Genomic DNA, 288,358 nt, shown 5'->3' on the forward strand with positions numbered 1-288,358 from the left:
TACATTCAATATTGGAATTAATTTGGAACACCACTGGAATTCATTTAGAACTTTATATACATTTGGATTCGTGAATTAACTATTCGGACTATTTGAGATTTAATTCACAATACTTTAAGTTCTTTTTAAATTTTCACTTTGTCCTCCGGAGAAATGCATTATTTGTTGAATTTTACAAAACTTGTTGGTTTTCGCTCTTTTCCGTTACTTAGTTTAAAACCATAGAGTCGTAATAATATTAAAGTCACACTTAAATATAGAACTAACAAAATTTTCCATGAACATCAGATAACCCTTCAACGATTTGCTGACAAGGCGACAAATTATTTATCTATTTGGAGTCTTAAGGTTGTAATTTAATGATCAGCAGATATTTAATAATTTATAACATGCTTACTTATTTATATCATGCTTGCTTACTTATATCGTGCTTACTTATTTATATCATGCTTGCTTATTTATATCATGCTTACATATTTATATCATGCTTACTTATTTATATAATGCTTACTTATTTATATCATGCTTACTTATTTATATAATGCTTACTTATTTATATAATGCTCACTTATTTATATCATGATTACTTATTTATATCATGCTTACTTATCTATATCATGCTTACTTATTACGCACTGACAAAACTTATTCTCGATTTAGTTCAAGGTATTCTAATACAATAGTTCTTTCTCATTTAAAAAAATACATGTGTATTGATACGGAAGCCTTGCTGAAATAAAGACATTGGTGTGCATCGTAGTTTATTTGCTTGACATGTTTCTCACTTCTTATAAGGATTAATATCTGGCTGTATCCTGTCTAAAATAATGGAATATTGTTCCGACTGAAATAAGAAATTCAACTTCTTACAGTAAATTTAAATGCTTGTAACATGAATATATTTTGAAATCTCTCTTATATCAAGACGTATATTCCATTATTCCACATGACTGACTCATCTCTTCTGTAAAGCATTATATTCTGTTACTCCTCGTATTACCATTTGACTCCTCTCTTATATAAAGACTTGTATTCCATTATTCGTCATGATTACCATTTGACTCATCTCTTATATCAGGACTTGTATTCCATTATTCGTCATGATTACCATTTGACTCATCTCTTATATCAGGACTTGTATTCCATTATTCGTCATGATTACCATTTGACTCATCTCTTATATCAGGACTTGTATTCCATTATTCGTCATGATTACTATTTGACTCATCTCTTATATCAGGATTTATATTCCATTGCTCCATATGATTACTGTTTAATTCACCTCTTATATAAAGACTTATATTCCATTACTAGTAATGATTACACACATCAAAAGCGGTAGTCCAGGTAAAAATACCATACAAGACAAGCGATTGTCCAAGTACAAGATACCACACATCAAAAGCGATAGTCTAGGTACAAGATACCATACAAAACAATCGATAATCCAGTTACAAATTTCCACGCATGGCAAGCGATAGTCCATATACATGATACCACACATAACAGGTGATAGTCCATATACATGATATCACACATAACAAGTGATAGTCCATATATGATACCACACGTGACAAGCGAAAGTCCATATACACTACAGCACACATAACATGTGTTAGTCCATATACATGATAGCACACATAGCAAGCGATCGTCCATATACCTGGTAGCACACATAGCAAGCGATAGTCCATATACCTGGTAGCACACATAACAAGCGATAGTGCATATACCTGGTAGCACACATAACAAGCGATAGTCCATATACCTGATAGCACACATAACAATATTCATGTACATTTTGACCAACTGTCATATTTACAGACCAGTGTAAGACATATCACATAATGAAATCCAAACCTTTACATTGCCTGTGTAGGAAGTACATTTCAACTTTTAAGACAGAAGAAACTAATCTATGGAGGGGATGCAGTCTGAAAATTTATAAAATCAGTGTTTTGTCTATAAAATTTGATTTTTATCCGGTTCATCCAGAAATATATTTTGCGACTGTTGGAAGCACTGTACTTCCAACATTATATCCATTATATCAAAAATGGCAAGTTTACGACAGAAGCGTCTAGTAAGAAAATATTTGAATTCCTTAAATTTGTCCCCAAACTAAGTATTGTTAGTAGTACATAGTTTTGGGGTTTGTACCACTTTTTCAAGATTCAATCAGGAGAAAGGGGGGGGGGGGGTCTAGACAACTCTTTTTTTTTTTGGGGGGGGTCACTCTAATGCAGGGAAATGGGGGTTTTGGGGTAGAAAATGGCGGATCTGGACCACTTCTTGTTGTATCAGAGATATGCTTGTAGTACAGAGGAGATGTCTCTTCCGTGTTACCCCTGGAGGGTCGATCGATTGAGTTCTAGTGAAAATGTTAGTAGCAGTATTCCTATGCCGGATTTGACTGAAGAGGAGTCCAAGGAGTGGTGGAAGCGTGTGAAGGAGGCTGAAGCGTATGCGACTAAGGATTTGAGTTATGTGCCTGAGATGATGTACTGTGAGGAGAGTGAAGATGAGTATGAGAACAAGTACTGGGTGAGGCGCGATCAATGTTATCAGATTCCGGTGGAAAGTTATAAGCAGTAGTATTTCATAAACAGTAAGCTGAAGCGTTTTCATCTGTCGGCGTCTTAGAGAGATCAGTTTTACTATTGGTTGAACAGAGTGACTCGTGTTCACTTTGTGGGTAGTGCGAAATTTATAAAATTTGAATATATGTTCAAGCGTATATTTGAAAGGATGGGTCTTCACCAGCATGGAGCGAAATGTTGGATGGTCTCCGGGAAGAGCACATGTGAGGAGTATGATAAGATTATTTCGGAGGAACTATCATCAGAGCGTGAGACAATGGAGTCAAAGATGCTGTGGGAATCCACGAATTGAATTGTTTAGTATAACCAAACCACTTGACGAGAGATTTATTTACCTCGGGTGGAGATCACTCTTTTGATCCTGAAGACGTCCTGACTGGTTTTGTCTATATCCTGCTCGTAAAACGAACCTTGGATGGAACCTTTTAGCGTGTAGGAGACTGGAATGTTTTTAATGGTATCGACGATGAGGACTTCTTCGGTCCAGCTGGGGGTGTATCCGTTTGGAAAGTGTTTTTTTTTTTTATCTGCTGATTCTGACATGGTCACCTACTTTAAATTTGGATCTAAAAATTAAGGCGTCTGTGACTTCTTCTTGTTGGTCGGCCGAAGAAGCTTCTGTTGGTATCATTTTAATGCTTTGATGCCATGCATGATTGTAAACTATGTCTGGCAGAGCCTTCATGTTATCAGTTGGTGTTTTTGCTGGTGAATCTTTTCCACATGCGATTTTTGAGAGTTCTGTTAAACCATTCGACGACCGTTACTTTGATGGGCTGTGTCTGCTGTCCAGGACAATCTGCGATGGTTTAGTTATAAAATTCGCTACCATGATCTAACCATAGTTTTTTGGGGGTTTGCGTGCACCCACTATTTTATTGAACGCGTCCACGATAGAATGTCCTGTTTGATTTTGAGTGGAATCACCCATGCATATTAGATGAACACATCGATGACTGTCATGACATATTTGATGTGAGATCGTTATACATGCTGTAATCTCTCATGTCGATGAGATCTGCCGACCATGTATCGTCTGCTGAGACTGTGATGACTCTGCGTCGTGGAAAATGCTTACGTGCAGGTTTATGCAGTTCTTCTGTCAGCAATTTCCTTGCCGGTGTCGAAAGATCAGCTGACCTTTTAATTGGAATCCCGATGCGAGGCATACCTAATGCCCAATTTATGTTTGGTTACGATTATCCCACGCACAAGACCTCGGTCTACACTTTCTCTGAAATTTTTTGCTTGAGTGTTTTTAAGTCCCTCTGTATGACTCGATCGCATTCCTCTTTGATGATCTCTGTAACAGATATCGTGTTGCATCGCGATGGCATCGACGCCGTTGTATGGCTGTTGACCAGGAAGTGGCTGATCGTGCTCGTCCATTTGCTGTTCTAAAGGATTCCATGGTTCGATATATTTATGTTCAGGCAACGTCCATCCGCTGCGTAATATTGGAAGTTTTCCGATCAGCAAATGGATGTCCAAGGAGTCATTTACGGTCTCCCACACACATATTTCTCTCCACACGAAGGTCTTTGAAGCTCATGTGGAGATCACAGTGCCTGTAATCGTACATTTTTTATACAGAGCCATTACACTGTCATCGCACCCATTTTAGTTGCGTCTGGTGTCGCTTTACTCGTTATGTGTGATTTTTTAGAACCATATACGGCACACCTTGATTTGATCACGAGGCGATGATTTGATAACCACCTCGACGGGATCGATACTCTCCACGATGGGTTTGCACTTTAGGCACCACATGAGTTCATGTTGATGTGTTATAGCATATACTATTTTGACAGCATTTCTTGCCCTAAACGTTTATTTCCGACAGTGATGACCGCTTGTTAAATCAGTGATAATCGTCTCGGTGGGTGATTTCCCTTTGCGCCTACGTTGGATGTAATCGATGCAGTACGATCCACACGTGCTATCGTTGACGTCTTGAAGCTGTAACTAGTTGTACACGGCTCCTTTGTGTGCTGGTTGGAAAGAACGCACGGCTTCATTAGGAAGAGGTAAACCAAATGAGTCAAAATACTCGACGTCGCTGTCACGTGGATTGTTGACGAAGGCTACCCAATAAGTGCCGTGTCCATCGTAATAATTTTGCAGGTCAATCAGGCAGATTTCGTCGCAAGTGATGTGTTCAGGAAGTTGATCCTAAGAAAAGACTCCTCTGAAATTGTCAGTGTGTGGGCCTAATATTTGTTTGATATCGATGTTGGCGTAAAAACCTTTTTTTCCTCTGCGGAAATTCCCTGCCACGTGTGGTTCCAGGAAGTTCGAGTCCACGACCGAAACTGAGGAATCCTGGCAGTAACGTTCCAAAGATACCCACTAACACGGTTCCGATGAATCCTCCTTGTTTTGGATAGCTGAGACGCCGACAAGTTCAGAAAAAATTATGGGGAACTGAGGTGGCTTGGCGATGCGTCAGCATGAGTCGATTCGGTCCTGTGAGCTCAGATGCCTTAAGCCTTAAGCCTGATCGATATAGACCTTTTAATGCGTGGCTGCCATAGCGATACTTTTCTTTTGCTGAGGTGACAGCGTTAAATCTACTGGAACATACGACATGGAATTATATTAAATGCTAATATTATTTAATTTATTTATTTTTTTATATTTTTTTTTTTTTTGGGGGGGGGGTCTTTTGTGGTAGCTTCGATTGGCGTAACCCATGGGTGATGTCATGATGGCACGTCTTCCGACACCGCTGCCCATGACCGCTTTTAGGGTAACTCAGGTAACGCCCAAACGGAGCAGGAACCGACGACAACAGCTTGGGCACTATGGTCTTGACGAAGGGAACGATCGCACTGGCAATCGAGCCTTCGCCGTGTGGATGCTTTTATCTGCGTTGAGCAATTCTCTTTATTTTATGGGATGCACATGGATATTCAATTTTCCATTGAGCACGTCCAAAGTCACGAATCGGTCCGAGATCATCAGCGCGTAACAGACGTAACGAACGACTGGATTGACAATAGTCCATCGGATTTCGATGTCGGTGTGGGAGTCTTTGAGACGCTTGGAATGTTTGGAGGCATCAAGTGGGACATGGGATACAAGTTAGTGAAATCGTACATCGAAACCTGCGTGCCCGTGTCCACGTCCTGGTACTTCCGCATGGTTTCTATCAGCATCATGTAAGCGCGAGAATAATTTCGGGTGCCGACGGAGAAGTTTCATTAAATTTCTCGTTCTGTATATTGTCTGGAATTGACCCTGTCGTGAATGCGAGACGGACTGAGATGTTTTAACACGTTCTTGGGCAGCACGCTCTGCTACCATCTGAAACGCCACAACGATTCTCAGTTAAATGGTCACCTGAACATCGGCAAACTGCTGAATGTAAATACAGTGTTGTTCAAATATTGTTTCTTTTTGTTTTCTTTTATTGTGTATAAATTTTTTATGAACATAAGTGGTCAGGATTTTACATGTTCCCCTACAACCTGACCAGGTGTATGGGGCATTACCTTAAGATTATTTTCCATCCTGAGCTTTAATCGCGTTTATTCACTTTCACACACACACACACACACACACACACACACACACACACACACAATATTGTACACAAGAACCACTCATTTATAAACCCCAATGTGTTTTACATTGCCTGGTTGTTTCTTTGATCCGAGAATAAAGAAAAACTAAGTAAAATCGAAAGTAGAATATTAAATTCCCGTTTGATCCAGTAAAGCCACCAATGTAAACCTACAGCGTAATATTAAATTTTGTTTGACCCACGAATAGCACATATTACTATTATTCCTGGGGTTGGTGTGGAGTAGAAATCGAAATTAAACGTATAAAAGAAAAATGGGCATATGCTCCATGGTCTCCATCTCCATTTTTTGTAGGAGTATTAGGTGGGGTAGGTGGAAATGTGGTTTTTATCAGCATCGGACTTCCACGATGTTGTTCATTGAATCTCTTTGATTTCTCCTAAGTTGTTTTTTGATTTGTTGACTGGTTTTAGCGATTTGTTTTCAGCATATTCATGCGTAGGAGATAGGGGTGAGCGGCTTTTCCAAAGTCACACGGAGGTAGGCAACCCGGGATACGCCTGGTGAGTATCAAACCTGCGACTGATGGATTAAGAGTCAGACAATCTGCCAATTGCACTACCACGATTTCAAAAAGCATACGCTGATTATATCATACGATTGTTGATTACAATACATGGCTTCATGTTTGAAAACTTGTCGATCAAATTGAAATTCGCACACACTGTATCGATTGATATTAATAGGCAAATCGAAACCGCATACAATATTCCTCATTTACATTCTCACTAACAATACAGTCATGCATACATACGGATGGCAACATAAAGTGTACCCAAAAGTATGTAGTTTTGTCTGCAGTTGTGGAAGACAACTGATCCCTCAAACTGCTGTTTTAAATGACAAGGTAAATTTTGAATTTTTTAAAGCAAAAGTCAGAATTTTAGAAAGCGATATGGCAATATATTTTCGATCATGTCCGCATTCCCGAAAGTATAAAGCAGAATCCCTATAATGCATACAAAAAAATCTATGATCCATTTAAATTGTCAGGCTGTTAAATATACATGCACACATATATACATACGAGAGCGAGAGCGTTGGTTTTGTTAAAGATATATATCGTGTTCTTTTGAAATACCAGCTTGGCGGTTTCTTCCACCTATACGTGAACACCCTATATTCTGTCCCGAGTCTGGAGGAGGAATACTGAAACGGCAGTTCACTGCTGCGAAGAATCATTGTGGAGATCTAAACTTGAAATGAGACCTGAACTTTTATAGTATGCAAGTGTCCATACTAATCTTCAACCACTTGCTGTCTGGAAGCTTGGTAAATGTTTTCCTAATAAAACTTGGACTTTCGCTAACATTGCCTATTTAACTATGTGTTCAATTTCAACAGAGAATGAATATAAATGTAAACTCTGCAAAAGGTTAACTACAGACAGAGCCAAGCATATGTTACTATACTGCCAAGCCCTAAACGACGAACGTAATGCTTTGTTTGAAAAACTAATAGATGCAATGGACATTCTAGACTCGCACTGGCTTTTTGGTCAGGACAATGACTCATTACTTCACTTTTGGGCAAAAGAGTGAACATCTTTGATTGTATGGATGATCAATCATGGCAGGCATTCATGTGTGTGTTGGCTTATGGAATAGACACAATGTACGGAAGAACAAATGAACTTGAAAACGATATCTGATATTATGCTTGTTCAGTATATTAGGGAAATGGACCCATTTCATTTCTATCATATAAATTATTTACAGGTGTTCTAAGTGAGAGAGAACACGATAATCCATTTAAATCGTTCGAGTCGAATGTAAATAATTCCAATTCCTTTACTTTCCTCTCTTAATCTGTGTTGCGTATATATCTCGTTTGCAATGAGTTCTCTCACTCATGTGCTTAGATATTGCTTTTTCTTTACTTTTATATACATACATATATATATATATATATATATATATATATATATATATATATATATATATAGTGTACTGTAAGTCCATTAATGTCAAGCTATGTTCCTACCTTTTCTGTACTAACGAAAATTTAACTGAATGAAATCTCTTCTGAAGAGGAAATAAAGAAAGTCAGTCAGTCATACATACATGCATGTATACATACATGTACGTACATACATACATACATACATACATACATACTTCAATCACAAGGTATAATGCCCAATACTCCCAGAAATTAAAGTACATTTTACTTACCTGAGAATATAAATTTTATATAGTAAATACATAAATGTATATAGTCTATATATACCACCACTTTACTGCATTTTAATACGCTGAAAGGAATCAAAGAACAGACTCAAGGACCTAGAATCGAGCCTATTTTGTTTTCTTCTTCGATGAAAATGGCTTTCGAATGTTAACAGACTCTTGCCCAAATTGTGGAAACATTTAGCAAAATATGGTTTTTGTTTTTTAAATATAAAGGTCAAAGATCCAATCGTAACACGCACTGATTTTCGAACGGGTGAACGAATTTAAAAGTCAAAAGTTATACCGTAACACGAGCACGTTCGACAATTGAATTTATTTTACTAAATTAATGACCTTGAACATGGACAAAGGAGACACAGTTATTGCTGTCCAACAATCTGCTGTTTGAAACTAGGTGTAAGCGATATGGTCTATTTTGGGATTTAAATATCTAGTACAATGGTTTGAAACAATGTGAGATTAACAAACATTTCTGACGTGGAGAACATGAAAGGGCCTCAAGGGTGGATATAACATTTATTATACTGTAATAAAATAACATAACATGGAAATCAAGTATAATTTTTTTTTTAATACTAACAAATAAAAGATGTTCGCAGGACTAATTTTATATTTTTATTTCTTATGAAACTGCAACTTTCCAATTTTATTGCATTTTCCTGTCTTAACTAAAACCCTGTCTCTGACCTCACTTAAATGGAAGACATACTGAACCTTTCATTTATGGTTTCCCAAATTTTGCTTTGTTTTTGCTTATAAAGGCTTTTAAAATCAAGAATGTCAAGTTCTTCAGGATGTATTCTTGCAGGCCAGTAACTAATGAAACGATCAAGCACTAAATGACAGGAAATGGGACTCGTTGTAACAAAACTATTTGTAAGTATGACCCTGGTAGAATCTTGATTTATACATTTTTGGAGGGGGGATATCGTCTCTCACATTTTTATGATGTGATGAACATGTTTGTTGCTGATGGTAAATTAATTCAATTTTAACATTTTTTTTAAATTAAATTTTTATATTTTTAATGATAAAACTAATTTTAATTCCACAAGGGTATAAGTTTAATGGGGTTGGGAATATTATGTTCAGAGCTACATCAGTAGTATAGCAGAGCAAAGATACGGCGAATTATTTCCAACTCTACTGAATACTCGTACCAAAGACTTATTGCCAACTATACTGAATACTCGTACCATAGCATAGACTTATACTGAATACTCGTACCATAGCATTATTGGCAACTATACTGAATACTTATACCATAGCCTTATTGCCAACTATACTGAAAAATGGTACCATAGACTTACTGCCAACTAAATCGAATACTCGTACCATATTCTTATTACCAAATATGTTGAATACTCGTACCATAGCATTATTGCCAGTTATACTGAATACTTATACCATATCCTTATTGCCAACTATACTAAATACTCATACGATGGACATATTGCCAACTATGGTGCTGAATACTCGTACCATAGATTTATTGCCAACTATATTTAATACTTGTACCGTATACTTATTGCCAACTATACTGAATACTCGTACCAAAGCCTTATTGCCAACTATACTGAATAGTTGTAACACAGACTTATTGCTAACTATACTGAATACTCACTCATACGATAGACATATTGTCAACTATACTGAATACCCATGCGATAGACCTATTGCCAACTATACTGAATACTTATGCGATAGACTTTTTGCCGACTATACTGAATACTCATGCGATAGACTTTTTGCCGACTATACTGAATACTCATACCAACCAGTATTCTTCCGTGGCACTCACGAAAGTCAGTTTGAGGTGTATATGTAAATAGCTTTCAAGAAACGCAGTTCGAATAGTATATTTACATAGTTCTCATAAAATGCACTTCAAATAGTATATTTATATGGATCTCAGGAAATGCAGTTCAAATAGTATATTTATATGGATCTCAGGAAATGCAGTTCAAATAGTATATTTATATGGATCTCAGGAAAAGCAGTTCAAATAGTATATTTATATGGATCTCAGGAAATGCAGTTCAAATAGTATATTTATATGGATCTCAGGAAATGCAGTTCAAATAGTATATTTATATGGTTCTCATAAAATGCAGTTCAAATAGTATATTTATATGGATCTCGGAAACGCAGTACGAATAGTATATTTATATGGATCTCATGAAATGCAGTTTGAGGAGTATATTTATATGGATGTCAGGAAACAGTGTTCGAATAGTATATTTATATGGATCTCAGGAAACGCTGATAGCATAGTGTAGTTATATGGATCTCAGGAAATGCAGTTGAAATAGTATATTTATATGGATCTCAGGAAACGCTGTTCGAATAGTGTATTTATATGTCTCTCAGGCACTATAGTTCGAATAGTATATTATATGGATCTCAGAAAATGCAGTTCGAGGAGTACATCTATATGGCTCTCAGGAAATGCAGTTGGAGGAGTACATCTATATGGCTCTCAGGAAATGCAGTTCGAGGAGTATATTTATATGGCTTTGAGTAAACGCTGTTCAAATATTATAGTATATGGATCTCATAAAATGCAGTTCGACGAGTATATTTATATGGATCTCAGGAAACTCAGTTTACATAGTATATTTATATGGCTCTGAGTAAACATATTTCGAATAGTATATTGATATGGCTCTCAGGAAACGCAGTTACATGAGTATATTTATATGGCTCCCACGAAAGGTAGTTCGAGGAGTATTATTATACGCATCTCAGGAAATGCAGTTCGAGGTGTATTATTATATGGCTCTCAGGAAACGCAGTTTGAGGAGTGTATTTATATTTCTCTCAAGAAATGAAATTCGGTGAGATGATTGGATCTTTTGAAATAAATGCTGATTTCGTTTCCAGGATTTTCCTAGCAATTATAGTATATTCGTTAATCAACCATAAATCACTTGGCATAACTCGAATGTTTTGCTTGCAATTACAATAAATCCATTAATCAAACATCACTTGGCATACTTCGAATGATTTGCTTGTAATTACAGTATATTCGTTAATTAGCCATAAATCACTTGGCATAACTTAAATGTTTTGCTTGCAATTACAGTAAATTCATTAATCAAACATCACTTGGCATTACTCGAATGATTTGCTTGTAATTACAGTATATTCGTTAATCAGCCATAAATCACTTGGCATAGCTCGAATGTTTTGCTTGTAATACAGTAAATGCATTAATCAAACATCACTTGGCATAACTCGAATGATTTGCTTTCCAGGATTTTCCCATCAATTACAGTATATTCGTTAATCAACCAAAAATCACTTGGCATAACTCGAATGATTTGCTTTATCCCGCAAGTGCCTTCTCCAGCCTGCCATCTCAAAATTTCAAAACTGCGAGCCACGATTATTCGAGATTCCGTATTTGGAAAGCGACCAAAATGGACTAAACCACTATTTTTTTAAAAAAGTATAATTATAAATATTTGCAAAAAAAAAGCATTGGGTATGCATTTTAAAATTACAAATCTAAACTGCTGTGTATAATAACGAATGCAAGTAAACTGAATAGTTTATTCATTTGCGAAAGCGAAAACGTAGAATTTCTCATCATGTTATTCAGCGAAGTTAACAATTTTCAGCATTGCCAGTCTTTAACCTTTTTTCTGCTCTTTGCAATTATGTTATACTAGTTAATTTACCAAATCATTGAGATGACGTTGTATGTTAAACATGTTCCCATTGGTTGCGACAAGATGGGTCTTGTGCATTGCTACAGGACACTAATGACACTCCCAAGAATGAATAGTTCACGCTCGCATAAATCGCAATTTTGCTGTAAATTTTGTATCGTGTAAAATAAACACCAGAAGGTTTTAATACGGCACAGGTAAAAGCAACAAATAGACTGCAATCTGTACGATCAAAGGGCAAAGAGTTTAGCGCCCGTAATACATCATGGGTTAAGTGCTCATCGGTTTCTTCTTTGTGTATCAGTCGTGGGGGAACAGAACACTAAAATAAATCGTCGAGCCCGAGATAAAGCCACTAGTAACACACACACACACACACACACACACACACACTGACTGAATCAAGAGCAACCGTGAATAGGTGCTAACCAGTAACTACATATTTCGGCTGCACTGTGATTTTCTTTGCAGAAGCGGAAAAGGCCTCCAATTCCAGATCTGGCCACTTATCCTTTGAACAAAGGTTACACATTTTCGGAGAAGTATCAACTGTACAGCACCAATGTGGAACAACTGGAAGGGATTATGATGCCTCCCCAACCTCCAAATAGGAAGAAACTGGAAATTATTGATAACGCTCTAATGCTGAAAGTCCAGAGAAAAGCATCCAAAGTGATTTTTCTCTCTCTCTTTCTCTCTCTCTCTCTCTCTCTTAGTGTGCGCATATATATATATATATATATATATATATATATATATATATATATATATATATATATATATATATGGCCCCAGCAAGGACCTAAGTCCAACACTGTACATTTCGTTAAAAGTAACTAACTAGGTCATAAACAAATTTGTGAATGGCGACATAGCTAAGTATTCTGGTTCACTTTTCAGTTTGCTTTCCAGTTTTCAGTTCTATCTCGATGAGTATTGAAGCCATGCCAAGTTTTGGTCACTCCCTTGACAAGCTTTGATTTTCGAGATTTAAGCAAGCAAAGACAGAATATTTCCATTAAATATATATTATAAACAATGTAGTTTTGACTGGATATATTTCATATCCTTAATGAGCTTAAATATCCATAAAAATCTAGCCGATTATTTTCAAGGTTGACTTTTTTTTTAATGTTGAGTTTTTTCCAGGCTTCTAGGATCTACAATAATCTTCATATCTATTAAACCAGAGATGTATCACAAATGAAGGTGAAAAGACCTGAAAACTAATATAATAAACATTGTTCTGAAAGTGTCGCTCCGTCAGTTTAAAGTCGATTTTGCAGTTCTAATAATTCATAGCCGTACACTTAAGACCGGCCGCTCCAGTGGCCTAGGGGTTAGAGCGTCCGCCTCGGATGCGAGGGGTCGTGGGTTCGATCTCCGGCCGAGTCACACCAACGACTAATAAAAACGGTACTAACAGCTGCCTCGCTTAAAAAATGTTACTAACAGTTGCCTCGCATGACGCTCAGCATTAAGATGTTAGTGTTAGGACTGGTCGGTCTGGTGTCACGATAATGTGACTGGGTGGGACATCGTGCTACATGTCTGCGGCATGATGCCCCAGTGCTAGACATTACTATAAACTGCCACACTGCAGACATCGTAGCGATATGACTGAAAAATTGTCAAAGCTACGTTGAAAAATCCAAATCACATCACACTTAAGACCATAAACTACGACATAACATGCTATAAGAAGCATGTGAGCGAGACAGGGATATCTCAATAATAATAAAAAAAAGTTACCTACAGGGGTAGCCATATGCCCATGCACGTGCAGGAATCAGGGTCGAACCCAGAGCAACACAGATACACGTATAAAAAAACCCACATTATTTGTGTGTTTTAAAGTGGCTGAATTGTTTAAAATTCATTATTTCTCTAGCTCTTAATTTCAGCTCATTCTTTGTATCTGTTATATGTATAGGTGCCTAATGAACACCTTTCCTATGCGACCCAAGACTTCGTCCTTCATCTAGTGGAGGGGATACGAGATGATCTGTGCAAACTCCGTGTCCTTTTCTGGTGGTTTGTTACCTTAGAGCTGGAGAAGATGCCAGAGCTAAAATCGGAGCCCACTTCCGGGACACCACTACACCTGCTATGGAAGATGAAAACGAATCAGGCACGAAACGCCTACGTGTTTAGCAAACTGTGCAGGTTGGTTTTAATGGAATTTTAACTTTTTCGTTTTTAAATGCTTAAATAACGTGTCAAATATATGATCCGCTTGTCTGCATTATGGAGGTAATATGTTCGAAATCTTTGAAGAATGTACTTGTTGTTTCATAATGTTCTTAATCAGGGATTTCAGGGAAGCCAGATTGTCATTCAATTTTAAATAAACATTTTCACAGCTGTTGTTTTTTATTCGTCTGCTTCTCATATTTTATATTAGTTTCAGTTTTTTATTCTGATGACCTTAGTCCTCAGCCTGTCTAGCCTAGATTCTGATGTAAATCATGGTTTATCATCGGGCCAAATAGTGAAATTATTTTATTATGATGTAAGTTTTAGCCAAATTTAGAAGAGTAAATGTTAAAGTTTGGAATGCTTTATCAACAGTGGTATCGTCATTAAATAATCGAGCTCAATTTGTTCTTTTAATAACATTACGTAAATCTATCAAACTTTGCTGCCTTGTAAATCCAAATATCTCTTAAAAGTACACTCGATCTTAACATGTGTGTGTGTGTTCCCCGAGAATCACAGGATCCGAAAGCGATCTTCTAGTCTGTGACATTTGAATTGGTTCACTAATTATTTTACGCAGGTTTTTTTTCTGCCAAATATATCAGACACAGCATGTGACAACACATTCAGAAAATCCACGCTCAAAAATCGAAATGAATAACACCGGTATTTCATTTAAAGCCAGACTCGCTTAAACCTCGACGAAAATAGTGGTGTATCCGAATGTTCGGATATCTATATATGGAGATAGAACTCAATTAATTTTGCTATATGTTCTCTACATTTGTTTCTCAGTACTGACCTTTCCATTGTGTGACAATCAATGCAAATTATATGTTAATCTAAAATACCTTCAAAGATGACTTCACGGTGAAGTTCTTGTCAAAGGTTGACCAGCTCTTTTTTGAGATGCTGGACTGTCAACATAGCAGCATGTAAATAGAACACATATTTCACTTCCGGATCATCACCAAGGCCTTATTACTCACTGTGCACTGTCGCCGAAGTACATACAGACAACAACACCCTGAGCTCATATTATCAAGAATAAACAGTTACCTTTAAATCCCTACCAAAAATGCATAAATAAAACTCTTCTATCATCACCAAAATGAGAGAGGAAAAAATGTTCTAAAAATAGACTAGAACTACATTCGTGGGTACTGAACTGGAAGTATTAATTGTAACCCGATTCCATATGTCAGTTCTTTGGCGGGATAATAACAATTACGTGCAATACACTAGGTTCTCGTACCGTGATTTAATATGTGCAACCGACGGGGATTACTTTATCCTTCAATTTCCGATACTATCTGTAGTTATATTGAGGCATACGTAAGTTTCCTAAAAACAAAGTATGTTCAAACCTTGGCTATTTGGGGATTTTATTACATTTATTTTGAATACTTTGCGTATTTTAGAGGAAAAACATAAAGTGCATTCAAAGCAGAACCCGATACATTTTTCTCGTCATGATTTGGACCACGATTGATTTCAAGATCCTTTCGACATGGTATCAACCATAGAATTACAACTTTAAAAATTTCAAAAAGTACCTTAAGGAAATGTTAGTATATATTAATCTTGGTAGACAGATGTTCGGTAGAAAAGAAAAACAAATTTGTGCCAAAATTGTCAGAACTGGATTGCATTAAAAAGAAACTTCTATATATTTTCATTAACGGAAGTGTTTACATTTTGTCACAGCAGGCACCAATCCATGTTCGGTACATTATTACATCATTCCACGGACGAACAAATAATACTATAACAAAATAGATCGTCGTAGTGATTGTAGTAATGTTAAGATATATCCAATGAGAGAGAGAGAGAGAGAGAGAGAGAGAGAGAGAGAGAGAGAGAGAGAAACATAATATGCATTATTGGATTTATGATGGTCAATAAAGAGGTAATTATAATTATTTTGTTACATTGGTGAAAATGAATAAGTAAGAACTTAATACATTTGAAAACGTCTGTACATAGTGTAGCTTAAGATAACATCAGTGTGTGGTCAATGTACCAGTGGTGTGGTGTTGAAGTTTTAACGTGACTTGTGCTGTATCTTTACAGACATGCTGGCCTGCCATGTGTCATTGTCCACGGCTATTTGAAAGGAACCAAGTACGAAGTTGGTCAGAAAATCAGCGAAGAGCGTCATTATGGTGAATGGAACGCTGTATTAATTAACAAGCACTGGAGGTTTGTGGACACACTTTGGGGAGCCTGTGAAGATGACGATCCAGAAACTGTCGACGAGAACTACTTCTTGACAGATCCACAGCAAATGATTGTTAGTCATTTTGCTGCCGAACCAAAATGGCAGCTTCTAGAGAAGCCCAAGTCTTTGACTGAGTTCCAGACGATGGCTTGTCTCAAGAGTAGGTTCTTCGATCTGGGGATGCAGGTGTTGTCACATCCGCTTTGTGAAATCATAGCGACAGCAGGGGAAGTAGACATTCTTTTCGGTTTGCCACATAAGAAAGGAAATAACCAAAGGTTTCAATGTTTCATATCTCATTTTGGCAAGCAACAAACCCGCAAAGCTCTAACGCAAGGAAGTGGAAACAAAGTTCCCATTTTCATTCACAGACTCACAGAAAGCTCAATATCTATCAAGGTACGATTTCCCGAGGCTTCCACCTATAAACTAGAAATCGTCGGAAAGGAATTGGGAGATCCTCGACTGAAGGATTTTGATTGGGTTGTAGTATACAAGGTCTTGGTTGAAAGTCCTTCACCGAAAAAGTTTCCAGCTCCAGATATCATCGGTTGGGGCCCGGGAAAGGAAATTTTTCAAGTTGGTCTGGCTCCATTTAACTACACAAGTGGTATCATTGTTGCCAAGAATTTGCAGACGAAGATAAGATTCAAAATTCTTGATACAGCAAAAATGAAGAATATGAGCTTTTACTTTCGCTTGGTGCCGTCTTTCAGTGACATTCCCAACCCGAAAGATACCGGAGTTTCAGATCGGTTTGAAATAGACTTAAACATCATGACCTTCTATATTGATGCCCCAGAAAATGGGGAGTATACTTTAAAAATGTTTGCTAAAAATGTATCTGAGGAAAACACCCCGGAACTCAATGTCTGCAACTATCTTCTAATTAGTGATTTGCCAAGCCCCAACGGTGGAATGTTACCCGTAGTACTTGAGGAAGGATCAGAAGGGCTAGCAGTGAAATCCATGAAGTTTGACATTCGTCGACACTATGAGACCGAAACAACACCTTTAAGTCGGTTCACCACTGTATACGAAGACGTTGTCGATGATGACATTGTGAGTAGTAGCGTCAGAAGCACATCTGACATCAATCTTGACCAAAAATCCAAATCGTCGGGATTTCCAGCAGAGTGGGCAGACGACGATGAATTGGAAGAAATCTCACTCGACGAAAAGAAAGGCAATGCTCTTCAAAAAGGCAAGGGAAACAAGTTGCAGCCTGCTTTGAAAACCAGGCCAAAGGTTCACTCAAGTCCCCCACTTCCCAATAAACCGATCAACGTAAATGTGCGAAGCACAGACATGATGACTGACAAAAAGGTGGCGGGAAAACAGATCGGTCTGTCGAGGTCAAACACCACGACGTCGCTGAGTAACCACGACAAATCCCTGCCCAGGTCCAACTCGATGATTAACGGGACGGCCGGAGGAAAAACCAATCCGTCTAGGATCACTTCCGCAAAACCCGGAGCAAAGAGAGGAAAGGTGACACAATCCGTTGGTGACAATATATTACAACAAGTGTTGAACGTACTTTAAGAGAAAAACAAAATATATGATTCTACACCAAATAAGAGATAAATATTTATTTTTTTACAATTAAAAATATAAAATATCTAAACATATTTCCAGACGAGAGACATATGCTCTATTCTCGTCAACACGTGTGGCGAAGAAAATATAAAAAAAACGTAGTTTATTGTGTTATCCTTCGGATGACTCACGGTATACTATACAGAGCTTCGATCAAAAACATGGTACTGATAATATATTATAAAGGATTTTATTTAAATAGCTTCACTCTAAATAACTCCAACGCTGCCTAACCATCTTGCCCTAAATGTCTTCATTCTGAATGACTATTAATAAAACCTGGTCGTTTGTGGAATGTTGTATTATGCGGTAGTGCAATTAAAAACAGAAAATTAATATTAATTTCTTGATAAACTTTAATGCTTTGATCACACACACACACACACACACACACACACACACATATATATATATATATATATATATATATATATATATATATATATATATATATATATATATATATATATATATATATAATGTTGTTATTGCTTGATATAGATGACACAATTTAAGACTAGCATGAATAATATAATACTATGTATGATATTTACACTCGTTTTAATTTACAATTTTACTACAAATTATTTTTGGTTTAACAAACTTAATAGCTTTCGAATGAGTTCAAACATTTATCTTGTTTGTTTTCTTTGCCAGCTTTAACAATTCTGGTTTTATTCAGAACATTGAATGCATTGACAGCAATCATGTCTACGTACAAGTCTTACTGAGGAACAAACTTTAGATGTGTCCAGTGACCTTACTTGGAACATTCTGCCCATTTTACAATAATTAAATTTGTACAACTTCTAAATTCGAGAGGTGAACATTTGTGACAAATGTAGCAACTGCTTTTATCATGAACGTGATTGTTGTTTTGTTCATTCTGGTTTTCAGCATCATTGTTTCCATCAACAGCAGTTTTAGCATCAGTAAATATCAGCTGGCATGTTTTCTTTTTGATCTTAATTATCTAGTTGATGGATGTGATGGCCATTCTTTGCTCACTTCTTTTTGTTTATTTGTCTTTCCTTTTTCATTTTGCCTTTGTTGTTGATGTCTTCTTGTCTTAAAAATTGCGCTTCTACTTCCTGGTTCATTGGTAGCTTTTCATAGTTTTGATCCGAAATAAAACTTTTGATAGTCATACCTTGTAAATTATTCCTTTCGTCGTCTGCTGATATTGATTTTCCTCCTAGACATGGTCTCCTTGGAAAGAGTGGTTCTAATGTTTCTTATTTCAAAAAATGTATTCATTTTGAGAGGATTTTTACACCTTTGCTTTCAAGAGTTTTAAACATCTGTTCCATTTGAAACGTTTGAGAGGATATGATTCATTTGGGGAAAGAGTCGCAATGAATGATTCAGGTGTTACTGGATAGTTGTTCAATGGCTTAATTCCTGTTTTCCTAAGTGTACCTATTACATTGCGCTTGGTCACATATTTGGCATAAACTTTACATGCGTTTTCGCATAGCTGCTATTTTGTAATGATTAAGCCATTTTCCGTGGACATTAGTAGCTTGCATTCATTGTAACATGTAGTTTTAAAGGGATAAAAGCATCCATCATCAAGCGGATAACGTATATGAAATTAACGAGGAGGTAGCACAAAGATGATTAAATCTTATGTTACTGGGCTCACTGGGTGGCATCTAGGGACATAGCCACACTTTTCCCTGAGCTGTTGTTGGGCCATTTGTAGTCTGACTAAGCCAAAACTTTCCCTGAGCTGCTTAACCATCATGAGTCTGACATAACCACAACTTTCCCTGAGCTGCTGGGACATCCGGAGTCTGACATAGACACACCTATCCCTGAGCAGTTGGGCCATTCACAGTCTGACAAAGCCACAATTTTCCCTGAGCTGCTGCACAATCCGTAGTCAGACATATCCACACCTTTCCCTGAGCTGTTGGGTCATTCTCAGTCTGACAAAGCCAAAACTTTCCCTGAGCTGCTGAACAATCCGTAGTCAGACATAGCCACACCTTTCCCTGAGCTGCTGGAACATCCTGAGTCTGATATTGCCACACCTTTCCTGGAACTGCTGTTTATTCCCTAGTCTGAGAAAGACACATTTTCCCTTCCACTGCTGGACCATCTAGATTCTGACAAAGCCACGCATTTCCTTGACCTGCTGGACCATCCAGAATCTAACATAGCCACACCTTTGCATGAACTACTCGGCCATCCGGAGTCTGACACATATACACCTTTCCCTTTACAGTACTCCCCGTAACAAGTACTCATTTTTTCATTTTGTGAATGCAGATATGGTGGTATAGTTGTACATGCAGCACTGACACAGGCTGTAAGTGTAACTGTTGTGAATATCGCATGTGTTACAGCCTGGAGCTTGCTGAATTTGCTAGAAATTACTAAAGGTGGTCTTAGGGCAGGCTAGAAGCCGCTTTCATCTTTATTTTATACGAGATGTGGCTCGGATTTGAAGTCATATCTTTACAAGACACGATCGAGCTGATTAAAATATTAATTTACTGTTTCATTTGTAAACATTTTGCAATCGTTACTCTGTGTGATTTTGGTGTCTTCGCACTTGATCTGTCATTCCATCTTTGCAAAATTCTATAATGCCAATTATTGCTAAGTTTCGCATCCTTCGTTCGTCTTCCAAGATTCGGTGCAATTGGATTGTTTCTAAATATATTGTACCAGGAACTCCTCCTCTTCTCTTGCAAATAGTGTATCCTTTCCCATTTTTGCTTCTTGGTTGACCTTTGGCAAACCTTTGTCTTGTATGGCCTGAAGAGGAATTTCACATCTCCCTGCAGCTTCATTAACATGAAAGTGTTTGTCCTTCACAGCTTTGAAGGCTATATTAATATCATACTGTTTCAATTTTCTTCTCAATATTTGTCTCGAATGTTCAACTAAAACAAAGACGTCAATGATATATTTTGTTACTCTTTATGTTAACTAATGTTGTAACACATGAACATCACCATAAATAAGTTTCATATAACATCCTCCTCATTATCCGTGCATGTTCATTATCAAATTCAAGCCTTAAAAGATTTTTGTTCGCACATACAAAAGACTATAAGGTTATGGTCCCTATAGCAGGATATTCCATTATCCAGTATTGGTTTCAGAACGTTTAAAGTAAATGGTTAGCATGATCTGGTTAATGGCAATTTGACGTGGAATTACATTATTTGCAGACAAAGTATGTAATGAAAATTCCATAAATTCATTTTATAGCTGGTCCTAAATCAGAATGGTGTGCTATCAACCTTCCGTTCGCAAACGTCTCTTACCACTACTCCTCCTAAACTACTTGGATAATTACCATGAAAGTTTGCACACACACACACACACACACACACATTCGTTTTATTGTTTAGTTGGTCCTGAATGAATATGATGTCACTGAACATCCAATATGACCGATACAGAGCCTGCTTGGAAAATTTGAAACTCCCCACAAATAAATGGTTGTATCAACATGGAGTTTTCACTAACAGACTTCTTATAATGTCTAGTTAGTTCTAAATGAAAATGGTGCTGACCTGACGTCCAGTATGGCCACCATGTTAGACATATTCAAAAATGTTGTTGTTGCTGCAGCTCCTGAGTGGAAAGTCATATTCACAAGGGGTTCTTACCAGAAGGCTTCTTGTGATGTATGGTTGGTCCTAAATGAAAATGGTTCCTCTTGCACATTCAGTATGTCCATCACCGGGTCTGTCTTGAAAATCGTGTCATCACTACTTTTCACGAATGGATATTCGTATCAACATGGTTTTGTACTAAACGACTTCCTATCATGTCTAGGTGGTCTAAAGGAAAGTGGTGCTGCTCAGACATCCAATATGGCTGCTACTGTGGCCATTTTGAGAATCTTATCACTACTCCTGAATGAATGGTCATATCAGCATGGGAATTTCGCTGAGAGAATTTTCATGATGACTAGTTTATTAAAATGAAAATGGTGTCGATCTGACTTTCAATATGGCTGTCGCAATGGTCATCAAGAAAATCGTATCGCTACTTTTTCTAGGTGGCTGGATATATTGGGATTGTGTCCCCGTCATATCATGTATTGTTTGTCTTAAATGAAAATGCTGTCAATCTGATATCCAATATCTCCACTGCAGAAACTAATTTGAAAATCTTATTATTGCTATAGAGTAACATAGCTGGTTTCAACAATCAGCAGTTAAAGGGAAGAAATTGTCTTTTGCCTTGAATTACTGGAATTCGTTTCGCCTAGTAGACCGACATGAGTCCCATTGAAGGACCCTTGTTATATTTCTCATAAAGAAAATTTGTATCACATCTGTTATCACAGACTTGTATTGCTTGTTTTTAAATTCTGGTTGTCACATTCACACTATCTGTAACTAGTTTACATCAAATCAAAGGCCATGTGAGGGCTGAAAACATGTTGAATACTATCTTAAAACACCTCTCGACCTTTCATAAAGTTAGGAACGATCTTAGGGCGGTTTAAAATTAAGACACTTTAGTAAAGCAGTCTTAGAAAAGATTTATTTCCAACGAACTCTTTCTTAAGATACGTCTTATTAATGACTTCTTTCCTAATCTACATAGTGAAACTGGACCCTGGCTCAGGGCCGCGGACAAGATTTCTGGCCTAGGAAAAATTCTCTTGTAGGCCCCTATGAATTACAAATTGTGATGGCGGTGGGCTCCTGACCGTTGTGGACAGCCGGAATTTGGTCCTAGTTGTCCTAACCTGTCCGCGGCCCCGTCTTGGCCAAGAGAGGCAAGTGTAAGACTTGAGTGACACCATCAGTCACGCCTCTTGCGACATGTCCTCCTTGTTAGCTATTTGCATTTTTATTTCTCTCTTTCAGTTCATTTAGTGGATCTATGTATGTCTATATGTCTGTACCTAATGATTTCTCTTTTGTTTGGAACACATGTCTGAACGTTTTATTTTTTTCTATTTTCTTAGGTATGAAGTAGAGGAGCCCTGGATAAACACAAGATGCCTGAAAGTCGCCGAAGCGTTTCATATTTTTCCATCATGCCATGTAGTATGTCATGGACGGGTAGAGTTGGAGAAAAAAACTTTTCCGTACAGATATTGTTCTTTTTTTTTTCTTCACTATTATGAGCTTCACATGGACGTTATTTTTCCTCGAAATTAAATGCGGCTAACATTTTTCATTGCTGTCACATATTTATAAAATCCAGGAAAATTGCCCTTGATGTCATCTTTGATAAAGGAAACAACTTGAAACTAACTTACAAGAAAGTTTTAAAATCATTTATTGCACCGTACAGAAAAGTTTCTTTCTTAATACATGTAAGAGTTCCGGAGTACATTATGTAGTCCATGTCCATCATACACTTAGTCTTTCAGAGTACATTATGTAGTCCATGTTCATCATACACATAGTCTTTCAGAGTACATTATGTAGTCCATGTCCATCATACACATAGACGTTCAGAGTACATTATGTAGTCCATGTTCATCATACACATAGACTTTCAGAGTAGATTATGTAGTCCATGTCCATCATACACATAGACGTTCAGAGTACATTATGTAGTCCATGTCCATCATACACATAGACTTTCAGAGTACATTATGTAGTCCATGTCCATCATACACATAGACGTTCAGAGTACATTATGTAGTCCATGTCCATCATACACATAGACTTTCAGAATACATTATGTAGTCCATGTTCATCATACACTTCGACTTTCAGAGTACATTATGTAGTCCATGTTCATCATACACTTAGACTTTCAGAGTACATTATGTAGTCCATGTTTATAATACACATAGACGTTCAGAGTACATTATGGAGTCCATGTTCATCATACACATAGACTTTCAGAGTACATAATGTAGTCCATGTCCATCATACACATAGACGTTCAGAGTACATTATGTAGTCCATGTCCATCATACACATAGACTTTCAGAGTACATTATGTAGTCCATGTTCATCATACACTTAGACTTTCAGAGTACATTATGTAGTCCATGTCCATCATACACATAGACGTTCAGAGTAGATTATGGAGTCCATGTTCATCATACACTTCGACTTTCAGAGTACATTATGTAGTCCATGTTCATCATACACTTAGACTTTCAGAGTACATTATGTAGTCCATGTCCATCATACACTTAGACTTTCAGAGTACATTATGTAGTCCATGTCCATCATACACATAGACGTTCAGAGTACATTATGTAGTCCATGTCCATCATACATATAGACTTTCAGAGTACATTATGTAGTCCATGTTCATCATACACTTAGACTTTCAGAGTACATTATGTAGTCCATGTCCATCATACACATAGACTTTCAGAGTAGATTATGTAGTCCATGTCCATCATACACTTAGACTTTCAGAGTACATTATGTAGTCCATGTTCATCATACACTTAGACTTTCAGAGTACATTATGTAGTCCATGTCCATCATACAAATAGACTTTCAGAGTACATTATGTAGTCCATGTTCATCATACACTTAGACTTTCAGAGTACATTATGTAGTCCATGTCCATCATACACATAGACTTTCAGAGTACATTATGTAGTCCATGTCCATCATACACATAGACTTTCAGAGTACATAATGTAGTCCATGTCCATCATACACATAGACTTTCAGAGTACATTATGTAGTCATTGTTCATCATACACTTAGACTTTCAGAGTACATTATGTAGTCATTGTTCATCATACACTTAGACTTTCAGAGTACATTATGTAGTCCATGTCCATCATACACTTAGACTTTCAGAGTAGATTATGTAGTCCATGTCCATCATACACTTAGACTTTCAGAGTACATTATGGAGTCCATGTTCATCATACACTTAGACTTTCAGAGTACATTATGGAGTCCATGTTCATCATACACATAGACTTTCAGAGTACAATATGTAGTCCATGTTCATCATACACTTAGACTTTCAGAGTACATTATGGAGTCCATGTTCATCATACACTTAGACTTTCAGAGTACATTATGGAGTCCATGTTCATCATACACTTAGACTTTCAGAGTACATTATATAGTCCATGTTTATAATACACATATTCTTTCAGAGTACATTATGTAGTCCATGTTCATCATACACATAGTCTTTCAGAGCACATAATGTAGTCCATGTCCATCATACACATAGTCTTTCAGAGTACATTATGTACCATAGTCCATGTCCATCATACACATAGTCTTTCAGAGTACATAATGTAGTCCATGTCCATGACTGACTTTCAGAGCACATAATGTACCACAGTCGATATCCATCATACACTTAGACTTTCTAAGCACATAATGTAACGTATTCCATGTCCATATAGTTAGACTTTCAGAGCACATAATGTAGTCCATGTCCATCATACACTTAGACTTTCTGAGCACATAATGTACCATAGTCCAAGTCCATCATACAGTTAGACTTTCAGAGCACATAATGTACCATAGTCCAAGTCCATCATACAGTTAGACTTTCAGAGCACATAATGTAGTCCATATCCATCATACACTTAGACTTTCTGAGCACATAATGTACCATAGTCCAAGTCCATCATACAGTTAGACTTTCAGAGCACATAATGTAACGTATTCCATGTCCATACACTTAGACGTTCAGAGCACATAATGTAGTCCATGTCCATCATACACTTAGACTTTCTGAGCACATAATGTACCATGGTCCATATCCATCACACACTTAGACTTTCAGAGCAAATAGTGTACCATAGTCCATATCCATCACTTTCAGAGCACATAATGTACCTTAGTCCATATCCATCATACACTTAGACTTTCAGAGCACATAATGTACCATAGTACATGTCCATCATACAGTTAGACTTTCAGACCACATAATGTAGTCCATGTCCATCATACAGTTAGACTGTCAGAGTACATTATGTAGTCCATGTCCATCCTCCACTTCAACTTTCAGAGTACATTATGTAGTCCATGTTCATCATACAGTTAGACTTTTGGAGCAGAAAATGTATCCCATGTCTTTCATACAATTAGACTTTCATTCTTCATAGATGATACAGATACAAATATCATCAATTATTATCCAAAGAGTGGATTAAAATACATGTAATATGCATCACAGTTCAGGTTTTACTCAGTTATCCTGCAAACACTTCTCTGAAATGCTCACAGATTTGTCTTACAAAGGCTGAGAAAATGGAAGCATCACATCATTTAATCTGTGTAAGAATTTTTCTTTTCGAAGTAATCGAGTTTAAGTACATGACATGCTTCATTCTTGAGTTCCCATTGCCTGACGACAGGGATCTGTTTAGGGCATTATACCATTATTCCAATAAAACATGCTAGGGTATATCAGTTAACGACAGGAAAAGCACATTAGTATTCATTCGGAATATCCCAAAACGTCTTAGTCATGTGAAGCTATTTTTGTACTTGATGGAAATGGCCAAGTGATGTTCTGATTGCTTAGAGATACATTTATAATTTTAAGATCAATCGTACCTATCATAACTGGTAATCTATGTCCGTACGGATCACCTCCGTTATTTCCAAAACAAAGGTTGATGGAGAAGTTCCAAACGCATCTAATTTTTTATTATTAGTAACTTCTCTGTCAATCAAACGGTCAATCTAATAATAAAAATAACCGATGTGGTCCGAATAGAGTACGCTTTCTTTCTTGCGAAGAAATTTCCAGCTAACAAAATGCATCGCCATATATATGAACCAAGTTTTTTTTTCATAGAAATAGCCGAGGTGGCCTGAATGCTCAGAAATACTACAGTAGCTGCCATCCTATGAACCTCGTTTACTAAATGATATTAAATGCACCATCCACCATTCATTAACACATTAACCCCTGGAGGTTTTTGTCATTTTCGCCTGAAAATCGAGTTGGAAACACATTTTGAAAGCTATTTCTGAATAGATCCAAAAACACCAAATCCCCGGTGATGTTTCAATAACATATTGCCTAGTTGTGTTAGAAACATCGTTTTTCATTGGCTATTTGACTCGCGCATGAGCAAAAGGGTAAAAGTTGAATATTTATTTATTTTTGTTTTGCTAAATGGAGCCATTATTTTTGTATCGAGACCACTCTTTATTCCTAATGCCCATCTTATCCTACTTTTTGCAAAGGCTCATCTGTCTGTTTGCAGTTCATACCGGTTTGCCTTAGATATGACACCAAAAAGTCTAAAATCCGGACACAAAATTGGATTCCGACCATTGGCGAATTTTGGGTAGAAAAAAGTTGGGTGCAAAAAATGAGGTTTGTTTTATCTGTATTTTGTATTGCAACTAGATATTCCATATTATTTGGTATCATTGTAGAGCTACATCTGTCTATCTTTCTATAATACCACCCACTTTAGTGTATCTTGCATGACCATGACGCTACAGAGCTCGGCGGTAGGCTACTACCTCCTGCCCCGTTAAGTCGTCGCTAGGGGTTAATGTGTTAAGGTGCATCCACTGAGATGACTTTTTTAAAGTTTCTTTTATCAAGCATGAACTCGACAAGTACCATTATTTTATCTTGTATTGAACAATTATTGTACAATTTTTTTATGAAGATATCCTAATGCTTTTAACTTTGTTCTGTTTTTCCCTGCATACTTAAGTGTGTGACTGAGTTATCCTGACTTTTCTAAACGTTCTCCCTTTGTAAGCTCTTTCACTGAATCGCATAGTCTGAGTTTCCACTAACCATCCCAACCCAGTCAAAATAACTAAAATAAGGTAAGAAGGGTCAGGGGAAACTTGGACTATCCATTGCAGTACTTTTATGATGAATTGTAGAAAAGCGACACATTATTCCAGCTGCATCACAACAGGATGCCTCTCTGTCCTTTCGACGCGAAGTAAAATCCTATGCTATCTGGCGATTTACTATCCAATTTGAGATATTATCCCTACACTGACCAACTAATAGGTCATGTCTGTATGCCAAGAGTAATAAATTAGTTCGAAACGCTTGGCCCCATTACTTTATTTTTGCAATTCTAGGGTCAGTATAATATTTCTTTTTTTTTTTGTAATTTAAACTAAGCACAATTCTTCGTAATAATATGAATGTTTCAGCATGTGTCTTTGCAAAATGTAAAATTGCCCATGTATACTGAAGCATTTTCGTTATCAAATCTTCGAAGTTTCAAACATGAGTGGTTTTGCACATTGTTAAGCTTTTCAGTTTTGGAGGTAAGTAAATCTTGCATGTAGTCTCAATCCCATAAACCTTAAATATAAGCGACAGGTTTTGAAAAACATAGAAACATGTGAAGCTTGTACGGTAATCGGAAAATTCACTGCCTTTCCCAATGCATATTATAAAATATTATAAAACCCTCCGATGGTCATTTTGACCTGCCCTTGAGCCCATGCCTATCATTATGTCTTAATAAATTCATAAAGGCACAATGACTAGATGACATGACATCACTAATAGCAACACAGCTATAATTTCAGACAACTTTAACGAGATGATTTCTTAATTTTTTTCAATACAAAGTTACAGGAATAAGGTACAAACTTAAATTACATGCATTTCATTGATCGATGAAACGTTGGTTATCATTTTCAAGATCTATCATGCTATAAGACCCTATTCATTGCACATCTAGCCGAAGGTTCATCCACCAAAACCTGGCACATTTGGAAGTATCACTGTGACAGATACAACGCAATTACAAATGCAACTGCAAGATGTGGAAGATCTGAGACCATGGGTTTTGACAGTGATAGGAATTTAATTAATGTGCCAGACCCAAGATACACTATACCATCTCGGACACACTTCGCAGTAGAAGGAATGTAAATAAAAAATAATGTCGAGTCGAGAACATGACCATTACATTGACAGCTGATGGGTGGAAGCTGTGTCACACGGTCTTACATTATCATAACACCATCGCACATTACGGATGAATGAGAGTTAACATGTTCTCCAGACGCGGGAACCATATAGGGACTAACATAGCTGGTGTTCACCGAAACGACCGCTGAATGGAATTTGTAAGACAACCAGCCTTCGGTAACGGATAATGTTTTTCATGTCAATTTCATTACCTTTTAATAGCTTTTTCATCATTCACTCTGATAGGGCTGCAATGTCAGGTGCACAGTCTGACATCATCTTCAGATATCAACCCACCATAGCTTAGAGCCTTAGACTAACAAGAAGAATCTGCATTTTTTCTGTCTGGCATTATTGGCATCATAGACCAACTGGGCCGGGCTGTATTTCATAATGAAGCTTTCACCCTCCAATTAGGTCTGTCAATCAGATGATCGCTAGTAATTAATAAATTTATTTAAAGTGACCTTTGTATGTGGATGGTAAATAAAATCCCTCTTCTTTCTACCCATAATACTAAATCCTTCAGAACACTCATATTCTTTTAATTAATTTCCGCTGTCAGAACAGAACACCTGCATGTCCATCCTTTACTAACCTTTCTTAAAATTGCTGACGCATGGGTGGAAAGCAGCACCACCCCAAGGCAAGAGTAACGCTTAGAAACTTTCTTTTGAGGACTGTATCACTAGGAATTGACTAATGCTTGCAACAGAACTGTGATTAAATTGTGCAGAATGCTGAAACTTGGGACATATCACACACATATTTGTCATGGCAAATATTTTAGTGGTTCCAAAACTCTCACAGAAAACAATCTTGGGGTAGATTATTTAAACCGTTTATCAGGCCAGCATGGAATTGTTCATATAACTCTGTACCATAATTACATTTTAAACGCAAAAGAACAGCTCCTTTGAGATGGTCATACAGATACCAAATATGAACTGCTGTCTGAGCTAACATTTCACACCTATTTCAAAGGTGAAGGATTATCAAGCAGTTAATATATAGAAAATCCACATTGACACAATTTTTTGAAATAGTACAAACATGTGAAATTTACCCCGATATAGTGAGAAAGGACTAGGTTCACACTACCCCTTGAATGGCCCTAATATATGTTAGAAATATAATGTCATAGATTGATATGTCTCTCTCATTACAATACCAATAAGGGTTCAAATAGGTACACTTATGATGTCATAGGCAATGTCATTCATGGAATGCTATAAAATGATGTCATTCATGGAATGCTATAAAATGATGTCATTCATGGAATGTTATAAAATGGGATGCTGAAAATGTAATTATGAAGTGTACCATGGTTGTAATTATGGTTAATTATGGTTAATCGCGATATAATGTTAAAGAACTTGGTCTGTAGATACAATATGTATTGAAAACAAATACGTCTGTTCTTTATTGGTCATTAGATGATCATCCAATAACCACAAAAACAACAGAAATGTCTAAATTTCAAGAAAAGTGGCAACGTAATTACTCTGGACAGTAATTTTAATTAATTTGTGTCAAAAGACAGAATTTGTTAAATAAACATATAAATAAATTAATATTCGTGTTTAAGTATTTTTGTTCCTACTGGAAACATGGATTATACCATGGAATTAGACCATATAAGCTTTATTTCCTGAATCTGTAGTGTAGGTTATATTTTTTATGCTTGTGCGAAGATGTGAAATATACATGTAAGAAGTCATTGCAGATTATTTTTTAAAACCAAAATAAAGTGAATCAATCGAGTGTCACCTTGTTGGAAATAAATCACAAAATGCATGTAGATAATTTAAAGAGTGAAACAGATCTGCACCGAGCACAACAGTCTCCTCTCATGATAATGCCAGGGTAGGAATTCCCATAAAGTAGTCCCTTCAACAAATAAAATCCATCTCATGACAATGCCAGAGTGGGAATTCGCAGCTACTCTGTTTGAAAACCCTGGACATATCACTGCTTTCCAAATATTTTTTCACATCTTTTAGAGCACAAACAAAACCATTATCTGCAAATTAGAATGACTGTTACAACAAGATAAACTTTCTTGTATATCTACCATACAAAATCAAAATTTATCAGGAGAACTCTGCAAATCCAGGATATAATAATAATAATAATAATGAGGACTTTGTATAGCACCTAATCTTTAGAAGCTCTAAGCGCTTTACAACATTAGACACCACCTATAAGAAAAAAACATATGTAATGATATGATTGCAAAAACAAAGACCATGAAATTAGAAAACATAAAAAACATGCTGAGAATATTTAAGGTAGGAAACATTATTATGTCTTAAAGTTTGTTCTTGCAGTCGAAATAAGTGAGTTTTGAGAGCACTCTTGAATGGGATCACTGTGTCTTTGTGTCTAAGTTCAGTGGGCACTTCATTCCACGTTGCTGGGCCCTGGTATGTAAAAGAACGCTGTCCATATGACTTTGTTTTCATAGTGGGAATAATGAGTATACGATTGTCAGAAGAGGAGCGTAAGTATCTTGGCGGTGTCTACACATGGATGAGGTCGAATAGATATGTTGGATTAGAGTCCGACAGTGAAACGTAGCACAGAGAACAAATTTTGTGTTCGATTCTGGATCGAATGGATAGCCAGTGTAGGGTACAGAGCAGAGGGGAGGTGTCCTCTGATCGTGGTACTCTAAGTATGATCCGAGCAGCTGTGTTTTGAACTTTTTGAAGTTTCTGGAGCAGATATTGAGATGAACCAGACAGAATTGAGTTACAATAGTCCAGTCTTGAAAGTACTAATGAACACACAAGTGTTTTAATGGCATCAACTGAAAGATATTTGCGAATGGAGCTGATGGGTCTCAACTCAAGATATGCAGCCTTGCATCTGTTCATGACATGTTGGTGCAATGTGAGAGTACTGTCCAGAGTAGCACCTAGGTTTCGTACTGATTGTGTGAATTTAATGTTGGTGTTGTTGATATTTATTGTTTGAGGTAAAGGATGTGAATGAGAAAGTCTTTTTGTTGTGATCAGAATGGCCTCAGTTTTATCACCATTCATCTGCAGCTTGTTACATGTCATCCATGATTTCACATCAGAAAAGCGCCTCTCTACACCTTGGATGGTTTAGCATCAACTTCAGGTGGGTGGCTAGATTCGTTGGGTGCCATCAGCGTATAATTGGTGAGACACTGGATGATGATCTATGACACTTGAGAGTGGCTGAGTGTATATAATGAAGAGAACAGTTCCAAGAACAGACCCCTGTGGAACACCACAACATAGACCAACTGGGCTGGAGTGTATTCCATTTGCAGATACAAGTTGTGTCCTGTTGACCACGTAGGACTTGAACCACAGTAAGGCTGTATCATGAATGCCAAATACATGCTGGAGACGGTGAAGTAATATATAGTATATTGTGTCAAATGCCACATACAAATCAAAGCGCGTGAGGACTGTAATCTTTCCGCTATCCAAAGCAGAGAGAATGTCATTAACTACTTTTAGAAGAGTAGTTTCAGTACTGTGGCAAGGGCGATATGCAGATTGTACACTGCTAAAAAGACTGTTTGTATTGAGATATAAGCTGGGATAGAACAACCGTTCCTAAGATTTTTGATATAAATGGGAGATTAGAAACTAGGCGGTAGTTCTTTAAATCGTTATGGTCTTGTGTTGGTTTCTTCAGCAGAGGCTTTACAATGGCAGTTTTGAAAAATGATGGAATTCACCTGATGAGAGAGAGGTATTAATAACATCAGTTAGTGAAGGCAATACTGGATCTAAGCACTCAAGCAGCAGTGATGTTGGAATTGGATCAAGTTCACATGACTTTGGTTCACTCTTCATCAGGATTGTAAGTACGAAATCCATAGAGACAGGTTCAAATGCTACTAATGGTTGCAGCTCAAATTCTGTATCCCAACTGTGTGGTGACGATGAGTCAATTGAAATTGTGGTGTCAAGCTTATCTCTAATGGTTTATACTTTGTAACGGAAGAAATTCGCAAACATGTCCGGAAGGTTGACTGGAGAGAAGGTAGTTGGAAGTGGTGTAGATTTGTTTATTGACATTAGCTTGTTAGTAATCTCGAAAAGCTCTTTGCAGCTGAAACTTTCAATGATCTTAGTAGTGTAGTGGGCTGATTTCGCTGCATGGACTATGTTTGTGACATTCTTCTTAGCGGCTTCATAGATTTGCTTATGAATAGTGAGTCTGGTGGAAAGCCAAAGCCTCTCAGCTTTACGGCGGTCTCTTTTAGCAGTACAAAGCTGTCCCTAACATTGCTATACCACGGAGAACACTTCTGAATTGATACTCTGCACTTGGTAGCTGGAGCATGTTCGTCGAACAATAAATGCAGGCAGTTATCGAGTTGTTCTGCTGTAGGAGGTAAGCAAGTTGTTAGGTTTGCTTGGATGTCATGGATTAGTTTGGTTCTATTTATCATACGGAGGTTTCTCTTAGTAGCAGATAAAGGTGGAGGGTTAGGAACTGATACGTCAAGATGGCATATAATGCAGAGGTGATCTGATGTAAGTTCATGGGTTAGCAGGGAGGACCGTAGAATGTTATCATCAGGTCTATGAAGAATCCAGTCTAAAATGTGACCATGTTTATCAGTGGGTTGGTTAACTGACTGTTTGAGGTTGAAAAGGTTAATGGAATCTAGGAGTTTTGATGTGTTTGGGTTTCTGGGACAGTCAAAGTGAAAGCTGAAATCTCCAAGAATAATCAGGTTGCCACCTATCGAATTTCTGCATATATATATATATATATATATATATATATATATATATATATATATATATATATCCTTCTGCAATATAGGAATCTTTAAAGCAAATTTCTTTGTGCAACTTCAAATATTAGTTAACAGATGGTATGTAAATTTTCAAGTTATAACATAGTCTGTGCGATCTTTTTCTTTAGTTCCTTGCTGTAGACAAAGATAAAACTATAACATGGTACACATTCATAAATAGTCAATGCATTGAACCATGTAGGCAAAGATGTATCAGTAACTATAACATGGTACACAATCATAGATATTCAATGGACTGTACAATCTTTTTCTTTTCAGTCTCTTTCCGTATACTAAGTTATAAATTATAACATGGTACACAGTCATGGATATTCAGTGGACTGTACAATATTTTTCTTTTCAGTCTCTTTCTGTATAGTAAGATATAAATTATAACATGGTACACAGTCATAGATATTCAATGGACTGTACAATCTTTTTCTTTTCAGTGTCTTTCTGTATACAAAGATATAACTATTACATGGTACAGATTCATCAATATTCATAAGCAGACTACTGGGTATGCATCAAATTATAATGACATAATAAAGAGAACTTGCAAGTTGTTGGTCCTTAGTAACAGTCAGTCACAGTGTATAGTTTTTTGGTGCTCATTTAATGTCATATGTTGAAAACAAAAAGTGTCATGGTCAGTGTCAAGATAACATAAATGTATCTTAGATTAAAATTGTGAAGTGACACATTATTAATCTCTTGTCATAGCATGCAACTTAAAAATCATGCAATCAAACTGATGGCAGCATCTGGTACATACCTTATGTAGACACTTATAAATCTTGTCCAAGGACAAAATGCACTGGAGAACCATTAGTGGTCATGCATTTAAACCAAACACAGAGGAAGTAATATTTGTGTTTCCATTAGATTTGTTCATTATCTTATCCAGATGACTGATGTCACCAGTGATCACTCTTTAACTCATACCTTATTTGTTAAAAACTGATGACTACTGGTACAATTATATGTATAAGACAAAAGGTCAGTGTTGCATACCCGATCTGGGATCATATCTTCAACGTCCATATTTGTTGGAAACTGCATACAGACACAATATGGCTGTCTTTGTGCTAAGGAGACCAATATACACTAATACATGCATACATATGGTTTTCTTGTTGTTTTGCAACACAATAAAACACATGAAAGAATATATATATATATATATATATATATATATATATATATATGATTGCCGTAACCAGCCTGACTTTTGACACACTTGACATGACTGATATTAAATGTGGATTAGATTAAGTTAAAATGTACCAGGTTACAACCTACTTTAAGAGTCATATACTTGCCTATAAGTTGGATCCAATGGCAAACTGCATAGATCCAAATCTGCCACTGCATAAATTGCCAGCAGATCTGGGTCTATGCAGTCTGTTAGGATTAACATGCAGAACAAACAAATACTAATCTTGATCTGTCAGCATATGATGCAAAAGCAAATCAGGGACTATGTTTTTTGCAGTTGGACGTTAGTTGTAGTCAGGGACTATGTTTTTTGCAGTTGGACCTTGGTTGTAGTCAGGGACTATGTTTTTTGCAGTTGGACCTTGGTTGTAGTCAGGGACTATGTTTTTTGCAGTTGGACCTTGGTTGTAGTCAGGGACTATGTTTTTTGCAGTTGGACCTTGGTTGTAGTCAGGGACTATGTTTTTGCAGTCGGACCTTGGTTGTAGTCAGGGACTATGTTTTTTGCAGTTGGACGTTAGTTGTAGTCAGGGACTATGTTTTTTGCAGTCGGACCTTGGTTGTAGTCAGGGACTATGTTTTTTGCAGTCGGACCTTGGTTGTAGTCAGGGACTATGTTTTTTGCAGTCGGACCTTAGTTATAGGTGACTATATATGGTACGAATTACAGCATTTACAAACCTCAAAATGTTAAAAACAAGTTTTATTACAAGATAAGTGTGATCATTAAAATATGTAATCAATTAATCACTTTTGAAATGCAATACAAATTTCGGACAAAAATTTAGATCCAAATATACAAAATTTAAAATGGGACTATAATTTAAATTGTTTTTCCTGTCTGGTAGAACATACAGTCAAAACTATTTTCCTTTGTAAATTAATGAAGTACATATTTCTGGACACAAAATTCCAGTCCAAATGAACTTATTACATGAATCTGGCATCACTCCCATTCATTTCAAATTCCTCTTCCTGACCCACTTCTCAAGGGACTGCATCATATCGCCAAATAACCACACTGCAATATCTGCTAAACTTCTGACAACTGGCCATTTATCCATCTAATTTTGTATATTCTCCCAATGTAGACCAGCTCAATCGAGATGTATATATGTTAAAAGTGAAACAAAATATTTCCAAATATTTGGCCCTTTTAATTATTTTCTTTGTGATGACATGCTGTGGCCAGTCTAATGTATATCAGTGCATTTTGAGCTAAGCAAAATTATTTGTAAAATGGTGTTAATGTGTTTATGCAAAACATAAAATATTCCATGGTCATTTTGGGGCACTCCTCTTGTCATATATCCTATTTAAGAAGTGTGTAGATTTTGATATGTTGTCAAGCTCTTACATTTTTTAAGTAAGTAAATCTCGCCTGAAGTCTGCCTTCTCATAATAAAGAGATCGGTGAGTGTGATGTATCAAAATATAATCATTTAATCTCTGGTCTTTTCCAAGACTATGGCCTGACTTGTGTGAAGATGTACTTACCATTTTTATAAGAAAGAGACCAACCTGATGCTCCATTACTTTGGATGGATAAAATCCACCTCTCACACCTTCTGGAATATTACAGTTCCTAGATTCTATCAAGAAAAGCTACCCAAATATGAAATTGGTTGATGATTTCCACTAAAGTGTTTAGACTAGACAGATGGATCGAGGACCAGAGCAATGTACTACACAAAGCAAGAATTCTAGTGGTCACAAACAGCAAATACTCAATCCTGTGAAGATTACAATATCATCATGAATAGCAATTCATGTGTAAGGATACATGTCAGAAACCATCTTGCACATGAGACATTGGTAGATTCTCATCGCAAAAGCTGTGTACATGACGGATCTTCAATTATAATCAAAATATTATTCTGCTACTAGATTTATTCGATTTCAAGTTCATCAGATTCATATTTATCTCCCTTGCTGACCCAAAATACTTTGTATTGCGCTGCACTAAGGATTAACAGGTAAAGGTATGAATATTGATATTTGAGGAATAAGAACACTCGATAAAATTAAACTTATTTAACAGAACTGAGGGACTGATCAGAAAAGTCAAATTGAATGGATCAGGAGGTTTGATAGTCCGTGTGTGAGGATATTATATGTAACTGAAGGGAGGATTAGGAAACAATTTATTTTGAAAGCATGTGGTTAGAAGTCTCATCAAAGGATATGTTATGCATATTTAATTTTGTGTGTGTCTAACTTAGAGAGAATAGTAAATATGTTGGATGCTTACTTTAATTTCAATATTAATAACAAACATCTTGATGAGTTTGGGGTAATTTCTTATTGGCTGGGTTAGTATTGTGACATAAGTGGGAATGAATCTGAAATAGTGATGAATTGCAACTTTTGAGTTATAATAGAATTTTGGGAGAAAGAGAAAGAGAGAGATAGAGATGTGCATAGAGATTCCAATTCCTATTTTTATTCTTATTTTATGTTCAGTCTGAAGATGTATTTTATGTTGTGTTAGGATTTTGTTGAGAGGAACTATTTGTTTACATTATTGGAATTATAAAGTACTCATACAATGGTCTGGACCAAAGCAATGATTTATTGAAAATTTATTCCAAGACACTCTGGACAATGTCATTGTGATATATCAACACAGTCAAAACATGGTACTTCAACACAGTCAAACATGGTACTTCAGCACAGTCGAAACATGGTACTTCAACACAGTCAAAACATGCGACTTCAACAGTCAAAATACAGTACTTCAACACAGGCAAAACATGGTATTTTGGCACATTCAAGACTGTTGGCACTTCTTTTGGATTTGTGATAGAACTTCAGCATATTCAAATATACTGATTCATGAATATATGCAGGATCTGGAATTCATTTGGAACACTAATCTTTTGGACTTGTGTTAGAACCTTTAGGGTTAGTTTGGATTTAGTTCACAATGCTGTAAGTTTCTCTGATATAATCATGAAATTATTTGTTGCTTCTTTCTGTTATTTAGTTTAAGATCATAAGTCATAACAAATAGCAGACCTTTATTGGGGTGGGGGGTACCTCTATAGAAATAAAAATTCTACTGTAAAATGGGGTGAAATTTTGGAAATCAGATTGATAAGGTTCTGAAAGAAGAAAATGAAATTATTCCTCCTTGATGACATTAACATTACTAAACCCACAAATTAAAAATTACCCGCTCTATGACATGAACTCATTAGGACTGGTTCAACATGTGCTGAAACCTACTAGGGTTGTAACTGGAAAAAGTCAAACTCTTATTGACCACGTTTATTCAAATTTCTTGAATAATGTGCTTTGTATTGAAGTTGCTTCCATCATCCTCAATGGCCACTACAGTGCACATTTCTAACGTGCAACTTAAGACTTTTTCTTAACTTTTTATGAGTTTTGGGTTAATGTAGGTATAGATTTATCTATTTGACAACTTTAATATGCAATTCAATTCTATTACTTAAATTTTACAAGTAGTTTATGCAGTGATAAGTTAATCAGTGTCTGAATATTGCATAGAAACATGGACTTGCCTTGGCAATCGCAAAGTTTTCCACATATTTTTCCACCTCCAGCTTACTTCTTAGCTTGGGCCGCAGCAGTTTGTACATGGGCTTTCTGTCTCCAACATCAAAGTCAGCATTATAGGAACTTTGGATAGCTTTTTCAAATTTGTCTCTTGTTGTCCTTATGTAACAGACCTCAATTGGCTGTGTCTTTTGGGTTAATGTGCATTTTGACCCTTGTTGTGGGGAACATTACCAGGCTTGAAGAAATTACTGTCTATTCTTTGCTTCCTCACCCTTCCCCATAGTTTTATACTAAAAAATAGCACTCTGTTATTTAATTCTTCAGTATAATAAAGCTTATGGAAATTTTCTTTGGCTTTTATACCATTGCCTTAAAATAAAGATTTGTACTACATGGTGAAGTATATCCTTAATTAACATCTGAAAGGAAAACATCCTATGTATCGCATTTGTAACAGTTTTAGTGTCTTTGTAAAGATTAATCCAAATACTGGTCTGGGTATGTCATTGCGTTTATGAGGTTTATGTAGAACTTATTGTTATAATGTGTATTGTACTTTATACTAATAGTGTTAAATAAAACTTGTAGATTACATTTCAAGCCTGGTAATGTTCCCCATAACAAGGGTCAAAATGCGCATTAACCCAAAAGACACAGAAATTCTGACCATGAATTGGCCAAACTCATTTGACCAACGTTGCTATAATTAAAGTTCTTTTTATTCATTTGCTATATTATTGAATTTAATTCCATTCTAGAACACAAAACATAATGCCAACTTTGTGGTCATTGGTTACATGAAGTGTTATATGGATTAATATAAAAATATATATTTTCAGAAATCGGTATGAAATGGATTTAATATTTGTTTTAAATTAAATATTTTTAAATGTTTTCAACTGTTAAAATGAAAATAAGTTGGTTTACTGATTTGAGATTTTATTCAAAAGATAACAAGTCAACAATAACAATAGAAACAAAATTTAATGATAACAGCAAATTACATTATACTATTGTTTTACTCATCAATCTCTCTTTATACAATTTTTTGCGTAAATATTAAGTGATCAAAGCAGGATTTGCAAGAAAAATCAATAAATACATTGGGTCAATTTAAACGCATCACTGTCTGATACATTTGATACTGGCCTTATGAAAAGTTAACTTTTATAATTTTTATTGAAACATGGGAGTATTATTTTGGTTAAGAAATATAAAATAATTCCTCATATTTATTCTGCTCTGAATTAGGCTAGAAATTTTTTAATAACTCTTTGATTTAGATTTAAAAAATGAAAACCAACCTTGTACATACCATTACTATGCTTACAAAAACAGTGATGACTACTACAGTAGTGTGTTCCATTGTTTTACTTTTAATATTGCAAATGGTCTGAATCAGTCAAGCATTTGGGCCATATCAGTCACAGTCCAAATCAACCAGCATTCTTTAAAAGGGGTGAATTATTCAGAGGGCAATGACTCGTATGTACTTCAAATGTCTTAGTACCCTAAAATTGAAGAGATCAACATGTTTGCAAATTGTCTTAAAGAAAATATCAAATATGTAGAATACGAATATCATTTTGTATGTACATGTACTTCTTATACCAATTTAAGACAGAAAAATCTTGAGATGTATTGTATTAATGCTTCATTAGAAAAATTTATAATAATAATGTCATCTCAGAAAGTAAGCCTTATTAAAAATGTTTCAAAGATTTTGTATTTTGCTTTTTAAGATAACAAATGAGCTGTAACTTTTCGGACAAAGGTCTGCATATATATTCTTGAAGTGGTCTTCATCTAATATGGTGATTTTTCACCATTGTAGAGACTACATTTTTTATATTATTTTGATAAAATCTGGAAAATCTTGGATGAGTGTGATTGAGTGAAATTCATGCATATCATTCAATGCGACCTTCCAGCTGATTGAACTTGTCAACAATTATGCAGCCATATTACTCATTATATTTTGACAAAACTTGTTACACGTAATCCATCTTTTATTATCGAGATGTTGCATGAGTTTGGTCGAGGCAAGATCTACGTATATTAATAATGTAATCTTGTATCGGATATGCCAAGCTTGTTATCACTTGGGAGACTCAGCTGCAATCGGAATTTAACCCACCTTAATCTTCCATTATCTCTGTCATAGGAAGGTGCTATAACAAGCGCCATCTAAGCCTATATCAATGAGACATCTTGCATCTCACTGGCTGAGCTAATTAACCCTCTAGATCATCCAGACTCTAGGAAACTGTAAATGGATTTATTATCAAGATCCTGAATGACACTGATTTGTGAGAAAGACACTGCATACTAATCAGGTCATGATCTTCACAATATTTTGTTTCAAAAATCAAGATGCAGCGACATGTGTAAAATCAACATTATGAAAATTCTGGCAGATAGTTAGCCCAAGTTGTGTTTTTACAATACAACACAAACCTGGTTAGTGAAAGGTCAACTGTTCAACTACGTAAGCCAGGTGAGTAGAATTACACCCACATGTGCCTTTTGGACAATGCTACATAGAATGCAAAATAAAAATAAATGTACATTTTTATGTCCCAACAGTTTGAAGAGTCCTTCTACATCATTCAGTATCAATTATTACATCCTATGTAAGAGTAATTTTATCGCCAATCAAAGATAAATAAAATCATAATAATTTAAAGAGTAATGTTATCGCCAATCAAAGATAAATAAAATCATAATAATTTAAAGAGTAATTTTATCGATAATCAAAGATAAATAAAATCATAATAATTTAAAGAGTAATTTTATCGCCAATCAAACATAAATAAAATCATAATAATTAAAGAGTAATTTTATCGCCAATCAAAGATATATAGTCAAAATAATTAAAGTAGCTACCATATATGATTATCAAATTTTTTATCAATAGTTTATTCATTAAATTTTACTGTGGATATTAATTATAATGTTCTGCTCCAGGAGATTGTTTAAATCATATGCTAATTTAATTTTAGAATGAATTAAAAAAAAACTTTCGTCAAATGTTTTGCCCTTTTCCAGGTTTTATATATTATAGTGATTGGATAACAATGTATCCTTTACATACACTGAAAAAGAATTTAAAAATTCCATTGTGAGCGAAGTTAAAATACTTGAAGAAGCCTTGTCTATATTCTTCTGGGTAGACTATATTTTTGTATCCTTTCTGTGCTTATGTTACACATTACTAGTTGCAAATATAATGAATTTAGTTGGAAACAAAATTAGTCTATCTCTTGAGAAAATCCAAGGACATTTCCCATCTACTATGGTTCATGTTGTGCTTGGAAGCTTGCCTTATCTTACGAATGTCTCCATCTGCAGGCATATTGTCAGGGACATTTTTCATCTCTTAAATGGACTTGAATCCATATTTTTATCTTTCTGCAGTTTTGGGACTCAGGTTTATTTCTAAAGACCCATTTTCAAGGAGGCTTGGGATTGATCCCAAAATGTCTTCTTAGTATTCCACAAAATGTCTTATAAAGCTACTTTAGAATCAATCCAAAAAATCTACAAGTCAAACTTGAGATCAGTCCCAAAAATCTCTCACAAGGAAAACTTGGAATGCATCCCAAAACTCTCCCAAAATGGAGCCTTGCGGTTGATCCTAACAATATCTTACCAGATAAGCTTGTATTTGATTCCAAATACCTCTTGTAGGAAATGCTGAGATCTCAAATTGTCTTATAAAACAAACTTGGAGGTTGATCCAAAATCTTTTATCTGGCACACTGGGATCAGTCTCAAAAATCTCTTTCTGGCAAACTTTGGAACAATCCCAAAAGTCTCTTAGCAGGAAAATTTGGAACAGATTCCACAAAACCTCCTTGAGTTCAACTTCAGAGAGATCAAAAAAAAATATTTTTCCAAATTTTGTATTGGTCCCAAAACTGTTAGAAAGCAGTCTTGATACAGATTTTTTAAAAAGTTCATCTCACAAACTTGTAAATGGTCCCATAAATCAGTACCATTTCAAGAACTCTATCTGCACGTTTTTATTATTATTGAAATCACTACCAAAACAAGTGGAAGAGGCCATTTGGTCTTATCAAAGCTTGTAGCATATGATCAAAATTGAAATAAATATACAGGAATATTTGTGAAAAATAATTAATCAAAGGACAAATTCATTTTGTGTGCATTAAAGACAAATAACAATAAAATTATTCAAGAAAACTTGAATAATACAGTAAGGTGTACATTTCACAGCTTTAAAAATTTCAATACCAAAAGTACAGTTGTTTTTGTAGATCATATAATTAAAAAACGAATTGATATTTGAGCTAAAATTTCACACTTATTACAAGGTGAAAGATTATCTATCAGTTACATATACAAATACACACTGACAAACTTGTCTGAAATAATACCTACGTTACAAGTATCCTGCATCCTACATGTGAAAGATACACCAAGATACTGAGACAGGACTAGGTTCACTTTACCTTCTGAATGGTCCTAATAGAAGTTAAAAGTACAATGTCATAGATTGATGTCTCATAACAATAGCAATAGGGATTCAAATGGGTACACTTATGATGTCATAGGCACTTGTCAATGTCATGTCATGCTAGGTTCACTTTACCCTCTGAATGACCGTAATAGAAGTTAGAAGTACAATGTCATAGATTGAAGTCTCATAACAATAACAACATAGGTTCAAATGGGTACACTTATGATGTCATAGGCACTTGTCAATGTCATGTCATGCTACAAAATGGAATGCTGAAAATATAATTTGAGCTAGATACTCATCTGGATGGATTCAACATTAAGTACATGCATCACCCACCACAATATTTTGTAAATGGTAGCAAAGGTTAATCATGACAATGTTAAGGAATTTGGTCTATATTTACATTTTTAATTTTAAAATAAAGGTATTTGTTCTTTATTGCTCTTCAGAAGATCATCCAATAATCACAGAAACAACAGGAATTTATAAATTTTTGGCAAAAAATGTGCAATATTATTAGGTAAAGAAACATTAATAAATTTGATGTGTTTTATGGTATTTCATTATACAGCTTGTCAGCAGGAACTTGTGAAGTTTAAATACATCTTTGGGGAGTAATTTTAATTAATTTGTGAGAAAAGACGGATTCAATAAATAAACAAGTAAACAAATTAATATTTGGGTTTATGTATTTTTGTTCCCTATTGGCATGAATTGTACCATGGAATTACATTACATAATCATTGTTTTCTGTATACTTTATATCAGTGTGTGCAAAGATGTCAAATATACATTCAAGTACTCCTTGCACACCAATTTCGAACATCAAAATATGAATTTGTTCAGTTGTAGACTTTTTGGAAATAAATTGCAAAATTCACATAGAGAATTTAAAGACAGTGAAATAGAGCTGTAACGATTACAGCAAACAGCAATCAATCGAGACAGATGAACAATATGTACTTGACTGGCGTGAACTGAATATACAACTATTGGACATAGTGGAGTAAAAATTGTGTTAAATGACTCAAACTGAGCATGATTCAATTTGAACTCATTATTTTAGAAAGACTTGGCATTGAAAAACAAAACAACAAAGAATTTTTCTTTTTAGGCCTCACCTCAGTAAATATATTTCAATTACATTTTAAAAAATCTTTAATTCTGCCACGATTTCATTTACTAGGGTAGTGGTTTTTTTAAAATTTAAATGAAAACTTCAAAAGGTACTTACACATGTATGATTATATCCACAGAATCTGCTGTGAAAATAATTTGGACATAATATGAAAGGTAATATGCCAAGCATAACTTAAATCTCATTAACAATACTTTTGTTTGCAGATCTGGGTTAAAAAAATATACAGCAGGCACATGACACTTCCTCCAAGGTACAGGTTAGATAATCAATTTTTAAAGTCACAATTTATGATATATATAAGCAGATAAAACCTGCTTGCACATGCCTGATATATAATACAGTACAGACATATAAACAGATAAACACTGCAACACTTGGCTACATTTTAAACTGATGAAAGCAAACACAAGGAGATCTAAAACAGAGAAGATGAATGCAATATTTAACCCATGCAGTTGTAAAGTTATCAATGATGAAGCCGATTATAAAGTATTTTCTGCTTGCATGGATTGTTTCTGAAAACAAAAACAAAAAACACCCCCAAAAACCCAGAAGGCATTGGTAACAAATCTGTAGTTAGAGGCTCAGAATCACCAAATTTGAGTGTTGTCTGGTTGGTGTTTTAATTGGTCTCTCAAATGTGTGAATAAATATTATACAATAATTATTGGAAAGCCCATCTATACTTTGGTACAGTTATTCACTGGACAAATTTATTATGTGTGTGTGTGTGTGTGTTTATACAGATCTGTGCATGTTTCTTAAGGGGGATATTTCATGGCTCCCACAAATATGAATGTTACTGCACTGCTATGTAATGCGATCAGGCATCCTTCCTTTAATTTTTGTCCATGGAATAAATATCCAGTCTTATAATGCTACCCCATTCCTAAAGTAGCAGTAAGGGTAGTAGCTCTCAAAAAAACTCCAAAAAACCAATAAAAACAATAATGCTAAAGAAATGGTTCAGCCTACCCCCACCCCCTTTTGCTCATACAAACACTACTATATAACTGAAGATACATATTAGGATTTAGACATATTTTCTAGTAATAAAGTCAAAAATACATTGTAATAAACAACAGGACACATCAATCATTTATACGGAAAGTAGATGCATGTTGAAACAAAAGTACCCAAGTATACAGTAGACACATTTTTAAAAATATAAAAATCTGACATTGTGGTCGATTTTAATCCAAGGTGAATCTAGTCCTTTACAACATCTAAAAGATACAAAAATTAAAACCTAATGTGATTGATGTTACTTATTTAATTCTATAAATTAATTAAATCTATTCTAAACGCACATCAAATATATACAATGTACTATGCATTGAATTGTTAAGATATTTCTTACAAGTGTGTTGCATTGCATCCTTCATATTAAATTACAAACAAAGAAATGGTGTAACTCAGTCCAGTCTTCAGACACAAAAATTAACTTTCTTCATGCACGCTGTAATCCATGCTGAACTTTGTTCATTGTGGGGACTGAAGTATATTAATGATTGTTGTTTTTCTGTGTCTCAAAGACAATGAATTCCTGCAAATGAGGTTAGAAAATCAATAAAAAATTGCACTATAAATAAAACAGTCTTGGTCCAGTTAGTCTGAAAACCTGTTTAAATTTCATCAGAGTTGAATCAGCTCTGTCTGAAGTCAGAGAAATACAATGATTTCTTAATTTGCATATTTTTAAATGATGAGCATAATATATATCAGGTTTTGCAGCTATCCAATAAAGCTTGTTTTGATTTGGTGATATTAACAACACTTTTGAAATATTACTGGCTACAACACACCAAGAAAATAGGAGCCAAAAATGCCTTTCCCAAAGTAACAGAAACCTGTATTATAACTCACATAGACATATACTGGCAATGAGATTTTAGTAACTCCTTCAAGGACCCATCAATATTAGCAAAATGCCATTTTAAGATATGATGTTGACTGACAGGAGCCATAACTCTCCCAAAAATTGTTTAGATGAAATGAAACTCATAAAAGGTACATCCAGTTCTCGGATACTGATAAAACACATAACCCTCTCCGAGATGGTGTAGATGAAATATAACTCATGGAAAGGTATATTTAGGTCTGGGGTAAAATCTTCTTCAGTCAATTCTATCAGAATATATTAAATGGTTCTGGAGATATTCTGATTGCAAGGAACATTAATATTAAGAAATGAATATGCCTGTAAAGGGACATAATTCTGTCCAATAGACAATAGGCAAGACAAGAACCATTCAAGGCATTTTAAGAGTTTGAGACAATGTTTAGGAGTACCTACATGTGAAGCCTTCAAGTTTAATTGTCAAGGTTCAAAGTCTATCCACAACGAAGCTCACATAACAAAACTCATAAAAGGCATCTAGGTCTATGAAACAATTTTCCCACCAAATCACATAATAATATGTTAAACGGTGTTTGAACTGTGCTTATCACATGCAACATCTCATATGAATATAGCAAATTAATTGACATGGGTCATAGCTCTATCAACAATAGATTTAACAAAATGAAATCCATAAAATATACATCTGGGTCTCTAAGACAATGTTCATACTAAATTGTATCAAATTATAATTAATGGTTCTTGAACTATGCCAGTCAAAAGCAACATCCAAAATGAAATATAAAGTTGGTTTTCAGGGTACAGAACCCAATAAAATTTAAGCAGAGACAAAATTTATAAACATATCCATTTCTACGAGACACAAAACCACCAAAATGGATCAAAGTTATAAGGTTCCAAGCATTACTGGTTAAATGAATATTATAATAATAAAGTCCAGTAACTCAACAAAAACTATTCACCTACCAAACGGCAGCCATCTGTGTGTAAGGGTTGCAAAGCTTTCATAGTTACATGAAGTGTAAATGGATAGACGGGCACCTGTATATACAGACAGACAGACAGACAGACAGAAAACATGACTGCTCTAGGGCTGCCACATCTGAATGCAGGGCCCTAATAATGACGTTTGGCTTCCTGCAACTCTTTTGTTGCATTGACTCCAACCAACCCCCAACACCCCAAGTTACACAGCTTTTAGACTTTCACCAAATTCGCTGTTGTCCAGACAATACTTTCTGAATACAACATGGTATTTAATTTCATGATGTAAATAAGATAAAACATTCTTTTGGATGTAAACACTTGGACACAGACTTCTATTAATTTGGACTATTATGAGTCAAACTTACCTTCTGATGTTAGCATTCAAATGTGATAAATTAATTAAAGTAAAATAAACTGTATTACACAAAGAATTGTGAGACTCACAAAGAATTGTGAGACTTCTCCAGTGGCCTAGTGGCTAGAGCGTCCACCTCGGATGCAGGAGGTTGCGGGTTCAATCCCCGGCTGAGTGATGCCAAAGACTTACAAATGGTACTAACAGCTTCCTCGCTTGGCGCTAAGCACTAAGAGGTTAGTGTTAGGACTGGTCGACCTGGTTTCAGGATGATGTGACTGGGTGGGACATCAAGCTACATGTCTGTGGCTTGATGCCCCAGTGCCAGACATCACTATAAACTGTCACACTGCAGACATGGTAGCGATATGACTGAAGCATTGTTAAAGCTACTTTAAAAATCCAAATCACACACACACACTCAAAGAATTATGACCAAAATAACGAAGAAATGTAAGAAAATATGTGGTGAGTCGAGACAAGATACAGAAAGATTTATGAGAATATGTGGTGAGACACCCACAGAATATTTTAAGTACAGAAAATATTATTGAAAAAAAAAACTACTACAAACCAGCAAGAAGACAGCTCCAATGATTGTAGCTTTCTGCTTCACATCCATCTCAAGGGGACTACAATAATAATATATGTATATTTAAATTAAGTGCCAAAAGAAGAAAATTAAGTTAATTTGTCATAGATATGTCTATATAGATATGCATATGCACATCCAAAGTTGATATATAGACATGCATTTTCACATTCAGCTGTTGTACAGACATGCATATGCACATCCACAGTTGATATATAGACATGCATATGCACATCCAAAGTTGATATATAGACATGCATTTTCACATTCAGCTGTTGTACAGACATGCATATGCACATCCACAGTTGATATATAGACATGCATATGCACATCCAAAGCTGATATATAGACATGCATTTTTACATTTAGCTTTTGTACAGACATGCATATGCACATCCAAAATTGATATATAGACATGCATTTTCACATTTAGCTGTTGTACAGACATGCATATGGACATCCAAATATGATATATAGACATGCATTTTCACATTTAGCTGTTGTACAGACATGCATATGCACATCCACAGTTGCTTTATAGATACGCATTTGCACATCCATAGTAGTTGTACAGACATTACAATTGTACATCCACAATTGATAATGATACGCATTTGCACATCCATAGCTGATGCACTTCACAGCTGATGTATAGACATCGCATACAGTTCGTGTATATATATATTCATTTGCACATTCACAGTTGATGTATAGACACATTCAGATTTAAAGTTGATGTGTAGACATGTACATTCGCATTTACAGTTGATGTATAGACAATTACAATTTCACAGTTACAGTTGATGTATAGACATTCATATGCACATTCACAGTTGATATATAGACATGCATAACACAGATGATCCACAGAAAATTATATACACATTCAAACACAAGCAAATACACACTTAAAAACATGCATACACATTCAGTTGATGTATAGACAAGCATCTACACATACAGCTGATGTATAGACAAGCATCTACACATTCAGTTGATGTATAGACAAGCATCTACACATACAGTTGATGTATAGACAAGCATTCTACACATTCAGTTGATGTATAGACAAGCATCTACACATTCAGTTGATGTATAGACAAGCAGATACACATTTAGTTGATGTATAGACAAGCACATACACATTCAGTTGATTACACACACACACACACACTTGTATCTATCTAAATCTACTGACATCGAAATGATCCGTAAAGGAGAGCGCTTTAGACCACTTGGCCACTCGGGGTCCCTAAATTGGATGAAGAGTCTATTATACATATTAAGGACCATATGATGGAATGGTCACTTACCCAAAAAGACGATGAAGTTTAAAACATGGAATTTATTCAAAACTATTCTCATCAATAATATTTATCTAATTAAAATACATTAAGAGAACATTTATCAACTTCAATACAAATCCTTCCTTCACAAAAAAAAATTAACTGCATATTTGACTTTGTTTAGCAACAAAATGCTATACAATCCTTGCTGAGATGCAAGTCAGATGAGAGTGATCTCCCACTGAATAGAGAGACTGGTGCCAGGTCCTGTTAACTGTCAGATATACTGGAGTGCAAGTGCATACTCTTCAGGGGGGGGGGGGGAGGGGCAGAGAGAGAGAGAGCACCCACCATATTACACATGGGCAACTATTACAATAAAGAATACATTCTATGCCAAACTTTGGTTTCTTCTTCAAATATATTACCCATCATAATATGCTTTCAAACACCAAAATAACTGACAGAATTGTCATAGATCATCACGAAATACATGTACACACTCTCAAATAATCACAACCACACAGGTATTCAATACAAATACACAAAAGTTCTGTCTTTAAAATCTACCGGAATGCAAAATACAGTTATCAGTTTGCAGCTATATATTGTGGTGCTCTCAACAGTTTATTGGAAGTTTTAAAGATTATAAAAGTGTGCTTAGTATTTATTTTTGCACTCCTCAGATTGGATGGTTGTTGTTGTTGCTGTTGGGGTTTAACGCCATTCCTCAGCTCAAGAAAGGCCATACACACTAGTGAGCCAGAGACTCAAACCCATGCGGATCATGGTGAGATGGCAGTGATCTGTAAAGGCAAGTGCTTTAGACTACTCAGCCACCTAAGGCCCAGAGATTAGATGGTACTGTGTAATAGATCAATACTTCAGCTCTTGGAAACTGGTCTTTTGATGATTGTCTCTATATATTACTTACTTCTGGGAATTAGAACTGTAGTCATTGTTCTAGGGTTTAACGCCATTTTTCAGCACAAGATAGGCTATACATGGAGGCCAGTATAACTGGTGGAGGAAGAACCTTGGAAAACCCAGGGAAGAAGCACCAACCCACGAGAAGCTACTGGCAGGCTTTCCCACGTACCCACGCTAGCCAAGCTTTGGACTCTAACCCACGCAGACAGAGGTAGATGGCAGTGATCCGGAACGGTGAGCGCTTTAGACCACTCTGCCACTCGGGGCCCCTAGAACTGTAGTCATACACTGTCTTAATGCATGATGGTGTAAATATGCCAACCGATGTTGTTTGTTCCACAGTTACTAAAGTTGATATGGTGCTTGCAATATGTGCAAAGCATAACATGTTTCTCTTTTCTGTTGCACTTTAAAGACTCAGATCAAAAGGCAATGCCCTGAATTGATAGTGTCCCTGTCAGACCAAAAGGCAATGCCCTGAACTGTTTACAGTGTCCCTGTCAGACTAAAAGACAATGCCCTGAACTGTTTACAGCAGTGTTTTTCAATGGGGGTTCCGTGGAACCTAAGGGGTCCATGAGCGCCTGCCGGGGATTCCGCAGGTGGCCAGTAAAAATACAAAAATAACGCCCAAAATCGCCAAGGACCAAGTCTTTACCGGAATTATGCGGTAATTAGTCCTTGTTTATCCACTTAATTACTGTTTCCATTGTTGTCCTAATGAGCGTTTAGCGTTTGAATTAATTTTCATAACACTGTTGTTTTTGCGCGACCATGGACCAATTTATTAAGAAGAGAAAATTAGACGATGCCACAGCTGACGATCAAACTAAAACTCAGGAGCAGTCGACTGAAGCTACAGCTAGTACCGCGTCATGTGAGCCAAACGTGCCAAAAATTGACGTTGTTGATCGGAATCTTAAAGTTCGTCAGTACAGTGACAATTACTTAGCTATGGGATTCACTTGGGCAGGAGACGCAGACTGCCCTTTACTGCTCTGTGTTGTCTGTGGGGAAAAGCTTGCCAATAGTACCATGGCACCAGCTAAATTGAAGCGACACTTAACAACTAAACATCTGGATGTAGCGCACAAGAATGTGGCGTACTTTGAGAGGGCACTAAGCTTGAATAAAAATAAACCTCTACATTCGAAAAAAAGTTCAAGATAAGTGACAAAGCTCAAGAAGCAAGTTATGCTGTCGCGGAGATCGTTGCAAAGAAAATGAAATCGCATACCCTCGCCGAAACCGTAATCTTACCTGCATGCCGAGAAATTGTGAGAATTATGTTTGGCGAGAGTGCCGTATCTGACATCAATAAGATTCCACTGTCAGACAATACGATAAGCAGACGTATTTCAGACATGTCCAGCGACACTGAAAGTCACGTTTTAGCGAAGATAAAGACACGTGGATTCTTTGCACTGCAGGTGGATGAAAGCACCGATGTCAGCGGTAAATCACAGCTTATGGGGTTTGTACGTTTTATTGACAATAGAGCTATTGTTGAAGATTTTTTTCTGCTGTAAGGAGTTACCAGAAACAACAAAAGGACAAGACATATTTGACGTTGTCAGTTCATATTTGCAGTCATGTGACTTGAACTGGAAAAACTGCGTTGGCATTTGAACGGATGGCGCCCCTGCCATGACGGGAAATGTCAAAGGTTTTGTCTCGCTGGTGCGACAGATGAATCCAGCTATCATGGTCACGCACTGTTTCATCCACAGAGAAGCACTAGTTTCTAAAACAGTCGGAGCCGAGTTCAAGTCTGTGCTGGACATGGTGGTGAAAATCGTTAATTATATGAAGATGAGACCTCTGAAATGTCGCCAGTTTGCCAAACTTTATGGAAGCAGACCATGTCACACTGATCCAACACACGGACGTACGATGGCTGTCTCGTGCAAAAGTTTTATCTCGCTTCTACGAACTGTGAGAGGAGATGCTGATGTTCTGTTCTCGTGAAAACTTGAAGGATTTTGAAGAAGTACTGAGCAGCGAGTGTTGGTATTCCAAACTAGCTTATCTGGCCGATATATTTCATGAATTGAACATTTTGAACAGTGGAATGCAAGGCAGACATGAAAACGTATTGACTTCAACTGACAGAATAAATGCATTTCTGAAGAAATTGTTAATTTGGAAAAAGCATGCATCTGCTGAAAATTTGGAAATGTTTCCCAGTGTTGTTCAAAAAAATTACCAAGAAATTCTTCCATTGATTGTGACCCATTTGGATGCTCTGTTGAATAGTCTCAGCAAATATTTTCCGTCGATATCTGTTGACCAGTACGACTGGGTCATAAACCTGTTTGTGGAATTTGAACCCTGCCAAGGACAGTTTACTTTGAAGAAAGAGGAGGAGCTCGTTAGCGTTGCGAGTGACACAATGCTGAAGTTAAAACATGCAGAGTTGAACTTGGAACGTTTTAGTTACTAGTTGAAAACGAGTACCTGGCTATCGATGAGAAAGCTTTGCGACTTCTGGTGCAGTTTTCAACTTGTTACATGTGCGAGTTCGGATTTTCTGCTATGATCACCATCAAACACAAGAAACGAGAACGACTTTTGTCTGTCGAAGATGAACATCGGGTTTCTCTCTCGAACATTCGGCCACGAATTCAACTGCATTGTAGAAATCACCAAGCACAAGTTTCGAACTGAAATGTTCGCTACTACAAATTGATGCTAACGGGTAACAATAAAGTAACTTAGTAACTAGTAATATCGGCTATTCTGGCCACACGAGTTTATTTTTGATTTGGGCTACAATCACAGTGTTACACACATACACCTGTATCAATCGGTGTTTTCTTGTGTCACTGCATGTGGTTCCACGAGCAATCTAAATGCTCAGAAGGGTTCTGTTCCAATAAAAAGGTTGAAAAACACTGGTTTACAGTGTCCCTGTCAGACTAAAAGACAAAGCCCTGAACTGATACAGTGTCCCTGTCAGACCAAAAGGCAATGACCTGAATTGATAGTGTCCCTGTCAGACCAAAAGGCAATGCCCTCAACTGATACAGTGTCCCTGTCTGACCAAAAGGTAATACTCTGAACTGATGCAGTGTTCCTGTCAGACCAAAAGGCAAAGCCCAGAACTGATGCAGTATCCCTGTCAGACCAAAAGGTAATGCACTGAACTGGTGCAATGTCCCTGTCAAACCAAAAGGTAATGCCTTGAACAGGTGCAGTGTCCCTAAAAGCAAACCTCAAGAAATTCTGGAAGACTTGTAAAAGTGAATCTGATGAAGGTGTCTTGGAGGTCCTGGATGATCCTAAAATCTCCTTCCTGAATGACAATGAGAACTGATCTGCAGGTCTCAGTTCTGAAATTGAGTCAAAGCATGTGTTATTCAAGTGCTTAGATCTTGAAAAGTCAGAACTTGCTAATGACCTTTGAAACTTGGAAAAGTCGGGGGTGGGTGGGGGTGATTTTGATTTTTAACATAGCTTTAAACTAAATTCAGTCATATTGCTACAATGTCTGCAGTATAGCATTTTAGAGTGATCTCGAGTACTGAGGTATCATGCCACAGACATACAGCATCATGTTCCACCAGTCACATTAACCTGACACCAGGCCAACCACTCCTAACACTAACCTCTTTATGCTGGGCACCTAGTGAGGCAGCTGTAAGTAGTATTTTTAGGTCTTTTGTTTGAACCGCAACCTCCTGAATTCAAGGCAGATGCTCTAACAACTTAGGCCACCAGAGTGGTCTACTTAAACTTGGAGAGAAGGATGAGCAACTGTAATCCAGTATGGGCCCCATCATGTTCTATTGAAGGTGCTAATTTTTTAAAATAAAAATTAATGGTCCTTTCACGAACTGCTAGCTAGTTTCCTTCTGCTGGCAGTCTATATATGGGCCTGAATGCAATTAAGAATATGTATATGAACCTATCAACACCTGTGACTAAATTCCTATGTCCAAAAAAGAAACTACCTGCTCTGTAACATGACATACACAAAAATATAATGGGATCATTACCCAGAGAACGATGGAAACATCTACAATATTAACGCTGTTGACGACACCAATGAATATGCCAATGAAATCCTTATAACCATGCTAGCATGTGTTACAACAGGCAAGACAACAAAAGACTTACATGTGACTCCAAAAGTGTCTGCTTCTGTACAAATTTCCCGCAAAGCACCAGCCCACATTTTGGCAATGTTAGCATGTACTTTGTCTGGATTGTTAATGTCCTTGACCTAAAAGAGAATAATAAATCTCAATGACAATTCTTTATAAACTGACCTAATTTAAAGAACTAATTAAAGACAAGTTAATATGGAAACATTACAAACTAATTATTTCTGTTTTCACATTTCAGCCATTATGGGTAATTTATATGATAATGCATGCTTTTGTAAATGAAAAAGTTTAAATCATTTATGCAACAGAATGCTTCAAACCTTACTGTATGAGTTTGGGCTTGAAATACTTTGAGAGAACAGAGGTCAAAGGTGATCAAATAGATTTATTTGTGCTGCCTGAATAAAAGTAAAATCAGAATGTATTTATCAGCATAAACTTACTGGAAAGTTGATGTCATTAGGACATCATTGGTATAAACTTACCAGAAAGTTGATGTCACTGGGACAGCTTAGGATAAAATTGATGGAAAGTTGATGTCACTAGGACAGTTTAGGATAAACTTGATGGAAAGTCGATGTCACTGGGACAGTTAGGATAAAATTGATGGAAAGTTGATGTCACTGGGACAGATTAGGATAAAATTGATGGAAAGTTGATGTCACTAGGACAGATTAGGATGAAATTAACAGAAAGATGATGTCACAAGGACAGCATTAGTATAAACTAACCAGAAAGTTGATATCACTATGATAACATTAGTACAAACTTACTGGAAAGTTGATGTCTCTTGGACAGCAGATACACTGGAAAGGACAGCATGGTCCCCAGATTTTAAACAGTGGCTGCATCGCTGCATCCATTAGATCCATGTGTAGAGCACAACATGACGTCCTGAAGGAATATAAATATGGACTTTATGCAACTGGATGGGATGTTTATGTATAGCTGTCACCTGAATTTGAACTCAGGTTTTTAGGTCCACATTACACTATTCAGAACAAAAGATCCAGACCAACTGGCTGGTTTTTAAGTGTTCTGATTTACCTTGACTAATGCACTCCTCCTCTATTTTGAATTTCTCAAATGCCACCATCTACTTTTTTTAAAAATTCAGTACACTCTTAAAAACCCAATCATTGATAAAATGTTGGTCCATGAAAATGTCACTAATCTCCACTGGTGGCAACACTTTAAGAAATAAATAATAATGAAATAAGTTTCGTAATGTAAAATTTTACTTCCAGCCAAATTTTAATTTAATTTAAATATTTTAATTTACTTTCAGTGCAATGGATAGAAAAATTTTATTCTACTGTCACTGGTATTCAAAAATGAAAAATTTCAATCTACTGTCACTGGCATTCAGTATTGAACAATTTTAATCTGCTGTCACTGGTATTAAAAAATGAACAATTTCAATCTACTGTCACTGTATTCAAACATGAAAAATTTAAATCTAATGTCACTATTATTCAAACATGAACAATTTCAATCTACTCTCACTGATATTCCAATACTGGTATTCAAAAATGAACAAGTTCAATCTACTGTCACTGGTATTCAAACACGAACAATTTCAATCTAATGTCACTATTATTCAAACATGAAAACTTCAATCTACTGTCACTGGTATTCAGTAATGAAAAATTTCATTCTACTGTCCATGGTATTCAAACATGAACAATTTCATTCTACTGTCAGTGGTATTCAAACATGAACAATTTCAATCTACTGTTACTGTTATTCAAACATGAACAATTTTAATCTACTGTCACTGGTATTTAAACACGAAAAATTTAAATCTACTATCACTGGTATTCAAAAATGAAAACTTTCAATCTCCTGTCACTGGTATTCAAACACACAAAAATTCATTCTAATGTCACTTTTATTCAAACATGAACAATTTCTACTGTCAGTGGTATTCAAACACAAAATATTTCATTCTACTGTCACTGGTATTCAAACACGAAAAATTTCATTCTACTGTCACTGTGATTCAAACATGAAAAATTTCATTCTACTGTCAATGGTATTCGAACATGAAAAATTTCATTTTAATGTCACTGGTATTCAAACATGAAACATTTCATTATACTGTCACAGCTATGACTGCAGGCATTTCTATGAGAACTATTTTGATGTGTGGATATATCTGTTGCATTGTTATATTCAACTAAAAGCAGACTTACCTTGTAATATCATGTCAATTATGTCTTTGGTATCAAATCAAATAAAGGAAATGGAATATATAAAAAACGTTAAAAGGCAAACAAATCCTACCTGCATAAGAGCTAGTGGTCGTGTGTCAGGTCAATTCATTTCAACTGACCACACAAACACTGATATAAATATTTTATAGTGTATGTAACAATTAAACTGCCATAAATTATCTTAGTCTTTTAAAAATGTGTTACAAGACAGGAAGGCAACTAAATGAAATGAGTGAAAGGTGAATTTATAGCTCTGTGTGACAGATATGGTTTATTATGGAGAAATGAGTTCCAACGTTTGTACTGAACTTAAAATTCCTGAATTAACACTCAGAGATTTGCTCAACAATGAGTACAAATTTCACTATCTACTGGCAATTAAGTCATGACGTTAATATTTCACTAAAAAAAACAAAGAAACAGTTTCAATATTTTGATAATTTTTTGATGAAACAAATGCCTCTACTTTTTTTAACAAATGGAATCTGGTTTTGTTCTGCAAAAAGCAGTGACAAAATACAAATATTTTTGCAGGTACAGAGCAAGGCACACATGTATGGGATGTGTTGACACCTTACGTTTCTCACAATCTTTCAGATATTGGTTATCTTGAAAATAAAATTAATATATACAGAAAAGCAAACAATTTCAATAGAAAAAGCAGTTTACTGACATTATTCCCATCAAAATCATAAAATTATTATTCAGCCATTAAACAGTACCACTACCCCACCTGACCTACCTTTCACGGTCTTCTCCAACGGTCTAGTCAGGATGGCACAGTTGAAAGATATTGGAAAGATAGGTATACTCACTAAAAAAATGGCATATAATGACCATACAGTGTAAAAGCTGTACATGGAATTGAGGTGGTGGCATGTCTGGCTATACTGTGTTAAAGCTGTACATGGAATTGAGGTGGTGGCATATATGGCTATACAGTGTAAACGCTGTACATGGAAATGAGGTGGTGGCATGTCTGGCTATACTGTGTAAAAGCTGTAGATGGAATTGAGGTGGTGGCATGTCTGGCTATACTGTGTAAAAGCTGTACATGGAATTGAGGTAGTGGCATGTATGGCTATATTGTGTAAAAGCTGTACATGGAATTGAGGTAGTGGCATGTCTCGCTATACAGTGTAAAAGCTGTACATGGAATTGAGGTAGTGGCATGTATGGCTATACTGTGAATTTGCATTAAGTCAAGGCTGTATGGTGAGAAGATGCCAGTAAGTCAAGTTTTGACAGCGAACAAACAACAGACCAGGAACTGAGTTACACATCATCAACCCAGATCTATATAATATACACACAGTGGCAAGTCAGGACCACACAAGAAATGGCAAGTCAGGAACACAGAGTTTAAAGTAGCAATTCAAAAAGACATGAAAGAACAAGCAAGTCTAAGTCGTTAAGCAAAATGACAGTGGAAGTCAGGAATGTAGAGCGGAAAGACAGAAGCAAGTCACGGTCATACATCCATCTGAAAAGACACTAGCAATTTAAATCAAGGCCCTGCAGTAAAACGACAGAAGGAGGTTAGGGATCTACAGTGAAATGACAGATGCAAGTCACTGCCCCACAGTGAAATGACAGTGACAAGTCGGGAAAAAGTAGTTGAAAGACAATGGCATTGAGTGACATATAGTGAAAAGATCGACACTGTACATTTTAAGTCAGGGATAAGTAGTTAAAAGACACAGCAGTCAGTGACATGCAATGAAAAGACTGTACATAGGAATTCAGCACTAGTCAGTGACATACATTGAAATTCAGCACTAGTTAGTGACATACAGTGAAAATAATGTACATAGAAACTTGGCATTAGTCAGTGACATACAGTACATTGGAAAGACTGTAAAAACAGGGGAATACAGCACTAGTCAGTGACAAGCATTGAAAATACTGCATATATTGGAATTCAGCACTAGTCGGTGAAAAGACTGTTTACATAGGAATTCAGCACTAGCCAGTGACATACAGTGAAAAGAATTACATGGCAAGTCAGCATTATACATTATGTTAACTGATTAGCTGCTTTAATTGCTTTCAAACTTGAATCACTCACTTAATTGACTGCCAATCACATTCTACATGTACTGAACACCAAGCTGCAGGTATATGTTAAGCCAACGCATAACTATCAAAGACATTGCCATACGTGGCCTGGTTTAGAAGCATCTATCTCACTGAAGTTCACTAACCTCAAAGATGTTCTTTCTGCCACATTAAATAATGAGTGTCAAAGCCTAAAGATCGTAAACCATTCTTTTACATGCAAATCGAATACAACTACATTTCATAATGGCCATTTGAAGGATTTACACTACTACTAGTGCAATCATGCTGAGTAATGAAATGCTATGTTCCCAGCTCGAAAACCAGAAAAGAAATGTTACAAAGAACCAATAAAAAATCTTAGTAGTTAAGTGGGATACTATAGGGACAATGGGACTTAGCATTAAAAAGACCCCTGGGACAATATAGGGACAATGGAAATTTAACATGGAGAAAAATCGTGGGTCACTTTAGGGACAATGGGAATTTAACATAGAGTTTGGGACTGTCTAGGGACAATGGGAATTTAACATGGGAATAGAGTTTGGGTTTGTCTAGGGACAAGGGGAATTGAATATGGGATTTTTTTTTTTTTTTTTTTTTTTTTTAAAGTTTTTTTTAAATTTAAATTTAAATTTAAATTTAGAAAAGGGGTAGGCAATGGAAAGGCTATCTCTTTTCGAGAAATATGGCTGGCCCTGAAAAGGGTCTTTGGGTTTATGTTAATATTAATATTAACATAGATGGCATCTGTCACATCTTCTTCTTCTTCTTCTTCTTAAACTCCTTCTAACTACCGGTCCATACACAAGTACCCTCTTGAGACATCCTTGTCTTTCTATGTAAACTCTCCTCATCCATTGACTAGTATCTGTCCTATCAACAACAGTCCACTTGGACCTGACATACATGAGCATGTCCGTCCTAAACATCATGGAAGACACAAGGGTGGATGACTCAACTGTGGTCCACATCTTGAAGCGACGAGAATAGGTCAATCAATGCAGTGAACTGTGCTTATTTATAGGTACAGGAAGGATTGAAACGGATTGAATTCATTCACCAATCCGAACACGCGTTACAAAATTCAGTCAGCTCGCATCCAATCCGAAGAGAGCAGTCTGTGACGTCACGTGGTCTATATAGATTCGTTAGCGCTTGTGTGCAGTCAATCTATGCGACAGTGATTCAACATGACGGAAACTCAGAAAACGATCCATTGGGGTGCACCAGCAGGGGAGACTGCCCAAGGGAACCCGGACTTACTTTCAGAAGAGGTACACTGGGATTTTGTGGATTTTCTTACCTCGCAAGAATTTGTTCCAGAACCTTCGTTACCTTCTTCATTACCGCAAGTGGAGAATTTTAGACAGAGACAGAAAGAAGAATTGGAGAAATTTATGCAACGACAAAAGGAAGCGGAACAAGCTTTTCTCCTACAGCAACAGCAACAGCAACAAGAAGAGGTAAGAAAAAAACAATAGCAACAACAGCAAGAAGAAGTAGCAGCAAAGAAACAAGAGGGTGAAAATCAAACGGCTACGGTACTGTTGGACATTTTAGCGGAGTTAAGAAGTCTGAAACAAATGTATCAGACTTCTTTATCACGACCGAAGAGAATACGACCTTCCCGAGCTAAACACGCCAACCCTGTGACTAAGCCTGTCGTACCACCCTTAGTGATTTCAACCCAATCATCAGAAGTAGGCCTTGGCCGTGGCAAAGGCTTAAGGCAGTTAAAGTTGATTGGTTAAACTCACTCCTACACCAAAATAAAAAGGCCCTTTTCAGGGCCACCCACATTTCTCGAAAAGAAATACAATTTCAATTTGCCAATAACTCAAAAATAAACCCCACCCATTTTACCCTTATAGTACGTGTCTGTGTATGAGTGCGTGAGTGTAGCTTCTTATTTTAAAATCAAAACTCAAAGACACTTACCTTATATCATTCATGTATTCTTTTATCCATTTTTTTTACAATCCAATTCACAATTCACCACAGAACACTTTAATTAAAAGTTCATTGACTTCTTCTTTCTCCTTGTTTAGTCTCTCTGTTTTTTGAATTTCTTCACCGTTTTTACCTCATTTTCTTCCCTTCTTCTTTTCTTCTCCTGTTTCTTTGCTTCTTTTAAATAGAATTGTCTTCTTTCTTCCTCTTCTTCCTCTGAAGAATCCCTCTCTTCTTCCGAAGAATCCCTCTCTTCTTTTGAAGAATCCTTCTTTTCTTCTGACTCCTCTTGTTTCTTTTTTGGGCAATCTGGAGACCAATGTCCTTTTTCTTTACAATAATAACAGGTATCTTGACTTTTGTCTCTTTTAGTCCCTGTTTTTGTTCTTTTTTGATGGTCTGGACACTCTGAAGACCAATGCCCTTTCTTCTGACAGATATAGCAAGTATCTTGACTTTTATCTCGAAAGGAAGGAGAGTAGTCCGTCGGCTGGTCTGAAGAGAATTTTCTAATGACCCCTCGCAAAGCTCTGACGAAACGTTCCATCTGGGTAGTCTCTTCCATCGTTGTACTCGGCTTGAGAGTGAAATGAATAGTGAAAGGACAAGACACACACCCTTTTTATATACGCTGGTTTGCCAAGACTATAAATTAGTCTGTGGTGTTTAAACTTGAGTCATTTGACGTTTTGCACTCAAGATGAAACGATCCCATTCATTCGAGAAGAAAGAAGAAGAAAGTAAGAGGCAGAAACGTGATCTATCGCCTCGTACCAGGGCTGAAATCTTGGCACAAATTCATGCCAGTGATTTTGAAGAGGACATGAGTGAACCAGAATCCGAACCCTCTAAACCAAGTTCACCACCCTTAGTCAACCCTGAAAAGTACTATTCCATTCGAGAGACGGAAAAGCGCTCCTCTAGAAAATTTAGAACCACGGCTTACACCTACACGGTGAAGTTTAAAGATTTCAAGGCTGACGTACCCTTGGAGAAAGCAGAAGGGTTTATCACCGAGATGTGGGATTCTTTGCTCACCTCACTCAAGCGACAATGTCAACCCAAAGAAGACGATCGCTTGACACTATCCATAGATCACGACGGTTTGAAATCCCCTGTTTGGATCGAGTTTAGCAGACCTGCAGAACTAACCCCTTCCAAAGTCATGGACAAGATTCAACACGTACAACAATCTAATGACCAGTTTGACATCACTGATGGTAAAGCCACACTGAAAATGGCTCACGTCTCTCTTCCTCAAGGGACAGGACGCAAAAAGATGTTATTGGTGGACGACCTTCGCAACATTAAGCGTAGTCTTGTCCGAATTAACAACCCTCAAGACCAGATGTGCTTAGCCCGTGCCATCGTGGTGGGACGAACCTATGCCAACAAGAACGACACGGTAGAATGGAAAAGAACCTGGGAGAACATTCGAAAATCGAACCGAACCAAACAACGAAACGAAGCAGAACTCCTGTTGCAACAAGCTGGCCTGTCCAAAGACACACCCTGTGGCATTCCTGAGATGCAAAAATTGCAAGATGCCCTAGCTCCACGCTACACCTTGAAAGTACACCCTCAAGAAATGCGCGGGTCTCTGTTGTTTCGAGGCCAAGACTTTAAGGACGGAAAATACATTCATGTCTATCATCACGATGACCATTTCGATACCATTACCAGTATCACTGGATTCCTGGGATACGGTTATTATTGTGAGAAATGTGATTATGGTTATAACAATCGAGAGCAACACAAGCATTGTGGATTGAAATGCCCAGGATGTTTGGCCTCTCCACCCTGTCTGAGCGAAGAACCAGTGCCTTGTTCAACTTGTCTGCGTACGTTTGTCAGCCCTGCCTGTTACCAGCAACATCTGAAGACGCAAGGTTCACAGCAGAAATGTGCTTGTCAACTCTTGAGATTGTGCCCTACCTGTGGACAAGGCATACTTACCAACAATGCCAAGGCACACGTATGTCGAGGAAAGAAAAAATGTCACATTTGTCACCACATCGTGGACTTGGAACACCAATGCTACGTGCAAAAATACCAACCCCCACCAGAGAAAGAGGACGGTCACAAGAAGAAAGGCAATTTCATCTTTTTCGATTTCGAATGCATGCAAGAGACTGGCATTCACATCCCTAATTTCTGCGTGGCTCATCGAGCGTGCGAGAAGTGCATTCAAGAACCTATCTTCAGTCATTGCACTCACTGCAGCAAGATTCCTGGAGGGCGTGAAAAAATCTTTCGGGGACCAAACACGTTAGCCGATTTTGCACAATGGGTCTTAGACCCCATCGACAAGACGTGGAGCCAAGAGGACATCGAACGTTACGGAGATTGTCATCGTCATGCCACGGTGATGGCTCACAATTTCTCCGGATACGATGGACAGTTTCTTTTGAGGTACTATACGGAACATGGCACCGAACGTCCTAAAGTGATTTTGAACGGAGCCAAAATCATTTTCATGCAAGTGGGACAAGTACAGTTTAAAGATTCGATGAGTTACTTGGCCATGCCTTTGAGCCGAATGCCTAAAACGTTTGGAATGACAGAAATGGCTAAAGGGTACTTTCCACACTTTTTCAATACGGAAGCCAATCAACATGCTGTTCTACCCCATTTGCCTGAGGCTCACTATTACGACCCCGACAACATGCGTACCGAACAACGAGAAGCTTTCTACGCTTGGTACCAGGCTCACGCCTCGGACCCTTTCGACTTTCAGGAAGAAATGTTAAAGTATTGTCGTTCCGACGTGGACATTTTACGGCGTTGCTGTGGAAAATTTCGAGAACTGTTCATGGAACACGGAGGGGTCGATCCTTTGAAAGAAGCTTGCACCATTGCCAAAACGTGTTCCTTAGTGTACCGCCAACGATTCATGCCTGAAAACACCGTTGCTGTCATCAGTCCTCAAACGACCCACTATGTCAAGCGTCAATACTCGGTCAAAGCCCTACGTTGGTTACATTACTTGTGCGACAAGGAAGACAAATGGATTCAGCATGCCCGCAACGGAGGAGGCGAAAAGACCATCGGAACGTATTCGGTAGATGGCTGGGACTTAGAAAACCCCAAGATCGTGTACGAGTTTAACGGTTCCTTATTTCACGGATGTCCCGTCTGTTACCCTGACCGTGGCACTAAAAATCAGTTTTTGCAACGAACCATGGAAGACTTGTACCAGGACACTTGTCAGCGACGCCTAAAGTTAGAACAGCAAGGATACCAAGTGGTGGAAATGTGGGAACACGAGTACGATCACCGTTTGAAAACCGATCCCGAGTTTAAACGCCTCGTGGAAAGTTACCAGTTCATGGACCCGCTGAACCCGAGGGATAGTTTGTACGGAGGAAGGACCAATGCCACCTGTTTGCTGTACCAAGCCGACGAAGAGAAAGGAGAAGAAATCAAATACTTGGACGTGTGTTCGCTGTATCCCTACGTGTGCAAATATTGTCGCTTTCCTGTAGGGCACCCGCAATTGTTCACGGAACACATCGACCTGAAAAACATTCGACAATACGAAGGCTTGATCAAGTGTAAAGTATTGCCTCCCACGAACCTATACCATCCCGTCTTACCTCACCATTGTCAAGGCAAACTGATGTTTCCCTTGTGCCGTACTTGTGCCGAAACGTGCAACCAGGACCAACCTTGCCATCACAGCCAGGAAGAACGTGCCTTGACGGGAACCTGGGTCAGCGTGGAATTGTTCAAAGCTCTGGACATGGGATACCAACTGTTAGAAGTGTACGAAATTTGCCACTTTCCCAAGACACAACAGTACCACAAGGGTGACCCTACTCAGAAAGGCATTTTCGCTGACTACGTGGATGCCTTTTTGAAACTGAAACAAGAAGCCAGTGGCTATCCTTCCTGGTGTCACACTCCCGAAGACCAAATACAATTCAAAGAGAAATACTACGCACAAGAAGGCATCTCCTTAGACCACATCGAAAAAAACGAAGGCAGGCGATCGTTTGCCAAAGTGATGTTAAATTGCTTGTGGGGTAAAATGGCACAACGACCGTGTTTACCCAAGACGGAATATTTGACAGAACCTTCCCGCTACTTCCAGATGATTCACGACAAAACCAAATACATGAAACACGTGGACGTCGTTCGAGAGGATTTGATCTTGGTCAATTACGAAGAAGATCTGGACTTTGTACAAGACGACCCTTTTGGAAATGTCATCATTGCGGCTTACGTGACAGCTCATGCTCGCTTAAAATTGTACGAAGCTTTAGAACTGTTAGAAGAACGCGTCCTGTACTTTGACACGGACAGTTGCATTTACATCCATCACCCGATTCAACAGCACCCTGACATCGAAGGAGACCGTTTAGGAGCCTGGACAGACGAGCATCCCGACGACAAGATTCTAAGTTTCGTCAGTGGTGGTCCCAAAAATTACGGCTACGAATACCGGGACAAACAAGGAGAAGTGCACACGACGTGCAAAGTGAAAGGACTGACTCTGAATCATCGTACCAGTCGAGTGGTCAACTTTGGGGTATTGAAAGAAGCCTTGCAATCGGGAGAGGATGGAAACTTTAAAGTGACCACCTATCAACCGAACAAGATTGTACGTTTACCCACTCACCACATCGTCAGTCGACCCTTGGAAAAAGTCTATCAAATTGTATACCAGAAGCGAGTGCGACTTCCCAATCACTTCACCTTACCGTACGGTCACGTCGGTATTGGTCTGTATATGAAAAGGAACCCTAGGCAAGATCGATAGTTCATTGTTCATTGAAGTAACTTACCATGTCGTTGACGATGAAGAAACCAGATTGGTTAGGAGTCAAATGTTGGACATCACGGAGACCAGGGTTTTGAGGCTTGGACACAAGAGGTGGCCCAGTATGCACGAGAGTTATTCAAGGAAAAAAGTTACTTTTCAACCTGTGTTAGTGACGGTGCCAGAAGAACCCGTCACCCAGGACAGGACTGTCGTGGACAGGCCTGAAAGACCCTTTCGGGAGGACACTTGTGTGACCTTACCCCTACTATAGAACTGGTTAGAACTTTGCCCAAAACATGTTGTACAGACACTTGTGTTTATTCCACGTTCATGGTTATCATGTGCCTTTTATTCTTGTACTTAAGCCTTTGGCTTTTATGCATTTCTGTCTTTCGCATTCATGTTTGAAAAAAACATTCAATAAACGTGTTCTGAAAAAGTATATAAACTCTTGTCTTGTTTGTTTTTCGTGTCACAAGTGACATTTCTCACACCATGGCTACCTCTGCTGTCTCTGCTCCCTCTTCCTCTACTGTCAAAGTCATCGACGAACACTTAGATCGTGCCAGTTGGGAGGCTTTGTATCTTCGCCATCCCTTTAACATGCTCATTGCTGGACCTAGCGGTTCGGGCAAAACCGAATTCGTCAAACGTTTGATCGAACATAAACATCATTTGATCGATCGACCCCCTCAACAAATCGTGTGGTGTTACAAAGAGTGGCAATCGGCGTACAACCTCTTGCGAGAAAGTCAAGGCGATTCCATCGTGTTTGTGGAAGGCATTCCTAAAGAAGACGACGGCATCGTCTCTGACTCCCGTCTAACCCATTTGGTCATTTTCGACGACATGTTAGGAGAAGACGAAGAAGAAATTAAACTGTGGTTCACGCGCAAAGGGCATCACCGTAATGCCAGTGTCGTTTACATCACCCAAAATTTGTTTCAACAAAGTAAAGCCCATCGCACCATCAGTCTCAATGCGCATTACGTGGTCTTGTTTAAAAGCCCTCGAGATAAATCGCAAGTGCAAGTCTTAGCCAAACAGTTAGGAACGCCTTGGCTGACTCAGGCGTACGACGATGCCACTCAAACTCCACACGCCTATTTACTCGTCGATTTGAAACCTACGACTCCCGAGGATTTGCGATTTCGTACCCACTTGTTTCACCACTGGTGCCAAGACGGAGGGCCTGTCCTGTACACGTCTCCGTCCTCGACTTCATTTCACTCCCCATAAAAAATCTATAAAAACCTCAGACCCTTTTTCGTCTGTCTCACTCTCAGTGCGAACATGACGTCCCTTCTGTCGCATCTTCCCGTCAAATTGATTCGTGCCTTGTATGGCATCAGTCGAGAAAAAGATCCACAAACACGAGCTCGTGTCTTAGAAGCTAGTCTCAAAGAAGTCTTACGATGGTTCACGGTGACGGCACGTCAATTACTCCAAGGAATCATTCAGATTCCTCATCAAACCAAACGCTTTTTCGATCGAAACAAAGTCGCTTTGGTCCAACTGGCCGATCCCCGCATCGACACTCAAACCAAAAAACAAATCATTTTGAAACCTGGAGGGAGCGGTACTCTAGGAGGGGTCATCATTCGCTCACTCTTAAGATGGGATCCTAATGCCCCCAAAGTTATACCCAAGACAAAAGTCCAACGAAGCCCCAAGAAGAAAAAGACCAGGTCCCCAAGGAGAACTTCTCCAGTGGCAGGACCCTCCTCTGACCAGACACCACCCCGGAAAAAGAAAAGAAGCCCCCAGAAAAAGAAAAGTTCACAGAAAACTAGTCGCAAGAGAGGCACTTCGGCCAGGACGCAACCTTACACTCGCAAACCACGACCTGCCACGGCGGTGACTGCGTCTCCGGCAGCTTCACGTTTGTCCACTTCTCCGTTAATGACACCCAGAACTGAAGAGTACTTGGAGACGTTGATCACACCAAGAACTTCTCCGTTGATGACCCCCAAAAGAACTTCCCCAGTGGCAGGACCTTCCAATTTAGTGGCAGTGGCTGCTGCTCACAAAGTACCTTCTCCCAAAATCAAAGTTCAAGAAAGATCGGGCATGTTACAAAGTTTACTGGATTTGTCCAAGCAAGAACTGGCTCGATTTAGTCCGTTGCGTACCCCTGCACGACGTGTCATGCCTGTCCTCAAACTGATACGACGTCAAGACAATCAGTGGCGACGCGTTCCAGTATAAAAAAGGCCTGTGACCAAGTCGGGTATCAGTGTTTTTTCGGTGCTCCTGAAGACTCAAAGATGTCACCCTCCAGAAAACCCCAAGGAAAGAAAAGGAAAGGACTGCCACCACGTTTAGCCAAACATGGGGACATGTTATCTGTCCTGTCCAAAGCTTCTCCACCCCTACGAGAAAAACTCATTCAAACGGCCTCCAAAGAGGTCATCGATACCGTGTGCGAATGTTGTTTGAACGTTTTGAAAGGCACGATCCCTTTGTCCAAACACCAGAAACAATGCTTAAGCAAACATCGTCACGTTCTTCGCCAAATGGTTCGAAAGAAAATTCCCATTCGTCAAAAAAAGAAGATGTTAGTGCAACGTGGAGGTATTTTACCTCTCTTGTTAGGCCCCATACTGAAAGGAGTCTTGGGAACCATGTTGGGAGGACTGGTGGGAGCAAGATAAAAAGGCCTTCGGAAGTCCCAAGATCTCAGAATCGACCCCTGACAACCCCATGGAAGGACGAAAACTAGCTTTAGTGCCTTACAAACGATGGATGGAATACCATCGGTGGCAAGAACAACGCACCCCGCATTTACCTCCCAATCCCCATTTGAGCGAGATGTCCCAGTTACAACACGAATTGCAGTCCTTGATGGATCGCCAAGATTTGTCCGAAACAGAAAAATCGCAAAAGTACGGTCAACTCTTGCAACGACTGCAACTCTTTCACCAGAAAGCTTTAGACGAAACAGCTCTACCCACTCTGAAAGATTTTAAGACCTTGATGAAAAGTCCAGCACCATCACCAGTACCAGTACCAGTACCACCAGTACCCGTGACCAAGACAGAAAAAGGAGAAGAAGAGGAAGGGTTTCAAACTCCACCAGAAAAAGTACGCAAGTTAACAACACCACCTACCTCCAGAATTGGATGGATTAAAAAGATGATGGCCACCCCTTCTTCCTCACAAGAGAAAAAGAAAGTGAAGACAGAAGTGAAGACAGAAGTGAAACAAGAACCGATATCCCCCGCTCAGACATCCTTCTCCTCTTCGACGCCTATTGCTGGCCGCACACGCAAAGCATTGCAATCCAAGAAAATACCCCAAGAGAAAAAGAGTAGCATCCTCCAAGAGTGGGTGTCTTATTAACACACCAACCAACACAAAAAAATGGAAAAAGTCTTAGCCAGCATTTACTACGATCCCTCGCATCCTGCAGGTTATGCAGGAGTTCAAAAATTGTATCGTGCTGCCAAAACTCGACTGAAAAGTCTCCGTTTACCTCAAGTGCAACGATGGTTACAAGAACAAGCTACCTACACTTTACACAAACCCATTCGACGCAAGTTTGCCAGAAGTCGCACCCGAGTGGAAGGCATCGATCATCAATGGCAAGCCGATTTAGCCGATGTCTCTCATTTGGCCAGCTACAATCGTGGCTACAAATATTTGTTTTGTGTCATCGACGTCTTTTCCAAATTTGCCTGGGTCGTGCCCTTGACTTCCAAATCGAGCAGCGAGTTAGTGCGAGCCCTGCAACGAGTGTTGAAACAAAGCGGTCGTCACCCTCTTCGATGGCAAACGGACAAAGGTACCGAATTTCTGAACCAAGCTTTCCAAAAAGAATTAAAGAAACGTGACATTCATTTTTTTACCACCAAGAATCCCGAAACCAAAGCCAGCATCGTGGAACGTTTTCAACGCACTTTGAAAGAACGCATGTGGAAATATTTTACGCATCACCACACTCTGAAGTACATCGACATCTTACCGCACCTGGTGCAAGCGTACAACCAATCTTACCATCGAAGCACCGGACGTGCCCCGCAAGACGTGACTCCCGAGAACGAAGTGTTGGTGTTTGAGCGCCTGTTTGGTACGTCCCCGACGAGGGCTGTCCCCAAGAAAAGTGGAGAGTTGGCCGTAGGAGATTGGGTGCGCATTGGCAAAACCAAACGCACTTTCGACAAAGGTTACTTACCTAACTGGACGACCGAATTGTTTCGCGTCACTGGACGAGTGCATGGCCGTCATCCTGCCGTCTATAAATTGGAAGACATGAACGGAGAAGTGCTCAAAGGAACGTTTTATTTGCCCGAGTTACAACGTGTCACCAAAAAAGAAGACGACGTGTACGACATCGAAAGCATTCTCGAACGCAGAACCCGTAAAGTGGGCAAACGACGTGTCAAAGAAGTCAAAGTACGTTGGAAAGGATATCCGCCCAGTTTTGATTCTTGGATCGACGCTTCGCAAGTCATCGACTATAAAAAGAAGTGACCATCATGCCTTTTCACACAGCAGACGCAGCTACGTCGACCACTCCTCCTTCCCCTAGTTCTTCTGTGCAAGATTTACAAAAACAACCCTTGTGGGTGTGGTGTGGAGAACGTGTGCCTAAAACGCAAATCGTCTTTTTCTGCCAAATCTTCGTGGTGTATTGTGTCATCGGGGCAGCCATCGCCAATTTGAGTTTGCAACAAGGAGACAAACAATTGTGGACCATTTTATTGAGCAGTTGCATCGGTTACCTGCTTCCTAATCCCTCCCTGAAATTCACCTCGAACGGGAACCCCGGGAACCTTGTGTCCAGTGCCAGTGCCAGTCACCACTTCAATCACAACCAGAACCCCAGTTTAGACGGAGACACGCCTCTGACGTCCAGTAACCCCTCGGACAGCCACAGAACTCTGGAATTATGAGTCACCAAAACCAATTTTACTTAACTTTACCCAATGACAGTTCCATGGAGGTGTTTCCCAAGAACACGTTGTGCTGTTACACGGCCAAATTACCTCAGGCCATCCAGTTAGATCACGAAGCCCATTGGGAAGTGGCTTTAGTAGAAATGATTCACCCGACCCAAGTCCTCAATGTCCTTCCCAATGAAAATTTTTTTGATGTGGAAGTTCATGACGAGCAAATGCAACAGTGGATGGATAGCAATGTCAAATATGACAAGAAAACCCGTACACAAAAGTACACCACCTATCACTTGTTCATTCCCCCAGGCTATTATTTTAGTGGTCAACATTTGGTCAGCACCATAACCTCCAGGTTTAATGTCGTGTTTCTGAAAGCTTTGGAGCATGTCAACAAAAATGTCACCATGGAGTACCACAAAGCAGCTCGTCGCTTCTTGATGAAATTTGAACGAAGTAAAATCGTGTCCATTTTATTTTGTCCTGAATTGTTTGACATGTTGGGCGGAGACATGGACATGAGAAAGGCCATGCTCAAGAAAAACGAATTACCCATCGTTTACGACAACGAGTCTTTTAGCAAGTTATTTCGTGCCCCGGTAGAACTGAACCAAGGACTGAATTTGATGTTCGTGTATTCCGATGTGGTGGAGTACAACGTGGTGGGACACACCTCCGTACCGTTACTGCGTGTCATTCCTTTCAAAGTGGATTCTGCCACGAACGCTGACGAGGAAGGTGGAAACACTTACCACGTCCACCGCGAATTTGTCCATCCTCACTATCTGCCTGTCAGTAAGTCGTATTTGGACACGGTCAACATTGCTATAAAAGGAGATCTGGGACAAAATATTCCATTCACCAAAGGAAAAGTCACGGTGAAACTCCATTTTCGAAAACGGTTCTCTCATGACTCGTAAGTAAGTCATGTATCCAGTGTACCGAGGGGTTGCTCGACAGCGAGGACACGGTTTAGGAGACATGTTAAAATCGGCCTTTCGTTCGGTGGCCCCGATGTTGAAACCGATGGTGACACGCGGATTGCACGCCTTGAAAGATGCGGCACTGACGCAAGGCAAAGAATTTCTCCAAAATGTCATCATCGACAAACAAAACCCTAAAGAAGCCTTCATGAGGGCAGGCAAAAATGTCTTGCTGCAAACGGGCAAAGACATTTTAGGCCAACGAGAAACACCTATAAATGCCCTGCACGCTACCGAGTCAGGCATTCAGCAAGGACAAGGCAGAAAGAGACGACGAAGAAAACACCCTTTCACCAGACTTCAAGCGAGAAAGGCCAAGAAAAGAAGAACCGTTCGAGACTTAGACGTTTTCGATTATTGAGAAAAGAGACCAAAAAATGATGCACCGAGAATCTTGCGCTTGTTCCAAGACAGAACTGGATCTGTTTGCCATGCCCCCTACCATGATGACCATGCAAGAATCCCAGTGGGTGGAATTTCACCCCGTCTCCTCACTGACCGATTCCGCTCCCATCGAGTTTGAAATCAAAGGACAGCCCGAAGATTACATCGATCTGAATAGCAGTTACTTGTACCTGAAAGTCAAAATTCTAGATAAGACTGGAGGTGCTATAGACGATGAAGCAGTAGCTCCCGTCAACAATTTCATGCATTCCTTGTTCAGTGGAGTGGACTTGTACTTGAATAACAAACTGGTCAGTAGCAGCATGGATACTTACCCTTATCGTGCCTACCTGGAAAATCTCTTGACGTACGGAATAGATGCCAAGAACACTCATCTCAATGCCTGTGTGGTATGGGAAGCTGACGAACCTACCAAGTTTAAAATATTGGAAACTGATGAAAAGAAAGACAACAATGATGGATTTCTAGAACGAAGAAAGAGAATCACGGGAGCCGACACAAGTTTAGAACTGATGGATCGTTTGCATTTGGACATGTGGTTGCAAGAAAAGTATTTGCTGAACGGGGTGGATGTCCGCCTGAGACTGAATCGTAGCAGTGCCGCTTTCCATTTGATGGCTGATAGTGACGGTTACAAAACCAAAATCCTAGAAGCCAGACTCTACGTACGCCGTGTGGAAGTGTTACCTAAAGTGGGAAACGACATCAGTCAGACGTTGAGTAGAACGACTGCCAAGTATCCCATACGACGCGTGGAAGTGAAAACCTTCACCATTCCCAAGGGACAGCGATCCATGATCGAAGATCATCTGTTCCAAGGACAGTTACCCAAACGTTTGATCGTTGGTATCGTCGAGAATACAGCCTTCAACGGAGCTGCCGAAAAAAATCCTTTCTACTTTCAACACTTTGGCGTGTCCAAAATCGAAGTCAGTCGCGATGGCAAGACCTTGTGTACCCGACCTTTCGAACCTGACTTTACCAAGAAGAATTACTTGAGATCGTACTTGTCCCTGTACGAAGCCACCGGACAGTTAGGAACCAATACCAGTCACGGTATTACATACGAGGATTATGCAGGAGGCTACGCTTTGTGGGCTTTCGATTTCACTCCAGACCAAGGCAGCGACGAGGGACATTTCCACCCTATAAAATCCGGCCAGATTCGTGTGGAAATTCAGTTTAAAGACCGAGACCCTGATGAAACGGTGAACGTCATCCTGTATGCAGAATTCGATAATACCATAGAAATCAACAGTTTGAGAGAAGTCATCCTAGATTACTAGAAACCATGGAAGACTGTTATCCCTCTTTACCTAGTGGAGAAACTTTTAGTGTTGGATTATTGTTAAAAAATGTTAGAGTTCTTGTTGTTTAGTGTTAAGTGATTTTTGAATAAAAAAATGCTGTGTTTTGAAAAAAATTGTTTGATGTTATATTGTTGGATTATTGTTAAAAATGTTAGAGTTGTTGTTTAGTGTTAAGTGATTTTTGAATAAAAAATGTTGTGTTTTGAAAAAAAATGCCTTTGTCTTTTGTTTAGCTATAAGAATGTTGGATTGATGCTCTTTCATTTCATACTATCCCTCTCATGACACTCACTAAACGTTGCGACTCAAAAACCGTGTGGGGGATGTTTTCCTTCACGTCCGCGCTTTAACTTTAAGAACCGGGTTGTTTCCAGTCTAACCATCCATTGTCGACTCATCCTCCTAAGAAGATGTGCTCCAAACTAGCTAAACTCAACGAAGCCTACGTGAATTTGCATAGGGTCAGACACAGTCTGATACCGAAGCCAGAAGAAATAGAGAATGTGAGAATGTTAAAAATCACTGAAGACCTGATAGAAGAGCTCTTCAGAGAAGAAATGAACAGGGAAAAAGAAGAATGGACAGAGAAGTACAGACTTCAGAGACAGCAGCAACAACAACAACAAGAGCAGCAGCAGCAGCAACCTGAACCTGACAGAGGCTTTGTCGATTGCCGTATCGACACCAAAGAGTTCTTCTTTTCTTTCCGAAGAAGCAGACCTATCGCCAGAAAGTCTATCCTCAGAGGACATCGTATTCTTAGAAACTAAAAAAGAATGCCATAGCAAACAAAAAAACAGCCCTTTTCAGGGCTACCCCAATACTCTAGAAAAGAAATAACGATCGATTTGCCAATGTGTGTAGGTAGAGTAGTGTGAAAATAAACACTAACTCTTTTTTAAAAAATGTGAGGGTATGTGTTTGTGTGTTAGTAAGTGCTTAAGTAAGCTGGTATGAATAGTAGATTAAAATCATGTTTTTTTGGTGTTTGAAGTGTATATTTGGAGTTAGATTGGATTGCTTTGCGTATGTGGATAGTCTAATGAAGTGATTTATAAAAAATTTTAAAATAGTGATGGGTAGCATAAAAAAGTGAGTGAGTGTTTCTTTTAGGTCCGCGCGTTGTTGTTTTTGGTCATGATGTGTAGGTAACATCAATTTTATGTTTTTTTTAGGGGGACGTTTTCCTTCACGTCCGCGCTTTCACTATAAATTGAAACTCGCTGGGCAGTCTAGCTACCCTTGTTGATTGATCAACACCAAAAATGAACACGAGACTGTCTAAACTGTTGGAACTTCATGTGCATCTGGAATATGCCAGGCGCCTGTTGAATGAACTGGCCGCGGAAGCCATTGTGGAGGAGGGAAGGATAAGAGAGGAGGAGGAAAGAAGAAAAAAAGAAGAGGAGGAGAGAAGATATAAAGAAGAAGAGGAAAGAAGATACAAAGAGGAGGAGAGAAGAAACAAAGAAGAGGAGGAGGAGGAGAAGGAAAAGAAGAGAAGAAGAATAAATTTCAGGATCCCAGAGAGCGAAAATTGGGATTCTGAAGCGACATATCCTGCCTCTGCTCTCTCCCCCAAAAAAGTAAAAAGTAACTGGGAGATAAGATGTGTATGTGGCGCCAGGCCTGGAAGGTGCCACCATTAACCAGGTGTCCATGAAGTTCCAAAAAAACAGCCCTTTTCAGGGCGACCCAATACTCTAGAAAAGAAATAACCATCAATTTGCCAATGTGTAGGTAGAGTAGTGTGAATATAAACACTAACTCTTTTTCAAGATAGTGTGAGGGTATGTGTTTGTGTGTTTGTGTTTGTGTGTTTGTGTTTGTACCCGCTCACGTACGATTGTGTGGATAGTAGATTATGGATTTGTTTATTGTTTCTTAGCGTATGTGTTTGTGTTTGTGTGTTTGTGTTTGTACCCGCTCACGTACGATTGTGTGGATAGTAGATTATGGATTTGTTTATTGTTTCTTAGCGTATGTGTTTGTGTTTGTGTGTTTGTGTTTGTACCCGCTCACGTACGATTGTGTGGATAGTAGATTATGGATTTGTTTATTGTTTCTTAGCGTATGTGGAGGGTATAGTTTGGGTTTTATTATGTGAAATGAAAAAGTGGGGGATGTTTTCCTTCACGTCCGCGCTTTTCGTATAAGAACCCACAGTATTCGTCGTTCAAACCATTCTACGAAGAATAATCTAGACAAGATGACGCAAGTGACTGATTTATTTAATCAATTGAGGCATATCTATTTCTGGATAATAGATGCAGAATATGCTATAGAAAGGATACAAAAGGAATGGGAGTATGAAGATAAAGAACACTTGGTAACCAGTCAAGTCGAACGTATAAAGGCCGCCAGACATATAATAGAAGGAATGATAGAAGATGAAGTCAACAAATCAAGAGGATTTATTGACCCACCTTATGTAAGAGTGGGGAGTTTGAAGGAAGCACTGGATTATGTCATCCAAGTCCGGTGCTTCCTAGAACATATAGTGTATTGGACGGAGTTGTCATATATGAAGAGGGGACTGAACAGGTTGAAAAAAGGAGAAGAAATAATGAAACAAGTGATGACCCAAGAAGTAGAAAACATAAAGGAAAGGTGGACTAAAGAAAGAAAGGAAGAACAGAATAAGAAGAAGAAATTAGAATTCGACCAACTGAATAACAACTGGATGAAAATACAGGCCAAGTTCCGAGCCATGGGTCACCCGGACTGGATACCAGAAACAGAAAAGAAAAAGAAGAAAGGAATGATGGACAAAATAAGAGGATGGTGGAAAAAGTTAAGAAGTTAAAAGAAGAAAAAACCCAAAGGCCCTTTTCAGGGCCAACCATATTTCTCGAAAAGAGATAGCCTTTCCATTGCCTACCCCTTTTCTAAATTTAAATTTAAATTTAAAAAAAACTTTTAAAAAAAAAAAAAAACCATATTCAATTCCCCTTGTCCCTAGACAAACCCAAACTCTATTCCCATGTTAAATTCCCATTGTCCCTAGACAGTCCCAAACTCTATGTTAAATTCCCATTGTCCCTAAAGTGACCCACGATTTTTCTCCATGTTAAATTTCCATTGTCCCTATATTGTCCCAGGGGTCTTCTTAATGCTAAGTCCCATTGTCCCTATAGTATCCCACTTAACTACTAATCTTGTTTTCCAGATAAGCAATTTTATTTCGGTAGATTAAATTTCTTTACAAAACCAATGTTGTCATTGCCTATCATTACCTGCTAATGTTTTGTAGTATCTATATTATTATATGTAAATTGTAAACAATACATGCACTGGTGGAACAACTTTTCCTATAACAAAGGCAACTCATCCATCCCTTTTTCCTTTTTTAAATCTTTTAAGATGTAGTCATATTGCTCTTGTATGTTTAAATTATTTTTGGAGTAAATACTTTAGGTAAATTGTCAATTTTTAATGCTCTCTCTTGCAAATCTAATTCCTGTAACAAATGTTTTTATAAGTGGTTTCAGTACACACAGGAATTTCATTAGGTTGACACTTTTTTGTGTGGCTTACCACTGTTAGAAGTAACTGCTAAATACAAGCTGAAATTACAGACTCAACACTGTTGTATTGCTAACCCAGTTGAAACAAGGCCTTTCACTTAAATTTAGAGGGTGAGTTGCCGAAGTAGGCAGAGGGTTTTGGGGGACCTCCCCCAGTGGGGATACTTTCATTTTGTTAAACGTAGTTGGGTCTAAAGTAAAAGTAGCTACCAGTAGGTAAATCACCCGACTCCAGGCTGATAAGGAACGCCCTGTTTAAATACCTACCAAACTATCCTGGCATGTTATTATGTAATGATTTTGTGTGCAACGTAATAAGTTAACTACACACAATGTAATTTCTAAACTCGCCATTTTTAATCTTATTTCTTTACTAAAATATACACATCAGTCCACAATGTCAGCTTTGATTTACATTCTTTCACTTAGGTGGCGCTCTACAGTTTTGTATTTTGCATAGGATTAGGATTTTAAAGAAAAAGAATTTCCCCAGCTTTCCTCACTGGTTATACTGGCTATTTAAAAAAGACCTTGTATATCTTAGGTATAATTCAAAGAACCTTTAATTCCCTTTATTTTGGTGTATGATTGATTGGTGTACTATGGGTTATAGAATATACAGCTTGGCCTTACTTCAGATGTGCACCTTTCAAAAAAGTGCTAACTCTACTTGGTCATTTTCACTTCCTGAACTTCAGAGGTAAATTGTATAAAAAAGAGCCAATAACATTTTTTACATTTTATATATTTGGTAATTCATTCATTGCACTTTCAGAAGCTGGTATTGTCCTGTCTGGCAAAATTCATTTTCCCTATTTTAATAGCTGCTATGTATAGTGTACTTTAGACTAATTCAGGCTGATTTTTTAACACAACGGAGCAGTCATTTTAGTTAGCAGTGTGCTTAAGTCATGTAAAATTTCCAAAAGTACAATATCCAAAGAAATATCATCCACATTACATTAATGCAGCATAGAGGTATGCCAACATTTTCTCCATTGTGCATGTTTTAAATGTGAACTACTTCACCTTACATACATCACTCTCTCAAAAGTACATATTAACTGGTGAGCGCCCCCTTTTGAATTCTACTTGTTTATTGACAATTTGAGATGAAAAAAAAGAAGATCTCAACTATCACTACAAAATTATAAATATCATTATAACAGCTGAAAATCTGATAAAAGCCCCTACTGGCCCTAAAAATGCCCACCTACCAATAAGAAATTTCTGGCTATAACACAGGTTATAAACATAAAATATCCAAAGAAATTTTGATATGCAGTACATGAAAGTAACACAGAGGCATGCCAACATTATCTCCATTGTGCATGTTGCAAATGCAAATAAATTAACTTCACATCGGTAACTCTCAAAGAAGTACATAATATCTATAGAGTATCCCATAATTAAGGAGAAGCGCAATTAGCTAGGAAAGCTTTAAATACTTTTTGTTTGAAATATGCAGATGATTAAACATGCATTATTCTTAAATATATTGCAGTTGTCAGCTAATACATAGTGTGCTTCTAAGAATTACAACTTACCCCAACATTTAATTCCCCTGCCAACCCAACTTCCCACCTTACTTTTTAAGTAAAGTAAATATATTGCTTCACCTTGAGTATTAAGCCAGGGGATATCTTCCACCTAACACTGCCAATCTCCCACATAACACTGCAAATCTCCCACCTAACACTGCCAATCTCCCACCTAACACTGCCATCGTTGAGCTAACTTGACAAAACTCCCACATCTTCATCAATGAAAGGTGAACAATACAGAACATGTCTTCATGACAGTACAACCCAGGTAATCCCTGCCTGAAATTTGTATTTAGCATGTACGGGAGTTTACCAATTCAGGCATATTGAAAATTTTTCATTTGTCTAAACCCCTATGTAACTTGTATATTAAACCTGAGTGGATCATTAACAGTGAAAATATATCATTTTCTTTATTCCCTCTTGAAAGCAAAGAATTTCATAATAGTGTTGTAAAGAAATATAAACCTTTGCTTGCAGTATCCCACAACATTTCCAGGGGGTGCTTCTACCCTGAGCAGAAAACCACAACATGCATCGGCACACCAGCAGCAGCCTGCACAGCACTTGAACTCACGAGTCAGTGTCATCACCTCCTGTAATGTGTAGGCTGGGATAAAATTATAATGAGTGTTTTGCACACAGAAAAACAGTTTCTCACCTGCATCCAATGAGTCTCTTTTTAACACAGGCCTTTCACATAAGCCAACTGTCTTTTGATCTTTGCAAGTTAAGCAACTCACATCTGGCATCCAGCTGATATTAGTTTTGAAGAGTTTCCAAGTCTAATTTATATAAGTTGGTTGAACAAAGAGTCAGTCCTCTGTTTTATAGTTATATATAATTAAGCTATCAGTACTGAAATTACTGTTCCGTCATTGTGTACAAAACAAAGGTCGGTGATTATCTTCAGTCAATGATGATTTAACTCATAGGATATATTAAACAGATTTAATCTGTAGTTGTTGACTCCCATCCAATCATTACTTTCAAAACCTGACAAACGATTATCCAATTCCCATTTATCAAAACAATTTTATATTTTCTGATGAAAATGATTAAATACTGGTCTTGCAACACTCCAGTGGCCTAAGTAGTTGAAGTGCCTGCCTTGGATGCAGCAGGTTGTAACCCCAGCAGAGTTGTACCAAAGACTTAATAAAATGGTTCAAATAGCTGCATCACTTGGTGCTCAGCATTAAGAGGTTAGTGTCATTACTGGTCAGCCTGGTGTCAGGATAATATGACTGGGTGGAACATGATGCTACATGTCTGTGGCATGATGCTCCAGTGCTAGATATCACTATAAACTGCCATGCCACAGATATTGTAGAAATAAGACTAAAATTGTATAGCTAGGTTAGGACTCTAAAAAGCACACATGCACAATATTGGTCTAAAACTAAAGACGTTAGTCACAGTGACCTACTAGATCTTCTATTACAACTAAAATTAATACAATGGACATTCAGAAAAGTACAATATACATTTCATATACTTAATACTATTAAGGGAAGAGAGCTGAACATAAATAACAGTGGCAGTAAATTTTACCCAGAATTCTCCTTAATATGCAACGAACTAGTCCCACCTTAACAAATGTTTGATATTTTTGCCTCTTTTTTGTGAGGGTCTGACAAAAATAATTTTTACTCCTTTGAAACACCACATTAAAAGAAGCCGTAATGAAGTACTGCAAATTTATTTTATTTCAAGGTCATCAATTTTATAATGTGAAAAATTACCTTGCAGTTTGTTCTTCAATATATATTTTATGGATGGAGACAGTTTTTTTTTTAACTGAAGAATCAATTCATTAATTCTTGAAATCTGTGGTCTGAAGCTATCACGAAATCTAAAAAATTTGCTACCCCATGAAAAAACTAAATTTAAAGCACATATATATGCAAGTCAGAATAAAAACTTACATAGATTCTCATTCTTGGACTCAACTCTCAATCTGACACCTGAGTGATCAGTGGTTGTTTCATGATTTGAACATAAAACAGCAACAATAAATCAATGCTAAACTACATTCAAAAGGTCACTGAAGCATAAAATACAAGTTAAAGAGCCCTCTTTTGCCAAAAGCATGTTGTATTTATCAACATGCATCCCTTCATTAAGTTTTTCGATTCAATAAGGTATGCACAAAACCCCTGGGATCATGAGCTAAAAGCAAATACTTAACCCAAGCCAGTAAAAGATGAAATACAGGTCACAATGTGCTTAACCCATGCCAGTAAAAGATAAAATAAAGGTCACGATGTGTTTAACCCAAGCCAGTAGAAGATAAAATACAGGTCACAATGTGCTTAAGCCAGGTCAAGATGTGCTTAACCCAAGCCAGCAGAAGATAAAATACAGGTCACGATGTCCTTAACCCAAGACAGTAAAAGATAAAATAAAGGTCACAATGTGCTTCTTTTTCCATAAGAGAGTTTCACAAATTAAAGTAAATATCAGCATCAATTTCATGATTATAATGACACCTGTCCAGTCTAATGATTCTTGTCGATTTTAATGATTCCTGCCAAGACTAATGATTCCTGTCCAGACTAATGATTCCTGTCATGACTAATGATCTCTGCCCAATCTAATGATTACTGCTCAGTCTATAAATTATTAGCTTCCTTCATGACTGCCAGATAAAAAGCATCATGTCAACATCTATTAAAGTTATCAAGAGCATTGGAAAAATTGAGAATCATTAAACCCTTTATTTAAAGTATTAATTTACAGTTACAAACATATTTGGAAAGACTGGGACTTAAACCCTTTATTTACAGTATCAATTTACAGTTACAAATATATTTGGAAAGACTGGGACTTAAACCCTTTATTTACAGTATTAATTTACAGTTACAAACATATTTGGAAAGACTGGGACTTGAACCCTTTATTTACAGTATTAATTTACAGTTACAAACATATTTGGAAAGACTGGGACTTAAACCCTTTATTTACAGAATTAATTTACAGTTACAAACATATTTGGAAAGACTGGGACTTAAACCCTTCATTTACAGTATTAATTTACAGTTACAAACATATTTGGAAAGACTGGGACTTAAACCCTTTATTTACAGTACTAATTTACAGTTACAAACATATTTGGAAAGACTGGGACTTAAACCCTTTATTTACAGTATTAATTTACAGTTACAAACATATTTGGAAAGACTGGGACTTAAACCTTTTATTTACAGTACTCTTGTACAGCTATATATAAATGTGGAAGACTGGGAATCCTTGAACCCTATTTATAGTGCTGTACAGCTATAAATAAAAGTGGAAAGACTGGAAGTTGAACATTTACAGTATTGTATAGCTATAAATAATGCTACTCAATCATTAAATGGCATGTTACAAAATTTATCAAAACTGGCTGTACCCAAGGATGTATTTACATTTACAATAATGCCCATTCGTCATTATTTAGACATCTTTCTCCTTGTATCTGAAATCAAATCTTATTAAATTGGTCTCTGTCAGTAAAACTCTTCGTCTCATATTTTATCAAGTTTCATTAGAGTCCCAACCTGAGCAGTGGATAATACAATGTTATGGGATTTCTTTGCACTATCTATTTCCAAGGCTCTTAAAACGCACTGCAATAATGTACAAATTGTAATGGTAGGTTCTTGCTTTGATAAAAACTGACCATACCTGCCCTGCATTGTCTGTTATGTGTATGATAAATCCTCTGTTAGGCCCACAAAAAATTCGCATGCACAAAGATGACTCTGCAATTACAAGAGTTTTAATATCAGGGTAACCTGGAAATTTCTTGCAAACTAAGAGTTTGATATTTACTGAATTATAAACTTTCTTGAGCTTCTTTTCAAACTGCTGTATTTTATTATGATAGGTTTGGCTTCTCTGCAGCTAAGCAACCATAATGGACATCCAATTCATTTAGAGGTGAGGCTCAAAATGTTACACTTAAAAAAAGAACATTTTCTAATAAAACATTATTGTATGCATCTAGATCCAACAGCATACACACTTTTGAATAAAGTCATGTAGGCTGTTGAATAAAGGCATGTGGACTGTTGAGTAAAGGCATGTGGGCTGTTGAATAAAGGCATGTGGACTGTTAGGCTGTTGAATAAAGTCATGTGGACTGTTGAATAAAGGCATGTGGGCTGTTGAATAAAGGCACAGTGGACTCTTGAATAAAGGCATGCAGACTGTTGAAAAACAGCATGTGGACTGTTTAATAAAGGCATGCAGACTGTTGAATAAAGGCATATAGATTGTTGAATAAAGGCATGTGGACTTCTGAATAAAGGCATGTAGACTGTTAAAAAAAGGCATGTGGACTCGAATAAAGGCATAAAGACTGCTGAATAAAGGCATGTGGACTACTGAATAAAGGCATGTGGACTGTTGAATGAAGGCATGTAGACTGTTGAATAAAGGCATACAGACTGTTGAATAAAGGCATACAGACTGCTGAATAAAGGCATGTGGACTACTAAATAAAGGCATGTAGACTGTTGAAAAAAGGCATAAAGACTGTTGAATAAAGGCATGTGGACTGTTGAATGAAGGCATGTGGACTGTTGAATAAAGACATGTGGACTGTTAAATAAAGGCATGTGGACTATTGAGTGAAGGCATGTAGACTGTTGAAAAAAGACATGTGGACTCTTGAATAAAGGCACGTGGACTGTTGAATGAAGACATGTAGACTGTTGAATAAAGGCATACAGACTAATGACTATTGAATAATGGCATGTGGACTGTTGAATTAAGGCATGTAGACTGTTGAATAAAGGCAAGTGGACTGTTGAATGAAGGCATGTAGACTATTGAATAAAGGCATGTGGACTGTTGAATAAAGGCATGTGGACTTCTGAATAAAGGCATGTAGGCTGTTGAATAAAGGCATGTGGACTGTTGAATAAAGGCATGTAGACTGTTGAATGAAGGCATGTAGACTGTTGAATAAAGGCATGTGGACTGCTGAATAAAGGCATGTAGACTATTGACTAAAGGTATATAGATTGCTGAACCGTAAGGCTAACAGAAAAATCCTAACTTAAACACATGTTATACAGCACTGTTTCTGATAGTGGAAAACAATCAGTCAGATGACGATCCTTTTCTATTTTATGTCTTGACAAGCATCCCATGGACAACTACATTTCACCTTTGCTGATTCCTTGTGTTACTCATTATAAAGTGTGTTCCCCTTGTCAAGCCAAGTAAGTCAAAATCATACGCATGTATGAAAGGCGTACTACAGGCATATCCTGCTCCTAAAATATTATTAAGGGTCAGAAGCTAAGAGGTTATACAATTTGATTTAATCCCCTTACATTTTGTCAAAGTCCTATTTACACTTCATCCACAGCATGCAGATTTTCAAAGTTCAAAATTACATCTCATCTATCATACTGAAACTTTCTAAGTTCCAAACGTCGCCAATAATTTTCAAAACTCTTAGACAAAGGACACCTGTATTTCACACTAGTATTACTCTTCTAGGTCTTGTACGCCTGTAAAAGTTGCTTTACGCCTTTAAATTGAGCGTGTTATGCCTCTTTTACTGCTCTTGTACAGGCGCAATACGCCCATACTTTTCGTACAGTACATTAGGTTATGGAGTGGGAAATGTCATATTTTTCACACAAAAAACCCGGAGCCAATCCCCTGGGGTTAAGGAGAAACCTAGAGACAAATGCCATCCATATATATCTATATAACATGGCATTTTTATATTATGCAGTGTACAAGGTTATATGGTGGGGTCTCAGTCATTCCCAAGTGATGACCAAGGGACTTTGCCCGATGGGCAAGGACATACCCAGTAACCAAAGTTAACTGAATAATTATATATAATGTGACCCTGCTCCATTATAGCATGAATTAGGATATAACACGACTGTGGTATGGCTCTAGAAATTTCATATACATATTTTTTCTCAAACATGAAAAAATATATTTTTTTCTTAAAAGTACAAAAACTAAATTTTAAAAAGTTTATTATTATTTTAGGGAAGAGGTCACATATGAATTCTAGTATCAAACAATCATGCTGTGGCTTATGAAATTTTAAATAGATGTATTTTCTTGTGCACAATTTTTTTTTAAAGTACAGAAAATATTGTGCCAAAAATGTATTCAAGGATTGTGCAAGGCTTTGCTAATGTCACAAACTGCACCTTTTTTAATTGGCAACAAAATAAATCATCTGGCGATTTTTTTGGGGGGGGGGGGGGGTAAACAACACTGCTGGCTGATTAGACCTGTACATTTTGGGTTTGGAGTGGAGAAATTCAAAGCCATAATGAAAGGAAACCACAAACTTGGACATAAAATGCACTGGAATCTATCTATTATTACATAAATAAATCCTTTGTTCACATTGACAAACCATCTTAACAGTGCATTGTATCATAATCTGCTTATGCTGACATCTGGCCTGAGTACCGGTATGCTGTGATACACTCAAATAATTATGCTACTGGACCAGCTACAAGTGGCCATCTCTTGAAGGCAGGAAAATGGAATGGCAACAATCAACCAAACGATAGTCAACTTTTTTAAAATGTACCCAGAAAAATAGTTTTGTTGAAACTTCACAGAAAACTGATTACCTCTGAAGCACCAATCATTCTGTATAAATACTAAGCAAAGAAAAATTTTCAGTCTCAATGTTCTTCAATTATTTGATGTTGCTGCTGCAAATTAAATGTCCAAACTTTTGAAACTGTAGATATCCAGCTGTCAAGTTAATTGAAGGTAGGGCATCTTACAAAGATGTTTCTTAAACTATTTAATTTGTTCACATTTACACTGCCCTATGAATAGCCTCATCCCCAGTAGCATCGGCAAGATGATAGCTTTCTCCAGCTGACCAAAAATCTAGGCCAATTTGAGCACATGTACATGTAGCATGTAAACAGCTATAACCATGTGCTATTGGCAACAATGAATATAACAGTGAATTGTTTAGTGACGCATATTTATTGACAATCGATTATAGATCAAAAGATGACAACCATTTTTTATATACTTGTTATTTTTGTTTTCAAATGGAATGTGGCTGATATTAAATTTTATAAAATGTGATCTATATTCGAATTCATGGATTTTTCATATAAATGTATAGAACTTAATGGATTGTACTACAAAAATGTATGTTATCAATATATGTGTACATATATATCAGACTAGTTTTGTCTTTAATTAACCAAAAGCATGCATTTTTGTGCCCACTTTTATCCCCCACCCCGCATGCCACTTTTTGGGTACTCAGTTTACTCTTACTCAATTGGTTGGTTATAACAGTCTGGTACAAAACACGGTCAGATAGAGAGAGAGAGAGAGAGAAATAGAGAGAATGAGAGAGAGCTTTAGAGTGGGGCTTACTACCATGAAAGTGTTTTGCATGTTTCTCTAAAAGAAAAAGGCAAGACATTCATGTACAATAAAACAAAAATTTCATAGGATCAGATGAGCTTAATTTTAATTAGGGGACTGACTATTTAATCTTCTTAAATTTGGGAGGAGAGAGAGGGAGAGAGAGCCTTGCATTTTCTTCTGAATGACGATATTTATTTATTTTTACCTCAAAATAATTTGTTTTCACTAATATAATGGATAATGGATGATTTGTTTTGCGAGTTCTTTGGCGGGCCAAAATTTCTTTTCCAAAAAATCCCAAGGAAAAAAAAATGTAAAGAGCATTTAAGTGAAAAAGCACTGATGGTACAAATAAATCAGAATCCTCCTCTTCAAAATCACAAGTCATAAATTGATTAATACCATAAATAATTCATAAATGTAATACTTCCTTCATCATAAATGAGAGTCCCTATTCCTAAATCTGAAATCTGGCTTTAAAAAACTGAAAGAAAACTAAAAATCACCTTGACACCAATGAAGACTTTCCTAACTGTAAACTGTGTGTGTGTGTGTGTTTGTGTGTGTGTGCATGTCTGTGTGTGTATGATTTAGATTTTTAATGTAGCTTTTAACATTTTTAGTCAAATAATTAGTTTCAAAAAATCTCCCTAAGGTGAAGCAAAACTCTCCTCAAAGTATGTTTCAGAAGTACATGTAACACATATAACATGATGAATCAACTAATGGCATTTTGGCATAGTATTATCTTGGATAAATGTAATGATTGACTGGAGCAAGTTAGGAAATTGAGACATAGAGAACAAATAGACAGATGGTATTACCTTCTTTAGCATAATACATCTGCTGATTAAGGTTGTTGAAGATCTCATACTTGTTCTGGGTTTCACAGCCCGTTAACACTGGGGAGAGAACAAATAGAAATCTAGTTAACAAGTCACAGAGTCAATCAGCCTTATTTAAAATACTTTTATCTCATGGTTGCTTTATAAGAATGACATGTCTGTTCATCTTAGAATAAGGTTTAGTGTATTGTAGAAAATGGTAGTCGAGTACTATGCATACATTATGCATACTGGATGTGCATGAGAAACGAAAGGCCTGGATCAAGAGTAATTGATGAAATGGTACAATGGTAAGCATACTGGATGTGCATGAGAAACTAAAGGCCTGGACCAAGTGTAACTGATGAAATGGTACAATGGTATGCATACTGGATGTGCATGAGAAACTAAAGGCCTGGATCAAGAGTAATTGATGAAATGGTACAATGGTAAGCATACTGGATGTGCATGAGAAACTAAAGGCCTGGAACAAGAGTAATTGATGAAATGGTACAATGGTAAGCATACTGGATGTGCATGAGAAAATAAAGGCCTGGATCAAGAGTAATTGATGAAATGGTACAATGGTAAGCATACTGGATGTGCATGAGAAACTAAAGTCCTGGATCAAGTGTAACTGAGGAAATGGTACAGTGGTATGCTTACAGGATGTGCATGAGAAACTAAATGCCTGGATCAAGTCTAACTGAGGAAATGGTACAGTGGTATGCATAATGGATATGCATGAGACACTAAAGGCCTGGATCAAGTGTAACTGATGAAATGGTACAATGGTATGCTTACTGGATATGCATGAGAAACAAAAGGTCTGGATCGGGTGGAATTGACGAAATGGTACAGTGGTATGCTTACTGGATGTGCATGAGAAACTAAAGGCCTGGATCAAGTGTAACTGATAAAATGGTACAATGGTATGCTTACTGATGTGCATGAGAAACTAAAGTCCTGGATCAAGTGTAACTGATGAAATGGTACAATGGAAAGCATACTGGATGTGCATGAGAAACTAAAGACCTGGATCAAGAGTAATTGATGAAATGGTACAATGGTATGCATACTGGATGTGCATGAGAAACTAAAGTCCTGGATCAAGTGTAACTGAGGAAATGGTACAGTGGTATGCTTACAGGATGTGCATGAGAAACTAAAGGCCTGGATCAAGTCTAACTGAGGAAATGGTAAAGTGGTATGCATAATGGATATGCATGAGACACTAAAGGCCTGGATCAAGTGTAACTGATGAAATGGTACAATGGTATGCATACTGGATGTGCATGAGAAACTAAAAGCCTGGATCAAGTGTAATTGATGAAATAGTACAACAGTATGCTTACTTGATGTGCATGAGAAAATAAAGGCCTGGATCAAGTGTAATTGATGAAATAGTACAACAGTATGTTTACTTGATGTGCATGAGAAAATAAAGGCCTGGATCAAGTGTAATTGATGAAATGGTACAATGGTATGCTTACTGGATGTGCATGGGAAAATAAAGGCCTGGATCAAGTGTAATTGATGAAATGGTACAATGGTATGCTTACTGGATGTGCATGTGATCTCTAAGGTTTATGCGTACTGGAAAAATTGACACATTGCCAAAGTGTACTGGACAAAATGACACAGTGGTTTGTATACATTGTGCAGACCTGATGTGAATGAGACACCTTAATTATGCAGACCTGATGTGTATGAGACACCTTAATTATGCAAACCTGATGTGTACGAGACACCATAGGCCTTCAGATCATGAAAGCAATCGGAATGAGATCGGAAGACATTTTCTCACGATTACATAAATGTCATTATGATGGATAACAACACAATACAGTATCATTATGATGGATAACAACACAATACAGTGTCATTATGATATATAACAACACAATACAGTGTCATTATGATGGATAGCCACACAATACAGTGTCATTATGATGGATAACAAAACAATACAGTGTCATTATGATAGATAACAACACAATACAGTGTCTTTGTGATGGATAACAACACAATACAGTATCATTATGATGGATATCCACACAATACAGTGTCATTATGATGGATATCCACAGAATACAGTGTCATTATGATGGATATCCACACAATACAGTGTCATTATGATGGATATCCACACAATACAGTATCATTATGATGGACTGCCACACAATACAGTATCATTATGATGGAGATCCACACAATACAGTATCATTATGATAGATATCCACATAATACAGTATCATTATGATAGACTGCCACACAGTACAGTATCATTATGATGGACTGCATCACAATACAGTATCATTATGATGGATATCCACACAATTCAGTATCATTATGAAGGATAACAACACAATACAGTATCATTATGATGGACTGCCACACAATACAGTATCATTATGATGGACTGCTACACAATACAGTTTCATTATGATGGACTGTCACACAATACAGTATCATTATGATGGATATCCACACAATACAGTATCATTATGATGGACTGCCACACAATACAGTATCATTATGATGGAGATCCACACAATACAGTATCATTATGATGGATATCCACACAATACAGTATCATTATGATGGACTGCCACACAATACAGTATCATTATAATGGATATCCACACAATACAGTGTCATTATGATGGATATCAACACAATACAGTGTCATTATGATGGATATCCACACAATACAGTATCATTATGATGGATATCCACATAATACAGTATCATTATGTTGGACTGCCACACAATACAGTATTATTATGATGGACTGTCACACAATACAGTATCATTATGATGGATATCCACACAATACAGTGTCATTATGATGGACTGCCACACAATACAGTATGATTATGATGGACTGCCACACAATACAGTATGATTATGATGGACTGCCACACAATACAGTATGATTATGATGGATATCAACACAATAAAGTGTCATTATGATGGATATCCACACAATATAGTATCATTATGATGGACTGCCACACAATACAGTATCATTATGATGGATATCCACACAATACAGTGTCATTATGATGGATATCCAAATAATAGAGTATCATTTTGATGGACTGCCACACAATACAGTATCATTATGATGGACTGCCACACAATACAGTATCATTTTGATGGACTGCCACACAATACAGTATCATTATGATGGATATCCACACAATACAGTATCATTATGATGGATATCCACATAATACAGTATCATTATGATGGACTGCCATACAATACAGTATCATTATGATGGACTGACACACAATACAGTATCATTATGATGGATAACCACACAATACAGTGTCATTATCATGGAGATCCATACAATACAGTATCATTGGGATGGATATCCACACAATACAGTGTCATTATGATGGACTGCCACACAATACACTATCATTATGATGGATATCAACAGAATACAATGTCATTATGATGGATATCCACACAATACAGTGTCATTATGATGGATATCCACACAATACAGTATCATTATGATTGATATTCACACAATGCAGTATCATTATGATGAAAATCCACATAATACAGTGTCATTATGATGGATATCCACACAATACAGTGTGATTATGATGGACTGCCACACAATACACTATCATTATGATGGATATCCACACAATAGTGTCATTATGATGGATATCCACACAATACAGTATCATTATAATTGATGTCCACACAATACAGTGGCATTTTGATGGATACCCACACAATACAGTGTCATTATGATGGATATCCACACAGTACAGTATCATTATGATCGACTGCCACACAATACAGTATCATTATGATGGACTGCCACACAATACAATATGATTATGATGGATATCCACACAATACAGTATCATTATGATGGATATCAACACAATAATGTCATTATGATGGATGTCCACATAATACAGTATCATTATGATGGATATCCACATAAAACAGTATCATATGGACAACATTATTTTGCATACCAGGGCCCAGCAATGTGCAATGAATTGGCAACTGCACTTAGACACAAAGCACAGTGATCACATTCAAGAGTGCTCTTAAAACTAACTTATTTCGACTGCAAGAACAAACTTAAAGACCTAATAATGTTCCCTGCCTTCAATATTTACAGCATGTTTTTATGTTTTCTAATTTCATGGTGTTTATTTTCTGTAATACTATCATTATATTTGGGTTTTTTTACGTAATTGGTGTTGTCTAATGTTGAAAAGCGCTTAGAGTTTCTAAAGATTAGGCGCTATACAAAGTCCTCATTATTATTATTATTATGATAGACAGCCACATAATACAGTGTCATTATAATGGATAGCCACACAATACAGCGCCACTGTTATGGATAACCACACAACAAAGTGTCACTATGATCAATAACCACACAACACAACGATATTATAATGGACAACCACACAATACAGTGCCACTGTAATGGATTAGCATGCAAAACAGTGCCACTGTCACAAAATAGTGTCATTATGACAGATAACCACACAATACAGTGTTATTATGATGGATAATCACAAAATACAGTGTCATTAAAATGGTTAATCACAAAATACAGTGTCATTATAATAGTTAATCAAAGAATACAGTGTCATTATATTAGTTAATCACAGAATAGTGTCATTAAATTGGTTAATCACAGAATACAGTGTCATTATAATGGTTAATCACAGAATACAGTGTAATTATAATGGTTAATCACAGAATACAGTGTCATTAAAATGGTTAATCACAAAATACAGTGTCATTATAATGGTTACTCACAGAATACAGTGTCATTATAATGATTAATCATAGAATACAGTGTCATTATAATGGTTAATCACAGAAATTCAATACAGTGTCATAATAATGGTTTTTATATGCTCAGTTTTGTCTCCGTTAACTTTACATTGCCCAATTCATCAATATCTTAAGATATTGCACACCTTCATAATGCACACACTTGCATGACACATGCCCAGTAGTGTATTAGGAAGGGTCCTGCTAAATACTGCTAAGCCCGACAAAGCCACACAAAGCCTGACAAAGCCTCAAAAAGATCCACAAAGCCATGCAAAGTCAAATTTAAGAAGTGTATTTATATTGTTGATTATATTGATGAATAAATTAACCAAGCCGAAAGACTAGTTGTCAACATATTTATGCAGAATTAAATAACCAAAAATCAGGCGACAAAGTTCAAAATCGAATAATGACAAAGTAATAACAAAGTCTGACAAAATCATATGTAAACTGTTTATTACTTTATAAACTGTTCATGTAACTTACTATTGAAGAAAATGCAATTTTTCAATGTATCCTATTCACACAAAGCCAAAGTCATACAAAGCCTGACAAATCCTCACATAGAACCACAAAACCTCTCAGAGTCATACAAGTCATATTAAGCAAGTGTATTTATGTTGTAAATTATACTGACAAATAAATTAACCAAACTGAAGGACAGTTTAGTTTTCAACATTAGGCCGAATTAAATGAACGAATCAAATTTGGAGGCAAAATTCATATTCAAATAATGAAAAAATCGTATGCAAAATGTTTGTTATTTGATATGTTGTTCGTTTGAATGATTATCGAAAGAAAATGCAATATTTCAGTATGTCCTAATTAAACAAAGCCTGACAAAGCCACACAAAGCTTGACAGAGTCATGCAAAGTCATATTAGACAACTTATATTTTAAATTATATTGATGAATAAATGAACCAAACGGAAGGACTACTTTTCAACGTAGTTATAAATAATGATAAAGTACTGATAAAGTCTGAGAGAGAAAAATCATATTCTAATGTTTGTTATTTTATAAACTGTTCATTTGACTGATTAGCAAAACATAGGTTGACAAACTCAACAAACCTGTTGATATTTTATAAGAAAGGTATGCAAAGTCTGACAAAGTCATAAAAAAATGAGCACTATTGTCATGTGGTGTTTTTGCAGCATAAATCACAAAAGAAAAAATTTGGATTTGCTACATATACCATAATGTCTTGGAGCAAAACTAATTGGGGGTGATACCGCCCATAGTCAAATAAACAACGCAATAATAATTAGAGCTGGTAACCACGAAAACTTTTGTAAAGGGTATACCAAAACAAAATAGTATACCCTTGCTATTATTTGGAAGAAAAAAATTATCTTGAGTAAAAGAAAAGAAAATATTTCAGCTAAAAACATGATCACGGTCCCGAGAAAGAAAATTAAATTGGGCTGGATAAAAAACATTTAAATTGAAATTGCACCAAGTAACCTACAACAAGTATATTGTTCATCATAACAGTATGTGTACACTTCCCCTGGGACCTATCAAAAGCGTTTATGTAATCAATGATACAAAGTTGCAATTACCAGTCGACACATTAAGGTAAATGTATTCATTACAGGGCATACATATGGTAATGTATTTAAGGCTTTGTTGATGTTGTTGTTTCTTATACGTATTACAAGGTTCTAAAAATCAATTATTTTCAATTAAATTTGAAAGTATCCAAAGGCCTCTCTCTCTGTCTCTCTCTTTCTCTCTCTCTCTCTGTTGACAATCATATCAAGATAAGGGTGAAAATCCATGAAAAGGTGAGAATAGAGGATTTTCACTTGTGAAATACCACAATGTCTCAGGACCTATGAAAGATGATGGTAAATGTTAAGTCAAACCGACCAAAGCCAGAGAGAGAGAGAGAGAGACAATTTTATGGTCAGTAGTCATGTTAATTAAAGCAGAGTAATAACTTAGATCAACGTTAAATATATTAAATTATTTTAATTACCTATTGTTGGCTTGTCATTTTGCTTAGATTCTATTCCACACTAATTTCCATGCACCTGCACGTCAATGCATTGATGAGCGTTCATTATTCAAGAATCTATGTGTTTGCAGTGCCCTACTTTCTTCATAAAAACCATCTCTTATGTATAAATCATAAGTGTGACTTATATTGATTTAATCAATGTGAATAAAAATAGAAACTCAAAAATGTAAACAATCAACTTATCAATATGCAAAGGTGATTGTAAATAAGCATAATAAGACATTACATTTTGTAGTCGGCACATTCGGCTGGTATGTGAACTAAAGCAGATGTTTTGTGGACTGCCACATACAAGCTGCTTTGCAATATTCTGCATTAATTTTTTTGATACAATGTTTTGGATTTAGGCTAGCAATAGATGCCAGACAGGTCTCTACAAATAACACGCAAGTGACAAGGCAAAAATGTGTCTACTTTAGCTGGTAATAAGAATGGCAAAAAATATACTTAGTTTTACATCCAGAATTTCCTCAAAATGTACTTTCTTAGTTCTGCAAATCCAAATTACAAGAGCCATGCCATGGGTTCTAAAGCTTGATTATATATTTTAAAATTGTACTGTAATTTCGACCACATTGCAAATGCAATTACATCCTAAAAACTGCACTCAAAATGAAATGAACAGTATATTCCATAGCATTTGTTTTTGGATAATTACAATTGAAAGACTTCATATTTTTCCCACATTATGATTCCAAACATTTAATGACAGAACTGAAACACACTTGCAGATGTCAACATGCTGCTCCCTTGCTGCTGAAATCAGATGTACTTCATGTAGAATTGACGCAGGTAAGTCCAGTCAATATAAAAAAATTAGTAGAATTGACGAAAATATCAAAATCTATTCATTCCAGACCAAATGGAAAAGTTATTGCAATCTGCATTCTTTCACAATATGACTCTAAATTTCAATTTTAGACCAAAAAATGCCATTTTCCTTCAAAAGTGATGTCTACATTGCGACTAAGTTCAAATTTATCTGGGCAGTGTTATGTGCACATTAATAACGTTGTTGTTGTGTACTGATGAATCTGCACTTGTGTATTTAGTTTGGAATACGGCATACATTCAGTTACTTTCTTTCTTGTAGTGTATTTTGTTTGGAATACAATATAAATTCAGTTACTTTGTTTCTTGAAATGTATTTTTGATTATATAATTAAACCTTAGGTAGAATAAGAAAATGAGCTTATAATAAAAAGGTTACTGCATTTGTATGGGAAAATATGAACTCAGTTTGTTGGAAGGATATACTGCACTCCCAGGGTCGTGCAGTATATCTATCCGAAAAACTTGTCAATATTTTCCCACATAAATACAGTAACCTATAATTAGTCACACAATACAGTGTGATGGATAGCCACAAAATACAGTATCATTATAATGTTCAATCACACAGAACAGTGCCATGATAATGGTTAATCACACAATACAGTGCTATTATGTTTGATAATCACACAATACAGTGCCATTCAGAAAAGTTTTGATAAATAAGCAAAGACAAATTGCAGAATAAAACAGGGGAGATATCTAAGTCACTTTTTAAAATAATAAAATACAACAAACTTTTTTCAATGCCAAATGCAATGAACTTTGCCTTTCTATATTAATACAGAGATCCTGGATATACTTTGACACAAATGACATCTTTTGTCATGTGAGAATGATAATCGAGTTTGGCTATACTGTTTTGCTAGTTTTGAAAAGCACTATCTCAGCTGAGTCTGTCATGACTGCAAATGGTGCAAATCTTTTTTTCAGTATTCAATAGTCATGTCTCTGCTACAATATGTTGTTCTAAGTCATATGACAAACTGTCATTGTCACTGTATACAGTCACTGTCACTTTACTGATAATAACAATAACCAGTTATATCTTTTATATTTAAAAGTTAATAATCATATACTTTGCTGAAATATTAATTGTTGTTGTTGTGGGGTTTAATGTCATTTTTCAGCACACGATAGGCTATGCATGGCGGCCAGTATTAATGGTGGAGGAAGAACCCGGGAAAACCCCGGGAAGAACCACTGACCCACGAGAAGCTACTGGCAAGCTTTCTCACATACCCACACTGGCCAAATCCTAGACTCGAACCTACGCAGACAGAGGTGAGATGGCAGTGATCCGTAACAGAGAGCGCTTTAGACCACTTGGACAATGGGGGCCCCGAAATATTAGTCAAGTGGGCTATTCATACAGTTTTCATATAAAAACTGGTCCCATAAACACAGGAAATGTACCTCATAACAATAGGAGAGTGGGAATTACCAACTATTCTGTTTGAAAACCTTGGAGATAACACTGCTTTCCTTGAAATATTTTTTCACATTTCCTAAAGAAAAAACAAAATCATTATCGGCAAATTAGAATGACTGTCACAACATGATTAACTCTTGTATATCTACCATACAAAATCAAAGTGTGTGAGGAGAACTCTGCAAATCCAGGATATGAATTCCTAATACCTTCTAGCAGTTCCAATTTCTGTTTGATGATGAGCTGGTCAATCTGAGTCAGGTATGCCAGGCCCTGGGGTAGTGGCGCCCAATACACGGGCTTTGCTGAAAAAAAAATAGACAGGTACATTTCAGTAAGCTAATTATTCTTTATTTACTCAAAGGAAGCAAGGAAGGAAGAAAGTAAGGAAGAATACTGTACTTAACTGTATACAAATTGGATTCAACTGCACAGGCTCAGTTCTGCCATTGCATAATGTGCCTGCAGATCTGGGTCTATGCAGTTGGTTAGATTAATTAATAGAAATAGCAACACAGGCCATAATCTACCAGCACCTGATGTGACTGCAGATCTGGGCCAATGCTGTCTGCAGTTGGACCTGACTTACAACTGTGTATATGCAGTAACTAACCAAATAATTAATCAGTTCACTCTATGAGAGTAGTCTTTTATATACTACAAATATTTACAAATTATTACATGTTTAATGTATCCATACAAAATATAACTGCACATATAGACTAGTATTTATTCTGTACCTCATTACTGATCCCTTCAGACATAAAAAAATAAATATAATCAAATTAAATAATCTATTATTATGAACATTTACATTATATGGTATTTACACTCAAAATTCTTTAAGCAGCTATCTTTTGCAGGTAAGAAAATTATTTCTCCTTAAGCAATTATTTCTGGCAGGTAAATTATTTCTCCTTAAGCAGCTATCTCTGGGAGTAAGAAAATTATCACTCCTTAAACAGCTCTTTCTGGCAGGTAAGAAAATTATCTCTCTTTATACAGCTATCTCCGGAAGGTAAGAAAATTATCTCTCTTTAAGCAGCTATCTCTTGCAGGTAATAAAATGATCTATCTTTAAGCAGCTATCTCTGGCAGGTAAGAAAATAACCACCTATTGCAAGTATTTGCAAAGCAAAGGTTCGCTTGTAAAATTGTATGATACAAGTGACCTTGAAACAGCAGCCATTTCATACAGGTGATGGTGACATATAAACAACTTTCTGAATAAGTGAAACTATTTATTTATTGATTGTACAACAAACAAATCTCAGATAGAGAGTTAAACTGTCCTTCTTGGAAACAGAAATCATTGTCAGCACACATCAGGGATAATTCTAAACAACAAAAGCTTGGGATCACCATCCAAAGAATTGGGATTTTTTAGTGGATATTCTGGTGAATTTTAGCACATAGGCTTATGGTTTCTAACTTCTTATCCCTCAATCACATGTGCAGTTCTATTAGAATTTATTTTCAGATGTCGCTTTCCATAGTAAATTTTTAAAAATAAATTAAATATTATAAGGGATTGTGTAAACCAAAATTAATAAGTTTTATTCCTGTTTTATCAAAAAGTTGTCTTTCATAAATAGTTTCTGTTCTTATGGTCTTTAAAATAAAAACAGCTTTTTGCAACAAATCTGTAACATGAAACATGGTTATGTTTATTCATGTAACATAAATTAAGATTGTACTGTAATAATTTGGGAAAAAATCAAATCTGTGTTTCTGATCAGCTGACTGTTTCACACTAGCACCTTTTCCTCCTATGGTAAACCAAAAACAATCACATTAAAAATATATGTTTAAAACAAATAGCAAAAACCATCATGATTACCCTAGTTTTAAAATCGGTGCAAAAGAAAACACACAGTCTGGGGGTGGGAGTGTGCCTTATATTATTCAGAGGCATCAATGGAATAAAGGTGCCCTATCATCAAATAGCACATTTAGTTTTATACAGAATTAAACCCGTGTTCTGTTTGACAAGATTGGAATAAATGTCACAATTTCTTGGTAATGGCATAACATGATAAACTTCACAGATAGTCAATGCAATGAATAATCTTTCTATTTTCAACCTCTTGCTGCAGCCAAAGATGTAAGTATAAAACATGGTACAGATTCAAAGATATTCAATGGACTGTATTATCTTTTTCCTTTCAATCTTGTGCTCTATACAAAGATATAACTATACATGTAACATTGTACAGATTCAACGATATTCAAATAATCAGACAATCTAGGTATGCATCAAATGATAATGACATAATAAACAGAACTTACAATTCATCGGCTGGTTGGTGACAGTCGCCATTTTCAAACTTCAAAGTTAAGACCTGCAAAATAACAAAGAATTTTAGAAGAAATTTTTATTACTGCATCTAACTTAGGTTAAATACAAGAAGTTTTGAGACCCAAGGGAATTTCTGAAAATACACAACTCTACTGATATATGATGCCTCAACACTGGCATATGAACTTTGGAATTGGCCTAACTGGAATGTGATGGAAGCCCAGAAAGCCGAAATCGAATTAAATTAAAGTACTTTTCTTTAATGAAATGAAAAAAACTTATACTAATATTGAAGAAGCGTTTAGATATCTTTGTTTCATGCAAGATACATATCATCCTTTTAACAGATCAAGTCTAACTAAAGCAATATGCTATAATTTATTGAAAAGCGGTGATATGGGCTACCGAGTGTTGAGTTATTCTTACAAATTTGGATTCTCAATCTTGTCAGTTGATCAGGGAACATGCTACACAAAACCATTATTTAGGCAGCAACCCAAAAACATAAATATCAGGGTTGATGTCTTAAATTTAAGTCAAGATATACAACCGCTCTGATACAAATAATACAATTACATTTATCAAAGAAACAACTTCTAAATGTATTAAATCTTTATTTGAAATAATAATAATGATTAGGCATTATGTTTATATAACCCAGGGACATATCTATTTCATTATAGGGTGGTATGATTGGTTTCACCATGGCAATTCGAAATTTCATGTTTGCTTACTATTTTTAGAACTCACTCTGCATTGCTAACTTCAGGAGTAAATATCTCGGGTAATTCTAACTAACAACCCATAAATTGCATATGCTTATGCCTTGTGACTTAATTCAGTTTCATATACAATGTTCATAACTAATCTATTTATACTATATTAGTTCAGTTTAATATACATTGTTTATATCTAATGTATTTATACTGTATTAATTCAGTTTAATATACATTGTAAATATCGCATCTGTCTATACTGTATTATTATTCAGTTTAATATATATTGATCATATCTAATCTATTTATACTGTATTAGTTCAGTTTAATATACATTGTTTATATCTAATCTATTTATACTGTATTAATTCAGTTTAATATACATTGTTAATATGACATCTGTTTATACTGTATTAATTCAGTTCATTTTTACTAGTAATAATATTAGTACCCTTACTCCTACCTCAACCACAACAAATCAAGTTGAGGCTACGACATCGTAGCTATGCTCATACCAACTGCCACGAGTTGTTTGTGCAGTACATATTAAATTTGCCATATAGTCAACTGTACAAAGACTTATTAATTGTACATTATGAAAATATTAATCACAATGTGAGATGCAAATGGTGAATACTGTAACCTGATGACATACTTACTTATACATTTGTGTCAAACTGCAAACAACATAGATCCCAATCAGCCGTTGCATAATATTCCTGCATATCAACGTATATGGTGATTGTTCTCCTTACAAATTGCACATGAACTGATACCCATGCTGAATGATGATTTTACAAATCATAGGGCTAATTAAATTATCAAAACTACTTACCCAACAGGAAATGTTACTAGCCTCGGGTTAGCGGACTACACTTATTTACTGGCTACTAAATTTGATTGTTTACAAATTTCTCTTTAATGTGGCCTTATTACAGGCCCATCCCTAGGGCAAGGCGAACGAGGCAACCGTCTTGAGCCCTATGCTCGTCGTTTGTTGAGTTGGGCCCCGCACATCCTAGACCGGGCCGGCCTTATTAAATGAAACGTATTCATTAGAAAATGTGGCTTTTAAAAATCCCGGGGTGTAATACGTAAAGAGTAGTTTCCCCTGAACAAAACTATGCAATAATCAAATATCAGCACCTGGTAAAAGTGAGTTCATGAGGTACAGGATATTGTACTGTACCATTGCATTTTTTTTACCTGCGTAAATTATACATTAAATATCTATTGTTAAGCATTCCAGTACAGCTTTTTTTAGACACTCACCACTGTCAAAAATCATCAGCTTTTCAAATTATGAGGAAATAGAAACTCATTAACTATATGGTCTGTTCGTAAATAATAAATAAAGCTGTGATCTAGATGATCATTATGCAAACTTACCGTACTAAAAGCTGAAGTGATAATGCACGAAGATTAGCAGGGTTTGCACGTCATATATGCCATCGTGCGGCACATCTTTTTCACTCCAAACTCGACTTGTTGATAATGCATAAATCGGGATTGGAAAATTACCTACGCACATTATTTTGCGCCAACAGCCGGGTCTTGCGTTGATTCATGGTCACAACTGCCATATGACATACTTCTCAAGTTTCAGGCTAACGTAACGACTCGATGTTTTGATGGATACCGGTAGCAACGCTACAAGGAGCATCAAAACAAGTCCACGAATTTAGTACATGTAGTAATATCTTCACTAGAATATCTGGATAACTTGGCTAGGAGAGTTATTGTTGTTGTAGGGTTTAACGCCATTTTTCACAACAAGATTGGCTATTCATGGCGGCCAGTATAATTGGTGGACGAAGAACCCTGGAAAACCTGAAGAACCACCGACCCACGAGAAGCTACTAGCAGACTTTCTCACGTGCCACCAGCCAGGTGAGTTAGCTGCCCAATTAGTAAACACACTAAAACACGAATCATTGGTCTTTACGATTTAGATGCGTACATGCAGGCAGTGCATGCAAACAATAAAACACACGCATTGAAAACACCGAAACTCACTTCAGTTATATTGTATATGCCTCAATATTTCATTGGTTGTGTATGTATAATTCATAGCTTTGATAATTTTATATTAATTAGATATAATTGAGTATATGGATTTAAAATGAGAGATGAAACAAAACGAATATAAAGTCAATTAGGTGCGGTTGTGCAAAAATATAGATATCGATTTGCATACTTTATTTTATTACATTATTTGTGGGTATAGTATGCTTAATGACTAGATTCAGTTTTATCCAGTCTGGATTGATCTCATTAGTTTTAATTATCAATAATAATGACAGCATAAATCAATAAAATATAAAATATAATTTATCGCAGAATACTTTGGGGTAATTAGGTGTAACAATCACATTTAATTAATCCATTTTTATTTGATCCTCTTTGTCCCGATTTGAGGTGCGAAAGCTGCGGAGGCGGGGGGTCCGAAATTTTCTGAGTTGGTTAAAACTGATTATAACTAAGGCGGATTTTTTATTTAAAAAATTGGATTTTAAAATAAACCTGCATTTTTATATGAATATTTCACAGAATTTCTTCAGAGATGTAAAAATTAGATTCTGGGTATCCATTGTCCCCATTTTGCCGCTACTGAAAGCTTTTGATCTCTGAAATCACTGAACTTCTGCAAATCATGTGCATCCAAAGATGACGAGTATGATGAAGGGGTGATTTTATGAACTAAGAGGATTTAAATAAGTTTATGTTTCATTTTATTATTCATATTTTATGTAAATATAAATGTACTATAATGAAGTATGACTTTAAAACTGTCTTGAAAGGCCGTTTGGTTTGAAAACACCGTGTTCATGCTTTGGAGATAAAAAGTATGTCAACGTGACGCGAACGACGAAACTGTAGTAAATAAGTGTCAAAAATAAGTTCGAGAAAGGAAAGGGACATAGAACCAGACATCAAAGTAAGAAATATTAAAGGAACATACTACTGGACATAGAAGTATGAAATTTCAAAGGGACATAATACCGGAAGCAGACGTATGAGCTATCAAAAGAACATACAACCAGTCATCGATGTATGAAATATCAATGGAACCTTTTCCGGAACAGACCTGCGTATAGTTTAGACAATGGTAAAAGCTATATCTAGCGCTAAGTTTAAATTGGCAACACGACAGAACGTTGTGCTATTCAACGGGGATTTACAAGTCGACAAACATAGAATTTGATCCGGAAATAGATAATAATAATAATAATAATAATATTAATAATGAGGACTTTGTATAGCGCCTAATCTTTAGAAGCTATAAGCGCTTTACAACATTAGACAACACCTATAAGATTACAAAACCAAAATAATATTATTACAAAAACAAACAACATGAAATTATAAAAACATTAAAAATAAAAAATGTGCTGAGAATATTACAGGTAGGAAACATTATTAGGTCTTTAAGTTTGTTCTTGCAGTCGAAATAAGTGAGTTTTGAGAGCCCTCTTGAATGTGATCACTGTGTCTTTGTGTCTAAGTTCAGTGGGCAATTCATTCCACGTTGCTGGGCCCTGGTATGCAAAAGAACGCTGTCCATATGACTTTGTTTTCATAGTGGGAATATTGAGTATAGCATTGTCAGAGGAGGAGTGTAAGTATCTTGCTGATGTGTACACATGGGTGAGGTCGGATAGCTATGTTGGACTGGAGTCCGACAGTGAAATGTAGCACAGAGAACAAATCTTGTGTTTGATTCTGGATCGAATGGATAGCCAGTGTAGCAGCTGTGTTTTGAACTTTTTGAAGTTTCTGGATTAGATATTGAGATGAACCAGACATAACTGAGTTACAATAGTCCAGTCTTGAAAGTACGAATGAACACATAAGTGTTTTAGTGGCATCAACTGAAAGATATTTGCGAATTGAGCTGATGCGTCTCAGCTCAAGATATGCAGCCTTACATATGTTCATGACATGTTGGTACAATGTGAGAGTACTGTCCAGAGTAACACCTAGGTTTCGTACTGATTGTGTGAATTTAATGTTGGCGTTGCTGATATTTATTGATATACATAAATATATATGAATATCCCCAAAAGAACCCTTCAGCCAATGTTAGCTCAACAACCGCGAGAAATGCTGGTAAGTGTATGAAATTTACAACGATGTGTGCAGACAAAATTGTCTGCAGATGTTTGCAGGTTTTAATGAATAGGCGATATCATCTACTAAAGTGCCAGTCAATATTAATATAGGCGTGGAGCTGATTTTATCTGCATAATACAGACAGGCAGTAAAATGCCATGTATTGTACTAAGCGACGACGACGATCAGATAACTGACAAAGAATATGTGCTGCACAGGGCAGACTGTTGTAGGAGTTGACATGACATTTAACCTGTGACATGCCTGTGACTCTGGCTACTATTAAACAACTTTCTGTAAATGGACAGCATACAGGACAATCACCACTTTGTCCCTATGACAACTGATTCTTTTCTCCTCAACAATATATTACCCCGATGAAAACATCGTTTTTAAAGTTGCAAAGTATATCCCTAATAAAAAGTTCGTGGGACAAAATATTCCAGCCGAATCTTCCCAACCGAACGTAGCATTGAGCCAAATCGACCCGGGTCAAAAAGATTTCGGGCCGAAATGACCCTGGGCCATTTTTAGTGATGGAGCGAGAGAAAGTATACTAAGAAGAAAACACAATAGAAAATCTGTCGAATCGGCTACAATTCTAAATCATATTTGATGCCAACAAGACACATAAAAAAGTAGAGCAACACTACTCACGAATAGAAACAGTGACTGATTTGTCCGCTGTGTTACGTGCCAGGTTCATAGCATACCCAGAAAGAAAAGAAGAAGAAAAAAATAGCCAAGGGAGGTAATCACTATTTCCGAACAGGTCATAGCATCAATAATTGGTGTGTGTGCGCAATGGTGTGCGTGCGCATTGGTGTGTATGTGTGTGAAAGAGAGAGAGAGAGTATCATTATTAGCTTAGTCGATTATCTAATTTTCATTTGTCAAATGTACACAGCTCAAGATACTGATCCCTCGGGACTCACTGGAATACATTTTTTTAATATAAAAACCCACTCTTTTATGAGTCATCATTGAGGATCACACTATGTATGTATGTATGTATGTATGTATGTATGTATGTATTTGTTCCAATTATCGATTATAATCGATCATCAGTTGGTTGAGCGAACCAATAAGATAATCGATTGTAAAACTCTATAATCGACATTGTGTAAAGGGAGACTATTTTTTAGTTGAATGAAAAACGCGAAGGTTGGTAAAACTCGTGTGTAACTGGTAAGCTAAACAGAGCTTCCAATCCACTCAAGTTGATCTGAATTATGTATTGCCTTCACAACTTACAACTATAAAACCATATTCGTAAGGTGTTAACTTTCATAATTAGGAACATATAGTCATGATTACATGATTAACATGTTAAATTGTTGAGTTAATAAATTTAAACTAATTTTTATGACTTGGTTCAGTTTAAATATAAAAAAAATTGTAGTATTTTTAAAAAATGACGAACCAGAAAACCATATCCTTGTTTACTTTAAATTAGAGACACATCACAAGAATGAAGTTTTTTAAAAAAAAAAGAGACTGAGCAGTATTTCAGTTACATAAAACTGATCAGCCATAGCAAGTTGCTTTCATTTAACAAAGCTGAAGAACAGAAATAACACAACATAATATATTTTAAAAAATGTAGCATTTTTATCAGGTTAAAGTATACGTCAAAAAAAAAGAGATTACCACTGAAGATTTATTAACATTATGAACTTTGAGCAAAGATATAACTGTATAAGAAAAAAAATTAAATTTGTACTTAGTAACCGATTCTAATCGATGATCAGTTGGTTAAGTGGAACCGATTATCGATTGTGAAATTCTAACCAATTCCCATCACGTATGTATGTGTGTGTGTGTGTGTGTATCTATGTATGTATGTATGTATGCATGTACTCAGCAGCGTATTCACCGGGGGTGGGGGTGGACGGGGCGATTGCCACGGGCGCCAAAAGGTCTTGGGGCGCAAAAGCCCATTTGGGCCATCATGATCGCCCCGCGCGCCATTTACCCTTAGTACGCCACTGTATGTACTGTGTCAGTGTTATTTGAATTTAGAAAATTGTTTTTGTACTTGAAAAGGTTACGCCAATAACTGACTACCCGGCAGGTTCAATAGAACACTTTTGGTTCTTTTCGCTCCCAATCACGCTTTGCATTGTACATTGCATGCAGTACTGGTAGTAATGTAAAAAGACGACAAATCTATTTTTAGCAAACGTTCAGCTCATTTGAAAAGGTAGCCAAGAATGTAACGAGAGCCTTTTTGGGACATTACAAAAGAAATCTCATGTTTCCATGTTTTAGTTTTACGGAATTTTCATTGCGGAATTTACAGTTAGTTTGAGCATGCAATCATACTCAAAAGCACCTCCATCAATACTAATTATTTGCCGCTATAAACATTGAAAACAATTCAGCCATAATGCAGTTTATTCCATTTTAAAATGCTAAGAAACTGTCAACAGTCTCCATTAAAAAAAAAATAAACCTCACAGTTTAGCTGAAAATTAACGGCGTGAAAAAAACACTATAATATAAAAATTAAATTAAACTAAAGGTTTTTTGTGTGTAAATATACTGTAATCTAACATAGGTAAAAAAAACACAAAATAAAACTCTAAATGATAGACAAATAAAATAATACTGTGATACAATATCTGCAGTCACTTGGAGTTTTCGCATACTATCATGTCAAAGATTTCATACGCGTATTGCTCTGCATGAACAATTTTACACACACACACACACACACAAAGCCTTAATCCACTTCTGTCGTGAACCGCTGCTTACTGTTGTTGGGGGGATTGTTTTTTTTTGTTTGGTTTTTTTTTTGGGGGGGGGGGTGGAGGTTGTTAGTGCCATTTTCTAGTAACAGTTAGGCTATACGTGGTGGCTAATATATTTGATGGAGGGCAAACCCGAAAAAATCTCGGGGAAAAAACATCGACCCACGTGAAGCTACATGCAAGCTTTCTTACATACCCACACTGGCCAAGCCTGAGACTTTAACCTTCGCCAACAAACGTGAGATGTCGGCGATCTGTTAAGGCGAGCGCCTTAAATCACTCCGCCACGCAAACCGCTTCTTTGAAAAGTCACTATACATAAGGATTTTTTAATCTTCTAACGACTCACCATCGTCTCTTTTTTTCTGGACCTTACAGATCTATTTGAAGTTTTTGACGATTTTGTTTGAGCAAGCTTCCTTCCTGCCGTAGGCTCTGATTTCTTTTATCGCATGTTTACGTCGAGATTTGCTTTTGTTCTCCGGCTGGCGTTTCAGTGAGTATTGTCCCTTTCTGTTGCTTTCTACCTCTAGTTATCATTTTGTCAGAAGCCTTGGACTGGTGAGATGCCAAACAAAGCTAACGAGTGGGAAGGCTGTGTGTTGATACTGTTTGTATCTACTGGGAGGTTTTTTTCCGGATGACACTGGTCAACAGTGAAATCATTACTGACTTGAAAAGGCCCTAATCTGTAGTATTTTGGTGTGCCGAACACGAATATAACCGTGAAAAATTTGTATTGGCTCTCGTTTTGAAGATATTCATATACCTCATTTTCTATGTTTCACTGTGTAAATTTCTCCAGTAGGACTGCAGCAACATCCGGAATAATGATGTAACATTGCATAATACCATCATGCTCACATCATCCACAGTTGATTGCATCATTTTCTGATGCAATGCAATACTAATGCCATGCGGCTGCTGAAGTAAGTTGACGTCAGCAGTGTACTATACATGTGTAGGCCTATTATACTAATGCCAGGCGGCTGCTGAAGCTGACGTAAGCAGTGTACTATATAAAGCCCAATCAGATAGGTTCAGCATTTAAAATATTTTAGACGTTGTGCGAGACAGTTCAAGCTACTGTTACATAAAACTTATTATTTTATCCATTTACGTACAATAAAGAACAGTAATGCCTCGAAAGTGTGTTAATACCGCGGACAATTTTTGCTATATTTGTGGGGAAGTGACATTTGCCAACCAGAAGAAAAGTATCAATTCTCAAGTGAAGAAGGCATATCATCTTTACTTCGGATGCAAGTTTGGTGACCAAGACAAGCCTTGGGCTCCGCATATATGCTGTGCTACATGTACAACACAGCTTTCACAGTGGTTGAATTGCAAAAGGTCATCAATGCCGTTTGCAGTCCCAATGGTGTGGAGAGAGCCAAGCAACCACCTAAATGACTGTTACTTCTGCTTGGTTCCTCCTCTTTCCGGCGGAATAACGAAGCGAAAGAAGTCGAGAATAGTCTACCCAAACATTCCGTCTGCATTGAGACCAGTTCCACATGGTGAGGGACTTCCTATTCCAGAACCTCCAGCAGAATATTCTCTTGATTCATCTGACGAAGACAAAGGTGAGTCGACCTGTTCTTCTCCTGGTCCATCAGCATGCAGTGATCCAGATTTTCACTGTGGTGCATCATCAACCCCACACAGAATAACACAGGAAGAACTAAATGACCTGATTCGTGATTTGGACTTATCAAAGAACAAGGCAGAATTGCTAGGATCAAGACTCCAACAATGGAATCTTCTAGAAGAAGATGTCACAATTACTGCATATCGAAAGCGCCACCAGCAATTGGAGCCTTTCTTCAGAAAGGAAAGTAATCTGATATTCCGTTCCGATATTGAGGGCCTCATGAATGCTTTAAAAATCACTCATGACCCACAAGAATGGAGACTATTTGTGGACTCTTCGAAACTGAGTCTCAAGGCTGTGCTTTTGCACAATGGAAACATTCTTCCATCTATTCCAGTAGCGTATGCTGTCCACATGAAAGAGACATACGATAACTTAAGGCAGCTACTGAATTCCATTGAGTATAACAAGTACAGCTGGCACCTCTGTGGTGATTTGAAGGTAGTTGCCCTTTTAATGGGACTGCAGCAAGGATATACAAAATACATGTGTTTCTTATGCGAGTGGGATAGCCGAGCAAGGGAAATGCACTACATGAGGAAGGAATGGACTCACAGGCAGAATGTAGCCATTGGAGAGAAGAATATCCAACACCCAGCTCTGGTTGAGGCTCAGAAAATCTTGCTACCACCCCTTCACATCAAACTAGGTTTGATGAAGAACTTCGTGAAAGCCATTGACCGGACTTTGCCAGCATTCCGATACCCGCATGAAAAATTCCCTCGACTCAGCGAAGCAAAGATTAAAGAGGGAGTTTTTGTGGGTCCTCAGATTCGAGAGCTTTTCAAAGATGACCGGTTCAACAACTTGCTGGAAGGTGACGCGAAACAAGCATGGAATGCTTTTCGCCTAGTTTCTACAAACTTCCTCGGAAATGTTAGGGCAGAAAACTATAAGGAACTAGTAGAAGACATGTTGATGAAGTATAAGAAACTTGGCTGCAATATGTCTCTAAAGATTCACTTCCTTCATTCCCATTTGGATTTCTTTCCTAGCAACTGTGGTATTGTTAGTGATGAACACGGCGAACGTTTTCATCAAGATATCGCAACAATGGAACAAAGATACCAGGGAAAATGGTCCACTACAATGCTGGCTGACTACTGCTGGACACTCCTCAGAGATGCTCCCGAACAGCTGTACATGAGACAGGCGAAGAAATCTAAGATGTAGTCAATGACTTGATTTTTTATAGGTAGGCTATTACAGTTGACCTTTTACTATTGGAATGCATTTCGTTATGTAAACATTAATTTCTTGCAGATTACAAAAAAACTAGAGCCAATTTTGCAATTTGACTGTCATATTCGTGTTCAGCACATAAAAATTGATAAGAATTGAGTAATTTTATTTCAGTAACATGACTTTTGTAAAAATTTGTTGTCCAGTGTGAGTTGTCACAGCCGTAGAGATAGAAGATTGGATGTTTACAACGCTAGTATCCACATAATAGGTTCTGGTGAAATGTGCCATCTGCAGAAACAGAATGCGCAGCGTTCCAGAACTGTTTTCTTCTCGACATGCAGTGATGCTTTGAGATATCAAGGCGGTGTTTTGAGCCAATGTGAGTAAAATCAGATATCTACTGTCGTTCGTGAAGATCTGGCAGCGACCGCTTAGGAAAAATCCAGGTAATCAGTCAGAACTGCACACGTTTCTCGACAGGATTGTGGAATATTAATTTTGATAGTTTATGCGCATTAACGAGCACTATGCAGATCTCTGCTGATGGTCAGCCGAAGCAGATTTGTTAGTTTAGTCTCTTGAGAAATTGTGAAAGTTCGGTCACCCTATAAATCCAACTGAAATTCATTCTCCGTGTTACTTCTTTCTAGTGTACCTCACGTCACAGAGTGAAATCGCCAGCTGCTGATTGAACCTCTCTTCCTTCTTTAATAATTATATACAGTTCTTAAACATAAAATCAGCTGGCATTCTGCTTCTGTCATTTTTCATTTCTATATTGGAGTTATTTCTGGAGAGATGAGGGACTTGTTCATTTTATTTCAGATGAACTGGTTCATGTTAAAATAAAATGTTGATTTTCTTATCCGTGCATATATATGATTGTCTATTGTTATTATCAACTGTATATATATATACAGTTGATATATATGAATGTTCCTGTTACTAGTTTACCATTTATATCCCACGGATATGAAATTATTTATTTCATTTATTTATGTTGTATATCCAATGTACACTTTTATTAAAATAGCATGTTGCATTTTGAAGCTTTAAAACGACAACAAAACCACGTAACACAGCAGGTCAGATAAAGCAAAGATATGCTGACCCACACACAGCCTGGTCGTAACACTGTTAAAACTTGCTTCCAGCTCTTTTTTCAAATAGTACTGACTACTAATATTTATTTGGTCTTAAAGTACAATCTAGCTTTGTTACGACTAGCTAAGGTATACAATCTCGAATTTATTATCTCGGGACGCATTTGAAACTATTTGCTTATTGGGAGGGAGTTTGTTTTAATTTATTGATCCCATTCCCTTTGAACATGTACTGTCCAGCATATGTAAATCATAGCCAATATTTATTTTCTTATCATTTGTTTACATTGTTTGATGGCTGTAAATTACACCTTACCTATTTTATTATAGCAAATTCAGGTGCAAATGGATATTTTGAGACCAGGTCCAGTACGATGTTTTATCAAAGAATGTAATGTGTAGTTGACAAACGATCTTTTAGTCTGTGCTACTCTATGTCGTACATGAATTTTACAGTGTCACAGTCAGTCATCTTTGTTTTACACTTTTTGTATTGAATTTGTTAGTGTGGTTTTAGCGGCACTTTCAACACATTATTGGCTATGTCGTACCAAGCGAATGGGAGGGGGGAGGGGACAAAGCGCCCTTCCCAAGAAAGCACCGACGTAGCTGACTAGAACTGGTGTGGGTTCGTACTGAACTCGTGAACCTAGCGCAGCGCCAGTTTGTATAGTGCAGGTACCTCCAGCTTTCCCTATGAGATATGCGCGAGCGTAGTTGATCAATTATAACAAATTACATAATGACATTTACGTAAAATTAGTTCGACTTATCATGAAAATAATATACATACCGTCTCTTGAGACGATGCCACTCAAATGTTCGTACGTATGCTTTAATTTTCCCGCGCCACCAAGCTCATTCGGGAGCCGTTATTTACTGCTGTTGTCTTACACACTGATTTTAGTGTTTCGGTTTCACTGGACAACAAATTTTTACAAAAGTCATGTTACTGAAATAAAATTAGTCAATTCGTATCAATTTTTATGTGCTGAACACGAATATGACAGTCAAATTGCAAAATTGGCTCTAGTTTTTTTGTAATCTGCAAGAAATTAATGTTTACATAACGAAATGCATTCCAATAGTAAAAGGTCAACTGTAATAGCCTACCTATAAAAAATCAAGTCATTGACTACATCTTAGATTTCTTCGCCTGTCTCTTGTACAGCTGTTCGGGAGCATCTCTGAGGAGTGTCCAGCAGTAGTCAGCCAGCATTGTAGTGGACCATTTTCCCTGGTATCTTTGTTCCATTGTTGCGATATCTTGATGAAAACGTTCGCCGTGTTCATCACTAACAATACCACAGTTGCTAGGAAAGAAATCCAAATGGGAATGAAGGAAGTGAATCTTTAGAGACATATTGCAGCCAAGTTTCTTATACTTCATCAACATGTCTTCTACTAGTTCCTTATAGTTTTCTGCCCTAACATTTCCGAGGAAGTTTGTAGAAACTAGGCGAAAAGCATTCCATGCTTGTTTCGCATCACCTTCCAGCAAGTTGTTGAACCGGTCATCTTTGAAAAGCTCTCGAATCTGAGGACCCACAAAAACTCCCTCTTTAATCTTTGCTTCGCTGAGTCGAGGGAATTTTTCATGCAGGTATCGGAATGCTGGCAAAGTCCGGTCAATGGCTTTCACGAAGTTCTTCATCAAACCTAGTTTGATGTGAAGGGGTGGTAGCAAGATTTTCTGAGCCTCAACCAGAGCTGGGTGTTGGATATTCTTCTCTCCAATGGCTACATTCTGCCTGTGAGTCCATTCCTTCCTCATGCAGTGCATTTCCCTTGCTCGGCTATCCCACTCGCATAAGAAACACATGTATTTTGTATATCCTTGCTGCAGTCCCATTAAAAGGGCAACTACCTTCAAATCACCACAGAGGTGCCAGCTGTACTTGTTATACTCAATGGAATTCAGTAGCTGCCTTAAGTTATCGTATGTCTCTTTCATGTGGACAGCATACGCTACTGGAATAGATGGAAGAATGTTTCCATTGTGCAAAAGCACAGCCTTGAGACTCAGTTTCGAAGAGCCCACAAATAGTCTCCATTCTTGTGGGTCATGAGTGATTTTTAAAGCATTCATGAGGCCCTCAATATCGGAACAGAATATCAGATTACTTTCCTTTCTGAAGAAAGGCTCCAATTGCTGGTGGCGCTTTCGATATGCAGTAATTGTGACATCTTCTTCTAGAAGATTCCATTGTTGGAGTCTTGATCCTAGCAATTCTGCCTTGTTCTTTGATAAGTCCAAATCACGAATCAGGTCATTTAGTTCTTCCTGTGTTATTCTGTGTGGGGTTGATGATGCACCACAGTGAAAATCTGGATCACTGCATGCTGATGGACCAGGAGAAGAACAGGTCGACTAACCAATGTCTTCGTCAGATGAATCAACTTACTTCAGCAGCCGCATGGCATTAGTATTGCATTGCATCAGAAAATGATGCAATCAACTGTGGATGATGTGAGCATGATGGTATTATGCAATGTTACATCATTATTCCGGATGTTGCTGCAGTCCTACTGGAGAAATTTACACAGTGAAACATAGAAAATGAGGTATATGAATATCTTCAAAACGAGAGCCAATACAAATTTTTCACGGTTATATTCGTGTTCGGCACACCAAAATACTACAGATTAGGGCCTTTTCAAGTCAGTAATGATTTCACTGTTGACCAGTGTTTAGATTTGTAATTAAAAGTGGAACAGTATGACTTAGCATGCAATATTTGTTTTGAATTGCAATATTTTATCCGTAGTTATTACTTATTATGCTTCAAATTCCTGTTACAAATATTCATTATTTTGGCGTAGTGTTACATGGTGTAGTGCAACCAAAGATGATAAATACGGAGGGTGCCCAAGCGTGTCAGTTTTCCACCTAATAACGTGTGCATTTCATGCTAAAAAATCAGACTTCTGACACTCATTCTTGAGAAGTAAAGTCTATCATGGCATGAACTAAACAAACTGCGCGTAAGTCCACAGGGAATGGAAATGTGAAACTGATTTTTACTTCGACAAGATTGAATAGAATGACCGAACATTGAAAATTTAATATTCAAAACAAATAACAAAATTGGAAATAGAATAGAAACTACAAGGAGTGAACTTTACTCACGAGACGCAGACAAGAAAGCAAGAGAATATGGCGGCTGCCCACAAGGAAATACAATCGTTGGAAAAATTTTTCAAGATAAAGAGGATAGAAACGGACGTTGGATCATTCCTCTAAAATTCTTAAAAAGAAGGTACCCAAGAATTGGACATGTCAAACACACCACGAGAAAAGATACAATCAACATCAACGGTTATGATAGTTCTAAAAGTCATAAATCCAGACTATATAAATCAAACCTATTCCATGAACATAAACGGGTACAAAGGATACATACTACGACCCAGAGGGAACCTGCCGATTATACCATACGGTGAAATAAACATCACGGGAGAAAATGTCATAGCAAAAGAGCCTGCACCAATCTTAAGGAAGATTTAAAAAAAAAAAAAAAAAAAAAAAAAACGGGGGAGCTTCACCTATCTGACTTACCCAATGGAAATACCATAGAAGCAACAGTTGAAAGCTTTGAAGAAAAAAATTCGGCATAAATTTAATAACATCAAGACTGGCAACCATTCCACTATCCGCGATATATATTGGAACAAGAGTAGTGAATGGGGACACTTTACGGATAATGGGAATTAGCATTAAAAACACCCTTGGGACACTTTACGGATAATGGAAATTTAACATGGAGAAAAATCGTGGGACACTTTACGGACAAGGGGAATTAACATGGGAATAAATCGTGGGACACTTTACGTACAAGGGAATTTAACATGGGAATAAATTGTGGGATACTATACGTACAAGGGGAATTTAACATGGGATTTTTTTTTTTTTTAAAAAATTTTTTAAAATTTAAATTTAAATTTAAATTTAAAAAAGGGGTAGGCAATTCAAAGACTATCTCTTTTCGAGAAATATGGCTGGCCCTGAAAAGGGCCTTTGGGTTTTCTTCTTCTTCTTCTTCTGCTTCTAATTTCTTCTTTTCCTCCACCAACTTCTTATTTTATCTCCAACACTCTTTCTCTTCTTTTTTTTCTCCTTCTCTTCTTTCTTCTCTTCCTCCTCTTCTTCTTTCTTCCTCTTCTCATTTTCCTCTTCTTTTTCAATTTTTTCGTTCCATGTTCTTATTCTTATCTTTTCCTCTTCATCCTCCTTCTCCTCCTTTATTTCTTTCAACAGATCACTGATGATTACCTTCATTTTTCGTAAATTGTTTATCTCCATCTTCACTCGATGGGGACTATATGAATAGTGATCCTCGTTTAGGTTAACCAACATTTGCTCCATCATTCCTAAATTGTCGAGGACGTTTTGCAATTTTTCCATTTTGTCAAGGTGGTTCGAAGCCATCTTCTTTTTTATTCTGTGCAGAATGGTTTGAACGACGAATACTGTGGGTTCTTATACTCAAAGCGCGAACGTGAAGGAAAACATCCCCTAAAAACATAAAATGGATCTTACCTAGATCATGACCCAACATCGCGCGTACGTGAAGGAAAACATCCCCCTACTTTCTCATTTCATATAATATAACCCTAACTATACTCTCCACATTTGCTAAGAAACCCATAATCTACTATTCCCACAAACATACCTGAGCTCTTACAAACACAAACACACAAACTCATACCCTCACACTATCTTAAAAAAGAGTTAGTGTTTATATACACACTACTCTACCTACACACATTGGCAAATCGATCGTTATTTCTTTTCTAGAGTATTGGGTAGCCCTGAAAAGGGCTGTTTTTTTTAAACTCCAGATGCACCTATCTAATGGTTGCACCTTCCTGGCCTGGCGCCGCACACGCATCTTCTTCCCCAGTCTTCTTTCACCTTTCTTCTAGGGAGCGCAGAGGGAGGATGATTCGCTTCAGCACCCCAATCCTCTGTTTCAGGAATATTAAACGACATCATCTCTTCTCTTTTCTTTTCCTCCTCTTCCCTCTGTCTTCTCTCCTCTTCTTCCTTCTTTATTCTTGCTTCTTCTACTATAGCCTCCGCTGATAGTTCGTTTACTATCCGCCTGGCATATTCCAGGTGCATCTGGAGTTCTAACAGTTTCACTATTCTGCTAGTCATTCTTCTGGCTGTGTTGATCAATCAACAAGGGTAGCTGGACTGCCGAACGAGTTTCAATTTATACTGAAAGCGCGAACGTGAAGGAAAACATCCCCCTAAAAACATAAAATTCATCTTACCTAGATCATGACCAAAAAAACAACAACAACGCGCGGACCTAAAAGAAACACTCACTCACTTTTTTATGCTACCCATTACTATTTTAAAATTTTTTATAAATCACTTCAATAGACTATCCACATAAGCAAAGCAATCCAATCTAACCCCAAATATACACCTCAAACACCAAAAAAGACATAATTTTAATCTACTATCCACACCATCCTACTTTATCACTTACAAACACACAAACTCACAATCCTATACACTAACACATACCCTTACAATTTTTTAAAAAAAGAGTTAATGTTTATTTTCACACTACTCTACCTACACATTGGCAAATTAATAGTTATTTCTTTTCTAGAGTATTGGATAGCCCTGAAAAGGGCTGTTTTTTTTTTGTTTTTTTTTGCTATGGCATTCTTTTTTAGTTTCTAAGAATGCGATGTCCTCTGAGGATAGACTTTCTGGCAATAGGTCTGCTTCTTCGGAAAGAGAAAAAGAATTCTTTGGTGTCGATACGACAATCGACAAAGCCTCTGTCAGCTTCAGGTTGTTGCTGCTGCTGCTGTTGTTGTTGCTGCTGTTGCTGCTGTCTCTGAAGTCTGTACTTCTCTGTCCATTCTTCTTTCTCCTTGTTCATTTCTTCTCTGAAGAGCTCTTCTATCAGGTCTTCAGTGATTTTTAACATTCTCACATTCTCTATTTCTTCTGGTTTCGGTATCAGACTGTGTCTGACCCTATGCAGATTCACGTAGGCTTCGTTGAGCTTAGCTAGTTTGGAGCACATCTTCGTAGGAGGATGAGTCGACAATGGATGGTTAGACTGGAAACAACCCGGTTCTTAAAGTGAAAGCGCGGACGTGAAGGAAAACATCCCCCACACGGTTTTCGATTCGCAACGTTCAGTGATTGTCATGAGAGGGATAGTAAGAAATGAAAGAGCATCAATTCAACATTCTTATAGCTAAACAAAAGACAAAAGCATTTTTTCAAAACACAACATTTTTTATTCAAAAATCACTTAACACTAAACAACAACTCTAACATTTTTAACAATAATCCAACACTATAACATCAAACAATTTTTTCAAATCACAAACATTTTTTTCTCAATTCACAATCTACTTTAAACAGGGCTGACAACGTTGTGAATGAAATTGTGATTTCCACTGTTGGAAATCATTAGGCCATTGATGGACACTACGTTTCCTAGCTTGAGACAAAAGATAAACATAATGGTCACAAAACCATCGATCTACTTTCACATCGTTTCTAGCAGAAGAACGAGGATCAAAATGAGTCACTAAATGTTCTAAGGAATAGCCCAGGCTCCGATGATGCAGAAAATACACACAGTACTGTCCACACACCAAGGAATCTGTGCCTTGTAATTTCACATTATTGAATCGGGTGGTTTGAGCATTTCTTCTCATAAAGTCGATGATATCGTCTTCCAAAGGGGGCAATCCATACGAATCGAAATATTCCACACATCCTTCTTGAGGAAAGTAGACGGCTACCCAGTGGGTTCCTGGGAGATGACTATCGTCCGTGTTGATCACGTAAGCTTGATGGTCTTTAGGTTTGCGATGAGGGAGTTCATCTTTAGCACAGACGACGGGATTCCAAGAAGACGTATACGAACTGTGGTTCAAAAGGTAATAAAGTTCCCAGGTATCCATTGTTTTGTGTTTGTTTTCTTCTTCACAGGTAATAATAAGTCGTCAATTCGATCCTGACTTTTTGCTTGAAAATGTCTGACGAATAAACGGTTATTCGTTCTGTTTCCTCACTCTGATTCAGGAGAGCTTCGATACGATGGATCTCTTGAGTGGTTAATGCTGGACAAGAATGTTCACGCAAGTCTTTATACCACTGGTGCAACACGTCTTTCTTCGAGATGAGACTCCAAGCTTCGTCCAGATACTCGTCCAATTTTTCTTCTTGACTCAACATCAGGCATTTATCGTGTTGAATTTGACTGGGATGATCGTTTTGACATCCATAGCAATTTCTCTTGATCAATTCCGTCATTTTGTCGACCAAGTGTTTGGCAAAACAGCAGACTAAATGGGCTTCTTGTTCTGGCCATCTCGACTTCATCATGATATCTTCTTCGTCTTTGTCTTGAGATTCTTCTCCTTCCACGGTCTCCTTACATTCCATCTCCAAAGTTTCTCCACTAGGTAAAGAGGGATAACAGTCTTCCATGGCTTTCTAATAATCTAGAATGACTTCTCTCAAACTGTTGATTTCTATGGTATTATCGAATTCTGCATACAGGATGACGTTCACTGTCTGTTTCAGCGGTTCTGCAAACTGAAGTTCCACACGAATCTGGCCAGATTTTATAGGGTGGAAATGTCCCTCGTCGCTGCCTTGGTCTGGAGTGAAATCGAAAGCCCACAAAGTATAGCCTCCTGCATAATCGTCATACTCAATGCCGTGACTGGTGTTGGTTCCTAACTGACCGGTGGCTTCGTACAGGGACAAGTACGATCTCAAGTAATTCTTGTTTTTGGGATCAAAGTCAGGTTCGAAAGGTCGGGTACACAAGGTCTTGCCATCACGACTGACTTCGACTTTCTTCACGTTGAAGTGTTGAAAGTTGAAAGGATTTTGATTGAAGGTTCCGTTGAAGGCTGAATTCCAGACCATACCAAGGATTAAACGTTTGGGTAACTGTCCTTGGAACAGATGATCTTCGGTTATGGATTGCAGTCCAGCTGAAATGGTGAACGTTTTCACTTCCACACGTCGGATGGGATACTTGGCAGTCGTTCTGCTCAACGTTTGACTGATGTCGTTTGCCACTTTAGGTAACACTTCCACTCGTCGTACGTAGAGTTTGGCCTCCTGGATTATGCTTTTAGGAGCCTTAGCAGGATCAGCAGCTATCAAATGGAAAGCGGCACTGCTGCGATTCAGTCTCAAGCGGACATTCACCCCGTTCAGCAAATATTTCTCTTGCAACCACATGTCCAAATGCAAACGATCCATCAGTTCTAAACTTTTCTTGTTTATGATTTTGTCTGCTCTTGCCTCAAAGCTGGAATTGGATGTATCTGTTTTTTCTAACTTGCCCGCTTCGTCAGCTACCCACAGCACACAGGCATTGAGATGACTATCCTTGGCATCTACTCCGTACGTCAAGAGATTTTCCAAGTAGGCACGGTAAGGGTAAGTATCCATGCTGCTGCTGACTAGTTTGTTATTCAAGTACAAATCCACTGAACTGAACAAGGAATGCATGAAATTGTTGACGGGACCTATTTCGTCATCGTCTTTTACTTCATTACCATCCTTATCTAGAACTTGGATTTTCAAGTACAAGTAACTGCTATTCAGATCGATGTAATCTTCGGGCTGTCCTTTGATTTCAAACTCGATGGGAGCGGAATCGGTCAGTGAGGAGACGGGATGAAATTCCACCCATTGGGATTCTTGCATCGTCATCATGGTGGGGGGCATGGCAAACAGATCCAGTTCCGTCTTGGAACAAGCACAAGACTCTCGGTGCATCATTTTTTGTTGTTGCTGTGTTTCAATAATCGAAAACGTCTAAGTCTCGAACGGTTCTTCTTTTCTTGGCCTTTCTCGCTTGAAGTCTGGTGAAAGGGTGTTTTCTTCTTCGTCGTCTCTTTCTGCCTTGTCCTTGCTGAATGCTTGACTCGGTAGCGTGCAGGGCATTTATAGGTGTCTCTCGTCGGCCCAAAATGTCTTTGCCCGTTTGCAGCAAGACATTTTTGCCAGCCCTCATGAAGGCTTCTTTAGGGTTTTGTTTGTCGATGATGACATTTTGGAGAAATTCTTTGCCTTGTGTCAGTGCCGCATCTTTCAACGCGTGCAATCCGCGTGTCACCATCGGTTTCAACACTGGGGCCACCGAACGAAAGGCCGATTTTAACATGTCTCCTAAACCGTGTCCTCGCTGTCGAGCCACCCCTTGGTACACTGGATACATGACTTACTTACTTACGAGTCGTGAGAGAACCGTTTTCGAAAATGGAGTTTCACCGTGACTTTTCCTTTGGTGAATGGAATATTTTGTCCCAAATCTCCTTTTATAGTAATGTTGACCGTGTCCAAATACGACTTGCTGACAGGCAAATAGTGAGGATGGACAAATTCGCGGTGGACGTGGTAAGTGTTTCCACCTTCCTCGTCAGCGTTCGTGGCAGAATCCACTTTGAAAGGAATGACACGCAGTAACGGCACGGAGGTGTGTCCCACCACGTTGTATTCCACCACATCGGAATACACAAAGATCAAATTCAGTCCTTGGTTCAGTTCTACCGGGCTATTAAAATACTGGCCAAAAGTCACGTTGTCGTAAATGACTGGTAATTCGGGTGGTGTTTTTTGTTCTAATTTCTTCCTCAGCTCCATGTTACCGCCCAACATGTCAAACAATTCGGGACAAAATATAATGGACACGATTTTACTTCGCTCAAATTTCATCAAGAAGCGACGAGCTACTTTGTGGTACTCCAGGGTGACACTTTTGTTCTTGACAATGTCAAAAGCTTTCCCAAACACGCCATTAAACCTGGAGGCTATGGCGCTGACCAAATGATGACCACTGAAATAATAGCCTGGGAGAATCACAAAGTGGTAGGTCCACGTTTTAGTTTTCTCATTATAGGTTTTATTGTCATATTTGACATTCTTATCCAAGTACTCTTGCAATGGCTCGTCATGAACTTCCACATCGAATTTATTTTGATTGGGAATGACATTGTGAACTTGGGTCGGGTGAATCATTTCTACTAAAGCCACTTCCCAATGGGCTTCGTGATCTAAGGGGATGGCTTGAGGTAATTTGGCCGTGTAACAGCACAACGTGTTGTTGGGAAACACCTCCATGGAACTGTCACTGGGTAAGGTTAAGTAAAATTGGTTTTGGTGACTCATAATTCCAGAGTTCTGTGACTGTCCGAGGGGTTAGTGGATGTCAGAGGCGTGTCTCCGCCCAAAATGGGGTTCTGGTTGTGGTTGTTATTGGAGTGGTGACTGACACTGGCACTGGACACAACGTTCCCGTTCGAGGAGAATTTCAGGGAGGGATTGGGAAGCAGGTAACCGATGCAACTGCTCAATAAAATGGTCCACAATTGTTTGTCTCCTTGTTGCAAACTCAAATTGGCGATGGCTGCCCCGATGACACAATACACCACGAAGATTTGGCAGAAAAAGACGATTTGCGTTTTAGGCACACGTTCTCCACACCACACCCACAAGGGTTGTTTTTGTAAATCTTGCACAGAAGAACTAGGGGAAGAAGGACTGGTCGACGTAGCTGCGTCTGATGTGTGAAAGGGCATGATGGTCACTTCTTCTTTTTATAGTCGATGACTTGCGAAGCGTCGATCCAAGAATCGAAACTGGGTGGATATCCTTTCCAACGTACTTTGACTTCTTTGACACGTCGTTTGCCCACTTTACGGGTTCTGCGTTCGAGAATGCTTTCGATGTCGTACACGTCGTCTTCTTTTTTGGTGACACGTTGTAACTCGGGCAAATAAAACGTTCCTTTGAGTACTTCTCCGTTCATGTCTTCCAATTTATAGACGGCAGGATGACGGCCATGTACTCGTCCAGTGACGCGAAACAATTCGGTCGTCCAGTTAGGTAAGTAACCTTTGTCGAAAGTGCGTTTGGTTTTGCCAATGCGCACCCAATCTCCTACGGTCAACTCTCCACTTTTCTTGGGGACAGCCCTCGTCGGGGACGTACCGAACAGGCGCTCGAACACCAGCACTTCGTTGTCGGGAGTCACGTCTTGCGGGGCACGTCCGATGCTTCGATGGTAAGATTGGTTGTACGCTTGCACCAGGTGCGGTAAGATGTCGATGTACTTCAGAGTGTGGTGATGCGTAAAATATTTCCACATGCGTTCTTTCAAAGTGCGTTGAAAACGTTCCACGATGCTGGCTTTGGTTTCGGGATTCTCGGTGGTAAAAAAATGAATGTCACGTTTCTTTAATTCTTTTTGGAAAGCTTGGTTCAGAAATTCGGTGCCTTTGTCCGTTTGCCATCGAAGAGGGCGACGACCGCTTTGTTTCAACACCCGTTGCAGGGCTCGCACTAACTCGCTGCTGGATTTGGAAGTCAAGGGTACGACCCAGGCAAATTTTGAAAAGACGTCGATGACACAAAACAAATATTTGTAACCACGATTGTAGCTGGCCAAATGAGAGACATCGGCTAAATCGGCTTGCCATTGATGATCGATGCCTTCCACTCGGGTGCGACTTCTGGCAAACTTGCGTCGAATGGGTTTGTGTAAAGTGTAGGTAGCTTGTTCTTGTAACCATCGTTGCACTTGAGGTAAACGGAGACTTTTCAGTTGCGTTTTGGCAGCACGATACAATTTTTGAACTCCTGCGTAACCTGCAGGATGGGAGGGATCGTAGTAAATGCTGGCTAAGACTTTTTCCATTTTTTGTGTGGATTGGTGTCTTAATAAGGCACCCACTCTTGGAAGAGGCTACTCTTTTTCTCTTGGGGTATTTTCTTGGATTGCAAGGCTTTGCGTGTGCGGCCAGCAATAGGTGTCGAAGAGGAGGAGGAGGATGTCTGAGCAGGGGATATCGGTTCTGGTTTCACTTCTGTCTTCACTTCTGTCTTCACTTTCTTTTTCTCTTGTGAGGAAGAAGGGGTGGCCATCATCTTTTTAATCCATCCAATTCTGGAGGTAGGTGGTGTTGTTAACTTGCGTACTTTTTCTGGTGGAGTTTGAAACCCTTCTTCTTCTTCTTCTTTTCCTTTTTCTGTCTTGACCACTGGTACCGGTACTGGTACTGGTGATGGTGCTGGACTTTTCATCAAGGTCTTAACATCTTTCAAAGTGGGTAGAGCTGTTTCGTCTAAAGCTTTCTGGTGAAAGAGTTGCAGTCGTTGCAAGAGTTGACCGTACTTTTGCGATTTTTCTGTTTCGGACAAATCTTGGCGATCCATCAAGGACTGCAGTTCGTGTTGTAATTGGGACATCTCGCTCAAATTGGGATTGGGAGGTAAATGCGGGGTGCGTTGTTCTTGCCACCGATGGTATTCCATCCATCGTTTGTAAGGCACTAAAGCTAGTTTTCGTCCTTCCATGGGGTTGTCAAGGGTCGATTCTGAGATCTTGGGACTTCCGAAGGCCTTTTTATCTTGCTCCCATCAGTCCTCCCAACATGGTTCCCAAGACTCCTTTCAGTATGGGGCCTAACAAGAGAGGTAAAATGCCTCCACGTTGGACCAACATCTTCTTTTTTTGACGAATGGGAATTTTCTTTTGAACCATTTTCCGAAGAACGTGACGATGTTTGCCTAAGCATTGTTTCTGGTGTTTGGACAAAGGGATAGTGCCTTTCAAAACGTTCAAACAACATTCGCACACGGTATCGATGACCTCTTTGGAGGCCGTTTGAATGAGTTTTTTTCGTAGGGGTGGAGAAGCTTTGGACAGGACAGATAACAGGTCCCCATGTTTGGCTAAACGTGGTGGTAGTCCTTTCCTTTTCTTTCCTTGGGGTTTTCTGGAGGGTGACATCTTTGAGTCTTTAGGAGCACCTAAAAACACTGATACCCTACTCGGTCACAGGCCTTTTTTATACTGGAACGCGTCGCCACTGATTGTCTTTACGTTTTATCAGTTTGAGGACAGGCATGACACGTCGTGCAGGGGTACGTAACGGACTAAATCGAGCCAGTTCTTGCTTGGACAAATCCAGTAAACTTTGTAACATGCCCGATCTTTCTTGAACTTTGATTTTGGGAGAAGGTACTTTGTGAGCAGCAGCCACTGCTGCTAAATGGGAAGGTCCTGCCACTGGGGAAGCTCTTTTGGGGGTCATCAACGGAGAAGTTCTTGGTGTGATCAACGTCTCCAAGTACTCTTCAGTTCCTGGTGACATCAACGGAGAAGTGGACAAACGTGAGGCTGCCGGAGACGTTGTGGCAGGTCGTGGCTTGCGAGTGTAAGGTTGCGTCCTGGCCGAAGTGCCTCTCTTGCCACTAGTTTTCTTCTGTGGACTTTTCTTTTTTTGAGGACTTTTTCTCTGTTTCTTTTTCTTGGGGCTTCTTTTCTTTTTCCGGGGTGATGGTGGTGGTGTCTGGTAAGAGGAGGGTCCTGCCACTGGAGAAGTTATTCTTCTTGGGGACTTGGTCTTTTTCTTTTTCTTCTTGGGGCTTCGTTGAACTTTTGTCTTGGGGATAACTTTGGGGGCATTAGGATCCCATCTTAAGAGTGAGCGAATGATGACCCCTCCTAGAGTACCGCTCCCTCCAGGTTTCAAAATGATTTGTTTTTTGGTTTGAGTGTCGATGCGGGGATCGGCCAGTTGGACCAAAGCGACTTTGTTTCGATCGAAAAAGCGTTGGGTTTGATGAGGAATCTGAATGATTCCTTGGAGTAATTGACGTGCCGTCACCGTGAACCATCGTAAGACTTCTTTGAGACTAGCTTCTAAGACACGGGCTCGTGTTTGTGGATCTTTTTCTCGGCTGATGCCATACAAGGCACGAATCAATTTGACGGGAAGATGAGACTGAAGGGACGTCATGTTCACACTGTGTGAGACAGACGAAAAAGGGTCTGAGGTTTTTATAGATTTTTTCATGGGGAGTGAAATGAAGTCGAGGACGGAGACGTGTACAGGACAGGCCCTCCGTCTTGGCACCAGTGGTGAAACAAGTGGGTACGAAATCGCAAATCCTCGGGGGTCGTAGGTTTCAAATCGACGAGTAAATAGGCATGTGGAGTTTGAGTGGCATCGTCGTACGCCTGAGTCAGCCAAGGCGTTCCTAACTGTTTGGCTAAGACTTGCACTTGCGATTTATCTCGAGGGCTTTTAAACAAGACCACGTAATGCGCATTGAGACTGATGGTGCGATGGGCTTTACTTTGTTGAAACAAATTTTGGGTGATGTAAATGACACTGGCATTACGGTGATGCCCTTTGCGCGTGAACCACAATTTAATTTCTTCTTCGTCTTCTCCTAACATGTCGTCGAAAATGACCAAATGGGTTAGACGGGAGTCAGAGACGATGCCATCGTCTTCTTTAGGAATGCCTTCCACAAACACGATGGAATCGCCTTGACTTTCACGCAAGAGGCTGTACGCCGATTGCCACTCTTTGTAACACCACACGATCCGTTGAGGGGGCCGATCGATCAAATGATGTTTATGTTCGATCAAACGTTTGACGAATTCGGTTTTGCCTGAACCGCTAGGTCCAGCAATGAGCATGTTAAAGGGATGGCGAAGATACAAAGCCTCCCAACTGGCACGATCTAAGTGTTCGTCGATGACTTTGACAGTAGAGGAAGAGGGAGCAGAGACAGCAGAGGTAGCCATGGTGTGAGAAATGTCACTTGTGACACGAAAAACAAACAAGACAAGAGTTTATATACTTTTTTCAGAACACGTTTATTAAAATGTTTTTTTTTTTCAAACATGAATACGAAAGACAAAAATACATAAAAGCCAAAGGCTTAAGTACAAGGATAAAAGGCACATGATAACGATGAACGTGGAATAAACACAAGTGTCTGTACAACAATCACATGTTTTGGGTAATGTTCTAACCAGTTCTATAGTAGGGGGTAAGGTCACACAAGTGTCCTCCCGAAAGGGTCTTTCAGGTCTGTCCACGACAGTCCTGTCCTGGGTGACGGGTTCTTCTGGCACCGTCACTAACACGGGTTGAAAAGTAACTTTTTTCCTTGAACAACTCTCGTGCATACTGGGCCACTTCTTGGGTCCAAGCCTCAAAATCCCATTCTTTCCAGGCACGGACATCTGTCCAATGGGGATGTAAGTCACAAGCTACACACACATCGTCATACACGTCTTGGGTAGCTAAAAGTTGACGAATCTTTTTTTCCCGTAGAGGTCGAGAAGTATCCAGATGAAAACGCAAGGCTTTGAGCAAGAGGAGTTTTTCGTGACCATTTAAGGCCATGGAGGTGGTAAGTACTGATCGTAAAGAGTCCACAAAGAATCGGCTGGTAAACGAAATCCCAGAAAACAAGTCACTAAGACACACACCACTTGTCGTCCAAAATTGAATGGATACAGTTCTTGTAATAATTGATGGTAATGATCCACGGTTTGAATATGGTCATTGAGTTCCTTCCACGGAATCTGTTGGATGACATGTGACATAAACCGTGGCATGGCAGCCTCTTTTTATATTCTCTTTTTTTCGGATGCAATAGACGTACTTTCTAGCCAGAGATCTTCGTTCTCCAGTAGGGAATCTAAATCTTGCATACTGTAACCGAAACGTCAGAGTTCGTTTAGGTGTTTCCTCTTCCTCTAAGTAGATTCCACGTAAAATATGTTGGTAATCCTTTAACTTGTCTTCCTCAATGTATTGCTGTAGGTGAATCTCGAAGTAACCATAATCATGAACATGTCGATCATTAGCGACCTCAAAGTTTTGAACAATGTCTGACCATTGAAAGAATTTCTGACGAATCAGTTCTTTTATACCATTCAAGTACCAGTGGTTAAAGATCTGGTGACGTATCGGATGCAATTGTTCTTTACGTTTCACTTGTATTTTCACCAGCTCTCGGTAAATGCGTTCTCTCAACTCCACAGGCAAAGCACGAATGTTCTCTTGTAAAGTATCCATGAATAGGTCATACTAAATCCTCTTTGGTCTGACACAAGAAATGTACTCTTTGCACAAACATGGTTTCACTTCAGTGTCGAATTTAAATCGTTGAGTCACTAATCTACACATTACAATTCGTTCAGAAGTTTCCTCTTTCACCAAGTTGACATTGTGTGAAAGATGTTGGTAATTCGTTAACTCTTCCTCTGGAATTCGATGCAATACGTTTACAATGTAGTAAATAGAATCGTCAATACCAAACCATTCCTTTTTATAACCAGGAGGTCGTTGATCAATGTCTGTCCAATGGAACACTTTCAATTGAATCAGTCCTTGTATAGCCTTCAGGTACCAGTGGTTCAAACACCGGTGACGTATCGGATGCAATTGTTCTTTACGTTTCACTTGTATTTTGACCAGCTCTCGGTAAATGCGTTCTCTCAACTCCACAGGCAAAGCACGAATGTTCTCTTGTAAAGTATCCATGAACAGATGATTATGGTAAGAAGTTACTTCAATGTCTCGGTCCCACTAAAGGTAAGTAATGACAATTCGGTGACCATCGAGCATGTTCTACGTAGGCCGAATCTTGCGGTTCCCAGTGGTGAAGTGACACACCGCAACTGAAGCACTTGACTTTATCTCCTTCGCCCAAGTAGAAAAATCCGGCTCTGGCTAATTCTTCGGGGGTCGGTCCTCCCAGATACTTTGGCCATTTTCCTTTGAACGATTGAAGACGATTTTCAAAGTCGCAGTATTCCGACGAACGCACAGGAAACGAATATTCGTTTTTCACAGGTTCGTTTCGATGAGGGTTGAGTGAAATGGGTAGGAGTTTGCTCAGGGCTGGATGACATCCGTAGGGAGGTAAACGTGAAGGTCGACATTCCCCTTTAAAACGAAACCCAGTAAAATGTCCAAGAGGACGAGCAGCATCGCTTTCGCATCCCACAGGTTTGACACGTACAGCATCACTTTCCATGACAGGGGTAGGGGCACTAAAGTTCCCATGATGCTTTACGGCATCGCTCAGGTCACAAGGTACAGCATCGGTCCCATCGCAAGGCTCACAATCGCACTCGTCTGCAAACTCCGTTACGCAATTACAATGGTAACCACATGGACAATCGCAGTTTCCTTCCGGACATTTTCCGTCGCAATGCATGGGTCTTATCCATCCAGTATTAGTCACACTAGAGGAAGATACAACTTTTTTACAATCCCCAAACTGAAACGATGTCTTTTTCAAAGTATTCATCTTGTTCGCTCGGTCTTGGTAGTCACAATGAACTATCGATCTTGACCATAGCCCCCTTTTTATACTAGTCTCAATGCAGTCTCCAACTTGTACATCTTTCCTTTTTTACGTTTTTTATGTCCTGTTCTGGAAGGTACCGTCTCTAAGGTACCGTCAACATTGTACCGTAGTGTGATGAGTGGAAAGGCCATAGAAAGGTAAGGGCAGTGCGGAGACCATCGAGTATGTTCCAGAATAGCTGAATCTTTATAGATACATAGATCCATTCGTAACTTCAGTCCGCAAGCGAAACACTGTACCTCGTATCCCAATCCTGACTCAGGTCCCAAGTAGACAAATCCTGTTCTAGCTAAAACATGCGAAGAAGGTAATCCTTCCCTATCCGTAGGCCATTTCTGAAACGTGTCCAATCGACGGGCACAATCACAATAGTCAGGTAAGAAGACTGGAAAATGGTAGGGTTTGAACTTGGAGTTCTCATCGGGTTTCTCACTCGATTCTTGCTGTGGCGAAGTCATCTTTCTCGTAACTATCCTCTTACAACCAATGTTTTATACCAACGTGTCCATACGGTAAGGTGAAATGATTGGGAAGTCGCACTCGCTTCTGGTATACGATTTGATAGACTTTTTCCAAGGGTCGACTGACGATGTGGTGAGTAGGTAAACGTGCAATCTTGTTCGGTTGATAGGTGGTCACTTTAAAGTTTCCATCCTCTCCCGATTGCAAGGCTTCTTTCAATACCCCAAAGTTGACCACTCGACTGGTACGATAATTCAGAGTCAGTCCTTTCACTTTGCACGTCGTGTGCACTTCTCCTTGTTTGTCCCGGTATTCGTAGCCGTAATTTTTGGGACCGCCACTGACGAAACTTAGAATCTTGTCGTCGGGATGCTCGTCTGTCCAGGCTCCTAAACGGTCTCCTTCGATGTTAGGGTGATGTTGAATCGGGTGATGGATGTAAATGCAACTATCCGTGTCAAAGTACAGGACGCGTTCTTCTAACAGTTCTAAAGCTTCGTACAATTTTAAGCGAGCATGGGCTGTCACGTAAGCCGCAATGATGACATTTCCAAAAGGGTCGTCTTGTACAAAGTCCAGATCTTCTTCGTAATTGACCAAGATCAAATTCTCTCGAACGACGTCCACGTGTTTCATGTATTTGGTTTTGTCGTGAATCATCTGGAAGTAGCGGGAAGGTTCTGTCAAATATTCCGTCTTGGGTAAACACGGTCGTTGTGCCATTTTACCCCACAAGCAATTTAACATCACTTTGGCAAACGATCGCCTGCCTTCGTTTTTCTCGATGTGGTCTAAAGAGATGCCTTCTTGTTCGTAGTATTTCTCTTTGAATTGTATTTGGTCTTCGGGAGTGTGACACCAGGAAGGATAGCCGCTGGCTTCTTGCTTCAGTTTCAAAAAGGCATCCACGTAGTCGGCGAAAATGCCTTTCTGAGTAGGGTCACCCTTGTGGTATTGTTGTGTCTTGGGAAAGTGGCAAATTTCGTACACTTCTAACAGTTGGTATCCCATGTCCATAGCTTTGAACAATTCTACGCTGACCCAGGTTCCCGTCAAGGCCCGTTCTTCCTGGCTGTGCTGACAAGGTTGGTCTTGGTTGCACGTTTCGGCACAAGTACGGCACAAGGGAAACATCAATTTGCCTTGACAATGGTGAGGTAAGACGGGATGGTAGAGGTTCGTGGGAGGCAAAACTTTGCACTTGATCAAGCCTTCGTATTGTCGAATGTTTTTCGGGTCGATGTGTTCCGTCAGCAATTGTGGGTGCCCTACGGGAAAACGACAATATTTGCACACGTAGGGATACAGCGAACACACGTCCAAGTATTTGATTTCTTCTCCTTTCTCTTCGTCGGCTTGGTACAGCAAACAGGTGGCATTGGTCCTTCCTCCGTACAAACTATCCCTCGGGTTCAGCGGGTCCACGAACTGGTAACTTTCCACGAGGCGTTTAAACTCGGGATCGGTTTTCATACGGTGATCGTACTCGTGTTCCCACATTTCCACCACTTGGTATCCTTGCTGTTCCAACTTTAGGCGCCGCTGACAAGTGTCCTGGTACAAGTCTTCCATGGTTCGTTGCAAAAACTGATTTTTAGTGCCACGGTCAGGGTAACAGACGGGACATCCGTGAAATAAGCAACCGTTAAACTCGTACACGATCTTGGGGTTTTCTAAGTCCCAGCCATCGACCGAATACGTTCCGATGGTCTTTTCGCCCCCTCCGTTGCGGGCATGCTGAATCCACTTGTCTTCCTTGTCGCACAAGTAATGTAACCAACGTAGGGCTTTGACCGAGTATTGACGTTTGACAAAGTGGGTCGTTTGAGGACTGATGACAGCCACGGTCTTTTCAGGCATGAATCGTTGTCGATACACTAAGGAACACGCTTTGGCAATGGTGCAAGCTTCTTTCAAAGGATCGACCCCTCCGTGTTCCATGAACAGTTCTCGAAATTTTCCACAGCAACGTCGTAAAATGTCCACGTCGGAACGACAATACTTTAGCATTTCTTCCTGAAAGTCGAAAGGGTCCGAGGCGTGAGCCTGGTACCAAGCGTAGAAAGCTTCTCGTTGTTCGGTACGCATGTTGTCGGGGTCGTAATAGTGAGCTTCAGGTAAATGGGGTAGAACGGCGTGTTGATTGGCTTCCGTATTGAAAAAGTGTGGAAAGTACCCTTTAGCCATTTCTATCATTCCAAACGTTTTAGGCATTCGACTCAAAGGCATGGCCAAGTAACTCATCGAATCTTTAAACTGCACTTGTCCCACTTGCATGAAAATGATTTTGGCTCCGTTCAAAGTCACTTTAGGACGCTCGGTGCCTTGTTCCGTATAGTACCTCAAAAGAAACTGTCAATCGTATCCGGAGAAATTGTGAGCCATCACCGTGGCATGACGATGACAATCTCGGTAACGTTCGATGTCCTCTTGGCTCCACGTCTTGTCGATGGGGTCTAAGACCCATTGGGCAAAATCGGCTAACGTGTTGGGTCCCCGAAAGATTTTTTCACGCCCTCCGGGTATCTTGCTGCAGTGAGGGCAATGACTGAAGATAGGTTCTTGAATGCACTTCTCGCACGCTCGATGAGCCACGCAGAAATTAGGAATGTGAATGCCGGTTTCTTGCATGCATTCGAAATCGAAAAAGATGAAATTGCCTTTCTTCTTGTGACCGTCCTCTTTCTCAGGTGGGGGATGGTATTTTTGCACGTAACATTGGTGTTCCAAGTCCACGATGTGGTGACAAATGTGACATTTTTTCTTTCCTCGACATACGTGTGCCTTGACACTATTGGTACGTATGCCTTGTCCACACGCGGGGCACAATCTTAGCAGTTGACAAGCGCATTTCTTCTGTGAACCTTGCGTTTTCAGATGTTGTTGGTAACAGGTAGGGCTGACAAACGTGCGCAGACAAGTGGAACAAGGCACTGGTTCTTCGCTCAGACAGGGTGAAGAGGCCAAACATCCTGTGCATTTCGATCCACAATGCTTGTGTTGCTCTCGATTGTTATAACCATGGTCACATTTCTCACAGTAATAACCGTATTTCAGGAATCCGGTGATACTGGTAATGGTATCGAAATGTTCATCGTGATGATAAAGATGAATGTATTTTCCGTCCTTAAAGTCTTGGCCTCGAAACAACAGAGGTCCGCGTACTTCTTGAGGGTGCACTTTCAAGGTGTAGCGTGGAGCTAGGGTATCTTGCAATTTTTGCATCTCAGGAATGCCACAGAGTGTGTCTTTGGACAGTCCGGCTTGTTGTAACAGGAGTTCTGCTTCGTTTCGTTGTTTGGCTAGATGGGAACGTTGAATAGTGTCCCAGGTTCTTTTCCATTCTACCGTGTCGTTCTTGTCGGCATAGGTTCGTCCCACCACGATGGCACGGGCTAAACACATCTGGTCATGAGGGTTGTTAATTCGGACGAGACTCTTTTTGGTGTTGCGAAGGTCGTCCACCAATAACATCTTTTTGCGTCCTGTCCCTTGAGGAGGAGAGACGTGGGTCATGTCCAGTGTGGCTTTACCATCGGTGATGTCAAACTGATCATTAGATTGTTGTACGTGTTGAATCTTGTCCATGACTTTGGAAGCAGTCAATTCTGCAGGGGTGCTAAACTCGATCCAAACAGGGGATTTCAAACCGTCGTGTTGTATGGAAAGTCTCAAACGATCGTCTTCTTTGGGTTGACATTGTCGCTTGAGTGCGGTGAGCAAAGAATCCCACACCTCGGTGATGAACACTTCTGCTTTCTCTAACGGCACTTCGGACTTGAAATCTTTAAACTTCACCGTGTATTTGTAAGCCGTGGTTCTAAATTTTCTAGAGGAGCGCTTTTCCGTCTCTCGAATGGAATAGTACTTTTCAGGGTTGACAAAGGGTGGTGAACTTGGTTTAGAGGGTTCGGATTCTGGTTCACTCATGTCCTCTTCAAAATCACTGGCATGAATTTGTGCCAAGATTTCAGCCCTGGTACGAGGCGATAGATCACGTTTCTGCCTCTTACTTTCTTCTTCTTCTTCTTCTTTCTTCTCGAATGAATGGGATCGTTTCATCTTGAAAGCAAAAAGTCAAATGACTCAAGTTCAAACACCATAAACTACTTTATAGTCCTGGCAGACCAGCGTATATAAAAGGGTGTGTGTCTTGTCCTTTCACTATTCATTTCACTCTCAAGCCGAGCACAACGATGGAAGAGACTGACCAGATGGAACGTTTCGTCAGAGCTTTGCGAGGGGTCATTAGAAAATTCTCTTCAGACCAGCCTACGGACTACTCTCCTTCCTTTCGAGATAAAAGTCAAGATACTTGCTATATCTGTCAGAAGAAAGGGCATTGGTCTTCAGAGTGTCCAGACCGTCAAAAAAGAAAAAAAACAGGGACTAAAAGAGACAAAAGTGAAGATACCTGTTATTATTGTCAAGAAAAAGGACATTGGTCTCCAGATTGCCCAAAAAAGAAACAAGAGGAGTCAGAAGAAAAGAGGAATTCTTCAGAAGAAGAGAGGGATTCTTCAGAGGAAGAGAGGGATTCTTCTGAGGAAGAAAGAAGACAGGTGAAGAAAAAGAAACAGGAGAAAAAAAGAAGAAGGGAAGAAAGCGAGGAGGAAGAAGAAGAGGAAAAGAGTGTGACGGTGAAGAAATTCAAAAAACAGAGAGACTAAAAAAGGAGAAAAGAAGAAATTAATGAACTTTTCCTTATTAAAGTGTTGTGTTATAAATTGTGAATTGGATTTTAAAAAAATGGAGAAAAGAATAAATGAATGATATAAGGTAAGTGTCTTTGAGTTGTGATTTTAAAATAAGAAGCTACACTCACGCACTCATACACAGACACGTACTATAAGGGTAACATGGGTGAGTTTTTTAGATATTGGCAAATTGAAATTGTATTTCTTTTCGAGATATGTGAGTGGCCCTGAAAAGGGCCTTTTTCTTCATGGTGTAGGGGTGAGTTTAAGCAATCAATTTTAACTGCCTTAAGCCTTTGCCACGGCCAAGGCCTACTTCTGGACTGCGTAATGTTGATGATGATGATAATGATTGGGTTGAAATCACTAAGGGTGGTACGGTAGGCTTAGTCACAGGGTTGACGTGTTTAGCTCGGGAAGGTCGTATTCTCTTCGGTCGTGATAAAGAAGTCTGATACATTTGTTTCAGACTTCTTAACTCCGCTAAAATGTCCAACAGTACCGTGACCGTTTGATTTTCACCCTCTTGTTTCTTTGCTGCTACTTCTTCTTGCTGTTGTTTTTTTCTTACCTCTTCTTCTTCTTGTTGCTGTTGCTGTAGGAGAAAAGCCTGTTCCGCTTCCTTTTGTCGTTGTATAAATTTCTCCAATTCTTCTTTCTGTCTCTGTCTAAAATTCTCCACTTGCGGTAATGAAGAAAGTAACGAAGGTTCCGGAACAAATTCTTGCGAGGAGAGAAAATCCACAAAATCCCAATTCACCTCTTCTGAAAGTAAGTCCGGGTTCCCTTGGGCAGTCTCCCCTGCTGGTGCACCCCACTGGATCGTTTTCTGAGTTTCCGTCATGTTGAATCACTGTCGCATAGATTGACTGCACACAAGCGCTAGCGAATCTATATTGACTACGTGACGTCACAGACTGCTCTCTTCGGATTGGATGCGGGCTGACTGAATTCTGTAACGCGTGTTCGGATTGGTGAATGAACTCAATCCGTTTCAATCCTTCCTCCGCCTATAAATAAGCGCCGTTCAATGCATTGATTCACCTGTTCTCGTCGCTTCAAGATGTGGACTACAGTTGAGTCATCCACCCTTGTGTCTTCCATGATGTTTCGGACAGACTTGCTCATGTATGTCCGATCGAAGTGGACCGTTGTCCACAGGACAAACACCAGCCTGTGGATACGTAGGATCTACGTCGAAAGACAAGGATGCCTGAAAAGAGTGCTGATGTACGGACCAACAGTAAGACGCAGCCTAAGGACAAGAAGAAGACCAATGCGGTGCCATTTATGTTAATGAATACATTAACATAAAACCCAAAGGCCCTTTTCAGGGCCAGCCATATTTCTCGAAAAGAGATAGTCTTTGAATTGCCTACCCCTTTTTTAAATTTAAATTTAAATTTAAATTTTAAAAAATTTTTTTAAAAAAAAAAAAATCCCATGTTAAATTCCCCTTGTACGTATAGTATCCCACAATTTATTCCCATGTTAAATTCCCTTGTACGTAAAGTGTCCCACGATTTATTCCCATGTTAATTCCCCTTGTCCGTAAAGTGTCCCACGATTTTTCTCCATGTTAAATTTCCATTATCCGTAAAGTGTCCCAAGGGTGTTTTTAATGCTAATTCCCATTATCCGTAAAGTGTCCCCATTCACTACTAACAAGAATACTAGAAATAAAAATAAAAAACTTAGAGAAATGAAAAGAGCCTTCTCCCTACACGGATTCCTCACTAAATCATGGTACAAAGGTTGCTTACACCACAGAAAATGCAACAGATGCGGAAAAACAGGCCACACTCCACGCAAATGTCCGAATAACCAAAAGGAGACCCAAGCAGCGACAAGTTAAGAGACTGAAGAACAAAAGAAACAAACCTACGCTGCGATGGCAGTAATCTTTCAAAACAAAAAGCACCAGGAAGTACAGACGGAATAACAACAACAATTACAACAGAAAAAGCAGCTTCTTGAAGAAAAACAAAGCTCAAAACAACAGCAGAAAGAGGAACAACAACAACTGGGACAAAAGCAACTTCAACGACAACAGGAAAAACATGAACACGAGGTTGAGAAACTAAAACAACAACAAGACAAAGAATGTCCAAAACAACAATAAAGAGAAAAACAACAGCAACAGTTATGACAGAAACAAATCCAAAAACAAAAAGATATAGGAAAACAGAAACGACAACAAAAGGAACAGGAGCAAAGAAGGGGAGAAACAACAACGGGAGAAACCAAGATGAAACAAGTACAAACGAGCACCACGCCAGAAAACATACAGCAGGAAAAACCAAAACAGCGAGAACAAAGACATGGCCAACAAGATGAATTAGCAGAAAAACAGCAAAACAAATCGAAAACTAAAATAACAACATCGACAGACAAAATCAACTGAAACAGCCCAATTAAACCTGAGCGAGGAACAAATAAAAGAACCATAATTAGACAGAAGCAGAAGGAGAAACAGGAGACAAAGAAGAACACAGAATGATCGAAACATACCTATTAGAATACGACGAATGCCTAGAATATAATATCGAATTTAAAAAATATATACATTACAGAAAATAATAACATTTAAAAAAAGATACAATTTGAATGAATAAAACATGTACAAAACCAAAAGACATAACACATGCCACCTGGCAACTGTAATAGTAGGGCGTCCATATAACTGGTCAGAAAAGATCAAACAGGAGAGAGCACCCTCGAAACAAATTTACAAAACCGAGATTACATACAACGATTTTACTCACTCAGCCAAAATTGTATAAAGGCTACATATTACGACCTAGAGGAACGTAACGATACTATCACACTGGGAAATAACTATTGCAGGAGATACTGTCACAGTAAAGGAAACCACAAACATTTTGCGGAAAATAAAGAAACAAACTGTCTGACATTTCACTCGAGATACCTCTAGAAGCAACGGTAGAAAAGTTCGAGAAAAAGTTCAACATAAAGGTGATAACATCAAGACTAGCAGCTATTCCCTTAACCACAATATACAATGGGACAAGAATATTAGAAATAGAGAAAAGCAAAATGATAGACGTGAAAAGAGCGTTCTTTCTACATAGTTTTCTGACTAAATCATGGTACAAGGTATGTATTTATCATAGAAAATGTAATAGATGTGAACAGACCGGACATACTTCACACAAATGCTCTAAAAACCAAGAGACCCAAGCAGAGATTAAACAATAGAACAAAGAACAGAAAGTAACGAGGACGAAACAACAACAACATCAACGAGGACGAAACAACAACAACATCAAAAGCATCAATCCGGAAAAACAAAATGAAGAAAAACAAACCCCAAAACAACAACAAAGAAAACAACAACAACTAATAGGACAGATGCAAAACTAACAACAACAAGAAAAACAGAAACAGGAAATACAAAAACAACAGCATCGAAAGGAAACTAACCAGAAACAAACAAAAGGGCAAGATAACAAATAACAGGGAAAGCAAAATCAGCAAGAATAATTATCAAAAACATCAACAACAACATGGACCAAAACAAGAGAATCGTCACAAATGATCAAAAACAGCAGCAAAGAATGGAGAAACAAAAAAAGGCAAAAACTAATCAGAAACAAACAATAATGCAAGAGAATAAACAACAAGGAAAACAAAATCTGAACAAGAACATGTACCCAAGACATCAACAATAACAACAGGGACAAAAACAACAGAAACTAAAACAACAGGCACAAAAACAATGTGGCCAAATACAACAGGGACAATAACAACAGGGACAAAAATAACGGACAAAAACAACAGGCACAAAAACAATTTGGCCAAATACAACAGGGACAAAAACAACAGGGACAATAACAACAGGGACAAAAATAACGGACAAAAACAACAGGGACAACAATAACAATGACAAAAATAAAAGAGACAATAACAACAGGAACAATAATAACAGGGACAAAAACAACAGGGACAGTAATAAAATGGACAAAAACAACAGGCACAATAACAACAGGGACAAGAACAACAGGGACAACAGCAGGGACAGTAATAACATGGACAAAAACAACAGGCACAATAACAACAGGGACAAGAACAACAGGGACAACAGCAGGGACAGTAATAACAAGGACAAAAACAACAGGCACAATAACAACAGGGACAAAAAAACACAGAATTATCACTGAAATATCGGACGGTAGAAGAAGAGCAAGAAAAAGAACGAGAAAGAGCCAGAATTAGGAGAGAAAAAAGAAGACAAAAGAGAGGAGAGGATGATGGAAAATTACCTACTAGACTATGATGAATTTTTACAATTAAAAAAATACAAAATAATATAGCATAGCTTGGGCAATCATAATATTGGGGGGGGGGAGGGCCTCCCTAAATGGTCTGAAAAGATCAACCAGGGAGAGTACCCCCCACCCCACCCGAAATAAAAATTAAAAAAATTCCAAAGACTTTGAATACAAACCCGTGATTCTGACACTCATTCTTGAGAAGTAAGATCTGTGAAATAGTGACCAGCCATTGCACGAACGAAACAAATGGCACGTAAGTCCACGGGTATATAGGAATCTGGGATATAGGTAACTATGTGCACATATTTCTACACCTTGCAGTGTGGACTGCTTCTGCAATTTGTTTCTATTACTGACATAATTTTCCCCGCCATTTTTGTTGATATCAATTTCCACTCTTTTATTGCTGTATTTGCGATACATAAAGCAATTTATTTCTTTACACAATGCAAATGGCACAAACACAGTGTTTAGGAAGTTTAATTGTAAACTTCATTAATTAAAAATAGGAAAAATTAAAGTCGCGACAGTTGTAAACACTACTCACTACTTAAGATAATCCCTTCTCAAGGAGAAATGGATGAGATTGCACAAAAACGACCCTACAAGGGTGCAAAACTGCAGCAATACTTTAATGTCAAAGTTGAAAATGGAGATGGACAAAACATCCTAATAGCCCACACACCCCAAAGGATGCCAACAATTGGATTTTGGTATAGTCAATGATTACCCTAGGCAATCAGAAATGTTGTTGTTGTTGTTGTTGTTGGGTTTAACGCCATGTTTCAGCACACGATAGGCTAAACATGGCGGCCAGTATTAATGGTGGAAGAAGAACCCGAGAAAACCCCGCGAACAACCACCGACCCACGAGAAGCTACTGGCAAGCTTTCTCACATAACCACATTAGCCGAATCCGAGACTCGAACTCACGCAGACAGAGGTGAGATGGCAGTGATCCGTAACGGTGAGCGCCTTAGACCACCCGGCCACTCGGGGCCCCGCAATCAGAAATAATAACAGCTCTAAAAGTGAAGGATGTGAACATAGACAAGACTGAGGGAATTCAAAATGGGGGTAGAAATAGATACACAATTTACCCTAGAGAATATAACACGCCTCTGTTAGAATCTACGGAGATCAAAGTTAGATATCTTAAGGCGACGGTTTCAAACGCACCACCCATTACAAGAGTAATAGGGCCCAAAACAAGAGATATATTTATCTCAGGACTCCCTCTGGAAGTAGACAGCGGCACTCTATCAGAAAAGAGAAGAAATTTAACATAAATGTTAAACGGCAAAGGATGGCTACTGTTTGGGGGTACAAGACAGCAAAATCTGGAGTTAGTATTGTAACCATCGCCAAGGAAGATTCCGTAAAAATCCAACCTTCTTCTATTTACTGGGATTTCTGTTGAAATCCTGGTACAAGGAATGTACCCTAGATGCAAAATGACAGGGCACGCATCCAAGGATTTCGAAAATCAAGCAGCACCGCGCACCTATGCGGACGCGGTGGCGGAAAAACACATAGAAAACGAGGAAAAGATGAATAGAAACCAACAAGGCGAAAATAAACACCAACCGGGCTGTTAGCTAAGATAACCCTACCCCACTACAAACCAAGCCTGTCCCTCTATGACAGAAACTAATATGGACACGACAGGAATATACAGTACACAAGTACAAAGTATTAACATGACGGGGATTTAGGGTGGCAAAGGCACAAATTTATAGGGGAAACCAAACTTTCTAATACATTAACTAATACGATTTGTATTCAGTTTTACGGGTAATATCAGGGAACCTACGAGCTAGAAGTACGGAGTATAGACATCGTAGGGCTAAGTCACACGGCGCCACGCGAAGTGAACAGGCTTGCGAAAGTGTTCCAGAACACGCCTGCCGTATAAAATGGACAAACAGTACAAAAACGTCGGGAATATGAAAAAAGCAACTAACCTTTTGTTTTCCCTGCTCTAACGGAACTAATTCATTCGGACTTTTATTTATATATTTTGTTTATTTTAGGCCCTTTCGAACTATTTTGTAAAATAATGCTCCCCAGTTGAAACAGGCGATGCATAAAAGAATTGGGGGGGGGGGGGGAGAGCACGCACCGCGGTAGTTTTCCCCGATTAAGAGGAAGAATACGTCAGGGTCGCCCTCCCAGCGGAATGCTATCCCGTAAATATGTTCCATATTTAGAATCGGCGATATATCTGGCTGTGACCTTACACAGAGAGAAGCATGACTAAATAAATAAAGGTAATACGACTCTTTAAAAAGGTCCTAGCCTAAAAAAGTAACGCAGGAAAAATGAGAACCGTCACAAAAATAATACACCCGAAACAATGCCAAACACGTATAGTGTAGTGTTCCTTGAAGAATTAACCATAATTCAGCTGTTAACATTAATAATGACGATTTGAACAAGTATGTTTTGCGCCAACCCTACAACGTGGTTGACGTATTTGCGCAGAGACTCTAATATTCATATCAGATTTCTAAAGTAGAACGTTACATCAATGTATCTGATACACGGGCGAAAATATTTACCCCAGTCTGCTACAATCTACGATAGTCTACCACAATCCACTACAATCTACCATAATCTATGAAAATACTGCAATCTACCACAATCTTCTATAATTAAGCGTGAAAATACCACAATCTACCAGTATATATGCCTCTGTCCATTACAATCTACCATAATCCACTACAGTCAGTATATATGCCTCGGTCCATTACAATTTACTATAATCCACTACAGTCAGTATATATGCCTCGGTCCATTACAATCTACCCTAATCTGATACAGTCAGTATATATGCCTCAGTCGATTACATCTACCATGATTCACTACAGTCAGTATATATGCCGACAATTGTTAATAAACGTTGAATAACTAGTTATTTAAAGATAATTATATGATTCAGATTAACACAATAATATTATGAGAGATTTATACTTAATAAATATAATTAAAACTATTTAACAAAACAAAGGCAGACAGAGTATGAGAGACATATAACGCAGTGTATGACAAGAACTTGCGCTACAGTTCTTGTCGTGTACATATTTTTTTGGGGGGTGGGTGGGTAGGGTCTGTGTACTATACCCGAGTGTACTTTTCACCGTATGTAAAAAAAAAAGAGAATGCTCCAGCGTCATAAAATAAGTTATAAACTACCGCATATAAAATTGAGCACATCATCCTGGGTAAAATGATAATACATGTATCTCAGTTTGGGTACAATGATACGTATAACTCAGTCTGGGTACAATGGAAATACATATACCTCAGTAATAATACATGTACCTCGGGATGGGTACAATGATAATGCATATACATTAGTCTTGGTACAATGAAAATACATATACAACAATCTGGGTACAATGATAATGCACGTAGCTTAATATGGGCACAATGATAATACATTTACCTCAGTCAGGATAGAATACGAATACATGTACCACAGTCTGCGTACAATGATAATATACCTCTGTCTGGTACAATGATAATATACCTTTGTCTGGTACAATGATAATACAGTCTGGGTATAATGATGAAAACGTGTACTTCAGTCAAAGATAGGTATCGTGTTCCTAGTAATATGTATTCTCAGCGTCTTACCGTCTAAATTATGAATTCTTATTGTACGTGCCAAGGTATTAGTGTCTCTTCATCTAGCTTTCAAAAACAAAAAAATCTTTCAAATTTCTCCATTCTACATCGATTGAACAAAAACAATACTGTGTACACCTTTTTGTTCTAAAATAGAAAGGCATGCAACCCCTAGACATCAATGAAGGAAACAGTTTACTAAGATTTACAATCCAAAATATATCCAACCTTACAGTAACTGTACACCGTGAAACGTTTCTTGACTGTAAAATATATTTGACTGTGCTATTTATATTAACAACTTTTCATCGGAAAGACGACAGAACTCGAATGGAATGGGAGAGGGATAGCAATGAACGTTTCAAACAACGTAACCTACAAGAGAAGAACTGAGCTCTCTCTCGCTCTCTCTCTCACACGCACACTCGTCATGGACTGATGAATCTGAAACCGATTTGAACAACTGAGTAATTTTCACTGGAGTCTTTAATACTGATTTATCGGCGCTATTAATATCCCTTAGTTTCATATGACGCAACTGCAGAACCTTACACAGGTAATCAATGTTCCAACATGAGTAACAGTCTGTACTTTACCCTGATCGATACAATCTACATTACCCACCCATCTGTATTAGTATCACTATTTTATATGCGCTAGTCGTAAGAAACAGAGTGGGACAGAGAAAAAATTGAAGACCATACAGAAAAGAAAAAAAAAATATAAAACGTAACTACGATTGATTATTTATTTCTCACCTAAATTATTAAAACTCGGACGTCAGCCAGTAACTGGTCCAATAAGCAAACTCACTGACTATAGCCTTGATAAAAATAAGTGGCCATACTGGATGTCAGACCGGCAACATTTTTAGTTAGGACCTGCTAGACATTTGTATAAATCTCTCAGTTAAAATTCCATGTTGATAAGACCGTCCATTCGGCAGTAGCGATAACAATATTTTCAAGATGGTCACATATTGTACGTCAGATCAGCACCATTTTAACTTATGACCAACACTACAACATAAGACGTCTTCTATATATATGTGTGTATAAATAAAGAATCAATATTGTTATTCAAACTTCTCAATTACATTTTAAGCGTAATATTTGTTCAAGTAACAAACCCAGCCTCGAGCAGTTTGTTAGCTGGCCGAGTATAACGATTGGTTTGATGCATGTCACGGTCTATAGGTAAGTAATGCATTAATTGTTAATAATATAACTTGTGAGATTTCATTGACGGGTATGTTGGCAATAAAAGCATCCGTCACTGAGGATTAACCACCAATATTTCATTCAAAGCATGACCGAAAATGCAGATCCCACGTGCCATGTATTTTTTTTGGGAGAGAGGGTTCTCTCCCCGGTTGATTTTTTCAGACCATTTAGGGAGGCACTCCAGCCCTACTTGTTGTTGTGTATGCTATATATTTTGGCTGATGTCTTGTTATTATTTATTTATATGTTACATTCTTTGTATGAATTTCATACTTTTTGGCTTTTGTATATAAAATGAAAATATTGTTAAAGGCTTTGTTGTTGTTGTTGTTGTGGGGTTTAACGCCATTTTTCAGCACACGATAGGCTATACATGGCGGCCAGTATTAATGGTGGAGGAAGAACCCGGGAAAGCCCCGGAAAGAACCACCGACCCTCGAGAAGCTACTGGCAAGCTTTCTCACATACCCACATTGGCTGAATCTTAGACTCGAACCGCCGCAGACAGAGGTGAGATGGCAGTGATCCGTAACGAAGAGCGCTTTAGACCACTCGGCCACTCGGGGCCCCCCTGTTAAAGGCATTCATCGCTGCACAGAAGGTATGTCTAACATTTTTGTCTCCTTTCTCTTTTTTGTCTCTTAATTGCCTTTCTTCTACGTCTATCTCTGTTGTTTTTTTTCTTCTTCTATCGAGGTTGTTTGCTTGGGTTCTGTTGTTACTATCTCTTTTGGTGTTATCATTGTAGTTGGCTGATTTTCTAGGCATTCATCATAGTCTTCCAGGTGCATTTCTATATGTTCCTCTGTTAGATCTGATTGTACTGTTGCAGTTATCCGTTGTTTTCACGTGACGTCACAAAACGTGTGTACTTCCATATCCGCCATTTTGAGCCCCTAGACCCTCAAATCGGCACCTAATAACATTGTTCTTCCCGCATAATTACGAAGGCACGTCTCATTTTGTGCGTAAGAATATAATAATACATCACATTCTGTTGCGCATGTCAAACGCACGAGACAGAATATGTGACTTTTCTACTTGTTTTCTTCAAGTAAAACGTTTAAATTTCAACAGTCTTTGTTATTCTTTCATAGGCAAAAAGATTATTGATAAACAAAGGCATAAACAAATGGATACACAAACAAGCAGAAATATTTAATAATTTTTAATTTTCATGGGATGAAATCAATCATTTGGTTATCTTTCAAGTTAAAAAGCCAATTGTTAATATATAATTTAATATTTCTAAAAGCATTTCAGGAATACTTCGTTTTGACATTCGACACAAAGTCATGTTCCGTTTTGCATGTGTTTCGTTTGAATACAGTGAAGATGTAACGTCTTTTTGAACGGTTATCATTTTTATTCAATATCATCCTACGTCGATCATCTCCACAACAAATACAATATTTGACCAGTCTAATTAAACTGGTTTGTCAACTGTCTTTGGTACAAACACCTGTTGTCGCGAAAAGTATTTGTACATAAAAGTTCTGGCATAAATCAAATACTGTAAAATTTTAATTCATAACTGATATTGTATCCCGAAATTCATTGTCCGGAAATACTCTTTCAAGATGACAAGCTGAGGGATATGATACGACACACTTTTTAAAAATGTAAATATTGCCTGTTTGTAAAATAAGAATGCATTTCTATTTGATAGCAATATACATGATTACGGTTAAGCTTAACTATTATGTCTTTCGATAAAAGCAAGGGAACTTCTAGCCTTAGTTTTTTTTTAGTTCTATAGGGCAATCAGTTTCAAGTTTAATATGTGTATTGTTTCAATGAAGTAAACGTCCATGTCGACAGTTAAATCAGATTATTATCTTGAATATACATGATGACAAATGTTGACAAAGGTTTGTTAGGGACTCATAATGGTGGCGCAAGTGCGATCGCATTGCATTGTAGGTATTTGCGTACTCAATCGTGACGTCGGTGAAAACAACCCATAGTTGCCGCTTTGTTGCTTTGTTTTTCTCCTTGTTCCTTTTATGGCCTAGTTTTTGTTCTGTATCTGTTTTCCTTGTTGTGTGCTTCTTTTCTGAATTATCGGCTGTGCTTATTTCTTTGTTGTTGTTTTCTTTTCCCCCATCCATTGTTTCACTTGGATTTCGTCTGCTTTTTGATTTATGTATTCCTGTTACTTGTTTCTGTAATTTCTTTTGTTGTTGCTGCTGAACTTGCTTTAGTTCTAGTTGGTTTTGTTGTTCTCCTTGTTGATGTTTTGAGCTTTGATGTTCTTGTGTATTTTTGTGTTTTTGTCGCTCCATCTCTTGTTTCTGGTTCTCTTGCTGCTGTTGAAGTTTGTTTTGCTCAGGGTATTGCTGTTTCTGTTTCACTGCCTCTTGTTTATGACTTTCTTGTTGATGTCGTTGTTATTGTTTTGTCCTGGTGGTTCTTGTTGTTGTTCGTGTTGCCTAATAGTTGGGAAAGGTTCCAGCGTTGCGGTCTAGATTTATTCATTTTCCCTTCTCCCTGTTTGGGTCTCAGCTGGGTTTTGGGGGCATTTATGTAGAGTGTGCCCCGTCTCTCCGCATCTATTACACTTTCTGCGGTGTATACATCCCTTGTACCAAGCTTTTGTCAAGAATCCGCGTAGATAGAAAGCCCTGTTAATTCTCCTAAGTTTTGTCTTTTCAATTTCCACTATTCTAATCCCGTTGTATATTGAGAATCCTGGAACGGTCGCCAATCTTGATTTTTTTCACTTTTACGCCAAATTTATTTCGAAACGGTCAACTGTGTCTTCCAGTGGTATCTCCATGGGAATGTCGCATAGATGGAGTTCTCCTGTCTGTTTCTCTTTTATTAGGATTGGTGTTGTGTTGTTTTTTTTTACTACTACCGTCTCTCCCGAGTTGTTTAATTTTCCATACGGTTGGACCGGCAAATTTTCCCTGGGTCTTATTATGTATCCATCATATCCTTTCCTGTTACTAGAGTATATTTGTTGTAGTATGTCCGGGTTTCTAGTTTTCAGGGCAATTATTACAATTGATGTAGCATGTACTTTTTCTCTCGGTATAGTCCTCATGTCCAGTTCTTGGGTACCCTCCTGATAGTAGCATTTAAGGAATGACCCTTCTTCTGTCTCTATTCTCCTTGTTTTAAAGTATTTTTCCAAGTTCTATATCGTATTGAAGGCAGCCGCCATTTTCTTCTCGATTTCTTGTTCGTGAGTAGAATTCATCCTCTATGTTTCTTCTTTCTATAAATTTGTAATTCTTCTTTGTATATTTATATACTTTCGTATAATGTTCCATTGATTCCTTGCTTCTCAGCTTTCTCAAGTTTGCTTTGTACGTGCCATTGCCGATGATAAAACAAGAGACTTACTTCTCAAGAAGGAGTATCGGATTCATTAGATGCAATATACAGGTAACTCTGCCATGTTTATGATCTATTGTTTATATGATAATTAATAAGAGACTGGTCAGTAAATACTGCTTGGCAAACCATTAAAGGTATAAACAAGACACTGGTCAGTAAATACTGCTTGGCAAACCATTAAAGGTATAAACAAGAGACTGGTCAGTAAATACTGCTTGGCAAACCATTAAAGGTATAACAATAAGTGTTCTGAATCTCAAAAGTCGGCTTATCAAATATTGTTGGCATGTCGGTGATTTCAAGATGGCTAGATGATATTTGGAAGCGGAGGCATACATGAGTGGTCATAATACCCGCCAGACACTAGTGGTCATAACACACTCCAGACATGAGTGGTAATAACAACCCCAGAAGAACATATACAGTGAAATCATTGAAAATTTTGTGAATTTTTCACTGATGGACATATTTTGTACATTGTTTTCCTCCTGAATGCATGATTAAATCTGCATGATGATTTAAGCCTAAATTGAATAGATAAAGAATAATGCAATCTATGACAATATCATTAACAAAAAATAATACAGATCTGTTATTTTAAAAAAATCTCTCTCTATCTCTCTCTCTCACACACACACATACACACACACAACTCTTGCTTTTTAGAATCTGACATTTCTGGAGCAAGCTCAGTTTTTCCAAGGATAAGTTCAATTAACCAATCAGCTTGCCCGGGGCAAACTGACTTTAAAATTGTTAATCTCTTTATATATATATATATATATATATATATATATATATATATATATATATATATATATATATGTGTGTGTGTGTGTGTGTGTGTGTGTGTGTGTGTGCGCGCGTATGTATGTATATATGTATGTGTGTGTGTTTGTGTGTGTGTGACGACCGGTACTTCAACGTGGTCAAAAGGAGCCAAAAGCAGCAGGAGATGGGTTATTTTGGGAGTGTCTGGATTTTGGGAAGAGTACGCATATTTAAGTTGGCTGCCTGCAAAAAGTCATCGTGGTTTGAAATGATTTTCTAAACGAAAAAAGTGTGTCTGTTCAAACAAATATATACCAGGGCTGACAACTTGCGAATTATTTACCAATATCCATTTCCCTATAGTTATGGAATAGTCAGTGTAAGGCAAGGATAAGTCATATCTGACAGGTGTCAGTCATGTCAGATAAATATTTTTAAAAACAGTGGCGTATAACCAACTTAAAAGTTAGAGGAAACTGGAACTAAGGCCTCTTGAAATTTCTTTTAAAGTTGTAATAAAATATTTGAGGAAATACATAAAATTACACTATATATATATATATATATATATATATATATATATATATATATATATATATATATATATATATCAGACACTGCGACATTTTCTGACAACAGTCACATCCTTTCAAAGGCCTGTGGTAAAGTATAAATAGGTTATAACAGAACCATAGAAGGCGTGGTTATATAATACCAATATCAGACTTACCGTTCCCCAAGAAGATAACGCACGACGATTATCACGTAGCAGGTGTTTTGCACATCAGATTCCAAGATGTTGGCCGTGTCCAAGTAAAACACGACGAAATAGACTCTAGCTTATATCCCTGTCACAAATAAGGAATACTACCCACACCTTTACTTATACAGAAACATAATGATTTATCTGCCAAGTGGCCTGCTTCTCTAGTGTCAGTCTCGATACCCGATGTGTTCTTGAATACCTGGCAGATATTACCAAGGGAGGTAATCGCTCCCATAGTGAACGTGTCCTTATATATACAAGATACAAAGTACCAAAATAAACTCAGGCAATTGATACTTGAATGGAAGAATGAACAGTTACGTTTGTCGTACATGCTTCTGTGGATACACATATATTACAATGCCCTACATACCTCTGTGGATACATATATAATACTACTCCGTACATGCCTCTGTGGATGCACATAGAATACGATGCCGTACATGGTTATGTGGATACACAGAGAATACCATGCCGTACATGTCTCTGTGGATACACATAAAATACTATGCTGTACATGCCTCTGTGGATACACATATAATACTACATATAATACTATGCCGTACATGCCTCTGTGGATACACATATAATACCATGCCGTATATGCCTCTGTGTATATACATATAATACTATGCCGTACATGCCTCTGTGGATGCACATATAATACCATGCCATACATGCCTCTGTGGATACACATATAATACCATGCCATACATGCCTCTGTGGATACACATATAATACCATGCCGTACATGCCTCTGTGTATACACATATAATACTATGCCGTACATGCCTCTGTGGATACACATATAATAGCATGCCATACATGCCTCTGTGGATACACGTATAATACCATGCCGTACATGCCTCTGTGGATAAACATATATTACCATGCCGTACATGCCTCTGTGGATACACATATAATACCATGCCGTACAAGCCTCTGTGGATACACATATATTACTATGCCGTACATGCCTCTGTGGATACACATAGAATACCATGCCTTACATGCCTTTGTGGATACACATATATTACCATGCCGCATATACCTCTGTGGATACACATATAATACCATGCCGTACATGCCACTGTGTATACACATATAATACTATGCCGCACATACCTCTGTGGATACACATAGAATACCATGCCGTCAAGCACACTGCTTGCTTTTGCGCCATTAAGTTATGACGTCCAATGAAAACAACTGAAGATCGAATCGCCCCAGCTATGGGCACATAAATATGTGAATATTTGACATTACAAAAAAAAAAAATGGAAATATTATGAACGTAAACTATAAAAAAAAAGATGTTAATGTTTAGCGATCACTTCAAAATGTCTATACAAGAAGGCGAAGTGAAAACTGTAGTAATGGCTGAAAAAAGACAAGGAGCGCAAGAAATCCTCCAAGAGTGACCAAAACCCCAAGTCAAGGGTATTATAGAAGAACTGAGAGAAATCAGAATCAACCGAAAAGATATTCATGCACTTACCTTATGCAATGGAGTTTACTTACCATACCCTAAAGGAAACAATCGACTCCTAAAAATAAGAGAGATTTTTGTGAATGGACACAAAGGGATCGTTAACTCCCTGCGAGTGTTACAGAGACACATCAACATTCGATTACATTATTCCACGTTGCTGGGCCCTGGTATGCAAAAGAACGTTGTCCATATGACTTCGTTTTCATAGGGGGGATAATGAGTATAAAATTGTTAGAAGAGAAGCGTAAGTATCTTGCTGATGTGTACACATGGGTGAGGTCGGATAGCTATGTTGGACTGGAGTCCGTCAGTGAAACGTAGCAGAGAACAAATTTTGTGTTTGATTCTGGATCGAATGGATAGCCAGTGTATAAGGGTTGTAAATATCATTTTAAAAAATGCAACCAGTATGGAAATACAGGACATGATCCAAGGAAATGAGAAGGAAGAAGAAGAAAAAATAAGGAACACAACCAAAACAGCAACTAGAAACAAAAAGGAAAATGAAGATCAAAAGAAAATGCAGGAAAAAATCAACAAAACAAACCAGAAGAACAGAATTAAATAGAAGCACAATAAAAGCAAACAAGAGATTCAAAATCAAACCAATCAGGAGAAAGGTGGGAAAAAGACACATGAAGAGATATCAAAGGAAGAGAAAAAGAACACAAATATATGTGAAGAGAAAACGAAAGAAGAGAAAAAGAAGAAAAAACACAAGAAGTAAAAATGGAAAAGATAAACGAAGTAGAGGATATAACTGCATCATACGAAGGAATACAAAATATTAAGTTTATCAGGAAAAAACCGACACCTCAGCATGTATTGTCAGCATGTATCAAAGTGGAATTAATGCAGACCTTGCATTAGGGATTTACGATGACGTAGAAGATTTTATAGTTCATCCGAAAGGGAAAACAAACTATTAACTCAGAATTCTATAATAGTTTAAAAAAAATAAACGGAATAATTCACTAAATACAAATGAAACTTAATTAAAATGCAAATGAAAATGACCAGGAGATTCTAAAAGGACACTGAATTGCAACATGACCTCCAACCAATTCTAGACATATATGTTTACATCGTTCTCGTATATCTGGACCAAGGCTTTCATTTTTTTTTTCATTTTGGGTTTAAAATGAAGCCGCATTTGTGGGGGTGTTTTCCAAAACAAACAATCAATCAAATAACTAGTAAAATACACATTTGTGCTTTGTATATTGTTTGCGTTTGCTGGTAGTGTATTTTGACTACAAATGCGTTTCTTCTCTACTTAAACCTTAAGTTGCCAATAAAGTAAACCAGAATCAAGATGAAAGTAAATATGAGTATTTCTAAACGGAATTTCTAAGCAGAAGCAGGAGCCAATTGTTGCAAACTATTTTGTCAATGTTCACACACAAACCACATGTGTTCGACGAGAGCTTAATGTTGAAAAAAGCAAAAACCTGAAGGAAAAATATCATACCAAGTGACAAAATTGCCTCAAATTACACCCATGACCCGTTCTCTCTCTCTCTCTCTCTCTCTCTCTCTCTCTCTCTCTCTCTCTATATATATATATATATATATATATATATATATATATATATATATATATATATATATATAGTGTGTGATAGAACGGTTCATCGAGGTAATCTGTGGCAATTTTGTTACCTGGTATGATATTTTTCTTCAGATTATTGCTTCTTTCGACACCAAACTAATGTCGTGCACCTGTGATACTGTCCTGACCTCAGAGTTGGTCGACATAGCGATTATGTCCAAAACTGGATAGTAAACCACCAGATAGCAGAGTCGATTATTAAAGGGACTATGACTTCGTGTGCGCCTTTGTACTGAAAAAAACTGACGTCATTCACGCCGTGGCAGTTTAGATATTATTGTAACACGTGATCTTTGGTTCTTTTCACGCACTTGTTGCTGACGGGTTGGGAACTAGGCTAATCACACCCTATTACATGTTGGCTAGTACGAATTAATACTAAGCAGACCGGTTCATAACAAAACTGTCGTGTGAAGAAATCAGGTGGAGTTTAACGTATGATAACGTTTAATCAAAACCACATGTAGATGAGGAGGCGTTGAATTATTTATTCGTTACGGTAACATATATATATATATATATATATATATATATATATATATATATATATATATAGTGTGTGTGTTTGTGATATATTTTAATTTTCCTTCATATATTAATTTGCGATATTGATTTATTTATAACAGGCCATTCACAAATTAGAATTTAATATGTCATACAGAACACGGTATGTTCTAATATATATGTGTGTGTGTGTGTGTGTGTGTCACTTTGTAGTAATGTCTAGCTAGCACTGGGGACATCATGCCGCAGACACTCAGCATCATGACCCAACCAGTCACAAATATTGCTATAAAATATATCTCATCCGCAGTTTTCGATAATTAATGAGACGAGTCTTCAGAAACAACAGGAAACATCAGCCTAAATCTTTATCGCAATCATATTCTGCCGCCGTTTGCTCTTACACGAAGAATCTTCAGTTCTGTACCTGATAAGTATTACACCTTGTTTTCAACGTTCTTTTGCCATAAATTTCTAATGCTGGTCGCTGAGGTATATGGTACTTGTCCAGAGAAATAAGCTCTATCACCAGTGTACAGACTAATACAAATTCTACATTCATGCGATTCTAAAAATACATGTTACCTATTTACGTGCTTAAAATTAGGAAACAAAATACTCAAGACAAACCAGCCTCTCGCTTTGGAACATCATTACAAGACCCAGATTTTAATATTGCAGGATATTCATAAAACAAATGTTCTATCATTCCAAATGAACAAACAGAAGACAATATATATATATATATATATATATATATATATATATATATATATATATATATATATATATATCAGAGACAAGAAAGTTTATTGGATTCAAAAGTTACAGACATCCACCTCTTTTGATCTTATTTACATAATGAACATCATGGTCATTTTATTGTCGTTGGTTTTTATGTAAGGTTGTAATAAACATAATGATGAATTCCTATTTTAATATCAGTCCGTGAAATCATTTTCATTTGTGTTCAGATATAATTTGAGATGAATCATTTATTAATCATTTATTAGAATTACAAAGTGCTCTTTGACTCTTTCGTCTAAAATACAAATTCATTCCGATTATATCGTTGTGAAACATCAAGACGGTTGGCACGTCAAGCGATTAAAAAGACTATTGGTACAAAGGCACGTTCAGTATTGGTGTTCATTACTAACACCATATAAGTTTTGATTTATGATCAAACTTATCTCTTTATTATTTTTGGATTTAGTTCACAATAACGTAGGTTCAGCTAAAAATAACAAGCTTTTTATCACTAGCCAAGGGTCATTGATCCACTTTGTTCCACATCTCCCTTAAAATATTTTCTTATATGAAATGCAGTTGTTTTTTTTTTAAGTGCATGAAGATACGTTTATTTAAATTATTTTGATCAAGATGAACACATTAATGACGTCATGTTGAACATGATTAAGTGAGCTTCCACCCGGCTATATATTGACCAGGATATAATAGGACAGTTTCGTTAATATATTGTTATGTTTTTCTTTAGGGCTAAGGTATGCATATATATTCAAAAGGTGGTCTTCGTCCGATATGGAGATTTTTCATCATTATAGAGACAACATTTTTATATTATTTTGATAAAATCTGGAAAATCTTGAATGAGTGTAACTGAGTGAAATTCATGCATATCATTCAATGCGACCTTCCAGCTGATTGAGCTTGTCAACAATTTTGCAGCTATATTACTCATCATATTTTGACAAATCTTGTTAATCCATCTTTTATTATTGAGATGTTGCATGAGTTTGGTTGAGGCAAGATCTACGTATATTAATAATGTAATCTTGTATCGGATATGCCAAGCTTGTTATCACTTGGGAGACTCAGCTGCAATCAGAATTTAATCCACCTTAATCTTCTATTATCGCTGTCATAGGCAGGTGCTATAAGAAGTGACATCAGCATATATTAATGAGACATCTTGCATCTCACTGGCCGAGCCTGTTATCCTCTATACATCGCGATACTATATTTATCATCCAGGTTCTAGAACAATATATATAAATGGGTCTGTTTTATATTATCGAGATCCTGGATGACTGATTTTGAGTAAGACATTGCGCATATTATTTATAACGTAGTTTGGACAATACTTTTCAAAAAATCTGAATACAGCAGAACATGTAAAATCAACATTATGCAAAGTCTGGCAGATAGTTTCACCAAGTTGTGTTTTGTATCAATAATCTGTAACTATTCTACTATGTTGCTATGAACATTAGTAGTGAGGTAATCTTGAGGCTATGACTTTATAAAGTTCCACTTCAGGATAATGGTTAACTCTTAACTATAATAATTTATTTTTAGAATTAAAAAATTAAAAAATATTATTAAAATGTTTTGCCATTTTTCCAGTTTTCATATATTTTGCTGATTTAGTAACAATGTATCCTTTACATACACTGAAAATAACTGAAAAATTCCTTTGTGAGCGAAGTGGACATACTTGAAGAAATTTGCCCATATTCTGCTGGGTAGAATATACTTATGTCACCTCATTCTGTGCTTATGTTACACATTATCAGTTTAAAAATTAATGACTTTAGTAGGTATCAAATTAGTCTGCCTCTCGAGAAAATCCACTGGCATTTCCCACCAAGTCTGTTTCATGTCGTGCTTGGAAGCTTGCTTTATTTACAAGATTTGCAGGCATGGTGTCAAGGCCATATTTTACATCGCGAAAATGGACTTGAACCCGTATTCTTCTCTTTAGGCAGTCTTGGGATTCAGTATTATTTCTGAAGACCCATTTTCAAACAGGCATGGGGATTGATCACAATATTTCTTGCCTGTATTCCACAAAATCTCTTACAAAGCAATTCCATAAAATCTACAAATTTGAGATGAGTCTCAAAAATCTCTCACTAGGAAAACTTGCGATCGATCTCAAAACTCTCCCAAAATGCAGCCTTGCAGTTGATCCTAACAATCTCTTACCATATAAGCTTGGGTTTGATTCCAAATACCTCTTGTAGGAAAAGTTGAGATCAATATCAAATCGTCTTATGAAACAAACTTGTGGGTTGGTCCCAAAAATCATTTACCTGGTAAATTTGGGATCAGTTCCACAAGTCTCTTTCATACAATCTTTGGATCAATCCCAAATGCCTGTTATCAGGAAGATTTGTAATAGATTCCACAAAACCTCTTTCAGTTCAACTTGGGATACATCCCAATAACTATTTTAACTGGGAAATGTCTGATTGGTCCCAAAGCTGTTAGAAGGGAGTATTGTGATAGATTTTGTAAAACAATGTTCACCAGGCAAGCTTGGAAATGGTCCTATAAATCACTACCATTTAAGAACTATATCTGCAAGTTTTTATTATTTTTTAAATCAGTACTAAAACATGAGTGGAAGTGGTTGATTGGTCTTGTTAAAGTCTATAGTCATAAGATGACAATTTAATTAAATATACAGGAATATTTGTGAAAAATAATTAATCAAAGGACAAATACATTTTGTGTGCATTAAAGACAAAGAACAATAAAATTATTCAAGAAAACTTTACTAATACAATAAAGATTATGTTTCACAGCTTTAAAAATTTTAATACCGAAAGTACATTGTTCTTGTAGATCATACAATTAAAAAATGAACTGATATTTGAGCTAACATTTCACACTTATTACATGGTGAAAGATTATCAAGCAGTTACATATATAAATACACACGGACAAACTTGTCTGAAATAGTACCTACGTCACAAGTATCCTGTATCCTACATGTGAAATACACACCAAGATACTGAGACAGGACTAGGTTAACTTTACCCTCTGAATGGCCCTAAGAGAAGTTAGAAATACAATGTCATAGATTGATGTCTCATTACAATAGCAATATAGGTTCAAATGGGTACACTTATGATGTCATAGGCACTTGTCAATGTCATGTCACGCTAGGTTCACTTTACCCTCTGAATGACTGTAATAGAAGTTAGAAGTACAATGTCATAGATTGATGTCTCATAACAATAGCAACAGAGGTTCAAATGGGTACACTTATGATGTCATAGGCACCTGTCAATGTCATGTCACGCTAGGTTCACTTTACCCTCTGAATGACTGTAATAGAAGTTAGAAGTACAATGTCATAGATTGAATTCTCATAACAATAACAACATAGGTTCAAATGGGTACACTTATGATGTCATAGGCACTTGTCAATGTCATGTCATGCTAGGTTCACTTCACCCTCTGAATGACCGTAATAGAAGTTAGAAATACAATGTCATAGATTGATGTCTCATAACAATAGCAATATAGGTTCAAATGGGTACACTTATGATGTCATAGGCACTTGTCAATGTCATGTCACGCTAGGTTCACTTTACCCTCTGAATGACCGTAACAGAAGTTAGAAGTACAATGTGATAGATTGATGTCTCATAAGATTCAAATGGGTACACTTATGATGTCATAGGCACTTGTCAATGTCATGTCACGCTAGGTTCACTTTACCCTCTGAATGACCGTAATAGAAGTTAGAAGTACAATGTCATAGATTGAAGTCTCATAACAATAACAACATAGGTTCAAATGGGTACATTTATGATGTCATAGGCACTTGTCAATGTCATGTCATGCTACAAAATGGAATGCTGAAAATATAATTTGAGCTAGATTCTCATCTGGATGGATTCAACATTAAGTACATGCATCACCCACCACAATAGTTTGTAAAGTGGTAGCAAAGGTTAATCATGACAATGTTAAGGATCTTGGTCTATATTTACATTTTTACATATAAAATTAAGGTATTTGTTCTCTATTGCTCTTCAGAAGATCATCCGATAATCACAGAAACAGCAGGAATTTATCAATTTCTAGAAAAAAAATGTGCAATATTATTAGGTAAAGAAACATTGATAAATTTGACACGTTTTATGATATTTCATTATACCGATTGTCAGCAGGAACTTGTGAAGTTTCAATCCAACTCTGGAGAGTAATTTTACTTAATTGGTGAGAAAAGACAGATTCTGATAAATAAACAAGTAAACAAATTAATGTTCGGGTTTATGTATTTTTGTTCCCTATTGGCATGGATTGTACCATGGAATTACATTAGATAATCATTGTTTTCTGTATACTTTATATCATTGTGTGCAAAGATGTCAAATGTACATTCAAGTACTCCTTGCACACCATTTTCGAACATCAAAATATTAATTTGTTCAGTCGCAGACTTTGGAAATAAATTACAAAATTCAAACAGATAATTTAAAGACAGTGAAATAGAGCTGTAACAATTACAGCAAACAACAATCTATCGAGACAGATGAACACTATGTACTTGACTGGCGTGAACTGAATATATGACTACTGGACATAGTGGAGTGAAAGTTGTGTTAAATTACTCAAACTGAGCATGATTCGACTTGAACTCATTACTTTAGAAAGACTTGGCATTGAAAAACAAAACAACAAAGAATTTTTCTTTTTAGGCCTCACCTCAGTAAATATATGTCAATTACATAAAAAAAACTTTAATTCTGCGAGAATTTCATACTAGGATAGTGGTTTTTTAAAATTTAAATGAAGAAAACTTCAAAAGGTACTTGCACATGTATGATTATATCCACATAATGTGTTGTGAAAATAATATGGACATTATAGGAAAGGTAATATGCCAAGCATAACTTAAATCTCATTAACTATACTTCTGTTTGCAGATCTGGGTTAAAAAAAATATACAGCAGGCACATGACACTTCCTCCAAGGTACAGGTTAGATAATCAATTTTTAAAGTCACAATTATGATGTATATAAGCAGATAAAACCTGATTGCAGGCTCTAGATTGCACATGCCTGATATATAATACAGTACAGACATATAAACAGATAAACATTGCAACACTTGGCTACATTTTAAACTGATGAAAGCAAACACAAGGAGATCTATAACAGACAATATGAATGCAATATTGAACCCATGTAGTTGTAAAGTTATTCATGATGAAGCTGATCATAAAGTATTTTCTGCTTGCATGGATTGTTTCTCAAAACAAAAACACTCCACCTCCCCCCCCAAAAAAAACCCCCATAAGGCATTGGTAAGAAATCTGTAGTTACAGGCTCAGAATCAGCTGCACCCTCTTCACCAAATTTGAGTGATGTCTTGTCAGTATTTTAATTGGTCTCTCAAATGTGTGAATAAATATTATACAATAATTATTGGAAAGCCCATCCATACTTTGGTACAGTTATTCACTGGACAAATTTATTATGTGCGCTCGTGTGTGTGTGTGTGTGTTTATACAGATCTCTGTGTGTTTCTTAAGGGGGATATTTCATGGCTCCCACAAATATGAATGCTACTGCACTGCTATGTAATGTGATCAGGTGTCCTTTGTTTAATTTTTTCCCCTCTTGCTTGTACAAACACTGCTATGTAACTGAAGATACATATTAGTATTCAGACCTATTTTCTAGTAATAAAGTTAAAAATTAATTGTAGTAAATAACAGGACACATCAATCATTTATACGGAAAGTTGATGCATGTTGAAAACAAAAGTACCCGAGTATATAGTAGACACATTTTTAAAAATATAAAAATCTGACATTGTGGTCGATTTTAATCCAAGGTGAATCTAGTCCTTTATAACATCTAAAAGATACGAAAATAAAAACCTAATGTGATTAATTTTACTTAAACAATTCTATAAATTAACTAGATCTATTCTAAATGCAAATCAAATATATATATAATGTACTATGCATTGAATTGTTATATTTCTTACAAGTGTGTTGCATTGCATCCTTCATATTAAATTACAAAAAAAGAAATGGTGTAACTCAGTCCAGTCTTCAGACACAAAAATTAACTTTCTTCATGCAAGCTGTAATCCATGCTGAACTTTGTTCATTGTGGGGACTGAAGTATATTATTGATTGTTGTTTTTCTGTGTCTCAAAGACAATGAATTCCTGCAAATGAGGTTAAAAAATCAATAAAAGTATTGAACGTAATCCCACTATAAATAAAACAATCCTGGTCCAATAAGTCTGATCCAGCTTGAGAAACCTGTTTAAATTTCATCAGAGTTGAATCAGCTCTGTCTGAAGTCAGAGAAGTGCAAATATGTTAGTATAAGGATTTCTTAATTTGCACATTTTCAAATGATGAGCATAATATATATCAGGTTTCGCAGCTATCCAATAAAGCTTGTTTTGATTTGTTGGTATTAACAACACTTTTGAAATATTACTGGCTACAACACACCAAGAAAATGGGAGCCAAATGCCTTTCCCAAAGTAACAGAAACCTGTATTATAACTCACACAGTCATATTCTGGCAATGAGATTTTAGTAACTCCTTCAAGGGCTCGTCAATATTAGCAAAATGCCATTTTAAGATACGATGTTGACTGACAGGAGCCATAACTCTCCCAAAAATTGTTTAGATGAAATGAAAGGTACATCCAGTTCTTGGATACTGATAAAACCCATAACCCTCTCCAAGATGGTGTACAAATTGAAATATAGCTCGGGGAAAGGTACATTTAGGTCTAAGATAAAATCTTCTTCAATTCTGTCAGAATATATAAAATGGTTCTGGATATATGCTGATTACAAGGAACATTCATATTAAGAAATGAATATGCCTGTAAAGGGACATAATTCTATCCAAAAGATAATAGGCAAGACAAGAACCATTCAAGGCATTTGAAGGGTTTGAGACAATGTTTAGGAGTACCTACATGTGAAGCCTTCAAGTTTAATTGTCAAAGTTCAAAAGTCTATCCACAATGAAGATCACAACACAAAACTCATAAAAGGCATATTGAGGTCTATGAGATAATACTCCTACCAAATCTCATATGAATATGTTAAACAGTGTTTGAACTGTGTTTTTTACATGCAACATCTCATATGAATATGTTAAACGGTGTTTGAACTGTGTTTTTCACATGCAACATCTCATATGAATATGTTAAACGGTGTTTGAACTGTGTTTTTCACATGCAACATCTCATATGAATATGTTAAATGGTGTTTGAACTGTGTTTTTCACATGCAACATCTCATATGAATATGTTAAACGGTGTTTGAACTGTGTTTTTCACATGCAACATCTCATATGAATATGTTAAACGGTGTTTGAACTGTGTTTATCACATGCAACATCTCATATGAATATGTTAAACGGTGTTTGAACTGTGCTTATCACATGCAACATCTCATATGAATATGTTAAACAGTGTTTGAACTGTGCTTATCACATGCAACATCTCATATGAATATGTTAAACAGTGTTTGAACTGTGTTTTTCACATGCAACATCTCATATGAATTGTTAAACGGTGTTTGAACTGTGCTTATCACATGCAACATCTCATATGAATATGTTAAACAGTGTTTGAACTGTGTTTTTCACATGCAACATCTCATATGAATATGTTAAACAGTGTTTGAACTGTGCTTATCACATGCAACATCTCATATGAATATAGGAAATTAATTGACATGGGTCATAGCTCTATCCACAATAGATTTAACAAGAAGAAATCCATAAAATATATATCTAGGTCTCTGAGACAATGTTCATACTAAATTGTAACAAATTATAATTAATGGTTCTTGAACTATGCCAGTCACAAGCAACATCCAAAATGAAATATAAAGTTTGTTTTCAAAGTACGTAACCCAATAAAATTTAAGCAGACACAAAATTTATAAACATATCCATGTCTACAAGACACTGAACACACCAAAATGGATCAAAATATATGGTTCCAAGTAATACTGGTTAAATGGACAGTAACTCAACAAAATTGGACCTAAAATATAGACCTGTTATAGGCACATCAACATGTAATAAACTTTTCACCTACCAAACGGCAGCCAGCTGTGTGTAAGGGTTGCAAAGCTTTCATAGTTATATGAAGTATAAATGGATAGACAGGCACATGTATATACAGACAGACAGAAAACATGACTGCTCTAGAGCTGCTACATCTGAATGCAGGGCCCCAATAATGAAGTTTGGCTTCCTGCAACTCTTTTGTTGCACTGGCTCCACCCAACCCCCCAAGTTACACAGCTTTTAGACTTTCACCAAATTCACTGTTGTCCAGACAGTACTTTCTGAATACAACATGGTATTGAATTTCATGATGTAAATAAGATAAAACGTTCTCTTGGATGTAAACACTTGGACACAGACTTCAATTAAGTTGGACTATTACGAGTCAAACTTACCTTCTGATGTTAGCATTCAAATGTGATAAATTAATTCAAGTAAAATAAACTGAATTACACAAAGAATTGTGAGACCGCTCTGGTGGCCTAGTGGCTAGAGCATCCACCTTGGATGCAGGAGGTTGTGGGTTCGATCCCCAGCCAAGCATATACCACAGACTTATAAAAATGGTACTAACAGCTGCCTCACTTGGCGCTAAGCACTAAGAGGTTAGTGTTTGGACTTGTCGGCCTGGTCTCAGGATAATGTGACTGGGTGGGACATCAAACTACATGTCCGTGACATGATGCCCCAGTGCTATACATCACTATAAACTGTCACACTGCAGACATCATAGCGATATGACTGAAACATTGCTAAAGCTACGTTAAAAATCCAAATCACACACACACAAAGAATTGTGACCAAAATAATGAAGAAATGTAAGAAAAAATGTGGTGAGTGGAGACAAGATACAGAAAGAATGTTGAGAATATGTGGTTAGACACCCACATAATATTTTAAGTACAGAAAATGTTATTAAAAAAAAAACTACTACAAACCAGCAAGAAGACAGCTCCAATGATTGTAGCTTTCTGCTTCACATCCATCTCAAGGGGGACTACAATAATAATATATGTATATTTAAATTAAGTGCCAAACGAAGAAAATTAAGTTAATTTGTCATAGATATGTCTGTATAGATATGCATATGCACATCCAAAGTTGATATATAGACATGCATTTTCACATTTAGCTGTTGTACAGACATGCATATGGACATCCAAAGTTGATATATAGACATGCATTTTCACATTCAGCTGTTGTACAGACATGCATATGGACATCCAAAGTTGATATATAGACATGCATTTTCACATTTAACTGTTGTACAGACATGCATATGCACATCCAAAGTTGATATATAGACATGCATTTTCACATTCAGCTGTTGTACAGACATGCATATGCACATCCACAGCTGATATATAGACATGCATTTTCACATTCAGCTGTTGTACAGACATGCATATGCACATCCAAAGTTGATATATAAACATGCATTTTCACATTTAGCTGTTGTACAGACATGCATATGCACATCCACAGTTGATATATAGACATGCATTTTCACATTTAGCTGTTGTACAGACATGCATATGCACATCCAAAGTTGATATATAGACATGCATTTTCACATTTAGCTGTTGTACAGACATGCATATGCACATCCAAAGTTGATATATAGAGATGCATTTTCACATTTAGCTGTTGTACAGACATACATATGCACATCCAAAGTTGATATATAGACATGCATTTTCATTCAGCTGTTGTACAGACATGCATATGCACATCCAAAGTTGATATATTGACATGCATATGCACATCCACAGTTGATATATTGACATGCATATGCACATCCACAGTTGATATATAGACATGCATTTTCACATTTAGCTGTTGAACAGACATGCATATGCACATCCACAGTTGATATATAGACATGCATATGCACATCCAAAGTTGATATATAAACATGCATTTTCACATTTAGCTGTTGTACAGACATGGATATGCACATCCACAGTTGATATATAGACATGCATATGCACATCCACAGTTGATATATAGACATGCATTTTCACATTTAGCTGTTGAACAGACATGCATATGCACATCCACAGTTGATATATAGACATGCATATGCACATCCAAAGTTGATATATAAACATGCATTTTCACATTTAGCTGTTGTACAGACATGGATATGCACATCCACAGTTGATATATAGACATGCATATGCACATCCAAAGTTGATATATAGACATGCATTTTCACATTTAGCTGTTGTACAGATATGCATATGCACATACGAAGTTGATATATAGATACACATTTGCACATCCATAGTAGTTGTACAGACATTACAATTGTATATCCACAATTGATATATAGATACGCGTTTGCACATCCACAGTTGCTGTATAAACATGCATTTGCACATCCACATTTGCTCCATTCATAGTTGATGTATTGCAAAAAGACAAGCACATGCATGTTTACAACTGCTGTACAGACATGCATTCTACAATTTCAGGTTACGTATAGACTTGCATTTTCATGTTTTCATCTGCTTTATAGACATACATCTAAACATTTATAGTAGATGAATTATAAAAATGACAAGCAGATGCACTTCACAGCTGATGTATAGACATCACATACAGTTTATGCATATATATATATATGCATTTGCACATTTGCAGTTGATGTATAGACATTCACTTTCACATTTACAGTTTATGTATAGACATGCATATGCACATTACAGTTGATGAAGACATGCAAATGTACATTCAAAGTTGATGTATAGCCAACTACTTGCATGTTACAGTTGATGTATAGACACATTCAGATTTAAAGTTGATGTGTAGACATGTACATTCGCATTTACAGTTGATGTATAGACATTCATATGCACATTCACAGTTGATGGATAGACATGCATAACACATTTAGCTGATCCACAGAAAATTATATACACATTCAAAGACAAGTATATACACACTTAAAAACATGCATACACACATTCAGTTGATGTATAGACAAGCATCTACACATACAGTTGATGTATAGACAGGCATCTACACATACAGTTGATGTATAGACAAGCATCTACACATTCAGTTGATGTATAGACAAGCATCTACAAATTCAGTTGATGTATAGAGAAGCTTTCTACAAATTCAGTTAATGTATAGACAAGCATTCTACAAATTCAGTTGATGTATAGACAAGCATCTACACATACAGTTGATGTATAGACAAGGATCTACACATTCAGTTGATGTATATACAAGCATCTACACATTCAGTTGATGAATAGACAAGCATCTACACATTCAGTTGATGTATAGACAAGCATTCTTGACAATTGAGGAAGAAACAAATAAAGATTGTTTCTATATGTCATGCAAACTGGTATTCAAATGCTGAGTCACACAAAGATGAGAGAATCAATGATAAATTCACAAGAATGATTCAAATTTCCAGGTATCCTTCTCATGATGAAATGTGCTTTTTATTTGCAAAGGTAAAATATCCTATTAATAAAATGCCTGCCCATTCATGAATATAAATTGAAATTCAAAATAACATTTCAAGAATATTTTAATTTTAGAATCTAGCAGCATAAATCATTGTTTTGTACATTGAATGTGATGCCCTCTAACATGAATGCTACGCATGTACATGACAATATTAAAAGCACTTTTATTTTTCATAAAATTTACAAAACCAGTTCTGCATCATTTCAATTTCAGTCCATAACAAGTCCATAACAATTTAGTCCACAACAAGTATATAAAAATTGCAACACTATATGCATCGTAAATTAGAGGATTTTTGTTGTTGTTGTTGTTGTAGGGTTTAAAGCCATTTTTCAGCACACAATAGGCTATACATGGCGGTCAGTATTAATGGTGGAGGAAGAACCCGGGAAAACCCCGGAAAGAACCACCAACCCACAAGAAGCTACTGGCAAGCTTTCTCACATACCCACATTGGCTGAATCCGAGACTCGAACCCACGCAGAGGTGAGATGGCAATGATCCATAAAGGAGAGCACTTTAGACCACTCGGCCACTCAGGGCCCCTAAATTGAACGAAGAGTCTATTATACATATTAAGGACCATAGGATGGAATGGTCACTTACCCCAAAATACGATGAAGTTTAAAACATGGAATTTATTCAAAACTATTTTCATCAATAATATTTATCTAATCAAAATACATTAAGAGAACATTTATCACCTTCAATGCAAATCTCGCCCTCACAAAAAAAAAATAACTGCATATTTGACTTTGTTTAGCAACAAAATGCTGACAATCCTTGCTGAGATGCAAGTCAGATGAGAATGATCTCCCACTGAATAGAGAGACTGGTGCCAGGTCCTATTAACTGTCCGATATACTGGAGTGCAAGTGCATGCTTTCAGGGGGAAGGAGTAGAGAGACAGCACCCACCATATTACACTTGGGCAACTATTACAATAAAGAATCATTCTATGCCAAACTTTGGTTTCTTCTTCAAATATATTACCCATCATAATATGCTTTCAAACACCAATATAACTGACAGAATTGTCACAGATCATCACAAAATACATGTAGACACTCTCAAATAATCACAACCACACAGGTATTCAATACAAATACACAAAAGTTCTGTCTTTAAAATCCACCGGAATGCAAAATACAGTTATCAGTTTGCAGCTATAGATTGTGGTGCTCTCAACAGTTTTTTGGAAGTTTTAAAGATTATAAAAGTGTGCTTAGTATTTATTTTTGCACTCCTCAGATTGGATGGTTGTTGTTATTGTTGGGGTTTAACGCCTTTTCTCAGCTTAAGAAAGGCCATACATGGCAGCTAGTATAACTAGTTAGTCCAAGACTCTAACCCATGTGGACCATGATGAGATGGCAGTGATCAGTAAAGGCAAGTGCTTTACCCAGCCACCTAGGGCCCAGAGATTGGATGGTACTGTGTAACCTGAGCTCTTGGAAACTGGTCTTTTGATGATTGTCTCTATATGTTACTTACTTCTGGGATTTAAAACTGTAGTAATACTCTGTCTTAATGCATGATGGTGTAAATATGCCAACTGATGTTGTTTGTTCCACAGTTACTAAAGTTGATATGGTGCTTGCAATATGTGCAAAGCATAACATGTTTCTCCTTTCTGTTGCACTTTAAAGACTCAGATGAAAAGGCAATGCCCTGAATTGATAGTGTCCCTGTCAGACCAAAAGGCAATGCCCTGAACTGATGCAGTGTCCCTGTCAGACCAAAAGGCAAAGCCCTGAACTGGTGCAGTATCCCTGTCAGACCAAAAGGCAATGCCCTGAATTGATAGTGTCCCTGTCAGACCAAAAGGTAATGCCCTGAACTGATGCAGCATCCCTGTCAGACCAAAATGCAAAGCCCTAAACTGGTGGTGTCCCTGTCAGACCAAAAGGCAATACCCTGAATTGATAGTGTCCCTGTCAGACCAAAAGGCAATGCCCTGAACTGGTGTGGTGTCCCTGTCAGAAAGAAAGGTAATGCACTGAACTGGTGCAGTGTCCCTGTCAGACCAAAAGGCAAAGCCCTGAACTGGTGCAGTGTCCCTGTCAGACCAAAAGGCAATGCCCTGAATTGATAGTGTCCCTGTCAGACCAAAAGGCAATGCCCTGAACTGATGCAGTGTCCCTAAAAGCAAACCTCAGGAAATTCTGGAAGACTTGTAAATGTGAATCTGATGGAGGTGTCTTGGAGGTCCCGATGACTCCAAAATCTCCTTCCTCAGTGACAATAAGAACTGATCTGCAGGTCTCATTTCTGAACTTGAGTCAAAGCATGTGTTATTCAAGTGCTTAGATCTTGAAAAGTCAGAACTTGCCAATGACTTTTGGAACTTGGAAAAGTAGGGGGTGGGAGGGTGTGATTTTGATTTTTAACATAGCTTTAAAATAAATTCAGTCATATTGCTACAATGTCTGCAGTGTAGCATTTTAGTGATCTCGAGCACTGAGGTATCATGCCACAGACATATAGCATCATGTTCCACCCAGTCACATTACCCTGACACCAGGCCAACCAGTCCTAACATTAACCTCTTTATGCTGGGCACCTAGTGAGGCAGCTGTAAGTACTCATTTTATGTCTTTGGTATGACTCAGCTGGGGTTTGAACCACAACCTCCTGCATTTGAGGCAGATGCTCTAACAACTTAGGCCACCAGATTGGTCTACTTAAATATGGAGAGAAGGATGGAAAAGTGTAATCCAGTATGGGCCCTATCATCTTCTATTGAAGGTGTTAATTTTTTAAAATAAAAATTAATGGTCCTTTCACGAACTGCTAGCTAGTTTCCTTCTGCTGGCAGTCTGTATATGGGCCTGAATGCAATTAAGAATATGTACATGAACCTATCAACACCGGTGACTAAATTCCTATGTCCAAAAAAGAAACTACCTGCTCTGTAACATGACATACACAAAAAATATAATGGGATCATTACCCAGAGAAAGACGGAAACATCTACAATATTAACGCTGTTGATGACACCAATGATTATGCTAATGAAACCCTTATAACCATGCTTAGCATGTGTTACAACAGGCAAGACAACAAAAGACTTACATGTGACTCCAAAAGTGTCTGCATCTGTAAACATTTCCCGCAAAGCACCAGCCCACATTTTGGCAATGTTAGCATGCACTTTGTCTGGATTGTTAATGTCCTTGACCTAAAACAGAATAATAAATCTTAATGACAATTCGTTATAAACCGATCTACTTTAAAGAACTAATTAATCAAAGACAGATTAATATGGAAACATTACAAACTAATTATTTTTGTTTTCAAATTTCATCCATTATGGGTAATTTATATGATAATGCATGCTTTTGTAAATGAAAAAGTTTAAACCATTTACGTAACAGAATGCTTCGAACCTTACTGTATGAGTTTGGGCTCAAAATACTTTGTGAAAACAGAGGTCAAAGGTTATCAAATAGATTTATTTGTGCTGCCTGAATAAAAGCAAAATCAGAATATATTTCTTAGCATAAACTTACTGGAAAGTTGATGTCATTAGGACATCATTGGTATAAACTTACCAGAAAGTTGATGTCACTGGGACAGTTTAGGATAAACTTGATGGAAAGTTGATGTCATTAGGACAGTGTTAGTATAAAATTACCAGAAAGATGATGTCACAAGGACAGCATTAGTATAAACTTGCCAGAAAGCTGATATCACTATGACAGCATTAATACAAACTTACCGGAAAGTTGATGTCTTTTGGACAGCAGATACACTGGCAAGGACAGCATGGTCCCCAGATTTTAAACAGTGGCTGCATCGCTGCATCCATTAGATCCATGTGTAGAGCACAACATGACGTCCTGAAGGAATATAAATTAGGGCTTTATGCAACAGGATGGGATGTTTATTTCTCACCCATGCAACAGAGAAATCTACTTGTTTTGCTAACCTTACTTTTCTTGTCTCAGTCTAGTCATCTTAGTCAAGGTGTCCACGCGCTCAGAACTACTTTAAAAAAAAGAAACCCTTTTTGTCTTCTGTTGTGTCTGATGTAGTTGTACTAAAATCAAACAACAACAACAACAACACATATATAACAAAAACATAGTAACTTAAGTTAAATCCATCTTTGAGAACACACCATACAAAAACATTTCGAGAGAGAAAAAGACAAACGCATATGATGTTGAGCTTTTTGGTATTATGCTTGTTCGTTCCACACAGCATGGTCAATTTTAACCTATATGCAGGCCTAGCTCAATACATTTTTAAATCAGCGTCATTAAATGTAGCTAAAGCTACCTAACTAATTTTAAATACTTTGTGTGAAACAAATTATATACTGTTAGCTACATTTAATGACGCTGACCTGAAAATAACTGTGCTACAGATAGGATAAAATTCTCAATGCTGTGTGAAATGAACAATATAACAGAAAAAACTTATCCATGCATATATAATATAGACCTATACATTTCATAGCCTCCGTACTCTCTTAGCAACTACGGAAAACTTAGTAACAGCCAGAAAATTGTTATATAAAACATGCTTTCTTCTAATTTTGTTAAGCATCTCCACTGTGCATCGGTTGAATCAAAAATATACCTACAATATTTAATGACAAATAATACACTTACCAGCCAGAAGGAATAATTTATCCGTCAGCACATTAATCCATAAGCAAATTTCACTGTAGCACTTGCCATACTTCCCGGACAGTTGTTGTTGTTGTTGTAGGGCTTAACGCCATTTTTCAGCACGCGATTGGCTATACATGGCGGCCAGTATTAATGGTGGAGGAAGAACCCGGGAAAACCCCGGAAAGAACCACCGACCCACGAGAAGCTACTGGCAGGCTTTCTCACATACCCACATTAGCCGAATCCGAGACTCGAACCCACGCAGACAGAGGTGAGATGGCAGTGATCCGTAACGGAGAGCGCTTTAGACCACTCGGCCACTCGGGGCCCCTACTTCCCGGACAGAAAAATAAATATTCAAAGAATCCATGAACTTGAAAGTTTAGCACATGGTTATCTGCTAGAGTCTGTTTTTGGAGGGTCTATTATACACGGGGGTAATTTTACAATCAATATTAAGGACAATACAAGTATGTCACACACAGTTTCACCTCCACCAAAGAAAAGAATAGTTATATACGATAGTGACACAGATCTCTAATTACCCATGATTAATCTAAAGAAAATGTTACTCTTCGTTACAGCTTGTACTAAGTATAACTACAGTACAGTAGAGCTGAGTGGCCAATATCGTTTTATTATTTACAATATAACTTTTCAAAATTGGAACTGATGAAAATAAAACAGTTTCTTGTAATAAATATTAATTATTTATTGTCAATTTCAAATAACATCTATATATATATATATATATATATATATATATATATATATATATATATATATATATATTAAATGTGATAATACCTCATTATAATGCAACATTGTATGTTGTTATTTTTCTTTGCTCACGCGTAAAAACTGTACTTCAGACGCAACGGTCATACCACAGCCCTCATTAACATATTTATATTAATGCTCCGCATGTAAACATTGAGCGTGAACACTAGTGCAGAATTCTTTTTACTTTAAAGGAAAATATTGGGTGAGAAAAATAATCTACATTGGGGTTTGGACCGCAGAGACAAGGAAATCCCAGTCGCAGGTTTATATTATATCTCCCCACTTGGGCAAGCCTCTTGGGGAGACAAATAATATAAACCCTTGGCTGGGATTTCCTTGTCTCGGCCCAAACCTCAATATAGTTTCTATATGTATAGCTGTCAACTGAATTTGAACTCAGGTTTTTTGGTCCACATTACACTATTCAGAACAAAAGATCCAGACCAACTGGCTGGTTATTAAGTGTTCTGATTTACCTTGACTAATACACTCCTCCTCTATTTTGAATTTCTCAAATGTCACCATCTACTTTTTTTTTAAAATTCAGTTGTTGTTGTTGTTGTTCTAGCACAAGATAGGCTATACATGGCGGACAGTATAACTGGTGGAGGAAGAACCCATGAAAACCCAGGGAAGAACCACCGACCCATGAGAAGCCACTGAGCCTTGGACTCGAACCCACGCAGACAAAGGTGAGATGGCAGTGATCGGGAACAGTGAACGCTTTAGACCACTTGGGACCCCCTAAAAATTCAGTACACTTTTAAAAACCCAGTCACTGATAAAATGTTGGTCCATGAAAATGTCACTAATCTCCACTGGTGGCAACACTTTAAGAAATAAATAACAATGAAATAAGTTTCGTAATGTAAAATTTCACTTGAAGCTGAATTTTAATTTAATTTAAATATTTTAATTTACTTTCAGCGCAATAGATAGAAAAATTTCAATCTACTGTCACTGGTATTCAAAAATGAACAATGTCAATCTACTGTCAGTGGTACTCAAACATGAAAAATTTCAATATACTGTCCCTGGTATTCAAAAATGAAAAATTTCATTCTACTGTCAATGGTATTCAATAATGAACAATTTCAATATACTGTTAATGGTATTCAAACATGAAAAATTTCAATACACTTTTCAATGGTATTCAAACATGAAAAATTTCAATATACTGTCCCTGGTATTCAAACATGAACAATTTCATTCTACTGTCACTGGTATTCAAACATGAACAATTTCAATATACTGTCACTGTTATTCAAACATGAACAATTTTAATCTACTGCCACTGGTATTTAAACATGAAAAATTTACATCTACTGTCACTGGTATTCAAAAATGAAAAATTTCATTCTACTGTCACTGTTATTCGAACATGAAAAATTTAATTCTACTGTCACTGGTATTCAAACATGAAAAATTTCATTCTACTGTCAGTGGTATTCAAACATGAAAAATTTCATTCTACTGTCAATGGTATTCGAACATGAAAATTTCATTCTACTGTCAGTGGTATTCAAACATGAAAAATTTCATTCTACTGTCACAACTATGACTGCAGGCATTTCTATGAGAACTATTTTGATGTGTGGATATATCTGTTGCATTGTTATATTCAACTAAAAGCAGACTTACCTTGTAATATCATGTCAATTATGTCTTTGGTATCAAATCAAATAAAGGAAATGGAATATATAAAAAACGTTAAAAGGCAAACAAATCCTACCTGCATAAGAGCTAGTGGTCGTGTGTCAGGTCAATTCATTTCAACTGACCACTCAAACACTGATATAAATATTATAGTGTATGTAACAATTAAACTACCATAAATTATCTTAGTCTTTCAAAAATGTGTTCACAGTCAGGAAGGCACCCAAATGAAAGGAGTCAAAGGTGAATTCAAAGCTCTGTGTGACAGATATGGTTTATTATGGAGAAATGAGTTCCAACGTTTGTACTGAACTTAAAATTCCTGAATTAGCGCTCAAAGATTTGCTCAACAATGAGTAGAAGTTTCACTATCTACTGGCAATTAAGTCATGACATTAATATTTCACTAATAAAACAATTTAAAGAAAAACAGTTTCAACATTGATAATTTTTTGATGAAACAAATGCCTCTGCTTTTTTTAACAAATGGAATCTGGTTTTGCTCTGCAAAAAGCAGTGACAAAATACATCAAATTTTGCAGGTACAGAGAAAGGCACACATGTATGGGATGTGTTGACACCTTACGTTTCTTACAATCTTTCAGATATTGGTTATCTTGAAAATAAAAGTAATATATACAGAAAAGCAAACAATTTCAATAGAAAAAGCAGTTTGCTGACATTATTCCCATCAAAATCATAAAATTATTATTCAGCCAATAAACAGTACCACTACCCCACCTGACCTACCTTTCAGGGTCTTCTCCAACTGTCTAGCCAGGATGGCACAGTTGAAAGATATTGGAAAGATAGGTATGCTCACTAAAAAGAATGGCATATAATGGCCATAGTGTAAAAGCTGTACATGGAATTGAGGTAGTGGCATGTCTGGCTATACTGTGTAAAAGCTGTACATGGAACTGAGGTGGCAGCATGTATGGCTATACTGTGAATTTGCATTAAGTCAAGGCTGTATGGTGAGAAGATGCCATAGTCAAGTTTTGACAGCAAACAAACAACAGACCAGGAACTGAGTTAGTTACACATCATCAACCCAGATCTATATAATATACACACAGTGGCAAGTCAGGACCACACAGAGAAACAATAAAACAATACTGAATAAGGACTGAACTGGACAAAAATGGCAAGTCAGGAACACAGAGTTTAAAGTGGCAATTCAAAAGACATGAAAGAACAAGCAAGTCTGAGTCAATTTAAGCTAAATGACATTGGAAGTCAGGAATGTAAAGCGGAAAGACAGAAGCAAGTCACAGTCATACATCCAGCTGAAAAGACACTAGCAATTTAAATCAAGGCCCTACAGTAAAAAGACAGAGGGAGATTAGGGATCTACAGTGAAATGGCAGAGGCAAGTCACTGCCCCACAGTGAAATGACAGTGACAAGTCAGGAAAAAGTAGTCAAAAGACAATGGCATTCAGTGACATATAGTGAAAAGATCGACACTGTACATTTTAAGTCAGGAATAAGTAGTCAAAAGACACAGCAGTCAGTGACACGCAATGAAAAGGCTGTACATAGGAATTCAGCACTAGTCAGTGACATACAATGAAAAGACTGTACACAGGAATTCAGCCCTAGTCAGTGACATGCAATGAAAAGACTGTACATAGGAATTCAGCCCTAGTCCGTGACATGCAATGAAAAGACTGTACATAGGAATTCAGCACTAGTCAGTGACATGCAATGAAAAGACTACATATGAATTCAGCACTAGTCAGTGACATGCAATGAAAAGACTGTACATAGGAATTCAGCACTAGTCAGTGACATACACTGAAAAGACTGTACATAGGAATTCAGCACTAGTCAGTGACATGCAATGAAAAGACTGTACATAGGAATTCAGCATTAGTCAGTGACATACATTGAAAAGACTGTAAAAACAGGGGAATTCAGCACTAGTCAGTGACATGCATTGAAAATACTGCATACATTGGAATTCAGCACTAGTCAGTGAAAAGACTGCGTACATGGGAATTCAGCACTAGTTAGTGACATACAGTGAAAAGACTGTACATGGCAAGTCAGCATTATACATTATCTTAACTGATTGGCTGCTTTAATTCCTTTCAAACTTGAATCACTCACTTAATTGACTGCCAATCACATTCTACATGTATTGAACACCAAGCTGCATGTTGTATCTGTTTAGCCAATGCATAACTATCAAAGACATTACCATAAGTGGCCTGGTTTAGAAGCATCTATCTCATTCAAGTACACTAACCTCAAAGATGTTCTTTCTGCCAAATTAAATAATGAGTGTCAAAGCCTAAAGATCATAAACCATTCTTTTACATGCAAATCCAATACAACTACATTTCATAATGGCCATTTGAAGGATTTACACTACTACTAGTGCAATCATGCTGAGTGATGAAATGCTATGTTCCCAGCTCGAAAACCAGAAATGTTACAAAGAAGAACCAATAACTAACCTTGTTTTCCAGACTAGCAATTTTATTTCAGCCGATTAAATTTACAAAACCAATGTTTTGTAGTATCTATATTATTATATGTAAATTGTAAGCAACAATACATGCACTGGCGGAACTTTTCCTATAACAAAGGCAAATCATCCACCCTACCCTTTTTCCTTTTTTAAATCTTTTAAGATGTAGTCATACTGCTCTTGCAAGTCTAATACAGTTTTGGAGTAAATACTTAAGGTAAATTGTCAATTTTTAATGCTCTCTCTCTTGCAAATCTGATTCGTGTAACAAAATGTTGAGACTACGTTGTTTTTATAAGTGCTTTCAGTACACAAAGGAATGCCATTAGGTTGACTCTTTCTATTTTTGGCTTAGCACTGTTAGAAGTAACTGCTAAATACAAGCTGAAATTACTAGCCTACTTTACTGTATATATCAAAGTGTAGATGTATATGAAAAACTGACAGTGGAAAACTTGCAGAAAATGTCAATTATCACTCTATTCTTATTGCACTTGTGGATACAACCCTACATTTTTAAAATATATTATTCATACATTTGTATTGATTTCAGTTATGTCAGCAGACTATATATAGCAGACTTTCTCATGTCCCCAGACTCAACACTGTTGTATTGTTAACCCAGTTGAAACAAGGCTTTCCACTTAAAGTTGGACGGTGAATTGCCGAAGTAGGCGGAGGGTTTTGGGGGACCTCCCCCAATGGGGATAGAGTTATTCTGTTAAACGTAGTTGGGTCTAAAGTAAAAGTAGCCAGGTAAATCAACTGACTCCAGGTTAATAAGGAAAGCCCTGTTTAAATACCTACCCAACTATCCTGGCATGTTATTATGTAATGATTTTGTGTGCAAAGTAATAAGTAAACTACACACAATGTAATTTCTAAACTTCCCATTTTTAATCTTATTTCTTTATTAAAATATACACATCAGTCCACAATGTCAGCTTTGATTTACATTCTTTCACTTATGAATTCTACTTGTTTGTTGACAATTTGTTGACAATTTGAGATAAAAAAAAAAGATCTCAACTATCACTACAAAATTATAAATATCATTATAACAGCTGAACATCTGATAAAAGCCCCTATTGGCCCTAAAAATGCCCACCTACCAATAAGAAATTTCTGGCTGAAACACAGGTTATAAACATAAAATATCCAAAGAAATTTTGATCTACAGTACATGAAAGTAACATAGACATATGCCAACATTATCTCCATTGTGTATGTTGCAAATGCAAATAAATTAACTTCACATTGGTAACTCTCACAGACATACATATTATCTATAGAGCATCCCATAATTAAGGAGAATGGCAATCAACTGGGATATCTTTAAATACTTTTTGTTTGACATATGCAGATGATTAAACATGCATTATTCTTAAATATATTGCAGTTGTCAGCTAATACATTGTGTGCTTCTAAGAATTACAACTTACCCCAACATTTAATTCCCCTGCCAACCCAACTTCCCACCTTACTTTTTAAATAAAGTAAATATATTGCTTCACCTTGAGCATTAAGCCAGAGGATATCTTCCACCTAACACTGCCAATCTCCCACCTAACACTGCCAATCTCCCACCTAACACTGCCAGCGTTGATCTAACTTGACAAAATTCCCACATCTTCATCAATAAAAGGTGAACAATGCAGAACATGTCTTCATGACAGCAAAACCCAGATAATCACTGCCTGAAATTTGTATTTATCATGTATGGGAGTTTAACACATATGGGAGTTTACCAATTCAGGCATACTGAAAATTTTCATTTGCCTACACCCCTCTAACTTGTATATTATACTTGAGTGGATCATTAACAGTGACAATATATCATTTTCTTTATTCCCTCTTAAAAGCAAATAATTTCATAACAGTCTTGTATAGAAATAGTAACCTTTGCTTGCAGTATCCCACAACATTTCCAGGGGGTGCTTCTACCCTGAGCAGAAAACCACAACATGCATCGGCACACCAGCAGCAGCCTGCACAGCACTTGAACTCACGAGTCAATGTCATTACCTCCTGTAATGTGTAGGTTGAGATTAAATTATGAGTGTTTTGCACACACAAAAAGTTTCTCACCTGCATCTGTGTAATTACATATCCCCCTTCCCCAATCTAACTTGCCAAAACTTCAATACAAAACTTTAAGATTGATGGAAACAACAGTTGTTACTGCTGAAAGTAGAAAAGTGATACCAGTGTCTCGCCTTACTTAAACAGATTAGATAAATTAAAGCATTCTGTGGAACAAAATGTCTTCCTGTGAAATATGGCATCATACTTTGAGAATCTAATTGTTGTTCACTCGTGCTAACTTTAATTTGTGGATTTCAATTTATTTAGCATAAATATTTAACAAGTATATATATTTATAAACATAACTTTACATTACTTGCAATTAACTCCTACTTTCAGTAACAAATTAGCTACATTAAATGCCAAAACAAACTTTATATTGCTCAGGTAATTCCTGCTTTCAATGACAAGGCAAGTACATCCACTGCCATAGCTAACTTGAAATGTCTGGTACCAAATTCTTGCTTTCAGTGGCAAGGTACATATTACTGGTCAACAAAATGCAAACTAGGCAATTAAACAGGTCCACAATTCCATTTACAGATGCTTGATCTTTCCCCAGTACAAATCATTGGGGGACCCATACCATTTTTGAGGGACAAAGAAGAACAATAATTAATCTACAATGCACTAACAGTACTAAAAAATGAGATAATCTTATTTGCTTCAACAGTCTGCCACCTTAATTTTGTGGTCTGCACTCTATCAAATTTAATTTGGGCACTTACTGCAACAAAACTTTTTATTATGTGCTCAATTAACTCATGAAAACATTAACATCTCTGAATACCTCGTTAACTTGAAATGAACTGCACCATGGTAATTTTCCATCCAGATCTTGATCTCCTTTAACTTTCATATACATTCATTACCTACCAGTATTTATTATAATAAATACCCATGCTTTCTGAACAATTTTTTTTTCAAACCAAAAAATCCTTCATTAAATTACAAATTATGTGTTTACGTAAATTTTGTATATTTTACCATTATTGTCAATATATCTCAAATGTGTCGAAATGTAAAATTTTGAAAGCAAGGCAGTTTTTATCATCAAGGTAATGGGTTAGAGCAATCTGTCTGCCGAATTATGAAAAAAGTAGTTGTGTTATCACAGTATAAATGAACATCACATTTTGTGCCAGTGTAACAGGTATAGTTCAATATCTTCAATATTAACGTGAAGAAAAAAGTTCATGTTTAGGTAAATTAGATATGAGTTAAATCCCTTTTCATTATAGCCTGGGTCATTCCATATTTAAAACTAATGTCCGTAAATGGTGAAGTTTTAGCTAACGGGTCACAAAGAATAGCCATAAATGGCCTCCACTGAGTCTCTTTTTAACACAGGCCTCCACTGAGTCTCTTTTTAACACAGGCCTTTTCCATAAGCCAACTGTCTTTTGATCTTTGCAAGTTAAGCAACTCACATCTGGCATCCAGCTGATATTAGTTTTGAAGAGTTTCCAAGTCTAATTTATATAAGTTGGTTGAACAATGAGTCAGTCCTCTGTTTTATAATAATTTATAATTAAGCTATAGGTAATGAAATTGCTGTTCCGTCACTGTGTACAATTTAAAACAAAGGTCAGTGATTATCTTCAGTCAGTGATGATTTAATTCATTGAATATATTAAAGTAAGCAGGGTACAGCAATCTTCGGTAGAACATAAATTTGGGAGAAAATAACATATACACGTATTTTATAATTTTGTTGAATCATGCACGTAAAACAATTACAATAATCAAATAATAACGATAATCATAAGAATAGTGATAATGATATTCAGCTGATGGTATTTGTCCATAAATTTATTTTAAACACTGAACCTCTGTGTACAGGTCACTTGTGTACAAAGGCCAGATATGCCTTTTCCTATGGATGGTTGCAATTGACAGATTTAATCTGTATTTGTTTACTCCCACCCAATCATTGCTTTCAAAACCTGACAAACGATTATCCAATTCCCATTTATCCAAACAATTTTATATTTTCTGATGAAACTGATTAATACTGGTCTTGCAACACTCCAGTAGCCTAAGTAGTTGAAGTGCCTGCCTTGGATGCAGCAGGTTGTAACCCCAGCAGAGTTGTACCAAAGACTTAATGAAATGGTACAAGCAGCTGCATCACTTGGTCCTCAGCATTTAGAGTTAACTGTTACAACTGGTCAGCCTGGTGTCAGTATAATGTGACTGGGTGGGACATCGTGCTACATGTCTGTGGCATGATGCCCCAGTGCTAGATATCACTATAAACTGCCATCTGTTTGAAATATTGTAGAAATAAGACTAAACTTGTATAGCTAGGTTAGGACTCTAAAAAGCACACATGCACAATACTGGTCTAAAACTAAAGAGGTAGTCACAGTGACTTACTAGATCTAAAATTAATACAATGGACATTCAGAAAATACAATATACATTTCATATTCTTGATATTATTAAGGAAAGACAACTGAACATAACTGTGGCAGTAAATTTTACCCAGAATTTTCCTTAATATGCAACGAACCAGTCCCACCTTAACAACTGTTTGATATTTTAGCATCTTTTTTGTGGGGATCTGACAGAAACAATTTTTACTCCTTTGAAACATCACATTAAAAGAAGCCATAATGAAGTACTGTGAATTTATTTTATTTCAAGGTCATCAATTTTATAATGTGAAAAATTACCTTGTAGTTTGTTTTTCAATATATATTTATGGATGGAGACACTTTTATTTTTACTGAAGAATCAATTCATTTTTTCTTGAAATCTGTGGTCTCAAGCTATCATGAAATCTAAAAACTTTGCTACCCTATGAAAAAACTAAATTTAAAGTACATGTACATGCAAGTCGGAATAAAAACTTACATAGATTTCTCATTCTAAGACTCAAGTCTCAATCTGACACCAGAGTGATCAGTGATTGTTTCATGATTTGAACATAAAACAGCAACAATAAATCAATGCTAAACTACATTCAAAAGGTCACTGAAGCATAAAATACAAGTTAGAGAGCCCTATTTTTGCCAAAAGCATGTTGTCTTTATGAACATGCATCCCTTCATTAAGTTTTTTGATTCAATAAGGCATGCACAAAACCCCTGGGATCATGAGCTAAAAGCAAATACTTACCCAAGCCAGTAGAAGATAAAATACAGATCACGATGTGCTTAACCCAAGCCAGTAGAAGATAAAATACAGGTCACGATGTGCTTAACCCAAGCCAGTAGAAGATAAAATACAGGTCACAATGCGCTTAACCCAAGCCAGTAAAAGATTAAAGAAAGGTCATGATGTGCTTAACCCAAGCTAGTAGAAGATAAAATACAGGTCACGATGTGCTTAACCCAAGCCAGTAAAAGATTAAAGAAAGGTCATGATGTGCTTAACCCAAGCCAGTAAAAGATAAAATACAGGTCACGATGTGCTTAACCCAAGCCAGTAGAAGATAAAATACAAGTCACGATGTGCTTAACCCAAGCCAGTAAAAGATAAAATAAAGGTCACAATGCACTTAACCCAAGCCAGTAAAAGATACAATAAAGGTCACGATGTGCTTAACCCAAGCCAGTAAAAGATTAAAGAAAGGTCATGATGTGCTTAAACCAAGCCAGTAGAGGATAAAATACAGGTCACGATGTGCTTAACCCAAGCTAGTAGAAGATAAAATACAGGTCACGATGTGCTTAATCCAAGCCACTAAAAGATTAAAGAAAGGTCATGATGTGCTTAACCCAAGCCAGTAAAAGATAAAATACAGGTCACGATGTGCTTAACCCAAGCCAGTAGAAGATAAAATACAAGTCACGATGTGCTTAACCCAAGCCAGTAAAAGATAAAATAAAGGTCACAATGCACTTAACCCAAGCCAGTAAAAGATAAAATAAAGGTCACGATGTGCTTAACCCAAGCCAGTAAAAGATTAAAGAAAGGTCATGATGTGCTTAAACCAAGCCAGTAGAGGATAAAATACAGGTCACGATGTGCTTAACCCAAGCCAGTAAAAGATAAAATACAGATCACAATGTGCTTCTTTTGCCATAAGAGAGTTTTACAAATTAAAGTAAATATCAGCATCAATTTCATGATTATAATGACACCTGTCCAGTCTAATGATTCTTGTCGATTTTAATGATTCCTGCCAAGTCTAATGATTCCTGTCCAGACTAATGATTCCTGTCATTACTACTGATCTCTGCCCAATCTAATGATTACTGCTCAGTCTATAAATTATCAGCTTCCTTCATGACTGCCAGATAAAAATTATTTATGACTGCCAGAAAAAAATCATTTATGACTGCCAGATAAAAAGCATTCATGACTGCCAGATAAAAAGCATCATGTCAACAGCTATTAAAGTTATCAAAAGCAGCTGAAAAATTGAGAATCCTTAAACCCTTTATTTACAGTATTAATTTACAGTTACAAACATATTTGGAAAGACTGGGACTTAAACCCTTTATTTACAGTATTAATTTACAGTTACAAACATATTTGGAAAGACTGGGACTTAAACCCTTCATTTACAGTATTAATTTACAGTTACAAACATATTTGGAAAGACTGGGACTTAAACCCTTCATTTACAGTATTAATTTACAGTTACAAACATATTTGGAAAGACTGGGACTTAAACCTTTTATTTACAGTATTAATTTACAGTTACAAACATATTTGGAAAGACTGGGACTTGAACCCTTTGTTTACAGTACTCTTGTACAGCTATATATAAACGTGGAAGACTGGGAATCCTTGATACCTTTTTTATATTATTGTACAGCTATAAATAAAAGTGGAAAGACTGGAAGTTGAACATTTACAGTTTTGTATAGCTATAAATAATGCTACTCAATCATTAAATGGCATGTTACAAAATTTATCAAAACTGGCTATACCCAAGGATGGATGGAAACATTTACAATACTGCCCATCGTCATTATTTAGACATCTTTCTCCTTGTATCTGAAATCAAATCTTATTAAATTAGTCTCTGTCAATAAAACTCTTCATCTTATATTTTATCAAGTTTCATTAGAGTCCCAACCTGAGCAGTAGATAATACAATGTTATGGGATTTCTTTGCACTATCTATTTCCAAGACTCTTAAAATGCACTGCAATAATGTACAACTTGTATGGTAGGTTCTTGTTTTGATAAAAACTGACCATACCTGCCCATCATTGTCTGTTATGTGTATGATAAATCCTCTGTTTGGCCCACACCAATATCGCATGCAAAAAGACGACTCTGCAATTGTAGTTACAAGAGTTTTAATATCAGGGTAACTTGGAAATTTCTTGTAAACTAAGAGTTTGATATTCACTGAATTATAAACTTTCTTGAGCTTCTTTTCAAACTGCTGTATTTTATTATGATAGGTCTGGCTTCTCTGCAGCTAAGCAACCATACTGGACATCCATTTATTTAGAGCTGAGGCTTAAAATGTTGCACTTAGATGTGAACAGCTGGAGGAAGGTGTGTATGTTCTTGGAAGTTTTCACTGTCAAATTTTGAAGAAAGATGAATTCAATTCCATAACGATATTTTTAGGTTCATGCCCACAGAGTAATGAAGTTAATGCATTTAATAGACTGCAGTTGAGAGATTGTTTAGCGTATGGAAATAATTATAAACAACTGACAAAACGCAATAACTCTCCTATTAAGTATACAGTGAACAGAAAGATTTGTTTTGGCCATGTTAGGATTTTTTTTTTTTACATGCACTTCAACAGATGCTGAGAACCAGAAGGGAGTCTTTGCTTTTGCCCATGCATTTCTCTTCATGTTTGAAGAGTAAATCAAAGTTGTATGTTTATATATAAGGGTCTGTTACTGATTTATATGTCTATATATATTTTTCTTCCCTCTAATTTTACTAATTATCATTCATTGTGCAACATTTATTTTTGAGTATTCGTTGTTGATCATAATTTCTTATCTCTTCATGTATTAAGGTTAATCTCTATCAGATCGTACCAGTTATACTTAGATTTTTGGCAAGCCTATGGATTGGTTTACTGGGATGGTGGAACAAAACGGATTTGGATACTCAAACATTTAATAGTTTCAGCACATTTCAGCATTCAATTGTCTTTGTATGTCATTATTAAATAGATTCATGCATGTACAGAAAGATTTAGCTGTGTCATTTATTTGAGACTTCTCAATAGACTGGAATAAAACAAAGTGCTGAAATATGCTTCATGCAGATTTTGAAAGTTCAAATTACATCTCATCTACCATACTGCAATTTTCTAAGTTCCAAACTATGCCTTAACTGTGTTACAGTTTGCTAAGTTTCAAAATACGCCTTTTCTTGCCAGTACGCCAGCCTTGTTTTTGGAATACACCTGTAATTTTGAAAACTCTTAGACAAAGGATGCCTGTATTTCATATTAGTATTATGCTTCTGGGTCTTGTACGCCTGTAAAAGTTGCTTTACACCTTTAAATTGAGCGTGTTATGCCTCTTACACTGCTCCTGTACAGGTGCAATACGCCCATACTTTTCGTACAGTACAATAGGTTATGGGGTGGGAAATGTAATATTTTTCAAACTAAAACCACGGAGCCAATCCCAAGGGGTTAAGGAGAAACCTAGAGGCAAATGCCATCTATATATATCTATATAACTTGGCATTTTTATATCATGCAAGTGTACAAGGTTATATGGTGGGGTCTCAGTCATTCCCAAGTGATGACCAAGGGACTTTGCCCCATAGGCAAAGACACACCCAGTAACCAAAGTTAACTGCATAATTATATATTATGTGACCCTGCTATAGCATGCTCCGTTATAACATGAATTTGGATATAACACAATTGTGGTATGGCTCTAGAAATTTCATATACATATATTTTTCTCAAACATGAAAAAATATACTTTTCTTCTTAAAAGTACAAAAACTAAATTTTAAAAGTTTGTTATTATTTTAGGGAAGAGGTCACATATGAATTCTAATATCAAACAATCAGAAAATATTGTGCCAAAAATTTATCCAAGGATTGTGCAAGGCTTTGCCAATGTCACAAACTGCACTTTTTTTAATTGGCAACAAAATAAATCATCTGTCGATTTTTTGAGGGGAACAACACTGTTGGCTGATTAAACCTGTACATTTTGGGTTTGGAGTGGAGAAATTCAAAGCCATAATGAAAGAAAGCCACAAACTTGGACATAAAATGCACTGGAATCTATCTATTATTACATAAACAGATCCTTTGTTCATATTGACAAACCATCTTAACAGTGCATTGTATCATAATCTGCTTATGCTGACATCTGGCCTGAGTACCGGTATGCTGTGATACACTCAAATAATTATGCTACTGGACCAGCTACAATAAACCAATCTTTGAAGGCAGGAAAAGGAATGGCAACAATCAACCAAATGATACTCAACGTTTTTAAAATGTACCCAGAAAAATAGTTTTAGTGAAACTTCACAGAAAACTGATTACCTCTGAAGCACCAATCATTCTGTATAAATACTAAGCAAATGAAAAATTTTCAGTCTCAATGTTCTTCGATTATTTGATGTTGCTGTTACAAATTAAATTTCCAAACTTTTGAAACTGTTGATATCCAGCCGTCAAGTTAATTAAAGATAGGGCATCTTATAAAGATGTTCCTTAAACTATTTAATTTGTTCACATTTACACTGCCCTATGAATAGCCTCATCCCCAGTAGCATCGGCAAGATGATAGCTTTCTCCAGCTGACCAAAAATCTAGGCCAATTTGAGTACATGTACATGTAGCATGTAAACAACTATAACCATGTGCTACTGGCAACAATGAATATCATAGTGAATTGTTTAGTGACACATATTTATTGACAATCGATTATAGATCAAAAGAGGACAACCATTTTTTATATACTTGTTATTTGTGGTTTCAAATGGACTGTGATATTAAATTTTATAAAATGTGATCTATATTCGAATTCATGGATTTTTTCATATAAATGTACAGTACTTAATGGATTGTACTACAAAAATGAATGTTATCAATATATAAGTGCATTTCAGACTAGTTTTGTCTTTAATTAGCCAAAAGCATACATTTTGTGCCCACTTTTATCCCCCACCCCCCATGCCACTTTTTGGGTACTTCAGTTTACTCTTACTCATAACACAGTCTGGTACATAACACGGTCACAGAGAGAGAGAGAGAACGAGAGAGAATGAGAGAGAGAGAGAGAGAACGAGAGAGAGAGAGCTCTAGAGTGGAGCTTACTACCATGAAAATGTTTTGCATGTTTCTCTAAAAGAAAAAGGCAAGACATTCATGTACAATAAAACATTAAAAATCCATAGGATCAGCTGAACTTTATTTTTAATTAGGGGACTGACTATTTAATCTTCTTAAATTTGGGAGGAGGAACGAGAATGACAATATTTTTTTCTTTTACCTCAAAATAATTTGTTTACAACTAATATAATGGATAACGGATGATTTGTTTTGCGAGTTCTTTGCAGGGCCAAAATTTCTTTTCCAAAAAATCCCAAGGAAAAAAAATGAAACAAGATTGCTTAACAATTGTAAACAGCATTTCAGTGAAAAAGCACTGATGGTACAAATAAATCAGAATCCTCTTCTTCAAAATCACAAGTCATAAATTGATTAATACCATAAATAATTCATAAATGTAATACCTCCTTCATCATAAAGGAGAGTCCCTATTCCTAAATCTGGCTTTAGAAAACTGAAGAAAAACTAAAAATACCCTTGACACCAATGAAGAATTTCCTAGCTGTAAATTGTGTGTGTGTGATTTAGATTTTTAAAGTAGCTTTTAAAATGTTTAGTCAAATAATTGGTTTCGAAAAATCTCCCAAAAGTATGTTATTCAGAAGTACATGTAACACATATAATATGATGAAATCAACTAATGACACTGTGGATTAGTATTATCTTGGATATATGTAATGACTGACTGGAGCAAGTTAGGAAATTGAGACATAGAGAACAAAGACACAGATGGTATTACCTTCCTTAGCATAGTAGATCTGCTGATTAAGGCTGTTGAAGATCTCATACTTGTTCTTGGTTTCACAGCCCGTTAACACTGGAGAGAGAACAAATAGAAATCTAGTTAACAAGTCACAGTGTCAATCAACCTTATTTAAAATACTTTTATCTCATGGTTGCTTTATAAGAATGACATGTCTGTTCATCTTAGAATAAGGTTTAGTGTATTGGCGAAAATGGTAGTTGAGTAGTATGCATACATTATGCATACTGGATGTGCATGAGAAACTAAAGGCCTGGATCAAGTTTAATTGAAGAAATGGTACAATGGTAGGCTTACTGGATGTGCATGAGAAACTAAAGGCCTGGATCAAGTGTAATTGAAGAAATGGTACAATGGTATGCTTACTGGATGTGCATGAGAAACTAAAGGCCTGGATCAAGTGTAATTGAAGAAATGGTACAATGGTATGCATGCTGGATGTGCATGAGATCTCTAAGGTTTATGTGTACTGGAAAAAATGACACATTGCCAAAGTGTACTGGAAAAAATGGCACATTGGTTTGTATACATTATGCAGACCTGATGTGAATGAGACACCTTAATTATGCAGACCTGATGTGTATGAGACACCTTAATTATGCAGACCTGATGTGTACGAGACACACAATAAAGTATCATTATGATGGACTGCCACACAATACAGTATAATTATGATGGATATCAACAAAACAGTGTCATTATGATGGATTACCACACAATACAGTGTCATTATGATGGATAGCCACACAATACAGTATCATTATGATGGATAGCCACACAATACAGTGTCATTATGATGGATATCCACCCAATACAGTGTCATTATGATGGATAACCACACAATACAGTGTCATTATGATGGATAACCACACAATACAGTGTCATTATGATGGATAACCACACAATACAGTATCATTATGATGTACTGCCACACAATACAGTATCATTATGATGGATAACCACACAATACAGTATCATTATGATGGATATCCGCACAATACAGTATCATTATGATGGATATCCACACAATACAGTATCATTATGATGGATATCCACAGTCAATACAGTGTCATTATGATGGATATCCACACAATACAGTATCATTATGATGGATATCCACATACAGTGTCACTATGATGGATATCCACACAATACAGTGTCATTATGATGGATAGCCACACAAGTGTCATTATGATGGATAACCACACAATACAGTGTCATTATGATGGATAAACACCCAATACAGTGTCATTATGATGGATAACCACACAATACAGTATCATTATGATGTACTGCCACACAATACAGTATCATTATGATGGATATCCACACAATACAGTGTCATTATGATGGATAGCCACACAATACTGTCATTATGATGGATATCCACACAATACAGTATCATTATGATGGACATCCACACAATACAGTGTCATTATGATGGATAGCCACACAATACAGTGTCATTATGATGGATATCCATACAATAGTGTCATTATGATGGATATACACACAATACAGTGTCATTAGGATGCATATCCACACAATACAGTGTCATTATGATGGATATCCACACAATACAGTGTCAGTCATTATGATGGATATCCACACAATACAGTGTCATTATGATGGATAGCCACACAATAGTGTCATTATGATGAATATTCACACAATACAGTATCATTATGATGGATATCCACATACAGTGTCACTATGATGGTTATCCACACAATACAGTGTCATTATGATGGATAACCACACAATACAGTGTCATTATGATGGATAAACACACAATACAGTGTCATTATGATGGATATCCACACAATACAGTATCATTATGATGGATATCCACACAAAACAGTGTCATTATGATGGATTACCACACAATACAGTGTCATTATGATGGATAGCCACACAATAGTGTCATTATGATGGATATCCACAGTCAATACAGTGTCATTATGATGGATAGCCACACAATACAGTGTCATTATGATGGATAACCACACAATACAGTATCATTATGATGGATATCCACAGTCAATACAGTGTCATTATGATGGATATCCACACAATACAGTGTCATTATGATGGATAACCACACAATACAGTGTCATTATGATGGATATCCACACAATATAGAGTCATTATGATGGATATCCACACAATACAGTATCATTATGATGGATATCCACACAAAACAGTATCATATGGACAACGTTCTTTCGCATACCAGGGCCCAGCAACATGGAATGAATTGCCCACTGAACTTAGACACAAAGACAGTGATCCCATTCAAGAGTGCTCTTAAAACTCATTTTTATTTCGACTGCAAGAACAAACTTATAGACCTAATAATGTTCCCTACCTTCAATATTTACAGCATGTTTTTATGTTTTCTAATTTCATGGTGTTTATTTTCTGTAATACTATCATTATATTTGGGTTTTTTACATAATAGGTGTTGTCTAATGTTGAAAAGCGCTTAGAGTTTCTAAAGATTAGGCGCTATACAAGGTCCTCATTATTATTATTATTATGATAGACAGCCACATAATACAGTGTCATTATAATGGATAGCCACACAATACAGTGCCACTGTTATGGATAACCACACAACAAAGTGTCACTATGATCAATAACCACACAACACAATGATACTATTATGAATAACCACACAATCCAGTGCCACTGTGATGGATCAGCATACAAAACAGTGCCACTGTGATGGATAACCACACAAGACACTGCCACTATGATGGACAACCACACAATACACTGCCACTATGATGGACAGCCACACTATACACTGCCACTATGATGGATAACCACACAATACACTGCTACTATGATGGACAACCACACAATACACTGCCACTATGATGGACAACCACACAATACTGTGTCATTATAATGGATAACCACACAATACACTGCCACTATGATGGATAACCACACAATACACTGCCACAATGATGGACAGCCACACTATACACTGCCACTATGATGGATAACCACACAATACACTGCTACTATGATGGACAACCACACAATACACTGCCACTATGATGGACAACCACACAATACACTGCCACTATGATGGACAACCACACAATACTGTGCAATTGGGGAAAGCTTAGATATGTGTCATTATGATGGATAACCACGCAGTACAGTGTCATTATAATGGATAACTGCAAAATACAGTGCCATTATGATGAATAACCACACAATACTGTGTCATTATTATGGATATCCACACAATACAGTGTTATTATGATGGATATCCACACAATACAGTGTCATTATAATAGTTAATCAAAGAATACAGTCATTATATTAGTTAGTCACAGAATAGTCATTAAAATGGTTAATCGTAGAATACAGTGTCATTATAATGGTTAATCACATAATACATATCATTATAATGGTTAATCACAGAATACAGTGTCATAATAATGGTTATTATATGCTCAGTTTTGTCTCCGTTAACTTTACATTGTCCAAATCATCAATATTTTATGCTATTGCACACCTTCATGATGCACACACGTGCATGACACATGCCCAATAGTGTGTTAGGAAGGGTCCTACTAAATACTGCTAAGCCCGACAAAGCTCCAAAAAGCCATGCAAAGTCAAATTTAAGAAGTGTATTTATATTGTTGATTATATTGATGAATAAATTAACCAAGCCGAAAGACTAGTTGTCAACATATTTATGCAGAATTAAATAACCCAAAATTAGGCAACAAAGTTCAAAATCAAACAATGACAAAGTAATAATAAAGTCTGACAAAATCATACGTAAAGTGTTAATTACTTTATAAACTGTTCATTTAACTTACTATTGAAGAAAATCCAATTTTTCAATATATCCTAATCACACAAAGCCAGACGAAGTCATACAAAGCCTGACAAATCCTCACAATGCACCACAAAGCCTGACAGAGTCATACAAGTCATTAGACAAGTGTATTTATATTGTAAATTATACTAACAAATAAATTAACCAAACTGAAGGTTTAGTTTTCAACATAATTATGCCAAATTAAATGACCAAATCAAATTTGGAGGCAAAATTCATATTCGAATAATGACAAAATCGTATGTAAAATGTTTGTTATTTGATACATTGTTCATTTGAATGATTATCGAAAGAAAATGCATTATTTCAATATGTCCTAATTAAACAAAGCCACATAAAGCCTGACAGAGTCGTGCAAAGTCATATTAGACAACTTATATTGTAAATTATATTGATGAATAAATGAACCAAATGAAGGACTAGTTTCAACATAGTTATAAATAATGATAAAGTACTGATAAAGTCTGAGAGAAAAAAAATCATATTCTAATGTTTGTTATTTTATAAACTGTTCATCTGACTGATTAGCAAAACATAGGTTGACAAACTCAACAAACCTGTTTATATTTCAGAAAGGCATACAAAGTCTGACAAAGTCATAAAAATATATGCACTATTGTCATGTGGTGTTTTTGCAGCGTAAATTAAAAAAGAAAATATTTGGATTTACTATGCATACCATAATGTCTTAGAGACAAAACCTTTTGGGGGTGTTACTGCCCACAGTCAAATAAACGCAATAATAATTAGAGCTGGTAACCACGAAAACTTTTATAAAGGGTATACCAAAACACAATATTATACCCTTGCTATTATTTGGAAGATAAAAAAATTATCTTGAGAAAAAGAAAAGAAAATATTCAGCTAAAAATACGATCACGGTCCCAAGAGAGAAAAATAAATTGGGCTGGATAAAAAACATTTAAATTGAAATTGCACCAAGTAACCTACAACAAGTATATCGTTCATCATAACGGTATTTGTACACTTCCCCTGGGACCTATCAAAAGAGTTTATGTAATCAATGATACAAAGTTGCAATTACCGGTCAACACAGTAAGGTAAATGTATTCATTACGGGGCACACATATGTAAATGTATTTAAGGCTTTGTTGATGTTGTTGTTATATCTTACACCTATTACAAGGTTCTAAAAATCAATTATTTTTAATTAAATATGAAAATATCCAAAGGCCTCTCTCTCTCTGCTGACCATCATATCAAGATAAGGACAAAAATCCAAGAAAAGACAAGAATAGAGGATCTTCACTTGTGAAATACCACAATGTCTCAGAACCTATGAAAGATGATGGTAAATGTTAAGTCAAACCGACCAAAGCCAGAGAGAGAGAGAGAGAGAATTTTATGGCCAGTAATCATGTTAATTAAAGCAGAGTAATAACTTAGATCAACGTTAAATATATCAAATTATTTTAATTACCTATTGTTGGCTTGTCATTTTGCTTAGATTCTATTCCACGCTAATTTCCATGCATCTGCACGTCAATGCATTGATGAGCGTTCATTATTCAAGAATCTATGTGTTTGCAGTGCCCTACTTTCTTCATAAAAACCATCTTTTATGTATGAATCATAAGTGTGATTTATATTGATTTAATCAATGTGAATAAAAATAGAAACTCAAAAATGTAAACAAACAACTTATCAATATGCAATGGTGATTGTAAATAGGCACAAGAGGACATTACATTTTGTAGTAGGCACATTCGGCTGGGATGTGAACTAAAGCAGATGTTTTGTGGACTGCCACATACAAGCTGCTTTGCAACATTCTGCATTAATTTTCTGGATACACTGTTTTGGATTTAGGCTAGCGATAGATGCCAGACAGGTCCCTACAAATAACATGCAGGTAACAAGGCAAAAATGTGTCTTCTTTAGCTGGTAATAAGAATGGCAAAAAATAACTTACAGTTTTACATCCTGAATTTCCTCAAAATGTACTTTCTTAGCAAATCCAAATTACAAGAGCCATACCATGGGTTCTAAAGCTTGATTATATATTTTAAAATTGTACTGTAATTTCGACCACATTCCAAATGCATGTACATCCTAAAAACTGCACTCAAAATGAAATGAACATTATATTCCATAGCATTTTTTTTGATAATTACAATTGAAAGACTTCATATTTTTCCCACATTATAATTCCAAACATTCAGTGACAGAACAGAAACACACTTGCAGATGTCAACACGCTGCTCCCTCGCTGCTGAAATCAGATGTACTTCATGTAGAATTGACACAGATAAGTCCAGTCAATAATCACGAAATTTAGTAGAATTGACGAAAATACCAAAATCTGTTCATTCCAGACCAAATGGAAAAGTTATTGCAATGTGCATTCTTTCATAATATGACTCTAAATTTTAGACCAAAAAACACCATTTTCCTTTGAAAGTGATGTCTAGCTCGCGACTAAGATCAAATTTATCTGGAGTTAGGTGTGCATTAATAATGTTGTTGTGTACTGATGAATCTGCACTTGTGTATTTTGTTTGGAATACAATATAAATTCAGTTGCTTTGTTTCTTGAAATGTATTTTTGATTATATAATTAAACCTTAGGTAGAATAAGAAAACAAGCATATAATAAAAAGGTTACTGCATTTGTATGGGAAAATATGAACTCGTTTTGTCGGATGGATATACTGCACTCCCAGGGTGGTGCAGTGTATCAATCTGAAAAACTCGTTCATATTTTCCCATACAAATGCAGTAACCTATAATTAATCACACAATACAGTGTTATTATGATGGATAACCACAAAATACAGTGTCATTATGATGGTAAATCACACAAAACAGTGCCATGATAATAGTTAATAACACAAAACAGTGCCATTATAATGGTTAATCACACAACACAGTGCCATTATGTTTGATAATCACACAATACAGTGCCAATGAGAAAAGCTTTGATAAATAAGCAAAGGCAAAGTGCAGAGTTAACCAGGGGAGATAACTAAGTCACTTTTTAAAATAATAAAACAGATGAAACGTTTTTCAATGCCACCAGCAATGAACTTTGCCTTTCCATATTAATACAGAGATCCTGGATATACTTTGGCACAAATGACATCTTTTGTCATGTAAGAATGATAATCAAGTTTGGCTATATTGTTTTATTAGTTTTTAAAAGCAGTGCTATCTCAACTGAGTCTGTCATCACTGCAAATGGTGAAAATCTTTATTTCAGTATTCAACAGTCATGTCTCTGCTACAATATGTTGTTCTAAGTCATATGACAAACTGTCATTGTCACGGTTGTAACGTAGTCGAGCTGACCTTTTGAGACCGGGCAGGGTTTTAAAGAAACAATAAACACGTTCGTGGATGACAAATGACAATATATTAAACACTGGTACTAATGATATGAAAATAACACAGAAAATCATATAAAATGAATATAAAAACACATATGAAATATACTTTGACTACTATGTCACATTCATGTAGTCGAAAAGTTCTAGCAACTCCATATAAACTTCATGTATACAAATATCTCTAGCAAACTTTCATATAAACAAATGCTTGTTGCAAACTTATATAATCAACTACTGGTTGCAAACATTTATGTAGTCAGACACTACTGTCACAATTCACATGTAGTCAAACCACTACTTGTTATTATGCTTTACTTGTAGTCAATACACTACTTGTTATTGTGCTTTACTTGTAGTCAATACACTACTTGTTATTGTGCTTTACTTGTAGTCAATACACTACTTGTTATTGTGCTTCACTTGTAGTCAATACACTACTTGATTGGAAAATACAGGTTGACACGGCCTTCTCTCTGGCACGGTCACTTTCCCCTCCGCACTTGTACCCGTACGTTGCTCATAACCGGTGAGCTGAATATGGAAAATAAACACACCTTTCCAATAGTCTAATTTAATTGGAATGTGTCTTGTTGCAACTACTTTAAGAATATACGATAGGTACGAAGTATGACATAGGAATGCTATGCAATAAAAATAAATATACGTAATGCTATGACATTAATACATACATAATATGTTTTCGAAATTAGTCGTGATAGCGACTAGATGAAATTAACTCGCTACCACATTGCCTAGGTTATATCTTAATAAACTGAATTGCAAATACGATAAACGATGTGACCACATAATACAACAATGAACGTGCTTTTACAAAACTGAATAATTATTGTAAATAATAAAAAGAGTTGACTTAAACATTCGACTCACCCAACTGTTTGGCTCTAACTAAATTACAATGGCACCTGCCCGACAGCTGAATATGTTTAGAGCTTCCCTCTATATTGGCTGTGCCCTTCAATATCTCTACCTGTTATATATAGTAGTGCGCAATAATATATTATTTCGCACGTGCTGCGCGAGCAATAAAAGCGTCACGCGATACAATGAAAAATTACATTTACAGAAATATTACGGCGCGTGAAACAAGACAACCTGATTATATGAAAAGTATGGAAGACTAAATGAGCCATATCAGGCATTTCGTAACACACCTCCCCCCTTCAGAAAAGTATACCTACTTTCTAAGACGACGAAATCACACGATTTGGTGAACAGAATGGTTCAATTTCTACTGAGATAATCTGCACCTACATTTTCCGTGCCTTTGGTGGCTTCAATCCGGAACCTGTAAGGTTGTAAAGACAAGGCCTATCGCATCAACTGTGAATTATTAATTTTGGCCTTATTGAGGTAAAGTAGAGGCTGATGGTCGGTTTCCAAAATGAATTCTCGGCCATGGAGGTAGGTTTGGAATTTATCTATTCCCCAGACTACTGCTAAGCACTCTTTCTATTACCGAGAAATTCCTTTCTCTCGGAAGCAATTTCCTGCTGCCGTAGGTGACTGGGAGTTTGATTCCATCCTGTTCCTGTAATAATACCGCCCCTAGTCCTAACTCTGAAGCATCGATTCTCAGAATGAACACTTTGTTCAGTTCTGGCAACTTTAGTATGGGGGCTTCTGTAAGCAGCTTCTTTAAAGTATTAAAAGCTTTGTCCTGATTCTCCCCCCACTGAACTTTATTTGGCTGTCCCTTTTTGGTCAGGTCTGTTAAAGGACTGGCAATGGCCGCGAAATTAGGGATGAATTTGCAATAATATCCTGCCAGGCCAATAAATGACCTAACTTTCTTCTTTGACACAGGTGGCACTGAATCCCTGATTGCTGCAAGTTTCTTGGGGTCGGGTTTCAACTCGTTTACCCTCCCAACTACGTGTCCCAAACATTCTAAACTTCCATACCCCACGTTGCATTTGGTAGGTTTTACAGTTAACTTAGCTTTACGTAATCGATCTAGAACCCTGGCAACATCGCACAGATGCTCTTCCCATGTATCGCTGTATATAAAGATATCGTCAATATAGGTTTCCACATGCTTCAGCCCTTGCATCACTTTCCGCATTAGCCTTACACAGCTAGCCCCAGCGTTTACCAACCCAAATGGTAAAACTCGAAACTGGTATAATCCACTCTCGGTGGCGAACGCAGTCATTTCTTTCATTTCCACCGACAGCAGTATCTGCCAATATCCCATTGTCAGATCCAGCTTCGTAATATATTTGTGCCCTGCCATATGTACGAAGATGCTCTCTACGTCCGGTATGGGTTCAGCGTCAAATACTGTTCGCGTATTCAATTGGCGAAAATCAATGCAGAACCTGCTCGTGCCATCTTTCTTTTTAACTAGGATGACAGGCGACGTATATGGTGAGCCTGACTTCTCTATGACTCCTAACTTAAGCATTTCTTCAACTTCCTTTTCGATGATATCTCTGGATGCATGAGGCATAGGGTAACCCTTGACCCGAAATGGTTCATGTGACGTAAGTTTAACTCTATGCTCTAGAACATTTGTCTGACCGGGTTTGTCCGAAAATACGTCTGGGTATTTGTCAACAAGATCCTGAGCCTCCTTTCTTTGATATTCCGTCAGATCGGGACTCATATTGACTCCAGTCTTACCCATCTCGTAAATCAGTTTTCCATTCAAATTAAGTCCTGGAACGGACTCTTGTTCCTCATCATCCTCGATGATGGCTACACCGACTACGTTTAAAATTCCCCGTTCTGTATTTGCATTCGCTCGATCGTAATAGCGTTTTAATAAGTTAGCATGGAACATGCAGGACTTTCCACCTACATCAATAGTATAATCCATACCTCCCTTTTCATCTACGACAGTATATGGACCTTTCCACTGTAACATTAACTTGTTTCTATCAGTCGGAAGTAAAACCAAAACTGTCCCCATTTTTGAATTTTCTATCGCGCGCTTTTGAATTATAATAGTGAGCCGCTCGACTGCTAGCTTGCCTTAACGTTTCATGGGCTATTGCACAAGTTTCTCTCAGCTTGTCCTTCAAATCACACACATACTGGTATGTGGTTCGAATCTCGTCATCTGTCTCGTCATCCGACCATAACTGTCTTAGAATTTTCAACGGCCCTCGCACCGTTCTGCCATATAAGAGTTCAAAAGGCGAAAACCCTAGATTCTCTTGAGGAACCTCTCGGTATGCAAACCATACTGCATGGAGATATCTGTCCCAATCGTTCGGACGTTCTGCACACATCCGTCGCAACATTTGTTTGAGTGTTCCATTGAACTTCTCAACTAGCCCATTGCACATTGGGTGGTACAGAGTGGTCCATAATTGCTTGATCGATAGAAGTCTGCTAACTTCTGCCATGAGTTCTGATGTGAACTGTGACCCACAGTCTGTCAGAATTTCTTCCGGTATCCCCAGCCTACTAAACATTTCCACTAAGGCTTCGGCCACTCGTTCAGTTTCGATGGATGGTAGAGCGACGGCTTCCGGGTACCTGGCTGCATAATTGACCATGGTCAAGATGTACCTATTCTTATGATCTGTAAGAGGTGATAACGGACCAACAATATCTATCGCCACGCGCTTGAATGGAGTTTCAATCAAAGGCATTTTACCGATAGATATGCGCTTAACTCTCCCTTTATATTGCATTTTTTGACAAATGTTGCATGATCTGCAATACCTAGTTACATCACCATGAGCCCCTGGCCAGTAAAATTCCATAAATACTCGGTCTTTGGTTTTTGTAGACCCTAGATGACCCCCCATCGTCGACTCGTGTGCTAACTTCAACACATGCGGTCTATAGTTCTGTGGCACCACTACCTGTGTAAATCGTCTGCCTTCATGAGTAGTATGCTCCCTATGTAAAATATTGTTGTTATATTTAAATCTATGGCAACCGCCACCTTTACATTTTATGACTTCCCCTGACACGGCTTTATTTCTGATTACCGACAACGACTCGTCTCTAGTTTGCTCCTTAATTAATGCACCTTTATTTATCATTGGTATAGCATCAGGTACTTTTAGTTTTGGCAAAGGTTTCTTACTCTCAGCAGCTTGCGACCTAGTTTCAATAGCCATGGAAGTTGGAACATCGGCCATTGTTATCCCTGGTGCTATGGGATTCAATACCCCTTCTACGTTACCTAGAATTAAATCATACAACGGTCGCTTTACGCAACACAGTCACTGCGCCTGTCCAATAGGGTGTTTCTATATGGACGCATGCAGTCGGCAACTGTACTGCAGTATTATCCATCATTCTGACAGACACTGTTTTTCCAAGGTATTGATCTGGCCTTACCAGACTCTGTTTAACAACAACAGTATTACATCCAGTAGCTCTAAGTACTGAAGCCCTCACCCCATTCACTAACCCCTCGCTCTGTATTGCTATGTTTGACACATTTTGATTGGAGCTACTCCTATTGCTCTCTACATGAGCTGATGAACCTACCATATACGAGACCCCTACCGTTTTTGGTAAATCCCTCTTACGCTTCGGACACGCACTAGACATATGGCCCCATTCTCCACAACTAAAACATTGTTTTCTGTCTATCCTGACTTCTAGGTCCCATCTGATCTGACCTAACTAATTCCCCCTTTCCGTTTTGTGGAAAACTCTTCCCGAAACTACTCTTATCTGAATTCACCTGCTTACTTTCCTTAGGACCCCTCATGTCCCAGGCTACCACATTCAGAACCCCTCCATGTGCGTCAGTGAATATATCTGCTTGTTTAGCCATTTCACTAGACTTATTAATAGTTTTCTCTTTTAAGTATTGGAATAGTTCCTTACTACATACTGCTAGCAACTGATCTCTGATGAGAAAATCACATACTGCATCGCAAGTCTTTGCGACTCCTCCGCAAGCTAACCAACGGAATAGGTAATTAGATATCCTATATACAAACTGGTCAAAGCTTTCTCCCTTTTCTGGTTTACTAAATCGGAATTTTTCCCTAAAACCCTTTTCAGTAAGTTCAAACCTTTTTAGCAATGCATCCTTTAACAAATCGTAATTAGTTGCCTCTTCGCTCGGTATCCTAGAGTACACTTCTAAAGCCCTACCTTTCAGCAAAGTGCTAAGGTGTAATGCCCATTCTTCTTTTTTGAGTTTTTGCGCAGTAGCATATCTTTCGAATCTTCACAGGTAACTATCCAAGTCATCTTTATTTTCTTCGAATGCTGGAAGTTGTGGTTTTTTTAATTTACCCAGTTGCAATACCCTATCGTTCTCTAGTCGAGACCATTCTAATTCTAGCTTTTCCCTTTCAATACGCGTGCCCAGCTCTAATTTCTCATGCTCTGCTTCCTGTTCACATTGAAACCTTTCTTTTTCGGCCTCTCGTTCTTCCTGGATTCTTTCCTTTTCAATGCGCGCGCTTGGTTCTAACTTGTCGCGTTCTTCCTGGATTCTTTCCTTTTCAATGCGTGCACTTAGTTCTAGTTTCTTGCACTCTGCTTCCTTTTCCACCTGAATTCTCTCCTGTTCGCGTTGAAACCTTTCTTTTTCGGCCTCTCGTTCTTCGGCGCATCGCTCTCGTCCTCTATTTTGTTCATCCTTAATAAACTGTCGTAAGGTTTCCCCTTCATATCTCAATTGCTTACCAAGCTCTGCCAATTGGCTAGTGGACGACATGATTTTAAATACTAGTACGTTCTAAAACAAGCGTCAATAAATAAAATGCTTCTCTGATAAAAGATAAAGTTCAGTTTCATTTACAATGAAATATACAATATTATTTCTCAAAACACTCATGTCTCAAAGGCTTTCCCCGACACTGTTGGATGTGCAGACTCAAATTAACAATCCAAAAGTTTTCTCGGATAGAAAGTACAATCCCACCGCTGCCACCAAAATTGTAACATAGTCAAGCTGACCTTTTGAGACCGGGCAGGGTTTTAAAGAAACAATAAACACGTTCGTGGATGACAAATGACAATATATTAAACACTGGTACTAATGATATGAAAAGCATATAAAATGAATATAAAAACACATATGAAATATACTTTGACTACTATGTCACATTCAAGTAGTCAAAAAGTTCTAGCAACTCCATATAAACTTCATGTATACAAATATCTCTAGCAAACTTTCATATAAACAAATGCTTATTGCAAACCTATATAATCAACTACTGGTTGCAAACATTTATGTAGTCAGACACTACTGTTACAATTCACATGTAGTCAAACCACTACTTGTTATTATGCTTTACTTGTAGTCAATACACTACTTGTTATTGTGCTTTACTTGTAGTCAATACACTACTTGTTATTGTGCTTCACTTGTAGTCAATACACTACTTGATTGGAAAATACAGGTTGACACGGCCTTCTCTCTGGCACGGTCACTTTCCCCTCCGCACTTGTACCCGTACGTTGGCACTGAATTGGTGGGTTATACTAGTAATGGTACACCAGATGTCATGGTATCCACAAGCCCATCCGGCTGCTCATAACCGGTGAGCTGAACATGAAAAATAAACACACCTTTCCAATAGTCTAATTTAATTGGAATGGGTCTTGTTGCAACTACTTTAAGAATATACGATAGGTACGAAGTATGACATAGGAATGCTATGCAATAAAAATAAATATACGTAATGCTATGACATTAGTACATACATAATATGTTTTCGAAATTAGTCGTGATAGCGACTAGATGAAATTAACTCGCTACCACATTGCCTAGGTTATATCTTAATAAACTGAATTGCAAATACGATAAACGATGTGACCACATAATACAACAATGAACGTGCTTTTACGAAACTGAATAATTATTGTAAATAATAAAAAGAGTTGACTTAAAACATTCGACTCACCCAACTGTTTGGCTCTAACTAAATTACAATGGCACCTGCCCGACAGCTGAATATGTTTAGAGCTTCCCTCTATATTGGCTGTGCCCTTCAATATCTCTACCTGTTATATATAGTAGTGCGCAATAATATATTATTTCGCACGTGCTGCGCAAGCAATAGAAGCGTCACGCGATACGACGCAAAATTACATTTACAGAAATATTACGGCGCGTGAAACAAGACAACCTGATTATATGAAAAGTATGGAAGACTAAATGAGCCATATCGGGCATTTTGTAACAACGGTATACAGTCATTGTCATGGTATACCATCATTGTCACGGTATACTGTCATTGTCACGGTATACAGTCATTGTCACGGTATACTGTCATTGTCACTGTATACAGTTATTGTCACGGTATACTGTCATTGTCACAGTATACTGTCATTGTCACTGTATACAGTCACTGTCACGGTATACAGTTATTGTCACGGTATACTGTCATTGTCACGGTATACAGTTATTGTGACAGTATACTGTCATTGTCACTGTATACAGTCATTGTCACTTTACTGATAATAGCAATAACCAGTTATATCTTTTATATCTAAATGTTAATAATCATATACTTTGCTGAAATATTAGTTGTTGTTGTTGTTGTTGTTGTGGGGTTTAATGCCATTTTTCAGCACACGGTAGGCTATGCATGGCAGCCAATATTAATGGTGGTGGAAGAACCTGGGAAAACCCTGGGAAGAACCACCGACCCACAAGAAGCTACTGGCAGTGATCCATAACGACGAGTGCTTTAGACCACTTGGCCAATCAGGGCCCCAAAGTATTAGTCAAGTGGGCTATTCATACAGTTTTCATATAAACACTGGTCCCATAAACACAGAAAATCTACCTCATGAAAATAGGAGATGGGAATTACCAACTATTCTGTTTGAAAACCCTGGAGATATCACTGCTTTCCTTGAAATATTTTTTCACATTTCCTAAAGCATAAACAAAATCATTATCTGCAAAATAGACTGACTGTTACAACATGATTAATTCTTGTATATCTACCATACAAAATCAAAATTTATGAGAACTCTGCAAATCCAGGATATGAATTCCTAATACCTTCTAGCAGTTCCACCTTCTGTTTGATGATGAGCTGGTCAATTTGAGTCAGGTATGCCAGGCCCTGGGGTAGTGGCGCCCCACTCATGGGCTTTACTGAAAAAAAATAGACAGGTACATTTCAGTAAACTAATTATTCTTTATTTACTCAAAGGAAGGAAGGAAGAAAGGATACCGTACTTAGCTGTATACAAATTGGATTCAACTGCACAGGCTCAGTTCTGCCATTGCATAATGTGCCTGCAGATCTGGGTCTATGCAGTTGGTTAGATTAATTAATAGAAATAGCAGTGCAGGCCATAATCTACCAGCACCTGACGTGACTGCAGATCTGTGTTATGCAGTTGGTTAGATTAATTAATAGAAATAGCAACACAGGCCATAATCTACCAGCACCTGATGTGACTGCAGATCTGGGTCAATGCTGTCTGCAATTAGACCTGACTTACAAGTGTGTATATGCAGTAACTAATCAAATAATTAATCAGTTCACTCTATGAGAGATAGTCTTTTATATACTGCAAATATTTACAAATTTTTACAAGTTTAATGTATCCATACAAAATATAACTGCACATACAGACTAGTATTTATTCTGTACCTCATTAATGATCCCTTCAGACATCAAAAACTAAATATAAACAAATTAAATAATCTATTATTATGAACATTTACATTATATGGTATTTACACTAAAAATTCTTTAAGCAGCTATCTTTTGCAGGTAAGAAAATTATTTCTCCTTAAGCAATTATTTCTGGCAGGTAAATTATTTCTCCTTAAGGACCTATCTTTGGGAGTAAGAAAATTATCACTCCTTAAACAGCTATCTCTGGCAGGTAAGAAAATAATCACCCCTTAAGAAGCTACCTCTGGCAGGTAAGAAAATTATCTCTCTTTATACAGCCATCTCTGGCAGGTAAGAAAAGTATCTGTCTTTATATAGCTATCTCTGGCAGGTAAGAATATTATCTCTCTTTAAGCAGCTATCTCTTGCAGGTAATAAAATGATCTATCTTTAAGCAGCTATCTCTTGCAGGTAAGAAAATTATCCCTCTTTAAGCAGCTATCTCTGGCAGATAAGAAAATAGCCATCTATTGCAAGTATTTGCAAAGCAAAGGTTAGCTTGTAAAATTGTATGATACAAGTGACCTTGAAACAGCAGCCATTTCATACAGGTGATGGTGACATATAAACAACTTTCTGAATAAGTGAGACTATTTATTCATTGATTTTACAACAAACAAATCTCAAACAGAGTCAAACTGTCCTTGGAAACAAAAATCATTGTCAGCACACATCAGGGATAATTCTAAACACCAAAAGCTTGGGGTCACCATCCAAAGAATTGGGATTTTTGGGTGGATATTCTGGTGAATTTTAGCACATAGGTTTATGGTTTCTAACCTCTTATCCCTCAATCACATGTACAGTTCTGTTGCAATTTATTTTCAGATGTCGCTTTCCATAGTAGATTTTTAAAAGTAAATTAAATATTATAAGGGATTGTGTAAACCAAAATTAATAAGTTTTATTCCTGTTTTATCAAGAAATTGTCTTTTATAAATAGTTGCTGTTGTTATGGTCTTTGAGATAAAACAGCTTTTTGCAACAAATCTGTAACATGAAACAAGGTTATGTTTATTCATGTAACACAAATTAAGATTGAACTGTAATAATTTGGGAAAAAATCAAATCTGTGTTTCTGATCAGCTGACTGTTTCACACTAGCACTTTTTCCTCCTATGGTAAACCAAAAAATAATCACATTAAAAATATATGTTTAAAACAAATAGCAAAAACCATCATGATTACCCTAGTTTTAAAATCGGTGCAAAAGAAAACACATAGTTTGGGGGTGGGAGTGTGCCTTATATTATTCAGAGGCATCATTGGAATAAAGGTGCCCTATCATTAAATAGCACATTTAGTTAGTTTTATACAGAATTAAACCCATGTTCTGTTTTACAACACCAGAATAAAGGTCACAATTTCTTGGTAATGGCATAACATGATAAAGCTTCACAGATTGTCAATGCAATTAATAATCTTTCTATTTTCAACCTCTTGCTGCAGCCAAAGATGTAAGTATAAAACATGGTACAGATTCAAAGATATTTAATGGACTGTACTATCTTTTTCCTTTCAATCTTTTGCTCTATACAAAGATATAACATGTAACATTGTACAGATTCAAAGATATTTAATGGACTGTACTATCTTTTTCCTTTCAATATTTTGCTCTATACAAAGATATAACATGTAACATTGTACAGATTCAAAGATATTTAATGGACTACTATCTTTTTCCTTTCAATCTTTTGCTCTATACAAAGATATAACATGTAACATTGTACAGATTCAAAGATATTTAATGGACTGTACTATCTTTTTCCTTTCAATCTTTTGCTCTATACAAAGATATAACATGTAACATTGTACAGATTCAAAGATATTCAATGGACTGTATTATCTTTTTCCTTTCAATCTTTTGCTCTATACAAAGATATAACTACACAAGTAACATTGTACAAATTCAACGATATTCAAATAATCAGACAACCTAGGTATGCATCAAATGATAATGACATAATAAACAGAACTTACAATTCATTGGCTGGTTGGTGACAGTCGCCATTTTCAAACTTCAACGTTAAGACCTGCATAATAACAAAGAATTTTAGAAGAAATTTTAATTACTGCATCTAACTTAGGTTAAATACAAGAAGTTTTGAGATCCAAGGGAGATTCTTAAAATACACAACTGTACTGATGTTTGATGCCTCAACACTGGCATATGCAATTTGGAATTGGCCTAACTGGAATGTGATGGAAGCGCAGAAAGCTGAAATCGAATTAAATTGAAGTATGTTTCTTTAATGAAATGAAAAAAATTATACTAATATTGAAGAAGTGTTTAGATACCTTTGTTTCATGCAAGATACATATCATCCTTTTAATAGATCAAGTCTAACTAAAGCAATATGCTATAATTTATTGAAAAGCGGTGATATGGGCTACCGAGTGTTGAGTTATTCTTACAAATTTGGATTCTCAATCTTGTCAGTTGATCAGGAACATGCTACACAAAACCATTATTTAAGCAGTGACCCAAAAACATAAAATATCAGGGTTGATGTTTTAAATTTAAGTCAAGATATACAACCGCTCTGATATAAATAATACAATTACATTTATCAAAGAAACAACTTGTAAATGTATTAAATCTTTATTTGAAATAATAATAATGATTAGGCATTATGTTTATATAACCCAGGGACATATTTATTTCATTATAGGGTGGTATGATTGGTTTCACCATGGCAATTTGAAATTTCATGTTTGCTTACTATTTTTAGAACTCGCTCTGCATTGCTAACTTCATGAGTAAATATCTCAGGTAATTCTAAATAACAACCCATAAATTGCATATGCTTATACCTTGTGACTTAATTCAGTTTAATATACAATGTTCATAACTAATCTATTTATACTGTATTAATTCAGTTTAATATACACTGTTCATATCTAATCTATTTATACTGTATTAATTCAGTTAAAATACATTGTTAGTTTCACAACTGTTTATACTGTATTAATTCAGTTTAATATACAATGTTCATATCTAATCTATTTATACTGTATTAATTCAGTTAAAATACATTGTTAATTTCACGACTGTTTATACTGTATTAGTTCAGTTTAATATACATTGTTTATGTCTAATCTATTTATACTGTATTAATCCAGTTTAATATACATTGTTAATATGACATCTGTTTATACTGTATTAATTCAGTTCATTTTTACTAGTAATAATATTAGTACCCTTACTCCTATCTCAACCACAACAAATCAAGTTGAGGCTACGACATCGTAGCTATGCTCATACCAACTGCCACGAGTTGTTTGTGCAGTACATATTAAATTTGCCATATAGTCAACTGTACAAGGACTTATTAATTGTACATTATGAAAATAGTAATCACAATGTGAGATGCAAATGGTGAATACTGTAACCTGATGACATACTTACTTACACATTTGTGTCAAACTGCAAACAACATAGATCCCAATCAGCCGTTGCATAATATGTCTGCATATCAGCGTATATGGTGATTGTTCTCCTTACAAATTGCACATGAACTGATACCCATGCTGAATGATGATTTTACAAATCATAGGGCTAATTAAATTATCAAAACTACTTACCCAACAGGAAATTTTACTAGCCTCGGGTTAGCGGACTACACTTATTTACTGGCTACTAAATTTGATTGTTTACCAATTTCTCTTTAATGTGGCCTTATTACAGGCCCGGCCCTAGGGCAAGGCGAACGAGGCAACCGCCCTGGGCCCCATGCTCATCGCTTGTTGAGTTGGGCCCCGCACATCCTAGGCCGGGCCTGTCTTATTAAAAGAAACGTATTCATTAGAAAATGTGGCTTTTAAAAATCCCGGGGTGTAATACGTAAAGAGTAGTTTCCCCTGAAGAAAACTATGCAATAATCAGACAGATATCAGCATCTGGTAAAAGTGAGTTCATGTGGTACTCAGTTCAAGTGTTTCATGCCATAATAATACGGGAATTGTTAATTAAAATATTCGTGAGAAATTCGGCTTGATAATTAAAAAGTTCCTTTATTCTAACTATACGGTAATATAATGGCACAATCTGCTTTAAATCCATGCTATACTGTCCTTCACGTCGGACAGTGGAGATCTAATTTTGGTCAGATTGTGTAATGACAAAAAAAAAAAAAAAAAATGGTAGCGCCCGGTAAAATTGATTTCATCACTTGATCAATTAAAATGTTTACTACGCATCCAATTTTTAAAAGGATATTGTACTGTACCATTGCATTTTTTTTACCTGTGTAAATGATACATTAAATGTCTATTGTTAAGCATTTCAGTACAGCTTTTTTTAGACACTTACCACTGTCAATAATCATCAGCTTCAAATTATGGGGAAATAGAAACTCATTAACTATATGGTATGTTCGTAAATAATAAATAAAGCTGCGTTCTAGATTATCATAATGCAAACTTACCGTACTAAAAGCTGAAGTGATAATGCACGAAGATTAGCAGGGTTTGCGCGTCATAAAAGCCATCGTGCAACACATCTTTTTCACTCCAAACTCGAATTGTTGATAATGCCTAAATCGGGATTGGAAAATTACCTACCACATTATTTTACGTCAACAGCCGGGTCTTGCGCTGTTTCATGGTCACAACTGCCATATGACATACTTCTAAAGTTTCAGGCTAACGTCACGACTCGGTGTTTTGATGGATACCCGTAGCAACGCTATAACAACATCAAAACAAGTCCACGAAGGTAGTACATGTAGTGCTATCTTTACTAGAATACCTGGATAACTTGGCCAGGAGAGTTACTGTTGTTGTTGTTGTAGGGTTTAACACCATTTTTCACAACAAGATTGGCTATACATGGCGGCCAGTATAACTGGTGGACGAAGAACCCTGGAAAACCCTAAAGAACAACCGACCCACGAGAAGCTACTAGGAGGCTTTCTCACGTGCCCACGGCCAGGAGAGTTAGCCGCCCAGTTAAGTAAACACTCCAAAACAGGAATTATTGGTCTTTACGATTTAGATGCTAACAAACAATAAAACACACCAGAACGAACTGAAAACACCGAAACGCACTTCAATTATATTGTATATGCCTCAATGTTTCATTGGATGTGTATGTATAATTCATAGCTTTGATAATTTTATATTAATTAGATATAACAGAGTATATGGATTTAGAATGAGTGACGATACAAAAAGAATATAAAGTCAATTAGGTGCGGTTGTGCAAAAATATAGATATCAATTTGCATACTTTATTTTATTACACTATTTGTGGGTATAGTATGCTTAACAACTAGATTCAATTTTATCCAGTCCGGATTGATTTAATTAGTTTTAATTAATACTTTTAATATCAATAATAATGACAGCATAAATCAATAAAAAAAAATGAAATACAATTCATCGCAAAATACTTTTGGGTAATTAGGTATAACGATCACATTTAATTAATCCATTTTTATCTGATCCTCTTTGTCCCGATTTGAGGTGCGAAAGCTGCTGGGGGGGGGGGGGGGTCCGAAATTTTTTGAGTTGGTTAAAACTGATTATAATTAAAGCGGATTTTTTTATTTAAAAAATGGATTTTTAAACAAACCTGTATTTTTATATGAATATTTCACAGAATTTCTTCAGAGATGTAGAAATTAGATTCTGGGTATCCATTGTCCCCATTTTGCCGCTGCTGAAAGCTTTTGATCTCTGAAATCACTGAACTTCTGCAAATCATGTGCATTCAAAGATGACGAGTATGATGCAGAGGTGATTTTATGAACCAAGAGGAAGTTTATGTTTTATTTTATTATTCATATTTTTTGTAAATATAAATTTACTATAATGAAGTATGACTTTAAAACTGTCTTGAAAGGCCGTTTGGGTTGAAAACACCGTAATCATGCTTTGGAGAAAAAAAAAATAGGTCACCGTGACGCGAACGACTGAACTGTAGCAAATAGGTGTCAAAAATAAGTTCGAAAAATGAAAGGGACATACAACCAGACATCAAAGTAAGAAATATTGATGGGACATTCTACCGGACATAGAACTATGAAATATCAAAGGGACATAGTACCGGACGCAGACGTATGAGCTATCAAAGGAACATACAAAGAGACATCGAAGTATGAAATATCAATGGGACCTTTTCCGGAACACACCTGCGTATAGTTTAGACAATGGTAAAAGCCATATCTAGCGCTAAATTTTAAATTGGCAACACGACAGAAGGTTGTGCTATTCCACGGGGATTTACAAGTCGACAAACATAGAATTTGGTCCGGAAATATTATATACATATCCCCAAAAGAACCCTTCAGTCAACGATAGCTCAACAACCGCGAGAAATACTGGTAAGTGTATGAAATTTACACCGATGTGTGCAGACAAAATTGTCTGCAGATGTTTGCAGGTTTTAATGAATAGGTGATATCATCTACTAAACTGCCAGTCAATATTAGTATAGGTGTGGAGCTGATTTTATCTGCATAATACAGACAGGCAGTAAAATGCCATGTATTGTACTGAGCGACGACGACGAACAGATAACTGACAAAGAATATGTGCTGCACAGGGCAGACTGTTGTAGGAGTTGACATGACATTTAACCTGTGACATGCCTGTGACTCTGGCTACTATTAAACAACTTTCTGTAAATGGACAGCATACAGGACAATCACCACTTTGTCCCTATGACAACTGACACTTTTCTCCTCAACAATATATTACCCCGATGAAAACATCGTTTTTAAAGTTGTAAAGTATATCCCTAATAAAAAGTTCGTGGGACAAAATATTCCAGCCGAATCTTCCCAGCTGAACGCAGCATTGAGCCAAATCGACGCGGGTCAAAAAAGATTTCGGGCCGAAATGACTTTGGGCCATTTTTAGTGATGGAGCGAGAGAAAGTATACTAAGAAGAAAAAACAATAGAAAATCTGTTGAATCGGCTACAATTCTAAATCATATTTGATACCAACAAGGCACATAAAAAAGAAGAGCAACACTACTCACGAATAGAAACAGTGACTGATTTGTCCGCTGTGTTACGTGCCAAGTTCATAGTCATACCCAGAAAGAAAAGAAGAAAAAAAAAAGCCAAGGGAGGTAATCACTATTTCCGAACAGTGAGGTAATCACTATTTCCGAACAGTTCATAGCATCAATACTTTGTGTATGTGCGCATTGGTGTACGTGCGCATTGGTGTGTATGTGTGTGAAAGAGAGAGAGAGAGAGAGAGAGAGAGAGTATCATTATTAGCTTAGTCGATTATCTAATTTTCATTTGTCAAATGTACACAGCTCAAGATACTGATCCCTCGAGACTCACTGGAAATACATAAAAGAAACCACTCTTTTATGAGTCATCATTGAGGATCACACTGTTATGCATGTATGCTTGCATGTATGTATGTATGTATGTATGTATGTGTTCCAATTATCGATTATAATCGATCATCAGTTGGTTGAGCGAACCAATAAGATAATCGATTGCGAAACTCGATAATCGACATTGTGTAAAGGGAGACTACTTTTTAGTTGAATGAAAAACACGAAGGTTGGTAAAACTCGTGTAACTGGTAAGCTAAACAGGGCTTCCAATCCACTCAAGCTGATCTGAATTATTTATTGCCTTCACAACTTACAAATATAAAACCATATTCGTAAGGTGTTAACTTTCATAATTAGGAACATATAGTCATCATTACATGATTAACCTGATAAATTGTTGAGTTAATAAATTTAAACTAATTTTTATGACTTGCTTCAGTTTAAATATAAAATCTTTTTGAAGTGTTTTTTAAAAATGACGAACCAGAGAACCATGTCCTTCTTTACTTTAAATTAGAGACACATCACAGGAATGAATTTTTTTTTTTTTTTTTTTTAAGAGATTGCAGAGTATTTCAGTTACATAAAACTGATCAGCCATAAAAAGCTGCTTTCATTTAACAAACTGGTAGAACAGAAATAACACAACATAATATATATAAAAAAATGTAACATTTGTATCGGGTTAAAGTATACGTCAAAAAAAGAGATTACCACTGTAGATTTATTAACATTATGAACTTTGAGCAAAGATATAACTGTATAACAAACAAAAATTAAATTTGTCCTTAGTAACCGATTCTAATCGATGATCATTTGGTTAAGTGGAACCGATTATCGATTGTGAAATTCTAACCAATTCCCATCACGTATGTATGTATGTATGTATGTATGTATGTATGTATGTATGTATGTACTCAGCAGCGTATTTACCGGGGGTGGGGGTGGACGGGGTGATTGCCCCGTGCGCCAAAAGGTCTTGGGACGCAAAAGCCCCTTTGGGCCATCATCATCGCCCCGCGCGCCATTTACCCTTAGTACGCCACTGTATGTACTGTGTCAGTGTTATTTGAATTTAGAAAATTGTTTTCTACTTGAAAAGGTTACGCCAATAACTCACTACCCGGCAGGTTCAATAGAACACTTTTGGTTCTTTTCGCTACCAATCACGCTTTGCATTGTACATTGCATGCAGTACTGGTAGTAATGTAAAAAGATGACAAATCTATTTTTAGCAAACGTTCAGCTCATTTGAAAAGGTAGCCAAGAATGTAACGAGAGCCTTTTTGGGACATTACAAAAGAATCTCATGTTTCCATGTTTTAGTTTTACGGAATTTTCATCGCGGAATTTACAGTTAGTTTGAGTATGCAACCATACTCAAAAGCACCACTAGCTTTACTAATTATTTGCGCTATAAACATTTTAAAAAATTCAGCCATAACGCAGTTTATTCCATTTTAAAATGCTAAGAAACTATCAACAGTCTCCATTAAAAAAAAAAAATCAAAAAAAAATCACAGTTTAGCTGAAAATTAACTGCGTGAAGAAAACTCTATAAAATAAAAAATAAAATTAAACTAAAATTTTTTTTGTGTGTAAATATACTGTAATCTAACACAGGTAAAAAAAACCCCACAAAATAAAACTTTAAATGATAGACAAATAAAATAAAAAAATAATACTGTGATACAATATCCGCTTTCACTTATCACATATAAAAATAATATCATGCCAAAGATCTCATACGCGTATTGCTCTGCATGAACAGTTTCACACACACGCGCGCGCGCGCGCAGCACGCACACACACACACACAGCCTTGATCCACTTCTGTCATGAACCGCTGCTTGCTGTTGTTGGGGGTTATTTTTTGGGGGAGAGGGAGGTTGTTTGCGCCATTTTCCAGTAAAAGTTAGGCAATACGTGGCGGCTAAAATATTTGATGGAGGGCAAACCCGAAAAAATCTCGGGGAAAAAACATCGACCCACGTGAAGCTACAAGCAAGCTTTCTTACATACCCACACTGACCAACCCTGAGACTTGAACCTACGCCAACAGACGTGAGATGTCGGCGATCTGTAAAAGTGAGCGCCTTAAATCACTCCGCCACCCAAAACATTTTTTGAAAAGTCACTATACCAAAGGACATAAGGATTTTTCATCTTCTAACGATTCACCATCGTCTCTTTTTTCTGGACCTTGCAGATCTGTTTGAAGTTTTTGACGATTTTGTTTGAGCAAGCTTCCTTCTTGCCGTGGCCTCTGATTTCTTTTATCGCATGTTTAAGTTTCTCTTCAGATTTGCTTTTTTTTTCTCCGGCTGGCGTTTCAGTGAATATTGTCCCTTTCTGTTGCTTTCTACCTCTAGTTATCATTTTGTCAGAAGCTTTGGACTGGTGAGATGCCAAACAAAGCTAACGAGTGGGAAGGCTGTGCGTTCATACTGTTTGTATCTACTGGGAGGTTTCCTTCCGGATGAGTTGTCACAGACGTAGAGATAGAAGATTGGATGTTTACAACGCTAGTATCCACATAATACGTTCTGGTGAGATGTGTCATCTGTAGAAACAGAATGCGCAGCGTTCTAGAACTGTTTTCTTCTTGACATGCAGTGATGCTTTGAGATATCAAGGCGGTGTTTTGAGCCAATCTGAATAAAATCAGATCTCTACTGTCGTTCATGAAGATCTGGCAGCGACCGCTTAGAAAAATCCAGCCAAACAGTCCGGAACTGCACACGTTTCTCGACAGGATTGTGGAATATTAATTTTGATAGTTTATGCGCATTAACGAGCACTATGCAGATCTCTGCTGATGGTCGGCCGAAGCAGATTTGTTAGTTCAGTCTCTTGAGAAACTGTGAAAGTTCAGTTACCAATATATCCAACTGAAACTCCTTCTCCGTGTTACTTATTTCTAGCGTACCTCACGTCACAGAGTGAAATCTCCAGCTGCTGATTGAACCTTTTTTCCTTCTTTAATAATTGTATACAGTTCTTAAACATAAAATCAGCTGGCATTCTGCTTCTGTCATTTTTCATTTGTATATTGGAGTTATTTCTGGAGAGATGAAGGGCTTGTTCATATTATTTAAAATGAACTGGTTCATGTAAAAAAAATCGTCTATTATTATTATGATCAACTTTATTATATATATATATATATATATATATATATATATATATATATATATATATATATATATATATGAATGTTCCTGTTACTAGTTTATCATTTATATCCCACGGAGTGGGTCGGTGGTTCTTTCCTGGGTTTTCCCGGGTTCTTCCTCCACCATTAATACTGGCCGCCATGTATAGCCTATCGTGTGCTGAAAAATGGCGTTAAACCCTACAACAACAACAACAGTATCCCACGGATATGAAATTATTTATTTCATTTTTTTATGTTGTATATCCAATGTAAATTTTTATTAAAATAGCATGTTGCATTTTGAAGTTTTAAAACGACAACAAAACCGCGTAACGAAGCAGGGCAGATAAAGCAAAGATACGCTGACCCACATACGGTTTGGTCGTAACACTGTTAAAACTTGCTTCCAGCTCTTTTTTCACATACTACTAACTACTAATATTTGTTCGGTCTTAAAGTAAAACCTAACCTTGTTACGACTAGCTAAGGTCAACAATCTCGAATTCATTATCTCGGGACGCATTTGAAACTATGTGCTTATTGGGAGGGAGGTTTTTTTAATTTATTGATCCCATTCCCTTGTTGTATTCTGTACTGTCCAGCATATGTAAATCATAGCCAATATTTATTTTCTTATCATTTGTTTACATTGTTTGATGGCTGTAAATTACACCTTACCTATTTTATTATAGCAAATTCAGGTGCGAATGGATATTTTGAGACCAGGTCCAGTACGATGTTTTGCCAAAGAATGTAATGTGTAGTTGACAAACGATCTTTTAATCTGTGCTACTCTATGAAGTACATGCATTTTACAGTGTCACAGTCAGTCATCTTTGTTTTACACTTTTTGTATTGAATTTGTTAGTGTGGTTTTAGCGGCACTTTTAACACATTACTGGCTATATCGTACAAAGCGAATGGGAGGGGGGAGGGGACAAAGCGCCCTTACCAAGAAAGCACCGACGTAGCTGACTAAAAATGGTGTGGGTTCGTACTGAACTCGTGAACCTAGCGCGGCGCCAGTTTGTATAGTGCAGGCACCTCCAGCTTTCCTTATGAGATATGCGCGAGCGTAGTTGATCAATTATAACAAATTACATAATGACGTTTACGTAAAATTAGTTCGACTTATCATGAAAATAATATACATACCGTCTCTTGAGACGATGCCACTCAAGTGTTCGTACGTGTTTTAATTTTCCCGCGTCACCAAGCTCATTCGGGAGCCACTATTTACTGCTGTTGTCTTACACACTGATTTTAGTGTTTCGGCTTAGATTTGTAATTAAAAGTGGAATAGCATAACTTAACATGCAATATTTATTTTGAATTGCAATATTTTATCCGTAGTTATTACTTATTATGCTTCAAATTCCTGTTACAAATATGCACTATTTTGGCGGAGTGTTACATGGTGTAGTGCAACCAAAGATTATAAATATGGGGGTTGCACAAGCGCGTCAGTTTTTCCACCTAATAACGTTGTGTGCGTATCATGCTAAAAAATCAGACTTCTGACACTCATTCTTGAGAAGGAAAGTTTATCATGGCATGAACTAAACAAACTGCGCGTAAGTCCACAGGAATGGAAATGTGAAACTGATTTTTATTTCGACAAGATTGAATAGAATGATGGAACATTGAAAACATAACATTCAAAACAAAATTGGAAATAGAATAGAAACCACAAGGAGTGAACTTTATTCACGAGACGCAGACAAGAAAGCGAGAAAATATGGCGGCTGCCCACAAGGAAATAAAATCGTTGGAAAAATTCTTCAAGATAAAGACGATAGAAACGGACGTTGGATCATTCCTCCAAAATTCTTACAAAGAAGGTACCCAAGAATTGGACATGTCAAACACACCACGAGAAAAGATAACATCAACGGTTATGATAGTTCTAAAAGTCATAAATCCAGACTATATAAATCAAACCTATTCCATAAACATAAATGGGTACAAAGGATACAGACTACGACCCAGAGGGAACCTGCCGATTATACCATACGGTGAAATAAACATCACGGGAGAAAAAGTTATAGCAAAAGAGCCTGAACTAATCTTAAGGAAAATAAAAAAAAACGGGGAGCTTCGCCTATCTGACATCCTAATGGAAATGCCATTAGAAGCAACAGTTGAAAGCTCTGAAGAAAAAAATTCGGCATAAATTTAATAACATTAAGACTGGCAACCCCATTCCACTATCCACGATATATATTGGAACAAGAATACTAGAAATAAAAATAAAAAACTTAGAGAAATGAAAAGAGCCTTCTCCCTACACGGATTCCTCACTAAATCATGGTACAAAGGTTGCTTACACCACAGAAAATGCAACAGATGCGGAAAAACAGGCCACACTCAACGCAGATGTCCGAATAACCAAAAGGAGACCCAAGCAGCGACAAGTTAAGAGACTAAAGAACAAAAGAAACAAACCTACGCTGCGACGGCAGTAATCTTTCAAAACAAAAAGCACCAGGAAGTATAGACGGAATAACAACAACAATTACAACAGAAAAAGCAGCTTCTTGAAGAAAAACAAAACTCAAAACAACAACAGAAAGAGGAACAACAACAACAACTGGGACAAAAAACTTCAACGACAACAGGAGAAACATGAACACGAGGTTGAGAAACAAAAACAACAAGAAGACAAAGAATATCCAACAACAACAAAGAAAAAAAAACAGCAACAGTTAGGACAGAAGCAAATCCAAAAACAAAAAGAGATAGGAAAACAAAAGGAACAGCAACAAAGAAGGGGAGAAACAACAACGGGAGAAACCAAGATGAAACAAGTACAAACGAGCACCACGCCAGAAAACATACAGCAGGAAAAACCAAAACAGCGAGAACAAAGACATGGCCAACAAGAGGAATTAGGAGAAAAACAGCAAAACAAATCGAAAACTAAAATAACATCGACAGACAAAATCAACTGAAACAGCCCAATTAAACCTGAGCGAGGAACAAATAAAAGAACTATAATTAGACAGAAGCAGAAGGGGAAAATGGAGACAAAGAAGAACACAGAAAGATCGAAACATACCTATTGGACTACGACGAATGCCTAGAATATAATATCGAATTAAAAAAATAAATATACAATACAGAAAATAATAACATTTAAAAAAAAAAGATACAATATGAATGAATAAAAACACGTACAATATCAAAAGACATAACACATCCCACCTGGCAACTTTAAAAGTAGGACAGGAGGGCCTCCCTAACTGGTCCGAAAAGATCAACATGAGAGAGAGAGCACCCTCCAAACAAATTTACAAAACCGAGATTACATACAACGATTCTACTCACTCAACCCAAAGTGGTATAAAGGCTACATATTACGACCTAGAGGAACGTAACCGATACTACCACTTGGGGAAATAACTATTGCAGGAGAGACTGTCACAGTAAAGGAACCCACACACATTTTGCGGAAAATAAAGAAACAAACTGACATTTCACTCGAGATACCTCTAGAAGCAACGGTAGAAAAGTTCGAGAAAAAGTTCAACATAAACGTGATAACATCGAGACTAGCACATATATACAATGGGACAAGAACATTAGAAATTGAGATGAGCAAAATGATAGACGTGAAAAGATCGTTCTTTCTACATTGTTTTCTGACTAAATCATGGCACAAGGGATGTATTTATATCATAGAAAATGTAACAGATGCGAACCGACCGAACATACTCCACACAAATGCTCTAAAAACCAAGAGACCCAAGCAGAGATTAGAAAAGAGAACAACGAACAGAAAGTAACGAGGACGAAGCAACACCAACATCAAAAGCATAAATCTGGAAGAAACAAGATGAAGAAAAACAAACCCGAAAACAACAATGAAGAGAACAACAACAACTAATAGGACAGAAGCAAAACCATCCACAACAAGAAGAAAAACAGAAACATGAAATACAAAAACAACAGCATCAAAAGGACACCAACCAGAAACAAACAAAAAAGCAATAGAACAAACAACAGGGAAACCAAAATAAGCAAGAATAATTATCACAAACATCATCAACAGCAGGGTCCAAAACAATAGAATCGTCACAAATAGAACCAAAAATAGCAACAACGAATAGAGAAACAACAAAGGCAAAAACTAGTCAGAAACAAACAATAATGCAATAGAATAAACAACAAGGAAAACAAATTCAGCAGGAACAAGTACCCAAGACAACAGGGAGAAAAACAACAGGGACAAAAACAACAGAAAAAAAACAACAGTGACAAAAACAATGTGGCAAATAACAACAGGGGCAAAAACAACAGGGACAATAACAACAGGGACACACACAAAAAACAGAATTATCACTGAAATATCTGACTTTAGAAAAAGAGCGAGAATTAGAACGAGAAAGAGCCAGAATTAGAAGGAGAGAAAAAAGAAGACAAAAGAGAGGAGACGATGATGGAAAATTACCTACTAGACTATAATGAATCTTTACAATTAAAAAAGACACACAATGACAAAATAATCATACATACAAATGAAAGATTATATATATATATATATATATATATATATATATATATATATATATATATATATATATATATTTTTAAAAAATATCAATCAAAAAATAATATAGCACAACTTAGGCAATCATAATATTAGAGCTGGGGAGCCTCCCTGAATGGTCTGAAAAGATCAACCAGAGAAAGTACCCCCCCCCAAAAAAAAATAAAAAATAAAAAATAAAAAAAAATGGGAATACAAACCCGTGATTCTCACGCTCATTCTTGAGAAGTAAGTCTGTGAAATAGTGACCAGCCATTGCACGAACGAAACAAACGGCACGTACGGCCACGGGATATAGGTAACTACATGCACATATTTCTACACCTTACAGTGTGGACTGCTTTTGCATTGCACGCATCTAGCTCCGCAATTTATTTCTATTACTGACATAATTTTTCCCCCGCCATTTTTGTTGATATCAATTTCCACTCTTTTATTGCTGCATTTGCGATACAGATAGCAATTTATTTCTTTACACAATGAAAAAGGCACAAACACAGTGTTTAGGAAGTTTTATTGTAAACATGACTAATGAAAAATAGGACAAAATAAAGTAGCGACAGTTGTAAACACTACTCACTACTTAAGATAATCCCTTCTCAAAGAGAAATAGATGAGATTGCACAAAAACGACCCTAATAGGGTGCAAAACTGCAGCAATACTTTGAGGTCAAAGTTGAAAATGGAGATGGACAAAACATGCTAATAGCTCACACCCTAAAGGATGCCAACAACTGGATTTTGGTATAGTCAATGACTGCCCTAGGCAATCAGAAATAATAACAGCTCTAAAAGTGAAGGGTGTGAACGTAGACAAGGTTGAGGGAATTCAAAATGGGGGTAGAAATAAATACATAATTTACCCTAGAGAATATAACACACCTCTCTTAGAATCTACGGAGATAGAAGTTAGAGGTCTAAAGGCGTCGGTTTCAAACGCACCACCCATTACAAAAGTGATAGAGCTCAAAACAAGAGATGTCTATTATCTCAGGACTCCCTCTGGAAGTAGACAGCGGCACTTTATCAGAAAAGACAGAAAAGAAATTTAACATAAATGTTAAATGGCAAAGGATGGTTACTGTTTGGGGGTACAAGACAGCAAAATCTGGAGTTAGTATAGTAACCATCGCCAAGGAAGATTCGGAAAAAATTCCAACCTTCTTCTTATTACTGGGATTTCTGTTGAAATCCTGGTAAAAAGGAATGTGAACAGGAACTGCCTGCCCTAGATGCAAAATGACAGGACACGTACCCAAGGATTGCAAAAATTCAGCAGCACCGCGCACCTATGCGGACGCGGTGGCGGCAAAACACATAGAAACCGAGGAAGGGATGAATAGAGACCAACAAGGGGAAAACAAACACCAACCGGGGGGTTAGCAAAGATAACCCTGCCCCACTCCAAACCAAGCCTGTCCCTCTATGACAAAAACAAATATGGACACGACAGGAATATACAGTACACAAGTACAAAGCATTAACTTGACGGGGATTTAGGGTGGCAAAGATCCTGAATGGGAAGACTTTGTCACGCCAAAGAAAAATGGAAAGCCCGTAATAAGCGACATAGAGGGTGATATACAAGCATGTAACCCTTTCTACCACCTACACCTAGGAGAAGAAGACATCTCATTAGAAAACGATGATGAAAAGATTCAGACAAAGGAAGGATCGGTGAATCTTATTGGAATACAACCACTAACATCAACACCGGCCCATAACAAACGAAAACATACACCATCTCCACAAAGCTCCTCTCAGAGTGGAGAATTAATCTCACAGGAGATAGAGGATGGAAATAAAACAACCCAAACAACACTTCCTCCACGGACTATAAAATCTTAAGCAGAATCCTAACAAACCGAGTGAAGAGTGGACTCGGCAAAATAATAAATATAAACCAGGCCTGCGGGTGAAAAGGGAGAGGCATACAGAGCAACATCTTAAATATAAAAATAATAGTAGACTGCATAAATGAAACAGGAAAGAAAGGTGCTACGGTACTTTTCGACCAAGCAAAAAAAAAAAAAAAAAAGCTTTTGATAGATTGGAACACAACTACATACAGAAAGTATTAGAGAAATTTGGATTCGAAGATAACTTCCGAAAATGGACTGAAATCCTGTACACTGGAATAACCTCGAAAGTACAGGTAAATGGAAAGAGCACAACATAATTTGACATACAGAGATCAGTGTGGCAAAGATGCCCACTATCAATGCTATAATACGTAATAGCAATTGAAATTCTTAGTCCTAAGATACAAAACAACCCAAAAAAAAAAAGGTATCCAAATTCCAAATTTTAGAAAGGAATTCAAAATGCTCCAACATGCTGACGATTGTACCACCTTTATAAAGGACGCAAAATCCTTTCAGAATCTAGAGAAAGAATCTGAAAATGTTTTGGAAAATCGTCCGGATTACAAATAAACCATGACAAAACTGAAATTCTAATAATAGGCAACTGGCATGAAAACCACCGGGACTACCACAGCACCTTCTGCGAGATAGAGTGAAACCGTTGGGAATTTTCTCTGGGAAAAACGAAGAAATATAAAACTATAAACATCTAATCAAGAAGACCAGAGACAATGTAAACATCTGGGCTCTAACGCCACTCTGCATAATGAAGCGGCCCAAGTGGCCAAAACATATCTATATTCGAATATACACTATACACTAAAATTTATAAACATGGAAAACAAGAAACTAAATAAACTAGATGCAAAAATAATCAACTTTATATGGAATAACAAGCTCACCATATCACAAAGGAAACAATATAAAGAACAAAAAAAAGGGAGGGGGGGAACTGGGATTACCAAGCCCCATATGACTGAAATGTTCACACATAATTAACTGGATGAAAATGATACAAAAAACAGCTTGGGAAGCACTATATACATATATATATATATATATATATATATATATATATATATATATATATATATATATATATATATATATATATATATATATATATATATATATATATATATATATATATATATATATATATATATATATATATATTTGCTGTTGAAATTTAGAGATGAAGAATTATGGAACTGAGATAAACATAAAATATATGAATGGGTAAGAGAGGATATAACAAAGAAAATTCGACAACTATTTAACCTTGAAAATAACTGACTACATCACAAAAACAATGATTACCTGCGGGGAAATAATTATGATAAAAAATAGTAAAAACACCTGGGAGGAGGGGATCTGGTTTACCGCCCGCTTAGAGACGTGTACAAGCCTGTACGCGGGCTAGATCCCCTGTATTTGCACCGAGACCCCAGGGTGAGAAACTTAACAAATACTAAGGCACAAATTTATAGGGGAAACCCACCCTTCTAATACATTAATTAATACGATTTGTATTCAGTTTTACAGGTAATATCATGGAACCTACGAGCTAGAAGAACGGAGTACAGACATCGTAGGGCTAAGTTACACGGCGCCACGCGAAGTGAACAGGCTTGCGAAAGAGTTCCAGAAAACTCCTGTCGTATGAAATGGACAAACAGTACAAAAACGTCGGGAATATAAAAAACAACTAACCTTTTGTTTTCTCCGATCTAACGGAACTAATTCATTGGGACATTTCTTCCTATTTTAGGCCCTTTCTAACTGTTTTGTAAAATAATGATCCCCAGTTGAAACAGGCGATGCATAAAAGAATTGAATTCGGGGGAAGAGCATGCACCAAGGTAGTTTTCCCCAATTAAGAGGAAGAATACGTCAGGGGCGCCCTCCCAGCGGAATGCTATCCCGTAAACGTGTTCCATATTTAGAATCAGCGATATATCTGGCTGTGACCTTACACAGAGAGAAGCATGACTAAATAAATAAAGGTAATGTTATACTTTAAAAAGGACCTAGCCTAAAAAATGTAACGCAGGAAAAATAAGAAACGTCACACAAATAGTACACCCGAAAAAATGCCAAACACGTATAGTGTAGTGTTCCTTGAAGAATCAACCGTAATTCAGCTGTTAACATTAATAATGACGATTTGAACAATAATGTTTTGCGCCAACTCTCTAACGTGGTTGACGTATTTGCGCAGAGACTCTGATATCACTGGACAACAAATTTTTACAAAAGTCATGTTACTGAAATAAAATTAGTCAATTCTTATCAATTTTTATGTGCTGAACACGAATATGACAGTCAAATTGCAAAATTGGCTCTAGTTTTTTTGTAATCTGCAAGAAATTAATGTTTACATAACGAAATGCATTCCAATAGTAAAAGGTCAACTGTAATAGCCTACCTATAAAAAATCAAGTCATTGACTACATCTTAGATTTCTTCGCCTGTCTCTTGTACAGCTGTTCGGGAGCATCTCTGAGGAGTGTCCAGCAGTAGTCAGCCAGCATTGTAGTGGACCATTTTCCCTGGTATCTTTGTTCCATTGTTGCGATATCTTGATGAAAACGTTCGCCGTGTTCATCACTAACAATACCACAGTTGCTAGGAAAGAAATCCAAATGGGAATGAAGGAAGTGAATCTTTAGAGACATATTGCAGCCAAGTTTCTTATACTTCATCAACATGTCTTCTACTAGTTCCTTATAGTTTTCTGCCCTAACATTTCCGAGGAAGTTTGTAGAAACTAGGCGAAAAGCATTCCATGCTTGTTTCGCGTCACCTTCCAGCAAGTTGTTGAACCGGTCATCTTTGAAAAGCTCTCGAATCTGAGGACCCACAAAAACTCCCTCTTTAATCTTTGCTTCGCTGAGTCGAGGGAATTTTTCATGCAGGTATCGGAATGCTGGCAAAGTCCGGTCAATGGCTTTCACGAAGTTCTTCATCAAACCTAGTTTGATGTGAAGGGGTGGTAGCAAGATTTTCTGAGCCTCAACCAGAGCTGGGTGTTGGATATTCTTCTCTCCAATGGCTACATTCTGCCTGTGAGTCCATTCCTTCCTCATGTAGTGCATTTCCCTTGCTCGGCTATCCCACTCGCATAAGAAACACATGTATTTTGTATATCCTTGCTGCAGTCCCATTAAAAGGGCAACTACCTTCAAATCACCACAGAGGTGCCAGCTGTACTTGTTATACTCAATGGAATTCAGTAGCTGCCTTAAGTTATCGTATGTCTCTTTCATGTGGACAGCATACGCTACTGGAATAGATGGAAGAATGTTTCCATTGTGCAAAAGCACAGCCTTGAGACTCAGTTTCGAAGAGTCCACAAATAGTCTCCATTCTTGTGGGTCATGAGTGATTTTTAAAGCATTCATGAGGCCCTCAATATCGGAACAGAATATCAGATTACTTTCCTTTCTGAAGAAAGGCTCCAATTGCTGGTGGCGCTTTCGATATGCAGTAATTGTGACATCTTCTTCTAGAAGATTCCATTGTTGGAGTCTTGATCCTAGCAATTCTGCCTTGTTCTTTGATAAGTCCAAATCACGAATCAGGTCATTTAGTTCTTCCTGTGTTATTCTGTGTGGGGTTGATGATGCACCACAGTGAAAATCTGGATCACTGCATGCTGATGGACCAGGAGAAGAACAGGTCGACTCACCTTTGTCTTCGTCAGATGAATCAAGAGAATATTCTGCTGGAGGTTCTGGAATAGGAAGTCCCTCACCATGTGGAACTGGTCTCAATGCAGACGGAATGTTTGGGTAGACTATTCTCGACTTCTTTCGCTTCGTTATTCCGCCGGAAAGAGGAGGAACCAAGCAGAAGTAACAGTCATTTAGGTGGTTGCTTGGCTCTCTCCACACCATTGGGACTGCAAACGGCATTGATGACCTTTTGCAATTCAACCACTGTGAAAGCTGTGTTGTACATGTAGCACAGCATATATGCGGAGCCCAAGGCTTGTCTTGGTCACCAACCTTGCATCCGAAGTAAAGATGATATGCCTTCTTCACTTGAGAATTGATACTTTTCTTCTGGTTGGCAAATGTCACTTCCCCACAAATATAGCAAAAATTGTCCGCGGTATTAACACACTTTCGAGGCATTACTGTTCTTTATTGTACGTAAATGGATAAAATAATAAGTTTTATGTAACAGTAGCTTGAACTGTCTCGCACAACGTCTAAAATATTTTAAATGCTGAACCTATCTGATTGGGCTTTATATAGTACACTGCTTACGTCAGCTTCAGCAGCCGCCTGGCATTAGTATAATAGGCCTACACATGTATAGTACACTGCTGACGTCAACTTACTTCAGCAGCCGCATGGCATTAGTATTGCATTGCATCAGAAAATGATGCAATCAACTGTGGATGATGTGAGCATGATAGTATTATGCAATGTTACATCATTATTCCGGATGTTGCTGCAGTCCTACTGGAGAAATTTACACAGTGAAACATAGAAAATGAGGTATATGAATATCTTCAAAACGAGAGCCAATACAAATTTTTCACGGTTATATTCGTGTTCGGCACACCAAAATACTACAGATTAGGGCCTTTTCAAGTCAGTAATGATTTCACTGTTGACCAGTGTATTCATATCAGATTTCTAAAGTAGAACGTTAGATCAATTTATCTGATACATGGCCGAAAATAATTACCACAATCTACGATAGTCTACCACAGTCCACTACAATCTACCATAATCTATGAAAATACTGCAATCTACCAGTATATATGCCTCGGTCCATTACAATCTACCATAATCCACTATAGTCAGTATATATGCGGACAATGGTTAATAAACGTTCAGTAACTAGTAATTTAACGATAATTATATGATTCAGATTAACACAATAATATTATGAGAGATTTATACTTAATAAATATAATTAAAACTATTTAACAAAACAAAGGCAGACAGAGTATGAGAGACATATAACGCAGTGTATGACAAGAACTTGCGCTACAATTCTTGTCGTGTACATTATGGGGGGGGGGGGGAGGTAGGGTCAGTGTACTAGACCCGAGTGTGTACTTTTCACCCGTATGTAAAAAATAAAAATAAAAAAAAATAATAAAAGAGGATGCTCCAGCGTCATAAAATAATTTATAAACTACCGCATATAAAATTGAGCACATCATCCTGGGTAAAATGATAATACATGTATCTCAGTTTGGGTACAATGATACGTATAACTCAGTTTGGGTACAATGATACGTATACCTCGGTGTGACTACAATGACAATACATATACCTCAGTCTGGGTACAATGAAAATATATATACCTCAGTCCGGGTTCAGTGATAATACATGTCCCTCAGGCTGGGTACAATGATAATACATATACATTAGTCTTGGTACAATGATAATACATATACAACAATCTGGGTACAATGATAATGCACGTAGCTTAATATGGGCACAATGATAATACATTTACCTCAGTCAGGATAGAATACGAATACATGTACCACAGTCTGCGTACAATGATAATATACCTCTGTCCGGTACAATGATAATACAGTCTGGGTATAATGATGAAAACATGTACTTCAGTCGAAGATAGGTATCGTGTTCCTGGTGATATGTATTCTCAGCGTCTTACCGTCTAAATTATGAATTCTTATTGTACGTGCCAAGGTTTTAGTGTCTCTTCACCTAGCTTTCAAAACAAAAATATTTCAAATTTCCCCATTCTATAGCGATTGAAAAAAAAAAAATACCGTGTACACCTTTTGTCCTAAAATAGAAAGGCATGCAACCCCTAGACATCAATGAAGGAAACAGTTTACTAAGATTTACAATCCAAAATGTATCCAACCTTACAATAACTGTACACCGTGAAACGTTTCTTGGCTGTAAAATATATTTGACTGTACTATTTATATTAACAACTTTTCATTGGAAAGACGACAGAACTCGAAAGGAATGGGAGGGGGATAGCAATGAACGTTTCAAACAACGTAACCTACAAGAGAAGAACTGAGCTCTCTCTCGCTCTCGCTCTCACACACACACTCGTCATGGACTGATGAATCTGAAAGCGATTTTAACAACTGAGTAATTTTCACTGGAGTCTTTAATACTGATTTATCGGCGCTATTAATATCCCTTAGTTTCATATGACGCAACTGCAGAACCTTACACAGGTAATCAATGTTCCAACATGAGTAACAGTCTGTACTTTACCCTGATCTATAAAATCTACATTACCCATCCATCTGTATTAGTATCACTATCCTATATGTGCTAGTCGTAAGAAATAGAGTGAGAGAAAAAAATTGAAGACCACACAGAAAATAAAAAAAAAATAAAATAAAACGTAACTACGATTGATTATTTATTTCCCACCTAAATTATTAAAACTCGGACGTCAGTCAGTAATTGGTTCAATAAGCAAACTCACTCACTATAGCCTTGATAAAAATTGGTGGCCATACTGAATGTCAGACAGGCACCATTTTTAGTTAGGACCAGCTGGATATTTTTATACGTCTTTCAGTTAAAATTCCATGTTGATATGACCGTCCATTCGGCAGTAGCGATAACAATATTTTCAAGATGGCCACATATTGTGCGTCACATCAGCACCATTTTAACTTATGACCAACACTACAACATATGACGTCTTCTGGTGAAAACACTGCTCAGTAAGACCTTTCATTCAAGACGAATAGTGATAACAAGATGTACAATATGGTTGCTTTGTCGGCCGGATTCACGTCAGATCATCACCATTGTCATCTAGGAGCAACTAGACATCATATGAAGTCTAGTAGTGAAAACTTCCTGTTGACAAAAATACCCATCATAAGTATTCGTTCAGTGCAAAACCAGTGTCATGGGCGCCCACACATAGGGGCAAGGGGTTGGCAGTTGCTTCCCACCCCACCCCTTGCCGACTTCACCTCTAAGCATGGCTTGGCCTACATCCGTAAAACTTAATAGCTGACCATAATATGTCTGCCCCGCCTCCCCCTCTAAAATAACAAAACAAAACAACCCAACAAAACAACAAAATAATTATGCTGGCGCCCCTGCCACATATTGATATGATCATTCATTTAGGACGAGTAGCGGCAAAAAGAACTTCTTTTGGGCTACAGTAGTGGCCGCATTGGATGTCAATTCGGCATTATTTTTATTCGCATTAACTGCACGTTATAAAACGTCTTTGGGTGAGAACTCCGTGTCGATATGACCCTCTATTTAGTGGAGGTAAAGGTAACAAGAGTTCCAATATGGCTACCATGGTGGCCATGTTGCATGTCCGAGCAGCACCATTTTCTCTAGGACCAAGCAGACCAGGGGATCAATATATGTGTGAAGTGTCATGTTAATTCTACATGTAGTTTAAGAGGAGTAGCGATAACAGACTTGTGCTAACGGACGGATGGACGACAGACGATAAACGGACATACACGAAGACGATCCCATAAGTTCCCCTGGCTTATGGCCAGGAGGGCTAAAAATTACCCACTTGATAAACGATATCTCGCCTGTATTCTAACAACTGTATCAAAATTCTTTTAAAGAGCTGTACGCAGTCGAATTACCACCTATTTTGATGATATCCTACACACTTACCTTTATGCTCTAATTCGGCTATTTGAAGACTAACGTGTCTCCCTAGACCAAGTTAAATATGATAGTTATTTTGATGGTCCTGTTCGATGCATTAATTTGCCTACCTTAGGAATTCCTTCTACGGAAATTGTAAAAATTATAGGGATGTGATGTGATTTTGATTTTTAACGTAGCTTTAACCATTTTTCAGTCATATCGCTACGATGTCTGCAATGTGTCAGTTTATAGTGATGTCTAACACTGGGGCATCATGCCGCAGACATGTAGCATGATGTCCCACCCAGTCACATTATCCTGACACCAGGCCGACCAGTCCTAACACTAACCTCTTAATGCTGAACGCCAAGCGAGGCAGCTGTTAGTACCATTTTTTAAGTCTCTGGTATGACTCGGCCGGGGATCGAACCCACGACCTCCCACATCCGAGGCGGACGCTGTAACCACTAGGTCACCGGAGCGGTGAAAGCATAATAGTAGAATTGCTCAGTCATTTTTTTTTTTTTTTTGTATAACCCAGCGGCCTCGCTAGGGTTGGTGTCACCCAGTGCGGTAAACTCACAGTGTCACCCCTCCAGACTAGACCGAGCAGTGTGTGCTCTGTACAATTTGCAATTTTTCATTTTGGTGTCACCCCTCTGAGATGGTGTTACCTGGTGCGGTCCGCACCCCCCGCACCCCCCTAGCGACGCCACTGGTATAACCATTTTGTACAAGAGAACATATAAAAGAACAAATAATTAAGAGAAAGCTACTAAAGAGGCCCAATATTTTACTAATACGGAGATAACTTGAGCAATCATATTTGTGATCCAGACTGAATGTCGCGCTCTGTAATGTCACAATGAAAGCTATGCATATTAACAAACAAATTCGTACTACCCTCAATCGTGACAATTCCACACTACGCGCTCTTATATTGAGGAAGTTTAGTACATGGCCATCCTTGTCAAAGTCCGTAGCGATATATAATATTCTTATGGAAGTTTATTGGTGACAGTTAAGGTGCAGAGCATTCAATAATCAGGATTGAATAGACTTTGGTGAAAGAAAATAGTGTTAAATTTTAAAAGAACAATGTATATTTAATTTTAAAATGGTTAAATGCGCGTACATGACCCATGTGACTTGTACTATACGAGAATACTAAAAATTAAAATTACTACCGTATATTCAGCCTTTCGATTTCTAACAAATTTTGTATACAGCCTAACACTGACGAGATCCCGGATGATATCGATTGTCAGCAATGACTTTTGAAAAGCCAATGAAGCCATTTCATCAAACTGGTTTTATATTACAAAAATGATACTTGTAAATATTGATATAAAAACAGCCTCCAATCTCCCTGTTATATATATATATATATATATATATATATATATATATATATATATATATATATATATATATATGGATAGATGTGTGTGTGTGTGTGTGTAACATATCAACTTGGCCTACTCCCGGGACAAGCTTAAATTCGGCTCAAGTTTCCAAGTACCTTGCCCATGTGCACGTTCCAAAATATGGATTGGGGATTGTTAGTGTTTCGTTACTAACTGAAGCTAGTTTTGACAAATAAAGAATCATTATTGTCATTCGAACTTCTCAATTACATTTTAAGCGTACTATTTGTTCACGTAACATACCCAGCCTCGAGCAATTAGCTGGCCGAGTATAACGATTTGTTTGATGCATTTCGCGGTCTATAGGTAAGTGATGCATTAATTGTTAATAATATAACTTGTGAGATTTCATTGACAAGTATGTTTGGCAATAAAAGTACCCGTCACTGAGGATTAACCACCAAGATTTCAGTCAAAGCATAATCGATAAACCGAAAATGTATTACCCACGTGCCATGTTTATTATTATTATTTTTTTTGGGGGGGTGGGTACTCTCTCTGGTTGATTTTTTCAGACCATTCAGAGAGGCCCTACAGCCCTACTTGCTGTTGGTGTATGCTATTTATTTTGGCTAATGTCTTATTTTATTTATGTGTATGTTTCATCTTTGTATGAATTTAATACTTCTTTGCTTTTATATATATATATATATATATATATATATATATATATATATATATATATATATATACACACACACACACATGTATATTTTATTTTAAAATACTATTCAAGAAGGTATGTCTCACACAATTTTGTCTCCTTTCTCTTTTTTGTCCCTTAATTGCCTTTCTTCTACGTCTATCTCTGTGGGGCTTTTTTTTCTTCTTCTATCGAGGTTGTTTGCTTGGGTTCTGTTGTTACTATCTCTTTTGGTGTTGTCATTGTAGTTGGCTGATTTTCTAGGCATTCATCATAGTCTTCCAGGTGCATTTCTATATGTTCCTCTGTTAGATCTGATTGTACTGTTGCAGTTCTAGTTGCCGTTTTGTTGCTTTTTTTCTCCTTGTTCCTTTTTTGGCCTAGTTTTTGTTCTATCTGTTTCTGTTTTCCTTGTTGTGTGTTTCCCTTCTTAATTATCGGCTGTGCTTGCTTCTTTGTTTTTTCTCCCATCCTTTGTTTCACTTGGATTTCGTCTGCTTTTGATTTATGTATTCCTGTTACTTGTTTCTGTAATTTCTTTTGTTGTTGCTGCTGAACTTGCTTTAGTTCTAGTTGGTTTTGTTGTTCTCCTTGTTGATGTTTTGAGGTTTGATGTTCTTGTGTATTTTTGTATTTTTGTCGCTCCATCTCTTGTTTCTGGTTCTCTTGCTGCTGTTGAAGTTTGTTTTGCTCATGGTACTGCTGTTTCTGTTTTACTTTCTCTTGTTTATGACTTTCTTGTTGATGTCGTTGTTGTTGTTTTGTCCTGGTGGTTCTTGTTGTTGTTCGTGTTGCCTAATAGTTGGGAAAGGTTCCACCGTTGCGGTGTAGATTTATTCATTTTCCTTTCTCCCTGTTTGGATCTCAGCTGGATTTTGGGGGCATTTATGGAGAGTATGCCCCGTTTCTCCGCATCTATTACACTTTCTGCGGTGTATGCGTCCCTTGTACCAAGCTTTTGTCAAGAATCCATGTAGATAGAAAGCCCTTTTAATTCCCCTAAGTTTAGTCTTTTCAATTTCCAGTATTCTAATCCCGTTTTATATTGAGAATCCTGGGACGGTCGCCAATCTTGATTTTTTCACTTTTACGCCAAATTTATTTCGAAACGGACAACTGTGTCTTCTAGTGGTATCTCCATGGGAATGTCGGATAGATGGAATTCCCCTATCTGCTTCTCTTTTTTTAGGAGTGGTGTTGTGGGTTTATTTTACTACTACCATCTCTCCCGAGTTGTTTAATTCTCCATGCGGTAGGACCGGCAAATTTTCCCTGGGTCTTATTATGTATCCCTCATATCCTTTCCTGTTACTAGAGTATATTTGTTGTAGTATGTCCGGGTTTCTAGTTTTCAGGGCATTTAAGGAATAACCCTTCTTCTGTCTCTATTCTCCTTGTTTTAAAGTATTTTTTCCAAGTTCTATATCGTATTGTAGGCAGCCGCCATTTTTTCTCGCTTTCTTGTTCGTGAGTAGAATTCATCCTCTATGTTTCTTCTTTCTATAAATTTGTAATTCTTCTTTGTATATTTGTATACTTTCGTATAATGTTCCATTGATTCCTTGCTTCTCTCTTGAAATAAAGTTGCTATGCGCTCTTACGAACAGCCTTGGTTGCTAATAGCTTTCTCAAGTTTGCTTTGTACGTGCCATTGCCGATGATAAAACAAGAGACTTACTTCTCAAGAAGGAGTATCGGATTCATTAGATGCAATATACAGGTAACTCTGCCATGTTTATGATCTATTGTTTATATGATAATTAATCAGAGACTGGTCAGTAAATACTGCTTAGCAAACCATTAAAGGTATAAACAAGAGACTGGTCAGTAAATACTGCTTGGCAAACCATTCAAGGTATAAAAAAGAGACTGGTCAGTAAATACTGCTTGGCAAACCATTCAAGGTATAAACAAGAGACTGGCCAGTAAATACTGCTTGGCAAACCATTCAAGGTATAAACAAGAGACTGGTCAGTAAATACTGCTTGACAAACCATTCAAGGTATAAACAAGAGACTGGCCTGTAAATACTGCTTGGCAAACCATTAAAGGTATAAACAAGAGACTGGTCAGTAAATACTGCTTGGCAAACCATTCAAGGTATAAACAAGAGACTGGCCAGTAAATACTGCTTGGCAAACCTTTAAAGGTATAAACAAGAGACTGGTCAGTAAATACTGCTTGGCAAACCATTCAAGGTATAAACAAGAGACTGGCCAGTAAATACTGCTTGGCAAACCATTCAAGGTATAAACAAGAGACTGGTCAGTAAATACTGCTTGACAAACCATTAAAGGTATAAACAAGAGACTGGCCTGTAAATACTGCTTGGCAAACCATTCAAGGTATAAACAAGAGACTGGTCAGTAAATACTGCTTGGCAAACCATTCAAGGTATAAACAAGAGACTGGTCAGTAAATACTGCTTGACAAACCATTAAAGGTATAAACAAGAGACTGGCCTGTAAATACTGCTTGGCAAACCATTCAAGGTATAAACAAGAGACTGGCCAGTAAATACTGCTTGGCAAACCATTCAAGGTATAAACAAGAGACTGGTCAGTAAATACTGCTTGACAAACCATTCAAGGTATAAACAAGAGACTGGCCTGTAAATACTGCTTGGCAAACCATTCAAGGTATAAACAAGAGACTGGTCAGTAAATACTGCTTGGCAAACCATTCAAGGTATAAACAAGAGACTGGCCAGTAAATACTGCTTGGCAAACCTTTAAAGGTATAAACAAGAGACTGGTCAGTAAATACTGCTTGGCAAACCATTCAAGGTATAAACAAGAGACTGGTCAGTAAATACTGCTTGACAAACCATTAAAGGTATAAACAAGAGACTGGCCTGTAAATACTGCTTGGCAAACCATTCAAGGTATAAACAAGAGACTGGTCAGTAAATACTGCTTGGCAAACCATTCAAGGTATAAACAAGAGACTGGTCAGTAAATACTGCTTGGCAAACCTTTAAAGGTATAAACAAGAGACTGGTCAGTAAATACTGCTTGGCAAACCATTACAGGTATAAACAAGAGACTGGTCAGTAAATACTGCTTGGCAAAACCATTATAGGTATAAACAAGAGACTGGTCAGTAAATACTGCTTGGCAAAACCATTATAGGTATAAACAAGAGACTGGTCAGTAAATACTGCTTGGCAAACCATTAAAGGTATAACAATAAGTGTTCTGAATCTCAAAAGTCGGCTTATCAAATATTGTTGGCATGTCGGTGATTTCAAGATGGCTAGATGATATTTGGAAGCGGAGGCAGACATGAGTGGTCATAACACCCGCCAGACACTAGTGGTCATAACACACCCCAGACATGAGTGGTGATAACACACCCCAGAAGAACGTATACAGTAAAATCATTGAAAAGTTTGTGACTTTTTCAGTGATGGACATATTTGTACATTGTTTTCCTCCTGAATGCATGATTAAATCTGCATGATCATTTGAACTTAAATTGAATAGATAAAGAATAATGCAATCTATGACAATATCATAAAAAAAGTAATACAGATCTGTTATTTTAAAAAATCTCTCTCTCTCTCTCTCTCTCTCTCTCACACACACACACACACACACACACACACACACACACACCTCTTGCTGTTTAGAATCTGACATTTCTGGAGCAAGCTCAGTTTTTACAAGGGCAAGTTCAATTAACCAATCAGCTTGCCCGGGGCAAACTGACTTTAAAATTGTTAATCCCTTATATATATATATGTGTGTGTGTGCGTGCGTATGTATGTATATATGTATGTGTGTGTGTGACGACCGGTACTTCAACGTGGTCAAGAGGAGCCAAAAGCAGCAGGAGATGGGTTATTTTGGGAGAGTCTGGATTTTGGGAAGAGTACGCATATTTATGTTGGCTGCCTGCAGAAAGTCATCGTGGTTTGAAATGATTTTCAAAACGAAAAAAGTGTGTCTGTTCAAACAATTATATACCAGGGCTGACAACTTGCAAATTATTTACCAATATCCATTTCCCTATAGTTATGGAATAGTCAGTGTACGTCACGGATAAGTCATATCTGACAGGTGTCATCATGTCAGATAAATATTTAAAAAGAGGCGTATCAACAACTTGTTATATATCGTACAACCGCATATGCAGTCAGCAATATATAAGAGAGAGAGAGAGCGCAAAAGAGTTCTAGTAAGGTCCTTTTTACGTGCTGCACCTCATTTCAGATATTTTGACATTTATGAACATAAAGGTTAGAGGAAACTGGAACAAAGGCCTCTTGAAATCTCTATTAAAGTTGTAATAAAATATTTGAGGAAATACATAAAAATACACACACACACACACACATATATATATATATCAGTCACTGCGACATTTTCTGACAACAGTCACGTCCTTTCAAAGGCCTGTGGTAAAGTATAAATAGGTCATAACACAGCCATAGAAGGTGTGCTCATATAATACCGATATCAGACTTACCGCTCCCCAAGAAGATAACGCACGACGATTAACACGTAGCAGGTGTTTTGCGCATCAAATTCAATGCTGTCGGCCGTGTCCAAGTAAAACACGACGAAATAGACTCTAGCTTATATTCCTGTCACAAATAAGCAATACTACCCACACATTTACATATATAGAAACATAATGATTTATCTGCCAAGTGGCCTACTTCTCTCGTGTCAGGCTCGATACCCAATGTGTTCTTGAATACCTGGCAGACATTACCAAGGGAGGTAACCACTCCTATAGTGAACGTGACCATATATATATATATATATATATATATATATATATATATATATATATATATATATATATATATATATATCGAATAAAGTGAGAAAGCATACAGCAGAAGAAAAACTTTGAATAACTATCTTTGATTGAAAGCACGCAACAATCATAATGAAATTTTTAAACTTAAAATTCTGAACTAAGTTTTGATACAAAGTACTCAAAAAAAACTCAGGCAATTTATACTTGAATGGAAGAATGCACGGTTACGTTTGTCGTACATGCCTCTGTGGATAAACATAGAATACTATGCCGTATGGAGTTTAACGTATGATATCGTTTAATCAAAACCACATGTAGATGAGGAGGCGTTGAATTATTTATTCGTTACCGTACTATATATATATATATATATATATATATATATATATATATATATATATATATATATATATATATATATTGATTGTGTGATATACTTTAATTTTCCTATCATATATTATTTTACGATATTAATTTATTTATAACAGGCCAGTCACAAATTCGAATTTAATACGTTATATAGAACACTGTATGTTCGAATATATAAAAATACATTTTATGGCATCGTAAATGCGAATATATCTGTGTGTGTGTGTGTGTGTGTGTGTGTAACTTTATAGTAATGTTTAGCTACTACTGGGGGCATCATGCTGCAGACACTCAGCATCATGTCCCACCCAGTCACATATATTGCTATAAAGTATATCTCATCCGCAGTTTTCGATACTTAATGAGACGAATCTTCAGAAACAACATGAAACATCAGCCTGAGTCTTTCTCGCAATCATATTCTGCCGTCGTTTGCTCTTACGCGAAGAATCTTCAGTTCTGTACCTGATAAGTATTACACCTTGTTTTCAACGTTCTTTTGCCATAAATTTCCCATGCTGGTCGCTGAGGTATATGGTACTTGTCCAGAGAAATAAGCTCTATCACAAGTGTCCAGACTAATAAAAATTCTACATAAAGCACAATCATTCATGCGATTCTAAAAATACCTGTTACCTAATTACCTGCTTAAAATTAGGAAACAAAATATCCAAGACAAACCAGCCTCTCGCTTTGGAGCATCATTACGAGACCCAGATTTTAATATCGCAGGAAATTCATAAACAAATGTTCTATCCTTGCAACTGAATAAACAGAAGGCAATGGATATATCAGAGACAGGGAAGATTTTTGGATTCAAAAGTTACAGACATCCACCTCTTTTGATCTTATTTACATAAAGCACATCATGGTCATTTTATTGTCGTTGGATTTTGTAAGTTTGTAATAAACATAATGATGAATTTCTTTTTTAATATCAGTCCGTGAAATCATTTTCATTTGTGTTCAGATATAATTTGAGGAATCATTTATCAATTATTTATTAGAATCACAAAGTGCTCTTTGACTCTTTAGTCTAAAATACTATTTTGGGATTATAGTACATTCATTCAAATTCATTCTGATTATATCATTGTGAAACATCAAGACGGTTGGCACATCTAGCGATTAAAATGACTATTGGTACAACAGCACGTTCGGTATTGGTATTCATTACTAACGTTTGGATTTATGATCAAACTTATCTTTTTATTATTTTTGGATTTAATTCACAATACCTTAAGTTCAGCTAAAAATAACAAGCTTGTTTTATCACTAGCCAAGGGTTATTGATCCACTTTGATCACCCTTAAAATATTTTCTTATATGAAATGCAGTTTTTTTAAAGAAAGTGCATGAACTTACTTTTTTATATATATATTTTGATCAAGATGAACACATTAATGACGTCATGTTGACCATGATTAAGTGAGCTTCCACCCGACTATATCTTGACCAGAATATAATAGGCCAGTTTCGTTATTACATTGTATTTTTTATCTTTAGGGCTAAGGTCTGCATATATATTCATGAGGTGGTCTTCATACGATATGGGAATTTTTCATAATTGTAGAGACTACATTTTTGTATTATTTTGATAAAATGTGGAAAATCTTGGATGAGTGTAACTGAGTGAAATTCATGCATATCATTCAATGCGACCTTCCAGCTGATTGAGCTTGTCAACAATTTTGCAGCTATATTACCCATCATATTTTGACAAATCTTGTTAATCCATCTTTTATTATCGAGATGTTGCATGAGTTTGGTTGAGGCAAGATCTACGTATATTAATAATGTAATTTTGTATCTGATATGTCAAGCTTGTTATCACTTGGGAGACTCAGCTGCAATCGGAATTTAATCCACCTTAATCTTCTATTATCACTGTCATAGGCAGGTGCTATAACAAGCGACATCAGCATGTATTAATGAGACAGCTTGCATCTCACTGGCTGAGCTAGTTACCCCTCTAAATCAAGACACTATATTTATTATCCAGGTTCTAGAACAATAATAATGAGGACTTTGTAAAGCGCCTAATCTTTAGAAGCTCTAAGCGCTTTACAACATTAGACAACACCTATAACATAAAAAAACATATAATGATATGATTACAAAAAACAAACACCATGAAATTAGAAAACATAAAAAACATTTTGAAAATATTTAAGGTAGGAAACATTATTAGGTCTTTAAGTTTGTTCTTGCAGTTGAAATAAGTGAGTTTTAAGAGCACTCTTGAATGGGATCACCGTGTCTTTGTGTCTAAGTTCAGTGGGCAATTCATTCCACGTTGCTGGGCCCTGGTATGCAAAAGAACATTGTCCTTATGACTTTGTTTTCATAGTGGGGATAATGAGCATACCATTATCAGAAGAGGAACGTAAGTATCTTGCTGGTGTGTACACATGGGTGAGGTCAGATAGGTATGTTGGACTGGAGTCCGTCAGTGAAACGTAGCACAGAGAACAAATTTTGTGTTTGATTCTGGATCGAATGGATAGCCAGTGTAGGGTACAGAGCAGCGAGGAGGTGTGCTCTGATCGTGGTATTCTAAGTATGATCCGAGCAGGTGTGTTTTGAAAATTTTTTTTTGACGTTTCTGGAGTAGATATTGAGATGAACCAGACAGAACTGAGTTACAATATCCAGTCTTGAAAGTACTAATGAACACACAAGTGTTTAAGTGGCATCAGCTGAAAGATATTTACGAATGGAGCTGATGCGTCTCAACTCAAGATATGCAGCCTTGCATATGTTCATGACATGTTGGTGCAATGTGAGAGTACTGTCCAGATTAACACCTAGGTTTCGTACTGATTGTGTGAATTTAATGTTGGTGTTGTTGATATTTATCGTTTTAGGTAAAGGATGAGAATGACACAGTATTTGTGTCGTGATCAGAATGGTCTCAGTTTTATCACCAGCTTGTTACATGTCATCCATGATTTCACATCAGAAATACACCTCTCTTCACCTTGGATGGTAGCACCAACTTCAGGTGGGTGGCTAGATTTGTATATTTGGGTGTCATCAGCGTATAATTGGTGAGACACTGGATGATGATCTATGACACTTGAGAGTGGCTGAGTGTATAAAATGAAGAGAATAGGTTCAATAACAGACCTCTGTGGAACACCACAACATTGATTAACTGGGCTGGAGTGTATTCCATTTGCAGACACAATGTGTGTACTGTTGACCAAGTAGGACTTGAAACACAGTAAGGCTGTATCATGAATGCCAAATACAATGCTGGAGACGGTGAAGTAATATATCGTGGTCTATTCTGTCAAATGCTGCAGACAAATCAAAGAGGGTGAGGACTGTAATCTTTCCGCTATCCAAAGCAGAGAGAATGTCATTAACTACTTTTAGAAGAGTAGTTTCAGTACTGTGGCAAGGGCGATATGCAGATTGTACATTGCTAAAAAGACTGTTTGAATTCAGATGAGATACAAGCTGGGATAGAACAACCCTTTCTAAGATTTTTGATATAAATGGGAGATTATAAACTGGGCGGTAGTTCTTTAAATCGTTATGGTCTGGTGTTGGTTTCTTCAGCAGAGGCTTTACAATAGCAGTTTTGAAAAATGATGGGAATTCCCCGGATGAGAGAGAGAGATATTAATAACAGCAGTTAGTGAAGGCAATACTGGATCTAAGCACTCAAGCAGCAGTGATGTTGGAATTGGATCAAGTTCAAATGACTTTGGTGCACTCTTCGTCAGGATTGTACGTACGAAATCCATATACACAGGTTCAAATGCTACTAATGGTTGTCGCTCAAATTATGTATCCCAACTGTATGGTGAAGACGAGGCAATTGAAATTGTGGTGTCAAGCTTATCTCTAATGGTTTGTACTTTGTCACGGAAGAAATTTGCAAACATGTCCGGAAGGTCGACTGGAGAGAAGGTAGTTGGAAGTGGTGTAGATTTGTTCCTTGACATTAGCTTGTTAGTAATCTCGAAGAGCTCTTTGCAGCTGGAACTTTCCATGATCTTAGTAGTGTAGTGGGCTGATTTCGCTGCATGGACTATATTTGTGACATTCTTCTTAGCGGCTTCATAGATTTGCTTATGAATAGTGAGTCTGGTGGAAAGCCAAAGCCTCTCAGCTTTACGGCGGTCTCTTTTAGCAGTGCGAAGCTGGTCCCTAACACTGCTATACCATGGAGAACACTTTTGAATTGATACTCTGCACTTGGTAGCTGGGGCATGTTTGTCGAGCAATGAACACAGGCATTTATCCAGTTGTTCTGCTGTAGGAGGTAAGCAAGTTGCATGGATGTCATGCATTAGTTTGCATGGATGTCATGCATTAGTTTGGTTCTATTTATCATATGGAGGTTTCTCTTAGTAGCAGCTAAAGGGAGGGTTAGGGACTGATACGTCAAGATGGCATATAATGCAGAGGTGATCTGATGCAAGTTCATGGGATACCAGGGAGGACCGTAGAATGTTATCATCAGGTCTATGAAGAATCTAGTCTAAAATGTGACCATGTTTATGGGTGGGTTGGTTAACTGACTGTTTGAGGTTGAAAACATTAATGGAATCTAGGAGTTTTGATGTGTTTGGGCTTCCTGGACAGTCAAAGTGAAAGTTTAAATCTCCAAAAATAATCAGGCTTCCACCTATCGAATTTCCATACTCCAGGAGATTCGGAAACTGCCCCAAAAAGAGAGATTCAGTCAGCTTGTTTTTTTACCAGGAGGAGGGCGGTATATACAGAAAAAATGGACTGATCTTTGCTCCAGTGTGAGTGTGGTTTGGACTAGTTCAAACGATGTGTGGTCGAAATCGAATGTTGTGGTGTGGTTAAGACGTTTGATCATAGAGTTCTTTGTGATGACAGCAATTCCACCTCCGCGAGAGTCACGGGGGAACGACTTGATGGAGTATCCAGTGGGTGTTAGATCCGCGCACTTAGGCTCATCGCCTGATGTTTTTAGCCATGTTTCTGTCAGGAAAATGACGTCGATATCCTGATAAAATTAACTATTTCTGATGTAAATGGGTCTGTTTTATGTTATCGAGATCCTGGATGACAGATTTTGAGTAAGACATTGCGCATATTACTTATAACATAGTCTTGACAATACTTTTTTTTAAAAATCTGAATACAGCGGAATATGCAAATCAACATTATGCAAAGTCTGGCAGATAGTTTAACCAAGTTGTGTTTTGTATCAATAATCCGTAACTATTCTACTATGTTACTATGAATATTAGTACTGAGGTAATCTTGAGGATAGGACTTTATAAAGTTCTACTTCAGGATAATGGTTAACTCTTAACTATGGTAATTTATTTTTAGAATAATATTTTTTTAATTCTTAAGATGTTTTGCCATTTTTCCAGTTTTTATATATTTTGCTGATTTAGTAACAATGCATACACTGAAAAAGAATTTAAAAATTCCTTTGTGAGCGAAGTGGACATGAAGAAATTTGCCCATATTCTGCTGGGTAGAATATATTTATGTCCTTATGTTACACATTGTCAGTTGAAAAAATAATGACTTTAGTAGGTAACAAATTAGTCTGCCTCTAGAGAAAATCCACTGGCATTGCCACCAACTTTGTTTCATTTCGTGCTTGGAAGCTTGCTTTATTTACAAGATTTGTAGGCAAGGTGTCAAGGCCATATTTTACATCGCGAAAATGGACTTGAACCCGTATTTTCCTCTTTAGGCAGTCTTGGGATTCAGTATTATTTCTGAAGACCCATTTTCAAACAGGCATGGGGATTGATCACAACATTTCTTGCCTGTATTCCACAAAATCTCTTACAGAGCAATTCTATAAAATCTACAAATTGGAGATGAGTCTCAAAAATCTCTCACTAGGAAAAGTTGGGATCGATCTCAAAACTCTCCCAAAATGGAGCCTTGCGGTTGATCCTAACAATCTCTTACCATATAAACTTGAGTTTGATTCCAAATTCCTCTTGTAGGAAAAGTTGAGATCAATCTCAAATCGTCTTATGAAACAAACTTGTGGGCTGATCCCAAAAATCATTTACCTGGCAAATTTGGGATCAGTCCCACAAATCTCTTTCATACAATCTTTGGATCAACCCCAAATGCCTGTTGACAGGAAGATTTGTAATAGATTCCCCAAAACCTCTTTCAGTTCAACTTGGGATACATCCCAATAACTATTTTAACTGGGAAATGTTTGATTGGTCCCAAATCTGTTAGAAGGGAGAATTGTGATAGAATTTTTAAAACAATGTTCATCAGGCAAGCTTTGAAATGGTCCTATAAATCATTACCATTTCAAGAACTATATCTGCATGTTCTTATTATTTTTTAAATCAGTACTAAAAGATGAGTGGAAGAGGTTGATTGGTCTTGTTAAAGTCTGTAGTAATAAGATGACACTTTAATTAAATATACAGGAATATTTGTGAAAAATAATTAATCAAAGGACAAAAACATTTTTTGTGCATTAAAGACAAATAACAATAAAATTATTCAAGAAAACTTGAATAATACAGTAAGGTGTATGTTTCACAGCTTTAAATATTTTAATACCATAAGTACAGTTGTTTTTTGCAGATCATACAATTAAAAAATTAATTGTTATTTGAGCTGACATTTCTCACTTATTACGAGGTGAAAGATTATCTATCAATTACATATACAAATACACACTGACAAAATTGTCTGACATAGTACCTACGTTACAAGTATCCTGCATCCTACATGTGAAATATACGCCAAGATACCGAGACAGGACTAGGTTCACTTTACCCTCTGAATGGTCCTAATATATACTAAAAATATAATGTCATATATTAATATGTTTCTCTTGTAACAATACCAAAGCAAGTTCATATAGGTACACTTATGATGTCATAGGCACTTGTCAATGTCATGTCACACTACAAAATAGAATGCTGAAAATGTAATTTTAACCAGATAGTCGTCTGGATGGATCCAACATTAAGTGCATGCATCACCCACCACAATATTTTGTAAAGTGGTAATAAAGGTTAATAATTACATATAAGAACTCGGACTGTAAATACACGTTTGTATTTAAAATAAAGATATTTTTTGTTTATTGCTCTTCAGAAGATCATCTAATAATCACAGAAACAACAGGAATATATAATTTTTTAGAATTAAATTTGCAACATTATTAGGTAAAGAAACATTAATAAATTTGATCCATATTTTATTATATTTCATTCCTCATCATGTCCGGGGGGACTTATGAAGTTGAAATACAACTTTGTAGAATAATTTTAATTAATTTGTGAGAAAAGACAGATTCTGTTAAATAAACAAGTAAACAAATCTATTTTCAGGTTTGTGTATTTTTTATTCCCTATTGGAAACATGGATCATGCCATGGAAATACATCAGATAGTAATTTGTTTCTGTAGCATAATTTACATCTGTGTGTGCAAAGATGTCACATATACATGCAAATACTCCTTGCAAAGCCATTTTTGTAAATATCAAAATAAAATTTATTGAGTTGATGACCTTTTGAAAATAAACTGAAAATTTTTCATAGAGAATTTAAAGACAGTGAAACAGAGCTGAATAAAGCGAACAACATTCTATTGAATACCTGACTGGTGTGAACTGAATATATGACTGTTGAAAACAGTAAAGTAAAACTTTTGGTAAATGACTCTAACTGAGTGTGATTCTATTTGAACTCATTATTCTTGAAAGACTTGCCTTTGAAGAAAAAAACGAAGGCTTTATCTTTGTAGGCCTCACTAAATAAATATGTGTTAATTAAAAAAATATGTAACATATTTCATACTGGGGTAGTGTTTTGAAAATTTTTAATAGAATTACTTATACATGATTATATCCACAGAATGAAAAATATATGTATAATATAAACAGATAATACTCCAAACATGAGTAAAATCTCATTAACAATACTGCTGTTTGCAAATCTGAGTTTTTAACAATATACAGCAGGTATGTGAAAATTTCTCTGGGGTGCAATTTTTAAAGTCACAATTTATGATGTATATTAGCAGATAAATGCTGGCTGCAAGGATATCTATAGCACACAATATGAATGCAACAGTTGTAACATTAATAATGATAAATCGGTCATCATTTAACTTCTCCAGTTGTAACATTAATAAGGAATAAATCGATTATCATTAAGTATTTCCTGTTTGCATTGATTACTTCTTGGATTGATCACCACTTGGATTGATCACTATTGAATACTAAAATAAAAACCAACAAAAAGAAGGCACTGGTAATCACAATATAGATATGGGCTCAAAATCAATTGCACCCTCTTCTACCAACTTTGAGTGTTTGTTGTCTTGTCAATGTTTTAATTGGTCTGTCACTTGTCTGAATAAGTATTATATAATAATCATTGGAAAGCCCATCTATATTTTGGTCCAATTATTTACTGGACAACTTTATTATGTGTGTGTGTTTATATTGATATGCGTGTTTATGTGGATGTATGTGTGTTTTACATAGATATGCATGTATTTATGTACATATGTGTGTTTCATATGGGTGATAGTTTATGGATCCCACAAAAATGAATGCTACTGCATCGACATATACAATGTGATCAGGTAGGAATCCTTTGTTTACTTTACTTCCATGGAATATTTACCCATTCTAATAATCCTACCCTATCCATGGAGTAGCACTAAGGGAAGTAACTATAAAAATAATAACAGAATCAATAAAAACAGTTCTACTAAATAAACTGTTCATCCTACCCCTGTGCTCTCTTACACACACACACACACACATTACTAATATGTAGCTGTATAAGCATATTGATATTCAACCATATTTGCAAGTAATAAAGACAACAAACAGAGCACATCACTCATACATGTGGAAAGCTGATGCATGTTGTTCTATGAAGTACCTCAGTATATAGTATACACATGTGGAAAGCTGATGCATGTTGCTCTATGAATTACCTTAGAATATAGTATACACATTTAGAAAGCTGATGCATGTTGCTCTATGAAGTACCTCAGTATATAGCATAAACATTTAGAAAGCTGATGCATGTTGCTCTATGAATTACCTCAGTATATAGTATACACATGTGGAAACCTGATGCATGTTGCTCTATGAAGTACCTCAGTATATTGTATACACATGTGGAAAGCTGATGCATGTTGCTCTATGAATTACCTCAGTATATAGTATACACATTCGTAAAGCTAATGCATGTTGCTCTATGAAGTACCTCAGTATATAGTATACACATGTGGAAAGCTGATGCATGTTGCTCTATGAAGTACCTCAGTATATAGTATACACATGTGGAAAGCTGATGCATGTTGCTCTATGAAGTACCTCAGTATATGGTATACACATTTGGAAAGCTGATGCATGTTGCTCTATGAATTACCTCAGTATATAGTATACACATTCGTAAAGCTGATGCATGTTGCTCTATGAATTACCTCAGTATATAGTATACACATTTAGAAAGCTGATGCATGTTGCTCTATGAAGTACCTCAGTATATAGTATACAGATTTGGAAAGCTGATGCATGTTGTTCTATGAAGTACCTCAGTATATTGTATACACATTTGGAGAAAAGAAATGTAAAAATCTCATAGTGGAGGCAATTTTAATCAAAGATAAACCTAGCCCTATATAACATCTAAGAGATATGAAAATACAAACCTAACACAATTGATTATAATTAAATAATTCTATAAATTAATCAGATCTATTCTAAACGCACACCAAATATACATAATATACTATGCATTGCATTGCATTGTTATGGTATTTCATAAAAGTGTTTCATTGCATCCTTTATATTCACTTATAAACAAAGAAATGGTGTAACTCAGTCCAGTCTTCTGACAAGTTCTTTTAACCTTCTTCATACAAGCTGCAATCCATGGTGGACTTCTTTTATTGTGGGGACTGAAGTAAATTATTGATTGTTTCTTTTCTGTGCCTCAAAGAGAATGAATTCCTACAAATAAGGTTTAAACAATCAATCATCTGCATATTTGCAAAAACATATACCCCAAGTATAGAAAGAACCGTCTAGGTCAACTAAGCCTGAAAATCTGATAAGTGTGTGGGATTTATATTATTAATACAGCTTTACATTTTTTGTTGTTGTTATATTGCTACTATGTCTGCAGTGTGACAGTTTATAGTGATGTCAAGCACTGGGGCATCATGCTGCACACATATAGCATGATGCCCCACCCAGTCACATTATCCTGACACCAGGCCGACCAGTCCTAACACTAACTTCTTAATGCTGAGCGTCTAGTGAGGTAGAAAAAAGCCTAATATGTGGACTGCAAGTTTCCCTATCAATTCATGAATTGGTCTTTAAAGGAGCATACAAGACTAAAACCATAAAAGGTATTCTAAGTTTATAAACAAACTGCAAACCAGTGGGTAAGAAGTAACAACTGGTAAGCTGACCAAGCTAATTGTCAAAGTTCAAAAGTCTATCCACAACGAAGCTCACAACACAAAACTCATAAAAGGCATATCGATGTCTGTGAGATAATGATCCCACCAAATCTCATATGAATATGTTAAACGGTGTTTGAACTGTGTTTTTCACATGCAACATCTCATATGAATATGTTAAACGGTGTTTGAACTGTGTTTTTCATATGAATATAGGAAAGTAATCGCCATGGGTCATAGCTCTAACCAAAACAGATTTAACATGATATAATCAATGAAATGTACATCTAGATCTATGAAACAATGTTTCTACCAAATCACATAAGAATATGTTGAATAGTGTTTGAACTGTGTTTTCACATGCATATGAAGATATCAAATTATTTGTCTTGTGTCATATCTATAACCAAAATAGATTTTACATGACAAAACCTATAGGGGCCCCGAGTGGCTGAGTGGTCTAAAGCGCTCTCCATTACGGATCACTGCCATCTCACCTCTGTCTGCGTGGGTTTGAGTCTCGGATTCAGCCAATGTGGGTATGTGAGAAAGCTTGCCAGTAGCTTCTCGTGGGTCGGTGGTTCTTCCCGGGGTTTTCCAGGGTTCTTCCTCCACCATTAATACTGGCCGCCATGCATAGCCTATCGTGTGCTGAAAAATGGCGTTAAACCCAACAACAACAACAAAACCTATAAAATGTACATGTAGGTCTATCAGAAAATGTTCATGCTAAATTATATCAGAATATATTTAATGGTTCCTGAACTATGGCAGTTAGAAGCAACAGTCTAAGTAAAATATAAAGTTTGTTTTCAAAGTCCACAACTCTAGTGGAGACAAAATTCATAAATGTATTCTGCATCTACAAGACTCTGTACACACAAAAATAAAATGGATCAGAATATGTGGAATGATTCCAAATTATTCTGGTTAAAAAGACATGATAATGATAAAAGCCCAGTAACTCCATCAAAATGGTACCTACAAGATCATCCTTTCATCGGCATATCTATATGTAATACACTATACACCTACCAAATGGCATCCAACTGTGTGCAAGAGTTGCGTGTCTTTCATAATTACAAGAAGTGTAAATGGATGGACAGACATCTACATGTACAGATATACAGAAAAGGTGACTGCTTTTGAGCTACTGCATCTGAACTAAGCAATGTTTGGCTTCCTGGAAAATCTTTTGCTGCATTGACTTTACCCCCAAGTCACACAGCTTGAAGACTTTCACCAAATTCATTATTGTCCAGGCAATACTTTTTGAATACAAGATGGTATTGAATTTCATGATGTAAATGAGATAAAACATTCTCATGGATGTAAACACTTAGACACAGATTGCAATTAATATGGACTATTATGATTTAAAGTGACTCTTTAATGTTAGCTTTCATTCAAGGAAAAACTGTCATAAATGTTATAAATTAATTAAAGTAACACAGGCTGAACAAAAATTTGTGACTAACATAATGCAGATATATAAGAAGAAAAAAAAACCATTGTGGAGAATGGAGCAAAGTTGCAAGAAGATTCATGAGAACTGAGATCAGACGTGTCCACAGAGCACTTCAAGTAAAGGAAACTTAAAAAAACTACTACAAACCAGCAAGAAGACAGCTCCAATGATTACTGCTTTCTGTTTCACATCCATCTCAAGGGGGACTACACTAATAATATATGTATATTTAAACTAAATACCAAAAGAAGAAAATTAGTCATTGACATGTATGTATAGATATGCATTCAGCTGCTGTATAGGTGTGCATTTGCAAATAAACAGTAGCTGTATAGACAAACATTTGCACGTTCACATTTGATGTACAGACACACACATGTACACTCAGAGTTGATATATAGACATGCATATGCCTATTTACAGTTGATTTGCACCTTCACAGTTGATATATAGACATGTATTTGCACATTCACAGTTGATGTATAGACAAGCATATGCACATTCAACTGTTGCACAGAGAAGTATTTGCTTGTTCATAGTTGATGTAGAGATAAGCATACATATACATTTAATGTATAGACAAACACATACATGTGCAACTGATGTATAGACATGCATCTACACATTCAGTTGATGTATCGACAAGCACAGTGACATTCAGTTGATGTATAGACAAGCATCTACACATTCAGTTGATGTACAGACAACCATATACACATTCAGTTGGTGTACAGACAACCATATACACATTCCATTGATGTATAGAAAAGCATCCAGACATTCAGTTGATGTATATACAAGCATCTACACATTCCGTCAATGTATAGATAAGCAAATACACACTCAGCTGATGTATAGACAAGCATATTGACATTCAGTTGATGTATAGACAAGCATAGTGACATTCAGTTGATGTATAGACAAGCATATTGACATTCAGTTGATGTATAGACAAGCATAGTGACATTCAGTTGATGTATCGACAAGCATAGTGACATTCAGTTGATGTATAGACAAGCATATTGACATTCAGTTGATGTATAGACAAGCATAGTGACATTCAGTTGATGTATAGACAAGCATAGTGACATTCAGTTGATGTATAGACAAGCATAGTGACATTCAGTTGAAATACAGACAAGCATATTCACATACCTTTGTAATTCAAGGGAAATAATTAATTGAATTCAATAATTTGAAGAAAATAAAAATTCCACCCAAACCGGACACAACTTAACAAAGCTTACAGTGCTAGGTGTTAAAGCATGACTGTCAGTCTCAATATAGTTCTCTGTTTGACCTCAGGTCACAAATTAGCCTTTTCTAAAAACAATCATTACCTAATGGAAAATAACTATCCTTCATAATTTAATGAGCCTTTGTTTTTACAACATAATAGCTTATAAAATTCCCTTTGGAATCTCCAAAACCCTGACCCATATTAACATGTTTACGTGAATAATAATTTGGTCAATTTGCTCATACACAATAGAGAATGATGAAACTATTTTCAGTTGTTTACTTTAATGGATTTAATATAATCAATCAGGTCAAACAGAACTAAACTCAGTTTTGGACAAGGTCATGTCCAGCAAACAATGGTACATTATAAAAACAAGTAATGGAATAAAAAATATTAAAACCACCAAATAATTAAACTAATTATACATAACACTTCCCCTCATAAAGAAAAAACAATATTTATATAATAAAGCATTCATTTTATCATATGTCAATTATACATGTGTTAAAAATATTATAAGATGAAATCTTATGAATTACACAAATTATATATGAAACAATATATGTCTGTACACGTGAAAGTGCTTCTACTATTAAATTAACTTTTCCCTTGATGTGCATGATGTCAATATTATATTGCTGTAATAACAAACATAACCTTAATAGTCTCCGATTTTTATTTTTCACCTTGCCGATGAAAGTAAGGGGATTGTTATCACTATACACAACAATCGGAGAAGGAGCTGAACTAATGTAAACTTCAAAATGGTGAAATGCCAACATCAAAGCCAAACATTCCTTCTCGATTGTAGAATAATTTCTCTGGTGCTTATTTAATTTCTTAGAAATATAGCAGACTGGATGATCAACGCCATTTTTATCTTCTTGAATCAATACTGCTCCAACCCCAACATCATTTGTGTCAACTGAGAGTTTACATGATTCACTGAAATTTGGAGCTGTAAGAACTAGGTATGGCTGGGTACTATCGGAAATGCAGTCATCAATTTTTGGTAACAGAAATGAATCTTTTTTAGTCACTCTGTTCACCTTCATATAATCAGTGCACATGTAGAAAGTTTTATCTCGTTTCGGAACAAGTATACATAGTTAACTCCATTCACTTTTACTGGGCTCTATATAATCATTTTTCAGCGCATACTGAATTTATTTTTTCAAGTATTCCTGTTTTAGAGGGTTCATCCTGTATGGGAGTTGTTTCACGGGTGTGGAATTTACAATTTCAAGGTCATGGTAAAAATTGTTTGTTCTTGTAGTAACATCTGGAAAAAAGTGCTCATTAAAATAATAAATGTTTAAGTTCATTCCTTTCTTGCTGTTGCAAATGGGAAAGTTTCTGGTCCAGATTATTCATAATTTTTTTTTATTCCAATGGTTTGTTACTCCAAAATCAGTAGAGTCGGATCGCATTCTTTCGCTTAAATCCTCACTGAGTTTGACAGGTACAACTAAATTAATTGCATGTTTAACTTGGCTATCTCTCTCAACATACTCCTTTAACATATTATTGTGGCAAATTTGTTTTTGTTCTCGCCTTCCAGGAGTATTTATGATGTAATATATATCATTTACATTCTTTTCAACTGTGTAGGGACCATACTACTTGGCCTGAAGAGGATTTTGTGGTACGGGCAAGAGAGCCAGAGCTCTATCACCAGGCGGAAAACTCATTCCCTTTGGGGTTTTTTCATACCTTAATTTCATTTGTCACCGAGTTAGTGTAAATTAATTCTTGCAACCTCACAAGTCTTTCACAACTTCATATTGGAAACATATTCGAGAAGATTGATTTCAGTATCTTGATTAGAAAGAAATTTCTCTCTTCACAACTTCAATGACCCAGCCACAGTATGTCCAAAAACTAGTTCAAATGGATTAAATCCTAAAGATTCTTGAAATGATTCCATAAAAATAAACAAAAGTAAATGAATGCATTCATCCCAATTTTTACCTGTATCGAAACAATATGACCGAATCATATTTTTCAAAGTTTTATGAAATCTTTCTAAAGCACCGTGGCTCTCAGTGTGGTAGGCAGAAGCTTTGAATTGTTGGGTGCCTAATTCTTGCATAACCTACTGGAAAATTCCAGACATACAATTTGACCCTTTATGAGACTGAACAGATTTGAGAAGGACAGATTGAGTAAAAAACAATTTAACCAAAGCTTTTGCTATCATTTAAGTTTTAATATTCCTCAAAGAAATTGCCTTTAGGAATCTTGTTGACGCACATATTATGGTCAACAAGTACTGGTTACCTGACTTGGTCTTAGGTAAGGGACTGACAAAATCTACCATTATTCTGCTAAATGGTTTGTCAAATGCAGTAATAGGTTGCCGATGAGACTTAGGTATCTTCTGATCGTGTTTTCGTACCATTTGACAAGTATGACAAGATCTACAGTATTTACAATATCACTTTTAATTGTTGGTCAATTGAAGTGATTGAAGATCTTGTGATGAGTCTTATTAATCCCTAAATGACCAGCCAAATGAGTTTCGTGGGCCAGACCTAGAATTTCTTGTCTTTACGATTTTGAAACTACAATTTGATAATTCACTGACCACTCATCACCATTAGGTACATCAGGAGGTCTCCATTTTCTCATAAGAATCCCTTTGTTTATGAAATAACAAACATGTACTTCTGTGGCTTCAGTTTCACTAATGGCCCTTTGAAACAAACAGGAGATCTCAGGATCTTTTTCCTGTTCGACGACAATTATTTGTCGTTTGTCACCCTGATTAGAATAAAGAGAATGAATAGGTAAAAAAAGGATCACTGTGATCAATACCCATTGATTGATTAAAACAAGGGTTGAAAATAACCTCATCAAAAGCCTGACCAATACATGTGTCAACTAAAGGAATACTTTCCTGATCAACATCGTTCTCAAGAGCTTGCTTTGCCATAGCTCTAGTAACTGCACAGGCTGGGTATAACTCGGGGAATTCTTTTTCAATAGGATCGACAAAGTCAAGTCCAGCAAACAATGTTACATTACAGTAATAAGTAATGGAATTAAACAAAATTAAAACTAACTGACAAACAATTAAATTAATTATACATAACACATTAACTGGCTGACAATATCAAATGAGATCTGTTGAAGATTGCAGTGGGTGAACCCATTGTGCTAATTTGCATAGGTAGGATCAGGAAGTGTAACAACCCATAATAGGTAAATCAAAGAGATGATATATATGTGTACAAGAACAAAAGTTATTGCATATTATTGCACTGAATGAGAATGTTTAAGCCTCTATGTATTATATTTTTCACAAGCGGCAGCGTTTATTTTAAGTCAGATTTTACTGCATATATAGAATTCAAAGCATGATCATTTCAGTTATAGAAACAGTGTTCAAGTGTAATTAGTTTTATTAAATTTGTATTTGAATTGTAGCTATTGTAACGTTGAGTGACAATATTAAAAAAGGGGAGATTTTGTAAACATTGGAGTCCGCCATACGTGTCAACGTTTTAAAAGCCAAGTGGGGAGAATAACAAATAAAATAGTTAGATTTGTACCTAAAATTGGAGGTTCTTACGAGGTATTTTTAAGCGCCGGTTTCCATAAATATCGAATGGTCTTCCAGGTGCAATACGGGTGAAATTCTCAAAGGACGCGCCAAAGGCGCCTGCAGAACCTTTTTTCTTTGTTGGAGGGGGACACATAGTGGTCAGCCATGAAATGTTATGGATGTAGGTCAAAACATTGTTCAAGGTGAAATCTGGGAAGGCTACTATTGCTCCCACCCCTTTGCCCCAATGTGCGAGCACCCATGGGACACGCCATTTCTCCTTTTGATACGCCTTAATTTCCCCTTTTCGTATTCTGGTCAGCAGTGGCTAAACTGCATAATAGCTAAAGGTTAGACCTAGTACACAAGCATAAGGCCACTGTGATCAATTAACTGTTAATCCGTAACATTGCATTTATCTTGTGAAAAGAACTACCCTTCGGACATACTTGAAAGAAACCGTGTTCTACAATGTTTGCATATAAGCACCAGCAATTGATTGGCAAATAAACGATGCTTTATTTTGTTGTAACTTACGAAGTCTAGGACTTCATTTTAACAGCCAATCTGATTAAAATTCAGACTCCGCTGTCTTAGGCGAAGATGTGACGACGACCACTTAGGGGTCATGTTCTTGTGACCTTTGAATTAGCCAATGGAAATGCAGCTTTAAAAAATCTGAAAGTGAATTAATTCGTTTGGTACACATTAATGCCTTTCATCCACACTGATCAGTTTCCAAACGCGAATATGTAAGACTTCATCTGATTGGCTGATACAATTAGCGATTATGGTAATAACATAGGTTGCCAGAACATGACTCATTAGGGGTCACTGGCAGATCTTTATGTGTAACAGCGATTTTTATCAGATTGTTTTAACAGTTTAACTCTGCAGTCACAAGTTACCGTATATATTGCATCTGTTTTCTCGACGTTTTATATCCCACATTATTTCCTTAGGTTCAACTGTATACTAAATAAAATATCTACTCTGAATTAGTTCTTTGGGGTACATATACTGTATGTTATGTTTTGTTTTATTCCTTCTTTTAATGCATCTATTTATAAATGTTTTTTTTTTCTTCTTCTTCTTCTGAGAAATGAAAATTGACATATAATGTAATAATCGGGAGTTCTCTGCAAAAAAAGGCGATATTACGATATCGGGAGGTAAGTTTGGAATAACCGCTCCCAAATCGGGAGGTTTTTCTCCCGGCTTGAGAGTTGACAGATATGAACTGTCCGGGCTTGTGGAATTTCAGTCAGTGCTTGTGAGTTTATTTAAGTCACCAGCCATGGGGCTCTGCAAAAGAAAAATTCTTTGAGCACTGAGACTGGTCTTCGAGTTTACATTCTGAACCTGAGTGAAAGAATGTGTTAGTCATGGTATTAGATGCATGACCAGGTACACGTGTGTATAGTAAATGTCGACTGACATGATTCGTTACCTAGCAATCCAACACCAGGGGACGCCACTCGTTTCTGACTCGTGGGAATTGACATCCTGACTAAAATCCTATGACCCCCAAACAACTTGTGCACTGTAAGGTGAAACATGAAGAAAAAAAATGGTATTATTACCCAGAGACAGAGAGAGCAGAGAGACAGAGAGATAAACAAATGTCTAAAATAATTAACATTAATGATGAAACCATTCTTATACCCATGCTTATAATCTATTACAAAAAGAAAGAAACAAAAGACTTACATGTAACTTCAAAAGTGTCTGCATTTGTAAACATTTCCCGCATGACACCAGCCCACATTTTGACAATGTTACCCTGTAATTTGTGTGGATTGGTAATGTCCTCGATCTAAAACAGAATAATAAATTTTAATGATAATTATTTTATAAACTGACCTGCTTTGAAGAGCTAATACAATTAACAGACTAAACATGGAAACATCACGAACAAATTAGTTGTTTTCTCCACAGTTCAGCCATTAATTGATAATGCATGCTTCCGTTTACGAAAGGGGTTTAACCATTAACAGTTTGGGCGTAAAATACTTCAAGAGTACAGGACTCGAAGTTATCCAATAGATTAGTTTGTACTGCCTGTATAAGAGTAACACCAACCTAGAAACTTACTGGAAAGTTAATGTCACTAGGACATCATTATTACAGCTTTCCAGAAAGGTGATGTCACTAGGACAGCGTTAGTATAAACGTACTAGAAAGCTAATATCACTGGGACAGCATAAGTATAAACTTACCAGAAGTTTATGTCACTGGTACTGTGTTAATATAAACGTACCGGAAAGTCGATGTCACGTAAGTAAGTACAGCATGGTCCCCAGATTTTAAACAGTGGCTGCATCGCTGCATCCATTAGATCCATGTGTAGAGCCCAGCATGACGTCCTGAAGGAATATAAATTAGGGCTTTATGCAACAGGATGGGATGTTAATGTATAAAATCTTTCATCGCTTCATATGTTTGATTAAGTTCTCCGTATTTAGACAAAACAAGTATAAAAATGAAATACTGACCAGAGGCTTCTTTAAAGCTCTGCACTGGTAAATTGCTTGCTAACTTATACAATTAAGAACTGATACACTGTAATGAATTCATGTTCTGTAATTTTCCGAGCCTAAAGGTCGTGTATTTTTATACGTTGTTGAGGATCACGCTTATCAGTAAGTTTGATGCCGTGGCCACTGCTTGCATTAGGAAGTGACTATCATACCCATGCATGTTACGAAAACCGACATGGATTTGTGTTTATGTGAGTGTGCGTGATTTGGATTTTAAAAGTAGCTTTAGCAATGTTTGTTTTGTTTGGGTAAATTCTCAACTATGAATTGCATGCGATAAGTTCAGCTATTCTGTACGCACCAGTGATGAGATAGTGATCACGGATCTGAAGCCGGAACCAGAAGTTTCATTTCCATGTTGGAAGAGCTTTGCCTTTTGCTAAAGTGACCATCACAGGTCCAGCAATGAGTGGCTATGGAGAACTTTTGACTGTTATCATCGGTTATAAACATGTCTGTGGATGAACAGATATGTTGCCGAATACAATTCGCGTTACCCTCAAGTAATTTTTTTTTAAAAAGCACGTTAACTATGTCCTTGCCACATAACTAATATGTAACAAAATCCGCATGGTTGTTGGTCAGCGATTTATGTTGTTTGGCTTGATGCGGAGCTGGACTCGTCTACCAATGGAACTTTGAGACATAAAAAGTCTGCCTAGATGATACAGGGACTTTAAATTTTCATTGCACCACAGTATATTAGAGAATATTTTAACCTGGTTCTGGCGTTATTGTCCGTTGTGGTTTTCAATAATACCACAACATAGTAAAAGTCATGGCCCATGAGCGGCTGTTGGCTATTAAATACATGCATGCAACGTCTGCACCGAAAATTCTTATGCACATGTTTGCTGTTTTGTTTAAGCAACCAGCAAGGTCCTTTATCCATACATAATGCGACATCAATTCTTAACCAAACATTTCACAAGGCAGCAACAAATCAATGTGATTTCGCCCATGTTATCCATGTAGTTATAGTGCAAGCAGATGAAATTTTTTATCGGAATTAAACACATTAACAGCGATAGCAGGCTTAAGTGAAACTAGATATTACCAAAGTTGAATATATTCAAAGCACGTCTTTGCTATAACTAGCCAGACATAACGCTGACAAAAATTGCTGTTGTCAAAATTCTTTACATTCAACAATTATCTTGGCAGAGCCCTCTCTTCTTTGGTATGTAATGAGATCCATGGATCGTTTGATAAGGCGAGAGATGTACCTCGATTGGTGTATTTCTCTAACATCTCTAGAATACTTTTAATACCTATGTCAATTTCATCATTGCTGGTGATGGTGTCGTTCTGGTTCAGGATTGTACGTGCACCGCTGTGGATCTGCGGTGTTGTTATATTTAAACCCATCCTTGTGACGACTAAGCAGCATAGCCAGATGCATATAGCTGCTTTAATTACAGAGTGGCCAAAGTTTGTACCACTAATATGATTCCAGAAATCATGTTTGGTAACAGCTGTTGAGCGTCTTCACCTGGTTTCTAACTCACCTCTACATGCATCAAGTTTGTGATTATCGTGCTCAGTCACGAACATGCTCCAATAGCAATAACAGAAAAAGACGTTTCTTGTTCAGCCTTAACACGGCGACGGTTTGTGTTCAAACACGACCACGATCTCAATTGTGTAAGCTTGTCTTGCACTTCTTAGTATTTATATAGTACGCCCACATGCAAATTGTGTAAGTTGTTGTACTGGTACTTTTGTATTAACAACCGGTGGTGGACTAGTGACTGGTGGTGGTTTCAGTGCAAGTATGGCTCTCAATAATTCAAGTATTTCGGCCTTTCGCACACGATTTGGTATACTTTTTCCATGCTGTTGTGCGATTACCTAAGCTAAGGCACAGTAGATTTACCCCCATAAGGAACAACCATTTCTAATTAAGAAATTTATCAATAACGTGTGTTAGGTTTTGCATTGAACAACGATCAAAAACTGCAATTGCTTTGATACCAGCTATTAAATCTTTTGATTTTTTATCTGTCTTTGCAACCACATGTGTTTTTTGTTTTGTTTTACGCACCTTGTAATATTCACGAACAGATCCACATAGCGAGCAGAGCTGATTACGTGATTTGATTCCAAAGCCACATTTAAGACACAGTCAAGCGTCTGTGCCAGCACATAACACTACCATATGTGTTATTCAGAGTGACATTTTCTGCCGCCGAGTTAATATTTACCATGGAAGACACCTATCCATGCATGTGTTGCGTCCAATACACACACACACACACACACACACACACACACATATATATATATATATATATATATATATATATATATATATATATATATATATATATATATATATATAAAGACATGATAGACATATCGTCATTGATCTCGATCTAAAATACCATAGGATGGTTTTGTAAATAAGATGGCCGGTTATCTGAATAATCATTAACACATAAATCCATAAACTCATGGATTATATGTCTTAAATTCATCTTGGCCAAAATAAACTCAAATGATCTATCGTTGAGCATTCCACCATCTCGCATGCTACCGTTTGGAGCATCTAATTTAGTTATTCTAAACATGCTGGAGCGTTTGTACATCTCAGCTATGGTTTTTCCGTCTCTGAACTTAAAATTGGGGTCATAAGAGTCCGACAACGGGTGAGTGGATGCCATTGTTTCTTCTAATCGCTGTCGTTGTATCTCTTAATACGCCTCTAATGGTATTTTATGTAAAAACAATGCAGTCTGGCAACAATAAGAAAAAGTTGTACATGAACCCTTCTCAAATAATTAAGCACACCTGTTTCTGTGTGCTGATAATGATATTCTCTCGCAGCGCCAAATAAAATATCTTTCAGAAAGAGTCTGCGTCAGTAACCTCAAATGACCCATCATTGAATACAGCACCAGCACAATATTTGTCAGACTGTCATACATAATATCAATCGTCTGCCCTAATTCCTTTCCATTTCTAAAGTTACTTACAATTTAATCAGTGCATCAATGGCCGGACTATGTGTCTGAAAACTCAGACAGCGTCTTTTGTTATTCTATGATAATTCGATATGATGCACTTTAATTATGCAGCGATCGAAGATTCTCTGCTACAAACTTTATATCCCAGTCCCTCAAAAGTTTAGTAAGATTTATAGAGACCTCAAGAAACTCCATCAAAATATCATCAGCGTCAATCTGACTTTTTTACCATTATATACCGTTGCCATTCTTTAATATGAAAGGACGTTTCTCCATCCAAGCAGTGCTTTTCAATTACTTCCTTGAAATGTTGGCACGCGACTAATTGTAAGCTGGATTTCAAAGGTCATTTGTAAGAAAAAGAGCAAATATTTTTATTTACTTTTGAATTATTTGGTAAATTTATTCATTACACTTTCCTAATCTGGTAATCTAGTCTGGCAAAATGTATTTCCCATACTTTAATAACTGCTAAAGATAGCATACTTTAGACAACATGATGTTTGAACACATGGGAACAATCGTTTAGCGTAATTGTGTGTTTAGATCATGTACAATTTCCACAGGTACAATATGCAAAGAAATTTCAGCTACAGTACATGAGGGAAACATAGAGGTAAGCCAGCATTTTTCCCATTGTGCCTGTTATAAATATAGCAAACTTAACCTTACACCCGTCACTCTCTCAGAAGTACATAATTTCTGTAGACCCGTCCCAATCCAAGAGAAGAGCAATCAAATAGGATAGTCATTAAATACGTTTTTGTTTCAGATATGCTGATGATTCAACATGCACTGTTTTAATATGCTGCAGTTGTGAACTAATATAGTGTGTGCTTGCAAGAATTGCAACTGACCACAACCAACGGTTAATTCCCCTACCACTGCCAACCCCTCCCCCAACCCATTTTGTAAGGAAAAGACATAAAACTGCCAGAGTTGATCTATCTTGACAAAAGCCCTGATCTTGATCAATACTGGGTGAACATGTCCCCCTGAGAGCACAAGCCATGTTATTACTGCCTGAAGATTGTATTTAGTATGTAAAGGAAATTAGCAATTCAGGAATACTGAAAAATTTCATTTTTCTGCACCTCTATACACAGCTGTAACTTGCATCATATTTTGGTTGGATGAATAACAGTCACGATATCTCGTTTTCTTTATTCCATCTTGAAAGCAAGACATTTCATAATAGTTTGTAAAACAAAAATATTAACCTTTGCTTGCAATATCCCACAATATTTCCAGGGGGTACTTCGACCCTGAGCAGAAAACCACAACATGCATCGGCACACCAGGAGCAGCCTACACAGAACTTGAACTCACGAGTCAGTGTCATCACCTCCTGTAATGTCAAGGCTGAGATTAAATTATTTGAAATGAGTGTTTTGCGGAAATCCAGTTTCTCACCTGCATCTGTGTACTTATGCATGACCTGCGCCTCTATCTAACTTACTGAAACTTCAACAGAAAACAGTAAGATTGATGGAAATGACAGTATCACTGCATGCAACTAAAAAGTGATATCAGTATTTCACCTTATTTGAACAGATTGGACAAACTAAAGCATTCTGTGAAACACAATGTCTTGCTGTAGAAAAAAGCATAATATTTTGTGAACTAATTTGTATTTATTCATTCTAATTTTAATTTGTGGTTTCCAATTTATCCGACATACAATTTTTAACAAGTTTCTACAATACCTACACGCAACTTTTCATTACTTGTAATGTCACGGAATTGTATAAATCTATCGTTTTATTAGAAACATGTAATGGGGTTTCATTTTTTGTGTACAGCGTTACTCGAGGGTGATATTTGTATATCGCATATTATTTCGAAACAGTGAGATCGGTTTATCCTATTCTGCACGAGCGAAGTGCTTTCGTTGGGATAACCGATATTTCATAAGCGCACAGACGATGTAGGGATACATTGTTGGTGTGTAAATTACCTCGCCGTAGAGCAAAATGTCATATTACGAGAAGTCTTGTCAGTGATCAGTCTACTTTAACGACTCCCGATCTTCAGCTGTAGAGGCATGTGAATTATACATTAGTTTCCTATTTGTATTATATGATATATTTATTATACTACCACGTGTATTTCTGCATTTTTGATACCTCTGACTTGTTTTGCATATTGCAATATTATAGTCTATTTCCTAACTTAATTGTTTGCGATTAAACGGAACGATTTATATTTGCATTAACGTTGCATTTATTAAAGGAAGTTAAGTACTATAAGATTCTCATCGGAAACAGGTTTACTTTTGAACCTGCTTATCACATTGTATAGTTGTCCCGATAATATAATCAGTATGAAAGAATTAACTCAAGTTTACAGTCCATAATGTCATTAGGTGTTGTTATACATGCCCGTGTCATTTGTAGTACACGGATTTAGATATATTTTCAGCTGATTCATTGATGACTGATTGACTGACCAGTGTTTGACTTATGGTTGACTGACCGGTAGCCAAGTGTTGCATTGGATGAGTGATGGAGTGATGTACTGTATCTCTATATATGCACCGAACTGTAGGTGTCTTTTAGCTGTGGGAAAATGTGGGTTCTGTTAAATCCAGTGTGCTGCTGACAAAGAGAACGTTGGACGGAAGAAGTTTCTTGACCAACAGGTTTGCAGAGAACAAAAGATTGAAGGAATCTTTAGGCAGACTAGGAGGGGCGGATCATTGGTGGTGGATCCTTACCTCCCGACATAGTTTTGGGGCTGAGAAGATATTTCGCATTTCATTATTTTAATGAAAAACTCTTACATTTTTCTATTTGAGTAAAGCGTATCGTATTTCATACATTTCACTATTTGAGTGAAACGCAACATTTTACTATCTGAGTAAAGCATATCATATTTCATTGAACCGTATCATTTATTATTATTTGTGTGAAAACGGTCGACGTCTGCGTGAGTCATTTGATTTCATTGTGTGAAATCACTTTGAATCATGAATCTATGTACTATTCAAAATTCTTTTCTTACGTATCATTTAACATTTCATTTACATTTTATTACATTATCAGGTTTGTGCTCATTTTTTAATTGTCTAACATTTGGATGTCGCTTGCGCACGAATTGAACATAATACTTTCCACTGAATCATTCATAAATACACATTATATTTTTGTTATAATTATTGGCGTTCTTCGTTATAATCTGACCCCATCCCGGTTATTTTGTTAGTAATTAATTCTAACTTTCATTAGTTAATCAACTATATTAAACGACAAGACAAACTTTATATTACTTGGCTAAGAAATCACTACATTAAATGCTAAGACAAACTTTATTTTACTTGGGTAATTCCTGCTTTCAATGACAAGGCAAGTACATCCAATGTCATGGCTAACTTGAAATGCCTGGTACCAAATTCATGCTTTCAGTGGCAAGGTACAAATCACTGTTAAACAAAATGCAAAAGCAATTAAACTGGCCCACAGTTCCAAGTTGCCCGACTCACCCCCAGTAAACAATTGTCATTTCATTTTCATATACAATATTCACTCCATACAGTTATAAGAAGTGTTACTCACAGGATCCCAAGATTAGAAGTCACTGTGTCCGCCACCATCTAAATTTGGGGAACCACACCTTGTTTGAGGAACAAAGGAGAATAATGCCATACATGACACAAATAGTGCTAGAAAAATTAGATAATCGTATTTGCGTCAACAAATTGTACTAGAAGAATAAGATAATCGTATTTGCTTCAACAAATAATGCTAGAAAAATAAGATAATCGTATTTGTTTCAACAAATAGTACTAGAAAAATAAGATAATCGTATTTGTTTCAGCAAATAGTACTCTAGAACAATACAATAATCGTATTTGCTTCAACAAATAGTACTAGAAAATAACATAATCGTATTTGCTTCAACAAATAGTACTAGAAAAATAAGATAATCGTATTTATTTCAGCAAATAGTACTCTAGAACAATAAGATAATTGTATTTACTTCAACAAATAGTACTAGAAAATAAGATAATCGTATTTGCTTCAACAGTTTTGCCACCTTAATTTTATGGTATACATTCTACTATATTTTCCTTGGACACCTACAGTATTGCTACCAAACTTGTATCATCTGCTCCAGTAACTCATGACAACATTAACACGTTTGACTATCTGGTTAACCTAAAATGAGCTGCACTATGGTAATTTTCCATCCAGATCTTGATCTCCTTTAACTTTAATTTACATTCATAATTTACAATCTTTTATTATGATAAATACCAATGTTTGCTAAATAACTTTTCTTTCCAACATATGAAATTAGTCATTAAATTACAAATTGTGTGCTTATGTACTATCTTTGCAGTTATTGTCAATATAACACAAAGGTGTCAAAATGTGAAATTCCAAAGTGAGGCAGCTTATATGATCAGGGTCTAGGTTCTAGTTATTTGTTTGGTGGATGAAGAAAAATGTATTTATTTCATCACAGCACGACCTTTTGTGCCAATGAAATAGATATAATTCCAAATTTTCATTTATTTGTCTGTGAATTAATTATATCTCTAAAGACAACATTTCAGCTTTAAGAAGAGATATGAGCTACATCACATTTCTTTATAATCGGGGACATACGATATTTAAAACGTGAATGTAAAGGCAGGTGAAGTTTAGCTTATTGGGTTTTTAAAAAATTGCCATATATGGCTTCTTTTCAATATCATTTTCACACAGGCCTCTCACATAAAGGGACTGTATTTCGATCTTTGCATGTTGAGCAACTGGAAACGGGCTAAAACAGATATTAATTTTGAAGAGTGAGAAGATGTTTCGAAGTCTAATTTTTATAAGTTGGTTGAGCAAAGAGTTGGTCCTGTTTTACATTCATATATAAGCTAACAATTAGTAGTGAAATTACTGGTCTGTCATTGCATACAAAAAACAAAGGTCAGTGATTATGTTATTTCAGTGATGATATAACTTATAGGAAAGATTAATGTAAACAGGGTATAGTAATTTTGGATATAACATAAATTTGGAAGAGAACAAACTATTTGTGCATTTTATGATTTTGTAGAACACTGCACATTAAATAATAATAATAATAATAATAATAATAATAATATTAATAATAATAATAATAATAATAATAATAATGACAAGAATAGTGATAAAGATATTCAGCGGATGGTTTTTGTTTTAAAAAAATTTGTTGTAAAGGGTGAACATGCGTACAGAGGTCACTTGTTTACAAAGGCTAGATATGCCATTTCCCTTGAGAGGCTGCAATTGACAGGTTTGACTATGCATTTATCCACAGGTACAGTATTTGTTTGCTTCCATGGCATGAAAATCTAATGACATCTACATGTGAGAAAAAAGCATGCAAACATAATTTCTAACTCAAGTGGATTTTTAATTTACATATTCTTGCTAAGTAGCTTCCAAGGATGGATATATAAAATGTACAAATGAGCTAAAACAGATATGTACATAATGTACAACTGGGCAAAGACAGTTGGATATATGGACATAACCAAATTCAGATGTTGCGCTTGCCTGTAACTGGGACATAAAAACAATATTATATTGGTATTACATGGTCCCTGCTTTTCGATAGGATTACAAATAAGAATGACTCCTACCAGTCTAGTGACACCTGCCTAATCTAATGATTCCTGCCCAGTCTAATGGTTCCTGTCATGACTAATGAATCCTGTCATGAATACTGATATATGCCCAGTCAAATAATTCCGGCCCATTCTAATGATTCTTACCCCGGTATAATGACTCCTACCCAGTGTAATGATTCCTGCCATGACTAATGATTCCTACCCAGTCTAATAATTCCTGCCCAGTCTAATGAGTCCTACATAGTCTAATATTCATGCCCAGTCTAATGCTTTCTGTCATGGCTAATGATCTCTGCCCAGTCTAGTAATTCCTGCCCAGTCTTATGATTCCTGCCCGAGTATAATGACTCTTACCCAGTGTAATGATTCATGTAATGACTAATGATTCCTGTCATGACTAACGATTCATGTCCTGTCTAATGACTCCTACCTAGTGTAATGATTCCTGTAATGACTAATGATCTATGCACAGTCTAATTATTCCTGCTCAGTCTATAAATTATTAGCTTCATGTGTTACTATGTGTTCATGACTGTCAAGTGAAAAGCATCATGTCTACCGTCATTAAAGTTACGGAGGGCAGTGGACAGACTGGGAATCATTGAACCTTTATTTACAGTACTAATGTAAGGCAATATATAAATGTGGAATGACTGGCAATCCTCGAACTCCTTATTTACATTATTGATATAAAAAAGCAATATATAAATGTGGAAAGACTGGCAATCCTCGAACTCCTTATTTATATTATTGATATAAAGCAGTAAAAGAAAGATGTGGAAATAATGGGACTTGAACCCTTTATTTACAGTACTAATATACAACTATAAATCAATGTGGAAAGACCGGTCGTTGAACATTTACAGTATTGTACAGCTATAAATAATGCCACTCAATCATAGTACATAATTTATCAATCAGACAAACCTGACTGTATCCAAGGATGGATGGAAACATTTAAGATACTGCCCTTTATCATTATTCAGACATCTTTATCCCTGTATCTGAAATCAAATCTTATTAAATTACTCTCTATCAGTAAAACTATTCATCTGAAATTTTGTTAATTTTCATTAAATGTCCCAATTTGGCTAGTACATAATACATTGATATCGGATTTATTTTCACTACCTCTTCCCAAGACTCCACTACAGTAATCTACAAATTGCGTATTAGGTTCTTCTTTGACAAAATTTTGCCATACCTGCCCTGCATTGTCTGTTATGTGTATGATAAATCCTCTGTTTGGTCCACACAAAAATCGCATGCAAAAGGATGACACTGCAATTACAAGAGGTTTAATATCTGGGTAACTTGGAAATTTGTTGCCAACAAAGAATTTGCTATTCATTGAATCATAACTTTCTTGAGCTACTTTTCAAACAACTACATTATAATATAACAGGTTTGACTTCCCTGCAGCCTAGCAACCATACTGGACATCCATTCCTTCAGAGCTGAGGCTAAAAATGTTACACTTAAAACAGAATATTATTAATAACACATTAACGAATGAATATACATCAATATCATGTAGACTGTTGAATAAAGTCATGTAGACTGTTTAATAAAGGCATGTAGACTGTTGAATAAAGGCATGTGAACTGTTAACAAGAGGAGTGTGAACTTTTAAATAGAGGCATGTGAATAAAGGCACGTGGACTGTTGAGTGAAGGCATGTAGACTGTAACATAAAGGCATGTGGACTGTTGAATGAAGGCATGAAGACTGTTGCATAAAGTCATGTAGGCTGTTGAATAAAGGCATGTGGATTGTTGAATAAAGGCATGTGGACAGTTGACTAAAGACATGTAGACTGTTGAATAAATGCATGTATACTGTTGAATAAAGGCATGTAGACTGTTGAATGAAGGCATGTGGACTGTTGAATAAAGGCATGTGAACTGTTGAATAAAGGCATGTGAACTGTTGAATGAAGGCACGTGAACCGTTAAATAAAGTCATGTAGACTGTTAAATAGAGGGATGTGAACTGTTAAATAAAGGTATATGGACTGTTGACTAAAGACATGAAGACTGTTGAATAAAGGCATGTGGACTGTTGACTAAGACATGTAGGCTGTTCAATAAAGATTGTTGAATAAAGGCATGTAGATTGTTGAATAAAGGCATGTGGACTGTTAAATAGAGGGATATGAACTGTTAAATAAAGGTACGTCGACTGTTGACTAAAGGCATGTAGATTGCTGAATAAAGGCATGTGGACTGTGACTAAAGACATATAGACTGTTCAATAAGGGCATGTGAAATGTTGAATAAAGGCACGTGGACTGTTGAATAAAGGCATCTAGACTGTAACATAAAGTCATATAGACTGTTGAATAAAGGCATCTAGACTGTAACATAAAGTCATGTAGACTGTTGAATAAAGGCATGTGGACTGTTGAATAAGGGTATGTGGACAGTTGACTAAAGACATGTAGACTGTTGAATAAAGGCATGTAGACTGTTGAATGAAGGCATGTGGACTGTTGAATGAAGGCATTTAGACTGTTGAATAAAGGCCTGTGGACTGTTGAATGAAGGCACGTGAACTGTTAAATAAAGTCATGTAGACTGTTAAATAGAGGGATGTGAACAGTTAAAGAAAGGTATGTGGACTGTTGACTAAAGACATGAAGACTGTTGAATAAAGGCATGTGGGCTGTTGACTAAGACATGTAGGCTGTTCAATAGAGGCATGTGAACTGTTAAATAGAGACATATGAACTGTTAAATAGAGGCATGTGAACTGTTAAATAAATGCATTTAGACTGTTAAATAAAGTCATGTAGAGTGTTGAATAAAGGCATGTGGACTGTTGAATAAAGGCATGTAGAGTGTTGAATAAAGTCCTGTGGACTGTTGAATAAAGGTATGTAGACTGTCGAATAAAGACATGTGGACTGTTGACTAAAGACATATAGACTGTTCAAAAAAGGCATGTTGACTGTTGAATAAAGGCATGTAGACAGTTGAATGAAGGCATGTAGACTGTTGAATGAAGGCATGTGGACTGTTGAATGAAGACATGTGGACCGCTGAATAAAGGCATGTGGACTGTTGAATGAAGACTGTTGCATAAAGTCATGTAGACTGTTGAATAAAGGCATGTAGACTGTTGAATAAAGGCATGTGGACAGTTGACTAAAGACATGTAGACTGTTGAATAAATGCATGTAGACTGTTGAATAAAGGCATGCGGACTGTTGAATGAAGGCATGTTAACTGTTAAATAAAGTCATGTAGACTGTTAAATAGAGGGGTGTGAACTGTTAAATAAAGGTATGTGGACTGTTGACTAAAGACATGAAGACTGTTGAATAAAGGCATGTGAACTGTTGATTAAGACATGTAGACTGTTCAATAAAGCATGTGGACGGTTGAAAAAAGGCATGTAGACTGTTGAATAAAAGGATGTGGACTGTTGAATAAATGCATGTAGACTGTTGAATAAAGGCATGCGGACTGTTGAATGAAGGCATGTTAACTGTTAAATAAAGTCATGTAGACTGTTAAATAGAGGGGTGTGAACTGTTAAATAAAGGTATGTGGACTGTTGACTAAAGACATGAAGACTGTTGAATAAAGGCATGTGGACTGTTGATTAAGACATGTAGACTGTTCAATAAAGCATGTGGACGGTTGAAAAAAGGCATGTAGACTGTTGAATAAAAGGATGTGGACTGTTGAATACAACCATGTAGACTGTTTAATAAAGGCATGTGGACTGTTGACTACAGACATGTAGACTGTTCAATAAAGGTATGTGGACTGTTGGATAAAGGCAAGTAGAGTATTGAATAAAGGCATGTGGACGGTTGAATAAAGGCATGTGGACGGTTGACTAAAGATATGTAGACTGTTAATTGAAGGCATGTGGACTGTTAAAGGCATGTTGAGTGTTAAAAAAAGACGAGAAATGCAGAATAAAGGCAAGTGAACTGTTTAAAAAAGGAATGTGAACTGTTGAATAAAGCAGTGTAGACTGTAGAATAAAGGGATGTAAATAGTTGCATAATTGATTTTAGACTTTGAATAAAATCATGTAGACTGTTGAATAAACGTATAAAGACTGTTGAATAAAGGCATGTAGAACGATGAAGAAAGGCATGTAGACTGGTGAATAAAAGATTGTAGATTGTTGAATAAAAGCATGTAGACTGTTGAATAAAGGCATATAGCCTGTTGAATAAAGGCAATTAGACTGTTGAATGAAGGAATAAAGACTGTTCAATAAAGGCATGTAGATTGTTGAATAAAGGCATGTAGACTGTTTTAAAAAGGCATGTGGACTGTTGACAAAAGGCATGCAGACTGCTGAATAAAGGCACATGGACTGTAACATAAAGACATGTGGACTGTTGAATAATGGCATATAGACTGTTGAAAAAAGCAAATATACTGTTGAATAAAGGCATGTGGACTGTAACATAAAGTCATGTAGACTGTTGAATAAAGGCATGTGGACTGTAACATAAAGTCATGTAGACTGTTGAATAAAGGCATGTGGACTGTAACATAAAGTCATATAGACTGTTGAATAAAGGCATGTGGACTGTAACATAACGTCATGTAGACTGTTGAATAAAGGCATGTGGACTGTTGAATAAGGGCATGTGGACAGTAGACTAAAGACATGTAGACTGTTGAATAAAGGCATATAGACTGTTGAATGAAGGCATGTGGACTGTTGAATGAAGGCATGTAGACTGTGGAATGAAGGCCTGTGGACTGTTGAATGGGCATGTAGACTGTTGAATAAAGACACATGGACTGTTGAATAACGGCATATAGAATGTTGAATAAAGGCAAAAGGACTGTTGAATAAAGGCATGCGGACTGCTTAATAAAGGCATATAGACTGTTGAATAAAGGCATGTAGACAGTGGAATAAAAGCATGTAGACTCTTGAATAAAGACATGTGGACTGCTTAATAAAGGCATATAGACTGTTGAATAAAGGCATGTGGACTGTTGAATAAAGGCATAGAGAATTTTTAATAAAGGCATGTAGGCTGTTGAAAAAAAGGCATATAGACTGTTGATTAAAGGCATGTAGACTGTTGAATAAAGGCATATAGACTGTTGAATAAAGGCATGCAGACTGTTTAATCAAGGTATGTGGACTGTTGAATAAAGACATGTAGACTGTTGAATAAAGGCAAGTAGACTGTTGAATGAAGGCATGTAGACTGTTGAATTAAGGTATGTGGACTGATGAATAAAGGCACGTAGATTGTTGAATAAAGGCCAACAGAAAAATCCATAATTTAAACACAGAACTGTTTCTGATTGCTGAAAACAGTCAGCATTATGACAATTCTTCTCCATTGTCCTTTTTAAGTAACAAGTATCACATGGAACATAACATTTTGCCTTTCTTGGCAACAGCTACTTTTGTGTTTTTCATTATAAAATATGTTCCCCTTTTCAAGACAAGTAAGTGTACATTGTATTATAAGGAGGGAAATGTGATAAAAGACCCAGGAGCAAGTCCCAAGGGGTGAAGGAGAAACCTAGAGGCAAATGCCATCTATAAATATAACTCAGCATTTCATATCATGAAAGTGCATAAGGTCATATGGTTGGATCTGAATCATTCTCAAGTGATGATCAAGGGACATGGATCCAGGGGCACGGCCACAATAAGTAACCAATGTTAAATCCATGGGTATATCATATATATATATATATATATATATATATATATATATATATATATATATATATATATATATATATATAGTAATAAATAATGGTTAACTCTCAGATTATTCACCAAAATGACTCAATGACCTTGACTTTTGTTATTTAGTCTTGAACTAAATTTAAGGTCCAGCAAAATTATTTTTATGTTAGACTCACCATGACTTTTGGATTTAAACCACATTAACTTATTTATTGTAGCCGTAAGCACAAGTTATCCACCAAATATAATGTAAAGCACAAGTTCGTCAAACCTTCAACTGATGCTGTACTGTGTACATTTAAGATTTAGGAACAAGTCATTTGAATTTTTTTGGTGCAATCCCCATGTATGACCATCCCTTTTGCAGGAGTAGCAGCAGATCGATTTACAAGACAACAGTTGTGATAGCTATTTCATGTGCACAATTGGCATCTTTTTCATTTAGGATCAGCCACGTATCATAGAAGGTTTATTGGTGTAAACCCTATGCAATATAATCATCTGTTTGGGAGGAGTAGAGATAACAATATTTCGTACAGGTCACTATGGTAGCAGTAATGTGAGTGTGCATCCTTTTTAATTGGGACGGTCCGACCAAGTGACAAGATTTTCCAGAGAGTCACTCTGGTGGCTATATTGGCAGTCAGACTATCTAAGCAACGCCATTTTCATACTGCCTGATCATCAAGGAGAGTCCCTCATTCTGAATCTGAAATCTGGCTAAATCACAGCAATACACCGAAACTGTCCTAGATGCCAATGAAGAGTTTCCTAACTGTATTTAATTTAAAAAATCTCCAAGAATTGAAACAAACATTTCCTCAAACGCGATTTCAGAAGTACATATAACACATGTATGATGAAATCAACTAACGACAGTGTGGATTAATATTATCAGGAATAAACTTAACGACTGACTGGTGCAAGTTAGGAAATTGAGACATAGACAACAAATAGATAGTATTACCTTCCTCAGCATAATAGACTTGCTGATTAAGACTTTAAGATCTCATACTTGTTGCGGGTTTCACAGCCCGTTAACACTGGAGAGAGAACAAATAGAAATCTAGATAATAAGTCATATTTTCAATCAACCTTATTTAAAATACTTGTATCTCATGGGTGATTTATAAGATTGACATGTCTGTTCATCTCCATTATAATATGATCTTGTGTATTGGACAAAATGGTGTAGCGGTATGAATGCCAGAAGTGCATGAGATCCGTGAGGTCTAAGTGTACTGGAAAAAATGGCACAGTGCCAAAATATAATGGAAAATATGGCACTGCGGTATGTATACATTCTGCAAATACCCTATGCATGAGACACCGGATGTCTCTAGATCAGAAAATCAATGTAAATGATATCAGTAGACATTTTCCCATGTAAAATAAGAAACATGCCGCTATGATGGATAACCAGAATTCTTATTCTTTAAAGTATTACATATATCCATTGAATCGTTAATATATAAATCTCTCATCGTAAATTTTGAAACAAAGTGCTTCCTGTATCTCAGTATACATAAATATGCAGACGACGATATTTGCTGCGAATAAAATCCATGGTACGTGTACATGTATTTCAGAGATAATCTAACACCAACAATAAGCATTAAGTAGAAAACATGTACCGGTAATAGATACAATCAAATATTCTGAACTTTTGTCACGTAAATTAAATAATGATAAAATAATGGTGCTTGGTGTTTTATTTGTATTCAGTTCAAATCTGTTAAGATCAAACTGGTTATTTATTTATTTATTTATTTTCTAAATGACTTACATGCGGAATGTTCTCACCATGAACATCCGCCAGCATGTATACATTGTATAAAGCCACAATAGACAACGCATTTTCCTCCATACAGAACAATCATTCGGGAGATGTAGACAGTTAGGTTTTGAAGTTTCAATTCAAAGGAATGTACTTTTCTTTTATCTATTAATATGTATACATTTGTAACAACAGTACTGAATTGTAGAGAAAAAAAGTAAATGCAGGTATTGTCTACAAATTTAGCATTTGCCAAATTCCAATCGTCCTGACCGACGATTACAAAACCAAACTAATGCAACAAATTATTTAAAAAATATTTCTATGAAGCAATGGGGGAGGAGAATAGGGAAAACAATGGTATAATGATCTACCTGGGGGTATAAAATCGGCAGAGGTTTCTCACTCAAATAACTCAGCACCTTCTACCCGCTATAGTTCCTATTAGGCAAATGTTGGAATCGAATGCCAGTGAGGAAAAAAACGACTGAGTTAGAGAACACTAAATAATGGAGTCAAGTAGGAGCTTGTGATTCAGCAGAACACATCCAAGGAGACTCGAGTGAACTGAATACGTATTTTCTTTTTTAAAATGAAGGCAAGATGGAGAGTTAAACAGGGTCATTACTAAGTCAGGTTTTTAAAAACACAACACAACAAACTTTGTATAGTGCCACCAGCACAGACGTTTGGCTTTCAATATTAATGCAATGTCGAAAATCAAACTTTATTTAAGTCTTCATAAGGTAGTCCATAGAAAGTATATGATCATTACATTTCAATATTTCATCACTTTCTGTCTTGGTATATTTTCTAGTGCTCTGTACTCTGGGATACTAATCATGTACAGTGATATGGTTGAAACAGTGAGTCTTATGAAGCAAGTAAATAAACACATTTTTATACAAACGTAGTAATCACAATATCAGTCCTGTGAAATAAAATGACAAAATCAACACAAAGTATGAAAACACTGGAAATATTTAGTGATTTATAACCTGATGTAATTTAGTGAGACAAACTTTCTATTGTGACAAAATTCACTCAGCAATATACCATTGTCCTTGTGAGTATAAATTCCTAAGGTATGTACAGGAACTTGATCCGGGGACTCGTATCATAGTGACTTTGATAGTCGAGGTGTGGTTCAAAATCCTTCCAGAATCAAGCAAAATGTAATCCAGGCACACAAATCAAGCTATTGTAATGATAATGTATTTATTATATACCCTAAACAATATTTCGTACTAAAAAGACAGGTTTCAATATTGTTGTTTTTCTACTTTGATTCCATCATCCTAGTCGCATTGTAAAATGCATCTACATATAGCATCACTGCTAAGTTACTATTTGCTGCAAAGAATCTAAATCTTTACATGATGTGCATCGAACACAAGGTTTCAGATTAACCTCGGGAAAAATAGCCTTTATCTGATTTGTATAAGGATGCGTAAACCTGTCTGAATGGTCACCTTTATATAGCAGTCACCTGGTTTCATAGGTTATTCAAATTCCCTCAGGAAATGTTCCTTTATCGATTCATGTATATAATGGTCACCTGCTTTCAATGGTCAGTGGCAGGTGTTTACTAACCCAGTAATAGTTTCTCGCTGCTTCATGCTGTCAATAAACCATATAGACTGTGACCATTATATGTATGCAAATTAAAAGTTTGCTTCATGTGACCAATAAAGACAGATCATGTGAATCAATGTGTAAATATTTATTTTGCATGTAGTCGCCATACTCGAATCAAACTGTCAGTGCAATTTAAACGCGTCAATGTGTTAAATCCAAAAGAGATGTAGTGAAGAGTGTTGAAGAAATTCATTTGCTGAATGGTGGAAATTTTTTATATTGTTGCAGCCGAAATGAGAGCCGCCCTTTATGCCAGCCTAAGATGTATAGTCCGATAGTGAGAGGTATAGTCCGATAGTGAGAGGTATAGTCCGTTAGTGAGAGGTATTATCCGATAGTGAGAGGTATAGTCCGATATTTTCATTCATTGCCTGTGATTAAAGCTAACTGATGAAAAATTCTCATCTTATGGGAATATGTGACTGCATCCCTTTTCAGGGGTCATTCAGTATTTCAAAAACGTATCTGTAAAGGCAGACACGGTTTTGATTCATGTGTTATTAACAACAGTTGAACAATTAAAAATTCAAATACTTATTATATAAATTAGTGGAAGATATAGACAATTTTTGGTGAAATAAGTTCATATTTTTGTTTCATTCGTATACTGCTACAAATGAAAATGATATCCTTATATTTTCAGACGTGAAAATACAAGATCTATCATGATATGCAATGCTTGATTACGACGCTTATAAAAAATTTACCTGATTTTCCAATTTAGCTGCGGTGGTAGTCAGATTTACTTCTTTTTAATATAGGAAAAACAAGGCATCATAAGATATTTTCTTGTAGAAAGTTCATATTGATATGACCATCCATTCTGAAGAAGTAACAGTGACGAAATTTTCCATTTAGGACAAATATATCTTGGTGAGAATTTATTCCTTGATGCATCAAGGTCTTCATCACGTTCTAAGTCTAACGGAGTTATCTTTCTTAAGTACTGTGGAGAGCAATGTATTGTAGGTCTCAATTGATTAGTGAAAGGTGGATCTCCTGGACAGTATATGATGTGCTAGCTAAATTAAGGCAGAAAGGATGCTTTTTGGCAAAATCCTAACATCAGTATTATTAGACATTTAGCACTTACTACCATAGTACTTATAGTGATGCCACAGAAGCATGTAAAGTTAAGCATTTAGCACTTCCTACCATGGTACTTATAGTGATGCCACAGAAGCATGTAAAGTTAAGCAACTCTCCCTCTCTCTTTCTCTCACCATATATATATATATATATATATATATATATATATATATATATATATATATATATATATATATAATGATATCCCTATTCTTTCATATATATTGAAACTGACTTGAAAGCTAAATGGATATACGAGCACTTGTGCATAGTTCACTGACTTGAATTTTCAATCACATAATTTTTTTGTTCAATTAAGGCAAGACACGAAAGCTGCCCAGTTGACCATTGACGATAATAGGACAACAATGATACAATGCTTAAATCTGATAAAATGAAGAATGATCATTTGAAGAATTATTCAAATTAAATCTTGCTCAGCTAAACATTTGTGAATAACTTTGATTATTTTAAGAAATGAAGCTAAAGTTCTCGAATGACAGCTAGGTGAATTATTTCAAATATCACAGAATTTGGATATTGACATAACTGAGATCTTAACTATGCTTTGACATAACTGAGATCTTGGCTAAGCTTTGTCATAACTGAGATCTTGGCTATGCTTTGACATAACTGAGATCTTGGATGCGATTTAACATGGCGTGAAACGTTCATGATGTGTTCATATAAAAATTGGTCCCATAAATGCAGGAAATCTACCCCAGGAAAATATCAGAGTGCGAATTACCAAATATTCGGCTTCAAAAATCTGGCTATATCAATGTTATCCTAAATATTTCTTTCACATTTCCTAATGCATAAACAAAACCAGTATCGGCAAATTAGAATGTTACAAGTACATGACAAACCCTTGCATATCTACCAAACAAAATCAAAATATATTAGGAGAACTCTGTAAATCTTGGAAATGAATTCCCAATACCTTCTAGCAGTTCCACCTTCTGTTTGATGATGAGCTGGTCAGTCTGCGTCAGGTATGCCAGACCCTGGGTTAATGGCACCCCACTCATGGGCTGTACTGAAAAAATAGACAGGTACATTTCAGAAAACTATTCATCCTATATCTGAATTATTAATTAATTAATTAATTAATTAATTAATTAATTAATTAATTAATTAATGTACGTTATGCAATGGCAGATCTGAGTCTGTGCATTTCAATTAATCAGTGAGCATTACTGATTAACTTGCCTACAAATCGGATTCAACTGCGCAGACTCAGATCTGCCATTGCATAATGTACATGCAGATCTAGGTCAGTGCAGTTTGTTGGGAGTCTTCAGATGCACTCACGGCACAGGCCCTAATCTACCAGCACCTGATGTGACTGCAGATCTGGGTCTATGCTGTCTGCAGTTGGACCTGACTTACAAATGAATATATACAGTAATTAAATAATTAATCGCTTCACTCTATGATAGTAGTTTTGTGTGTTACAAATATTTAACAATTTCTGCTAATTGAATATATCTACACAGAATATACCTGCACATAGTGACCAGTACATATGATTTGTACTTTACTACTGATCCCTTCAACCATAAAAAGGAAATATATATATAAAAAATATATTTTTATGTCTTGCAGTAATTTGTGAACATTTACTTTATATGGTATTTACACTCAAACCTCTTTAAACAGCAATCTCTGGCAGGTAAGAAAATAATCTCTCTTTAAGCAGCAATCTCTGGCAGGAAGAAAATAATCTCTCTTTACGGAGCAATCTATGGCAGGTAAGAAAATAATCTCTCTTTAAGCAGCAATATATGACAAGTAAGAAAATAATCTCTCTTTATGCAGCAACCTCTGGCAGGTAAGAAAATAATATCCCCTTAAGCAGCAATCTCTGGCAGGTAAGAAAATAGTCTCTCTTTAAACAGCAATCTTTGGCAGGTAAGTAAATAATCTATCTTTAAGCAGCAACCTGTGGCAGGTAAGACAATATTCTCTCTTTAAGCAGCTATCTCTGGCAGGTAAGAAAAGTATCCCTCTTTAAGCAGCTATCTCTGGCAGGTAAGAAAATTATCTCCCTTTAAGCATATATCTCTGACACCTAAGAAAATAACCATCTACTGCAAGTGTTTGCATAGCAAAGGTTAGCTTGTACAATCGTATGATACAAAAGAAATTTGAAATGCAGCCATTTCAGACAGGTGATGTGATATATAAACGACTTTCAGAGTAAGCAAGAATTTATTTATCTATTTGTTGATTGTACAACAAAACATTTCAAATAGAGGGTCAAACTGAACTGTAGGAAGTATATATCATTGTTTGCACACGTTAAGGATAATTCAAACAATAAAAGCTTACGGTCCTCATCCCAAGAATTAGGATTGTATATTTTAAAAGGGATATTTTGGTGAATTTTGAGCACATAGGCTTCTGGTTTCTAACTTGCTATCCCTCATCGCATGTGCAAATCTGTTGCAATTTATTTTCAGATGCCGTTCTCTATAGCAGATTTTTAATATAGATATTATAAGGGTTTGTGTAAACCAAACTTAATAAGTTTCATTCCTGTATTATCGAGAAGTTGTCTTTTATAAGTAGTTGCTGCTGTTTTCATAGTTCCTGAGACAACAGCAGCTTTGTAGAACAAGTTTTTATTTTCATGCATCAATTTAGACTGCACTGTAGTAATTAGGCACAAAATGTTTTTTCTTTCGGCCGACTCTCCCTGTTTCTTATTGCCAATCCTAGCACTTTTTCCCCCATAGTAAAACAAACAAACCTACTCGCCCTTATTGTGAAACAAATGTAATAGGAAACACATCAATGGTGTGCCTTACTTTTGTTACCTACGGTCATCACTGAACTAATGGTGCACTATGTCAGAACTGCATTGCCGTAATGGTCATTTAGCGTTTAACATATGACTAGAAGTGACATCTGAATCGAAACAGGCCCAAAAAGCAAAATTCGATTCATCTTGTATTGATTTTATAACATTTCTTACACTGAGTATTGCTTCAATATACAATAATAATCAAAGCAAATGAATACGTCTTCATAAATTTCTCCATCAAAGAGAAAGGTCGGCACTTAGAAAATCTTACTCGCTCTGTACTGAACGCGGTTCTGATTTGATTATCATAAATACCAGAAATTATACTTTTATCTATGGAACTCCTCCTGAAGATTTGACCATTTTCATAACATAAAAAGCACTTTGAAAAATTGGTAGGTTTTTGTGGCCCAATCAAAAGCGAATTACAACTTATTGGACGTATCAGACGCAAGTAAAGTAAAAAACAGCATGGTTCACGCTATTAAAAACTCTTTACAATAAGAGAACATGAAAACTAAAAAAGACAATAAAATTACCTCTAATATGGAAACTGATGCCGATTTCCTGCTGTACCTGATTTCAAGGTGGCTATTTCATGGTACACAACAATGTGATGAAGAGAAATAAGAAAAATTTAAATATTTTATAAATGTTTAATAGTATTTCATCAGTATTTTAATCATCTGACCTGGACATATTTCAAAATGATTTTATAGTGACCATTTTGAACTTCTACACCAACTACTCTCTATTTTCAAGCCAATATTACAGTCCAGTTTGGGCACTGATTGTGTATTTATAAATACACTTAAAAGTACATATAATGCTAAGTTTTCATTGATTAAAATTTACTTCCGATGAGGAGAAAGGTAAAAAAAAAACCTCCCGGTCTAGCAACGCATGTTATAAATGTGAATGGAATAGGGAAAAAATTCTGGCAAGCACGAATGACAAACTTAAACTACCGTAAGATATTTTAAAATAAATATTCTGAGGCCATCCAGTGAAAACTGGGGCCACCACGCGGACCTGCTTAATATAGCGGGAATCGACCGTGCACTTCACTATAAGATGTCAATGCATTCGTTTAACATGTATGACACAAGTCTCTCTCATTTGCACCCTAGATCTAAACCAGAGTTACTGAGTCTTGAAAAATACATCACAGTACCTAACGTCAATGCAGACCTGTGCACTCTCTTGACATATCTATAAATCTAAACAGAATGGCCCTATAGTCAACGGTGCATGCAAAACTGACTTTGGCCCAATCTTTACTGTAGTAAGCGCACTCCTATGTGGTCAACGTTGTATAATTCAAGATATATCAAATCACACACATAGAATGATCCAACTATTTCAGTTGTAGGTGGTGCCTTGAAATTAAGCAAAATAATAATAAAAAGCTAGCTTTCAATAGCTTACTCGATTTTATAGTAAATAATACCTCTGTTATATCCATTGTACTAGATTAAAATAGATAAATTATCTTGAGGTAAAAGAAAAAATAGTTTTAAAATCCCAGGCATCCACCCAAGGAAACTAAATGGTTTGTCCGTAATTCTACGTTTTCAACAAAGTTCTATTTTAAAACAGTGAATAAGAACTTGACCTAGCCACACAACTTAACCAAAATTTATTTGACAAATAGACTGTGCAATGGGCAAGAGATGCTCCGTCATTATTCGTTGCATGGCGTAATACAAATGTACATTATTATAACAAAAGTTTCCTTCTGATAGTAGTGCTACATTCTATTATGAATATTGTTACCGGCTACAGCCATTTGCAGTCAGTGAAGCTAAGAAAAGATACCTTTCCGTAGCATAATAGAAGTTAGAGAAGAATTTTTAGTTTAACATTTAGTTGATCACGTGACTCCAGTACAGAAGTCATTTCTCTGACGAAGGCCTTGCGACACAGGTCGAAAGCCAAGGAGTCAACACCAACCATGCTAGAGAAAGGTATATATTCTTAGTTTCAAAATGTACGACATGGTACAGACATGGTACGACGTGGTACAGATTGACAGATATTCAGCGGACTGTACAATCTTTTTCCTTTCAATCTCTTGCTATATATAACTATGTAAGGCCCACTAAAATATTAGCGTTTCCAATCGGCTGACCGTCCATGTTTTTCCGTTGCCGACCCTAGCACTTTTTCCCACAAAGTAAAATAAAAACTTAAATTAAAAATGCCCAAAATTGGTTCATGCATCTAACTGAGGCAATTTTTCCAATTACTTGACGCACTTTGTACATTATATATACTAATCTTTATATATAATGTTTTTAAAAAAACCTACCTACCCTAATTTTAAAACCAGTGCGATAGGAAACACGCGTATTTTTTGGCCTAACCATGCATGTAACGTGGTACAGGTTCATTGAGATTCAAATAAGGGGACTACCTGGATATGCAAAGTATAGTGTTATAATAAACAGAACTTGCAAATCATCGGTTGGTTGGTGACAATCGCCATTTTGAAATTTCAGTGTTAAGACCTGCAAAATAACAAATAATTTTACTAAAAATGAACAAACTAAAACCATGGCAGCAAGCTGGTAGATGTTTGCACGCTATATACACTTTTTCAGCGATTTTACCCTGGACTTTTTCACAAATGATGCCACAAGTACTTGAAGTAAACAAATGAAATTTTTATGCAAAATTTGATGGCAATGTATCTTTGGAAACATAATTACATAAAACCATACTTTCAATGGGTTTTTAAAAGCTTATCAATAAAAAAGGGAACGCTACAAAAATAAAATATCGTGTGACTTTGAGTTTTGTTGTTCATAAGCATGCACACTTGGATATTCCTTGCACACTGACAAATTTGTTTATTGAGTCTAATAAACTTGTCTATGGAGTCTGATGATACACTGTAACAAACTTGTTTATGGAGTCTGATGATACACTGCAATAAACTTGTCTATGGAGTCTGATGATACACTGCAATAAACTTGTCTATGGAGTCTGATGATACACTGTAATAAACTCGTGAATGGAGTCTGATGATACACTGCAATAAACTTGTCTATGGAGTCTGATGATACACTGCAATAAACTTGTCTATGGAGTCTGATGATACACTGTAATAAACTCGTCTATGGAGTCTGATGATACACTGTAATAAACTTGTCTATGGAGTCTGATGATAAACTGTAATAAACTCGTCTATGGAGTCTGATGATACACTGTAATAATCTTGTATATGGAGTCTGATGATACACTGTAATAATCTTGTCTATGGAGTCTGATGATACACTGTAATAAACTCGTCTATGGAGCCTGATGATACACTGCAATAAACTTGTCTATGGAGTCTGATGATGCACTGTAATAAAGTTGTCTATGGAGTCTGATAACTGATACTATGTAGTGAACTCTTGTGTAGTGCTTCCAGGTGCATGTTAATAAAGTTGCGTGTCGAGCCTCATGATATACTGCAATAAGGTTGTGTTTAGAGTCTGATCATGTACTATAATGAAGTTGTGTGTTGAGTTTAATGATGTACTGTGATGAAGCTGTGCTAAGAGTGATGATATACTGCAACGAGATTGTGTTACAAAGAGACTGATGATACTGTAATGAAACTGTGTTAATAAGAGTGACGATACACTGTAACTAACTTGTGTTATAAATAGTCTGATGATATTGTAATGAAGTTGTGTGTAGAGTCTGGTAATACTGTAATAAAATTGTATGTAAAGTCAGATGATACTGTAATGAAGTTGTGTATAGAGTCTGATAATATTGTAATAAAGTTGTGTGTAGAGTCAGATGATGCTGTAATGAAGTTGTGTATAGAGTCTGATAATATTGTAATAAAGTTGTGTGTAGAGTCAGATGATACTGTAATAAAGTTGTGTGTAGAGTCTGATGATACTGTGATAAAGTTGTGTGTAGAGTCTGATGATACTGTAATAAAGCTGTGTGTAGAGTATGATGATCTTCAAGTTTCATGTCAAACCTCCTCCGAATAGTTTAGGAATATCAGCAACAAAAACAAACTTTAACGGACGTTTAAATTTCCAAAGACAAAATTTGTCCCACAAAATAAAATCAAAATAAAATCTCTTGATATGTTTCAGCCATTTAGAATATAAATCTGCAAACAAATCATTATTTATTCTGTTCGGACCCAGTATGAATTGTTTTTTATCCTTCACATTTTAAACAATGTCATATTCTTTACCAACATCTCGATCCATGTTGTTAGTTTTTAAGCAAGATGACCGCCCCCTCCCCCCACCCCCATTTTACGTTTACAATAGTACTACTGTTCACTCAATAAACGAATCTGGAAAAATTACTGCATGTCGGGTTAAATGTAATAAGTTTTTTGCTGCATGAAGCATTTCTAGAAATCCGAAAATATGATGATATTTGGTGCCCAACTACTCATATGGTTTTAAAACATTAAATCAAAAACAGAAGTGAAATTAAGATGGACTAAATAACGAAATTAACTTTGTCCTCCATAATGGTTTAACTCCAACAAAGTGGGGGTAATTGAATTTCTAAAAATAATCTCCTAGTATAGAACTTCTTCAACCATGAATCTTCAAAAGCAATGAAAAAGACCTTTTTGAAAATGGGGCTTGAACGAGTTTATTCCCAATACATACTCTAATCGTTGCGGTCCGGGGGGAATCATATTTGTTTTTCAATCCCTTTGTCCATCTATTTGTTCTTTTATACATACAACGGACACCTGTTACCATCTATCACATGGAACGTTTATGTCATTTGTGATAGAGATTCTACTGCATAGCCTTTTTTGGTATCATCTTCGAGGCCCATATTTGCTGGCTATTGATAGAACTTTAATTTTATTTGAATCAGTATAAGTCATATTTGTGCCCAAGTACCGTTAAACACTAATATATGCATACATACTGTCTTTTTGATGTTTTACGACACAACAACACATGAAAGGCCACATGTTCACACACACAGATATATATATATATATATATATATATATATATATATATATATATATATATATATATATATATATATATATATATATATATATATATGAATCTATCAATGTGCCACATAATACATAGAAAGATTAATGTAATAGAAGATCACAAAAATATCCATGCTTTATCTTATATCTATAAAGCATTGATATTTTTCTGATCTTCTGTTACATTAACTAATATATATATATATATATATATATATATATATATATATATATATATATATATATATATATATATATATATATATATATATCCCAACCTATTACAAAAATTAATTGTCTTAAAACAATCCCGAACTTTCTTTGCGCATATATATAATTTTAATCTATATGAAGTTAAAAGAAATAAAAAAAACCATCCTAATTTTAAAACCAGCTAAATTTGAAACGCACATTTTCATGGGTCCTTAACCAGTCTAAAACATGTATCACAAATGTCATTATGGACTGTCACTTTTACCGGTACTATTTATTTTTATTTTTAATTTCATTTTACAACAAATAAATTCGAATTTATTATATATTAGAATTGTAATTTACGTAAGATGTATTATATCTTTAGTTTCTTTAATCTGTATCAGAAATTGGAATTTATGATATCATAAATTCATTCCATAATGCAAAGAGATAAAAGTACATTTCAGGCTTTTTTTTCGTTTCTATCCTTTATATGTAAATATGTTTGCAATTGAGGAACGAATCTAAGTACAATTATGTATCTCAATTTGAAATTGTATTGGTTATCTTCTTCAAGGTGCCGGTCACACATCTGTGTACTTATTTATTACTTCTATTATTCTCAAGGAATGAAATACAAACATGCAACTCAGCTCACAAGGTATCTATAAATGGACTGATGTTAAATTGTACACTCAGACGTTTAAAGTTACGGTCAAATAACACATTTTGTTCCTATTCATTTCCACTCGAATCCACCGCTCCTTAAGGCAATGGGCCAAAGCTTTGTATATTTATCTACATTTATCTACATGTAAATCAGCATGTACGCCAACTTCAAGATCAAGTTAGAACGATTTCTTCAAGTACAAGACTGAGATAAACTTAATGATTAGAAAATGTACACAAAACAAAAACACAATCTGACCTTAATAATGTAGGTCACAGCATCCGCGCCATTGTTAGATGGCTTGATATTTGCCCAGGCCAGTCTGAATCAGCTGCCACTGTGTGTCCTTGAGAATGTAGGTCACAGTATCCTCGCCATGGTTAGATGGCTTGATATTTGCCCAGGTCAGTCTGGGTCAGCTGCCACTGTGTGTCCTTGAGAAAAGCACTTTGCTCCCATCTCTTTGGAATGATAGAGCCAATAATGTGTTAAACGTGACATTACAATCAACCTATAAACTATTCAAATACGATTTAGGCATTCAAACAATACAATTTAATTTTCTTTCTTTTGTGCCCATTATCGCTTTGCCATATCTCTTCAGCCCAAAAGGAAGGAACGTTAATTGACCAGACTTGCTTTTTATCCTGAAAGTCAGCAAAATGTAGCTAGAAATAGAAAAAGTTATCTCTTTCATCATTTGTTGCTACCAATATACACTCATTTGAAAATGCTGGAGAGACTTCTCTTGTATCGATGTGTTAGGGATTGGTGAAAAACGTTATAAAATGCGACCGACTCTAAACCAGCTAAATATTCATTGGTAAATACTCGTACAGATTTCAATATGCTCACTCTAATGAACTTTGTGACGCATTTGATATGAATGGTAATAAATTTGGATTAGATTAAATTACAATGCATCTCTACGTTATGTACTTGCGTCTAAGTTTGATCAACTGCAAATTGCTTAGCTCCAGATATGTTATTGTATAAAGTGTATAACGTGTCAGCAGATCTGGGTCTATACAGTGTTAGACTTCTTAAGTAGAACAAATACTGATCCTGATCTGCCAGCATAGTATGCAATGATAGATCAGGGTCAGTTGGATCTTCCTTATGGGTCAGTATATATGGTAGGAATTACAACCTTTAGACAGCCTAGGTGGGTCAGCGATTAGCGTGTCAGACTCGTGAATGAAAGAGTGCGGGTTTGAATCCTACCATCACACCAGCCTGGTTCAGATACAGTGGTGTGTTCTTGTGTATGTCACTTTACATATAACCAAACTGTCACTCTGCCCCATCGCTGCCTAGTAAGCGCATTATGGTTGTTATTGTGGGTTTAATGCCGTTTTTCAGCAGATGATAGGCTATCCGTGGGTAAGAATCAACCATACATGTCAAGCCCTTGCAAGTTTTTTCAAATAGCCACATTGGCTGAACCCGAGACTCGAACTCTTGTGGAACGAAGTGAGATGGCAGTAATCGGTGAAGCCAAGAGCTTTAGACCACTCGGCCGTCCTTTGCCCCAAAATGTTGGTTTTAGACCACTCAGTCACCCTGGGCCCCAAAATGTTGTGTTTTGACCACTCGGCCACCTTAGGCCCCAAAATGTTGACTTTAGACCACTCGGCCACCCTAGGCCCAAAAGTGTTGGCTTTAGACCACTCGGCCACCTTTGACCCCAAAATGTTGGCTTTAGACCACTCGGCAGCCCTGGGCCCCAAAATGTTGTCTTTAGACCACTCGGCCACCCTGGGCCCCAAATGTTGGCTTTAAACCACTCGGCCACCCTGAGCCACAAAATGTTGGCTTTAGACCACTCAGCCACCCTGGGCCCCAAAATGTTGGTTTTACAACATTCGGCCACCCTAGGTCCCAAAATGTTGGCTTCAGACCACTCAGCCATCCTGGGCCCCAAAATGTTGGTTTTACACCACTCGGCCACCCTGGGCCCCAAAATGTTGGCTTTATACCACTCGGCCACCCTGGGCCACAAAATGTGAAATAACCCATGCTAATAGGAGCACTCAAATCTTCAGCTTCAGAAGTGTGTAGCTTTTGCACGTTATCAAGCTCTTTAATTCTGGAGGTAAGTAAATCTTGTTAGAAGTCTGCAATTACATAATGTCCATATGGAAATGATCAGTTTAGATAAACATCAAACTCGTGAAATTTGGCCAAATTGCCTCAAGCATATCTGTTATTTGGAGAGACTGCAAAAACCATCATAAAACCAACAAAACAAAAGACCTACAGTGAGAATAGGTTGTTGTTCGGGTTATTCTGACTTTCTGAACAAACGATCGCATCTTGTTCTGCTTGCAGAGGCTGATTTAATGGAGATTAATAGTTCAATGGAACTGAGCTTCCACTTCCCTACACTGAATTCACAATACTTTAGTCAAATAGTACTATATGGATTTAAAAAAGACATTTTGATTTTTTAAGCATAAATAAAACACAAAACCCCACACTAAACTCATAATTAAACCCTACACAAAAAGTCCTTATTTATACGAGCCTCTGATATGTTTGTACATTTGTTCATTAACCAGTGCTGATGTATTAAATCTGTATTAATTATAATTATAATTATAATCACAATTATCTGACCTTACACCTCATTAGCTTCACTGACCTGTGTCCAGTGATTTCTGAACAATGGATTATATCATGCAGATCAGCCAGGTGCCCAGTGTTACATAACATACATATCCATTATTCACAATTTGTGCAAAACATTGGGTGCATTTACGTGTCTTGAACTTGGAAGACCGTGCATCAACAAGGCTGAACTTGTACAATGTAGGATAATTAAACATTTAAATTAAGGAATGAATGAAAGGGAAACATTTCACAAAAATGGCACAAAATCCATGACAGTGATGTGTGTAACTGTCTTCCATGTAGAATTAATAATAAGGAATACAATTTCTCATATCCCATATTTTTATACTGTAGTAAAAGCTCAGTACAATATATTTTGTTCATATCAAATATATTTCACCAAAGTAAATGGTCTGTACACAATGCATTGCTCATATCACATATGTTTATACTGTTGTAAAAGCTCTGTACAATATACTGCTCATATCTAATATATTTATACTAAAGTAAAAGGTCTGTAACTATACATTGCTCATATCAGATCTGTTTATATTTTAGTAAAAGCTTCTCGTACAATTTACATTTTTCATATCTAATCTGTTTATATTGTTTTAATTCAGTTCAAAATACATTGCTCATAACAATTGCCACGAGACACTGCAAAACTGAGTGAAGGAAACTTTTAGCTGCTTGTGCAGTGCACTTTTCATACAGTTTTATAAAACTGCACTAAAACTAAATGTACATTACAAAAATGTTAAACATAGTGGGGGGGGGGGGCCGAGTGGCCGAGTGGTCTAAAGCGCTCTCCGTTACGGATCACTGCCATCTCACCTCTGTCTGCGTAGGTTCGAGTCTCGGATTCGGCCAATGCGGGTATGTGAGAAAGCTTGCCAGTAGCTTCTCGAGGGTCGGTGGTTCTTTCTGGGATTTTCCCGGGTTCTTCCTCCACCATTAATACTGGCCGCCGTGTATAGCCTATCGTGTGCTGAAAAATGGCGTTAAACCCTACAACATCAACATCAACATCAAACGTAGTGTGAGATGCAAGTAGTGAACACATGTTGCTGTAACCTGGTGACATACTCATCTATACCCATCTATTTATACTAAAGTAAAAGGTCTGCACACTATATTTACTCACATCTTTGTTTATACTGTAGTGATTCAGTTCAATATACATTACTCATACTAATTAGCTTGATGCATTTCAAAACTGAGTGAATGAAACTGAGTTGTTTGTGCAATAGATTTGTCTTTCAGTCAGCTATACAAAAACGTATTAATTGTAGATTATGAAAATATTAATGACAGTGTGATATGCAAGTAGTGGACATATGTGACTGTTACTGTCTTATTCTCACCCACAAATCGGGTCATGTTGCAATCAACACTGATCAGGATGTATGTTGTTTGTTCTATTGAAAATGCTGACTGATGATTACTGAAACCTTACTAGTTACTGGACTACTTCTATTATCAATAATACTTGCCCTACATGAAACTTTACTAGTTACTGGACTATTTCTATTATCAATACTACTTGTCCTACATAACATTTTACGAGTTACTTGACTACTTCTATTATCAATAATACTTGCCCTACATGACATTTTACTAGTTACTGGACTACTTCTATTATCAATACTACTTGTCCTACATAACATTTTACCAGTTACTGGACTACTTCTATTATCAATAATACTTGCCCTACATGACATTTTACTAGTTACTGGACTAATTCTATTATCAATACTACTTGTCCTACATGACATTTTACTAGTTACTGGACTACTTCTATTATCAATACTACTTGCCCTACATGAAATTTTACCAGTTACTGGACTACTTCTATTATCAATAATACTTGTCCTACATGAAACTTTACTAGTTACTGGACTACTTCTATTATCAATAATACTTGTCCTACATGACATTTTACCAGTTACTGGACTACTTCTATTATCAATAATACTTGTCCTACATAACATTTTACTAGTTACTGGACTAATTCTATTATCAATACTACTTGTCCTACATAACATTTTACCAGTTACTGGACTACTTCTATTATCAATAATACTTGCCCTACATGACATTTTACTAGTTACTGGACTAATTCTATTATCAATACTACTTGTCCTACATGACATTTTACTAGTTACTGGACTACTTCTATTATCAATACTACTTGCCCTACATGAAATTTTACCAGTTACTGGACTACTTCTATTATCAATAATACTTGTCCTACATGAAACTTTACTAGTTACTGGACTACTTCTATTATCAATAATACTTGTCCTACATGACATTTTACCAGTTACTGGACTACTTCTATTATCAATAATACTTGTCCTACATAACATTTTACTAGTTACTGGACTAATTCTATTATCAATAATACTTGCCCTACATGAAACTTTACTAGTTACTGGACTACTTCTATTATCAATAATACTTGCCCTACATGAAACTTTACTAGTTACTGGACTACTTCTATTATCAATACTACTTGCCCTACATAACATTTTGCTAGTTACTGGACTACTTCTATTATCAATAATACTTGCCCTACATAACATTTTACTAGTTACTGGACTACTTCTATTATCAATAATACTTGCCCTACATAACATTTTACTAGTTACTGGACTACTTCTATTATCAATACTACTTGTCCTACATGACATTTTACTAGTTACTGGACTACTTCTATTATCAATAATACTTGCCCTACATGAAACTTTACTAGTTACTGGACTACTTCTATTATCAATACTACTTGCCCTACATAACATTTTACTAGTTACTGGACTACTTCTATTATCAATAATACTTGCCCTACATAACATTTTACTAGTTACTGGACTACTTCTATTATCAATAATACTTGCCCTACATAACATTTTACTAGTTACTGGACTACTTCTATTATCAATAATACTTGCCCTACATAACATTTTACTAGTTACTGGACTACTTCTATTATCAATAATACTTGCCCTACATGAAACTTTACTAGTTACTGGACTACTTCTATTATCAATAATACTTGCCCTACATGACATTTTACTAGTTACTGGACTACTTCTATTATCAATAATACTTGCCCTACATGAAACTTTACTAGTTACTGGACTACTTCTATTATCAATACTACTTGTCCTACATGACATTTTACTAGTTACTGGACTACTTCTATTATCAATAATACTTGTCCTACATAACATTTTACCAGTTACTGGACTACTTCTATTATCAATAATACTTGCCCTACATGAAACTTTACTAGTTACTGGACTACTTCTATTATCAATAATACTTGCCCTACATGAAACTTTACTAGTTACCGGACTACTTCTATTATCAATACTACTTGCCCTACATGAAATTTTACTAGCCTCTAGCAAGCGGACTATCACAAATTTACTGACTGTGTTTAATTGTTTAGAAATTCTGACCTTATTAATTAAAAAATATGTCAGAAAATGTGAATGAATTTTAAAGAACAGATCCAATATGTTAAGAGTATTTTTCACTTATGAGAATTATATGTGACCACAAAAATATCAACGCCAGGTAAAAGTGTGTTCATGACGTACTCAAAGTGTTTTTATTCCAAAACAACATAGAACTTGTTATCACATTATTAATTTTAAGAAATAAAGATATTCATGAGAAAATGTTGCTTGATGAGTAAAGAGTAAGTTGTCTTGTTCGAGTTATATAGTAAAGTAATGTCCAAAAAATAGTAGTGCCCGGAAAAATTAATTTTATCACCTGATGGATTGAAATGTTTATCCACATCAATTGTTTTTAAATCTAGGATATCGTACCGTACCAGTGCCTTTTTTTTTTAACTTAAATGCCTATTGTCATTCAACACAATTAATAATAATCGTTTTCAAACTATGCTGCATTCCTGCTGGTCAAGTTGACGCACATGCTTGAATGGCCGCAAGTTTACCCAGTCTTAGGAAAAGAGAAACCATTAGTAACTATAAGGTCTAACAGTAAATACATAACGCAAAACTTACTGTACTTCAAGCTGAAAATACAATATACGACGATAAAAATACCCACGCACATAATGCTATGCCATATAACCGGGTCTTGGGCTGAGTCGTAGTCACAGCCGCTATATGACATACTTCTCAAGTTTCAGTCTAATGTCACAACTCGATGTTTTAATGGATACCCGTAGTAACGCTATAGCAGCCTTAACAAGTCGACGAAGGTGGTACGGGTACCAATATCTACACTAGAATATCAGGATAACTTGGTCAGGATAGTTAGTGAACACTTCAAAACATGAATCGTTGAAGTTCACGATTTAGGCGTTTACAGTCGGTCACGTTTTAGATGTGTACAGGTGGTGCATACAAACATCGAAATACACCAGAAAACGCATCGAAAATAATGAAACGCATTTCATGTTTCATGTGTATACTTCGTAACTTTGATAATTTTATATTAGTTACATAGCAGAGTATACGGATTTAGAATGACTGAGGAAAGACAAAAGAATATAAAATCAAACAAGTACGGTTGCGCAAAAATATAGATAGCAATGCGCATGCTTTATTGTATTACATTACTGTTAGGTATATTATGCTGGCATTTAATGATTCCAATCAAGATTGATATCAAAAGTTTAAATTCATGATTTTAATATCAATACTAATGACAGCATTCATCAATAAAATTAAAATACTAATTACTGTAGAATACGTTTAGGGTAATTAGGATAATTACCAAACATAATTAATCCTTTCTTAAATGATCATCTTTGTCTCGACTTAAAAAACAAAAAGCTTAAGTAAAGCATATTTTTTTTAAAAAACATTTAAAGGTCGGTAGCTTGTGAAGTGCCGATGTTGTATTTTATGCCATCTTTTAACTACAGCAGTAAGGTGGGTCACCCTAGGGACAATGGGAATTAGCATTAAAAACACCCGTGGGTCACTCTAGGGACAATGGAAATTTAACATGGAGAAAAACGCTGGGTCACTCTAGGGACAATGGGAATTTAACATAGAGTTTGGGCTTGTCTAGGGACAAGGGGAATTGAACATGGGATTTTTTTTTTTTAAAAATTTAAAAAAAGGTGTAGGCAATTGAAAAGTCATTCTCTTTTCGAGAAATATGGCTGGCCCTGAAAAGGGCCTTTGGTTTTTCTTCTTCTTCTGCTTCTAATTTCTTCTTTTTCTCAACCAACTTCTTATTTTATCTCCTACACTCTTTCTCTTCTTTTCTTTCTTTTTTTCTCCTCCTCTTCTTTCTTCTTCTCTTCCTCCTCTTCTTTCTTCCTCTTGTCATTTTCTTCTTCTTTTTCAATTTTTTCGTTCCATTTGCGTATTCTTATCCTTTCCTCTTCATCCTCCTTCTCCTCCTTTATCTCTTTCATGACACCACTTATCATGTCCTTTACCTTTCTTAAGTTATTAATTTCCATCTTTACTCGATGGGGACTATAGGAATAGTGGTCTTCAACGAGTCTTATTAACATCTGCTCCATCATTCCTAAATTGTCCAAAACGTCTTGCAATGTTTGCATTTTGTCAATTTGGTTAGAAGCCATCTTCTTTGTAGAATGGTTTGAATGACGAATACTGTGGGTTCTTATAGTGAAAGCGCGTACGTGAAGGAAAACATCCCCCTAAAAACATAAAATTGATCTTACCTAGATTATGACCCAACAACGCCCGGACGTGAAGGAAAACATCCCCTACTTTCTCATTTCATATAATAAAACCAAAACTATACTCTCCACATACGCTAAGAAACAATAAATAAACCCATAATCTACTATTCACACAAACATACCTGAGCTCTTACTAACACTAATACACAAACACATACCCTCACATTTTTTAAAAAAGAGTTAGTGTTTATATTCACACTACTCTACCTACACACATTGGCAAATTAATACTTATTTCTTTTCTAGAGTATTGGGTAGCCCTGAAAAGGGCTGTTTTGTTTTTTTTTGAACTCCAGATGCACCTATCTAATGGTTGCACCTTCCTGGCCTGGCGCCACACACGCATCTTCTTCCCCAGTCTTCTTTCACCTTTCTTCTTGGGAGTGCAGAAGCAGGATATGTGGCTTCAGAATCCCAATTTTCGGTTTCTGGGATTCTGAAATTTCTTCTTCTCTCCTTATCCTCCTCCTCCTCCTCTTCTTTGTTTCTTCTCTCCTCCTCTTCTTTTCTTCTTCTTTCCTCCTCCTCCTCTTTCATTCTTGCTTCTTCGACAATGGCCTCCGCGGCCAGTTCATTTAGTATGCGCCTGGCATATTCCAGGTGCATCTGGAGTTCTAACAGTTTCACAATTCTGGTGTTCATTCTTCTGGCGGTGTTGATCAATCAACAAGGGTAGCTAGATTGCCGAGCGAGTTTCAATTTATACTGAAAGCGCGGACGTGAAGGAAAACATCCCCCCAAAAACATAAAATTGATCTTACCTAGATCATGACCAAAGAAACAACAATGCGCGGACCTAAAAGAAACACTCACTCACTTTTTTATGCTACCCGTCACTATTTTAAAATTTTTTATAAATCACTTCAATAGACTATTTACATACGCAAAGCAATTCAATCTGACCTCAAATATACACCTCAAACACCAAAAAAAACCCATCATATTAATCTACTATCCACACCAACTTACGTTAACACTTACAAACACTCTAACACATACCCTCACATTTTTTATAAAAGAGTTAGTGTTTATATTCACACTACTCTACCTACACACATTGGCAAATGGATGGTTATTTCTTTTCTAGAGTATTGGGGTAGCCCTGAAAAGGGCTGTTTTTTTTGTTTGCTATGGCAATCTTTTTAGTTTCTAAGAATGCGATGTCCTCTGAGGATAGACTTTCTGGCGATAGGTCTGCTTCTTCGGAAAGAGAAGAAGAACTCTTTGGTGTCGATACGACAATCGACAAAGCCTCTGTCAGCTTCAGGTTGCTGCTGCTGCTGCTGCTGTTGTTGTTGTTGTTGCTGCTGTTGCTGCTGTCTCTGAAGTCTGTACTTCTCTGTCCATTCTTCTTTTTCCCTGTTCATTTCTTCTCTGAAGAGCTCTTCTATCAGGTCTTCAGTGACTTTTAACATTCTCACATTCTCTATTTCTTCTGGCTTCGGTATCAGACTGTGTCTGACCCTATGCAAATTCACGTAGGCTTCATTGAGCTTAGCTAGTTTGGAGCACATCTTCTTAGGAGGATGAGTCGACATTGGATGGTTAGACTGGAAACAACCCCCGGTTCTTAAAGTCAAAGCGCGGACGTGAAGGAAAACATCCCCACACGGTTTTCGAGCCGCAGCGTTCAGTGAGTGTCATGAGAGGGATAGTAAGAAATGAAAGAGCATCAATCCAACATTCTTATAGCTAAACAAAAGACAAAGGCATTTTTTTCTTCAAAACACAACATTTTTTATTCAAAAATCACTTAACACTAAACAACAACTCTAACATTTTTAACAATAATCCAACAATATAACATCAAACAATTTTTTCAAATCACTAACATTTTTTCTCAATTGACAGTCTACTTTAAACAGGGCTGACAACGTTGTGATTTCCACTGTTGGAAATCATTAGGCCATTGATGGACACTACGTTTCCTAGCTTGAGACAAAAGATAAGCATAATGGTCACAAAACCATCGATCTACTTTCACATCGTTTCTAGTAGAAGAACGAGGATCAAAATGAGTCACTAAATGTTCTAAGGAATAGCCCAGGCTGCGATGATGCAGAAAATACACACAGTACTGTCCACACACTAAGGAATCTGTGCCTTGTAATTTCACGTTATTGAATCGGGTGGTTTGAGCATTTCTTCTCATAAAGTCGATGATATCGTCTTCCAAAGGGGGCAATCCATACGAATCGAAATATTCCACACATCCTTCTTGAGGAAAGTAGACGGCTACCCAGTGGGTTCCTGGGAGATGACTTTCGTCCGTGTTGATCACGTAAGCTTGATGGTCTTGAGGTTTGCGATGAGGGAGTTCATCTTTAGCACAGACGACAGGATTCCAAGAAGCCGTATACGAACTGTGGTTCAAAAGGTAATAAAGTTCCCAGGTATCCATGTTTTGTGTTGGTTTTTTTTTCTTCTTCACAGGTAATAATAAGTCGTCAATTCGATCCTGACTTTTTGCTTGAAAATGTCTGACAAATAACCGTTTCTTCGTTTCGTCTCCTCACTCTGATTCAGGAGAGCTTCGATACGATGGATCTCTTGAGTGGTTAATGGTGGACAAGAATGTTCACGCAAGTCTTTATACCACTGGTGCAACATGTCTTTGTCCGAGATGAGACTCCAAGCTTCGTCTAGGTACTCGTCCAATTTTTCTTCTTGACTCAACATCAGGCATTTATCGTGTTGAATTTGACTGGGATGAGCGTTTTGACATCCATAGCAATTTTTCTTGATTAATTCCGTCATTTTTTCGACCAAGTGTTTGGTAAAACAGGAGACTAAATGGGCTTATTGTTCTGGCCATCTTGACTTCATCATGATCACTTCTTCTTCCACAGTTTCCTCACATTTCATGTCCAAAGTTTCTCCACTAGGTAAAGAGGGATAACAGTCTTCCATGGCTTCTATTAATCTAGAATGACTTCTCTCAAACTGTTGATTTCTATCGTATTATCGAATTCTGCATACAGGATGACGTTCACCGTTTCATCAGGGTCTCGGTCTTTAAACTGAATTTCCACACGAATATGGCCGGATTTTATAGGGTGGAAATGTCCCTCGTCGCTGCCTTGGTCTGGAGTGAAATCAAAAGCCCACAAAGCGTAGCCTCCTGCATAATCCTCGTACGTAATACCGTGACTGGTATTGGTTCCTAACTGGCCGGTGGCTTCGTACAAGGGCAAGTACGATCTCAAGTAATTCTTCTTGGTAAAGTCAGGTTCAAAAGGTCGGGTACACAAGGTTTTGCCATCGCGACTGACTTCGATTTTGGACACGCCAAAGTATTGAAAGTAGAAAGGATTTTTTTCGGCAGCTCCGTTGAAGGCTGTATTCTCGACGATACCAAGGATCAAACGTTTGGGTAACTGTCCTTGGAACAGATGATCTTCGATCATGGATCGCTGTCCCTTGGGAATGGTGAAGGTTTTCACTTCCACGCGTCGTATGGGATACTTGGCGGTCGTTCTGCTCAACGTCTGACTGATGTCGTTTCCCACTTTAGGTAACACTTCCACACGGCGTACGTAGAGTCTGGCTTCTTGGATTTTGGTTTTCTACTCGCCAGCATCAGCCAATAAATGGAAAGCGGTACTGCTCCGATTCAGTCTCAGGCGGACATCCACCCCGTTCAGCAAATACTTTTCTTGCAACCACATGTCCAAATGCAAACGATCCATCAGTTCTAAACTTGTGTCGACTCCCGTGATTCTCTTTCTTCGTTCTACAAATCCATCATTGTTGTCTTTCTTTTCATCAGTTTCCAATATTTCAAACTTGGTAGATTCGTCAGCTTCCCATACCACACAGGCATTGAGATGAGTGTTCTTGGCATCTATTCCGTACGTCAAGAGATTTTCCAGGTAGGCACGATAAGGGTAAGTATCCATGCTGCTACTGACCAGTTTGTTATTCAAGT

At 36.7% G+C, this 288,358-nt stretch overlaps 3 protein-coding genes and 1 long non-coding RNA gene across 13 annotated transcripts; 1 reads left to right on the plus strand and 3 right to left on the minus strand.

Moving 5' to 3' along the window:
* The first annotated feature begins 9,120 nt into the window (after nt 1-9,120).
* LOC149782446 (hillarin-like) lies at nt 9,121-23,232 on the plus strand. Of its 2 annotated transcripts, XM_089934878.1 has the most exons (5): nt 9,121-9,255; nt 12,525-12,725; nt 13,987-14,219; nt 16,326-17,964; nt 23,018-23,232. In XM_089934878.1, the coding sequence occupies exons 1-5, from the start codon at nt 9,229-9,231 to the stop codon at nt 23,021-23,023; spliced, it is 2,106 nt and encodes a 701-aa protein (XP_089791004.1). In that variant the 5' UTR covers nt 9,121-9,228; the 3' UTR covers nt 23,024-23,232. The 2 variants fall into 2 exon arrangements, with proteins under 2 accessions (XP_089791004.1, XP_089791003.1); XM_089934877.1 differs by lacking the exon at nt 23,018-23,232 and having other exon boundaries at nt 16,326-18,328.
* Nucleotides 23,233-37,485: 14,253 nt separating this feature from the next.
* LOC149782447 (phospholipid scramblase 1-like) lies at nt 37,486-145,878 on the minus strand. 3 transcript variants are annotated; one of them, XM_089933861.1, is made up of 10 exons: nt 145,361-145,870; nt 97,477-97,529; nt 95,397-95,492; nt 86,063-86,140; nt 81,531-81,607; nt 78,330-78,457; nt 54,979-55,099; nt 54,216-54,321; nt 47,863-47,920; nt 37,486-45,631 (listed from the first exon to the last, which is right to left on the minus strand). In XM_089933861.1, exons 2-9 carry the CDS (start codon nt 97,505-97,507, stop codon nt 47,901-47,903), a joined length of 657 nt encoding a protein of 218 aa, XP_089789987.1. In that variant the 5' UTR covers nt 97,508-97,529; nt 145,361-145,870; the 3' UTR covers nt 37,486-45,631; nt 47,863-47,900. The 3 variants fall into 3 exon arrangements, with proteins under 3 accessions (XP_089789987.1, XP_089789988.1, XP_089789989.1); XM_089933862.1 differs by lacking the exon at nt 145,361-145,870 and adding an exon at nt 99,592-100,193; XM_089933863.1 differs by lacking the exon at nt 81,531-81,607 and having other exon boundaries at nt 78,330-78,471; nt 145,361-145,878.
* Nucleotides 145,879-152,509: 6,631 nt separating this feature from the next.
* On the minus strand, nt 152,510-229,026 carry LOC149782448 (phospholipid scramblase 1-like). 7 transcript variants are annotated; one of them, XM_089933864.1, is made up of 10 exons: nt 228,778-229,026; nt 199,735-199,787; nt 197,127-197,222; nt 181,925-182,002; nt 178,102-178,178; nt 172,756-172,883; nt 165,038-165,158; nt 164,392-164,497; nt 158,766-158,824; nt 152,510-155,947 (listed from the first exon to the last, which is right to left on the minus strand). In XM_089933864.1, the coding sequence occupies exons 2-10, from the start codon at nt 199,763-199,765 to the stop codon at nt 155,906-155,908; spliced, it is 738 nt and encodes a 245-aa protein (XP_089789990.1). In that variant the 5' UTR covers nt 199,766-199,787; nt 228,778-229,026; the 3' UTR covers nt 152,510-155,905. The 7 variants fall into 7 exon arrangements, with proteins under 7 accessions (XP_089789990.1, XP_089789995.1, XP_089789994.1 ...); XM_089933869.1 differs by having other exon boundaries at nt 228,971-228,993; XM_089933868.1 differs by lacking the exon at nt 228,778-229,026 and adding an exon at nt 220,115-220,202.
* A 9,808-nt stretch (nt 229,027-238,834) lies between these two features.
* Nucleotides 238,835-247,948, minus strand: LOC149782449 (uncharacterized). Its single transcript, XR_016414592.1, has 3 exons — nt 247,845-247,948; nt 241,492-241,550; nt 238,835-239,418 (listed from the first exon to the last, which is right to left on the minus strand). It is a non-coding gene; the product is annotated as an uncharacterized LOC149782449 (long non-coding RNA).
* Nucleotides 247,949-288,358: the final 40,410 nt, after the last annotated feature.

This window comes from Sinohyriopsis cumingii, chromosome 15, assembly GCF_028554795.1.
Source record: "Sinohyriopsis cumingii isolate HCF-2022 chromosome 15, ASM2855479v2, whole genome shotgun sequence".
Taxonomy (NCBI): Eukaryota; Metazoa; Mollusca; class Bivalvia; order Unionida; family Unionidae; genus Sinohyriopsis; species Sinohyriopsis cumingii.

Coding starts and splice junctions, on each gene's coding strand:
- LOC149782446 (XM_089934877.1), top strand. CDS start 9,229: ATGGGACTCGTTGTAACAAAACTATTT. Junction 12,726..13,986: donor TCCAGAGAAAAGCATCCAAA/GTGATTTTTCTC, acceptor TTATATGTATAG/GTGCCTAATGAACACCTTTC. Junction 14,220..16,325: donor GTGTTTAGCAAACTGTGCAG/GTTGGTTTTAAT, acceptor GTATCTTTACAG/ACATGCTGGCCTGCCATGTG.
- LOC149782447 (XM_089933861.1), bottom strand. CDS start 97,507: ATGGCGACTGTCACCAACCAGCCGATGAATT. Junction 95,493..97,476: donor CACCAACCAGCCGATGAATT/GTAAGTTCTGTT, acceptor TTTTTTTTTCAG/CAAAGCCCGTGTATTGGGCG. Junction 47,921..54,215: donor AGACACTTTTGGAGTCACAT/GTAAGTCTTTTG, acceptor TTATTATTGTAG/TCCCCTTGAGATGGATGTGA.
- LOC149782448 (XM_089933864.1), bottom strand. CDS start 199,765: ATGGCGACTGTCACCAACCAGCCAATGAATT. Junction 165,159..172,755: donor GTGGGATACTGCAAGCAAAG/GTTACTATTTCT, acceptor ATATTCCTTCAG/GACGTCATGTTGTGCTCTAC. Junction 158,825..164,391: donor AGACACTTTTGGAGTCACAT/GTAAGTCTTTTG, acceptor TTATTATTGTAG/TCCCCCTTGAGATGGATGTG.